At 46.5% G+C, this 288,358-nt stretch overlaps 6 protein-coding genes across 13 annotated transcripts; 2 read left to right on the forward strand and 4 right to left on the reverse strand.

Moving 5' to 3' along the window:
- Positions 1–5,968: 5,968 nt before the first annotated feature.
- LOC120542025 (tubulin beta-4B chain-like) lies at positions 5,969–9,813 on the reverse strand. The gene is made up of 4 exons (XM_039774110.1): positions 9,675–9,813; positions 8,126–8,234; positions 7,383–7,493; positions 5,969–7,168 (listed from the first exon to the last, which is right to left on the reverse strand). The coding sequence occupies exons 1-4, from the start codon at positions 9,729–9,731 to the stop codon at positions 6,108–6,110; spliced, it is 1,338 nt and encodes a 445-aa protein (XP_039630044.1). The 5' UTR covers positions 9,732–9,813; the 3' UTR covers positions 5,969–6,107.
- Positions 9,814–29,121: 19,308 nt separating this feature from the next.
- Positions 29,122–47,708, reverse strand: LOC120542095 (Golgi-associated plant pathogenesis-related protein 1-like). 7 transcript variants are annotated; one of them, XM_039774244.1, is made up of 14 exons: positions 47,424–47,708; positions 45,742–45,768; positions 45,387–45,602; positions 45,172–45,249; positions 42,801–42,959; positions 35,387–35,680; positions 35,223–35,300; positions 34,923–35,135; positions 34,433–34,645; positions 34,271–34,348; positions 33,913–34,143; positions 33,592–33,810; positions 31,254–31,331; positions 29,122–31,170 (listed from the first exon to the last, which is right to left on the reverse strand). In XM_039774244.1, exons 1-14 carry the CDS (start codon positions 47,443–47,445, stop codon positions 30,986–30,988), a joined length of 2,091 nt encoding a protein of 696 aa, XP_039630178.1. In that variant the 5' UTR covers positions 47,446–47,708; the 3' UTR covers positions 29,122–30,985. The 7 variants fall into 7 exon arrangements, with proteins under 7 accessions (XP_039630178.1, XP_039630180.1, XP_039630179.1 ...); XM_039774246.1 differs by lacking the exon at positions 47,424–47,708 and adding an exon at positions 46,987–47,048; XM_039774245.1 differs by lacking the exon at positions 47,424–47,708 and adding an exon at positions 46,976–47,045.
- A 1,940-nt stretch (positions 47,709–49,648) lies between these two features.
- Positions 49,649–79,897, reverse strand: ddr2l (discoidin domain receptor family, member 2, like). Of its 2 annotated transcripts, XM_039774222.1 has the most exons (17): positions 79,706–79,896; positions 67,998–68,126; positions 67,810–67,912; positions 67,468–67,696; positions 67,240–67,387; positions 61,265–61,370; positions 60,940–61,126; positions 59,188–59,434; positions 58,975–59,091; positions 58,552–58,709; positions 58,268–58,472; positions 57,738–58,045; positions 57,538–57,665; positions 57,254–57,451; positions 56,930–57,164; positions 52,265–52,414; positions 49,649–50,296 (listed from the first exon to the last, which is right to left on the reverse strand). In XM_039774222.1, the coding sequence occupies exons 2-17, from the start codon at positions 68,056–68,058 to the stop codon at positions 50,165–50,167; spliced, it is 2,712 nt and encodes a 903-aa protein (XP_039630156.1). In that variant the 5' UTR covers positions 68,059–68,126; positions 79,706–79,896; the 3' UTR covers positions 49,649–50,164. The 2 variants fall into 2 exon arrangements, with proteins under 2 accessions (XP_039630156.1, XP_039630157.1); XM_039774223.1 differs by lacking the exon at positions 52,265–52,414 and having other exon boundaries at positions 79,706–79,897.
- A 23,162-nt stretch (positions 79,898–103,059) lies between these two features.
- Positions 103,060–197,577, forward strand: LOC120542044 (deleted in malignant brain tumors 1 protein-like). Its single transcript, XM_039774143.1, has 9 exons — positions 103,060–103,087; positions 104,100–104,172; positions 105,301–105,618; positions 184,902–185,219; positions 185,824–186,141; positions 191,178–191,278; positions 194,476–194,610; positions 194,741–194,852; positions 196,652–197,577. The coding sequence occupies exons 2-9, from the start codon at positions 104,112–104,114 to the stop codon at positions 196,720–196,722; spliced, it is 1,434 nt and encodes a 477-aa protein (XP_039630077.1). The 5' UTR covers positions 103,060–103,087; positions 104,100–104,111; the 3' UTR covers positions 196,723–197,577.
- Positions 197,578–210,295: 12,718 nt separating this feature from the next.
- LOC120542640 (snaclec agkisacutacin subunit A-like) lies at positions 210,296–218,101 on the reverse strand. Its single transcript, XM_039775234.1, has 3 exons — positions 217,765–218,101; positions 215,018–215,118; positions 210,296–210,469 (listed from the first exon to the last, which is right to left on the reverse strand). The coding sequence occupies exons 1-3, from the start codon at positions 217,817–217,819 to the stop codon at positions 210,296–210,298; spliced, it is 330 nt and encodes a 109-aa protein (XP_039631168.1). The 5' UTR covers positions 217,820–218,101.
- A 20,749-nt stretch (positions 218,102–238,850) lies between these two features.
- LOC120542641 (deleted in malignant brain tumors 1 protein-like) lies at positions 238,851–277,970 on the forward strand. Its single transcript, XM_039775235.1, has 6 exons — positions 238,851–238,919; positions 240,589–240,906; positions 252,791–252,841; positions 270,793–270,819; positions 275,931–276,248; positions 277,942–277,970. Exons 1-6 carry the CDS (start codon positions 238,859–238,861, stop codon positions 277,968–277,970), a joined length of 804 nt encoding a protein of 267 aa, XP_039631169.1. The 5' UTR covers positions 238,851–238,858.
- Positions 277,971–288,358: the final 10,388 nt, after the last annotated feature.

The following is a 288,358-nucleotide window of genomic DNA, read 5'->3' on the forward strand; positions in this document are numbered from 1 at the left end:
AGAAACAATGCTCAGGTAGCCTGTGGAATTTAAACGATGCCCAATTGGCACTAAGGGACCTAAAGTGTGCCAAGAAAACATCCCCCACACCATTACACCACCACCACCAGCCTGCACAGTGGTAACAAGGCATGATGGATCCATGTTCTCATTCTGTTTACACCAAATTCTGACTCCACCATTTGAATGTCTCAACAGAAATCGAGACTCATCAGACCAGGCAACATTTTTCCAGTCTTCAACTGTCCAATTTTGGTGAGCTCGTGCAAATTGTAGCCTCTTTTTCCTATTTGTAGTGGAGATGAGTGGTACCCGGTGAGGTCTTCTGCTGTTGTAGCCCATCCGCCTCAAGGTTGTGCGTGTTGTGGCTTCACAAATGCTTTGCTGCATACCTCGGTTGTAACGAGTGGTTATTTCAGTCAAAGTTGCTCTTCTATCAGCTTGAATCAGTCGGCCCATTCATTCTCCTCTGACCTCTAGCATCAACAAGGCATTTTCACCCACAGGACTGCCGCATACTGGAAGTTTTTCCCTTTTCACACCATTCTTTGTAAACCCTAGAAATGGTTGTGCGTGAAAATCCCAGTAACTGAGCAGATTGTGAAATACTGGCACCAACAACCATGCCACGCTCCAAATTGTTTAAATCACCTTTCTTTGCCATTCTGACATTCAGTTTGGAGTTCAGGAGATTGTCTTGACCAGGACCACACCCCTAAATGCATTGAAGCAACTGCCATGTGATTGGTTGATTAGATAATTGCATTCATGAGAAATTGAACAGGTGTTCCTAATAATCCTTTAGGTGAGTGTGTTTCTCAGGTGGCCATGACAGATTGGCCGTCTAGCTTTGTGAAGTGAATTACTTGTGTTCTGTTTTCTAGGTTGTGTTCACCCCATTTTTTGACACCCGTCTCTCGGCCAACCTACCTGAAGAGGGGTCCCACTCTGTTTTGCATCTCCTTAGATTTCTTCCATTTTTCTTCCCTGAAAGGGTATTTTTTGGCAGTTTTTTCTTGTCTTCATAAGGAGTTAAGGCTGGTGAGGGGTGGGGAGTAGTCGGTGCTGTCAATAAAACAGGGCCTGTTAAAGCCCTTTGCTGCACTTTTGGGCTATACAAGAAATAAATTGTTATTGTTGTTGAATATTGAGTATAAGACAGGAGCCAGCAGTGGATTTGGTGCCCGTCTGTTACAGGACACAGTCACACATTTAATTATAGACTTGTCGGTTATCCCAACTCTGGTGAAAATGTGCAGGCTCCTCACAGACAGTAACTGAATAAATGAATTAATTTATGCCCAGTTGTAGTCCATGTTGATTTTCACACGTACATTTGTAATGCCTTTGGTATAATAATAATAATAATAATAATAATACATTTTATTTATATAGCACCTTTCCCATGATCAAGGTGCTTCACAGAGTCTTAAAAAAAACAGCAGGGTATATGTAACATTGGATACAAATGTTTTCCTGAATAGAACAATGAAACAGATAACAAAGCATTAAATAGAATAAACCAGAGTAAAATACTAAATTCAATACTAAAAGAAAAACCTAACAAATAACCTAATGTGTGATCTAACAGACTCACAAATTCTCCTGAGCACCTGGACAGAGAGGTAAACTGAAAGAAAGGGCAGAATGTGAGGTTAGGTTAAAAGCCTTCCTAAATAGATGAGTTTTAAGTAGTTTTTTTTAAAAGAATGAATGGGGTCGGCCGTATTTTTTGATCACGCCTTGTATGCGGATTTAACAGAAGAAAAAGTGCTAACGTACAGAAGAAGAAACCTATTTGGAAAGTAGTGAAGGAGGTTCAACGTGATCCACTGAAGTCTTTAACATCAGCGGTCGGGATTGTCCTTCTGTCCCGTGAGTGCTACGAGGCTCGGAGTTTCACACACGCCCCGTCCATTTTGCAATGCACGATAGGATTTGTAGTTTCGTTTTTCCAGGTAAAAGATGATTTTTCTACTCCAGACTGTGCGATATCTTCTTCTTCTTTCTTCCTATATAAAAGCGGTTGGGATTGTCCTTCCGCCCCGTGAGTGGAAAGCGTAGCGGTATTCCGCTTATCACAGACTTACTATACAGTACTTGCAGCTTGCGGTACGAAGCGACATGATGTGAGTTCTGGTGCTCCCATCGTTCTCTTGCTTTTGTGCGCGATGCACTGGAAAAATAGACAAAATGATGTCTCTGGAAATAATTCATGTTGATGGAGTACAAATGCCTCACCGCGTAGTAAATATCAGGGGGGTTCAAAAGGGCGACCTCAATATAGAAAAAAAGTTTAAATTTCATCACAAAAATAACAGAAACCACGAGTATTAAAGTAATCCCGCTCAAATGCAATATAACCAAATTAATGAGTTTGTCTAAAATATCAAATTGATCGACATATTGAATTGCCTTAAGAAGTTGTCAACTTAAAAGTCGGTCGCCTTAAAAGGCGGGTCAGCCTGGTTAGTAATAAAGTTTGATTTATTTTTTTAACCTGTGAAATATAAATCAGAGGTGCTTTTAGTCAGAGAATCTGTGCTTTGTATCATCAACAAGGCAGTGACTGTGCTGCGGTACAAGAGCGGCTTGTGGATTCTGCAGACGAAGGCGAGCCGCTTCATCGATAGTCGAACAAACGACCTCCAGTCTAACAGGTCCGAACGCAGGCATCCAAAATGGAAAACAAGCAAAAGATGAAAGCGAGCAGAATTCCATGCGTCCAAATACAAAATGCACATTTCAATACTCTGCACTGCTAACAAAAGCAGGAAGGAGTAAGAAGAGCCTCGTGTGAACAAATAGAAATTCATTTAAGGGGAAGCAAAACTGAGACGTGACAGAGTTCAGTAACGGTGGGAGAGCCGCACATCCAGGGTACGGCAGCTGCTCGGTGACAAAAGGCTCACCTAGATACTGTGAATGAGGGCCTGATGACCCCCTGAGTGAAAGGACACGAGCTGCTCAGAAGACCCCTTGGCTGCCAGTGACATCGGGTCACCACCAGTGGGGTAACCTGTTGTGTTATTCTGAGAGATTGGCAATAGGAAGACCTGAAACACTACAGGGGGGTACAGCCAGATGACTCAGAGTAGGGGACCTTCTCAAGGAAGATGTCAGGCTCAGGACTGCATGAACACTACAGAGAGTTCTAGAAGGGTGGTCTGAGGAGTTTCCATCGTCAAGTACTAACCTCTGAAGTGCTTCTCTGGTTAGGTAAGCTGGTTAGGGCTGGACGGGGTCTTTAGAGTTGGCAGGAATGTGACTAATAGGATATAAGGACGCCACTTTAGGCTTGCTTGCTGTTTTCAGTTACATTTCTTCAGTAGTCCATACCCTTTGCTTTACTCTCAAGTTTTGTCATACGTTTCTTTTGTTGTGTATGAGGTGTGATTAAAAAATATGGTGAATGCTTAAATTAAAAAAAAATCATTACGCTGACCAGAAAGCAGGAGACAGAGCTGGAGGTGGCAGAGTTAAAGATACTAAGATGTGAACAGGATTAGAAATGAGGACATTAGAGGGTCCGCTCAGGTGGGACGGCTTGGGGACAGAGAGGTGAGATGGCGTTGGTTTGGACATGTGCAGAGGAGAGATGAGGGTGCTAAGGTGAGAGCTGCCAGGTAAGAGGAGAAGAGGGAGGCCTAAGAGAAGGTTTATGGATGTGCTGAATTGATGGGTGTGAGAGAACATGATGACGAGGACAGAAAGAGATGGAAGAAGATGATCCGCTGTGGTGACCCCTAATGGGAGCAGCCGAAAGAAGAAAAAGAAGAAGACGCATTGCCATGTATCCCCCTCAAAATACTTTCCATTGCTTCAAACCATCATATCCCATTGTCCTTGAAACTTTCTGAAGCAGTTGTGGACGTCCTCTGTCATGAGTGTCTTTAGTTGCGCTGTCATGGCTGCCTCGACGTCCCCAATTGATTCTAAATGCTTACTCTTCGTGGTCATTTTGACTTTGGGGGAGAGTCAGAAGTCACACGGTGCCAGATCCAGTGAAATAAAGTGGATGAGGACACACTGTAATATTTTTATCTGACAGAAATTTCCGTCCCAGAAATGATGTGTGACACAGAACATTGTCATGATGGAGAATGAAATCGTTTTCCCATTTCTCAGGTCGTTTTCTCTGCACATAATAAGCCCTTAGACTATTCAGAGTTCACCGTAGTGTTCCTGGGTACAAACTCAGCTTGCGCAATTCCATCAAAGTCAAAAAACACCATCATCATCATCACCACCTTGATGTGGGATCCCAATTGACGTGCAGAACATCGGGGCAGCCATGACAGCGCAACTAAAGACTCTCACGAAGGACGACGTCCACAACTGCTTCACGATGTGGTGAGAACGATGGGATACGTGTGTTTGAAGCCAGCGGGATTAATGGCAGGGTGGTCTTTAACTGTAATCATTATTTGATTTAAATATTCACCGTATTTTTTGATCACACCTCGTACTTTGGGGTTCTTAGGCTCATTTTTGGATTCAAGGTAAACTCGAGAGACCCTAAAGGTCACAATACAGACACAGCATCAGAATGACAAGGTTTTAACGTTAATGCTTTAAATTTAAATGTAGTGCTACTTGCACTTGGGCGGCTACCAGCCTCGGTACCCACTGGCATGAAAAACAACAGACAAGAGCTACACATTCAGAGGGTCAGACTTTACTGAATCAATAAAGAAGTCCTCGGCGGTCCTCAGTCTTATAAGTTCGATAGAAGTGGTGGTAATAATTTGGGTCTAATCAGGCCCCTAATGTGAAGACGCTGCATCGTTAGCCGTAAATAACGCGGAGGAGTTTTAAGTTTGCTTCATCCTCTGTGGCCATTTTGTTGTGCTACTCTCCACAGGTTTGGTGACTGTGGCTGCCATGGAGTGACGTGCGTCGCTTATGAATTTTATTCTTTATAACGTCACCTTCTCCGACTGTTCCATTAAAAGGCCTGATCCATCCAGTAGTGCGGATGTGCTTATTATTTCTGAAACCATTAGATAGTAAATGTGTAACACAGAATACAATTACGAATCTCGTCCAAGTGCAGGTGGTGCCCAGAGGATTCCAGTTAACCAGTTTCAGTAGGGTCACTGGAGCTTCACACTTGATCCAGTTATACGAGCCTTTGATTAGATTTTACATTGGCAGTTTCCAAGTGTCGTTCGAGCTTATTAAGTACAGACCTGAAGTGAAGAACACGACATAAAACACTCCACCCTGGAAGAACTCGGGCCACAACACCTTCATTGGCAGGCTCAGCCTCCATTGACGTACATTTTTGTAGCATTAATGCACCTCAGGTTGCTACCTTTTCTTTTTTTTTTTCCAGTGTGGGCATGTTTAGTCGGCACTTTCCATTAATCTGTAATATCCTAAAACCCCTACAAGCTGAAACTCATCACCTCTTCACTGTTGCCGAGAGAGGACATTACAGTGAAGGGGAACGAGAACTTCAAACTTCTGGGAAATCTGCAAAGCTCATGCATGCAGGCCCACCCACCCTGCCCCTTCAAGTAATCCACCAAAATGCCTTCAATCAGCACAAACATTAACACTTGGAACGTTTTTGAAAGACAAAGGGAATTAAGGCTTTTATTTAGTAAGGCAGGAGGAGTACACGTCATATTCTGGGACCTTCCACAAAGATCTGTCACTTTGGCACCATGGAACAACATAGACAAGTGAAAACTTCAATTTACACATTGGCTGGACGTGCCACTACTTACAGAGCCAATCTAAATAGTAGACAGACAGACAGAGGCGGACGGGCGAATCTCCCGCTCAGTTGCCAAGTGCTTTACGTGTAATAATTCATACTGGGGCATTTTTTGTGAAGCATATAGCAACTGTGTTACACTGAAACGGCCATTTCATAAACCTTCCACTAACTGTGCAATGCTATTAGAGTAAATTAAAGACCTCCGGCCTATTTGTGCTCCAAAACTAAAATCAACTCGCAGAATTTATTTAGTTTTTATTTTATTGCATTTTCTGTACAGCTTCAGATGACAAAACGCAAAATGACAGAACAACAAAGAAAACCAACAGATTCCCAGGCAAGTCAGAAAACACTTAACACTTTTTTTTTTTTTTTTTTTTTATGCAGCATCCTCCTCTCCCTCTTCCTCAAACTCTCCTTCCTCTTCTGCTGTGGCGTCCTGGTACTGCTGGTACTCTGACACCAGGTCATTCATGTTGCTTTCTGCTTCTGTGAACTCCATCTCATCCATTCCTTCTCCGGTGTACCAATGCAAGAAGGCCTTGCGCCTGAACATGGCCGTGAACTGCTCAGAGATGCGCTTGAACAGCTCCTGGATGGCAGTGCTGTTGCCAATGAAGGTGGCAGACATCTTCAGCCCTCTCGGTGGAATGTCACAGACTGCGGTCTTCACGTTGTTGGGGATCCACTCCACAAAGTAGCTGCTGTTCTTGTTCTGCACATTCAGCATCTGCTCATCCACCTCCTTCATGGACATGCGGCCACGGAACACAGCTGCCACCGTCAGGTAACGTCCATGGCGAGGATCGCATGCTGCCATCATGTTCTTGGCATCAAACATCTGCTGGGTGAGCTCGGGAACTGTAAGAGCACGGTACTGCTGGCTTCCTCTGCTGGTGAGTGGGGCGAAGCCCGGCATGAAAAAGTGCAGACGAGGGAAGGGCACCATGTTGACTGCCAGTTTGCGCAGATCGGCATTCAGCTGGCCAGGGAAGCGCAGACATGTTGTGACCCCACTCATGGTGGCAGAGACCAGGTGGTTGAGGTCCCCATAAGTGGGTGTGGTCAGTTTAAGTGTGCGGAAACAGATGTCATAGAGAGCCTCATTGTCAATGCAGTACGTCTCGTCTGTATTCTCCACCAGCTGATGTACAGACAGTGTGGCATTGTAAGGCTCCACAACAGTGTCCGACACTTTGGGCGAGGGGACAACGCTGAATGTGTTCATGATACGGTCAGGGTACTCTTCTCGAATCTTGCTGATCAGTAGGGTACCCATGCCAGAGCCAGTGCCCCCACCCAGGGAGTGAGTGAGCTGAAATCCCTGTAGACAATCACAGCTCTCTGCCTCCTTTCTGACCACATCAAGAACCGAGTCCACCAGCTCAGCACCCTCTGTGTAGTGACCTTTGGCCCAGTTGTTACCAGCACCACTCTGACCTGTGAATGAAAGCGAGAGACAGCAAGACTTTAGAAAGATCAAACCAACATCTTGAAGGTTAGCCGGTACAGTAGACTTGCACAGATGGCTGCAGTGCTTCTTCCCATCTCTTACTTTAACTTTAAAATACATTTTGTTACGAGCAGAACAAGCTCTGGGTGTCCAGACAGCTTCCACTATTTACTAGAATGGAAAAAAGTGCCAAAGCCTTACCAAACACAAAGTTGTCTGGTCTGAAGATCTGCCCAAATGGTCCTGATCGCACAGAATCCATGGTGCCAGGCTCCAAGTCCACCAGAACAGCACGAGGAACATATTTGCCACCTGAAACAAAGTAAAAAAAAAAAAAATGATTCCAAATATACTCTGGGATGGTGTCCAATACATCAGCACAAGTCAAAATAAAATTTAAATCAAAGTCTAAAAATGATCACAAAACCAGCCACCCAAGTACTTTGCTGTATGCAGCAGAATGGACACCTGCAGGCGTTCACTGGACTGTAAAGGTAGAGCAGCAGCCGCAGCCGCCAGTCGTGATCCTAATCTGAATTGTAACACCCAGAAAATCCCAGGAGCTCCGCTGCTCCATTGCTGGTGTTAAGACTTGCAAGTCACACCTTCGCATTTTCATTAAATCCAGTTCAAGACTCCTGGGCAGCATAAAGCAAGAACCGCTACTCTGGAAAGGGCACAGGTCTGCTGTAGGGCCTCCTGCCAGGACCGTCAACTAATCCAAGAAAAACGAGTGGGCCTGCAGGTTTCACAGCCACAACATTATCGATGTCTTGGACAATGCGCATTATTTACTAAAATATAAAGTATGAAACTGGTTGGGCTCTTCTGTCCATTTAAAACTGATGTACTATTCTGTTCCAAAGCTGCATGAACCCCACATATTGCTGAGATCACAGGCCTGTGGGTTTAACTTTTCTGCCCGTCTCGCTTCATCTTTTTACCTGTAGCTTCATTGTAGTACACGTTGATCCTTTCCAGCTGGAGGTCACTGTCCCCATGGTATGTTCCAGTTGGGTCAATGCCATGCTCATCACTGATGACTTCCCAGAACTAAAACAGTGAGAGAGAAGAATTGGAAGTTAAACTCGTGCAAAAATGTAACACATTTCAACAAGGTTTGAACAGAGACAAGAGTTTTATGGCCAGGTATGAGGATGGGTTGCATCTCTCAGACTGACTCAGACAGCCAGACTACAGATCCACATTGTATTGAAAAACTACAATAGAAGAAATCTATCCAAAGTCTTTTGAAGTCTTCTTATCCAAAGATCTTGACCATTCATTGTTTTTCTCTCTTGTTAAATGAACCCTAGCCTGATGGAGTCTATTAAATTTTTACATTTAAGATGCCCAATGTTGGTTCTTGTCCTATTGTGTATATAAACACAGGGAACGCCACTCTCAGTATTCCATCTCACCTGAAGAAGGGGGCCCGCGTTGCCTCAAAAGCCTTCATATTGTAACCCTTTTAGTTAGCCAATAAAAGTGTCATTTTGCTTGGCTTTTCACTACATTCATAATGGCTAACACGGTACAACACCCTAGTACTACAGAACTAAAACATAAAATGATTGAAAGTTCAAGTGTCAGTGAGACTTGGGTTCTAAATATGCAGTGACATCAGTTACTGTGCCGCACTTCATGTTTGTTCAGTTCTACCAGAGGACGAATAAGGGCGATGCACTTAGTTTGGTCCGCTCCTCACACCACGTTCAAGATCTACAGCTGCATTAGCGGCGCTCGGGCTATCGGTTAAGCCGTTTAAATCAAACTGCGTGCGATTGCTACTTCGCCACCATCTTTCCACGGATGACGGACGCGAGCCCGCGGCAAGGGCTGACATCTCGCGAGAGTCGTTAGGAAACATTAGGAGCGTGCACATAACAAAAAAAAAAAAAGAGAGACAGACACGTGACCAGAAGACACCGAGTGAGGCTGGAAGCGCTCGCATTCCCGCAGTCGAAGCCGTCGTGCCAAGTTGCGGCATTCAAGCTGACGAGACCAGTTAGTTTGCCGAGAGGCTTTAACTTGAGTCTCGTACATACCAAGGATGGCCGGCTGTTCTGACAGCCTGTTGCCTCATTAAAAAAAAAAGCAGCAAAAAAATTTCAGAGCTAATATGTGTGGCACTAACCACATGGCACAGGCTGATGTGGGCAGCCGCGCTGTTCTACCCTGGCATAACTTGGGCTAAAAGGTCCAAAGCCGGACCCCAGTGTGCTCATTTTAAATTAGTTCTGTGTACTGCGCGGTTAGCTTGCGAAAATGTCATAATACTGGCACTTCATGGCTTGTAAAATTATTAAGGGATACAATAAACAAGAGTCGTCCAATAATGAAGTGTCATCCACTTATCCTCCCCCATCCTACCATGGAGTACGAAGTAAAAAAAAACACTTAAAAATAATCACAACCGCAAAATATTTTATCCAAATTCCCTTGCTTTAAATTCCTGTACAGTTCTTTTAGGCGCCCCCGAAGATCACCGACCTTGGCACCGATCTGGTTGCCGCACTGCCCTGCCTGCAGATGGACGATTTCCCTCATTTTCAATGTTAGTGACGGTGCTGCTGCTTCACCTTGACCAAGCCAATCAGTCGGCACTCCTCCTCGGTTCAAACTTCCAACCGTCACTGATGCTCTGCGTTTATATGCTATTCTCGAGCGCACGCTTCTCGCGTCTCGCGCAGCTACTACGCTGGCTCCGCCCCGTTGCAACGTGGTTACCACTGGCAACTGTCAACTGACTCGGACTTGCTAATTGGTTACCCGATCCGTTCATTGCAATGTCCCCGCCCCATATCTTCGCTTGTGTTTGTGCAATGGTGAGCTTTTACATAATCGCTAATGGCCATGGAAATTCGTATGCTCAGCGGCTTGCCGGTTTGTTAGAGGAAGTAGCACAGCCATTCTTCAAAGCAGCCAGCTTCCGATGTTTACCCGCTGCGGTCGCCAAGTAACCGGCGTGTCAGGGCACGCAGGCTTGAGAGTCGCTCACATAACTCCACGTTAAACACGTGCGTGTGTACAGTTGCTCGGAAACTCGGCCGGGTCATCTGATATGCTGAGGACCCCTCGAGTGGCGTGAAACGGAACGCTAAAAAGGGAAGAGTGGGGGCAGCGCGATCCACCACTGACACGATCAGTGTGTTATTATTGTGGCGGTCCCAGAGGGCGTTATATGGTTCCCAAATCGCAATGACACTTTTCAAAAAGGACAACGAGTACACAGAACCGTTTTACTTCATTTTTGGAACTCCTGTATATTTAAGGGTGTTTGTTGTTGTTGTTGTTGTGTATTATAATAATTCTTGAGCTTCTGTAAAAAGATTAATATTCCCTCAGAACAAATAAAGTACTGTCTATTACATGGATAGATAGATGTGAAAGGCACTATATATTATATAGTGCCTTTCACATCTACCTGTATATATTATATACTGCCTTTCACATCTATATATTATATATTGCCTTTCATATCTATCTATCTATCTATCTATCTATCTATCTATTATATAGTGCCTTTCACTCTATCTATCTATCTATCTATCTATCATATAGCACCTTTCACATCTATCTATCTATCTGTTCATTCAGCCATTCAGTTGGATGATGAGCCCCATCTTAGTGAGGACATGTGGCTTTGCCTGGAAAATATTAGGGAAAGAGGTCTCATTTTAGGAGTGTGTTACAGACCACCCAATTCAGACAGTAATCTCAACACACATCTGTTTAGTAATATCAAAAAGACAAGTTTACAGGGGGATATTATAGTCATGGGGGGCTTTAATTATCCAAATATTAACTGGGATAACCTTACAGATGGAGGAGCACAAGAGCAGGAGTTTTAGAAGTAATCAGCGACTGTTTTTAACACAGCATGTTAAAGCACCAACACGGGGTGAAGCCTGTCTGGATTTAGTATTCTGTAATAATCAGGATAGAATTGAGGGTGTAGAGGTGATTGAACCACTAGGGTCAAGTGACCATAATGTAATACAATTCTCAGTATTTTGTAAGAGTACAGATGCAAAGACTAAAATTGTTAAGTTGAACTTTAGTAGGGCTAATTTTGAGCAGATGCGACAAAGTCTAAGTAGGATAGACTGGGATAAGCTTTTAAATGTGGAGACAGTCGAGGAGCAGTGGAACAGGTTTAAAAATGTAATGCAGGACAGATACATACCTAAATTTGGAATTAATAGGAAACTAAAAAACTCCACGATGGATTAATAAAGATTTAAAAAAGAAGTTGCAAAGGAAAAACTGCTGTATAAGGCATATAAGACTAATGACTGCAAAGAGAATCGTAGAGCGTATGAGAACATGAGGGCAACCATTAAGAAGGATATCAGAGAGGCTAAAAGACAGTTGGAGAGGAATATAGCAGATAAGGTGAGAAGACCCCAAGAGATTCTTTCAGTATTTTAGTAGTAAAAGAACAGTTAAGGAGGAGGTCAAGTTCATCAGGAATAGTAAAAGGGAATTAAAAGATACAGACAATGAAATAGCAGATGCCCTAAACTTACATTTTTCTGAGGTGTTTACAAGTGAGCAAGTGGATAACCTCAGAGCAGTAACAGGGACTACTAAGGAGGTACTGAGGGATTTGGAAATTGTAGAGGGAAGTGCTGCTCAGATTAAATAAGATGAAATCAAACAAATCACCAGGCCCAGATAATATTTATCCTCGTGTTCTTAAGGAGGCTAGTGAGTACATATATAAACCCTTGAAATAAATTTTAGGAAGTCACTGTGCACTGGAGAGATTCCAAAGGACTGGAAAATGGCAAATATCATCCCATTATATAAAAAGGGTGACAGGGCAGATCCAAGCAACTATAGGCCAGTAAGCTTAACAAGCATCACAGGAAAATTAATGGAAGGAATTATTAAGGATAAGATTGAGCAACACATGGCAAGGACAGGAGTTATTCTGAACAGTCAGCATGGGTTCAGAAGAGGGAGGTCGTGTTTTACTAACATGTTGGAATTCTATGAGGAGGCAACAAAAGGATACGATCAAAGTGGAGCTTATGATATTATTTATCTGGACTTTCAGAAAGCATTTGATAAGGTGCCACATGAGAGGTTGGGCATCAAGTTAAAAGAAGTGGGAGTTCAGGGTGATGTTTTTAGATGGGTGCAGAATTGGCTCAGACACAGGAAGCAGAGGGTGATGGTGTGAGGAACCTCATCAGAACTGGCCGATGTTAAGAGTGGTGTTCCACAGGGGTCAGTGCTAGGGCCGCTGCTATTTTTAATATATATAAATGATTTAGATAGGAATATAAGTAACAAGCTGGTTAAGTTTGCAGATGATACCAAGATAGGTGGATTAGCAGATAATTTGGAATCCGTTATATCATTACAGAAGGACTTGGATAGCATACAGGCTTGGGCAGATTTGTGGCAGATGAAATTTAATGTCAGTAAATGTAAAGTATTACACATAGGCAGTAAAAATATTAGGTTTGAATACACACTGGGCGGTCGAAAATCGAGAGTACACCTTATGAGAAGGATTTAGGAGTCATAGTGGACTCTAAGCTATCAACTTCCAAACAGTGTTCAGAAGCCATTAAGAAGGCTAACAGAATGTTAGGTTATATAGCCTTGACGTGTGGAGTACAAGTCACAGGAGGTTCTGCTCAACCTTTATAATGCACTGGTGAGGCCTCATCTTGAGTACTGTGTGCAGTTTTGGTCTCCAGGCTACAAAAGGACATAGCAGCACTAGAGAAGGTCCAGAGAAGAGCGACTAGGCTGATTCCAGGTCTACAGGGGTTGAATTATGAGGAAAGATTAAAAGAGCTGAGCCTTTACAGTTTAAGCAAAAGAAGATTAAGAGGTGACATGATTGAAGTGTTTAAAATTATGAAGGGAATTAGTACAGTGGATCGAGACTTGTATTTTAAAATGAGTTCATCAAGAACACGGGGACACAGTTGGAAACTTGTTAAGGGTAAATTTCGCACAAACATTAGGAAGTTTTTCTTTACACAAAGAACGATAGACACTTGGAATAAGCTACCAAGTAGTGTGGTAGACAGTAAGACGTTAGGGACTTTCAAAACTCGACTTGATGTTTTCTTGGAGGAAATAAGTGGATAGGACTGGCGAACTTTGCTGGGCTGAATGGCCTGTTCTCGTCTAGATTGTTCTAATTCTAATTCTAATTGTTATATAGTGCCTTTCATTTCAATCTAGGGTGGCATGGTGGTGCAGTGGGTAGCGCTGCTGCCTCACAGTTAGGAGACCCATCAGGGTTCGCTTCCTGGGTCCTTCCTGTGTGGAGTTTGCATGTTCTCCCCGTGTCTGCGTGGGTTTCCTCCCACAGTCCAAAGACATGCAGGTTAGGTGCATTGGCGATCCTAAATTGTCCCTAATGTGTGCTTGCTGTGTGTGCCCTGTGGTGGGCTGGTGCCCCACCAGGGTTTGTTTCCTGCCTTGTGCCCTGTGTTGACTGGGATTGGCTCCAGCAGACCCCCGTGACCCTGTAGTTAGGATATAGCGGGTTGGATGATGGATTTCAGTCATGACTAACTGAACAGACACAAGTGCAAACAACACAGATTGCTAATAGGCAGCTACTCGACTGTCTTTATTCGTACATAACTAAGATGTTCTAAACAGTCACATTAATTAAAAAGAATTAGTGATCTAACACAACTTGTAGCTTTATTCTGTAGATATGTAGCACATCCATTTTTTGTAATTTCTGGATTGATTACAAAGAAGAAAAAAAAACTGACTTTGCAGCTTGCTTAATTATTTTTGGAGACCAGGTTGGATAATGGATGGATGGCATATCTATCTATCTATCTATCTATTATATAGTGCCTTTCATATCTATTATATAGTGCCTTTCACTCTATCTATCTATCTATCTATCTATCTATTATATAGCCTATCTATCTATCTATCTATCTATCTATCTGTGTATCTGTTTGCCTGTATTTGAGCTTCTTTCACTTCTGTTTCTCAGTCTGAGGTGCTTTAAATTTGTCCAGCGCCGTAAGGGTGGTGTCCCTCTGGGGTCAGTCCTGGGCCCTCTGAAGGTATTCAGACCCCTCCATGTTTTTCAGGTGTTACTGTCCCACAGCCCTGTGCTAAACTCATTCCATTTTGTGTGTTTTTTCCTTCATCAAGCAGCACTCAGTGTTCAGATGCGTCACTCGGCTTAGGTGAAGCCATTCCAGCCCTGAGTCTTCCTTGAGTTTGACTCAACAAGCTTGACCCTCCTGCTGGATTTGGGGATTTTCTGTCGAAGTTCTCAGCAGATCATCTCCAGCTCTGTCCGGTTATATGGAGACGCTCAGTGGACGACGGCTCTTTTCAGGTTTGATTCAGAGTGAGCCCGGGCTCTGGCTGAGCCACTCGAAGACATTCCCAGAGTTGTCCCAATGCCACTCCGGTGTTGTCTTTGCTTTGTCCTGTTAGAAGATAAACCTTTGAGCCAGTCTGATGTTCCAAGTGCTCGGAGCAGCTTTTCATTTTCTGTTCTTTGCTCCGTTTAGCTTTCTCTCAATGCTGACTGGTCCCCCAGGTCCAGACGCTGCCACCACTGTGCCTCATCATTGGAATGGCGTGGCACTGGTGATGAGTGGTGCCGGGTGAGGCCACACACTTCAGTCTTACTTTCATCAGACCAGAGAGTCTTCTTTGTCACAGTCTGAGGGTCCTTTAGGTGTCGTTTTGCAAGCTTCAAGCAGGTGTCCATTGATCCACTTTGTCATAAAGCCCAGATCCGCGGAGAGCTGGTTGTCCTTCTAGAAGTTTCTTCCATCTGCCCACTGGTCCACTGGAGCTCAGGCAGACACAGTTCTGTCTCTCAGCTCAGCTGGTAGCTCCTTTGGTTTTTGCTCAGTTGTGGGACTTTCTACCGACAGCTGGCCGTCTTTCCTAATCAGTCCATTAACTGAATTGGACTCCAAACAAGGTGTAGAAACATCTCGATGACGAGTACTATGATGGGATGCACATGAGACAAATTCCATCTGTCATTGCAAACGGGCTCAATGCTATTTTTTTAATAAATTTGCTTTGTCAGCCTGCAGTGTTGAGTGTCGCTTGATGTGGGAACAAACAAATGAAAATGATTTTAGCTCAGGGCCGCAGCTGAGGAACATGAGGCACCAGCGAGGAGTCTGAGGACTTCGGTAAGGCGCTGCCTAAAAGACATGGACGGGACTGACGAGCGGGTTAAGGTGGCAGGTGTCGTCACAGAGGGACGTGGACAGCAGACAGGCTCGGGCAGACATGTAGACGTGAAGTGTGAAGAATTACAGGCGGGAAGTGAAAATGTGAGCTTTGGATACACAACAACAACAACAGCAGGCATTTCTGTCGCACATTTTCATACAAATGAGGAGCTCAAAGTGCTTTACAGGATGAAGAAAGAGAAAAAAATACAAATAAGAATTAAAATAAGGGAACGCTAATTAACATAAAATAAAGGTAAAGTCTGATGGCCAGGAGGACAGAAAAAACAAAAAAATAAAAATCTGCAGGGGGCCACGAGACCCCTCTAGGCCTTCTGTCTCACCTCAATCAGTCCTCAGGGTATTCAGGGTTCACATGGAAGGACTTGATGATGACGGTCACGTGGACTTCTGGCCTTTAATCCATCAATGGAGGGACATCACGGTGCTTTGATCAGGTGGTGGGGGCGCAGATCACAGAAAACTAGAAAAAGAACAGAAGAGAGAGTAGGAGTGAGTAGGGATTACACAATGGGAGGTCTGAAAATCGAGAGCCCACCTTATGAGAAGGACTTGGGAGTCATAGAGGACCCAACTACCAGGCAGTGATCAGAAGCCATTAAGACTGTCAGGTTATGTACAGTACTGGTGAGGCCTGATCTGGAGTCCTGGGGGCAGTGAGGGTCTCCATAAAGACATAACAGCACCAGAGAAGAGCGACCAGGCTGATTATAGGGGGGCTACAGGGGATGAGTGATGAGGAAGATGAAAAGAGCTGAGCCTTTAAAGGAGATGAAGAAGAGACTGAAGTTTAGGTCTGAATACACAATGAGAGGTCTGAAGATTGAAAGTCCACCTTATGAGAAGGACTTGGAAGTCGTAGTGGACTCAACTAGCAGACAGTGTTCAGAGGCCATTAAAGAGGCTAACAGACTGTCAGGTTATATAGCGCCTTGATGTGTGCAGAACAAGTCACAGGAGGGACTGCTCAGCTTTATAACACACTGGTGAGGCCTCATCTGGAGTACTGGGGGCAGTGAGGGTCTCCATAAAGACATAACAGCACCAGAGAAGAGCGACCAGGCTGATTATAGGGGGGCTACAGGGGATGAGTGATGAGGAAGATGAAAAGAGCTGAGCCTTTAAAGGAGATGAAGAGGAGACTGAAGTTTAGGTCTGAATACACAATGAGAGGTCTGAAGATTGAAAGCCCTTATGAGAAGGATTGAGGAGTCATAGGGGACCCAACTACCAGGCAGTGTTCAGAAGCCATTAAGATTGTCAGGTTATATAGCGCCTTGATGTGTGCAGTTCAAGTCCAAGGAGGGTCTGCTCAGCTTTATAACACACTGGTGAGGCCTCATCTGGAGTCCTGGGGGCAGTGAGGGTCTCCATAAAGACATAGCACCACCAGAGAAGAGCGACCAGGCTGATTATAGGGGGGCTACAGGGGATGAGTGATGAGGAAGATGAAAAGAGCTGAGCCTTTAAAGGAGATGAAGAGGAGACTGAAGTTTAGGTCTGAATACACAATGAGAGGTCTGAAGATTGAAAGTCCACCTTATGAGAAGGACTTGGGAGTCGTAGTGGACTCAACTAGCAGACAGTGTTCAGAGGCCATTAAAGAGGCTAACAGACTGTTAGGTTATATAGCGCCTTGATGTGTGCAGAACAAGTCACAGGAGGGTCTGCTCAGCTTTATAACACACTGATGAGGACTCATCTGGAGTACTGGGGGCAGTGAGGGTCTCCATAAAGACATAACAGCACCAGAGAAGAGCGACCAGGCTGATTATAGGGGGGCTACAGGGGATGAGTGATGAGGAAGATGAAAAGAGCTGAGCCTTTAAAGGAGATGAAGAGGAGACTGAAGTGCGTAAAATGATGAGGTGAACCAGTCCAGTGGGTCGAGACAGTGACTTTAAAATGAGTTCATCAAGAACATGAGGGGAGACCCAGTTGAGAACTTGTGAAGGGTAAATGTTGTACAAACACGACATCACCAAAGAATCCCAGACACAAGTAATACGCGACCAAGTAGCGTGGTGGAGAGTAGGACTCTAAGGACCTTCAAAACCTGACTTGATGTTACGTTGGAGGAATCGGGTGAATGGGACTGGCGAGCTTGGCTGGGCTGAGTGGTCCGTACCCGTTCCAGAATTCCAAAGACCTAACAGTGACATTACAGACTGGGCTGCACTCCTCCATCGTTCCGTCTGTTTTCATTCCTCGGCTTTAGGAGTTTTCTGCTCTTCTCCTGCTTCACGTCTCACTGCAGGCCCAGTTTGGTTCAGTTGAATTCCTGGTGAATGGACAGACAGAGGGATGGTGGATGATTTTAGATTTTTTCTTGTTCTTTTCTTTCATTTTCACAACAACAGAGCAGAAACGGGCAGCTGATGTTTCCAAATGAAATTTGCCCGTTTTCCTTCTTATCCTCCCGCTCCAGAATGAGAGTCCACTCCCCAGTTTGTCCGGGTTTTTAAAGCATTCTGCGTTGTGCTCATATCGAGGTGTCCATTTTCTGTTCCTTTTGATGAGTTCCTAGTCGTGAGGACTGGCACCAATTCCTGGCTTCACTGGCAGGCATTGGGGGCACCGGTCCATCGTGGGGCCAGTTTCAAGTTGTTAATAAACTTGACGGCTTGTATAAACGAAGGACAGAGAGATCACTCCGCACACACGCAGGACGAACGTTCAAACAGCAGACAAGCAGTGAGCAGTCTGAGATTTGTAGCCTTGGCGCTGGCACTCTCAAGCGTCCTCTAAATGTGGTGCCAACTTTCTTCCCGTTTACAATAAATAAAACTAAATCTTTAAACGCCTTCCCTTTCATGTTAGAGGTCGCCTGTTTAATTCACATCCCTACATTTGTTGCACTCGTTTTGTCCTTTCAGGGTTGTAGTGAACTGCGTCTTTCTCAGCAGCACTAGGAACACAGCAGGAAGCAACCCTGGGCAGAATGCCCGTCCGTCGCAGGGCACACTGACTTGGGCACACTGGAGTAGGCCACTGGGATGTTAGGAGGACATACAGGCTGACACAGAAAATGACCAGGCTGGGCATCCGGTGTGTTAAGGCCTACAAGAAAATGTTAAAGAGAGCGTGGCACTGCCCGCATCCCTGTATTGTTCACCAGTTGTTGTGCTTTTTCCAAATCCTAGAAAGTTTTTTTTTTTTTTTTCCAGTTTATTTGTAAGATTTGTTGCCATTAAATCTACGAGTGGTGTGTGGGGCAGGCTGCAAGTCAGTGTTGTTTGTTCCTGTTTATTTGCTGTTGACATGGCGACGTTTTAGGATGGGAGCAGCGGTCACCTCTCACCGCGCCCAGCCACCTTGGCTCCATGGCGACAGAGAGAAGCCTCCTTGGGGGCTGAGATTAGTGGCCTGGCGTCTCCAGGCTGGACTGGGCTCTGAGAGTCTGTGGCTGAACTGCCATTACAGACCTGACCTGTGTGGGGACCCTCAGTGGGGCAGAGAGGTCTATGCCAGCCTCAAGTAGTAAGAATAAGAATGATGATGGTACAATGGTTCATTGTTTATTGACTCCGGGGTTCGGGGTTCCCATCCTGGACATTGTGTGCAGTTTGCATGTTCTCTCCATGTATGTGTGAATTTTCCATCTGCACCCCAAAGATGGGCAGGTTGGTTTCCCTGGTTATTCTACGTTTGCCAGGCGTGAACACAAACTGAACCACAAAGTGCCTTGTGCCCAGTGGCACGGGGATAGGCACGGGCTGCCTGCATAATGGAGGGACAGACAATGGAGGGACGAGCGATGGACTAACATGTCGTGGCTCTGAGTGCGCCGTGGGCGTTTTCTTACAATCCAAGTTGATTTTACTCAATGGGGACAAAACTTTACAGAAGTTCAGTTTAGGGTTCTTTCAACATTCCTGTGGCATTTGAAGACGAGTCTAATTTCTCTGTATGTGTTTGAAATCAAATGAAAAGAAGGCAAATCATCCTTGGTTCTGTCATTTTAGAAAATTTGTGTGAATTAGGAGAAGCAGTTAATGATCTCCGGGATAAGACAATAGAAAATGAAGGACTGTCACTTGTGATTTCCCAAAGTTCACAAACGGTGAGTACGTCTTTAGTTTTATTTGTGTATCAAACACAGGGTCCTTGTCACAACTCACACGTCAACCGTTATTGCAAATCAGGTGACCTCCCTGCCAGCTTTAGACCCCTTTGTGGTTTTAGTTGCACTGTCGTCTTTCCGGACGCTTCTTCCTTCTCGCCATATTCCATAAAATGATCAGAGCCTGTGCTGCCCTCTGCTTTACTGAACACAAGCCGAGTTAGAAGTCTAGTGGGCTGCGTGTCCACTGTGGAGCCCTTTTGATTTAATGGTGGATGTCCTTATTAGACGAACAAGAAAATACAAACACATAACCCCAGTCCTCAAGTCCTTACACTGGCGCCCAGTTAAGTTTAGCACAGATTTCAAAATCCTCCTTTTAACATCTAAAGCTTTAAATGGCCGAGGTCCGGCTTACTGGTCTGAACTTATCACGACTTACAAACCTGAGCGCACAGTAAGATCTCAAGATGCCGGCCTGCTTAGGATTTCAAGGATTCATAAAATAACAGTGGCAGGTTGAGATTTTAGTCTCAGGACCCCCCTAAACTGTGAAGTGGTCTGCCTGCTACCATAAGAGATGCCCCTTCAGTCTCAGCTTTCAAAGACTCCCGACTTCAGTTTAGCTCACCCTGACTAGAGCTGCTGGTTAACTGAACAGACAGCCATTAGCACTCAAACAGAAGTAATAAGATAGTTAGAATTTGTTACTCTCATCTATTTTGTTTCTCTTCTCGGTACTCAAATGTGCCACTTGGTGCCCACTGCCCACCTGCCAGCCTAAAGTAAAGTCATCTCTGATGGAGGATCGCAGGAATCATCAGGTAGAGGGGTCCTTCCGTCAGATTGGCTGGCCCAGCACTGACTCAGCTCTTGAATGACCAGCTTGATGGTCTCCAGGTCTCTGAACAAATCCAAGTGGTATTATGGGATGTCATCTCCTGTTGAATTCTGCTCCGTGCTTGTCATATTTCTATTGTGGTGAGGAGGACTTGTGTTCTGTCCTGTGTATTGTGTTGTATTGTCCCCCCTTCTCTTTGTCACCCACTGCACGCCCAGCCCACCAGGAGAGGGGTCTCTCTTTGAACTGCCTTTCCTGAGGTGTCTTCCATTTTTTTTTCCCTTGTCTTTTTAGAGGGTCAGAGCTGGGGGGCTGTCAAGAGGCAGGCAGGACTGTTAAAGCCCATTGTGGCACTTCTTGTGTGATTTTGGGCTACACAAAGATAAATGGTGTGAGTATGTATGTATGTATTTATGTATGTACGTGTGTACTTGTAAATGTAGTTGTCTTTATTTTTGTGAAACACTTTGAACTACACGTCCTGTGTGAAAATGTCCAATAGGAACACAGGAAATCTTATCACATGACGTAAATAGTCTGACCTGCCACACTGCCACATTTCTTAAGGTGTCTATAATTCAGTTGCAGTGCTGAGCTCTCCTAAAAGCGACTTCGTATTCTCAGACGAGACTCTTGGATCTCCAGCCGGGCCTAATGTGGGCTGCAGCCCAGGGCTGTGCGGACCACGGGGACCCCCAAAGTGAATCAAGATGTATGACGAAGATTTTCAGAAGATCTATTCCTGCCTGTAGACTGGCCAGTCGAGTCCTCACGTTACTGCCAGTCGTCTCCACAAGTCTCCAGCTATCTGCGGGTAGTGGTGGAGGGTGGGCAGATAGCTGAAGGTGGGCTGTCGCAACAGAAAGTCCGTGACAATAAAAGCGATCTGTCATAGTGAGAGCTCTTCAGCAATGGCCAGTGATAGGGAAGCGTATGAAGACAAGAACTCTGATGCCACCTTTAAATGAGGTCTGGGCGACTTTCAGAGCTGCTGCGCACTGATCGCCAGGGTCAGAGGGACATTTCATGTACAGATGGCACCTCACAGAACGGAGCCGATGAGCTGCTAATGTCACTGAGCGTGTGGCTCTGATTTCGGTTTTGATGAGCTGCTGGTTTTCTTTGTACTCGTGTACTGAAGAACAATCCAAAGGGCTGACGATGAAATGTGCCGATCATCAAAGCCATTAATTATCTGAATCGCCTCATGGACCATCGAGGACGTGCTTCAGCTGACGTGTCAGGTGTCTGCGTGTTGTTGACAACGTCTTGCTTGTTACTTTGCACAGGAGTGAGAAATCCTTTTTGAAATCCAAATTGTTGTCTAAGCTTTACATACCTGAGCACAACGTCCTGTTGACAAGTCACATGGTTGGGACAAACAAACAAGCGGGACGTCGTGCAGTTAGTGACGGGGCTGGCAGCTCTCTGCTGAACAACACGCACAGTTTACTGGTAGCCTGACAACAGGGCCAGACTGCGGCTCATCGGCTCTTTCTTAGTTTTATCACAACAGCTGAATATTCCTGACATTGTGAAAAGAAAGAAGTGGCGCCTCTCGCTTTCTCTGCACTTCTCTGTCTACACAGACGATGGACGGATCGGCCTCACTCTCTTCTGAATGTTTGCCACAGCCGACTGTGTTCTGAATGACAAAAATAAAAGAAACGCAGCTTGTGCGATGCAAGAATTAGCTGCAGACAATCACAAGGCTTGCCATCTTGTAACCGTGGTGGCGAGGTGTGCCATCTGACCTTGTGTGCTGTTTGCTTTTCACTCCTCTGGGGGGTGAGAGGTCGGGGGAGTCTCACTGGCACCTCCTGGGGCAACAAGTCACGGGAGTCTCACTGGCACCTCCTGGGGGTGAGAGGTCGGGGAGTCTCACTGGCACCTCCTGGGGTGAGAGGTCGGGGAGTCTCACTGGCACCTCCTGGGGGGGGGTGGGGTAGAGGTCGGGGGAGTCTCACTGGCACCTCCTGGGGGGGGGGAGAGGTCGGGGGAGTCTCACTGGCACCTCCTGGGGGGGGCAACAAGTCACGGGAGTATCACTGGCACCTCCTGGGGGGTGAGAGGTCGGGGGAGTCTCACTGGCACCTCCTGGGGGAGGCAACAAGTCACGGGAGTATCACTGGCACCTCCTGGGGGGGTGACAGGTCGGGGGAGTCTCACTGGCACCTCCTGGGGGTGAGAGATCGGGGGAGTCTCACTGGCACCTCCTGGGGGGGGCAATAAGTCACGGGAGTGTCACTGGCACCTCCTAGGGGGTGAGAGGTCAGGGGAGTCTCACTGGCACTTCCTGGGGGGGGGCTGACAAGTTGGGGGAGTCTCATTGGCATTTTCTGCGAGGTGAGAGGTCGGGGGAGTCTTGGTGGCGCCCCTTCCTGTACTAATGGCTGTCACAACAACAACACCATTTATTTCTACAGCACATTTTCATACAAATGATGGAGCGCAAAGTGCTTTACAATATAAACATCAAATCAGACTTCACTAATTAACAAAGAATAGAGTGAGGTCCGATGGTCAGAGAGGGCAGAAAAAAACAAGAAAAAAAAACCCAGAGGGCTGGAGAAAAAAAAAAACAAAATCTGCAGGGGGTCCGAGGGCACATCAATGATCTCAATCAGTCCTCTCGTTTTTCATTTTACATGTGGAAGAATTAGATGATGATGATGATGATGATGCTGGTCATGTGGACCTCTGGCCTTCAATCCATCCATGGAGGGACTGCATGGCACCCTGATCAGGTGGTGGGGGTGCAGATCATCACCACAGAAAGTTGGAAAAAGAACAGCAGAGAACAGCAGGGCTTAGGACAGATTAGAAATGATAATTCAATGCATATACAGCAAACACTAAAATGAAGCTCTGAGGAAGCCAAGTTAACCTAACGGGGTGTTAGCAGTTGTTTAAGGTGCTCCACCGTATCAGCCTGGCGAACGTCTATCGGTAAACTCGTATTCCAGATTTGAGGAGCGTATCAGCAGAAGGCCGCCTGCCAGCCTCACCACTTCATTTAAGTTTAACTCTTACAGTAATAAGCAGACCCTCATCTGAAGATATCAAGTTACGATTTGGGGTGTCAGGTGAGAGATGTTCAGAGATTTAGGATGGAGCAGATTATTGAAGGCTTTGTAAACCGCACACAGCCATACGCAGGTCAATTCTAAATGACACAGGTCACCAGTGTAGTGACATCAGAACTGGGGTGATGTGCTCGGATTCTCTTTTCCCAGTTAAGATTCTGGCCGCTCCATTCTGCACTCATTGCAATCGATTGATGTTTTTTTTGGTGGTCCTGAGTGGAGTGTGTTACGGTAATCTAGCCGACTGAAAACAAAAGCGTCCTGCAAAGTTCTAAGGGGCCTAACGTCTTCTATATTTCTTAGGTAAAAAAGTGCTGTCCTGCTAATCTGATTAATAAGTCATTTTAAATGAAGGTCCGAGTCAATAATTCCCCCTAAATTCATTACCTCTGTCTGGGCTTTTATACCAAATGGATCAGGTTTACTTCTGATTCCTCTGCCACATAGAATTCTGAGCTTTGGCGTCACCCCCTCTGTCCCTGTTCCTGATCTCTGATGAGTTTCACTCTCTCACACTCTCTCTCTCTCACTCTCTCGTTCTCTCTCACTCTCTCTCACTCTTTCTCACTCTCTCTCACTCTCACTCTCTTTCACTCTCACACTCCCTGCAGTTTTTGTGAACTCTCCATTCAGAGGTAGGCGACTCCTGAGCTTTGACGAGTTTATTTCTGCTCCCTCAGATCACCAAGGTGGGTGGGGTTAAGCCCTGGGACCCCCAACTCGTAAACGCACCCCTGAATATACCCGTCTGTCTCTTTACATCTAAAGTTTTCAATTGGAAAAGCAGTGGTTGGCATTTGAGGAAGGTATTTGATGTAAACCTCATGTCAAACGTTTCAGAACTCCTCCATTTTCCAGTTTTTCTTCAAATTGAATGAGTTGAGAGGCGATGAATGGTCTAAAATGGTGAAGTGGCAAGCAGTAAACTGCCAGAGGTTTACATTTATAAAGTTTAGGTTCGCAAAAACTGAAAAACATGGACATTTCAGAATATTTCAAATGAATCTTCTTCAGGTCGCAAGCTACAGAAGTTGTGCAGCAGTTCAAGTCAATGAAACTTTACAAGTTGAAGCAAACAATTTGCTCAGGTGTCCCAACTTGTGTTGATTACTTCAAACCCTTCTGCGTGACTCAAAGCAGAGTTGGAGCCGACTGTGTCACCGCACCCTCTGAAGTCCGACTTGGACAACATGACAAATGAAATGAGACAGAGCACCACTACCCTCACAAGTGCAGGCCTTACGTTTAGAGAAACTGAGCCCAGTGTGTCCTACACAGTCCAATGGCAACTGGGAACTGGAAGACATTCTGACAGGAAGAGATGTGGCAGAGCCAAAGTCACATCACAATCACAAGCCGAGTTTCTGAGGGTCACCAGCTGGCCTGATCACAGGCAGCTTCAAGTACACGAGTGTCACTTTGGACTGTGAAGAGGAGACTTTGTGCTGCCGGGGTGACAGGGCGAGTGGCAGGAAGAAGGACAATTCTTAAAGGTGCCACCCACGTGGGCATGGGAGGCAGAGCTGGAGGTGGCAGAGTTAAAGATGGGTGTGACGAGGATGGACAGGATTAGGAACAAGGACATTAGAGGGTCCGCTCAGGTGGGATGGGTGGGAGACAAAGTCAGAGAGGCGAGATGGCATTGGTTTGGTGAGATGCTGGGTATACTGGGAGAAGGGTGCTAAGGATAGAGGTGCCAGGGAAGAGGAGAAGAGGAAGGCCTAAGAGAAGGTTTATGGATGTGGTGAGAGGGGACGTGCAGGTGACGATTGTGACAGAGGAAGATGACAAGGACAGGAAGATATTGAGAAAGATGATCTGATGTGACAACCCCTAACGGGAACAGCAGACAGAGGAAGAAGAAGAAGAAGAAGAAGAAGAAGAAGAAGAAGAAGAAGAAGAAGAAGAAGAAGAAGATTCCTTGACTCATTTCCTTGACTTGCCATTGTTAATTCGTTTTATGCTTTGATTTCATGAAACATTAAACTGCGAGATTTTCCATAAAAACTGAAACAACTGAGTTGTTGTAAAACTTCTGACCAGTAGGGCACTTCATTAACCCCCAGAAGGAAATTGTCTTTATTTAAAAAAAAAAAAATAAGCAGAGAGATATTTGTGAAGAATAATAAAAACGCATCATCATGACCAGACGTGAGCGGGTAGCGGGTAGCAGGATCCTGGTTGGCTGCAGGAAGACTGGCAGTCCAGTCCCACCTTCCAGAAATGACCCTCTGTCTGCCACTGCCTGGTGTTATGTGGGCTTCCCCTTGGCCTGGTCCAGCCACTCGGGCCGTTACTGACGCTCCTTCACAATGCAGGTCATGTGACTCATTCAGGACCCCGTGAGCAACACAAAGTCAAACCAGTGGCCCCTAAAGTCCCTCCAAACAGACCCACACAAAGGAGTCCAGTCTTCATCTCAGGTCACCGGAGAGCGTCCATGTCTCACAAACAGGGAGCACCAGGACTCTAAAGACTTGGACCTTTGATTTCAGGACCACCACACACCCCTTTAAAGTGACCTCATGGCCCCCTATGCTCTCTCAGTCCCTCTACTGACTTCATAGGAAGAGTCACCAGAGTCACATGAATGTCACTGCCGAGGTCAGTAAACCTCTCAATGACGAGGTCGACACTCTCTCTGCAGATGGCCGTGCCCAAGAGCTCATTGAAGGCCTGGCTCTTGGTGTTTAAAAGTACCCTCGCCAGCCCAGACACTCAGACCCCTCACTCAGTCTCTCGAGACCCCCGATCAGAGCCTCCATTGAAGATCAGAGCAAAGTCAGCAAAGTCATGATCAGTGAATCTCACTTCACCAACAAATGCCCCTCAGCCGCTGGACCCCACAACCCTGACCAACACCCAGTCCATGCCAGCTCTTAACGGGGTCAGATGGTGGAATATTGGTTTGTGGTGTTGGTTAAAATCCCAGAAACATCAGGAACAAGACAGGAATGAACCCTCAGGTAGACTCGTCCACCTTAGGGCCATCTGACCAGGCAGCTCCTGCTTTATGATATCTGAGAGACTTTTTGTCCACAAGAGTCACAAAGCGGGCAGGAGGAAGCTTGTCTGTGCGCCTTTAAGCTCTCTTCATGATGAAGGCTACACCCCATCAGTCACAGCAGCCCGTGGCAGCACCGTCAGCAAGCTAAGGCTCTCAGTTCGAGACCCTTGAATTTACGTGGCAGTGCTGAATCGATGCTTACACATCATCTGACATGACGGCGTCGCCAGCTGACATTCCCAAACTAGAGGTCTCCTTCCACTACGTTTTCGTCCTTCCCAAACATTTCTTATGTTCAGCTCTTCTCCTTCTTTTGTGACATTTCTGTCAAGTCTGCTTGGGTATGTGACATCAGCCAGCTTCTGAAGTTGCTCACCCACCCTGGCTTGCTTAGCGCAGATATAGATATTAATATAGGCAGTAACTACAATATGTCACCCTCATAACTACAATATGTCACCCTCATAACTACAATATGTCACCCTCATAACTACAGTATGTCACCCTCATAACTACAATACGTCACCGCTCAGAATTTAGTCACTCACACCAGACATTCAGAGAAAAAGCAGAAAAGACGACAGCATGGAGAACATGCCAACTCCACACAGATGAGCAGCAGCAGGGGGGCCTCTCAACGATGCCAGGATTAATGCCAATCTTACTCAAAGTGGCACCGAGAAGCGGGATAGACTCACTGACCGAGGGCCGGAGTGGACGTGGAGTTACAGGCACTAAATCCGTGAAGAAGAGGGGAACACCTGGGCCACTGGGTAGGAGGTGGCGGTCACCATAAGGCACGGGGGCCGCGTGCAGCACTGTAGAAGGGTCTGCACACACACACACACACGGCTTGTGCCAAGGAGCACCTCTCTGCTCTCGGGCAGTTAAACGCGTCCTCCATGTGTCCCACTGAATCCACTCTTTAGTTGGCCGCATTTTATTATCTGCCCTGTGAGTTTTATTTCTCTTGCTTTGTGCCTCTAAATTGTCCCTCGAGATTAAAAACCCTAACCCTAAATTACCAATCAGCTTTAAAAATGAGATCAGCTTTGATTTCGATGACAGCAGAAAGCTTGTGTTCCCCATTGGCACAAATAAAGTACTATCTAGAAATATGAAAGGCGCTATATAAAGCAAGACGATAGACAGTTAGATTTGAAATGTTCTGATTAAAGACAGGAAGACACCAAATAAAACAGACAGTGTGAAAGGCGCTATATAACAGATAACTGGGCAGGTCCAGTCCCGCGCCCGACTGACTGCAGGCGTCTTCCTCAAGTCCACTCAGAGTGAGTCGGCTTTCCTGCTGCACTTCTTCATGTCGAGGATCATAAAGTGCCTCCTCAGAGCCTCGTCTCCCTCATTTAAAGGCTCAGATGCACAATTTTAAAGGCCGGCTCATTTGTGTGGAGACCGGGGGTCCTAATTGGCCAGTGTGCCCACTCAGGGTGTTCTTGAGTGTCAGCCTGTCACTCTGTTGTTGATGGCACCCTGCCGAGTAAGGATGGCCTGCCTGAGTCCGATGCAGTGGGCCTCTTGGGCATCTGGATGTCCCCTTCCAGGCCGCCCACCTTTCAGAGGCGCTCCCTGCTGATGGCATATAGTGGGTTGTCCACTTTGATCACCTAAACCCCCCCCCAATATCCATACCCTAGTGCTGATTCGTGGCTCAGCTGTGTTTGGACTAAAGCTCTCTCAGGTGGTCTGTCGATGATTATATGCCGTGTGGTTCCCAGCATGTCGAATGACATTCCCCAGCGCTGGCATCACCCTGTCGTGTTTGGTGCCCACATCCTAATCCAGTTGGAGTTTTTCATTCATTTCAGGTAGCTCATGTCCCTCAGAAACCTGTCATCTCCATGACGTGCTGTCCCCTCTGTGACTTTTTTCAGTCACTCTGCCCATCACTTTTTTTTCAATGCCGATTTCTGGTGCCCCCTAAGCTCAGCCTGTGGAGTGTCCAGAGAATGGGTGGCATGGCGCAGCACAGAGCCCCGGGGCTGAGAGCAGCAGTGGCCATTGAATAGCACAAGCGTTGCTATGGAGTTTGTTTATCTTAGTAACACAGGACCGCATGCCATCAAAGAAACAAGGTGGTGTGAAGGAGACACAAAGGAAGCCACCAATTAGCAGGCAGTCCTCACCTGGGGGTGCAGACGGGCAAGTCCAAGCCGCTGTCTGTGCCCAACCCCACCAATGTCCAGCAGAAATTCCATGCAGAATGAAGGCCCCTCAGGCAGCCGAGCCTAAAAGTCGCTGAGCAGCCAGAGCTGCAGGAAGTGGGCCAACACCAAACACCCACCCGGGCCCTGGCCTGTCCAGGCGGGGGGGCACACAGACACTTCGCCCATCTTAGCACTTTGGACTAAGCAGAGATACTCACCCATTCCTACTGACGGCCCCAGATAGTTTATCAGCAAGGACATTCATTTATATAGCGCCTTCCAGTACCGAGTATAATTCAAGGTGCTTCACAAATGGAAGTCAGTCAGTGGAAACAAAGAAAAACAATAATCAAGAAAACGAATTACACCGAGGGTCTGATGGGACAAAAACCTCAGATGGGCATGAGTCCACCAGCCGACAATGAGGGTGGTGCCCCCCAGAATGGCTCAGTCTCATCAGCCGACAATGAAGGTGGGCCCCCCAATCCTCAAGGGTCCTAACTAACCACAGAACATTCAGGATGAATCCAGACGATAACAGCAGAAGTGGATGGATTGATGGATTGATTGATTGATTGATCTTTATTGTAAATATTGCAAGAACAAAAGGAGCGACACAAGAGGAGAAGCAGACCAGCGCTAATCGACACATAAAGCTGAGAGACAATGTGCACTTGATATAGCGCCTTTCCAGCCTGAAAGGTGTGAAGATCATGGCCAGCAGGTGAGGGGGCAGGGGTGCCCATCACCGATGACGAGGCCCACAGTGGACTTTGGTTGTTTTTGCTTCTGTTCCTCAGTTTAGGCCTCGTTCAGTTCTGCAGTTCACCAAGAGGGGGCGCCATCACCACTTTCCGATATGAAGGAGCACAGCAGGCAGCATTCAGTCTAAGTCAGCTGATGGAGTGCCAGGGCCCACTCATACGATAGACCACCCACTAATCAAAGAAGTGTCTCTTTTGTTGTGAGTGAAGTGGGAAACGGACACAAACACGGGGACAACACGTAAAACCCCTGGGCACAGGAGTCAAACCCAGATTGGTGACTCTGGGAGGCAGCAGCGATAGCCAGTGTGCCCATGTGCCAGCTGTAAACTAACCACCATTTTACTCTTTCTTCACTCAGCTCCACAGACCCTCACACTGCGGGCCATCGAGACATGGCGGAATGCCCTGGTCATGACCCCTTTGTCAAGATGTGACTGTCACACTGTCATGAGTCACACAGAAAGTAAGGAGCTCTGAGTGTGTCCTCTTCAGAATTGTTAGCCTTTATTTTATATAGCGACTTTCACACTATAAGGTGCCCTCAGACGCACACGAGCTGCGTGTTCATACCCTCCTGGTAACGGTACCACTTAGGTGCCCTGCCACTCGTGTGTTTTGTGGTGGCATATTTCAGGAGACAAGGAAAAGCGAGGCCAGTCAGAGGTCATCAGGACCCTCAAAAGCACAATTGACCGACAACTCACCAGACCACTGGGACTCCTGCCCACCTCAGTTGCTGGCGTCCACTTGGCTGACCAGGTCCATGAAAACTGGGCAAGGCTGTCAACCTAAAAAAGCCTTCAGTACAGCGTGGTGGGCAAAGCGCATGCAACAGCATATGGGGTGGCACTCGGGTTACAGCGCAGGCAGGGGTATGTCCATCCAAGAGGAGGGGGCATGGGGATGGGGGAGGGGTGGGGCTTCACCTGGCGCATTCATCTTGATAAACAATCTCATTCCCTGTGGCGACCGGCACCCTGCTGCCCCAACCTGCTGGGTGGCATTCCAAAGGCCTCACCCCTCTGCGTCCCCTACACAAATGTGGCATTGTGGCCTAGCTGGACCCCATAATGCCAGCATCTGCCCCTGGCTTTCCCTGTCCCTTTTGCTCTTTTCCGTGTTTGCTGCTCCTCCGCCATTTCCAGGAGGTTCAGTAAGTGCAGCCAAGTCTTTGGGCTTAAGGTGTGGGAGTCATTTGTGTGGCTCGCTGCTGCCCCCAGGTGACCATGAGGAGGTCCTGCATTTAGTCAGAACGGGTATCAGTGCATCAGACCAGGAAACGGACAAGCTGAGTGACCAGCAGCAATGGCTCTTGTGTTGGCACCTTCACTGTGCTTAGTGCCAGGTACAGTAGGCATGCTGCTAGCAGGACTGAGGGCAGAGAAATGGGACATCACAAATACAGGGGTACTTTAGGGGGCACTGCTAGCATGCAACAGAGTGTAATTGCAGCCCACAATATCTATGCGGCCAATCACGCAATGCCCACCACATCAGCCATGAAATGCCCATCAAATGCCCGATTACACTGTGGTCAAGATTAGGGGGCATTACGTGACCTTCATCATAACTATTGTGGGCTGCAGTTAGGCAGTCCATCTCCTGTCGCGGGCAGGACTGTTGGGTAAGTGAGGCTTACGAATATTAGGATAGCTTGATGGAGAGCCCCCTAGTGGCTGAGGCCTGCACGTTCTTCTCAAAGTAGCCCTGGTTGGTGATGTTTCCCGCAGGGTCAAAGAAGGCCACAACTATAAACAGGCCATCGCCATCCTGTGCCAGGCCAATGCCAATCTGCAACGAGGACTTCCACACCATCTGGGTGAAGTTGCCTGCAGGGGAGACACAGGTCATGTTAGTGCCACTGTCGGGCACACCCACCCTCACCCCAGCCGCCTGCTCAATGCCAAATTACCTGATCCTGACTGGAAGCCGGGGGTGCTGAAATTGTAGTTTGTGTTCTCACTGTACCAGGCCTCGGCCACCTCTGTGCCTGCAGGAGAGAGCAAGAGGGAGAGAGTCACCTTGAAGCAGTTGGCATCAGTTCTGCCACCCCACAGGGCAGCAAGCTCAAAGATGGCAGCAATTCATGTCACCCTGTCCCCTCATTGTGGTCACATCTGTTTGACCTTAAGAGGACGTCAACCCTCACAGATGTGAAACAGCTGCCATGTCTGAGCCCCTCTGCTGGGCACCCAAAATGGGAAGCAGCAGCTTGACAGGGAGATATGTGGCACTGGTGCCCATTGCAGACTACTGGTGCCAGTTTACATCAATTCTCAAAGGGATGGAACGTACGGAGCCCATCGATGGGCTGCATTTGGCCCCCAGTACCCTTACTTTAGAACAGGGGATTCTCAATTCCAATTCTAGCGCCCCCCTGTGGTGGCAGGTCATCTGTCAGTCATCTTTCTTTGCAGTCATTGTTTCAGTCGCTCGTCTTTATTCCTGTTGCAGCAGTTGGAGATTTAAATTTATAAGAAACTGGCTGTGCTAGTCGCCTACGAAGGGTGGAAATTGAAGAAACCTGTGTAGTCCTCAGTGTTAACGTGTGCAGTGCACCCACCCACCGTGTTTGTCATTGACACGTCATTTGTAACAACAGCGGTTTTAATGTTTGAGTAGCGCCATCTGTTGGAATGACAAATGCAATGCAGACATGTCTGTTATGTGCCATTTGGTATGGGATTCATGGGAAGCAGTGGTAAATGTTTGTGATGCGTCAACTGTTGGAATGACAAAGATGAGCGCACACACACACACACACACACACACACACACGCACACACACTTATTCTTTTATTAAGGTGGACTAAGAACGTATCACAACAGCTCCACATTCTTACCTTTGCTATTCTGGATATTGAAGTGGCTAACATTGGAACAGCTGCAGCCTTTTAGTGCTTACTGCCATCTGCACCCGAGTCTACAGCATTCATCATTAATTAGTTAAACAACAAACATCAAGAATGGCAGCACCTAGAAATGCCCGCTCTGACCAGTCTGACACAAAACACAGAGACTGGGAAATGGCAGCGGACATTAGTAATGGAGGAGTCTAATGAAAAGAGGGGAGACCCTGGCTTTCTGAATGGAATCACATAGTGACACCAGTTGTGACCAGCAGGGGGCGCCACTGGACAGAAGCAGAGCTGAGGGGGACAGCCATTAGTATACTGCCAGCAGAGGACACTCTGGAAGACCCACATGTTGTGCTTGGGGGTCACCAGCACCTCTGCAGTGCCCACTAGAGGGAGCCCCAGGCAGCTGGCATCAGGCCTTCAGTGATTCCAAGCACAGAACGATCCTGGGTCACAAGCACAGGGGGTACATTTGGGGGACCCCAAAAGTGATTCCAGGGAGTACCTGTTAGGATTAACTGGGCAGGCCATGAAGACCCCTTCTGTTCTTGGGGTTGCTTAGCTTGGAGTTGGGGGCGGTGAGCCTTGGGTTCAACTAGAAGGGATGTCTTGATGAAAGGTACACGGTGGTGGGTTTGTCTCTGTGCCATGCTCTGGACTCTCCCTGGCATGTTTAACCTTCCTTTCAGTTTTGCTTTGGCCTTATTTGGGCTCAGGCAGCTCGTGGGCACCCCCTCATGTCCATAGGAACGTTTCTTCCATGTATGACTGAAGTCAATGCCAGGTAGTGTTGTGTTGTCAAGGCTGGCACTGGGATAGAGGACTTGTTACCCCTTGTGGTGAGAGTGCCCCCTTGAAGATGCCCATGCTTTGAAGGAGCAGGACCACAGCTGCATATTGGCAGTGCCTGCCCTGGGTCAAAGTGAGAGGTTGGCATCTTGGTGGTGCCAAGCTGGTGTAGCTGTCCACTTAACACAATATAGTTCCTGCATGGTCACGGGTTCAAAACATCAGAAGCAGTTCATTCAAGTGTGCCTCACACATTTCACGTGCCACTTGCTTTGTGCCACTGGCAGGTATTCGCCGTAATATCGTTGTGTGTGGCATTGACAGTGAAAGGTCATCGTGAGCCTTGCCTATGGACGGGTACAGGACACAGTTTGGTGACTTTTAACTGGCACAAAAGAGCAGTGGATGGCATCTTTGCTGGAAAGTCAATGAAATGTTGAGCATGGCAAAGGTGCTATAAAAATAAAACGAATTATACCGCGTTTCAACCAGAATGCAGAGTGCCCGACAAGTGTCACCATACTGACCGCTCACTCATCTGGGCTTTCAGCTCAACATTTTCTGTCCCCTCATGCCATGTCCCCCAATGTCACACCAACTTACCTGTGGGCAGAGTGAGGCTGTTGCCCTGGCGATACCAGAGGTTCTCCCCGTAGTCCATCCCACTGCTCTTCAGGGCCCGCATGCCCACTAAAGCTTCAGCCCACTGCTGGGCCTTCCTTGAGAGAGAGCTGCTGCAGGTCAGCGGTCCGGCGCCATGCTGCTGGCGGAATCGGTTATGAGCATCAAGCAGGGAGGACGAGAACAGCTGTAGCTGTCCAGCTGGAGGGCAAGAGTGGCAGACACTGAGTACCAGCAGCGGGCATCCAGGCCCAGCTTGGACCTTTGAACCCCACCAGTGGCATTCAGTGCCCGGGGCCTCACCTGCAATGGGAACCACCTGGTTGGTGAGCTGCAGCTTTTCCATCTCCTTCTCTACAGGCTCGTCTGTGACCTTTGACCCCTTTGGCAGGACGTTTCGCTCGTAGTAGCCCCGGTTGGTGATGTTCCCCGCAGGACTAAACTGTGCGACGATGACGATGAGCCCCTTCCCATCTGAGGCTTTCCCGACACCAACCTCCGTGGAGCTCCGCCACACCAGCTGGGTGAAGTGACCTGTGAGACGGGAGGAGCGGGCGCAGTTATCTAACGTGAGGAGGTGACCTCAGCAGACCACTCCAGACATCACAGAGGTGCTTCACCCCATGGGGAATGGGAGAAACCTGGCGCCACTGTGCCCTACCTGTCCTCTCCTGGTGGCCTGCTTTGGAGAAGTCATAGTTGTCCACCTCCTTGTACCAGGCCTCCACCGTCTGTGCCCCTGAAAAGCACAAGTCACAGCGGTCAGCAGTTCACTCCAAGGGCCTGCAGCCTCACTGAACGGCGCCAACTACGAGCCACATACCTGACACGGTGGCTTGCGGGGGTCCCCTCTGTGCCCAGATGTTCTCCCCGAGTTTGGTGTCCGAGTGCTTGAGGGTCCCCAGCTTGACCAGATGCTCGGCCCAACTCTGGGCATCTCTGCTGATCTGGGAGTTGAGCTCAAGGGGCCTTGCGCCATGCCAAGCCCGCCGTTCATTGCAGGCTTGAAGAAAGTCCTTGGCAAAGTTGTCGCCACCTGCAATGACAGAGAAGCGTGACAAGAATGTCACAACTGACAGACGGAGAACACAGCGCATACACGGCACGGCCACAAGGGGGCCACAATGCCAATGGTGCGGGCAGGTGGCGTCTGCATGTGAAAGTTGAGCAGCAATGCCCTCCTTTGAGAGTATGCCCATTTACCTCAACCAGACCAGGAGAGGATGCCCATCATATGTGCCCATCATGGCAGTCATTGACACAATAGGATTGGCTGCTTACTTATCAAGTTGGGTGCTGTGGCCCCCACTCACCTGGATTTGCCATCTTCTTGCCACCCTCTGGCAGGGTATCATTGGAGGCTGCAGCAGCTCCTCGTGGGCGCACATTCTTCTCAAAGTACCCTGGGTTGGTGATATTCCCTGCTGGGTCGTAGCGTGCCACTGCTATCACCATCCCTTTGGCATTTACTGTCTTGCCGATGCCCAGGTTGCGTGAATCTTTCCAGACGACTTGAGTGAAGTGGCCTGTGTCAAAAAAGAAAAGGAGGAAGTGGCAGAGCAGGGCAGAGACATAACAAGGACATGCCATCCTCATGGTGCCTGCTGCTCTACCTGTGTTGGACTGGAAGCCTGGCGTCTGGAAATTGTAATCCTTGATTTCGCTGTACCAGTAGTCGACAACATCCTTACCTGTGGAGAATAGAAGGTACCGTAGAAGTTAGGCGGCCCAAGGCTGGGCAAAAAGGCTGGGCAGAAAGGTGGGCACAGCATCTCACCAGTGGCATCAGCCTTGTTGGAGCTCCACTTGCAGTACAGATTCTCTCCATAGTTGCTGTTGCTGTGCTGGATGGTTCCCAGTGATGCCAGGTGGTTGGCCCACTGCTGGGCATCTTGGCACAGCTCTCGACTGAGGCTGAGGGCTGGCACTCCATGGAGCTTGCGGTATGCGTTGTGACACTCGAGGGCCTCCGTCTCAAACTCCGCCATGGAAAGTGGCCGCGCTGCCAGGCTGTTCTTGTCTGCCAGTTTCTTGGGGGCCGAGTCTGGGTCGTTGTACTTAGGTTGCCCACCTGCAGTGACACACACAAGACAGGAAATGGGACAGTGAGACTCAAAGAGAGCAGTGCCACCTTGTGGCCAGAGCCCAAATATCAGCCCCGACAACCAGGCCACCCGGAGAAAATCTGAACGGGCATCACTGGTCAGAAGGCAGGCTTTTGGGGTAGCTGGGTGTGCTGGGGACTCGGGTCCAACTGTCTGCTCTTTGCTTACCCAGCGTGGGTCTGGATGGCACCCTGGTGTTCCTGTCAAGGATGTGTGGCTTAGTGTGACTCTAAACTGACTGATGTGAGCGTCAATGTATCTTTGAGGTGGTCTGGCACCCCATCCAGGGTGGGTTCCCACTCCCTGCTTCTCACAATCCTATAATGGAAATGCCACTGGACCAAGTGGGCACTACTGTGGCTCACAAGATGAGTGTCAAAGGGTGAAGCACAAAAGAGCAGCACTTTAATGGTTCATCGCTGGGGGGCTCGATGACCAGCTGGCCAAGGGCACACAGTGTGCGTAGAGCCCAGAGCATGGCGGCCCCCGTTTAGGGTGTCTGCACCTCTCCCATTTCATTCCAAGTATCTGTTAATAAGAATGAGGCGCGTCGCTCATGTATGCCCAATGTCCACCCTGCCCAGGGCCTTCAGCTGAGCTGCTCACTTCTGTGTCTGGCCTGTCGGTGTCCGAATGGAGGCGTGAGCGCCACTGAGCTGAAAGGCTAGGAGTGTAATTCCAGGGCTTGGCCACACGGTGTCACCACCACAACAGAAGATCCCATGGCGTGGGTGTGTGAGGTGACCTGTGACCCCGCAAATCGCCGGACACGTTCTAAAGGTCCAGTGGGAGGCGCTGTGCTGCCAGACCTGCACGAGTGACGGCCATCAGGTTTGTGGCACCCTGACCTGCACCCCCTGGTCCTCCAAACCATTCAGTCGCTTCCTCATCCGGACAAATCCACGGCGTGCAGGTGGGATTTTATCCTGAACCGACTGGGACTGCTCGTGTTGTGTCAGGGTGTCCCCTAACGGGCTGGCCTCCAATCCAGGTGTGGTTCCTGCCTGGCAGCACTGGATGCCACCTCCTTGTTCATCCTGAAAGCTAGAAGTGGGACAGACGGTGGTTTGTGAAGAGTGACCAGCGGGTCCTTCAGGCCCAAAACGGTCAGCGGTGGAGGAGCACGAGATGTTAACAAACCACCAGACTTCCAGGGTCAAACTGCATTTCAGTTATTACGTGTCCACTGAGTGAGTGACCCGGATGCCACCTCCTCATTGGTGACTGATCTGGGACAGGAGCAGGACACGTGTATCTGTCGAGACTGGGGGCACTGCACTGAGGTGGACACTCCAACGTCAGGGTCTCGGGTAGAAAACGACTGGATGTCATTTCCTCAAACCATAAAGAGATGGCACATGCCTACTTAGGATGCTTTACAGCTCAAGTTGTGCCACTTTGCCCATTGATGTGGGTGATGACAGAACAATGGGCTTGACACACACATCCTGGTGGTGGGCACCTCAAGCTGAGTTTGCTGGGGTCCACAGGCCCTGCCAATAATCAGCACAGGGCGTGCAAAACCTCCGGTGGGATTCTGGGGGACCCCTTTGGGCTCCAGAGTGGGCTAAATCCTGAATCTTACCTGGCATTGTGCCCACATTGGCAGCTCATCACCCTGCAAACTCCAAGTGCCGTCTAAGGAAGGACAAGTTTCAGAGTCGCCAATCCCAACAAACGTTCCTGCCCTGCCAGATTCCTGTGAGTCCACGTAGTGGAGATCGGGGGTACTCAGCGCTGGTCCTGGCGGTCCGCGGTTTCGTAAGTAGATCGTGACACTTGGATTTCATTTGGTGGCCTGTTGCCGTTTTCATTCCTCCAGGACAAATCTTCGTCACATTGGAGATTTTTCATTTTCCGAGAATGTTATCCCTGTGCTTTGCTTTCTGGAGCAGATTTGTACCCTTTGGTCCGTCCCTCGTCTCTCGTTTACTTCAAAACTTTGTACTAACGTGGATACTTTGTGAGGCTGGCGTGCAGGTCTAAATGGGAACACGTGAGCAGGAGAGCTGCTGGTGGCTCCTTTGTCATCTGCAACTCATTATAAACCGATGGCTGGCAACAATGAAAACGTAAAACTCAAACGGGCGGGTAAGGCTTCTGCATCGTACCAAGCGAGTCAGCCAAAGCAAAGCTCAAAAACACGTGGGTCTTGGGGCACCAGTCTAAGCCAAGATGCCCAGTCATCCCTTTCACTCGCCACATCACATCCTCCATCCCCAGGCCAGCTGAGAGGTCTGATCTCTGCAGCATGTCCAGGGTCTGCCCTGAGGCCTTCTCCAGGTTTGACATGCCAGGCACACATCACCATGGAGGCGCCCTAATCAGACATCCGAACCATCTCAGCTGGGCTCCTTTCAAAGCAGAGGAATGTATGGCTTTAGTAGTAAATAAACGGACTCCCATTAAAAAAAAAAAAAATTGGTTAGAGCAAAAGCCAGCAGGCACCGCGGACCTCCAGGACCAGAGTGCCGTTGACCGCTTTACGTCTGCGCGCCCGCCATATTGCAGCGGTCAACGGCGACCCGTGAACTCGTAGGCAGATGTGGAGAAATGCGGAGTCCTACTGTCAAAATCAGCGGTAACGCCCCGACGTGTCAGGCAGCTGTTACAAAATGTATTTTTATTAGTGTGAGACATGTCAGCATTTGTAGGTCTAACGTCCAATATACGTGGTATGTTATTTTAAAAACATTTAATTGTATAAGTGCAGGAATCAACGATGCTATCAGCCGCGAGACATAAATAAACATTACATATGTTCAGTTTTGTCCAAATAAACGTACAGATAAATGACGTGAAACCTCCACAGCATGCACAATTGGGACATCTGATAGAGAGTATATACAGTAATAAATAACAATAATAACAACAATAACGTAACGGCCAGCGCCGACTTCCTTAAAAGTACGCGCCGAGCAAGGTTTCCTCCCGTCGGCCCCTGCGCGCTCCTGCAGCGTGCTGGGAGTTGAAGTTCTCCTAGCAGCACAGCCTCCGCTTCACCTCCGTATTTAAAATAAACGGCAGCGCCTCACCGACCTTAACAATCTAACGGGACCGTCGAGCCGACTGTGCACGGGAGACAAGACGACGCGGCTCGCCTCGCGCTGTCACAAACCTCCGCACTGTCGGCATCAGCGCATCGGTACTCGCTGCCTCTCTCTTCAGCATCACTCGGGGATGCCCGTCGGTAAGGAGCGCCAACGCCGGCGCGACACACCCGTCGAAGTCCCCGCCCTCCTTCTGGAATCTTCCAGCTTTCGAGGACGCGCTCGCTGACCGCTGACCACAAGACCGGCCCGTGCTGCGCTTTTTGCTTTCCTCGCAAACTCCGTAATGGGCGCCCAGTGATTCACAACGTTTTTTTTCCCAGTAGACTTAATCACGCAATTTTTATTTCCAGAGTGTTAATTAGGGGGTCAGAGACCCCCACCCCGGAACTTGTAAGTAAAGCCTGTGGGCCACAGCCGGAGGCACCAAGAAGGAAACCTTTAGGGCTGCCACTAGAGGGCAGAGGCTGGCAGCGGTCCGTGGATGCCCACCCACCCACTCCACTCACGTCGGGGTTACTTGACTCTCCGAAGGGGGCTACTTTTGGGCAGTGACACACCTTCAGCCATGTCAATGGCCTGGGCTCTGGACGGCCAGGGTGACCAGACACTAGCAGAGTAGTCAGAGGGTGGCAGGTTGGTCAAGTCTTAAAAGCCACTTGTTGTCACAGAAGTGTGGGGTGTATCAGTCCGGAGGAGCGGTGGGCAAGCAGCCCCCCCCACCAGTTCAGGAAGCCCTTTATGTTGAGTTCCTGCCGTTCTCCCTTCACTCACCCCTCCATTTTTTGATCAGATTAAGAGATACTTTTGGAGTCGTCACCAACCTGAAACTTGTGGCAGTAACAAAGTGCCACGCTCTGCATGCTGACCCTCTAATGTGCCCACGCTGACCCTGTGGCCCTTTTTATTTCTTTATGTAGCATTGCAGCCACACTGTGCTTGAACCTGTGTTTGATTTCTGGTCCAGTTTGCTCAGCGAAGCGAGTGTGACCACTGGAGGTGCCCGTCAGTCTGGCGGGGCTGCCCGTCTCTTCCATTACGATTCTCTCAGTACATGGAGAAGACAGACGACTGCCGGGTACATTTAGGCCTGGCATTTAATTATCTGTCCCACTACTCCAGAGACCCCAAATCCCCCGCAGACAACACATCCTGCCTACTACCCAGTATGCCTTATGCCTGCCTGGCAGTCCCGTCCAGAATTGGCTCCAATCCTGACCCAGAGTGGACATCAAGATGTAACAAGACAACGAAGGATGGACCGGTGGGCGTATGGGTCAGTCATTTCACAAAACAAGACAAACAAATGATGATGGAGGGCACTGCCCGCGCTAAGGATGCACTCTCTCAGTCAGCTGCTCATGTTCTGTACCCACTTAGTTCAAAATGGGCACAAGGTGGGCACCAGTCCTGCCTGGATGGGTCACACAAACATATCCACCTGTTTTCTAAGCTGCTTCTCCAGCTCAGGGTCACACCAGCCACACTGAGAGCAGACAGTCAGCCCGACTTGAATGTCTTTGGGATGGGAATGCCAGGAGAAAACATGGCAGCCATGAGTTGAACCCGGGTCTTGGGGACTGAAAGACGCTGCGTATGTGGGTGATGAAAACACAAATGGAATTCAGTGAGCTGTTGTGTTTAAAGGATTGTTTTCCTTGTGCTTGGTGAAAGGCACGCAATGTAAGGCGCTATATAAGATTCCCTTTGTATAAACACTCATGATTTTATATAGCGCCATTTCACACACTTTACATACACAGTCCCACCTTTACCATGCTCACATTATTGGAGCAGCTCCCCGAGTCACACATGGGCATTGAACCAGCGTCCAGTGTGCCCTCCACTGTGCCACATCCTTGTAGAGTGAAAGGCGCTATAAACACCGTGATGGACTCACCACACCCTTTTAAATGAATGCTACAAACATCTCATGAGCGTCTTCAATCAGCTCAGGGTCTGGGAGACCGGAGCCCATCCCAGCAGCACTGGGTACGAGGCAGGAGCCAAGCCTGGAGGGGATGCCAGTCCTTGGAAGGGCCTACTCACCCACATGTGCCATTCAATGATCAATCAGCCTGACCGGTACATGTCTGGGGTGTGGAAAGAATTAGAAGACCAGGAGAAAAGAAGGCCGCCACAAGTTAAACCCGGGTCTCAGGAACTGTGGGGCAACAGCATGGACTACTGTGCCACCATGCCACCCAGAAACGGGCTGCCCTGTGGTGGTGCAGGTGATGAAAACACAAATAGAATTCAAAAGTGAAGGGCGAGCTGCTGGAGAGCATTGAGTCTGGACTGAGCCTTTTACTGTGCTTGGCGAAAGGCGCTATATACAGTAAACACAGATTAAAGATTAGCACACACTGTAAGGCACTATATGAAAATCAAACATAAAAAAAGGACCCCCGAGTCACAGGTGGGAATTGAACCAGAAGTCCAGCACCCTCTCCACTGTGCCTTATGGAATGAAAGGCGCTATAAACGCAGAGGAACGACAGCACCAGCTTAACATGAGACGCTCACAGCCCCTACAATCATCTGAGGGTCTTAGGGGACTGGAGCCCATCCCTACAGCACTGGGTGCAAGGCAGGAGCCGAGCCTGGATGGGATGCCAGTCACAAATACGTGCCAATCACCAACCAGCCTGATGCCAACATGTTTGGGATGTGGGAGTAGAAGAGCCACACGGGGAGAACACTTAAAGTGCACACAGGGTGCGTCAGGTGAGGTTGGGACCCCCGGACAGTGAGGCAGTGACCCCTCCAGGGTTTGTATCGGTGCTCAGTAGGTGTGGACGAGCTGACGGCCATGAGTGGGACGACAAAAAGAAAAGAAACTCAAACACATGGAGTGATGAAAGGCGCTATATAACAGCAGAAGTGACGTACAGCAGTCGTCATGATGAAAGGCACAATAGAAACTTGCACATTGTCTTCTTTGGATTGGCCCCCCGAGACGAAAGGCGCTGTATTCGGTAGCGGTGACAGCAGACGTGTCCTCATCGCGCGGGTCAGGAGCGCAAAGTCGACGGCTCACCTGCTGAATCGGAATTCCCTCAGGAATGCAAATTCACACAAGTCGGGCAGGATCCTGCGGCTGGTGGACGAGTCACACTGACAGTCCTTAGGGGCAGGCTGGCAGACAGAGATGGCACTTGCTGGCCTTCTGGTAACTTCCGTGGTTAGGAGCGTTTTTAACCCCCACCCCCAAATGGCTGTGCCAGTACAAAACCGGAGGAAACCGGCTGGGCCAGGCTGAACAGTGCAGGAGTCAGAGCAGCAGCAGCAGGGTGCCAAGGGCGAGATGGTGGCTTGAGATGTGACACCTTCAGGCCAAGGGCCAGGTGGCAGGATGGTGGTGGCATTAGGTGACCTGCCAGCTGTGAGAGACACTATACTGTACAGCCGTCCTCATGAACCCCTTCGCCCTGGTGGTCCACGCTCCGACGTTTTGTTCTTGCTGACCCCGAAGAGAGGCTCCATTAACAACTCGGGCACACGAGGCTGGTGGCACTGTGGCTCAAAGCAGATTTTATTTTGTGACTAACGTAAAGCAGACAGAAAAGCGCGAAGTATGAATACAAAAAGCAGAGCCGACAGGAAGCTGCTGGACATGGCCGTCTGTACCCTCTGGACACGTCGGCTACTGCAGAGGCTCATGGGAAACAGGCCAAGCTCTACGTGGCACTGCCCGCTTAGTGGGCTGTAGAGAAAAGAGACAACATTGAGGGGGTCGTCGGGAACTCTGAGTGGATGGTGATACGAAATGCCGACCACGTGCAGGTTCAGGCAGGGGGGCCGGTGACCGTCCATACGTGCTAAAGGCAGGCTGTGGCCGAGTGGACACTGGTCATTGGTCACTGTGTTAATGGCAGACGGCGAACGAGGCTCCTGGTCAGTGTGTGTTAATGGCGGCAGGCGCCACATTCATGTCACAGGCACCATGCAGTTTAATGCCGGACGACTGCCCACCCGTCCGCAACGACATGCTCAGCCCACCACCCCCACCAAGACCCCAGGGTGCAACGCTCACCTGAGCTGTTGGCCGGCAGGACGTTCTTCTGGAAGAAGCCATCGTTGCTGATGTTGCCGGCGGGCTTGTACTGGCCCACCACGTAGATGGTCTTCCCATCGGTGGCCTTGCCCACTCCGACTTCCTTGGAGTCTTTCCACACCACCTGGGTGAAGTGGCCTGTGGGACGTATGAAAGGAAAGTCATCAGTCTCTGCACAGATGGGGGGCTCTGCTGACCTTAATGGCGGACCGGGGGCTGCAGGCTCGGCCTCAGGGAGTGAGGGGCTTGTCCCACGCCAGATCCAGAATCCATCGACTGATCTGATCCGTTCTCTTCAGGGGGGCACTGTGTCTCTCGGGGGTGCCAGTTCAGCCTCATCTTGGGCCGGCGTGCTCACTTCACCACTTACACTTATCAGCTCTCTAGGTGCCTGATCGTGTTGGCCCCCCGAGGGCCTGCAGGTCCACTTTGGTGGCTCGTCTTATCAGGTTTGGTCCACCTCAACCCCAGGACCTTCACAGACCCTGGCACTGATGGCTTCAGAATCTGACACACTGTGTGTGGACCTGTGGGTGTCTGACCCTATCAGGGCTCTCGGTTTAGAGGTCAGGGTGGTCAACTCGTTTGGAGTCTCCAGTCGCCTGATCTCGTTGGCTCTCATGGACCCGCAGGTCTGACCCTGTGAGCTTTGAGAAGGCTGCAGGGCCATTCTTGCCGCAGCTTCACGTCCTCATTGTGGTCCCTCATGCTGGTGGCTCGAGCAGGTCTGTGTTACAGTTTGATGCCTTCGCCTGGTCAGCCCCTTCCGGCCTTTCATTTTATTTGTTCCTCAATGCGATGTCTTATCTTATCAGCTTTCACTGGCCAGCAGGTTTCTGTGGCTGCTCAGAGGTCCTGCACATCTAAACGTGTCGGCTTTCTTAAAGGCGCACCGACCGCCTCCTTTTAGTTCTCTGGGCGCCTGATCTTGTGACCCTCGAGGGCCTGCAGACCCAACTCAGGCCAAGGCTCTTACCAGGACCCTCAGATCAGCGCCCGATACTGTCAGCTTCTTTGGGCACTCAGGGTGGCTTCAGGATTTGACAAGTCCAGTTCCTGAAGTCACTGGGCGTGGGCCGGCCCCTCGGTGTCTGATCCTATCAGGGTCCTCTGAGGCGTTCAGCTGAGCCCCTTTAGTCTCCAATGGGGGCTCATCAGCTTTGGTGGACCTGCCCTGGTGTTCCACTCTTACGTGTCTGATCCTGAGGACATTTACGGAGTGGTGGCTCTGAGGCTGGGCATCAGCACTGGCATTTGGAAGGTTGTCGGTTCGAATCCCGTCAATGCCAATGGGGGCCCCTGTGATTGCTGAGCGCTCCGAGTAGCGAGACAAGCGCCATAGAAATGCCGAGAATTGTTCTTATTATTTCTGGTCCTGTCAGCTCTGTTGGCGTTAAGCTCTCGAGGGTCACTGCAGACCCTAAAACACTATGGGGTCTCACCTCTCTCAGCAGGGCCGGTCCTTTGGCCCACAGACCCCGTCCTGGGCCTGTTGACCCCCCTTAGTGGTTTGCACTTCTAGCGCCTGCTCAGATGGGGGGTCTGTCACAGGCCAAGTGGCCTCTTTTAGCTTTTGACGTATTCGGTTCTTACATTTGTGGAGCCATTTTAGCTCCTGAAATTGTCAGCTGTGTAGTGTGGGACTCAAGTCCAGACGAGGACCCCCACAGACCCCCGGGTGGCCGCGTGTGGACACCGAGTCATTCAGTCTAACGTGGTGTTTCTCACTTTTGATTTCAGCACGAGACTTGATCTCAAGTGCCCCCCTTGATCATTTCGTTGGCAGGGGGGTTAGTGCCCCCCCTTGGTCATTTCAAAGTGCAGGGATGGCTGGTGAGGAGGCCCTTTGCCCCCCACACACCCAGAACGCCCTGATGGTAGATCTGTGCCTGGCCTCTATGGGTCTGCTGGCTCACTGTAGCGCCTGATCTCGCCAGCTTTTACAGACCCGCCTGCCTACCTGAGTGCCCACCTGTCTTCTGCGTCTGCCTGATCGTCAGCTCTTGTGGGCCTGCAGGCCTGCTCTGGTGTCACAAGGGGGGCTGCACATTCATTTGAGCATCTGATATGGTCTACTGACTCCGTCAAGTCCCCTCCGAGCCTGCAGGCCCACCTTAGCGTGTGGCGTTTCTGGTGGCAGCTCAGATCAGGTCTGCCACGGGCCCTGATGTGGTCTGGTTTCTCAGACCTGCTTTAGCTGTGGGGTTCCTGCAGAGGTGGTTCTGTGGCCCACCTTACCTGCTGTCAGAGCCAACACGATCAGATGGTGAAGTGGGTCTGCAGATGTGTCAGCCACTTGATGTGCCCGCGCTCACAAAGCATTGAGGTCCTGCTGCGTTTTGCCACTTACCCGTGTTGCCCATGAAGCCCGGGTTACTGAAGTCGTAGTCCTTGATTTCGCTGTACCAGGAATCCACAGCCTCCTTTCCTGAAAAAGAAGACAGCAGGGGGTCTGAGGGGAGGCTGCGGTCACCACAGAACATGGAGGCACATGCAGGGCATAGAGTGGGCACGCACACACACACACAGTGGGCACACATGGCGCTCCGGACCAGGCGTCCTCACCTAGGATCTCCTTGGGCGTCGAGCTCCAGGCATAGTAGAGGTTCTCGCCATTGTCCGTGTCGCTGTGCTGCAGGGACTTGATGGACAGCATGTGGTCGGCCCACTCCTGAGCCGACTGGCACAGCTCCCGGGTAAGCTGCAGGGGGGGTGCGCCATGCAGTTTTCGATAGTTGTTGTGGGCCTCCAGGAATTCCTTCTCAAACTTGGATGAGTGACCTTTTGAAAAATAGTGAAAAAGAACAGTGGAAATTAAAGGGGGCACAGACACTTCATACCATGGGCACGTGTGGCAGAGGACAGAAAGGGACAAAGGACAAGCTGAGGACCCTCAAGGGCCACTACGTAGATCACTCACCTGCCATTTTAGTTGCTTTGTAGAAACCTAAAGGAGAAAGAAGAAGAAAACAAGAGCAGCGTGAGGCTGTGTGAGGTCACTCTCATGTGGTCACTTGCAAAGCGTGCCACCACACGCTGGCACCTTAGGCAGCACTGAGGGACGTTTGCCTCCAAGCACAAACAGGATGTCTTTAGAGGCGAGGTGGGGGCGTGGCCAGAAACTCTCAGTGGGCGGGTCTGCGTGGGTTCAAATGAGAGAGCAAACACAAGGCTTGTGTGTGTGTGTGTGTGTGTGAAGTATGCGGGCAGGACGGCGAGCGGGCGGGCAGGATGGCAGGCGGGCGGGACGGCGGTCACACAAGTCCACTCGGTTATCAGTGTGCTGTTTGCTTAATGGGTGGCGTGTGCCTCATGGAGGGCGAGCCTGACCTCTGCCCTCAGCTGAGCGCTCAGAAGAGTGGACACAGAGTGACCAGTGTGACCAGTGTGGCCAGAATGTCAGGAGCAACAGAAACTGACAGGGCTGTGGGCTCGGACACAATAAAGACAGATTGGCTTAGGTGGTCCGGGTGTCTGAGTACAAACCGACCGGCGGTGTCTCCAATAATAAATGTGACTACGGTGGGCTCAGTACATGAATACACACTGACCGCCGTGGTCCGAGTGTCTAATGACAGACTGACCAGTGTGGCCTGGATACATGCTAACTAGTGCGGTCCGAAAAAGTGAAGACAGAATGACCGTTGTGGCCTAAAGCCACGAACAACGTGGTCAGAAGCAATAAGTAGAGAGTGGCCACTGGAAACTGACCAGTATGGTCAGAAACAAAAGAATTCAGGTTCTCGGACCACACTGGTCAGTCTGTAGGCTGATTTGTAGTTAAACAGTGACCAGTGCAGCCGGACACAATAAATGTCAACTGACCGGTGTGATCTGACACAAGAAACTCAGAATGACCAGCCTGGTCTGAGACTGACCACTTAGTGACCAGGTCACAGTACAAGAAATTCAGAGATGGCAACTGGCCATCTCAGTGAGAATAAGAACACAAACTGACCAGCCAAACCCGAACTAATCAATAAAAAAGTGACCAGTGACAGGAGTGACCAGGCAGTGAGTGTTAACAGTAAACCATTGATGAAAATGAAGTCGACCGACTGACCGGAGTGCCCTGAACCCAGACGTCCTGTGCCCACCGGGTGTCCGAGTAGCCCTGACCCGCACTGCCCATCCACCCGTCCAGTGATACCCACCTGCTGCTCACCTGTGCTGCGTCTGCCGTCTGGCTCGTCGTCTCCTCCTCCGTCTCTTGAGCGCGCTCACTTGCTGCTCGTCCTTATAATGTGCCCGCCTGTCCCGCCCCTCCACCCCCCCTCCCCCCAGCACTTCATTACCGCCACTAAAATTGGCTGCTGGAGGCGGGTGGCGCATCGGGCTGCTGCAGTGCAGGTGGGGGATCAAAGAGCAGGAGGGCAGTCGGAGGTCTCTACACCTCACGTGATGGGCGCACTTATAGGATGCCCTTATTACTGGTGTGACACCAGCATACCAGCCCACCCCAGCAAGTCCTTCTAAGGGCCCCCTAGGAACAGCAGGTCCTCCGGGTGTTCAGGAAGCAAGAAGCAGGACGCGAGGTGGCGGTGGGCATGGGGGGCACCAGAGGGCCATTAAGGATCGTACCAATGTGGGCACCAGGCTTACCTGAGAAGCCAGAGAAGGCCATGATGAGGGACACCTGTGTTGGTTGTCGTCCAGTCCAGCAGCCGTCTGTTACCGATTGTGAGGCCTTCAGCCCGTCCTGCTGTCACGTCCAGGGTGGTCTTCTCTCTTTGCCGTTGCCCTGCACTTCTGATTGAGCCTTGGCGAGATTTATTCTCGATGTCTCTGCATCACTTCCTTGGCAGGGTGCATCTCTCTGTATGTCACAACCCCATTATGTCACCGTATCACTTCCTCAGCTTATCACAGTGTCACTTCCTCTGCCCGCCAGCCTGCACCTACCCGAGTGTCGGCGTTCGACTTCCTTTCCTGCCTGCTGCTTCTGAGGCGCCTGCCCCCCCGGGTCACTGCAGCGGTGGACACCCCTGATAAGAGATAAGTGCTGGCAGCAGGGCCTCGGGAGGGAGTGGCACGTGTCACTGACCCGCCAGTGCACCCAGAGCGGAGAGCCCAGCACTGGAGCAGCCAGCAGGAGGCAGTGTGCCACGGTGGGCGTGGCGCTGGGTCAGCATTCAAGTGGGTCGCGTCCGGCTGGCAAACCACAAGAGGCTTGTTTTTCTGGAACACGGGAAGCCCGCTGCTGCCATTAAAAGCTGCCATTTTTACGAGTGCGTCGCTTGTTGTTTTGATGTCAGACCGTAAAAAACTCAGATGAGCCTGGCAGCCGGGCAGTAAAGCAGCGGGGCTTTCATTAAACAGCTGTGGTGTGCCAAAGCGGGCCTGCTGACCATCAGATGACCGAGCGAGTGGTGGCCACGTGAGCAGTGGTCCACTCCAATGAGATTCCCAAATGGCAAATGCCAATGCCCCGTGCCCACCTGAGCCACTGATTCGGCCCCCCTCAACAGGCAGAGGGCATCTTTGGTGGCCACTAGAACTGCGTGTCCATTTCTGCTGCCCTCTGCTCGGCGCAGTCCTTGACTTGGTGAACGCATGAAGACGCACGCCAGTGAGGCACCCAGTGGGCCATGGAAACTCCATTAAAGTTTACGAGATTTAAAAAGTGCCCACGAGATTACCAGTCAGGAGAAAGACGCACTGGAAATAACAGACGAGAAGCCCAGCGGACACCACTGTGCCCCCCCCCAAACCCCTGTCTCTGGTGCCCATTGCCAGCTCCTAATGAGAAGGTTCAGCTGGCATTCATCCTGTCCCCATCACACTAGGGGTCACCGAAGCGTCACCTGGTCCCCTGCCAATGCTGCGGTTCATGAGTTGGTGGTAGCAAAGCCTCATGGGACATTTCCACTTTACTTTGGCACACGAGCCGATAAACAGGAGGATGGCAGCCGCCCACCAGTGTCGGGTTCAGCAAGTCAGGCCAATTCCAAGGAAGAGCAGAAAAGGAAATGAAAGGCGGCAGCGACTGGGGGGACAAGATAGCACAACAACAGCTGCCACTCATCCATCCTAGTGGGCCACCTCACTGGTGTCCAGCCTCAGCATTGGCACTGCCAATCACTCAGTGTGCCCCCCCCCACATTCTGCATCCGCACCTGCTGCTCATCTTCATTATGGAGGATGACTGAGGCAACATCTGCATCCCTAAAGTAACAAGGGGCGCCCGCACGCCCCTCATGTGGTTTCCATCATCACTTTCATCCTTGGCCCGCCGAGCATCAGGTTTGCATTTCGGCAGGACGGCCCCCCATGCCGTAGAGTCAGCAGATGTGAGAGGCCGGGACCCCGTGGGCCCATCAAAAGCTCCTTATTAAAAACCAATAAAGAGGTGCAGAGGAACAGATGTCAGAAATGGGCACCCATGGGGGACGAGGCACATGACAGGGTGAGAGGAGGAGGAGGAGGAGGAAGAAGAAGGACATCCGGGAGAGCCCCCTGCACCTGCCCGACCAGCTCGGCTTCAGCTCTGGATTCCTGGAAGTCAAGGAGGTGGCTGCCCGCCGCTCAGCTGACCTACTGGCACGGTGCCCGACTTCCAGAGAAAGAAATGAAAGAAAACAAAATCAAAGAAAAGTATTGGGTTACATGTGCATGCGGTGGCATGTCACACACCTGAATGGGGCACTGTGCCAGCTAACTTGTTGAGCCTGTGCCCAGTGGGCACATCTTTAAGAACATTCAAAGGCGTCAGCCCCCTTACCTGGTTTGACCATATAGTGCCTGGTCACAGAGCTCCATGCTATGAATAGTGACAGATGCCACCCGGCCCGGGTGACGACACAGCAGTGACTGACTGGCACCCGCCCTTCTCATTCTCATTCTTTATTTGCCCTTTTCTCGTATTTTACAATTCTGACCTGTTATGCCAGAGCTCCAGAGTGGCCCCCACGTGGCGAGACCCCCAGCTTTTCAGTTCCTTGGGCGACGACGTCCACTCACGTGGTGACAGTAGTTCAGCGTGAAGCCCCATTAAAGTGTCCCTCGGTCAGGGGTCGGCGGCCACCTCTGCCGACCTCACATGTTCTACACATTCACATCAAGGCACAAAACGCAACAAACAAGGAAAGCAAAGTCCAGTGTGGGTGGAAGACGATACAAACAGTGCTTTACAGAGAGACCACGGAGACCACCGCGGCGCCTCCGTGAAATGCAGTCCCACGGCCCACCGGAGGCGAGACCCTCACGCTCGCACTCCGGCGCGGCCCTCAGGCGTACAGCATCAGTGCCAGGGTGCGTGGCACACGGGCGTCCAGCCAAGGGCCTCCCCGTGCCACGTCCGCCGCGCCTCCACAGCTTCATTTGGCTCCGCGGGGGGCCGGCAGCTAGGGGGCGCAGTCCCGCAGGAAGCGGTGCACTTTCTCGAAGGAGGGTCTGTCCTTAATGTCCCGACTCCAGCAGCGCAGCATCAGCTCAAAGAGCAGCTGGGGACAGCGGGGTGGCGAGGTGAGGAGGATCTGCAGGGGGACAAAAGGACAAAGTCAAAATCGGCAGCATTGAAAGAGTGTGCCACAATCAGACAGGTGACAGAGACAGAAGGCAAAACGGAGAGGCAGACAGATAGACGATGACCAGTCAGGTGTGGCATCTCCGTTCTGTTGGAATGCCACAGTGTCACCATTCAACTGTCCCCATTAGTAGTCTGGCTGTTGAGACGCCATCAGTGCCCACCACCTGACAGACCGCATGTGTTTCATTTACGACGAACACCCGACCTTCTGACCTGCCCTGACCCCGCCTCCAACCAACCAGTAGCACCGCCCCTTCTGAACAAACTGCAAGATGGCATCAGAGCGGACTGGCAGGCGACACGACCCCGAGCCTTCACTTTGATTTCTTTTCATTGTTTAGCCTACTGTGGTAAACGGGGGCCTCTGAGGTGGACCCCCAACATTTTGACTTTAAGTTCAGGACAAATGTTGGCATCCTGTTCACTGCAAGACCTCAAAACACTCCGGTCATTTCAGAAATGAAGGGGACAACAACCGAAGATTGGGGGCAAAATGGGTAGACAGGGGTACATGGCACCAAGTGCAGGGGCAGGCCATTTCACCATTCAGTTGTGCCCATCAAGTGAGGACAAACTGTCCAAAGGGGCAGAACTGCGCTAACTACATTTATTAACAAGGCGCGACTGAGCAGGAGATGACAAACACCTAAAGGACCAAAGAGCCAAAAGGTCAAGGTGGTGGTCGAAGTGCCACCCGCCATGGACTGCACCTACCAGCTAGTGAGGTTCATCTGGCCATTTTGAAGGCCTTTGACCCCTCGGCGCCATACACCGTTGTCACATCAGTGGCAGTGTGGCACCAGGGGCAGCTCCTAAGATCAATAGAAATGACACTAGCTCTCCGAGACACCAAGGCCAGTTGAGGCAGCAGTGGGCATCAGAAGGCGGTGACAGAGTCCTGAGGACCATCGGTAGAAGTGCGCCAAGTTAGCCTGTTAACATTCATGCCATGGGTGCACCTGGCAAAACATTAAATTGCTCAATTTATGGACAAGCAGAAGTTTTAAACTGCCTCATTATAGAAGTCAGGGGCTTATGGGCTACGGTTGGGACCCGCAAGACAAAGAGAAGAGAAGTCACCCGAGGGGCTTCAGGAAACACCGAAGGACTTGTGTGTGAATGGAGTGGTCCAGCAACTCATACACAGGAAGACATGGCTTAAATTAAGAGTCAGCTGGTGAAGGAGGACATTGGGGCATCGGCCCAGACCCTCAGTGGTAGGGCAGAGCTGGCAGAGGCACTCGGACCCCCGATGATCTCACACAACAGAAAACTCGTGAAGATGCAACTGTGCGGGCACCAACCCCAAGTCACTTCCTAAGTCACCTTCCATCTCCAAGCCCCTTTGTCACCTCGTTTGATTTAGATGTGGCCAGGAGGGCCATAAAAGACCTGACTGATGTCATAAAAAACAAATAAATACAATTCCGAGGACCATAATCTGTGCTTTGTACCTTGTCCTGGTCCTGATAAGCAGCCCCTCCTAAGTCGGGAAATGTCATCCAGCCTCGACAGATACGGGAAGACCCTCAGTATGACGGCCTTGGTGTGTGTGTGTCTGTGTGGCTGACAGGACAGGACAGGCCAGCGGTCCTCCATTCCCCTGCCTGATGCTGTGCCCCCCCCCCAACCCCGTGGTCTGGGCGGCTGGTGGACTGTGGTGGGCCGTCACAGAGTGAATTGAATAAAAGCTTTGTTCCTCTGGTCGTCTTCTTCTTCTATTCCCAGTTCTATTTTGGACTTTACATCCAACTCATTAATTAAGACATCCCACTTCTCTTCTTTTGGGGTGCATTGTGTGCCCCCCTCACTACGGTCCAAATTACAACTAGGGTGGGCTCTGAGACCTGGCACTGGTACTTTAGGTGTCTGTTCTCAGGTAGGCTGCTCTAGTGACGTGGCACACGGTGCCTACCTGCTGGCCCTCGTTCCTGAAAAAGCTGCCGGTGTTGGCGATGACCTGCTCGTCGGACAGCTGGCTGTAGGGCTGCTCCTTGCACAGGGTGAAGATCTCCCAGAGGGTCACGCCGAAGGCCCACACGTCGCTGGCCGTGGTGAACTTTCCCTGAGGACGGACAGACAGACAGACAGACAGAGGACATTAAAAACGTGGAGGAACTTGGAATGAGACAAGTGGGCCTAAAGGGGGCAGCATTGACTCGCTACTGGAATGAAGCAGCCCGTCATCCTGATGGCACAGAAAAGCCCACCTCATGCAGTCCCCTGGGGAATTGTGGCCCGTGCCGGGTTAGCTGCCCGCTTATCATGGAGTTCAATCCCACAGAGCCAGCCCAGAGCTAAAGGGGTACAGCTTTGGGACTGGAGAAGACACGGGGAGAGCATGCGGCATCACACAGAGGACGACTGGGCAGCCGGCCATCCTAGAATTGTACCACAGTTACCCAGCATGCACTTCACATGTGGCAACAGGGAGTTAAGCAAGTGCAGAGTGGCTTTTGAAATGTCAGAGTCTTCCTCTTAAGTCAGCCTTTCACAACCACTGGGCTGCGGCCCCCTTTGAGGTGCAGGTTGCAATCGGTGGGTCGTGTAAAAGCCATTTCAGCTATCGAGTTGCTGTGACATTCCCTTCCCTTTGCTGTGTGACATTCTCATTTCATCAAGCAGAAGCCCCCCGCTTTTCTAACTGTGCTTGTCTGACCAAGAGAAGCTAAAGTGCTATTCATTTGCTGCCTGTGAGGGGGTCAGCGGGGGGTCCAGAGGGCATAAAGGTTGAGAAACTCCAGCTGAAGCCAGAACTGCTGGTCATCTTATGGCAGCCAATCAACTGTCTAACGGGGATGTGGCCTTACACTGGCCCTTCACACCCATGCCAGCCTTTGATTCAGGACGTGCCAGGCTCATTCATACCCACAAACAGCTGATGGCCAACAGGTCCACAGACCTTACAAAATGGCAGCTGGACAGAATAAAAGAACAAGTGGATTTTAGGTTGGCAGTGCCCAGCAATGAACGTTTGAGGTGGCGTCCACTAGCAACCCCTTCATGGAGAAATACATTGAAGCAAAAGGAGGAGGACAACAATGGGCTGGTGACAGTCCTGGGACACTTGTGTCCTCCAAGAAGGTGAGTAATGGAGCAGAAGGTAAAGGAGGTCACAACGGGAGGAATGTGAGCTCAAGAAAATTGAAAGGAGAAGGAAACACACACAAGACTACAAGGGGGAAACACGTGAAGGCGCTTGACTTGTTCTCAGAATGTGCCAGCAACGTGACCAGGTAGAGCAGGCGGCATGAGAACAAAATACCAAGAAACGCAGAAATGAAATCGGACGCCAAAAGTAGGAGGAGCAGATGGGCAAACTGAGCCGAGTTCAGGAACTGTGCCAGCAGCCGTCCAGCAAGTCATTAAAAAAAAGAGCCAGGAAGGCGAGATGTGCGGAGTGATGAAGAGGAGGAGGAGGAAGAGCAAAACCCACATGGCCTTCTGGGAAACAGCAGTAGACAGAGGTGTGAAAGGCGCTATAAAACTGACCAGGAAATACGGCAGGCATACTGTAGATCGATGGAAGTTTATTTGACCCAAGGTGAGAGAAGATCAAGAAACACGAGAACAAATGACAAGAATCCCAGAAACACACGAGAACTACAAACGGAGGAAAAGCTCGGACTCAGCCCACCGCACGGGGGGAAGCAGCCTCAGCCGCCCCTCTTGACACGCATCGGCCGAATGTCCTCCATGCTGCTGCGTGACAAGAGCATGTGCAGCTTTGATGACAACGGCACTCGGTTTCGCTGTAATCCTCTCCTCTACTTCTACTTCCAGGGGGTCCCGAGTGCATCCCACCACTCAGCCTGCCCTTTTACTCATCTTGTTAATTCAGCGGTCCTCTCAGTTTGTGACGTGACAAGCCCAGCATTCCACACTGGCCATCACAGAGCGCATGAAAACCAAGGGTCTCCACCTCTGGCCCTGGGTGGCCGCAGCGGGTCATCCCAGCCTGATGCAGAGGATGTCACCAGCCACGTTAATGGCACGCAGTCAGTAAAGAGTCTGCTCTGCCCCTTCTCTTCTGCAGTCCCTCAGTGCTGCTTGATCAGTCCAGCCTGGTGCCAACGTGGACCCCCAGAATGGTGGGCTCAGGGTGTAGCGGCTCTTTGGTGAGGTGAAAGTCAACAAGCAGCTTCTTGCATCAATGTGAGAAATGGAGTCTGCAGAGCATTCAGAGCTCAGCTCGCCTCTCCATCGATGTGGGGGTCCCTGCTCAGGAATCCCATTCCTCGTCTGTAAGCAGGCTGGCAGGACATGAAAGCCGTGGCCTCCTTGAGTTTTGTAGTGACAGGGAAGCCGCTCCACACTGTTGGACCCGAAGCCGGAATTCCAAGGAGAATCCGATCAGCGGGCCGAGAGTGGCAGGGCTGGGGGGCCGGAGTCACAGAGTTGGAGGTTTTGTGCGTCAAAAGAAACACAAGACAGACAGACGGCCTTCAGAAACTTAACAGACACCAGCTACACATCCAAACAAGATGATCGCGGAGGAGGACGACGATACGAGAACGTGCGATGACACTCTGGAATATCGAAACAAGAGGAGGGAGGAGATGAAAGGGGAGACATGTGGAGGGGAGTGGCAGGCGGTGGAGGGACGTAGACAGTTGCTTTTTAGTTGAGCCTCTAGTTTTGCTTCCATCTTCTTTTTCCAACCAGCAGCCATTGAGGGTGGAAGCAGAATCTGGGAATTTGGCGTTAAGCTAACTGAAGACGGCGAGGTCAAAAGAGGAATTTGTGTAAAATTATGAGGGGTGAGAAACCTTCACGGGCCGTCAAAGCGAAGAACAAGCGGTGGGGTCGGCCAGGAGAGGAGAAGACAGCATTGAAAGTTGACCACGTTAAATTAGAACAGCAACAAACGCGGAGTAAGGAGGCCAAAACTCAAGACGTTCAAGACAAGATGTCGGGCGTTTACCAGAGGCACGCAGAAAACATCAGATTTAAAGTGCAATTCACGAAACAGAAGAAATGTGCAGGTTCCTTCTCCTAAAAAAGTGAAACATTACAAAGATAAAGGCAGTGCGGGCGTCCTAAAGGACCACCTACAGAGGGAAGAAAGAGGAAAGTTCTGGAAGAAACAAAAAGCCTGCTAGCAGCTAACAGAGACAGTAATTGGGACACAACGAGACACTAGGAATGACATCAGAGGGTCCCAACCGAGAAGCAACCAACGCTTTCAAAGAACACAAATAGAAGTCCAGCAGCAGGCTGCCTTCCAGCTGAGCTTTTAGGGGCCGGCAATGTCCTGAAGGTGCACCAAGACCACCATGAAGGAGTCCTCCATCCATGGAAGCAAGGGACTCATCCCCCAGACCCCCTAAAAGGCAGACATAGAAGAAATAAAACACTGGAGGCCAATCACTCTGTTAAGTGAGGATCACAAAATATGGAGTGGGAAGACGCAACAGAGATGGAGGAGAAGCAGAGCTGTGCAGCCCCCCAGGAAGGCACTCTTATATAATTCAGCCCTGCTGTGGGATTCCCCGGTACATGTAAAGGAGGGGGACACATGGAACTGCAAGGAACTCAGTCCTTCAAAAGGGGGTCTTAACATATCAAAGGTCAACACTAAGGCTTTCTGGACATGACTTACAGGGGGCTATCAAGGCACAACAAGTGCAATTCAAGCCTGTTGGCACCTTGCAGAGGAAATTAAACTTGGAACTGGGACCACCATGGACCTTCCTGGATTGCATTGAGGGGGCGACCTCAGGACGGTGGGGGTGTGGGGGAGGACTTCATGTCAGGGTCACATGACTGAAACACAACATTCTCGGCAAGGACAGTGGAGAGAAACAGGGAGATGGAACAACTCAGAGGCCAAATATAACAATCCTGGGCATAAAATCTGGAGAAGCCAAGAGGACTTCAAGACGAGCAAATGATGGAAACGGACTTGTGAAGTGGATGTTCTAGCAGTGCATCCTCAAATCCTTTTCTTAAGTTTTCACCACCATGGAATATTGAAGCTCAGGCATTAGCTTGTGTGCCCGAGATGGCACCAGACAGAACAGGAAGCTTCAGGGCATCCAATAACAAAACACCAAGCATCCACAGATTACCAGGACATACTGGGGCTGCTCCAGGGAGAGGAGAACACAAAGCATGGAGCAGATGGGAGACTTTGGTGGGGGAACAGAAAGTGAAGACACCCAGGGGCCCAATCAGGTGAAACCTGGGAACTGACTGACGAGCCAAAACATCAAACGTCACGGAGATCAAAACATCCGTGTGCCACGTGGGCATCTGGCAGCCTTCCACAGAAGCTGTGTGTTCCTCTGCTTTGGCTTTTTGTTTCTGAACTCGTTCTGCTAGTCAGTAATTCTGATCGATGTGAAGATTAGATCTGATCTGCTCTTCCTTCTGCCGTTTCCAGGTCATTCTCAGATGCCAAAGAAATGTTTGTCTAACAAACAATGCCTTGATAAAGAAGGTGTTGAATCTTCACGATTTTTACAAATCAAGGTAACTGCTGTCCACCAGGGGGCGCCAAGGAGCACAGACCCACCAGCTTGTCTATTCACCAGGCGCTGGGCCCCAACAGACCCCTCAAAAGCCGTCCCACACTCACCAACAGGATGCTCTCCCAGGCCATCCAGCGGATGGGCAGCACAGCGCGCCCCTGGATCCGGTAGTAGTCGCAGCTGTAGAGGTTGCGGCTCATGCCGAAGTCTGCAATCTTGATAGTGAGTTGGTGGTCCACCAGGCAGTTTCTGGTGGCCAGGTCACGGTGAACAAAGTTGAGCGAGGCCAGGTAGCGCATGCCGGAGGAGATCTGGACAGCCATGTGCAGCAGGTCAGTGAGACTGTGATGAGAACGAGAACGGGAGAAGAAGTTAGCTGGAGAGCGGGCCAAGGTTGGCCACTCCACTAGCCAGGCGGGTGACCTCCTTACCTGACTGACGGGATGTTGTTGGCGTGTGTGAGCGTGCTCTCCATTTCACGCTGACACAGGAACTGGTTGAGGTCTCCGTTCTCCATGTACTCAGTGATCATGCACAGCGGGTCCGAGGTGATGCACACCGCCAGCAGGCTGATGATGTTGGGGTCCTTCAGGCGGGACATGATCTTCACTTCCTTCAGGAAGTCATTCCTCAAAAGAGCAGCACAAGACACTTTGATTCCTTTACACCCGTACCTGCAAGACCCCACTCCAAAAAACCAGGTGGAGACACTCACTTGGCGTTTCTGCTGGCATTGTCCTGAAGTTTCTTCACAGCAACCAAAACTGGCTGGGCATTGTCATCCAAGAGGTGACTGTCACCCTGGAGAAACTGCTGCAAACCAACCGCTTCACACAGGTGGACCTGCAGGAAGAGACGTGTGGCTTAACAGACGGCAGGGGGCTGATGGGACACTGGGAGACGCATGAGGCCTACCTCTCCAAACTGGCCCTCGCCAAGCTTCTCACGGAAGCGCAGGAAGTGGCGCGGGAACTCCCCCACCGAGACCTCCTTGCGTGTCAGGGACTCCACCGTCAGGGCTGGGATGGCATACATGTTGCTGCCGGTCACCCCTTGTAGGCTCACGATGTCCGTCTCGGCGTAGTGAGGGGCGCCGGCCTGGGAGCCCTGACGAGGGGTGCACTGCGTCAGGTCTGGCTCAGCATAGTGGGGGGTACTGCGGGGGGAGGCCTGGCGAGACGTGCACTGCGTCAGGTCCGGCTCAACATTCTTTAGTCGGCGTCCTGCAAAAAAAAACATCGTGGATAGCAGCGCCCCAAGTGGAGACCAAAGGAACTGCATGGGGGATCTCAACACTAGACACTCCCTGGCCCACATCATGCCAATTGGCAACGTGATTTAAAATCTTTGATGACTTCCCGGGGTCACAAGGCAGCTACTGTAGTATGGGACCATTGGGGTCAGAGTATAGGAAGGAGTGACACACAAACTCCACATTGGGGTACCTGAGTTGGCAGTTTTCACAGTTGACTTTCTCACATGGGCAGGAGGTGCCAGTGGGGGGTCTTCATCAGTAAGCGGGAAGATCCTCTCGTATTCAGAGGTAGTCTGGGCATCACGTGATGGAACGGGTGGGTCCTGGGTCACAAAGGCAGAACCGCAGGGTGACAACCACATGGTCGTCCCTTCTTCCAAGATCCGCCGTGGGGCCTGTGAAGACAGGGTGGTACCCAGTGGGTTGGCTGGTGGGCACGAGGCCTGGCATGAGAAGCTGGGCTCACAGACGTACCTTGTGCACTCCTCCATGGACACACTGGCACCACAGAATGAGGAAGATGATGACAAGTAGCAGCAGGATGATAGCGACGAGGCAGCCAATCAGAATTGAGGTGCCCGAGTCACTGGGGCGCTCCACAGGCCGGCTCATTACAAATGGAGGTGTGGTCTCTGGAGAAAGGAAGGAGAGATTAGATTGGGTGAGCCATACTGCAACAGAGTCCCATTTCCCTCATCCCACATCCCCAGACTGAGGCCCACTGTGTAAACTGGTGGCTCCAAACTGGGTGAGCAAGTGCCCTGTGATGGACTGGCACTCTGTCCAGGCTGTTTCCTGCCAGGTTCAGCCCCTCCCCAACCCTGGAATGGATTAAGTGGGTCTGAGGACCACCACATGTGCTTGGTACAGGTCTTTGTGTTCATGCCACATACTCACTGACTGGTATACTTGGACTCTGGCCAATGGTGGACCCCACAGCAGGAGCCGACGTGCTCAGCCTAGATGGCAGCCGCGTGTTGACAGGTGCAGCTTTGCTCCTCGACTCATCTGCGCCTGCAAAGACACAACAGGGGACACCCAACTGCAACTCCATCAAATGGCCACCAGTACCCCCTACACCCCCCAAGGACAAGTCGACCAGCTGCTTACTGCACTGGAAGGAGATCTCGCTCAGCATCATCCAGGTATCCGCAAACCAGAAGCGACAGCGTGCCGCCCGACCCAGCTGGCCACCCAGGGGCACGGTTACAAAGCGGGCGCTGGGGTTCTTGTCGTCCAGGATGGTAGTGATGCCCACCTCCTCCTGCTCCCAGTTGGAGACCAGCTGCCGCTTGAAGACGCAGGAGACCTGCTGAAAGATCTTCACGCCTTTTGTGAACATGTTGTTACAATGAACCTGCCGAGAGACGAGTGAAAGTGAGAGTGGGCCCAATAAGTGCCACCCGGGTGCCAACCAGGTCTGATATTACATGGTACCAGCTGCCATGGGGGCAACAGGGGTGTGGGAAGTGAGCTGACCATTTAAATGTTCTTTAAATTGAAGCTCTAATGGCAAAGATGTTTGCTTGCTTTTTCAATGCTGGATTTCCCTTTCGTCCCCCAAACCCTTCATGCATCATTTACTGGTTTCACTGGTTTGCTAATTTACCCCCAAACAACTGTAGTACACTTAAAAGATGATTTTAGCGTTGGGGTGGCATAGGGGTTAGTGCTGCTGCCTCACAGATCCATCTGTAAAGGTTTGCCCCATCCCCAAAGACAGTTAACTGGTGACTATAAACTGGCACCAACCAAGCATAGGTGTCTGGGCACTGAGGTGCAGTGGTGCCCAATACTGCCAACAGCTCAACAGAAGCTTTTCCGAGCTGTAGAGGGGGAGCCGCTCAGGGCTGGGACTGCGGGCACCTTGGCACGGTTGGGGCCATACAAGGCCCTTGTAATGGAGCGTGGGCAACAGCTGCTCAGGGCCCTCTTGTGAGGATGTGGGGGCACAGCCACAGGGGGCGCTAAACAAACCCTTGAGGTTATTAGCTCATTAAATTCAAGTTTGCACTTTTCCTCCGTGAACTTTGCCTTGTTGATCGACGTCACCTGCCCCGGCGTGCCCGCTCGAGTGATTCACAGTTTGTTTTGCTCCTTCAGTGGCAACGAGCAGGAAACTGTGGCACAAAGGTAACCTGGCAGGAGAAGCCCCCCGGCCTTGATGGAGTTTGTCCTGCATGCCTGTTCAGACGCAGGCACCTTGTGTGGCCCTCTATGGGGTAACGGCGAGGTAGCCACCCAACTGCTTAGGGGTGAGGTCACCCGCCTCAGCCACACCACACTGTCAGATTGGTGCAGCTTATCTGGGGAGTCCCAGTAGGAGGGCTTCAGGTGAAGTGACCCGGGGCAGTGACAGACCCTTGGCCACTGTGGAGGTCTTCAGGTTTTGTATTTGATCTGTGACTCAGAAGGGGCAGTGACAGGACCTGGGCCACCATTGTGATGACATGAGTGGGTGTCACAGCCGTAAGTCCTGTGGGGTGTCATTTAGGCATTTCCAGTAGGAACTGGTCCACCAATATGAAGAACCCCAGAGGTCAAAGAGCCTTTGGTGAACAACTGCTGCTCATCAAGCCCTGAAAGATGCTGGTTCTGCTTCTCTGATGTTCTTCCACTGGAGGAATTTTGATTTAAGAAACAAAAAGAACAGCAGATCAGCCATTTGAAGGTCACCCCATCCCGGCAGTGTGTGGCCCCCCAGGTTTTAAAATTCACATCAAATCCCAAAAACTACAACCCCTTCACAAAGACTCTGTGAATGGGCGCCGTGCCACTCCCAGAGAGATGCTGGGATCCTGGGACAAATGAAGTGGCACCTAGATGGCTATTTTGAAAAGCACCGCTGCCATCTGCTGGTACCTTCATGGAAGTGAAGTTTCTCAAGCGATCAAAGATGAAGTGCAGCTCCACGTAGCCCTCGCTGAAGCTATCGTTCCTCCAGCCCACATAGTCGTAGCCCGGCCACACGCGATACTGGTGGGTCTGCACAAAGTCATCAAGTCCAATGAGCCCATCGGTCAGCTGCCCAAGGCCACCATGTAGCCACCTGTAATGATGATAAAAACTACATGCCAGCTTCATAGATGAGGCAGGCCACCACTAGGGGGTGACAATTACAGGAGAAATCAAGAGGCTGAAGGGGGGGTGAGGGACCCAGAAGCCCACTGGCCCCCCCGACACCTACCTGCGCTCCAGAATGCCATCGTAGGTCGAGTCGTTGAGGTACGTGCTGGGATAACCCGGGGCAGCCATGGTCTGACCTTCCGGAGCCTCGTAGGACGTAAGCCCATCTGAAAGGAAACAGCAAAAGTGAAAAAGAAATGAGTGACAAGCGAGGCCATCAGGGTGGTCCGGACAGGTAAAAACTGATCAAGTCGAACACCCACAGTGTTCATAGGTGGGCACTGCCACACTACCGTTACTGTAAGTGAAGCTAGGGGCACATATCTGGTGGCTCTCAGTGCCCAACCATGAGCCTCTGTGTGAGGAGCCCACCAATGCCCTGACCCATGGTCTCCACACTTCATCAATGCCTTTTGAGGATCCCGTTGAGACCCCCATGTCACTCGCTCTGAAGTGCCCTCCCCTCGGCCCCTCTTCTCTGCACAGTCTCTCTGTGTGTTTCATGTGTGCGAGGGCCAGAACTGACCACAGACCCCCCAGTGCCACCTCCTGATTTAAATCAAAGCCTGAGGAACCCCCTCAGTCCACGGGTCACGTGTTTGGCCAGGCCATCTGATGTGCCACGACTTTCAGTCATTTCAGTTCATCGTGAAAACCAACTTTGGCGAATGCAGCAGAAACGCCTGAAAACTGCAGGGGGATTCAAGATGGATGGACTGTCACCAGTGGGCGAATATCCTGCTTTGATCAAAAGGGGTTCAAAATTAAAATAAATAAAAACAATCCCACTCCAGTCATTTCTGTGCGGTGCCCTAAGCCAGCGGCACATGGCAGGACCTCTCGTCCGAGGGGGCCGCGACTGTGATCTGGTGGTCATGAAGATGGCTGATTACGGCCTTGTCACACTGCGCGCCTTATCTAGCGATTTCAGTCACAGACTTCACGGCCCTCATTTTGGAGAGTTGGTGGGAGTCGCCGCCTTCCTGTGATTGACAGCCAATCAGCAGTCGCCAGAAAACACAAAGACACGTGGGTGTGTGGAGCCTGAATTGGATAGTGACGACGATGATGATGGTGATAGTGATAGTGGTACTAAACTGGCACACGCGCGCACGTCTTGGTTTCCTGCTATGAAGACCTGAAAGCCACGCTTATGAACTTGGCTTGCTCTTTGACGCACGTTTCTTTTAGTGGTCCCATCGTCGCTCCTTCTGCCCCACCGGAGACGCAGCAGAGCATTCTGGGAAGGCCGAGAAGAGGACTTGCTCTCCACTTCTGGCGTGGACTCCAATACTTTTTTGTACAAACATCAAAGCCCCCGGGTTTCTTACCCACCACACTAAAATGGAGCCAAGACACGGGAGGACCGGAGCAGCATGTGACTAGTGTTCCAGGAGGTGACCCACTGCAGCCCACCAGTCCGGTCAGGCCTGTAAGACGGCGAGATGGAGAAGAACCTTCACTGGGAGTTTGCAGGCCCACCATGTGCAGACCCCCTTTTCAGATTTCCTCACATAAACACATGGCAGCGATTTTAACGAGGCCTGTGAGCAGATTTACACACTGGCAACAGGACCCCCGCCTCCCAGATGCTTTGATGGAGGGTGTGAAGGGCTGGAAAGTGGAGGGACGCAGCTCATGAAAGAAAGTCCCCCGAGACGCATCCAAAATATGCTTTTCTACTTGAGGATCTGCAGAGCTCATAAAGTTATAAAGAGTCGGGTGGGCAGCTGCACCTGGACACAAGCCCCCTGGATCAGACCGATTAACTCACAAACAAAAACGAGAGGTCAGGCAACCAGATATGGAAGACGCTGATGACAAGGGATGGAGGAGAATCTCCTGATGCCCCCAACACAGGGTGGGACAGGGACCCCGGTCCATCGCAGCGCGTCTTCAATCCTCACACTGACGTCAGGCCAATGCCCAATGTTCACAGTAGGATTAGAGGGGCCAGTCAAGCTGAGCTGCCCACATACTGAAGGAGACCCCCAGGCTGGATAGCCATACATGGAGGGGTCCCAAACACCACAGAGATGCACTTGGGCCATTAGTTCAGATCAAGAGCGTGGTGTTACATGGCAGCAGCGCGTACGACTGTGCCAACTGCAGGTGATAAATGTCCCCAGAGTGTACAAATGTCCCTTGAGTGACAGCTGCAAGGCTGAGATGCACTTGGAGGCAGCGGTGGGATTTCTCGGCAGGCATAGCATAACATTACATTACCTTCAGACTGACACCCCTCACTTCAGCTGCCAGGTGTAAAGACAGCCCACCCGCCCCACCACTCCTCCCCAAAGCTTCAGGTAACAGTGGCATAGGATCAGAAGGAAGGAGCACCTCGGGTTTTGTGTTTTCTGTTCACTAAAATGACATCCTGGAATCGAACCCCTTCTTGTTTCTCGTGGCGCTGGAGACGCTCGATGTGTTGACATGGCGGTCTTAGAATTTCCACGGACCCCAGAACGCCTTCGACAGTTTGGGCTCTTGGGGGGGCAGGTGGTCAGCAGGTGTGGCGGTGTCTGGGAATCACACGACTCAGAGGTGTGTCATCCAAACTTGACTCACAGTTGCTGCCAATCTCAACGCCATGTTGTCAAACTCGTCTGCCTTGTCACTTTGTGACCATGTCCCCTGGGTGGCCATGACATCTACCTACAGTCACTGCAACATGGCGTCCTCCATCATTCACTCTTTGCCACCTTCTGGACAAACGCAACTCGGAATGTAATGTTACAGTTGGCACTGCTGGCGGCAAGTCCGACTGGTGCCCGGTGGGTGTGGGACTCTGCCAGGACTGTCCTTTGTCACCGATTCTGTTCAGATTTTTTAAGGACAGAATGTCTAGGCACAGCCAAAGAGTGGAGGGTGTCCAGTTTGATGGCCTCAGGATCACATGTCTGCGCAGGTGATGTGGTCCCCCCGCTTCATTTGGCTGTGACCTTAGACACGCACTCGGGGGTCCGGGATGAGGATCAGCACCTCCAAGTCTGTGGTCACGGGTCTCAGCCGGAGAAGGGTGAAGTGGCCTCTATGGATTGGGGATGAGCGGAGGAGTTTAAGTCCCCAAGTGAGGGAAGAAGGGCACAGATGAGGGACAGGCAGATCGGAGCGGGGTCCGCAGTCACATGGATATTGTACCGGTCAGTCTGAGGATTGACACTCACCTGTGGTCAGTGACTGAGAGAACTCTAACATGGATACAAATGGTGGGCACGAGGGTCCTTCACAGGGGCTCAGCCTTAGAGACAGCATGAGGAGCTCAAACTAGAGATGCTGCTCCAGTTCAGGTGGCTCAGGCCTCGGGACCCCTGGGGGTCTTGGGCATGTCCAACCAGGAGGAGAGCTCAGGGAAGACCCCAGGAGATTCTGGATAAATCTGATCTTTCAGCTTAATGGGAGTTCCTGGCAAGCAAGCCCCCCTGGAGGAGTTGGAGGCGGTGGGGGGGACATTTGGGCATCTTTGCTTAGATGGCTGCCCCCAAGACCCACATAAGCATCAGAAAATGAATGGGTGGGCGGCTGGATGGCATTTCTTTACTATTTTTCTTATAACGTGTAAAAAGCGCAGAACGCCGACTGCAGGAGTGTAAAGACCCCCCGACTTTTCCAGAATGAAAGGCGCTGCTCTGACCATCGGAGATACGCAGCACAGTGGCACTGCCCCCGTACCCCATCGATGGCCGCCTTAGGTCGCCGCGAAACACGACACGACGAAACTGAACAGGGAGCGAGGAGCACGGGAGCCAAGTTTCCCGTCGTAAACAGTTTTGCGAAATCGACACTAAAATTCATTTCACAATCGTAAAAACTCACTCGGCGTTTTGTTTTCTCCGTTTTTCTTTTTGGGACGCTTAGCAACGGCGCACCCCCATTGTGGACCCGCCGACTTCTCAGAAAAGGAAAATAAACGGCAAACGGAGTGACAGCCTTCTTGGAAATGCAAAGTCAACCCACGACGAGAAAAACAGGCGGGCAGCGAAACTCGGGAACACAAAAACAAAAAACCTCAAAACTCTGAGCGCGGCGCGCTGACCCAACGGGGTGTGACTCCGGCCTGGCCGTCCGACGGCTTCCCATCAGCCACTGTGCACTCCTGCTGCTTCATGGGAAGTGGGCACTGCTACCAGGATACAGACGAGAACAACAAAAATATTGGGAGGGAGAAAGGCCTTTGTATCGCAGTCACCCGCCGATTTACGGCCAACTGAGTTCAGGCGATTTGTACTTCTGGAGGGTGGGAAACAACTGGGGGAGAAAGTTCTGGAAATCGCATGCAACACAGCCTTCGCTCTTCATCTTGTTCTTGTCTCGCAGGGTCTCGGGTGTTTTCTGACTCCTTACGGTTTGTTCAGATGGGCGCCGCTCCACGTGGCTAATTCTCAATCACGCCAGTTCCTCAGCCGTTATGGTGCTGCACCCCAGTGTTGCCTTTTGAAATTCAATGACGACCCACCAGCAGTAATGTGAATGCAAACCGGCCCCCCAAGTGAGACGAGCTCACTTAGAAATGGGGCAGCACTGCCAACGGCTTCGACCTGCTCACGGACCAATGATGGTGAGACATGACCCAGTGGCACCGCGATCCACACCGCCTTATACTGAACCAGCGTCGCGGCAGTTCAAGTGTGCCCGCTGGTGACCCACACCAGACCCAGTGATCCTTCTGGCCGACATTCGCACATCAAGTGCCAGCCTTCCTGGCTCCATGGTGCCCACCTTCAGCTCACTAAACAGCACAGTTTGGTGAAGCAAAGCCAGTTTAGTTTCTCTTGGATTGCTGGCACATCGTGAACATCAAGCTAAAGGTAACCCAGACACGGGTGATGCCCCCCAGGCCCCAGTCCTGTGGTCCACGCTAGGGGGAGACACGGGATTGGCAGACACAGGCAGAGTGGGCCGCCATTCAGGTCTGCAGGTCTCCACGTAGTTTTGCCAGCTTTTGGACTCTTTTATGAATATTTAAAACATTCAGAGATACCTGCAATGTCACGCCTTGGCAAGCTGCCATGTTGGTTGGCATTTCTTTACTGTCATTAGCTTCGTTGCTACCACATGACAGCCACCGTGACGTTAGAAAAGTCAGCGTCGCACATTTCATGGTTGTCCAAAAGTCAGTCAGGGTACAAATTCAAATGAAGAACGTTGTGTGGTGCCCATGCTGTGTGGCACTGTGTGTGCATCTTTGACTCAGCATTCAGTGGGCTTGGTGGTCTTTTTTTGAGCCCCCTGCTAGTATTTCTGATTATGCTGCCCGTCCTCAGTCCGTGTTTCCATCGTGTGTGGCAGCGGTCAGGATGCTCTCGTCAGCACACCACACAGGCGGTTCATGCCCACTGCCCTCTCAACAAAGGCGGCCCCCCGACTGTACCGAGTGCAGTATCAGACACATTCGTTCATTTCACCGCACTTGTTCATTTCACCGCACTTAGGAGGAGCGGCAGGTGTGCCACCTCATTGGATGACACCGCTAATGGCACGGAAATCACCAACACAGCCTGGTGCCAGCCTCCTGGTGAGTGGTGCCCCCTGTCGTAAACACCCTCCGTGTCTGACCTCAAGCTGGCGCTCGGCCACTCCGCGGACCCCCTCCTCAGTACTGTAGACTTATCCTGTTGACCTGCTGGTGTCGGTGCAGACAGAAGGACAGACGGGGGGGCAGGCGAGTCCAGCAGATGAAACGGTGCAATAGGCTCCAGTGGTGGACCCCCAGAGCCCCACTCAGTGGAGGAGGCGGACGCTTTCTGTGATACGCCAGTGATATGATTGATTGATTTGTCCGTTTATTGGGCAGCGTCGTTCTTTACTTGTCTTGCACTCGCCCCGCGTTTATGTGACTGCTGCACTGCGGTGGTCCCGCGACTTTGTGTCACTGCACGCTGCAATGCTCCGACTGCATGGTGTGACTTGACAACGAGAGCAGAGGTGGAGGACACACGTGCGGGTCATCGTATGTTCTAGGACTCGCTCACGACGGACCCCTCCGTGATAAATACAACGCTGGACCCCCGGCATTCGTTCGGCTCCCCCACTCACCGCTCCAGACGCAGCCGTAGATCTCAACACGCAGACACACCGTGGTGGGGATTTCTGTGACCGGGATGATCCGCACGTACTGGGCAATGATGGGTGGGCCAAGGTCCTTCAGGACCACCTCGTAAGGGTTCTCGTTGCCCTGGATCACCTAGAAAGAGCAAGTAATCATGAGGACACGGGTTCAGGGTGCCCGGCGGGGCAGCAGCTCCCTTCACTCTGGCATCGTACCTTTTTACCGCTGCGGTCCTTCCAAGACATCCATCGCTCGCCGTCTCTGCTGTAGTCCATCCGGTAAATGCGGGCAAACTCGTTCCCATTTCCCCTGGCATCCCGTCCCTGCGTCCCCACCAGTGTCACAAAGTAGAGGGCACCGAGGTCAATTTGGAGAAACTGCACGTCTGAAGGCTGAAGGAGGCCCGCTGGGCACCAGGCGCCATCCCCCTCATCCCTGTTGAGCCTTCAGGAGAGGAAAACAAACAAACAAACAAACTACTAAATAAACAAACAAACAAACGCCAGATTAAGAGAACCAAACTGCTCAGCAAGTGGCACAACCTGGCATCCCCTTACCTTGCGTAATGTGGTCCGGTGCTCTCATACCACTGGCTAGATGCTGTGAGGTCATCATCCTTTATGGTGCCATCCTGCATGCCCAGCGCATAGCGGCAGTGCCCTAGAGAGACACACAGACAGGGGGAATTGAGGCCTCATGGGGACAAGAACTCAAGCAAAGTGACCTGGACATGGCGGCTCCTTACGTGGGTCAATCTGAGAGGACACGTCAGCTGGTATGAGCAGCAGCAGGAAGCACAGCATCATGGGGAGGGCGTCTGCTATTCCAGCCTCAGGTCTACATTTCCAAAGGGGTGAAGATGAGCTCCGTGTACCTGGAATTAAAACAGCAGGAGGAGAGCGGTGAGGGGACAAAGACAAAAACCAGGATAGCGTGCACCATGCTAGAGAAGACCACCATTATAGGAGGGCTGCACCTCAGGCCTCATCTCAAACAGCAGACAGCTCAGGGGTCATTCAGCCCTCACGGTTTCACATTTGGGTTCCTGGCCCCCCAATTCTCTGTATGCCCCCCTCAGCTGGCTCCACTACGCTCACCCTAGAACAATTCTGCCTTCCAAAAATGTCCTGTCACCTCACAGGGTAGTGACAGGTGACCCGCAATCTTTAATCTCCTCCCACCAACTAGTCAGACAGCGGAGCTCCACTGGTGGGGACGACGCTCATGAAGCCTCCATCCATCCATCATCCAAACCGCTGCATCCTAACTACAGGGTCACGGGGGTCTGCTGGAGCCAATCCCAGCCAACACAGGGCGCAAGGCAGGAAACAAACCCGGGGTACGGCGACGGCCCACCGCAGTTTAGTCTCCATATTAGAGAAAAAGACACAGCAGCACTTGAGGAGGTCCAGAGAAGAGAGCAATGGAGAAGGAAGGACAGAAGGAGGTGAAGATGTGGCAGGACTGAGAGGTTAAATATTATGGAACGGGATTAGGATGGTGCGTCCCCGCTGTTACTTTAAAATGGACAAATTATTAGGGACACCCGCTCATCTATTCAGTGACCTAATCAGCCAATCAGGTGGCCCCAGCGCAATGCATAAAAGGCTGCACATCACACGTCAGGAGCTTCAGTTTATGTCCACATCAGACACCGGAACGGGGACAAGATGTGACCTCAGTGAGTTGGACTGTGGCATGAGGAGTGTTGGTGCCAGATGGGCTGCTTTGGGCATTTCTGGAACTGCTGAATCCTGGGAGTTTCACGCACAAGAGCCTCTGGAGGTCAGCCAGGATGGTGCCAGCGAGTGGCAGTTCTACAGATGGAAAGGCCTTGTTGATGACAGGGGACAGAGGAGAATGGCCAGACTCAGGATCTACCACACCTCGGACCTTGAGGTGGACGGGTTACAACAGGAAAACATCATGCCAGGTACCACTCCTGTCAGGCAAAAACAAAAAGCGGAGGCCACGGTGGACACAGGGTCTCCAAAACTGGACAACACCCTCTGGTCTGAGGAGTCTCAGTTTGGGCTGGCAGCCTCAGAATTCTGTGCCAACATCACAAATCCACTGTGTCAACAGTCCAGGCTGGTGTAACTGTGTGAGAAACTGACACACTCTGTGCCCATCGATGCCAATCACGGCCTGTGTGAGTGTTGCTGCTCACCACGTCCATCCCTTTATGACCACAAACCTTCTAATGGCTACCTGCAGCATGATGGTGCATCGTATCATCTCAGAGTGGTCTCGTGAACATGATGGGGACTTCAGTGTCCTTCACTGGCCTTCCCAATCACCCGACCCAAATTCACTTAGGGGGTCCGGCAGAAGGGCAGCATGGACGGGCAGCTGACAAGTTGGCAGAAATTGAGAGACGCAATCTTGTCAATCTCAAAGAACACCTGGGGGGGATCCACGCCATGAAGGTCAGAGTCTGTTTGGCGGGCAAAAGGAGGCCCAGCCTGGAATTAGCTTGATGGCCCAAAAGCGAGCGTTCAGCGAGTGCGAATAGAAACGGGAGAAGAGGACCCTTAGGTGTGCGACAAGGAGGCTGCGGTGGGCAGCTTAGACCTCCAATTCACAATACAGACACGGAGAAAGTGCTGAGGAGAGCAACTGTGCCAACCAAAGAGCAGAGACAAACGGAGATGAAGAGCTGGCCGCCTGTCTGTGTCTGCGGTGGTCTCCTGCCCCTCTCCTGGCCCAGACATGGCAGTTTGCTGTGAGGCGTTCACCTGTGAAGAAGTCAACAGCGCGCCAACATCTACAGAGACAAGGGGGCTTCACGGCTCAGCCATCTGACCTGAGAAGTGGCAGACGTCAGTCACAGCGCGGTTTAGTGTCCTGGTGGGCTTTTGGACTTTGTTGACTCTTTTCAATGTCGCACTATTTTCCATTTTTCTCTCCAATAATAAAACAGATTTTAACATTTTTACTTATGAAATATTCTTGTAATGTTGAGTCATATCCAGAAATAACAACAATAAAACATGTAATCACGTGCCCTGGCGGCGCCCATCCTGCCCGTATTTCTGACGGCACTGCACAGTCTCAGATGCGGAGCCCACATCGGCGTGTGGCACCCAGATGGCTTTAGCAGACGGTCGTGGCCATAAAGTGGCATCTGCTGATGGGTGGCTGGGACGTGCCAGCTGAGGAGACCCTGGAACTTCGTGCTTTTGAAAGAGCGGACGTCGGCGTTGAGGTCTCGGACCCTCGGATGGCTGGTGAAGACGAGCAGATGAGGCGCTGGTGCTCTGTGCGCGTGTTGCTGTGCTCAACTGCTTTCAGTTTCCAGGACTTGGCGTTTTTCTGATTTTTAAGGTTAACGGACGGCCACCAGAACTGAGCTGGGGGGTGACTTGCTCTTTGGGGGGATTGTTCGGACCCATTTTGGACGCCATGATGAGTTTTTTTAACGTCCTTCTTAGACCTCCGCCTGTGCTCTTTGCTTTGCCCCTTCATCCCCCGGCCCATCCTGCCATTATGAAGTCCTTTGGGATGCGACCATCTTCAATGAACGCCAGCACTCCTCCATGTGCCACTCCAAGTGATGTCACCACAGCAAATGACAAAAATAACAAATGAACACGAGCCACACTAAACTTCACCTCCTGGTCACCGCCTGGTGGTCTGTGTGTCTGCCTGACCGCCGTTCCCAGCTTTGGCCACAACATGCAGATGTTAAGACAGAAGAGTCAGATGTGCTGCAGGCTAACAAAGCCCCCCAGACCTGATGGGAGTTTACCAGTCGTACCAGAAGACATGAAGGACGTCGTCTCGAAAGCCTCATTAGGCACAGCTGAGCTGTCACCTCAGGGAGATGAAATGCCGAGGACTGGAAAGGTGCAAATGTGACTCAAGAACGGAGACAAAGAGGGTCCTGGTCAGTGCAGACCACCAAGTCTTACAAAAAGAAATAAATCAGAGAAGCCCCAACATGAGAATGACGTACTAAATAAGAGCCAGCGGGGGCTCACGAGGGGAGCAGCTGACAAGAGCAAACCGAACGGCAGAACGGACGTCGCCCTTTAAAGCCTTTGACGCAGTCGGACCCCGAAGCTGCAGGCGTCAGAGGTGACCCCCAAAACTCAAGTTGGTTAACCAGCAGTTGAGAGGAGAATGGAGGAGGTCACCTGTGGAGACCCTCAGGGGGTCTGTCCTTGGACCCTCCTCACTGTTTTTGTGACCCCGAGTTCGGTGCAGTTAATAAAACTTTGCAGCCGACACTAAAAATGGAGGAATGGCGGACACCAAAGTGGCAGCAAAAACAATTCAAGACGACCCGGACACACGGGACGGGCAGAACACTTGGGAGTCTAATGGAGGAAAGTGCCAGGTGGTCCACGTGGGCTAAAGGAACCTCAAACAGCAATACGAGGTGGGAGACCCCGAGCCACACGAAAGGATTTAGGGGACACAAGGCTGTCCTCGCCCGATAAAACGGCACATAAAATGTCAGGTCACGTCGTAAAAAGCGCTGAATCCAAAAGGAGGGGCGCTCTGCTCAGACTCTAACTCACTGGTGAGACCCCATCTGGGGACCCACAGGCAGGTCTGGTCACCCCAATATGAGAAAGGCAGGGCAAGACAACCAGGTGCATCATGGGACTGAAGGACATGGGGGTCCTCATCCAGGGCTTCAAAATCGTCAATCCAGCAGAATTCTCTTCACCCAACAGTGAGTCAGGTACTCAAGGGCACCGGCGGGCACGAAGGGGAAGCGCACCGAGGATTGATGCCAGGAAGCACTTGGTCACACAAAGACTTGTGGGAATCTGACAACAAACCACCGAGAACGTGGAGCTGGACCTTCAGACGGGGGACAAATGGACCGAGTGGTCAGATGACCGAGGGCTGCCCGCCCACCAGTCCATCCAGGCCTTTGACTTGTCACCTCACACGGAAGGCCGAGGGTCTAGAGTCCAGTTAGTGCCGCTCTGCCCACCCTTCTCACGGAGGAGACGTCAGGACGGAGATGGGCGCCCACTGCAGCAGGACGAGAGCTGGCGTGGCACACCTCAGAGGTCTCATCTCAACGCACGCGGGCCCCTCGCTTTCGTTTTCTTCTTTGCTCGCATGTTGATATTCAGAAGGTCCTAATTATCGTTTGCAGAGGCCGTTAAAGCCGATTGTGAATTTTTAATTGACTTTTTATGGTTTATATAAAAGTGTGAAGCAGGCCTACTTTTTTCCAGGCACTCTTCCTGTTCTTTATAGGCGTCCCCGGCTGGCGTCACTCGACGCGCCCGTAATTTGATCTCAAACAGCCGTTCGGCGTGCACACAGACCCCCCCAAAAGCACCACTCCGGGCTCCGTGCCACGCCAATCCGACTGCGCCCGCCATAATCAAATGCACATTTTTTATTTATCACTTTTTCTTCTTCTTCACTCACAGACCTGCTGATCTCACCATCACTGCCACTCACAGTCGGGCCACCTGTCCTGGCACCCCTGCCCTCTTTCCCACCAGGTTATCCTGGTTTGGTGGCAGTACATCAAAGACCCCACTGGATGGCGCTCTCGTTTCTCAGCTCTTTGACGGACTCAGTGGTCTCCCCTCTCATTTGTCCAACTCCTCAATTTCTTTACATTCGGGGTCCGATGTCAGGTCACCTCCGGGCCAACTGCTTGTTTTTAGGACCAACGGGCATGAAAGGCACCAACAACAATGGCAGAGTTAAAGTCACAAAGATGGCATTTGGTGTCTGTTCTCACTCTGAGGAGAACATTTAGAGAAAACATGGCCGACAAGCCGGGTCCCACCTGGTTAAATGCTGAATCCCCCCGATGCCAGCTTCTCTCGGTGCCCCTGTGCCCTCATTTTAAAGTAACATCCATGGCTCTGATTTCCTTTCTGATTTTAAACTCTTGTGGCAATGCCACCTGTGACTCAGCAGGGAAGGATATCAGGGTGGCAAGACACATGGCCAGGAGTTTTGTCTCCCATCCAGGAGTTGTCACGGACCGCTGCCCATACTGGCATCATGGAGATGGCATGGTCAGCTGTAGATGGGACGCCAAGGAGATGCACACAGTTACAGGTGCCTGGCTCTTCCCGAGGGGCTTTGAGAAGTCCTGGAAGTTCTGAAGGGTCCGCCTTTCAAAGGACCTCTGAGTGTTGGCAGGGGCTCGATGGACAAGGAGGTTGGCAAGCATTCAGAAACATCGTAAGGTGGGAGACCAAGGAGGAAGGTGGGCAGCAGACAAAACATCAGGCTCGGGCGCATTCATGTTTGCCATTTCCCCCTGGTGTGCCCCCGTAATGCCAAGGAACCAACAACAGATTTAAATGGCAAACTGGGAGAGAAACGTGAAACAGCAAAGAGGCGTAACGACGTAGGCAAAGCACTCGGCGAAAATCGAGGAAGGTTTGTGGATAAAGAGCCGCAGAAATGGGTGGCACGCACACCTGTCACGGCCGTCTCCTGCGGGTTACAACCTTGGGACACTCGCCCCCTAGTGACAGGAAACGGGAACAAAAACACACAAAGTGTCCGCCAGCACAAAATAAAACCCACAGTATAAGAGTCCCACTGTGCCCCCCAGACTGAAGTGGGACGTCTACTGGGGAGTCTGCTTTTCAAAATGCAATCAGAGGACGTCTGCGTGTATCACTTTCAAAAAAATAAAAAGCAGACTACTGGATGAATACGCAGTGATGGTGCCCAGAGCGGGCAGAGCTGTGCCAACCTAGAAGTACAAAAGGTGCATCTACAGAGGACTTCAAAATAACCCAACTAACATCTGAGTGTTTGATGAGCACATTATGAGTGCCACACGAGTGTACGGCTGCAGTGCGGGTAGGTGCCACTTGATTGTGCCAAGCATCAAACTGCTGCTGGGCTTTAGGGTGCCAGCAGAGGGGCCAGACTGTGTGTGGAGGCTCGTCCCGTTACAACTGCAGAGGACGCCATCACACATGTGGCTCTTTGTGTTAGCGTCAGATGTTAGGACTTCAACGTTATGGCAGGGTGGTACGTTTGTGGGTTTCTCTTTTGCATTCAGGAAAATAAAAAAGGCAACCCGGTAATCGTTCACTACGGGGGTCAACATAAATGGAGACGACTCCATTGGGCAATTCATTTAAGCAGAAAAATGACGAGAGAGTCTGCTCATATGAAGACGAGGGTCGATGAATTCACCCGCTGCTTTGATGACCAGAATGTGCCCAGACCTGCAGTGTCCTCCTTCGCCACGCGCGCCACTAAGGCCGATTTCCACTTCTGGGTCGCGCCACGCCATCGTGATGCATGGAGACCACGCCGTTGAAAGCCGTGTCTGCTTTGGAGTCGCACCGCATTGCAGACACACAACTGAACATTAGCTGGCGGGAAAAGTGAGGGAGCCATTAAAGTGCCCACCAGGACTGGCGCTCCCCCCGCTGCACACCTCCTTCTGTATTTATCTATCACATTACATTCAATTGGCAACTTCCATCATGTAAGACGAGATTCAGGTAATGCGTTGTAACCCAAGACTGGCCAATCAGAGCCATAGGGGTCTGCTGAGAGTTTGTGTCGACGTGACATGCAGTGATGTGGGTCACACTACGCTGTTGATAAGCGACACGGGCGCAACGCAGAAGTATAAATCAGCCGTTTAAAATGTGCCACGCATAGCCTGTGAGCACCTGGCAAAATGCGAGTTGGCACCGAGGAACACAAAGCTAAAATCAGCTGGGAACTACAGTCCTGTGGGACAGCCCTATCGGGGTCTTTGGGTGCCACCAGGGGGCGCTACATAGGACTTCTTCAAGGGACGTCTGTGTGACCCAGAAGTGTTTCCATCAGGCACTACCTAGGCACTGCCCTGGCACTGGAACTGTACGCGGGTCTGAGGTAAAAGATGACACCTTGCCTGCCTCTGGGTACCGGGGGTGGGGGTGTGTAGGGGGACAGGGGACGAAGCCCACTGGAGGAGTGGCACGAGAGGGGCCTGTGAACTATCTGTGGCTGTGCTTGCCTGTTGTGAGTTTGTATTTGAAGCCATGACTGTGCTGGGTGTGATTGTGCCAGGGGTTTGGGGCTCAGTGGCGCCCACTGCTGGCTACACCACACAAATCTTTATCTCAGGTGGTAATCTGAGGTCCCACAGGAAAGAGCAGATTTCAGGGCTCCAGATATTTGATGTGCAAAGAGTGAAGCAATGAGACAACGAGACACATGGATGTCCTGGAAGAAGGAAACTCAGCCAGCAACGGGGCACCTCACACTCCGATGAAGTCGCTGATGATCGGTGCCATCACAGTGATCACCTTAAAGAAATCAAACTGCACCAGGGACCACCAGACTGAAGAGGTGAGCTTCCGGAGGATGTGACAGAAGTGACAAAGTGACAAGGAGCACAAAGTGTCACCCAAGCAGATGGCAGTTTCTTTCCCAATGTGCTCTCAAACAATCCGACAGGCCAGGCCAGAGACCAGAAACTCCGCGCTCAGGTACAACACACAAGAAATCCATCAGGCTTACGTCCCCTCAAAAGCAGAAGATGTGCAGTCCTGCCATCAGCTCAGAACTGGCAGAAACCACGGGGACCCTGGCACACCCGTCCTATCAGAAGTGGCCTTCAGGGAAGACTTGTGACCAAAAAGTCATCCCTCCAATGGCCGGTGTGCAGAAAAATGGCAGCAGGTGCTCAGGGCCGGCGAGTCAAACGTCCACACACACACACACACACACACACAGAGCAGTCAAGGTGGGGCCTCACAAGAGCGCGGACCTCCCTTGACGAGTAACCGACTCGGTGAAGACGCCATATAACCCACCATCCCGTCTGCTTTCTTACTCAAAGTGGTGCTGAGAATAAACGTCTTTAGTGTTGAGCAGGAAGGCTTGTGGGGACCTGAGCGAGGACTTCACAATTCAAAACGGCTCCAGTGGAGTCTTCATGGAAGTCACAAGACACACAAGGGAGGGAAGTGCATTTAAGATGGAAGGCAGGATGGAGGCGGAAAATCACAGGAACAACCAGCCGCGTCATGAAGTTTAAGCATCTGGGTGGGTCAGTGGCCAGACGGGCACACTTGTGGTCTTCTGATCTCCTCCCTCCACTGACCAGTCCACCACAACACCCACAAGATGTTCGTTCAACTTTCTGACCCCCTTTTGTGTAATCACAGCTAACATTTTATCCATGAGATTTCATTTGCCACATGTCTGCCCAGGTCCAGTGTGGTAAAGCTGTGGACTTGAGGGCACCCGCCATTCCAGCTCACGTAGTGCCAGCTGGTCCATCACAATGGCATCTAAACGGCGGAGAGCAGCAACACCGGGCACGTTGGCAACACACCAGCGAGGATCTCGGAGCGTTTCGCATGTGGGACGATACGACAGGTGGAGGTTTAGACAATAAAGGCGCTATATAACAGACAGGAAAACAGGACCTGCACTCGACCACGGCTAGATGTGAAAGGCACTATATAATACATAAAGAGAGCACGACTACTGAATTAGAGATAGAGACATGAAAGGCGCCACACCGTAGAAGAGATGGAGCTGAAAGGCACCAGACAGACTGGCAGACATGACGGCCACTTTCCAGTCCCAAATGAAGCCGTCTCACTTGTCACGGTGTCACGTGTGGGTCAGACACGCACTGAGGTCCCCCACTTGACAGCGTAAAATTCAGTAAAGTTTTAGTAAAGGCGCTATATCACTTAAAGACCACCAAGTCAAGTGATGAACAAACACGAGTAGCTAAACAGCACGTTGGCACAGCTTCACTCACTTCATGGTTTCCCCAGGAGGTTCAACACCTGTGCCCACCATTGCCTCTTGCTGCCCACTGAGCCCCCATTGACTCCACTCCTCCTCTTCCTCAGTAGGTGTCAGCTGAGGTTTTCATGGATGCCTTGGCCAGCCTTCAATTCTTAAAGTGAGGTCCCCTGAAGTTGGGGACCTCTGCACAGGTCACTACGAGAAGAAGGTCACCTGTGTAGGTGACACAGTAATTAAGAGAAAGGGAGGAAAACCAACTTTAGCCTGACAAGGAAAAAAAATGAAACAACTGAGTGGAACGCAGGTGGGATTGCAGGACTGACCCCCAAGTCTATAGAGACAAAAACCAATGCGGCCCACCCTCTCCATGGCAGAGTGACAGGTCTGCTAGGTGGCCCCACTGCCACTCTAGAGCCATCAGACTGCCATTTTTTACTCAAGCCTGGTTCAGATGACAAAAGAAAAGACAACTAAGTGTTGTGTCCTTAGTTTTGGGGGGCTTATGCACTCGTGTCACGGTTTGGGCTTTACTGTCAGCCTCTGGCACTTTGATGTCATGTTTTATGTTGCTGCTGGTCAAAGTGAATTTCCCCTTCAGGATCAATAAATGACTAACTGACTATATTACACCTTTCACACCCATCTATCACTTATATAGCGCCTTTTCCATCCAGCAAATTGTACTGCACCTTTCACATTTACCTACAGTGGCCTCCTTGGGACCCTGCTGCATGGACTGGAACAGCAGCAATCTTCACACTCGCCACTGGAGGGCAGCAGATGCAGCCTCAGATCCTGCAGCTCCTCTCACAGCACAAAGGCAGGCCCATCAGCCCCCAAAGACCCGCCTACCCGCCCCCTCCCACTTATATCTTATGTAATATCTGGCTCTGCCGCCTGGCTGGACGACGTCCAGGATTCGCTAGCTGAGGAGGTCATGTGACCAGCTGGAAACAATAAGAGTCAACAGCACAGCCACAAATCCTCGCAAAGATGACACCGAGCACGGCGCCCAGCAGCCTGACCTCTGACCTCAGGACAAAGAACCGAAAGAAAAGAGGGGTGAGACCACCAGCTGGCACAGACACGGGTTCAAAAGCTCCCACAGTACTCAAGTGAGCAGTCACTGGCTGTCACAGTCAAGAGGCTCTTCAGGCTTGGAATGGAGACGTGCAGGGAGCCACAGGCTGTGACTGGCAGGCGGAGAGAAGGCACTACATATGTGACAGAGAGGCAGGAAAGGCACTATATAACCATAAAAACAGTCACCAGGGGCACCACATACATAACTGATGGATGGGTTGATAGGAAAGACAGACAGACAGACATGATGGAACATTGAAAAACAGATGAAAAGGCGCTATATATATCTGACTGACAGACAGACAGATGGATAAGGCACACCATAGCAACATAACAGAGAGACAAAAAAGGCACTATATACTGTAACTGATTGAGAGAAAGAAAGAAAACATCTTTTTGGTAAATGGGACATTGTCCTTCTGTCTAACAATCACTTTTATAGTGCCTTTCTATCCTTTATATAGTGCCTTTCCTAGCTATCACTATAAAACTGATTAATGGACTGACAGACTGAAAAGGCACAAAATCACTGGCATACCACCATGAAAAGGCACTCTATAACTGATCAACAGAAAAGGCACGATGCCAAACAGGGTCCTCTTGGCCACTTGTCAAAGGTGACACAACCTCGCCAATCCAGCTCTTTTCCTCACCCAGTCCGCCATGTCCCTGTGCCACTGCTCAGCCCCCAGATGCCACACAAGGTCGGTTTGAATGCCACAGGTGACCCTCGGCAGCCATGAGTGTACCGTTGAGACCAATAAACGACAAAAACAACCAAGGTGACACGCCATGTGGAGGCCCTGTCCAGAGTACAAGGCGCTATATAGTGCCATGACACCTCCAGCTGGCCTGTCTCCTCTCACTGATCATCACCAGCACTTCACCATTAAGAAGCCACAGCAGGAAAAGCTGACCAGATGAGCTCATCAATCAGCAGAAGAAATGTCTACCCTGTGCCCCTTCAGCCCCAAGTTTGCGCCCATCAGGTAGGGGTGTGTGTGTGTGTGTGTGTCGGGCAGCTGGGCGGTGCCCGGACATGGCAGGAGATGCCAGCGCCCACTTTTGGCTCGAATCTCTTCACTTCGGGGATTTCCACGGGCCGACGGTTTAGGATCAGTGCGGGGGAGACGTGAACAGGCGACATGTTACGCGACAGAAACTCCGCCCCGCGAGTCGTGTAAGATGATGCCACCGAGATGCCTTTTCACCGACACGAAGTGGCGCACACGGCGAGGGTCCCGTCGATTTCGGGCCTTCACGTCCGGAACGCCGTTGGTTTCCAGCGCGATGGCAGCACAGGCGGGTCGGACAATCGGCGGCAACCATTAAATTAAAAAAAGGCTTTGACGTCACGCGTGGAGGCGGCACCTAACATCATGAGGTCACACGAGGGGGGTCGAACGCTCCAACTTGTGACGTCACGCCACCCAGGGGCTGGGGATAAGGGGGGGTTACGTCGCTCTTGGGGTCCGGGACCCCCGCGCCCGGCTTTCTGTGTTCACTTCTGTGACTACTTCGCTAGTCGGCCCACCATACGAAGGGGTTTCTGAGAGGGGGGTGATCGGGTAGGGGAGCCTGCAGATGGCCGTCCCGTGAGCTCCTCCGTAATCGTTGGCCTCTCCGCTCGGTCGCGCGTTCGCTCACCTCCAGTCGGTGCGCCTCAAGTCGGCGATGAGCTGCTCGTGAACTCCGCTGCCCCGTTCTGTCCCGTTCCGTCCTCCACGGCGCTGCGGCACTTTTCCTTTTTTTTTTTGTCCGCCAAACTTCCAGAGCCCCGGAGAGCCGCCGAGAAAGTTTCTGTCCGAGTTTACATCACATCCCCCTTCCGGCGCGGCGGCGCCCCCCGGGAGAGTCGCTCTTAAAGGGACACGAGCGCATTAGCGACGGACGAGCGGGGCGAAGCTCGGGTTAGAAATTGGCGAGCTGGAGGACGAGGGGCACGGGGGGCGCGTGCGCCAGGGTGAGACTGCAGTGGGGTGGGAGGTGACCAGCCCTTCGATTGCTAAGCTGGACGTTAGGGCACTGTGAAGTCACCGTAAGGTGGTCAGTCACAACCGGCCGGGTGATCAGCCAGCCTGGGACACGCGGAATTGGGGGGTCGGGGATTGGTGATATGTGGAGAAGACAGGGCGCCACCTCAAAAAGAGGGCTAGAGATGGGCAATGCCATGACTTTGAAGGAGCTGGGCACATTCTGGGGCACTGACCACAGCATTTGAAACAATAACGCATTGGTGGGTTTTACATTGGCTGGGGGGCTTTTATAATATATTTCATATTCGTCAGGTTCTACTTCTTTTAATTTTTTCCAAACAGGTGACTTGATTAGCTCAGGGGCACACCATGTTAGTCAGGATGGCACTTGCTTTAACATTTATTAGGAGCGTAACCCCCCCCCATATACATGTACATTAGATGAAAAAGGGGTCAGAAGTGGGGTGGGGTCCCTGGGAGTCAGAACACAGAATGGGGGGCCTGGAAGCCCCTGGGGGGGGGTATTTATTTATTTTTTACTACACAATGATTTTTGTATTATAGATACAATCCCCAAAATATAACCAGAGTTTAAGTGAGTGTTTGCAGAATAACAATAACATGATAATAATCCTTTCTTCTTGTTTAGATGGCCAGCAACAAAACATATCGAGTGTAACCCCGGCAGACTGCATAACGTCACAAGAAAAGTCCAAAGACATCGAACAGGTTTGGTGCAGCCACTCATATATTGTGCGCTGGCTGTAAGAGGGTGATTTGTATTGAGATGTTTACAAGTCTGAGTCCAAAACAGAACTCAAGGGGGGCTTTTAAAGATATGGACACCTGAGATTGGTGCTAAAGCCCTAGGAGACCCCCAAATGGCACCACTGGTGTCAGTAGTGGGATTTGAACCCAGATGTTCAGGACTTGAAGTCCAAAGCTTCCACTGCTATGCCACTGGCCTTATAAAATGTCATTTTACTTCATTTTATTTTCTTCGGTGACTTTCAGTAAAGTCCCTCCAATGAATGACATGGCAGGTGACGAGATGACGGTGCACCACCCTGAGTTCGTTTAATTAAGACTTTAAAACTGAAATGCCATCCCAGTCTTTTGAGGCAGTGGGCAGTGGAAGTCCACATAAAGCGCATTGTGCTACTCAAACTTTCAAAGATTAAACCATCTGGGCTGCACAGACCCCCAGCCACTTTGGCAGGACCCCCAGAGTCCTCCACGGGTAGCCAACTGGAATGTTTTAGGTATATTGATGTGGCAGGGTTTGCCAACATACCAACCAGCATCACGCTAATGTCAGCCCCCCGATGACAAATGTCATAGTTCTTGAAACCATGGGGAGCCCCCCACTCTTTGAAAGACACTTTTAGAAACTCCAAGGGAGACCCCCATTGATCAGCACTGCCCCCTTTTCATGTATAAATGACTGCTCCACACAGCCCTAAACCGTGGGCACTGCCATCTGTGTGTATCTGCTTCAGGTACTGTGTACAAGCCCACCCTGTTGGGCCCCCATTCTGCTAATCCCACATACAAGGACATGCAGATGTCACCAACCCTGACTGATTTGACAGTGACACATCAAAAAGTAGACCCCACTGAACTCGATGATAATCAGCTCTGACACATTCGTTTGGAACCATGGGCACAACCAAATAGGTGCCAGCTGTAGCAATTGAGCCACTGACTGAGCCTCAGAATTTGGCTTTGAGTTCATAAAATGAAACTAGCAGGACAAGACCCCCATAATCAGTTCTGTTAAGGCGGACCACTGAGTGGGCCACAGCACACAGAGGCTCTAGACTGGCATGTCTGTCTGTAGAGAACAGGGGGCATCACCTGATGACTGGTATGCTTACCACACACTCCTGGTGACAATGAAGTGAATGTCGTGTGTCACCAGCAGACAAGCCACAGCAGCCCCTGAACATCACAGCTGGTCCACTGAGTAGAGGAAGATGGCGGAGGTGCAGACCCTCGTAACACAGACAGCTGCCAGTGTCTCAGTATACTCCATCAGGGGAATCAGATGGCACCTCCTGTGGCGTGTCACCCTCTGCCAGGCAGTGTGGCATAAAGAAATGGCTTCCCAGTCAAATTGTGTGAAGGGCATTGAGATGGTGTCCACAGCAGAAAGGCGCTATATACAGCGGGGAAAATGAGAATTGAACGCATCAACATCTTTCTCAGTCAATATACTTCTAATGGGGCCGTTGACATGAAGTTTACACCAAATGTCGGAAACAAGCCAAGAGATCCACAAATACAACGAGATCAAAACACAGAAGTCCATAAATGAAGTAATGAGTAATAAAGTGGAAGGACGCTGAGACTGAAATTTACCTTTGCTGGTGACGACGGCTTCAAGACGCCTCCTCTATGAAGAAACGAGTCGCACGCATCGCTCAGGTGTATTTGGGCCCAAACTCTCGTTAGATCTGGAAGGTTCCGGGGGCCTCGTCTATGAACTCTGATCTTCAGTTCTTTCCATCGATTTTCAATGGGATTCCAGTCGGGTGGTTGACTGACTGGGTCCTTCTAGCAGCTTCTTGATTTTCTTTGGCTGTGTGTTTGGGGTCCTCGTCTTGCTGAAATGTCCCTTCCTCATTTCATCTTCATCATCCTGGTAGATGGCAACAGATTCTTATCAGGAATGTCTCGGTATTTTCCTCCATTCATCCTTCCTTCATTTCTATGAAGTATACCAGCCCCACACCCTGATGTTCACACCTCCAAACGTCACTGTTGGTGTTTCTGAGGTGATGTGATGTGCCATTTCTCCTCCTAAGATGGTGTGTGCCATGACATCCAAAGGGTTCAGTTTGGGTCTCCTCTGACCAGAATCTGCTCTCCCAGGATTTCATTGGCTTGTCCAACTGTTGTGCAGCAATGATCTTCAAGGAGCTTTAACTTCAGCAGTGGAGCCTTGTGTGGTGAGCGGTGAGCGTAGAGGCCATGGTGGCGGAGCTCATTGCTTACTGGACCTGCTAAATTCAGGTCTTTCTGGAGCTCTCCACCATTGCTCCTTAAGTCTCAGACAACTCTTCTGATTATTCTTTTGACAGAAATCTTGTGAGGAGCCCCTGGTTGTGGTTGCTTCACAATGTTCTTTCCACTTGTGGATTACGGCCCCATCGGTGCTCACTGGAACGTTCAGAAGTTCAGAAATACGTCTGTGACCAATGTCATCGGTAAGGTTGTGAAGGTCTTGAGAGAACTCTGTGCTTTTACCCATCATGAGGTTCTTCTTGTGTGACACCCTGGGAATGACAGGCCATCAATTAGGACTACAGCAGCTGTAGTACGAGGGTGTTGTGCTCTGTTAGCCATATTGGATGTGGTGAGAAATCAAAGAAAACGACCCCTTTTACTGTTTAACTAAGATTACAATATGTCAGCTTTGATACATCCTGCCTGAAGAAGGAGCCCGAGTTGCCTCGAAGTCTTGCATATTGTAATCTTTCTACTTAGCCAATGCAAGGGGCCATTTTGATTAACATCTGACATCGGGGGGCTATCAGGATGGACAGACATCCGCTGCTTTCTTGGCTTTCCAGGCCTTTTTGCACCTCCTGTTCCTCATGTGTTCGATTCTTATTCCCTCAGTCATTCCGCTTTATCACACATCACTTCATTTATGGACTTCTTTGTTTTGATTTTTTTGTATGTGTGGATTACCGACGTCTCGTGTAAATTTTAAGTCAATGGCCCCATTAGAAATACAAACGGCCCCAAAAAATGAAAGGGCACACTTTGAAAACCCATCAGATCTCCATGGGAAAAAAACAAAAAAAAACTGCTGCTGGCTCTCTGCACTGATAAGGTGATGTGTGAGGAACGAAAGGATGGAAATGAAAATCATCAACCAACAGAGGGACACCCCGAAAATCCATCCATCCATCCATTTTCTAACCGAAAATCAAAGGGACCAAATGATGGGGCAGGCAGGCAGGTAGGTGAGTCCATTTGGCCGAAGTGACACTGCAGCAACTCCAAATGGTAATAAGTATGAACCGGGAGGTGCTTGTCTGCAGGCCTGACAACAACGTCACTCCTAATGAGACGTCGGCTGGTGATCTGGACCAGGGCATCACTGGGCTCCTGGACAGTCTGAGGTGTCGGATGGACTTAAACATAATGTCCCACCCAGAGGTGGTCTGTTGGATTGGGGTTAGGCGATTGAGCGTGGAGCGAGGCTGCAGTCAATGGTATCAATTCCTTCATCCTCACCCCACATGAGGCCAGGCATTGTCGGGCACCAGGAGGAATCAGCATAGGGTCTGGCAGTGGGTCCAAGGAGTTCATCCCAATACCTAATGGCAGTCAAGGTGCCCACCGTTGTCTCACTTTTAGAGGTCTATGCGTCCCCTCCATGGATATGCCTTCCTAGACTGACCATCACTGACCCACTGCCAAACCGGTCATGCTGAATGATGTCACAGGCAGCATTACGTTCTCCACGGCTTCTCCAGACCATTTCACGTCTGTCACATGTGCTCAGGGTGAACCTGCTCTCATCTGTGAAAAGCACAGGGCGCCAATTCTGGAATTCTATGGCCAATGCCAGTTGAGCTCCACAGTGCCCACTAGAGGACGTCGGGCCCTCAGGTGCCCCTCATGAAGTCTGTTTCTGATTGTTTGGTCAGAGACATTCACACTAGTGGCCTGCTGCCTGCTGGAGGTCATTTTGTAGGCTCTGCCAATGCTGTTCCTGTTCCTCCTTGCCTAAAATCCTGCTGATGGGTTAAGGACCTTCTACGAGGGGCCCTGTCCAGCTCTCCTAGAGGAACTGCCTGTCTGTCTCCTGGAATCTCCTCCATGCCCTGTGCTGGGAGACAGCAAACCTTCTGGCAATGACACTTGATGTGCCATCCTGGAGAAGTTGGACTACCTGTGCCAGCTCTGTAGGGTCCAGGTATGGCCTCGTGCTGCCAGTATTGACACTGACCATAGCCAAATACAAAATGAGTGACAAAATAGATGAAGAGGGAAAAATGTCCGTGGCCTCCCTCCAGTTGTTAAACCATTCATTCCTGTTTTGAGGGTCCTCTCATTGTTGCCCCCCCAGTGCACCAAAGCAGCTGAAACTGATGAACTGATGAGCCCCTCTGCCACTTCACTGAGCTGATCAACAGCCCACTAGGGTCACTGACTTGATGTTAGACTCTCATTAAAAGGCTCCTTTCAGTTTTTGAGCAGTTTATTTACTGAGGGACGTCGACGTGTTTGGTGCTCAATTCCCGGCTGTGAGGTGACGCTGGCGTGTTTAGTGCTGAGAGGCAGAAGGGAATGCATTTGAATTACAAGGAGCTGCCATGAGAGTCACGTAGCAGCGACAAGCGCTAAAGAAATGTAAAGAAACGCATTTCCTTTTAAATTTGCCGGCGACATCGCATTTCAAGTTGCGGTTGCGTTGAATTCTAACAACAATCGAGGATATCCAAGAATGTGGGCAGCGAGGCTTTGGTGGCACATCGTGGGACTCGGCGGGTCGAGAAGACGACCACCGGAAAATCCACAGGTGGGATGCAAACACAAACAGGTCTCAAGTGACAAGAGGCAAAGTCAAGTCACGTGGCTTGTGTCCTCAAGGCTCACGTCTGGTCAGCGTCTTCTCCAAATGAGGAACACGCGCTTCTGGAACATTCGGCCATGCAGGTCTATCTGTGCGGCCTCAAAGAACACAGGAGCTCGCGCCACCTTGTTACTAATTCATAGTTTGATTATTATTATTATCCAACCCGCTACATCCCAACTACAGGGTCACGGGATCTGCAGGAGCCAATCCCAGCCAACACAGGGCACAAGGCAGGAAGCAAACCCCGGGCAGGGCGCCAGCCCACCGCAGTGTTATTATTATTATTATGCCATTCACATTTGGCACACCGTTTAGACTCACATGTCTGTAAATGTGTCAGCAGGATACTAAAAGGAACACACAGACCCTCCCTAAAAATAATGTTGTGACAAAAATAAAATCAAACTGCAAGATTCCGTCGCTTTGCATTGCAGAAGGTCCGCTGCCTGCCGGCGTCCTCTCAGCCAGCTTTCAGTTCGAGCGACATCACTGACCCATTCGTACTTTTTCAATTAAATTTTTCTAAACATTTCCACAGCCATAGTGGACAAAGGTTTTGAGAATGACATGAATACGAATTTTCACAAAGTCTGCTGCCTCCGTTTTTATGATGGCAACTGGCATCGAGTCCAGAATGTTCTGAAGAGCCATCAGATGAATTAATAATAATAATAATAATAATACATTTTACTTAAAAGGCCCCTTTCTTAACACTCAAGGTCACCTTACAATGAAATTAAACAACATTAATTGGCAACGATAAAATCAAATAGCATTATGAGGTAGCAAACATAGAAAGATAACGGCAGTTAGAGGCAAGGTCCCTCTTTGCCATGAAAATGAACTTCAACCCAAAAAACCACTGCATGTCAGCCCTGCCATCAAAGGACCTGCTGACGTCACTTCAGCGATCCTCTCGTTAACTCAGGTGACAGTGACGATGAGGACGAGGCTGGATGTCACTCTGCCATGCTGATTGAGATACAATAGAGAGGTGCCCAAGAAAATCCAGCAAGGGCCAGGAGCGTCTCCTACAGTTGATTCAGCTGCGGGCACCGCCAGGGCAGCACTTGCTCAAGAATGGCAGCAGGCAGGTGTGAGGGAGGTGAAGACTTTTGGAGGTTGGCCTGGTGGGTGTCAAGAAGGGCAGCAAAGAAGCCATCAGGGACAGACTGATATTCTGGGATTGGACTGCTGGGGGAAAAGTCATTTTCTCAGATAAATCCCCTTTTTACGATTGTCTTGGGCATCTAGAAAAAGGAAAGGGTGAGTGGCGCTACCATCAGTCCTGTGTCACTGTGCCAACAGTAAAGCATCCCAAGACCACTCATGTCACATAGCCTCACTCCAAATTGTGCCTAAGAACACAGTAGCCATGAATAAAGACTGGCACCAAAACATCAACCGAGAGCAACTTCATCCCAACCATCCAAGAACAGTTTGGTGACCAGCATGATGGAGAAGAGAAGGCAAAAGTGACAACTAAGAGGCTCTGGGGGACAAAACATTGAAATTTGGGGTCCATGGCCAGGAAACTCCCCAGACCTTAAATTCCATTGAGAACTTGTGGTCAAGAGGCGGGTGGACAAACAAAAAGCCACCAATTCTGATTCTGCAAGGATGGGCGGCGGCCGTCAGTCAGGATTGGGCCCAGAAGTTGATTGCCAGCCAGCCTGCCAGGGTGAATAGCGGAGGTCTTGAAACGGAAAGAAGGGCCAACACTGCAAATCTGGACTCTGTGCCTGCACATAAACTTCATGTCGTCGTCAATAAAAGCCTTTAAACGTCTGAACTTCTCGTCTTTCTACTTCAGTCTAAAATAGAAACCTCTGACAGAAAGACCTAAAAACACTGAAGCAGCAGACTTGGTGAACACCAACACTGGGGTCATTCACAACACTTTGGGCCGCAACCGTATGCTGTAAAGATAATATTGCGTTTACAGTAAGGTAGCTGTGGTTGGCAGTATTTTACCGTTAAGAAGTTGACAATATTTTCAGGTCCACGGTAGAACTTTGTAGTAAATTTCTGTTTTTTCTTTACAACACATTCCAATAGAAGTGAACGTTTAACCCTAACCTGAAATAAATATGCCAATCAATAAACCATTAGAAAATCTTACCAGGTTCAAACCCCAGTACGCAGCCTGCATCAGTAAAGTAACACACTTACCAATAGCAAACATGTATGATTTAATTATATTGATTGAAAAGAATTCCATGCTTAAGGAAGTCCTGGCACATTGTCTGGTGGAGAAGTAAACTTTGCTTTGGTGGTCTTTGGTGCCCTGCTTGCCCGGTGTGCCAGCTTATCGAATACATAAATCAGCGTCCATAACCTCAAAAAGCCCTCCGCGCTCAGGGAGTCCCAAGTCGGCTCAGTCCGTTTGAAGTTGTGCGGCTCACCAGAACAATACGGTAAAGGGGCGTATCCTTATGCAAATCTCGTCACGTGGGTGTCACTGGCGCTGCGCTTTACCGTTTTATTTTACGGTTGTTTCCCTTCGCTATTTAACTTTTTCACTGTAACATTAGCAGCGCTTTTTTTCAGTGTAATTGTATTTTTTTTTTCAGTAAACGGTGTGTAGCATATTTTGAAGGTATAGAAAAACATCGATTTTACAGAACTCGGCTGTAAGAAATAATGAACTGTATTGATAAAGAGACAGGTCATTTTCAGGAGAACATATAAGGTGTCGTTCCTTTTTGTCAGAAAAAGTGCTTTACTTTCCCCATTTACAGTATTTTACCGTTACATTTGCTGACCTCTTTACGTTGTAGCCTTCGCTTTTTCATATTATTACCAAAGAGTAACCACCGAGCACGTCCTCCCCAGCAGCGCCCCGGCGTCCCCTCACTCTGGGCACACAGCTGAGCTCACTGCCGACTGGCAGCAGATGGCACAGCCTGAAGAGAGCTGAACTCATTCATCGCTTTTACAAAACAGCGGATTAGAACGCAGTGTGTCACCCGCCTGAGCACGATGGGGTGGCAGGGTAACGATGGCTCACACTCGACAGGTGGGCTAGTTGCTGGGACCCAGGAGGGTGAGAGGGTCTTCTCGTTCACTGCCCACAACTGGACACCATTCTGTCCTTCACGCATTGGACGGCAGGTGACCAGCAGTTCGGTTTCTTTTGTCTCGTTCTGTAAATCGCAAACAGTCCACCGAGCTTGTCAGACCCCTGGCTGTGTTCCTCTGCAGTCTCCACAAACACGACCATCCTGAGAGGTGACGTCATTGATTATCTCATCACAGTGGCACCTGTCGGGGTGGCACAGATCAAGAGAGTGACAGTGAAGTCGGTCCTGGAAGGCGAGCTGCTGGCCTGAAGCAGGAATGTTGGGCCACTGAAGCAGCAGACTTTGTGAACACCAGCGCTGGGGTCATTCTGAGAACTTTTAGACACGACTGTACATGAATGGCTTGAGGAACGTGACAAAGAGTTCAAGGCGTGGATTCCTCAGCTCTCAACCCTATTGATCGTCTGTGGGATATGCTGGTGGTCCCACCTTGAAACTCGCAGAACTCCAAGGGTCTGCTTTTACTGTCTCTGTGCCATCAGAGGTCTTGTGGGGTCCACACCTCAATGGGTGGACCCACACAATGTTAGGTGATGGGGAGGGGGGTGCATAGACATCAGCTGACTGAGCTTTACTCTGATTGGTTGGTTCAGAGACATGTCAGCAGGTGACATCTCCATGTGAGGAGTCTTATTAAATTCCTGCTCTTCTCAGACGTGTATTCATTTCGGTCCTTAACCTTCTTGTATTAAAGTTTCTATGTACGTCACACTTAGCGAGCTTTGTTCACAGGACCTGCGCTGATTTCTGTCTATGATGATGATGATGATGATGATTGTTATTATCTAACACGAAACACTTCCTGGGCAGAGCCTTTATAAAACCTTTCATGACGGCGTCACCCCTCGATGCTGCCATTGATCCCTGGCACAGAGTCTAATGCCAGTTCATTTGAGAGTACGCCTGGTAACCAGCTGGCCTTTTAACGCTTCTGTGCTTGTGCTGAAAATTACGATGGGAACTGCAATGTGGTCTTTGATAAACTAAAATTCATTTTCGTAAAATAACATTTTCAATTATTGAAGTAATAAGACATTTCACGTAACCTTCTTGACGAACAGCGCAGTGTATGAAAGATCAGCGCTGGGCAGAAAACTCTGAAGTGACGTCACTGATATGCGGCTCTTAATGTGAGCAGATTTGAATTCTGATGAAACTCTTAAAAGGTGCAACTGACTCGAAACACTTTAGGAACCTGCGACATAGCCGAGTTCATAGAAATGGGAGAACAAGATAAAGATGTTGTGATGAAATTGTGACGTGAAAATGCTCCTCAACTTCCCACAAAGCAGAAGGTCTTGTTTTACTGTTCATCAAAAATGTGGGAAGCCAACTTTTTCCAGATTCCAATGGGGTGCTTTGCGTTGTGCTCATGAAGGTGGCTTACCTGCTCAAATAAAGTCACCCACAGATCGCCAATCAAAGCCCCTTTTAACTGTGTTGCCATTTTCAAGCTGTAAACAGAAAAGAATCAGCCGGCGTGTCGCAAACCGTTCGCTGTTTAAAACATCACATAATTACTTGACTGCTGCTGGTTTAAACACAAACAAATATAAAACAACAGCAAACAGTTTTAGAAAGTTGGGTAACGGAGAACAAGATTTAGGGAAGGGTTTAGTGCAACTGATAATCGCCACAATCAGCGGCGGGGGACAAAGCGCTGAGCCTCCTGTACCGCTAAGAGCGAGAGAGCGCATGCGCCGGGCTTCGTAATGAGGAACACTGAGCTAAAACTCCGAGCGCTTGAATCTATACTAATAAAAGGCAAAGCCCTCACTCGCTCACTCACTGACTCATCACTAATTCTCCAACTTCCCGTGTGGGTGGAAGGCTGAAATTTGGCAGGTTCATTCCTTACAGCTTCCTTACAAAAGTTGGGCAGGTTTTATATCGAAATTCTACGCGTAATGGTCATAACTGGAAGCAGTTTTTCTCCATTTACTGTAATGGAGATGAGCTTCAACACCGTGGGGGCGGAGTTTCGTGTGACATCATCACGCCTCCCACGTAATCACGCAGTACGTAGAAAATCAGGAAGAGCTCAAAAAAGCGCTGAAGAAAACATGCATTATATAATTGAGAAGGCAGCGAAACAATAAGAAGCGAGCGAGTGACATATTGTGACGATGTGGGTTCTGGCTCCACGCTCCCATGGCTATTTGGGAACCCTTGAACCCAACACCGTCGATAATGTTGCCGAGTGAGCCAGTCAATGGAGGCAAATTACTGAGCAAGGGGAAGGTAGAAAGTGCAAAAGTGCTTTTATTTAAAACAGTCAACAAAAACAAAAACAGTGTTCATAAATAGTGCAGTTCTTCCAAATTCATTAAATAAATAATCCATAAAAAGAACGCGTGGAGGTTAAAAATCAATAAATAGAAAAAAAACACATCCTTAAAAACGAGAGGTTAAAATCTTCTCCTGGAAGCAGTCTTTAAAACAAAAAACAAATCCGGTGCTTTTCTGTATGCGTCTCACCTGCTTATCCCGTATGGGCCAAGCAGCAGGCAAGACGCTCTCTACAGCTGCCCTCCTCAAACACACGCAAGACTGGAGACCTCCCGATCCCTGGCTTCGGTTTGGCTCTCATCCCAGCCTCGAGACTTGGACTCCTTGGTCTCCAGGACGCTCACACCAAGGACTGCCACTCCAAGCCTCCCGACTTCCGCTGCCTTTCTGCGGCCTTCTGCGGCTCGTCGCTTTCACCTTGGTCACTCCCGCTACCTGCTCGCTCAGCGGGAGCGACATCAACACAAACACGTGGGTGTCGGCCTAACACCCAGCTTCCATGCAGCTGTCCACGAGCTCATTCGCCGCACGTCCGCCGCTCTTCGCTCTCTCCCTCTCACCGACCTGCTTTCTCTCCTGCTCCCGGTAACCTCCGTCCTCTCCTTTCCTTTCTCTCTCCGATCGTTTCTTTCTTCCCGATCGCTTTCACTACTTACCCCACAACCGACTCGCTTCTTTTTAAAATGACGAGGGCCACAGCAGCTGCAGCATTAGCCGCGGGACAATCATGAATGTGGGCAGTTCCTCACCTGTGCACTAGGTGAGAAACGCCCACACCCTACGGATCGCCCCACGGCCCATTATGGCCCAACGTCCCTCACTAAGCCGCGAGCACATTGATTATTTATTTAAAATCAATGGCCTTTTCTCCACGAGCTGTGGACCCATAACACCACACATATACAACCATATTCATGAGTTCTGCTACTTCGGAAACAAAGCACGATGTAAACCTACACTTTAAATTAAGTTCATAGACAGGCTGCCGCTGGCGTTTGTAATTTAGTGCCTGCCCATATAAGGCCGTCCGTCAGCGGCAATCCAATAGCAAACTCCCACTAAATATTCACGGGTGAAGGACTGTGCTTATGGAGAGGAAGATGAGATGGTCAGGGTGGTGTTTGGCACAAACTCAGCGAAACTGCGAGAGAAAGGACTAAGGTAACATTAAATACAGCCATGGACATAGCACGAGATGGTACCAGCACAGCTGGGAACCTTCGATGCAAGAACACCGAGTGGCTCACGTGAACTGACGCAGTGCACAGATAAAAAGCAACAGTTCCAAAGAGCTGAACAAAACCGAATTACACAATTGAAAAGGCAGCAAAAAATATGAAGCGTCTCATACATACAAGCATATTCATAAGTGCAGCTACTGTGGAAACAAAGCACACGGTGGAAAAAGTCAATGTCCCGCTAAAGGAAGACAGTGAAAAAAAAACCCGTGCATGCAGTGTGTCAGGTCTCAGATAAAGAAGAAGACGAGCTGTTTATTGATGCAGTAAGAAACGAATCGATGAATGAAACCTGTCATCTTTACAACGATTGACAAACACGGAATGTAACTTGAACACAACACATCCTACAAATACGAACCTGATTGAAAGAAATAATGATAATCAAATCCTTGATGGCAGCAACACTCAGTAACACTCACAAAACAAATACTGTATATTGACAGTCATGTTACGTTATTGTAGCAACCCGGCAGTCCGCGCTGGCGGAGTGACGCCTTGTGGGTAAATTATGTAAAATAGTTGTGGGGAATTTATGGGAAATTTATGTGAAAGTTATTGTGTGTAAAGATTAACTAAGTTCGTAATTGTCTTTCCTGTTGTAAATGTTATATGTGTTTGTGCGAGCCGTGGGTGGGTTGGGATATCGCCGTCCGGGGTTGTAAAAATGTAAATAGACACCGCCGTTTAGAAATGTCGTTTTGTTGTTGACCTTGACAGTGGTTAAGCGGATGAATTTGAGCTTTGCTTCTGGCTATCTGTGAATAAAGAGATGCAACAGGACAGAGCTGTCATTCATTGCTAAGATTTCATCTAAGCAATTAATGCCGAGACACTCGGAGTCGTGTGGTGTATGGGACACGAGCGCTCGTACTTAAAGAGCTGGGTACAGCTGCGTGCCTAATGCTGGCAATCCGCTAGCCGACAGCTTGGAAGAGGTGCACGCGAAATCGGCTTGAAAATCTTCAAGACTCGACCACGAGTCGCTACATTGGTGTCAGAAGTGGGAGACCAGGCTGTTTAGAAGACGCCGTCATGGAACAGAGTCTTGAAGAAGTAGAGCGTGCCATCTTAGAGAACAGCGTTACGTTAAAGCGCCTGATCAGCGGAGCTGTGCGGAGAAAAGAGGCAGACCGACCTGATGGTGCCAGTGTTCCCCGGACAGTATTGCGATTGTCCAAGCACGGCCAGAGTGGGTCGTCGGCAGCCACTGCGATACCCCAGGTTACCAGTCGGCCGGTCCTCTTCTCTCGGTCACCTGCTAAGCTGCCGCGATACAACGGATTGACGCCCTTAGAGCCCTACCTTGCACAAGTGGACCTGGCCGCGATACACAATGAGTGGAACCGCGAAGAAGCTGCGACACACTTGGCCCTTGCCTTGGAGGGTCCCGCACTACAGGTACTCATTGATCTGACATCAGAAGAGTGTCGTGATCTTCAGGCTCTCACAGCTGCTCTCACCAGTCGCTTTGGACAAAGAACTTCAGCAGAATGCAACAGAGACAAGCTGACTAGCCGACGTCGGCATGAGGGTGAGAGTATAGGAGCCTTTGCCGCTGACATCAGGGTATTGACACGAAAAGGTTATCCTACCTTCTCGACAACAGTGAGGGAAGAACTCAGACTTCATGCTTTCCTGCGGGCCTCACACCAGAACGTCTTCGCCAGCATGTCTGTCTATCATCACCCCGAGATTTGAGCGAGGCAATGAGAGAGGCTGAGCGGGTCGAAGACATACTACAGGCGGAGTCACCGGCAAAACGAACACCACGACCGAGTCGATTAACCAGAGCCGTTGAACGAAGGGTGGAAGGGGACCTGTCTGAGTTAGTGAAGGTCAGCCGCGCCCAATCAACATCCACCCCCCGACAGAGACAACGAGTGGACTGCTGTTTTCGATGTGGAGAGCCAGGACACTTTGCCAGGGATTGCCCCGCCCCAAGTCCGTTACCTCGTACAGCATCACCGCAGGGAAACGATATCGGGGTGAGGCCGTGAGGGGGCCCTCGCTCCGTTTTCCAGCACCCCTCAACAAAGACTGCTTCAAAGTTGGGCGCTGTGGATTTTCCACTGGACTATACCTGGACTGCACTATTGATGGATGGCCATGTAGTGCCTTAGTGGACACGGGTCCACTATTTGTTTGCTGAGAAAAGGAGTGTTACCCGAAACAGCTAGTCTTCTTCCCGAGGGCTGGACCCCCACACATAGCGAACTACGCACGGTTACGGGTGAACGGACAGTAATGCCCGGAAAGAAACTGTTATCTGTGATGGTAGGGACGAGCCAGACCAACCACGAATTCTGGCTTGCAGATATAAAAGATCCGTGCATTATCGGGTTGGACTTGTTGGCCCACTGGGGAGCATGTGTTGATGTCTCTAGGGCCGTCCTTTGCTTAAGTAATGAGACTGTGCCGCTCCAAACGGGCCGGAACCGTCCTGGAAGGGCTGCTGGCTTGGATGTGCCTGAATCCTGCGGCTCACCGGCTCCCGATCGTTGCTCAGGAGAATGTTGCAGCTCAGACCAGTGCTTCCCAGCGGTCTTCCTCACGCGACCACCCATCAGCTGAGACCGTCGCCGCTGTAGAGGAATTGGGCCGTCGGTGGGGAACATCTGAACGACACAGCAGGAGCAACTTCAGCAACTTTTGAGAGACTATGTGGACGTTTTTGCGGCTCGAGAGGAGGACTGTACTAGGACGAATTTAGTGAAACATCACATAGACACTGGCAATGCCACTCCCATTCGCTTGCGCCCCACCGATTGCCTCTTGCGAAGCGTCAAGCTGCCGAGGAAATGATTTGTGAGATGGCAGCCAACGACGTCATTGAGCCTTCGGACAGCCCCTGGGCTGCACCAATGGTCATGGTACGGAAGAAAACGGGGGGTTGGCGCCCCTGTGTGGACTTTCGAAGGTTAAACGAAGTCACTCGAAAAGACTCGTACCCACTGCCACGCATCGATGATGCACTGGATTATGTGACTGGATCCTGCTGGTTCAGCACCTTGGACTTGCGCAGTGGGTATTGGCAAGTGGAACTAGCACCAGAGGACCGACACAAAACCGCATTCACCATAGGGCAAGGGTTGTGGCAATTCAAAGTGATGCCGTTTGGGCTGTGTAACGACCGCCACTTTTGAAAGACTGATGGAGAGGGTGCTGAAAGACATTCCCCGAACCCGGTGTGTGGTCTATCTGGACGATTTGTTAATCCATGCCAGAGACTTTGATCAGGCTATCCACAACTTACGGGAAGTCTTGACGGCCATTCATAGCGCCGGGTTGCGGTTGAACCCCGCAAAATGTAACCTCCTCTCCCAACAGACTCAGTTTCTGGGACATGTGGTTAGCGAGAGTGGAGTGGCTACCGACCCAACAAAGGTGACTGCCGTGAGCAACTGGCCCCACCAGCCAACGCCACCGAGCTGCGGAGCTTTCTGGGCTTAGCCTCATACTACCAAGATTCGTGAAAAACTTTGCAACTATTGCTAACCCCTTGCACCAGCTAACGAGTAAGGGCCAACAGTTCGAGTGGACGGAGGACTGCGCCGATGCCTTCCAACAACTCAAAGCTGCTCTTACCAGTGCACCTGTCCTGGCATACCCTGACCCCAACCAACCCTTTATATTGGACACGGACGCCAGTAATGTGGGGGTCGGCGCAGTACTCTCCCAAAAGGGGGAGACCGGAGAAAGAGTGGTGGCCTACTATAGCTGCAGCCTCAGTCGGCCGGAGAAAAACTACTGTGTTACCCGGCGGGAACTATTGGCAGTGATCTTGGCAGTGCGACACTTCAAGCCTTACCTTTTGGGCACTAAGTTCACGATTCGAACTGACCATGCTAGCCTTACATGGCTGTTAAACTTCCGCAACCTGAGGGCCAGGTGGCAAGGTGGATAGAAATACTTCAGGAGTATGATTTCGAGGTGCAACATGACCAGGGCGGCAGCATGCAAATGCTGATGCCCTCTCCAGGCGACCATCGTCCTCGACGACTGTCGGTATTGCCGCCGGCAAGAGGAAAGGGTATGGGACCATCATCATCAGCAGCCGGACTAGAAGAAACGGATGGAGCAGAGGAACCATTCACCATCGACCAGTTAAGGCAACTACAAGCAGACGACCAAGTGCTGAAGGAGGTAAGGGGCTGGCTGGAGACCCAGGAATGCCCCGATTGGCAAACCGTATCTTCCCAAGGGCCGGAACTCAAGTTGTTACATTCGCAGTGGGGCAGCCTGGAGTTGCACGATGGTGTGATCTACGAAGATGGCAGGCACCAAGAGGGGGTACTGACCATTTGCAACTTCTGGTTCCCATGGCTTTACGCACAACGGTCCTCCGTTGGGTTCATGGAGCAGCTGGATCTGGGCACTTTGGAAATGCAAAGACAGTGCGTCGGCTGCGGCAGCGATTCTATTGGCCCGGATGTCGACAAGATGCGGAGATGCACGTCCACTGCTGTGACGTTTGCACGGCGCAGAAAGGACCTGGTCAACGCTCTCACGCGCCACTACAACAGTATCTCGTCGGGCTCCCATGGAGAGGATTGGGGTAGATGTGCTGGGTCCTTTCCCTACCACAGAGGCCGGAAATCGTTTTGTTTTAGTGGCGATGGACTATTTTACCAAATGGCGGAGGCATACGCCATTCCAGATCAAAGTGCCTCCACAGCCGCTCAAAAACTGCTGGACGAAATGTTCACTCGATTCGGGTGCCGAATGAACTGCACAGCGACCAGGGGCGGAACTTTGAGAGCCGTTGTTTAAAGAGGTGTGTCAGCGGATGGGGGTGAAGAAGACCCGGACCACCCCCCTTCACCCGCAAAGCGATGGACTGGTAGAACGGTTTAACCGCACCTTGGCCGCCCAACTTGCGATCCTCACTAGTCAACACCAGAGAGACTGGGATCAACATTTGCCTCTGGTCTTGTGGGCGTATAGGACGGCTGTTCAGGAATCGAGTCAGTGCACACCGGCGGGCTGATGTTCGGAAGGGAGATGCGCACGCCGGTGGACTTGGTGTTTGGCTCGCCCCCTGAGCCTGAGCTTGCTGGCGGTCACGAAACGGACTATCTCCGACGATTGAAAGAGCGACTGGACACTGTACACCAACTGGCCAGAGAGGCCCTAGAGGGAGCTGGAGCCCACCAGAAGCGGGCATATGACACTGGGGCGCATGGTCCAACCCTGAAGCAAGGGGACAAAGTGTGGGTGTTTTGCCCCCAGAGGAAACGGGGGTTGTCCCCAAAACTGACGCACCATTGGCAGGGACCTGGAGAAATTTTGGATGCAATTTCAGACGTGGTTTTCCGAGTCCGAATGCTTGGACGGGGCAGACGGGTGGTGCTGCATAAAGACCGTTTGGCACCATACCACCCATTGGCCCCAGCACCAGAAAGACTTGAGAACCAAAGCAACTGAGCCTGGCACGGGTGATAAAGACTCAGGCAGGCCCAAACGTGTCCGCCGCCGGCCAGGACATTTATCAGACTTTGTTTGTGAAAATTAGGGTTGTGGGGACACTAACCCTCTTGGGGGGGGGCTGTGTAGCAACCCGGCAGTCCGCGCTGGCGGAGTGACGCCTTGTGGGTAAATTATGTAAAATAGTTGTGGGGAATTTATGGGAAATTTATGTGAAAGTTATTGTGTGTAAAGATTAACTAAGTTCGTAATTGTCTTTCCTGTTGTAAATGTTATATGTGTTTGTGCGCAGCCCGGTGGGGTGGGTTGGGATATCGCCGTCCGGGGTTGTAAAAATGTAAATAGACACCGCCGTTTAGAAATGTCGTTTTGTTGTTGACCTTGACAGTGGTTAAGCGGATGAATTTGAGCTTTGCTTTTGCTTCTGGCTATCTGTGAATAAAGAGATGCAACAGGACAGAGCTGTTATTCATTGCTAAGATTTCATCTAAGCAATTAATGCCGAGACACTCGGAGTCGTGTGGTGTATGGGACACGAGCGCTCGTACTTAAAGAGCTGGGTACAGCTGCGTGCCTAATGCTGGCAATCCGCTAGCCGACAGCTTGGAAGAGGTGCACGGCAAAATCGGCTTGAAAATCTTCAAGACTCAAACACGGGTCGCTACAATATTTTTTAAAATGTTCCGTTTTCTTTTTCTACCTTTTTTAACACACTACTTCTCCGCTGCGATACGCGGGTATATATATATATGTATATGTATATATATATAACCCGATCTACATACTCGAATAATGAATACTTTATTCGCCATCAATGATTGTTTTGGTAAAGCCATACTCAGTGTATTCATTAGATGAACGGTAAAAAAGTAAGAGTGAGGGGAGGATGACTCATTGAGGCATGCAGGCTGTAGTGCGCGTCAACTCTATCTGAATTGCGCGATCACATTTGAAAAAATATATCTTTTCAAGTTCTATTTAGTCCATATGTGTCAAACTCAAGGGCCGCGGGCCACATCCGGCCCGGCGTGTAATTATATCCGGCCCGCGAGATCATTTTATATACTGTATTATTGTTATTAATGGCCCGGGTATATGAAGCGCTGGTAACACAATAAACTACAGATCCCATAATGCAGCGCTTCAGCTGCCTTGCCGAACACTTGCAGCATCATAAGGTAGACTTGATTAACGCGGTAAGTTATTGCGAAGCAATATGTTTATATATGTGTGTGTGTATGTATGTATATATATATATGTGTGTGTATGTATGTATGTGTGTGTATATATGTGTGTGTATATATGTAGATATATATGTATGTATATATGTGTATATGTATATATATATATATATATATATATATATGTTTGTGTGTGTGTAAATATATATATATATATATATATATAACAACAACACTCATCACTCACAACAGTGACAAAACAATTACATTGACAATCAGGTTACGTTATTTTCAAAATGTTTCCTTTTCTTTTCATTGCTTCTTTAACACACTACTTCTCTGCTGCGAAGCGCGGGTATTTTGCTAGTGTTAAAATAACCAGCAGCGCACACGCGACACAAGCAGCAATGAATGAGGCGAGCAAAGCACAGACGACGAGTGCTGGGGAGAGACTGACTGCGGGGAGCCGACTGTAAATGATTTTTATAAGAGATGTTGTATACAAGTATTGTGACGTCCCGTCGAATAAACACACTTAGGAGCCGCTTGTCCGGGGAAGTCTTTCAAAAGCCGACTGGATTTTTATTGAATATGCCGAGATATAAACGGTTCCCTACCGCCGCCCGTGGGTCTGGGTCACGGGGAAACCTCCAAAATAACAAAGATAATTCATCTGCGTCTTATCTAACTCTTTAACTGTTCCTTCCTTTCACTATTTAGTGCTGTCTTCCATCGCTCCAGCCACAACGACCACTTCCGGCCGCCACCTCTCCTTTTCTTCACACACCGTTAATTAACACGGATCCTTGTCACTCCACTCTCTCTCTCTCTGTCTCTGAGGTGCCCCAAGCCCTTACAAAAAGTGTTTCCCAAGACTCCATCCCAACACTGCTTCCACTCCCTACAGCCCATGCAATGGCAAGATACGTCACAGGATTCAGTCTATAAAGTATTCGGTATTACATTTCATAAAGTAACTGTATTCTTGCATACATCTTTAGAAATGTACCGCGAGCTCACTTTTGTACTCTGACGACGTAACGCTGGTCCTTGTAAAATATTGGAGAAGATGCTATTGAAGTTGAAGCACACGCTGCAGCTTTTTTTGGTTAAACATGCGGTTTCTTTGTGTTTCTCAGCCCCCAAGTTGTTCGTTTTCCAACTGATGGAGTCTCCGCTTACCTCGCTATATACGCGCATGCAGCTCTTTGTCACGCGTCATGAAGTCGCCATCCCGTCAGTAACTGCAGTCGCACATCTCATACAAACTGCGGTCCGCTGTTTCTCTTCTACTCTAAACTGTCGAAGCCACAGGCGAGCAGACCGTCCTTACTGCCCTCTCCCTGAATTGTCGGCGTTTACGTTGAAATCCTCAGCTCCGCGCTGGCCTGCTGACGTTCACGTTTATCGCCTATCTGGGTATCTGCGCTGTTCCTATTGGCTAACGCACCGCTCCAGGGGCTTCTCACGGGGAATCTTAGGATCGCTCCGAAAGCGCAGCATCCAACAGGACATTCAGGAACAAAAAGGAAGATAAAGGGAGCTCATTTGTTGGTTTTTTATTTATTTTTTGCCTTTGCCAGTCAATTCAATTTGACAAGAAGAGACTCAGGTATGCAAATATGTGAGAGTTCAGCAAGAGGGGACGGTGAGCCAGTAACTCCCAGTTTCTATACCTGTGCCTTTGACAACAGAAGCAGCCTCAGTGTGGGCTTTTAAAGAAGCCCCTGTGGAGCATAAGGTGCCAGACACTGATATCAAATATCACCTCAGATACGTGTGGTGTGCATGACTTGTGTTTACGTAAACCAAGTGTTGGGTCTGCCATGAGAACAGGCTGGGCACGAAGTCCTCAGTGCGCCAAAGTCAACAGGATGGCGCCAACCTGCTGTGTTTGACAACTGGGAGGACCTCATAAGCCAAAGGAGAAGGAATTGCCAGCACCTGGTCGATGAGGACCCTGTCCCGGGAAGGAAGGCCACATGGAAGAATTTAAAATAAGGAGCCATTTGTATAAAATACATATATATATATATATAGATCTATTAAAAAAAGTCACATTTTAGGATATGAAAGGGTAATAATACTCCTAGTGCTCACACTATCATGGGATTAGCGACTGACCCACTGGAAGGGCACTTCTGGACAAGGAGGGTGTCACATGGAGTAGGGACAACAGGACCCGAACAAAGACATCACTGGTGGGCATCCAGCTGACCAGCAAAAACAGGGAGCACATGAATATCTGGGGGTACACCCAGACCCTACAACGCCCCACAGAAAGCTTTCCATTTTCAGCAGGCTCACACCCTTTAATGAAATGGTGGCTGGGAATGTTCTAGCAGGCCATAGTAACTGCTGTGCTTGGGTCTACGGAGGGGAGGAACATCAGAGGAATGAATGGAATGACCAAGTGCGCCTGCTGCATTACAAGATGGGCAATGGCATGAAAGGGCATGTGGGCAAAATGTGAGGCCATTACAACAAATGCTGTTCGGACCCTCCTTGGCAGTCACAGAGGTGGGCCTGGGGTTGCCACTGGGATCTGCAGACATCAGCCTGATTAATGGTGTGTCCATGTTCATCCTAGTGTGTGTGCCAGATACATTGGCACAGCCATGAGAGTTCTGCAGGGGCTTTAAGCATAAAACACACACACACCTGGCATGTTCTGTGGGGGCCTGACAGTTGTGCCTGTCTATTATATAGTGCCTTTCACATCTATCTATCTATCTATCTATCTATCTATCTATCTATCTATCTATCTATCTATCTATCTATCTATCTATCTATCTATCTATCTATCATGTCTGCCATACTCTTCTCTCCCTTTCAGCTTCTGCTGCCCTCTGATTCTCTCCTTCCTGATCTTATGATGTTTTCCTACTCCACAAATTCATTTGAAGATCTTCATTTCTGTTGTTCCCGTTTTACTTTTATGCTCTTGTTTTCCTGCCCAGGTGTCTGGTGCACTCAGCAATGCCAGTCTGGCCCCTCGCTCTTTTTTACACGTTACCACATTCACTCCTGCTCTGATTTTATGATCACATGACACTCCTGATGCCTCCTGATTCCCAGAAAGGCCATCTGTCTAACGGGTTATGGTGAAGTGACAGTGGATTGTCCAACAGAAGATGACCAAAACATAAAAGGAAATCCACGAAGAATGTTTCACTAAGAAGAAATGGAGAGTTTCAGAATGGATGACTCAAAGCAGACTTGTAATGACAATGCCACGTTATGGCACTTCTAGTCAAAAGTTGTCTCTGATTTGCCCACCGCAATCATTGATCTTCTCACCGGACTGTGTCAAATTGTCAATTTAAATGAGTAAAAATTGCCATCTGTGTCACATTTAGCCAATAGCGTGTGTCCTGGTGGAGCTGGTGAAGTATGAAGGGTTAATGGCTGTGCCAAGCTCCCGGTCCTTTTCTTCTTTTCTATGCATTGAAATTCCAGACGAGCATCCATTGGCTGTCTGCTCCCCGAAGGCTAAAGACAAATTCAAAGCTGTGTGAGGGGACGAGTGGCACACTGGGTGGTCTCAGTTTATAGGTGTATTAGACTAGGTGACTGTCACTGGGAAGGTCATATAATGTGATGCAGTAGGCAGGGGACACCAGAAAGCGGGTGGGCACAGGTGGAGGCTCTTTAGTAATGGTGTGTTAGAGTGCCAGGCGGGGTGACAGCGGGTGATTTCTTTCTGTGCCCAAGTAAACTGTGTTCCTAATTTCATGGAGGGTCTCCGTGTTTGGGTGCCATTTGGTGTGTCTGGTTACCCCAAACCACTATGAGACCCCAAATCCAGATAAGACCAGGATGGTCAGTTTCACAGGTTGGAGATAAGGAGGGCATCAGATGAGTTGATTTGCATGTTCGTGAGTTTTGTTTTCTCACTTTTATTACTGCAGACTGGATGGCTCCACACCCAAGTTCTAGAAAATCTTATCTCTCTGGTGTCCTGGTCAGGTGTTTGGTGCTTAAAGACTTCATTGTTATTTATGGAGAGCAACAACAATAAAATTCATCAAAACGTAAGGAAAACAAAACATTTAACAAAACATTGGACCTGATGAACCGAAGCTGAAGCCCTCCTCCAGGATGTTCATGTTGACACCAGCATATGACGTCATGGACCCCGGCGCCCCTGCCACACCATAAAAACTCCCAGCAAGCCGAGGACTCCTGAATGTCCTGAGAGAGCCGACCCACCAGACCACTGCCAGTCGAGCACCACAGGTAAGGAATCAGCTGAGCACATCCCAGCTGGTCAGGAGATGTGGACGTCGCACTCGTCAAGTGAACTCATCACACGCGTGTTTTGTGGGTTTTCACCTGACGCTTCCATTTCTGTGGTTTATCTTCATTGTACCTGACAACGTGTCTGTTTGTTCACGTCTTGTGTTCTTTGTAGATTGTGACATATAAACACGGTGGTCTTGTCATGCACCACCTCTCTGTGGGTCTCCCCTGGTGTCGTCTGTTTCTGAATGCCACATTTACTTTTCTGTCGTTCTGCTCTCCTCTTCTTGTTAACTTCTCCCCATTTGCTGTGATTGTCGATTATTTCACATTTCATGGCTTTGACCACTTGCTTTGCTGCACTGCGTCTCACTCCTGGTTGACCTTCTCCGGGTCACAACAATCCTCGGACAAGCCTGGTGTTCCTGCAGCTCGGCCATCAGATATGTTGGGCCACTGAGGTTCACGATGGACACTCGGGGTGTAAAGAGCCGCGGATTTCTCAGTCAATGCATCCTTTCTTGTTCTTAGGACTCTCTGTGATGAACTGAGTAGAAGGTCGTCATTGACGTCACATCTCTGTCCCTAGACAGATGACACTCTGATCCTTGAGGTTCATTTCTCTACGTGTTCTTTGCACTTTGTGGCTTTTATTTCCACTTTGACTTTTGATCCTTGTCTGATGATTTCGATGCTCCTATGTTTGATCCTCCAGTTTCCAACGCGTCTCTTCTCCTGATCTTCTCCTCACTTCCTTTGATATTAACACCACAACGCCATCAGCGTTTTCTTGCTTGTGTATTCTTTGCCTTCTCTGATCGTGATGGTCACCATCAGGCTCATCAACTTCATTTCACCGGCCCACCATATGACGACGGCTAACTAAGACCATCAGCTGAGAGACCCTCAGACCAGTCAGAGGTGAAGGTTCAGCTGCGTGTCTTCTCACAGGTCCAGCTGTCCTTCTCCTTTCATCTCTCTGCTCCACTTATTCTCCTCTCTTTTACAGATCCTGAGCACAATGGCTGCGATGTTTTCACTGCTACTAGTCGGGTTGATGGCGAGTCTCAGCACAGCTGCAGGTGAGTCGGCTAACTAAAGCGTTTCATGTTGTCACCACACCAGCACCAGTGGTCTCACTAAACGAGGGTCAGGGGACGGGAGACAATGTCAGAGGTATGAGGTCATGTGATGTGTCGCAGAGCCTCATGGGATGGGGAGAAGGGCAGTGGTGGTGACTGGTTTGGGTGTCAGAGGGTTGACATTTTGAATTTTCTGCTCTAACTGACATTAGAGTGTAATAAAACGTACACCCACATTAGCACTTCCTGTACTCACGATGACGATGACGTCACCCCACAGGGCACAGGCTTGAAACAAAAGAGTCAGAAATGTCACTGAGCTCTGAAGTTGGAGAGCACAAGTCCTAAATGTCCCTCCTGAGCTGCTCAATGTCCCTCATTTGCACACACCGCTAAAGTAAGATGAAGGTGAACCTCGGTACATCTGATTGGTCAGATCAGAGCAGAACTGGCATCACTGCTGTGCCACTTTAGAGCTGGTAGAGGTCCGTGTGCCACTGTCACCCTAGGAGGAGTTGGCAAGCCACAAGTGTGTGATCAGAAGGTGACGGAGAGTTGAGGTACAGGCAGCAGCTCAGACCACCAAAGATGAACGAGAACATCAAAGTCAAAGTCAAAAGCGCCGGGGACCAAACGCTAAATGAAAGTCCCCTTGTAACTGACGGAGAAGGCGACCCACCATGCATTGTGATGGGAAACGTGGTGACGCTGAAATGTTACGTGATCAGCAACTGCTGTGTGTGTCCACACGGTGAGTGAAGAATCAAAAAAAAATAAAAATCATTTATTAAATAATCCTCACTCGGTGTGTTTCTACTGCCGTATCGTAACTAAGAGCAGGAAGGTGGGCTCAGCACCAGCCAGGGGCTCAATGCGATGGCCCACAAGTCACCTGAAACAGAACTCAGTCACGTGTGGTGTGTGTGACACATAAAGACCTCCTGTAATCAGTGGGGACACACAGACTGGGACCGTCACAGGAAACAGGGGACGTTTGGTGACCCTGCAGACTGAGGATGACCGGCACTTGTGACCTGATCCAATGTCACCACAAGTGACACATTCAAGTTTTTGTGGTCACCATTCTCTCAGTGTTAGCTTGTTAATTTCTGTTTTGCTTCATTTTAGACCCCAACACCCCCCTGAGACTTGTTAATGGGGGCAACAGCTGTTCTGGGAAAGTGGAGGTGTTTCATCAGGGCCAGTGGGGAAGCGTCTCTCATTACGGATGGGATTTGAATGACGCTAAAGTTGTCTGCAGGCAGCTGGGATGTGGCAGAGCCATCTCAGCACCAGGAATTGCCCACTTTGGAGGAGGCAGCGGAAAGATCTGGATGGATGATGTTGCTTGCACAGGGAAAGAGTCGTCCTTGATGCTGTGCCAACATAGTGGACTGGGAAAGCATAACTGTGATTCACATGAAGATGCTGGGGTCGTCTGTTCAAGTAGGTGTGACATGTCTGCCTCCTCAACATAAAGTGTAACAAACTCTGAGGTTACTGATTGGAATGCAAAACTCAAAATGAAGATCTGCTGAATACGTGGAATCAAACAAGCAGATCAGCATAGGACTCCAAATTTAAAAGTACATCATTTGTAACGTCACTCGTTTTACTTTCTCGTATGCAAAGTACAGTAATCATGAAAAATTAACCTCGAGATTTTGATGAATCTTTTTAGACCTTCCTGAGTCCTTTTTTGAGAATTATGTGTATGTGTGTGTGTGTGTGTGTAAGCACAATAACTCAAAAACGCAACGAGATGGATCGATGAAATTTGGTATGTGGTTGTTACACCAAAATTATAGATCTGGATTAACGTTTGGGCCAAATCCATCGACTGGATGTGTCACTTTACCTGAACACGTACTTTGGTTTGTTATTCCTGCAGCTGCAGAGTCCGATTTATTCAGCTTTACTTTTATAATAATTGTTCAATATGTTATTAATTTGATTGGATTTGTTGTTGATGGGTCTTTAATGTACATAATATAAAAATCTAACCCTTGTCTTGTGGTTTACTTCTCAAATATCCATCAACATATCTGAGTATACGAGAATGTCGAGCAAAGAGACTACACTCCTGATTTTTATTTATTCTTATAGTAACATTTATAGAATTTTATTGAAAATGTATTTTTTTATTTTTAACAAAGTGGCTCAGTGGTTAGTGGTGCCATCTCACACATCTGGTGTTCTGGTTTTGATCCCTGTGCCAAGGTTCTGTTGGTATGGAGTTGGCATGTCTGTGTATGTTGTTGTTGTTGTGGGTTTTATTATTTTTTTTAGGTATTTTGGTTTCCCTCTCTCTCATATTCCCAACAATATGTGTGTGTGTTTGTTGTCAGCCCTCTGTGACCCTGAATTGAATCATGCAGGACTGACAATGCACACCCGTGTTTCAAGTGAAGATTCAAATATTCATAACTTGTGACAAAAGGAGGAAGAAAAGATTCATTAAGGCAAATCAAGGCAAGTGTCACTGTGCAGCCAATCAGATTCACCCTCCAGCGTTAACCCTTGAATACACTGGACTTTCAAGCACTATTACATACCTGGGGTCTTTAGGGACCCCACATATGTACATATGCAAATCAAGCCACAAATGGCCATACGTGTCCAAATCTTTACTGAAACCTCCTGTGTGAAGACTTCACTTTTGTTAAAACACAATTCAGTACATAATTACCTTTAATTTGTAATATTTCTATCTAATTACACCCTTGCAGTGTGTTACTCAGCACAGTAACGTCTGACTAGAGTGTCATTTTCCTGATCGTTGTGACGTGGCTCCTGGCACACTCTGCAGTCTTCATCTGTTCTGCAGTCCAGTGGTACTGAGCCCGTGTGGCACCATCTGTGTTTTTGTCCACTTTTGCTTTTTTCAGGTGTTGTCACTTGTGTTGTTTCACTCTGAGGGGCTGCTGCAGTGACCTGCCCCCTTCACCTTCATCCTCCTCCTCCTCCTCTGAGCTCTACCCATCTACAATGCCCTGGACATTTATGATCCGATGGCATCAGAAGTGTCACCAGTCTGCAGAGTCTTACTCTGTTGTTCATCGTTTGTCTCCCTGCTGCGTCCGTGTGCCTCTCTGACTCGTCGTCTGCTATTAACGACTGGACATTTCCAAGGTTTGCTGTGTGTTAAGCGTCACGGCTTTTCTTTTCTTATCTTTCAACTCTCTAAACTCATAAATACCTAAAGAATAAGCAACAAGACAGAAACACGCTGTGATGAACATACAAAGACACAAAGAATCCTGAGAAAGAAGATTTTGGTTTACAAACACAGCACTTAAAATGCGCAAATAAAACTCCTGACACTTTACACGTTCAGAGTCTCTAGAGACCTCATATGTTTAGGTGAGTTAATGATCGTAATAAGAGGACTGGAAACTGTTTGGGCTTATTATGGGTAGTAAATCACTGTGGATGACATGAAGGAGTAACACGTCACACTACATCATGTGACCCCTTGAGAGCCGTAAACGTGATGCCTTGGGCCACTAGTGGTCAGCAAGTTAGGGTGTGACTGGTCAGTGCACTCTGTGAGTGAAGAACATCAGACAGGCCTTGTGGTCAGGGCTGGCACTACTGGCACATTCACATGGCACAGAACAGAAGATGAGGGTTAAGATGTCCTAGTGGATGGCACACGGGCACAAGCAGGTGGCATAGCTTTACCAGTTTGATGAGCTCTGCCAAACAGGCGGCAGTGATGTGAAGAACATTTATGTTTTGCTGCAGACTGAATTTCACACAAATTGACGGCTTATCATTGTTCTCCTCTTTTTATTTCACTTCTTCATATTCATTCTGCCTTCAGATCATCTCGACAGCACCCCTAACATACACAACACCCTGTCCAAATGCCATTCTGGTGTCACCCATGAACTCAATGGGGTGGCAGCAGCCCGCAGTTAGCATAAAAGGTGCCCGCAGGTCAGAGGATTGTGCAGATGTGTAGAAGTGTCACAAAGCCACCTGATGGCCGCCATTAACCAGTGATGTCTAATTTTCAGGTATGTCTTCCAGTCTCGGCTCCTGCCAACAGGGATGGGTGAGATACTCTGGCCGATGCTACCAATTCTTTACAGAGAAGAAGTCCTGGATTGATGCAAAGGTACTGTACCATCTGGAGGGCTCTGGGTGACATTGTGGGAATGATGTGGATGAGTGGGGTCTCAGCTTTGAAATGAGTTGAGTGTGCCATGGGGTGCATGGCAGAGACGTGGCAGGTGGGTGACATCAGGCCTCTCAATTTTATAACCACAAGTCTCTGACTCAATTACATGGCAGCTCCTTGTGACAGACTGGCACCCCACCTGCTGCTGAATGAACAGCTTCAGGCCCCCCAAGTCTGAAAGTGAAAAGAAGACACAGTAGGTGACAAGCCCACCAGGGTAGTGTTTACCAAGAAAGGCGCTATATAGAATCAAGAGTCAAGATGTAAAATGCCATACGACATTATAGAATACAGGGGGCACTCCTGAGCCATCCATGAACCCATAATAAGGAATTAAACTGAAGGAGGAATTAACAAAATGGAGGAAACACAAAAGTATCACATGCAAGGGAATCAAAAAATCCCACCACCGCTTGGGGTGTTGAACAGCCGCTCTGAGATGTGCAGCCTTTGTGCTGAGCCCACCGGTGGCACCTCAGTTGATTGTGAAAAGGGACGGGCAGTGACACTGCTGTGACACAAAGACACCAGCTTTAGGGCATCAACAGACTTTCAAGAGACCACCACCCAAAATCCTTTAAGAAAGTCCAGCATTCAGCGGAGTCACTGCACTGGGGGTCTTGTGAAACCACTAAAAATCAAATGGCTTCCAGGCGCTAACGATGGCAGTGTGCTCTTTTACTTTCTCTCTGCCCATTGTGTAGGATGATGCCATGTTGGCCCTCTAAACACAGCGCCAGTGCTTTAGACTCCCCAGTTAGCACGTGCTGATACAGCGCATTGCCGTACCCACCACACGACGAAGCAACTCAGGATCCCAGATTGGGACCCACGTGTAGCCATGCAACGGGTGACACCTCAGCACCACAGGGGGAGGTTTTTTATGGTAGCCAGAGTGCCAATTCTGCCACCAAACCCCAGGTTTTTCACTGCAGGTTGGAGGGCCTACTTGTGGGACTGGATGCAGATTAACGTCATACCCAGGACGGAGCAATTGCAGGTTAAGGGCCCACCGAACAGAAAAATAAGGAAAATCTTTAAAAACTTCATAAAATCATTTGGTTGCTCACTGCTGCAAATGAAGGACCGTGCTTTGCCATCTTGTGTACCCAACAAGTAATCCTGGTAGTTGGAACAAATGCAAACGGCACTCTGGTGTGAATGAGGGAAGGAGAAGCTTTATGATGAAGGAGAGACTCTACAAGGTGGGAGCTCAAACGTGGACCACCAGAGGGCAAGCCTGGAGAAGCTGAGGGAGGAGCGACACAAACAGAGAAGATCAAAAATGAGGGAAGAATGAAACCACAAAGAAGGTCCAAGAGTTTTAAATGACAGCAATGGTGTGGCCATGTCATGAGATGAGGTGACAACTATGTGGGCAGGAGGGTCACAACTCAATGAGTAAAGATCTGAGGGAGGAGAAGTCAAATGTAAACAAATATTAAGATGGAGGAGTGTGAAGAAGTCTGCTTGAAAGTGGTGACCCCACATATTGAGGAAGAAGAGGAGGCTGAAGGCCCCACACCACACTCTCTTCTCTCAAAGTTGGCCGAACTGCTGCATCACAGCAACGCCACCAAGCCACCTGCCGGCTTCATCCTTATCCAGCTGTGTTTGATTCGACTGTTATCTGCTAAACATGGAGACACGTCGGCCTTCACATGACGCCACACTCTACTTCCTATGTTTCAGAAGATGTTTTTATTGTTAAGATGTGTTGAGACGTGCAGTTGTTGGTGTTATCAATTGGATTTGCAGGGCGTTTTCTTCACCATCTCCAGATGTTCTGACACATTAAGGTCTGCCCTCCATGATGACGCGAAGACCAGGGGTCTTCAAACATGGACATGCTGTGGGACTTCTTTGAAAAAGAGATTCCTGTTGTGTGTCAAGTGAGACACATCACCTGGGGCCTCATGAATAACGCAATGTGTAGAATTCACACTAAAACATGGCATACGGACAAAAGTTGAAATGTGCGTACGCACCAAAAAATTCAGATGTACAAAACCGTGAGTAAGCCAACATCCACGCACTTCTGCTACATAAATCCTGGTCTGCGTGACATGTAACACTAGTGCAGGCGCCTGCCACCCCACCCCATCTCCTCTCAGAATTACACCTGTTTAAATATACAAATCAATATAAATATTCTTTAAGTACAGCGTTCTGTGAAAAGACAATGGGAAAAGAACAGGAGAAAAAGAATGGCAAGTGGAGGCAAAGAAAAACATACTATTTGTTGGTTTAAGCAGCGGTATAAACAAGCTGAGCGAAAGGTCAAGTTCACAAAGTCACACAGTGGCGAAACAGAAAAGGAGTTGTCAGATATCAAAGTGAAAAGGCGAGTCGTAGCCCACCATCTGAGTGTCACATGACAGCTTATTAGGGTACAGAGAAATAAAAATAGGGACACAGTGGAAAAAAAAAGGCCGGAATGTCAACTTTAATCCTGAAAGTTCCACTTTAATCACGCAGTTTATTTTGTCATTAAAGTAGAACACATCATAAACTTCATCTTAAAATCGTTTAATTTACTCGTTTCTCAAATCACATCGTAATTAAAGTCGCACGTTAAATGCTTTGTTTTGTATTTGATCTTCTTTGTGCTCCATGTGTGTGAATCACTACGTGCTTCTTAAACCGGCTCTCTTCCTCCAACAGGACACAGAATCCATGACATTCGTGATATTACAGCTCTCTGAATAATTAAAATACTGAGATGTATACGTGATATCATATAAATTAATTATATATATTTGATATATTAAAGCACATTGTTAAAGACGGTGCCGCAGTGATACTGATGAGCTGGCGCCTCGTCCAGTGATTGTTCATGTCTCACACAAGATGCTTGCTTGGCTGTGAGCGACCTTCAATGAAATAATTTAATACAGCAGCTTGTCGCTACCACTGTGCCACCGAGTCCTCGCATATTTAATAATTCACAGTATACATTATTTAAATGAAGTTTAAAAAAAATGTATCTGTATAATGTAATATACATTTACTTTACTGTATTTCATGTTAAAAATGATATCAAGCACTCTAAGAAGATTCTGCCTGGAATTCTAAATCGACTTTGGAGCGAGTCGTCATCACCAGTAAATACGAGGCGCTCTCTTCTTTTGAATTTAATTGAACTCCTTTATTGTTATTGTATGGTACAATGAGATTCAATATGCAAAATCCTCCAAAAACGTATCTATACTAATAAAAGGCAAATCCTCACAGACTCACTGACTCATCACTAATTCTCCAACTTCCCATGTAGGTAGAAGGCTGACATTTGGCAGCTCATTCCTTACAGCTCACTTACAAAAGTTAAGCAGGTTTCATTTAGAAATTCTACGCGTAACGGTCATAACTGAATCCTACTTACGTACATATATACGGCCATAGCCTGCAGCTCGGTCACCATGTGAGGCGGAGTTGCGTCCCCTATTCCCTCACCTCCCACGTAGTTGGCTGCCCAAACGTCATGGTACATTTTCTGATGTGGCAAGACAGAAACAAGTTCATCACGCTGTCACTTAAATACTTGCAGGCAAATCCACAACTTCATAGAGACGCTGCCGACAAGAATTCAGGAAAAAAAGAAAGCAAGGTAAAGACACGGAAAGAATATCTTATTTATAAACAGCGCAAATATATTCACATGTACTTAACCTATATTACAACTATATACACATATAAATTAGACACTCGGACACACACAATCCCCACACGTTCCCCAGTCCTTTATCTGAACTTTTGATTTATATAAAGGAGAGTTGGGATCCGAGAGACTGTGTTTGTGAAGGGATGGAGAGTTAAGGTGGGTTGGGGTGTCACGTCATCATCTCCCCTCCCATTCACCTCATTTCATTCACTTTATTTCACTCCGAGCTGAGCTCCGCAGCTAACGCGGTCTTGTGGAAACAACTTCGTGACGCTGCCGCCAAATACTCACAGAAAAATCCACAACTTAATAGACACGCTAAAGAACCTAATTGAGGCAATTTTTTTACTGGCAGTGGCTCAGGGGAGAGAATTTTTATTCCTGGCATCCCCGTTATACCCTCTGATCTCCCATTTCAATTCAAACGCCTCCAATTTCCAGTAAGGCTCTTCTTCGCGATGACAATTAATACGTCTCAGGGACAGACCCTACAAAAGGTTGCCATTCATTTGAGGCGAGATTACTTTCCTCCTGGACAAAACTAGACGTTGCATTCTCAAAAGTAGGCTCAGCGCACAGCTTGGTCAGATTACAACCGGAGGGCCGAACTCACAATGTGGTATACAAAGAGATCCTTAACAAATAATTATTGGGATATTTTCCCTCAGTTTAAAAAGATTTAATTTTCTTCTTAATAAAAATTTAAAAGCAGTACTTCGCCGCTGCAAAGCGCGGGGATTTTGCTAGTTTTCCTATAAAATGGTAAAACAACAACAAAAACAATAATAATAACAATAACAATAACAATATTATTATTATTATTATTTTTATTAATAATAATAATAATAATATGATAAAAAAGCAATGAAAAATATACAATATGAAAGCATAAGTGGCTCAGGTTGTGCAATGTTACAACTGTAGTGCAAGTTTCCAGTGAGGTGATTGTTCTTATAAGTCCTAACTGGTCTACAAGGAGCACCTGATGGACTGACTGAGGCGTTTAGAGTTCTTGGGATGAAACTGTTTGTGAACCGCGAGGTCTGAACAGGAAAGGCTCTGAAACGTTTGTCGTATGAGCGCAGTTCAAATAGACTGTGTGCATGGCTGAGGTAGCGTGTGCTAGGAGCTGTACCCTGATAATTCTCTTTCGGATCAGCTGCTGTAGAGCACACTCAGATACAGTGGGTTAAAATCTCTGAGTGGTGCACTGAGAGTAACAACACTGGTATTTGGAGTAGTTTGGTCATTCGGTGCACCATTATATTGTTACAGGTTGATTACAATCAGATGCCTTGATTTAAAAAATGATATGCGGTTAATTTCAGTTTATTTGATAAAACCGTGTCAAGGACGTGAATCAAATAAATAAAGGAAAACCACAGAGGAACAGCAGCACTGCTTTGATGCTGGGTGCCACCAGTTTGCATAACCAAGCCGAATACTTGCGTATGCAGTGATATGAGCTGGCGTGAAAATGACCGTGGCTTTACACTGAGTTTTTTATACTTTGCGATGTGAGTGTGGAAACGGGCGTACTGGGGTTCCTGATTTCTGAGTGTAGCACGATTAGCTTATGGCCAATGAAGTCAAAGTAGCAGCAGGTTTACTTACCATGGACCCCTTGTGTCATCCCCCAGTTACACTGTGTCCGCCTTGGAGGAAACCTGGCGTCAGTGCACAATGGCAATGCCAACAAGTTCATCACCAGTCTGATTAAAAGCAGGGATGCCACCGACCCGCGCACCTGGCTGGGGGGCTCTGATGTCGTGAGGGTAAGTCAACCTCCTTGATGTTTCTCTGAAGGTCCTAAGTGGGGAGGGCAGACCATCCAAGAGTGGGTGAGGAATGAAGTCCTGATGTGATGCAGAGTCCACGGCTCACCTCAGTGCTTGTGTTTCCAAGGAATTAAAGTGGCGCTGGACAGATGGCTCCAGGTGGGATTACTCAAACTGGGATGAAGATCAACCCGACAATTATGGAGGCGCAGAGCACTGTCTTCATACCAATCATGAGGGTAACCCATGTTTTTTGTGTCAGTGGTGGTGTGAGGTGGGCTGGACGTTGTAACCCTGGTCAGCTGTTATTTCAGTTCAGTGCGTTGTGCCAAGTTAGGACTGGACACTATAGCATGTGTCAACTGTGACCAGAGTGTCTCACTGGACAGGGGTGTTGTGTTAGTGGCTGGTGGTCTGTGAAGCTCCTCGGGAAGTAGAAATAACTGAACCCACCACCACTGAGCTGCACTCCACTCTGAAGCCAGTGTGGTGGTCAAGGGACGAAGGGTCTCTAAATCAAAAGCAGTTTATGGTGCCAACACGGCCTTCCTTCTCTGTTTAGTAAACTGATCTATTAAAGAAAAATGACATCTGATGGCGTGAGAATAACAACAAAGTGACGCTAGGTGGTGCCACTGTCTCTTGGCTCAAATTGGCCCCAGGCAGAGTCAGTTCTGGTTTTTTTTTCTTATCTCCTAAGTCAGTATATTTGTCACCCTAAGGCTCAAAGAGGGCCACACTGCATTGACAGCACATTTCTCAGCACTGCCTGTGCTGTCACTTCTCCCCTCAAAGTTTAGTGTTACACAAAGACAAAAAGAAAAGGAAACATTCGTGGAACAACACAAGAGAAAACTTTACAAACATAGATATATTTAAACTAAACAATTACACCCTTTTACTCACTGCAGTAGCAATATATATATATATACACAGTTCCCTTTATTCGTCCCTCAAGCAAATGCCCATCCCATAGCACAGACATTCCCTCAAACACACCACATTCCCACTTTTCGTTACAAAGGATGGCCGGTCCTGACAAACCCCACATTTATACACATAAATATACACAAAACTCTCAAGGTGACTTGAAGAAACAAAAGACGCCCCGGTCAGGAGATGCACATATACAGATATTTATACACTAATATGAACAAAACACTAGAGACAGACAGATAGATTTTTACACAAATTCAGTCCACAGGGTCATTGTCCTTGAAGGAAGGAGGGCAATCAGATTGGGACGGACTGGTCACTGATCTCACCCTCTGAAAACGACAATCCAAAGACTAGCGACAGTCTTAAGGAAGAAAGAAAAAAGGCGTGCGGGTGGCCACCTCACTAACTTTACTCTAGCGTGCGGGGTGAGATGTTTGTACATTTGTTCCTCGGCCTCGATAGTGTCAGTCCTATCTCCCTTGTAAGGCAAAGTGACTATTCCTTCATCTGATCTCTTCCTTTCTTGCTGATTTCAATTTCGGCTTTCTGACCCTCCATTGGCTGTCCAACTAGAACCCGCCCATGAAGGCAATGCTGCCAATCGCTGCCTCGCAACACCCGATCCTGAACTGCCAAAGGCTCCTCCACCTGAATCTGAGAAGAAGCTGAAAAGCACATAAAAGACAAACAAGATGAAATACAACACACACACACAGGTAAAACATTTCAATACACTCCTTACGTGGCAGGGCTACAAACTGAGGACTCTAAGTGTCCCCCGGTTGAGTTTCTGGTGATCAGCCTTTAAAAATGGAGGTTCAAATGAAAGAGTCTCTTCATAAAGGAATTAAATCACTCACCTGTCTCATTCTCTCTGCCTCAGCCATCAATGCCACATGTGTCACCTTAGATGACAGACAAATCTTCACAGAAAAAGAATCACAAAAAAAAAACAACAAAGCTGTGGTGGTCACATCCGCTGTACCTGCAGATCGAGAACACACTGAGAGTGCGTCTTGTGAATCTTCTGGGCATGCTCAGTACTTCACTTGGTGTCAGCAGTGGGATACTCTTCATCAAATGTTTCACGTGTTCTGGCAGATTTACGTTCACATCTGCAATAAGCAGCCGTTATCTCCTACTACTCTTCTTTATCATCAGTCAGTTCCATGTTTTTGAGTTCATTCTCTGGACCTTCAGTTCTCTACAGCTGGAGCCCACAGATTGCTTAGATGCGCTGATCCCATATAATGCCCAATAGAATCCCCCCTGGCGCAGATGAGGCTCTGTGTTGGAGGAGCCCACCTGACTTCTTGCTAGTTCAAGTTTTTGTGGTCAGGTGTCCTCAGTGCAGTGAAAGTCCTACTTGTGTTTCTCCTCAGAACAGTTCACAATAATCCAATGGCAACCAAAGGCACATGAGGACCTGTGACATACATACGGTGTGTTGGTTCTCCTGTTGTGTACATCCTGAACAGATGGCAGACCTGTGCCACCACCTTCACCACCCTCCATGGTGCATCATGCTCTTGAGCTGAGCAGGTGCCATCCCATGATGTGATTCTGCCAGTCAGATGGGCTCTGCTGTGCACCTGGAGAACTTCACTGTCTCCCCTCAACTCTGGTACCTTCATTTAGGCCTCGTCTACCACAGCAGGGCTTATCAGTGTTACTTATGAAAGGGGCTCTTCAGTGATCAGTGGATTTGTCTTTCTACACATGTCCATGTCACAGACCACCTTGGTGCTGTAGTGGTGACTACTTGCCAGCCAGTTGAATGGTCACCCTGTCGTTATTCACGTGGTGTACGTCTGCAATGCTTCTTCATATTTCGTGTTCTTCTCACGTCACCTGACTGGCAGGTGACCTCTTGGTCTTAAATGTGAATCTTGAAGTTTGAGGTCCTGCGGTGGTCCTGCCAGCTCAACTGTTTTTAGGGAGGCATGACAAGAGAACATGTCACCTCCACCTCACTTTCTGGATTGGGGATTTGACTGGCAAGCCCACCGCTGGCAGACCCCTCACCTCCTGTTTTGTGTTCTCTTTCAGTCCAAGATGGATGGAATGATATTGGATGCACTGAGCTTTACCCATTTGTGTGTGCAAAGAAACTCAACTGAAAGCGGAGAAGGCCGGAGTGACGAGTGGCCACTTCGTGGAATCAGTGACGTCGCTGGCACTCTGAGGTGTCCTGGTGACCCTAATAAAAGTGATTTGGCGTTCAAGCTGTTGTTGTAAAGTTGATTTTCTTTAGCAGGTTTTCTTTTGTGATGGACAAGTTACAGTAGAGCAGAACAACAATAACAATAACATTTATTTCTAAAGCATGTTTTCATAACAAATGTGCACCTCAAAGTGCTTTAAAAGATGAAATAAAAAATAAATAAAAATATGATTAGGCAATACTAAGAAATAAAGAATAAAGTAAGGTCCGATGGCCATTGGGCTGGAGAAAAAAACAAAATCTGCAGGGGTGCTGAGGCCACAAGACCACCCAGCCAGATACCTGCTCGGTCCGGATTGGCTCCAGCCACCTCATCGCCTTTGAACCCAAAGCCGCTGATAACAAAAACAGAAATGAGGACACAAACAAGTGAACGGGTGGTGAGAACCAAGCAAAGTTGTTGTATATGATTGTTTAATGGTGCTTTTGTCCATTGCTTCATGTTCGGATGTTGATTGCTATGGTCTGCGTCTTTTGAGACGTATGGCTGCTGGAGGGAAGGGCGTGTTTTAAAAGGCATGCTGTATAGGAAGTTGAGAAAACAGGGTTAACGATAAACGATATTTGAAACGTTATTCTGAGTGTGTCACTACTACAATCAGCGAACGAGGATGGCTGAAAATGTTCTGTTTGTTTCACTGCCACCCCCCGAGCCTTTCTTGCCTCAGCCGGGCGAAGCGCCTGTTCCGTGGGGCAGATGGAAGTCGTCATTTCAAACGTACCTGCTTGCGGTGGGTTTGGACGCAGTTGCTAGTACTAGAAGAAGAGCTATTCTCCTGCATTGCCTCACGCTGCTCAGAAGGACTTCCAGACTCTCGGCGACGCTGACACATACGAAGCCGCGATTGGGCTCCTTGACGGACACTTTACGAAAAAGCAGAGCGTCCTTTTGAAATGGCTACAGTTCTGTCAGCGGACACAACGTGCTGGCGAGTCTATTTCGCAGTACGTGGCTGACTTAAAGGGTTTAGCCGAGTCTTGTAAATTTGACCTTCTTCGTAATGAAATGATTAGAGACCAACGGATTGAAAAAACTACTCTTCCTCTGGTGCGTGAGAGGCTTCTTTTGGAGGATGATGACTTGACGCTCAGTAAAGCGTTGACAATTGTGTGCCAAATAGAATCAGCTTCTCGATGTGCACATAAAATAAGTGAAACACAGATGCTTTCTGCCAATCCCCTAACTGCTGTTCAGACTGAACGAGAAGCAGGACGCGGAGTGTAACTGTGCACCTGACTGTCAGTCCAGCAGATGAGACCTCATACAGCTCAGTCTCGCCAGCGCTGTGGAAATTGTGGTTCGACTAGACACGTGTCTCGTGCCATGGACTGCCCTGCACGAGGACAAATATGTAGGAGGTGTCGAAAACCCAATCATTTTGCAAAATGGTGTAGGTCAGCGTCAGACCCTGGAAATAGTAACTGTACACGCTCGGCTCAGTCTTCCCCTGCAGTTATTCACACAGTCTGTTCCTCCCTACCCGGGTTTCGCTCCTGTGCCGTGTACCTGGATGATGTTTGCATTCCTCTTCTGCTAGACACAGGAGCTAAAGTGTCACTTCTAAACATGGCCACCGATACAACATTCTTATCGTACTTACCACTTCACCACCTAACCTTTCCCTCTACGGATATGGCAGTTCCAGAACTGACGTGATGGGTATTGTGCGCTGCACTGTAACGTATGACAAACACACTGTGTCTGATTTTCCTTTCCATATCACAAGACAAGGTAGCAATATTTTGGGCCTGGACTTGTTCACCAGCCTAGGGTTCACACTACTGGACAGTGATGGGTTAACGATTCTGAATGTGACACCACTGTGGCATCAGAAATGGCCTACCCTGTTCACTGGCTTAGGACATCTTAACACATTTACGCACAAGCCCCTGCTTAATACAAGTGTCACTCCTGTTATTCAACCACTGCGGCGTGTGCCCCTAGCCCTATGGGATGCTGTCACAACAGAACTACAACACCTCCTGACAGATGGCATTCTAGAGCCCATCCACGCCTCGCCCTGGATATCGAATTTGATTATAGCAAAAAAAAAAAAAAAAAAAGTGTGGATTTAAGGGCAGTAAATCAGGCTGTCATCCCTGGTCGTTACCCCTTGCCAACCATCGAAGAGCTCACCACTCACTTCCATGGCTCAAAGGTTTTTTCAAAGCTCGACCTTCGCCAAGGTTATCTTCAAGTTCCTCTGCACGAGGACAGCAGGGATTTGACTGCATTCACCACCCACATTGGAATTTTTCATTATACCAGAATGCCATTTGGCTTGTGCTCCGCTCCCAGTTGTTTCCAAAAAATAATGTCCACTATCCTGGCAGGAATTCCAGGGGTGGTTGTTGACTTGGATGACATTGTAGTCCATGGGCCAGATAATGCTGTCCATGATGAACGTCTGCAAGCAACCTTTGCAGCTCTCAGCCACCACAACCTTACCTTAAATGCAGATAAGTGCCTGTTTGCTGCACATGAAGTGGACTTTATTGGGTTCCGCTTGTCAACTCAAGGTTTATCACCCCTTCAGTCGAATGTGGAGGCCATTCAGTGTGTTCCAGCACCTACTTCAGCTTCACAGTTGGCCTCTTTTCTGGGGATGACAGGGTACTACATGAGATTCATGCCACAATACTCTGCACTCACTACGGCCCTTCGGCAGCTGCTTAGAAAAGAGGAGATCCTGGAGTTGGTCGACGGACTGCGCAGAAGCCTTTTGCAAACTTAAAGAGTTGCTTACTACTTCACCAGTCTTGGCACATTTTAATGTGGACAGCCCAACTATTGTAACTTGTGATGCATCTCCTCAGCAGTAGGTGCAGTTCTTTCACAGATACAAGATGGAGTGGAGAAGCCTGTGGCTTTTGCTTCCCGTGCATTGAGCCCTTGTTTCCTGAAGAGGCATTAGCTCTCTTGGAAATGTGCTCTTTTGAAATTGTGGCATATTAAATAATCATAATATACCAGAAACGGCGTGATTACGGCGGTACAAGAATCACATGAGACAAAATATCTTTTAGCTTACATTTACTGACGGTTAACGCGGTTACAGACGGGGAGGCATATGGACAGACTTTATCCAGGTGGGAATCTGGATCAACACAGTCAGCCATTTCTCATCCCCACGCTGGGAGGTTTTTCAAAACTTTGTCGACACGTGCCTCGAAGGGTCTGGCTGCTGTCCAAGTCTTTAAATAATGTCTTGCTTCACTTGCTGGTCTTCTCTGTCTCCACACAAGGGCTGAACTCCTCCACAAAATACAGAAATATCACAGTGCTTACATGCTGGTTCTCATTCTCCCAATAAGAAAGAAAGAAGATTTGTGCTGACAGAGGACAGAAATACCCTGACCGGTGTTTAAGATGACTATACAATCCTCCAGTTGTCTTTGGCCATCTAATCCAATGCTTGGCTAGCAATTCTAACTGCTGAGCTCCTGTGTGCCAAACTTAACATGCACATGTGAATAAAACTCATAACAGTATTGTCCAGATATAGTGACATAAAGAAACATGTAGTATAACAGCCCTGCTGAACAGAAATACTCAGTAGGGGAGACGGAGGCACTCGCATGTATGTGGGCCTGTGAAAAGTGGCATACCTACCTGTACGGGCGTCCATTTACTTTAAGAACTGACCACCAGGCCCTAACATCTTTGATGTCCTCTGCTGGTTCAGGTCACAGTCTGCTGCGCATGCACCGCTGGAGTGAGCGTCTCCAGAGGTACAATTTTAAGTTACAGTTTACCCCAGGATGGGACAATGTAGTGGCTGATTTGTTGTCACTTTCTGCTTTTCATCCGCCTACCACTATGCAAATGGATCATGAGGAGGATCTGATTCACTTGCTGCACTCTCCACTCCAAGATATGGTATCACTCCAGGAACATACAAAAGAATCTGCATTGGATCCAGTTTTCACAGTCCTACGACAGTATGTTGCTAATGGCTGGCCATTGGAAGTGCCCCCTAACCTTCAGTCTTACATCCGATTTAAAGATGAGCTTTCATGTTGGAATGAGACTTGTCTAGCTCGTGGACATCGCACGGTTGTGCCCAGCAGCCTCGGGGCTTGGGTTCTGGCCATGGCTCATCAGGGCCACCTCGGAATTATGAAACTAAAGCAACGCTGCAGGGACCTAGTCTGGTGGCCTGGCATTGACCGTGACTTAGAGGATCTGGTGCGCAACTGTGCACCATGCTAATAAGTGGTAAGACTGGGCCCCCACCAATGCCTCCTCTCCAACCCTTGGCCTGGCCTGATCAGCCTTGGCAACACATTCAAGTGGATATGTGTGGAGAATTAAAAGGTGTGCCACATCACCAGCGCTTCTTGGCAGTCGCATACGACCTTCACGCAAAGTGGCCAGAGGTCATTCCCATGGGCTCAGTCACAGCAGAGTCCCTCATCGGTTTCCTGGACACACTGTTTGCTCGCTGGGGTTTACCAAAATGCATTACAACGGATAGTGGTCCGCAGTTCACATCTGCTGTGTTTACTGATTTTGTCCAAAACCGGGGTATACGCCATATTTAAACATCCTCTATTCACCCCCAGGCTAATGGAGGGGGTTGAACGCTTTAATCAAAGCCTAAAAAATGGCCTCAGGGCTCACCTGTCACAGCGTTTCTCTTTTAATGAAGCACTGTCACAGACCCTGCTGCATTATAGAGCTGCTCAGCATGTCACGACTGGGGTTTCCCCAGCCAAGCTTATGCTAGGCCGTGAGCTGGAACTACCTTTGCATAGACTTCGTTCCGCTACAACTTTTTCACCCACCAAGTCAGCTGAGGCAATCGTGCAAAAACAACAAGCAACGTCCCAGCATGATTTCAACAGAAAAAGGAGAATACGGATTCCCAATTTCAAGGTGATGGACTGGGTTAGGGTCTGCCACCCATGCCGCTCTAGCAAGCTTCACTCCTTCTGGTCATCACCCCTTCAGATTAAGAGCCAGCTTGGGCCTTCAACCTTTCAGTTAGTGGATGGGTCTCGGTGGCAATGCCCGCAGGCTGCGCAAGGTGCCAGCCCCTTCAGGATCTGATAGCATTAAATCAAGGGCAACCCTACCTCAGATGACACAACATGGATGTCCCAGGCCCACCTTTTTCTTCCCCTGAATATGGATCCTCAACCCACTGCTAGCAGTGGAACTCCAATATCTTGAGTGTTCAAGGCCTGCCTGCTTCCAAGACTTTCTAACCTCTTTTCACACCTAATTCAATTGGTGGGGGGGGTTGTTGTATATGATTGTTTAATGGAGCTTTTGTCCATTGCTTTATGTTCGGATGTTGATTGCTATGGTCTGCGTCCTTTGAGACGTATGGCTGCTGGAGGGAAGGGTGTGGTTTAAAAGGCACGCTGTATTGGAAGTTGAGAAAACAGGTTTAACGATAAACGACATTTGAAATGTTATTCTGAGTGTGTCACTACTACAATCTAGAGAACACTACAAAAGTGTTTTTATTTTAAAAAAGTCAAAGCCAAAGAGTCAGGGGTTGTAACCCCAAAAGTGCAAAAGCACAGTGCGCCAAACTCCACAAAGAAATAATCCAGAAAACAGAGTCGATGTATGTGTGTATGTATGTTTGTTTGTCCGCCATACAAATCTGCACCGGGCGCGCAATCGCCACCAAACTTGGGATGGGGCTCCATTGTGACCCGGAGGAGGTCATGGGGTATGTTTGGGTGGAAAAAATGTTCATGGTCAAGCACAGGACACCTTTTCACCGACACAACGTTCAGCACTTGTCCCCGTACTTATCATCGACAAGATGGCCGCACGTTGCAGCAGACGTTAACGGCGGCGCCATCTAGCGGCACGTTTGGTCCCTGTGCGTCACTCTACCCTTGTTTCTTTAAACTGCCATAAGATGGCGGAAGTGTCCAAGTATGAGAAGGCTGACTGCTTTCATTGGGTGAAGGAGAACTGCTGTATGGATGTAAAACGTGAACGACCCTCTGCGCGCGACTGGCTTTCCGTATTTGTGGTGCTATTTGGCTTTCCGACTCACAGTACGATTTCAGTCTTGGTCTTTCTGACTGACTGCTGCTATTTGTTCGCTTTCTGACGTATTGCAAATAACGTACATTCATCTCACTGTGCTGCTTATTCCGTACGTAATACCATGTAACACATTATAATTGTCCTGCTTTTCACAAATATACCCATGCCACTGAAAAAAAGACTTAGAATTAGAAAGTCCACTTCCGATGCCAGAAAAAAAGTCTGTTTCAAGGGCGTCTGAAACGTTGCGCAAGACGTGAAGATGTTTTCATACCAAGAATTCCGCTGATTCTGAATGATTTACCCTTTGATTTCAAACAGCTACAATTTCCTGTTCGTTTGGCTTTTGCTTTGTCATTTAATAAGGCTCAAGGGCAATCACTGCAAGTTAAAGGCATCAATTTGGAAAATCCATACTTTTCACACGGACAAAGTGGCATTTTCCAGAGTGGGCAATCCTCAGAATTAGTTCATTTTCGCACCACAAGACAAAACAAAAAATATACTGTATCCAAAGGCTCTGGAATAACCACTTATATTACCCATTACTATAAAATGTCAATCAGAAAACTGTTTGTTCCATTTCTTTCATTTGAGAAATTCACCGGATTCCAAAAAAGTTGGGACACTATACAAATCGTGAATAAAAATTGAATGCAATGATGTGGAGGTGCCAACTTCTAATATTTTATTCAGAATAGAACATAAATCACGGAACAAAAGTTTAAACTGAGAAAATGTATCATTTTAAGGGAAAAATATGTTGATTCAGAATTTCATGGTCAACAAATCCCAAAAAGTTGGGACAAGGCCATTTTCCCCACTGTGTGGCATCTCCCCTTCTTCTTACAACACTCAACAGACGTCTGGGGACCGAGGAGACCAGTTTCTCAAGTTTAGAAATAGGAATGCTCTCCCATTCTTGTCTAATACAGGCCTCTAACTGTTCAATCGTCTTGGGCCTTCTTTGTCGCACCTTCCTCTTTATGATGCGCCAAATGTTCTCTATAGGTGAAAGATCTGGACTGCAGACTGGCCATTTCAGTACCCTGATCCTTCTCCTACGCAGCCATGATGTTGTGATTGATGCAGAATGTGGTCTGGCATTATCTTGTTGAAAAATGCAGGGTCTTCCCTGAAAGAGATGACGTCTGGATGGCAGCATATGTTGTTCTAGAACCTGAATATATTTTTCTGCATTGATGGTGCCTTTCCAGACATGCAAGCTGCCCATGCCACACGCACTCATGCAACCCCATACCATCAGAGATGCAGGCTTCTGAACTGAGCGTTGATAACAACTTGGGTTGTCCTTGTCCTCTTTGGTCCGGATGACATGGCGTCCCAGATTTCCACAAAGAACTTGAATCGTGACTCGTCTGACCACAGAACAGTCTTCCATTTTGCCACACTCCATTTTAAATGATCCCTGGCCCAGTGACAACGCCTGAGCTTGTGGATCTTGCTTAGAAATGGCTTCTTCTTTGCACTGTAGAGTTTCAGCTGGCAATGGCGGATGGCACGGTGGATTGTGTTCACTGACAATGGTTTCTGGAAGTATTCCTGAGCCCATTCTGTGATTTCCTTTACAGTAGCATTCCTGTTTGTGGTGCAGTGTCGTTTAAGGGCCGGAGATCACGGGCATCCAGTATGGTTTTACGGCCTTGACCCTTACGCACAGAGATTGTTCCAGATTCTCTGAATCTTCGGATGATGTTATGCACAGTTGATGATGATAGATGCAAAGTCTTTGCAATTTTTCGCTGGGTAACACCTTTCTGATATTGCTCCACTATCTTTCTGCGCAACATTGTGGGAATTGGTGATCCTCTACCCATCTTGGCTTCTGAGAGACACTGCCACTCTGAGAAGCTCTTTTTATACCCAATCATGTTGCCAATTGACCTAATTAGTGTTTATTGCTCTTCCAGCTCTTCGTTATGCTCAAATTGACTTTTTCCAGCCTCTTATTGCTACTTGTCCCAACTTTTTGGGATTTGTTGACACCGTGAAATTTTGAATCAACATATTTTTCCTTTAAAATGATACATTTACTCGGATTAAACGTTTGATCTGTCATCTACGTTCTATTACAAATAAAATATCGACATTTGCCATCTCCACATCATTGCATTCAGTTTTTATTCACAATTTGTTTAGTGTCCCAACTTTTTTGGAATCCGGTTTGTAGATTCCCGGAGACTCCTGCTAGTAATCCATAAAGCAGAGTCCGTGGAAGTGAAATCGTCCATAACAAAGAGTCAGTCAATAAAACCCCTCGAGCCGCCAGCACGACTCTGCCGCTCACCCGCCCGGGTCAACTCAACTTGCAGAGCCGCCTGCCGACCCGCGCCGTCGACCTTCACTTGGGCTTGCAGCACATCCACCTCATCAGTCTGCCCCAGCTCGACATCGACCCCTGCACCGTCCGCTCAAAAGCGGGAGCCCATCCGGAGCAGTCAGTCTGTTGGTCTGCTCTTGGAGTGCCCACCTTCGTGACGTCAGTGCCTTCTTACTCCGTGCGGACAGACAGGTAGAGAAGGAGAGACGAAGAAAAAGGTCAGAAAGGATCAAGAAAGGCACTGTGGTATTATGGGTCCACAGCTCGCTCAGCAAAGGCCGTTTCTTTTTACATAAATAATCACCGCACTAGCGGCGGCTTCGTGGGGGGCGTAGTGGCCATAGCAAGCCACGGGGCGATCTGCGGTGTGGGCGTTTATCAACTAGTGCACAGGTGAGGAACTGCCCACATCCGTGATTGTTCCCGTGGCTAATGTGCTGCAGTTGCTATGGCCCCTCGCAATATAAAAAGAAGCACGAGTCGAGAAAGAAAAGATCAGAGAGAGAAGAAACGAAAAGAGAAAGAAAGGACGGAGGTTACAGGGAGCGAGGAAGCAAGTCGGTGCAAGAGAGAGAGAGAGACACACGGAGTGTGTGGGTGAGCGAGCAAACGAGTGGGCAGCAGCGAGAAAGTTGGCTGTTAGGCCGACACCCAGGCGTTGGAGTTAGCGAACAGGTAGCAGGAGTGACCAGGGAAGATGACTGGCCGCGGAAGTCGTGAGGCTTGGTGATGGATTCCCCAAGGTGTGCGTCCTGGCCGTTGGTGTGAACCAAGTCTCGGGGCTGGGATGAGTGCCAGACCGAAGCCAGGGATCGGGTGGTCTCCAGTCCCGTGTGGATGTGATAGAAGAGGGCAGCTGCAGAGAGAGAGAGAGAGCGTCTCGCCTGTTGAAGGGCCCGTATGGGAGAAGCAGCTGAGACGCTAATGCTAACGGGAAAGAAGCACCGAGCTTGTTGTTGTTTTTTAAAGACTGCTTCCTGTATGAACGTCTTAACCTCTAGTTTATAAAGGAGTGTTCTATTTATTGGTTTTTTAATTTATTGAAAAACTTTGGATCACTGCACTATTTATGGAACACTTTGTTTTGGATTGTTTTTTAATAAAAGCACTTTTGCACATTTTTGCCATCCCTTGCTCAACTGTTATCTCACTGTCAAGCTCATCAGTGACATTACCGACGGTGTTGGGTTGAAGGGCTCCTGAACAGTGATGGGAGCGTGGAGCCGAACCCGCATTGTCACAGGCACATGGAGGACAAATCAAAAGAGGAGGAAGAGGCAGGCAGTGCTTAGAAGATGGCGTGGCAGGGACTGATGCCATGGAGGAGCATCTTATCAGAGCGCCTGGTCAGCACTCATGAAGGTGGGCATTCGAGGAGCAGACCAACTGACTGACCGCTCCAGGCGAGCTCCAACTTTGGACTGGACGGTGCAGGGGTCGATGTCGAGCTTGGGCAGACTGATGAGGTGGCAGCGCTGCAAGCCTACGTGAGGGTCGAGGGCGCTGGTTGGCAGGCGGCTCTGCGAGTTGAGTTGACCCGGGTGGGTGATCAGTGGAGTCGTGCTGGCAGCTCCGCCCCTGCCAGGGGTTTTATTGACTGACTCTTTATTACGGATGATTTCACTTCCACGGACTCTGTTTTCTGGATTATTTCTTTGTGGAGTTTGGCGCACTGTGCATCTGCGCTTTGGGGGTTACAACCCCTGACTCTTTGGCTTTGACTTTTGTGGAATAAAAACACTTTGCTTGATTCCCACCACCTGTTCACTTGTTTGTGTCCTCATTTCTGTTTGTTATCAGCGGCTTGGGGTTCAAGGACGATGAGGTGGCTGGAGCCAATCCGGACCGTCACATTCCTCTGTTTTTGTGTATTTGTCCATATGAATGGCTTCAGCGCTTTAAGTGGAAAGTAATAATAGATGAAGGAAACTAAAAGAGAACTCCACATCGATAAGATCACCGCTTAATATATTTAGACAATCCAGTTATGCAATGCCTGCCTGCTGAGGTGCAGTGACACGACTGGGAATTGCTGGGGTCCCCTGCGGTGGTCCAGGAACTCAGTGCAGCAAATCTGCAGACCCCCTGAAGTGCTATATCGACTCACAGTTGGGACCCCCCAGTCTCTCAGTTGTGTCTGCCATGACTGTCACTGCTTTAGTAATGTTAAGTGTTGTCAGCTCCATCTTTATAAATCATGAGGAGGATTTCCAGTACAAGTATGGATGCAAAAAATACAAATGACTACAGAATGAAACTGAAACTGCTAACACCCGTTATGCTGACACGGCTCTCTCATGGCTTCATTTAGTCTGACCCTGATATTCTGTACATGCATTAAATGATCATTTTTATCATATCTTCATAGTCCGTACTAATCCCTACTTTCTCTGCAGTTTTTTTTTTTTTTCATTTTTTTGTGGTGCCAATCTGTGCCCCCACCACCTGATCAGGGCGCCATGCAGTCCCTTCATTGGTGGATTGAAGGCCAGAGGTCCACATGACCCCCATCATCATCATCATCATCTAATTCTTCCACGTGAAGCCTGAAAATCCAGAGGACTGATTGAGATCAGGGGGGTGGATGGTGTTGGGTGGGTCATGGCTGGGTGGTCTTGTGGCCTCAGCACCCCTGCAGATTTATTTTTTTTCTCCAACCCAATAGCCATCAGACCTTACTTTATTCTTTATTTCTTAGTATTGCCTAATCATATTTTTACTTTTTATTTCATCTTTTAAAGCACTTTGAGGTGCACATTTGTTATGAAAACATGCTTTAGAAATAAATGTTATTGTTGTTGTTGTTCTGCTCTACTGTAACTTGTCCATCACAAAAGAAAACCTGCTAAAAAAAATCAACTTTACAACAACAGCTTGAACGCCAAATCACTTTTATTAGGGTCACCAGGACACCTCAGAGTGCCAGCGACGTCACTGATTCCACGAAGTGGCCACTCGTCACTCCGGCCGTCTCCGCTTTCAGTTGAGTTTCTTTGCACACACAAATGGGAAAAGCTCAGTGCATCCAATATCATTCCATCCACCTTGGACTGAAAGAGAACACAAAACAGGAGGTGAGGGGTCTGCCAACGGTGGGCCTGCCAGTCAAATCCCCAATCCAGAAAGTGAGGTGGAGGTGACATGTTCTCTTGTCATGCCTCCCTAAAAACAGTTGAGCTGGCAGGACCACCACAGGACCTCAAACTACAAGATTCACATTTAAAACCGAGAGGTCGCCTGCCAGTCAGGTGATGTGAGAAGAACAGAAAATATGAAGAAGCATTGCAGACGTACACCACGTGAATAAGGACAGGGTGACCATTCAACTGGCCGAGAAGCAGTCGCCATGGCTACTAGCAGCACCGGGGTGGTCTGTGACATGGACATGAAGAGCCCCTTTGATAAGTAACACTGATAAGCCCTGCTGTGGTAGACGAGGCCTAAATGAAGGTACCAGAGTTGAGGGGAGACAGTGAAGTTCTCCAGGTGCATAGCAGAGCCCACCTAACTGGCAGAATCTCATCATGGGATGGCACCTGCTCAGCTCAAGAGCGTGATGCACCATGGAGGGTGGTGAAGGTGGTGTCACAGGTCTGCCATCTGTTCAGGATGTACACAACAGGAGAACCAACACACCGTACGTATGTCACAGGTCCTCATGTGCCTTTGGTTGCCATTGGATTATTGTGAACTGTTCTGAGGAGAAACACAAGTAGGACTTTCACTGCACTGAGGACACCTGACCACAAAAACCTGAACTAGCAAGACGTCAGGTGGGCTCCTCTAACACAGAGCCTCATCTGTGCCAGGGGGGATTCTATTGGGCATTATATGGGATCAGCGCATCTAAGCAATCTGTGGGCTCCAGCTGTAGAGAACTGAAGGTCCAGAAAATGAACTCAGAAACATGGAACTGACTGATGATAGAAGAGTGGAAGGAGATAACGGCTGCTTATTGCAGATGTGAATGGAAATCTGCCAGAACTCGTGAAACATCTGATAAAGAGTTTTCCACTGCTGACACCAAGTGAAGTACTGAGCATGCCCAGAAGATTCACAGGAAGCACTCTCAGTGTGTTCTTGCTCTGCAGGGACAGCGGATGTGACCAGTACAGCTTTGTTGTTTTTTTTTGTGATTCTTTTTCTGTGAAGATTTGTCTGTCATCTAAGGTGACACATGTGGCATTAATGGCTGAGACTGGAGAGAATGAGACAGGCGGGTGATTTAATTCCTTTATGAAGAGACTCTTTCATTCACCAGATCCTCATCCGGGGGACACTTAGAGTCCTCAGTTTGTAGCCCTGCCACGTAAGGAGTGTATTGAACCAACAAGGTTTTTCAAAGAAGTATCAGGCGTGCTAATTGATAATGTTCTTGACATGTTAAATTCATCATTAGATACGGGGGTCTTCCCAGACTGTCTTAAGACTGCTGTAGTTAAACCCCTTCTTAAGATACATAATCTCGACTCCTCGGCTCTTGAAAATTTTAGCCCCATCTCTAACCTGCCTTTCTTAAGTAAAGTTCTGGAGAAGGCCGCCATTATGCAGTTAAATGACCACCTCAATAAACCTGCTATTCTTGATAAATTTCAGTCGGGTTTCAGAACAAATCACAGCACAGAAACTGCACTCGTTAAAGTAGTAAATGACTTGCGAGTGAACGCAGACAGAGGCCATTTATCTGTTCTCATCCTCTTAGATTTGAGTGCTGCATTTGACACCATTGATCACAACATTCTTAGAAATTGCTTTAGTCAATGGGTGGGCCTCTCTGGCAGGGTCTTAAATTGGTTTGAATCCTACCTGGCAGGGAGAAAATTCTTAGTTAGTTGTGGTAATTATACTTCAGAGAACCCTGATATTCTATATGGTAGTCTACAAGGCTCTATCCTGGGTCAACTGCTCTTTTCGATTTACATACTTCCGTTAGGTCAGATTATCTCAGGGCACAACGTGAGCTACCACAGCTATGCTGATGACACACAGCTGTACTTATCAATAGCACCTGATGACCCTGACTCTCTTGATTCACTAACACAATGTCTGACTGGTATCTCAGAATGGATGAATAGTAACTTTCTCAAGTTAAATAAAGAGAGAACTGAAATCTTAGTGATCAGCAATAATGGATACAATGAGGTTATTAGAAATAAACTGGATACATTAAGATTAAAAGTCAAGACGGAGGTAAAAAGCTTAGGGGTAACCGTTGACTGTAATCTGAATTTTAAATCACATATTCATCAGATCATTAGGACAGCATTTTTTCACTTAAGAAACATAACAGAAGTTAGACCTCTTATATCACTGAAAGATGCTGAGAAATTAGTTCACGCGTTTGTGTTCAGTCGACTAGATTACTGTGACGCACTCCTCTCAGGACCACCCAAAAAAGACATAAAACACTTGCAATGAGTGCAGAATGGAGCTGCTAGAATCCTAACTAGGAAAAGAAAATCTGAGCACATCACACCAGTCTGAGTGTCACTACACTGGTCACCTGTGTCATTCAGGATTGACTTTAAAATTCTGCTTATGGTTTATAAAGTCTACAATAATCTCGCTCCATCTTATATATCGGAGTGTCTGACACGTTATATTCCAAATCGTAACCTCAGATCCTCAAATGAGTGTCTCCTTAGAATTCCAAGAGCTAAACTTACAAGAAGTGGTGAGGCGGGCAGGCGGCCTTCTGCTGTTATGCACCTAAAATCTGGAATAGCCTGCCAATAGGAATTCACCAGGCTGATACAGTAGAGCAGTTTAAAACACTGCTGAGAACACGTTACTTTAACATGGCCTTTTTATAACTTCATTTTAATCTTAATTTAACTTAATCCTGATACTCTGTATGTTCAATTTCCTCAAAATAACTATTCATGGTGGCTCTAAAATCGGTACTGACCCCTACTCTCCCTTCTGTTTCTTTTTCCGGTTTCTTTGTGGTGGTGGTCTGTGACATCTCCACCTACTCAAAGCTTCATGATGCTCCAACAATGATGGACGGATTAAAAGGCAGAAGTCTACATGACCATCATCATCAAGCCCTTCCGTGATAATCCTAAATCCAAAGAGGACTGTTTCATTTATGTGAGGTAGAATGTCGAGAGGGGACTGGGCGGTCTCATGGTCTGGAATCCCTGCAGATTTAATTTTTCTCCAGCCGTCTGGAGTTTTTTTGTTTTTTCTGTCCCCCCTGGCCATTGAACCTTACTCTTATTCGACGTTAATTAATTTTGATTTATTTTATTTTCTTATTGTGTCTTTCATTTTTCTATTCTTTAATATGTAAAGCACTTTGAGCTACTGTTTGTATGAAAATGTGCTATAGAAATAAATGTTGTTGTTGTTGAAATGTTTTACCTGTGTGTGTGTGTGTTGTATTTCATCTTGTTTGTATTTTGTGTGCTTTTCAGCTTCTTCTCAGATTCAGGTGGAGGAGCCTTTGGCAGTTCAGGATCGGGTGTTGCGAGGCAGCGATTGGCAGCATTGCCTTCATGGGCGGGTTCTAGTTGGACAGCCAATGGAGGGTCAGAAAGCCGAAATTGAAATCAGCAAGAAAGGAAGAGATCAGATGAAGGAATAGTCACTTTGCCTTACAAGGGAGATAGGACTGACACTATCGAGGCCAAGGAACAAAGGTAGAAACATCTCACCCCGCACGCTAGAGTAAAGTTAGTGAGGTGGCCACTCGCACGCCTTTTTTCTTTCTTCCTTAAGACTGTCGCTAGTCTTTGGATTGTCGTTTTCAGAGGGTGAGATCAGTGACCAGTCCGTCCCAATCTGATTGCCCTCCTTCCTTCAAGGACAATGACCCTGTGGACTGAATTTGTGTAAAAATCTATCTGTCTGTCTCTAGTGTTTTGTTCATATTAGTGTATAAATATCTGTATATGTGCATCTCCTGACCAGGGGCGTCTTTTGTTTCTTCAAGTCACCTTGAGAGTTGTGTGTATATTTATGTGTATAAATGTGGGGTTTGTCAGGACTGGCCATCCTTTGTAACAAAAAGTGGGAATGTGGTGTGTTTGAGGGAATGTCTGTGCTATGGGATGGGCATTTGCTTGAGGGACTGTATATATATATATATATATATATATATATATATATATATATATATATATATATATATATATATATATATATATATATATATATATATATATATATATATATATGTGTGTGTATTGCAGTGAGTAAAAGGGTGTAATTGTCTAGTTTAGTTTATTGTGTAGTTTGCACAACATGCAGAATTGAAATAACAGCTGACCAGTAATACAATGACCAGCCCACCTCACATCACCCCTGACACAAAAATATGGGTTACCCTCATGATTGGTATGAACACAGTGCTCCGCGCCTCCGAAATTGTCGGGTTGACCTTCATTCCACTTTGAGTAATCCCACCTGGAGCCGTCTGTCCAGTGCCACGTTGATTCCTAGGAAACACAAGCACTGAGGTGAGCCGTGGCCTCCGCATCACATCAGGACTTCATTCCTCCTCCACTGTTGGATGGTCTGCACCCCCCCACTGAGGACCCTCAGAGAAACAACAAGGAGGCTGACTTACCCTCATGGCATCGGAGCCCCCCAGCCAGGTGTACGGGCAGTTGGCATCCCTGCTTTTAATCAGATTGGTGAGGAACTCGTTGGCATCGCCGTTGTGCACTGACGCCAGGTGTCCTCCAAAGCTGACACAGTGTAACTGGGGGATGACACAGGGGGTCCATGGTAAGTTAAACTGCTGCTCATTTGACTTCACTGGCCATAAGCTCATCATGCTTCACTCAGAAATCAGGTCCCACACACACACATTACCGATGAATGACTTGTAAACTTCAATAATGTTTTTTACCAAAAATGCACTTTGAACGTTATTCTTGTTTCCATAGGTGTTGGAGAAAGCGACCAAACGTGAAAAGTGTCAGGAACAACCAGAAAAAAACAAAACATTCTGAAACATCTGCAGGGGCCTCCTGTATAAATGTTGAGTACGCCCGTTTCCACACTCACATCGCGAAGTATAAAAAATAAACTCCAACTTCACGCCAGCTCATATCACTGCATACGCAAGTATTCGGCTCGGTTATGCAAACTAACGGCACCCAGCATCAAAGCAGTGCTACTGTTCCTCTGTGGTTTTCCTTTATTTATTTGATTTACATCCCTGACACGGTTTTATCAAATACACTGAAATTAACCGCATATCGTTTTTTAGTTCAAGGCATCTGATTGTAATCAACCCGTAACAATATAATGGTGCACCGAATGGCCAAACTACTCCAAATACCAGTGTTGTTACTCTCAGTGCACCACTCAGAGTTTTTAACCCACTGTATCTGAGTGTGCTCTACAGCAGCTGATCGGAAAGAGAATTATCAGGGTAGAGCATCAAGCACACGCTGCCTTAGCCATGCGCACAGTCTATTTGAACTGCGCTCATACGACAAACGTTTCAGAGCCTTTCCTGTTCAGACCTCGCGGTTCACAAACAGTTTCATCCCAAGAACTCTAAACGCCTCAGTCAGTCCATCAGGTGCTCCTTGTAGACCAGTTAGGACTTATAAGAACAATCACCTCACTGGAAACTTGCACTACAGTTGTAACATTGCTTATGCTTTCATATTGTATATTTTTCATTGCTTTTTTATCATGTTATTATTATTGTTGTTGTTATTTTACCATTTTATAGGAAAATAAGTTTTTGGAGGGTTTGCATTTTGAATCTCATTGTACCATACAATAACAATAAAGGAGTTAAATTCAATTCAATAGAAGAGAGCACCTCATATTTAAAGATGATGACGACTTGCTCCAAAGTAGATTTAGATTTTCAGGTGCTATCTTCTTGGAACTCTTGATATCACTTTTAACAAGAAATACAGTAAAGTATATTAGAACATTAGAACAATCTAGACGAGAACAGGCCATTCAGCCCAACAAAGCTCGCCAGTCCTCTCCACTTGTTTCCTCCAAGAAAACATCAAGTCGAGTTTTGAAAGTCCCTAACGTCTTACTGTCTACCACACTACTTAGTCGCTTATTCCAAGTGTCTGTCGTTCTTTGTGTAAAGAAAAACTTCCTAATGTTTGTGAGAAATTTACCCTTCACAAGTTTCCAACTGTGTCCCTGTGCTCTTGATGAACTCATTTTAAAATACAAGTCTTGATCCACTGTACTAATTCCTTTTAGCATTTTAAACACTTCAATCATGTCACCTCTTAATCTTCTTTTGCTTAAACTGTAAAGGCTCAGCTCTTTTAACCTTTCCTCATAATTCAACCCCTGTAGTCCTGAAATCAGCCTAGTCGCTCTTCTCTGGACCTCTTGTGCTGTTATGTCCTTTTTGTAGCTTGGAGACTCAAACTGCACACAGTACTCAAGATGAGGCCTCACCAGTGTGTTATAAAGCCTGAGCAGAACCTCCAGTGACTTGAACGCCACAGATCAAGGCGCTATATAACCTGACATTCTCTTAGCCTTCTTAATGTCTTCTGAACACTGTGGGGAAGTTGATAGCTCAGAGTCCACTGTGACTCCTAAATCCTTCTCATAAGGTGGACTCTCGATTTTCCGACTGCCCATTGTGTATTCAAACCTAATATTTTTACTTCCTATGTGTAATACTTTACATTTACTGACATTAAGTTTCATCTGCCACAAATCTGCCCAAGCCTGTCTGCTGTCTAAGTCCTTTCGGATGATATAACGGATTCCAAATTATCTGCTTATCCACCTATCTTGGTATCATCTGCAAACTTAACCAGCTTGTTACTTATATTCCTATCTAAATCATTTATAGATATTAAACATAGCAGCGGCCCTAGCACTGCCCCCTGCTGGTCACCACTCTTAACATCGGCCAGTTCTGATGAGGTTCCTCGCACCATCACCCTCTGCTTCCTGTGTCTGAGCCAATTCTGCACCCACCTAAAAACATCACCCTGAACTCCCACTTCTTTTAACTTGATGCCAAACCTATCATGTGGCACCTCATCAAATGCTTTCTGAAAGTCCAGATAAATAATATCATGAGCTCCACTCTGATCGTATGCTTTTGTTGCCTCCTCATAGAATTCCAACATGTTAGTAAAACACGACCTCCCCCTTCTGAACCCATGCTGACTGTTCCTAATAACTCCTGTCCTTGTCATGTGTTGCTCAATCTTATCCTTAATAATTCCTTCCATTAATTTTCCTGTGATGCATGTTAAGCTTACTGGCTTATAGTTGCTCTGATCTGCCCTGTCACCCTTTTTATATAATGGGATGATATTTGACATTTTCCAGTCCTTCAGAATCTCTCCAGTGCTCAGTGACTTCCTAAAAATATGTGTCAGTGGTTTATATCTGAACTCACTGGCCTCCTTAAGAACACGAGGATAAATATTATCTGGGCCTGGTGATTTGTTTGATTTCATCTCATTTAATCTGAGCAGCTCTTCTCTCTCTTCAATTTCCAAATCCCTCAGCACCTCCTTAGTAGTCCCTGTTACTGCTCTGAGGTTATCCACTGGCTCACTTGTGAACACCTCAGAAAAATGTAAGTTTAGGGCATCTGCTATTTCACTGTCTGTATCTTTTAATTCCCTTTACTATTCCTGATGAACTTGACCTCCTCCTTAACTGTTCGCCGAGTACTGCCTTAAAATTTTTATTAAGAAGAAAATTAACCCTTTTTAAACTGAGGGAAAATATGCCAATAATTATTTGTTAAGGATCTCTTTGTATACCACGTTGTCAGTTCGGCCCTCCGGTTGTAATCTGACCAAGCTGTGCGCTGAGATTACTCTGAGCATGTAACGTACAGTCGGCCATGTGAACAGTAATCTTGTCTCAAATCTCACAGCTTGGATTGTTGCTGTCATAATCGGTTTGAGTTTCATGGTTTGTTTCAATGACGACAGTATTTGTAGGACTTGTGTTGAAGTGACATTCGGCGTCTGTCAAGCGTTGTAAGCATACAACCGGTTTCATCGATAACTTCACATCCAGCTTTTGAGAGTTTAAACATTCATAAACATCAAAGTGTCCACTACTCAAATCGTCACCTGTCAATCTAAGATGTTTAAGAGGCATTGGCGGTTGTCCAAAGGTGTAAAATATTTGGCCATTTCTGTACACTTGAAAGCGACAACCGAACAATTCAGTGGCAGCCATCAACTCACATGCAGATCCATAGGTGAAGGGCTTAAGCATTTGACTCTTCTAGTGCTCCTGTGTAGTCTAATTATCTCCTGTACGTCATCAGTCCACACCTTGAACCTGTCCAGTCATTCAATACATAAGACACAATGGATATCAAGAGTGAGCCTGATATGGCCGTGCAATATGTAACACAGAGAATGGAAAAGGCAGGTGCCATCTCTTGGCATGGAAACCACTCGGTAAGTGACAGTTCTTTGATCGATGGTGATCACCTCAATAGATGTGTTAATGGGGGTACAGTTGGAACGATAAAGGAAATGGGTATCTGAACAATGTAAAGTAAGTGTAAAATACCTACACAATAACTATAATCGTAATAAACGAACAATAAAACAGTGGAGAAGCCGTGGATTAAATAAAAAGGCCGCAGTTATCAGCAGGAATCTGGGAATCCCGTGGCAAAGCAAGGCAGGGAATGTAGAGACCGGAGCAACGGACAGCTTTATATAGGCAGGCAGCCAACAACGTGGGAGGCATTGGGATGGGGGACCAAACGCCGACTCACACGGTGACCGAGCTGCAGGCTATGGACGTATATATGTACGTAAGTAGAATTCAGTTAGTGTTGGGAACCCGCGTACCAAATTTCTTGAAGATGGGCCCATAAGTAACAAAGACCGTTGGAAAGTTCAATGTGGCGGCTGACAGTGGCGTCATACCACCGAAATAAGTACGTACATTGGTTTCGGTTAGCGCGGGGAAGCCGTCTACCAAATTTCGTGAAGATGGGGCCATAAATAAGAAAGTTCAAAATGGCGGACGTTGTTGACCGTTATGACCATTATGACCGTTACGCGTAGAATTTCGAAATGAAACCTGCCCAACTTTTGTTGTAAGCTGTAAGGAATGAGCCTACCAAATTTCAGCCTTCTACCTACACGGGAAGTTGGAGAATTAGTGACGAGTCAGTGAGTGAGTGAGGGCTTTGCCTTTTATTAGTATAGATGCGAGGACTCAGTGGCACAGTGGTAGCGACGAGCTGGTGCCCGTTCAGTGATTGTTCCTGTCTTGCGCTGTATTCTTGCTGTGGCTGGCGTGACCCAGGATAAACAGATGAATAGAATAATTAAACACGTACTACGAAGATATTTCAATGTTCCATAAAAGTTCTGAAGAATCGTCATTCTAAGCTTATAGATGGCTTGACTTTTATTAGAGAGCTGATTGGGTGATGATTAGTTACTTGGAGAAAGAAAAGGAAGGGTGGGAATTTAGGGTTAGTACGTTTGAAAGAGACAGGACTGTTGTATTAAATTATTTCATCGAAGGTCGCGCACAGCGCAGCAAGCATCTTGTGTGAGACATGAACAATCACTGGACGAGGCGCCAGCTCATCAGTATCACTGCGCCACCATGTTTAATAACCTGCTTTAACTCCTATCATCATAAAAATGATATCACGTATAAATCTCAGTGTTTTAATTATTCAGAGAGCTGTAATATCATGAATGTCATGGATTCTGTGTCCTGTCGGAGGAAGAGAAAACTGGTTTAAGAAGCACGTAGTAATTGACACACATGGAGCACATAGAAGATCAAATACAAAACAAAGCATTTAATGTGCGACTTTAGTTACGATGGAATTTGAGAAACGAGTAAATTAAACGATTTTAGGATGAAGTTTATGATGTTCTACTTTAATGACAAAATAAAGTACGTGATTAAAGTGGAAATTTCAAGATTAAAGTTGACATTTCATGCTTTTTTCTCACCTTGTCCCTATTTTTTTTTTTCTGTACCCTAATAAGCTGTCATGTGACACTCAGATGGTGGGCTACGACTCGCCTTTTCACTTTGATATCTGACAACTCCTTTTCTGTTTCGCCACTGTGTGACTTTGTGAACTTGACCTTTCGCTCAGCTTGTTTATACCGCTGCTTAAACCAACAAATAGTACGTTTTTCTTTGCCTTCACTTGCCATTCTTTTTCTCCCGTGCTTTGCCGATTGTCTTTTCACAGAACGCTGTACTTAAGGAAATATTTATATTGATTTGCATATTTAAAGAGGTGTAATTCTGGGAGGAGATGGGGTGGGGTGGCAGGCAACAACAACACCATTTTTTTTGATAGCACATTTTCATACAAACAGTAGCTCAAAGTGCTTTACATAATGAAGAATAGAAAAATAAAAGACACAGTAAGAAAATAAAATAAGACAACATTAGTTAACATAGAAAAAGAGTAAGGTCTGATGGCCAGGGTGGACAGAAAAAACAAAAAAAAAAACTCCAGACGGCAGAAAAAAAATAAAATCTGTACGGATTCCAGGCCATGAGACCACCCAGTCCCCTCTGGGCATTCTACCTCACATAAATGAAACAGTCCTTTCTGTAGTGAGGGATCTCACGGAGTCACTTGATGTTGATGGTCATACAGACCTCTGGCTTTTAATCCATCCATCATTGTTGAAACATCGCTTTGAGTAGATGGAGGTGGCGCAAGCGGAAAAGGAAACAGAAGAGAGAATAGGGGTCAGTACAGATTTTAGAGCCACCATGAATAGTTATGATGATGAGTTGGAGACACAGAGTATCAGGATTAAATTACAGTGAAGTTATGAGAAGGCCATGTTACAGTAACGTGTTCTCAGCCGTGTGCTCCACCGTATCAGCCTGGTGAATTCCTACTGGCAGGCTATTCCAGATTTGAGGTTCATAACAGCAGAAGACCACCTGCCCGCTTCACCATTTCTTTTACGTTTAGCTCTTGGAATTCTAAGGAGACACTCATTTGAGGTTACGATTTGGAATATAAGATGTCAGACATTCCGATATATAAGATGGAGCAGATTATTTAAGGCTTTATAAACCATAAGGAGAATTTTATAGTCAGTCCTGAATGACACAGGTGACCAGTGTAGTGACATCAAAACTGGTGAGATGTGTTCGGATTTTCTTTTCCCAGTTAGGATTCTAGCAGCTCCATTCTGCACTCATTGCAGTTGATTTATGTCTTTTTTTGGTGGTCCTGAGAGGAGTGCGTCACAGTAATCTAGTCGACTGAACACAAACGCGTGAACTCATTTCTCAGCTCATCTTTCAGTGATATAAGAGGTCTAACTTTACTTATGTTTCTTAAGTGAAAAAATGCTGTCCTAATGATCTGATTAATATGAGATTTAAAATTCAGATTACAGTCAACAATCACCCCTAAGCTTTTTACCTCCGTCTTGACTTTTAATCCTAATGTATCCAGTTTATTTCTGATAGCCTCATTGTATCCATTATTGCCAATCACTAAGATTTCAGTTTTCTCTTTATTTAACTTGAGAAAGTTACTATTCATCCATTCTGAGATACAAGTCAGACATTGGGGGTCAGTGAATCGAGAGAGTCGGGGTCATCAGGTGCTCTTGATAAGTACAGGTGCATGCACGAGCGTTACATTTCACACAGACCAGGATTTATGTAGCAGAAGTGTGTGGATGTTGGCTTACACACGGTTTTGTGCATCTGAATTTTTTGGTGCGTACGTACATTTCAAGTTTTGTCCGTATGCCATGTTTTAGTGTGAATTCTACGCATGGCGTTATTCATGAGGCCCCAGGTGACGTGTCTCACTTGACACACAACAGGATTCTCTTTTTCAAAGGAGTCCCACAGCATGTCCATCTTTGAAGACCCCTGGCCTTCGCATCATCATGGAGGACAGACCTTCATGTGTCAGAACATCTGGAGATGGTGAAGAAATCGCCCTGCAAATCCAAATGACAACACCAACAGCTGCAAGTCTCAACACGTCTTAACAATAAAAACATCTTCTGAAACATAGGAAGTGGAGTGTGGCGTCACGTGAAGGCCGATGAATCTCCATGTGATGCAGCAGTTCGGCCATCTTTCAGAGAAAAGAGAGAAACATTAGAGTGTGGTGTACAGCCTTCAGCCTCCTCTTCTTCCTCAATTTGTGGGGTCTCTCATGTAGTTGTCACCTCATCTCATGACATGGCCACACCATTGCTCCCATTTAAAACTCTTGGACCTTCTTTGGAGTTTCGTTCTCCCCTCATTTTTGATCTTCTCTGTTTGTGACGCTCCTCTCCTCAGCTTCTCCAGGCTTGCCCTCTGGGGGTCCACGTTTGAGCTCCCACCTTGCAGAGTCTCCCCTTCATCATAAAGCTTCTCCTTAAGTCACATTCACACCAGTCTGCTGTTTGCAGTTGTTCCAACTGCCAGGATTCCTTGTTGGGCACACAAGATGGCAAAGCACGGTGCTTCAGTCACAGCAGTGAGCAACCGAATGACTTTAAGGAGTTTTTAAAGAATTTCCTTATTTGTAAGTTCCACTGGTGAGTCCAAAGCACTGGCGTTGTGTTTAGAGGGCCAACATGGCATCATCCTACACAGTGGGCAGCGAGAAACCAAAAGAGCACACTGTCATCACTAGTGCCTGGCAGCCATTTGATTTTTAGTGGTTTCACAAGACCCCCAATGCAGTGACTCCGCTGAATGCTGGACTTTCTTAAAGGATTTTGGGTGGTGGTCTCTTGAAAGTCTGTTGATGCCCTAAAGCTGGTGTCTTTGTGTCACAGCAGTGTCACTGCCCGTCCCTTTTCACAATCAACTGAGGTGCCACCGGTGGGCTCAGCACAAAGGCTGCAAATCTCAGAGCGGCTGTTCAACACCCCAAGTGGCGTTGGGATTTTTTGATTCCCTTGCATGTGATACTGTTGTGTTTCCTCCATTTTGTTAATCCCTCCTTCACTTTAATTCCTTATTATGGGTTCATGAATGGCTCAGGAGTGCCCCCTATAGTCCCTAATGTCATATGGCATTTTACAGCTTGACAGTTGATTCTATATAGCGCCTTTCTTGGTAAACACTACCCTGGTGGGATTGTCACCTACTGTGTCTTCTTTTCACTTTCAGACTTGGGGGGCCTGAAGCTGTTCATTCAGCAGCAGGTGGGGTGCCAGTCTGTCATTGAGTCAGAGACTTGTGGTTATAAAATTGAGAGGCTTGATGTCACCCACCTGCCACATCTCTGCCATGCACCCCATGGCACACACAACTCATTTCATAGCTGTGACCCCACTCATCCAAATCATACCCACAATGTCACCCAGAGCCCTCCAGATGGTACAGTACCTTCGCATCAATCCAGGACTTCTTCTCTGTAAAGAATTGGTAGCATTGGCCAGAGTATTTCACCCATCCCTGTTGGCAGGAGTTGTGACTGGAAGACGTACCTGTAAATTAGACATCACTGGTTAATGGCGGCCATCAGATGGCTGTGTGACACTTCTACACATCTGCACAATCCTCTGACCTGCGGGCACCTTTCATGCTAACTGCGGGCTGCTGCCACCCCATTGAGTTCATGGGTGACACCAGAATGGCATTTGGACAGGGTGTTGTGTATGTTAGGGGTGCTGTCGATATGATCTGATGGCAGAATGAATATGAAGAAGTGAAATAAAAAGAGGAGAACAATGATAAGCCGTCAATTTGTGTGAAATTCAGTCTGCAGCAAAACATAAATGTTCTTCACATCACTGCACCCTGTTTAGCAGAGCTTATCAAACTGGTAAAGCTATGCCACCTGCTTGTGCCCATGTGCCATCCACCAGGACATCTTAACCCTCATCTTCTGTTCTGTGCCATGTGAATGTGCCAGTAGTGCCAGCCTTGACCACAAGACCTGTCTGATGTCCTTCATTCACAGAGTGCACTGACCAGTCGCACCCTAAGTAGCTGACCACTAGCGGCCTGTGGTGATACGTTTATGGCTGTGATGGGGTCAAATGATGTAGTGTGGATGCAGTTCTCCAAGCGTGTCTCATTCATGTCATCCACAGTGATTTACAACCCATAATAAGCCCAAACAGTTTGCAGTCCTCTTATTACGATCATTAACTCACCTAAACATATGAGGTCTCTAGAGACTCTGAACGTGTAAAGTGTCAGGAGTTTTACTTGCGCATTTTAAGTGCTGTGTTTGTAAACCAAAACCTGCTTTCTCAGGGTTCTTTGTGTTTTTGTATGTTCACCACAGGGTGTTTCTGTCTTGTTGCTTATTCTTTAGGTATTTATGAGTTTAGAGAGTTGAAAGATAAGAAAAGAAAAGCCGTGACGCTTAACACACAGCAAACCTTAGAAATGTCCAGTCGTTAATAGCAGAAGACGAGTCAGAGAGGCACACGGACGCAGCAGGGAGACAAACGATGAACAACAGAGTAAGACCCTGCAGACTGGTGACACTTCTGATGCCATCGGATCATAAATGTCCAGGGTAGGGCATTGTAGACGGGCAGAGCCCAAAGGAGGAGGAGGAGGAGGATGAAGGTGAAGGAGTCAGGTAGCTGCAGAGTTAAACAACACAAGTGACAACACCTGAAAAAACCAAAAGTGGACAAAAACACAGAAGGTGCCACACGGGCTCAGTACCACTGGACTGCAGAACAGATGAAGACTGCAGAGTGTGCCAGGAGCCACGTCACAACGATCAGGAAAATGACACTCTGGTCTGAGGATACTGTGCTGAGTAACACACTGCGAGGGTGTAATTAGATAGAAATATTACAAATTAAAGGTAATTATATATTTAGAATGTGTTTAAAGCAAAGTAAAGTCTTCACACAGGAGGTTTCAGTAAAGAATTGGACAGGTATGGCCATTTGTTGCTTGATTTGCATATGTACATATGTGGGGTCCCTAAAGACCCCAGGTATGTAATAGTGCTTGAAAGTCCAGTGTATTCAAGGGTTAACGCTGGAGGGTGAGTCTGATTGGCTGCACAGTGACACTTGCCTTTGTCTTAACAAATCTTTTATTCCTCCTTTTGTCACAAGTTATGAATATTTAAATCTTCACTTGAAACACGGGTGTGCATTGTCAGTCCTGCATGATTCAATTCAGGGTCACAGAGGGCTGACAACAAACACACACACACACACACATATATATATATATATATACTAGCAAAATACCCGCGCTTCGCAGCGGTGAAATACTGTCTGAATATTTTTATTAATAAAAAAGTAAACATTTTTAGACTGAACGAAAATATGTAAAAAATTAATTGTTAAGGATCTCTGTATTCCACGTTGTCAGTTCGGCCCTCTGGTTGTAATATGACTAAGCTGTGTGCTGAGCTCACTCTTGAGCATGCAACATACAGTTGGCCATGTGAAAAGCAATCCCGCCTCAAATCAATGCCAACCTTTTGTAGTGTTTGTCCCTGAGACTTATTAATTGTCATTGCGAAGCAGAGCCTTACTGGAAATTGAACGCGTTTGAATTGAAATGGGAGATCAGATGGTATAACTGGGATGCGAGGAATTAAAACTGTGTCACCTGAGGCACTGCCAGTAAATATAGTTGCTTCAATTAGGTTGTTTTGTAGAGATGTGACCTGAAGTCTTGTGCCGTTACAAAGTTTCGGTGGTTGTAAGTTTCTGCTTCCTTGGCGAAGGTCGTAAACGAAAGAAGACACCGCAGTGAACACAGAAGAGAACCCGTGGATTAAATAAAAAGGTTGCTTCGTTGGTGAAGCAAGGAAAAAGGACTTTCTTATATGTCGTTCGTTTTTAAAACAGTGCAGAAGCTGTGAGAAAGCTGCTTCCTTCACAAAGTAAGGAAACGACTGAAGACAGAGACGGCGTGGATGCGGTAAGTGTTCGGCAAGGCAGCTGAAGCGCTGCATTATGGGATCTGTAGTTTATTGTGTTACCAGTGCTTCATATACCCGGGCCATTAATAACAATAATACAGTATATAAAATGATCTCGGGGCGGATATAATTACACGGGCGGATGTGGCCTGCGGGCCTTGAGTTTGACACATATGGACTAAATAGAACTTGAAAAGATATATTTTTTCGTACATCGAGCCTGCATGCTATTGTGGTTTTGCTTGCATGCCTCAATAAGTCATCCTCCCCTCGCTCTTACTTTTTTACCGTTCATCTAATGAATACACTGAGTATGGCTTTACCAAAACAATCATTGATGGCGAATAAAGTATCCATTATTCGAGTATGTAGATCGGGGTATATATATACATACATATATATATATACCCGCGTATCGCAGCGGAGAAGTAGTGTGTTAAAACAGGTAGAAAAAGAAAAGGTCACATTTTAAAAATAACGTAACATGACTGTCAATATACAGTATTTGTTTTGTGAGTGTTACTGAGTGTTGCTGTCATCAAGGATTTGATTGTCATTATTTCTTTCAATCAGGTTCGTATTTGTAGGATGTGTTGTGTTCAAGTTACATTCCGTGTTTGTCAATCGTTGTAAAGATGACAGGTTTCATTCATCGATTCGTTTCTTATTACATCAATAAACAGCTCGTCTTCCTCTTTATCTGAGACGTCACACACTGCATGCACTGATTTTTTTTTTACACTGTCTTCCTTTAGCGGGACATTGACTTTTTCCACCGTGTGCTTTGTTTCTGCAGTAGCTGCATTTATGAATATTCTTGTATGTATCAGACGCTTCATATTTTTTGCTGCCTTTTCAATTGTGTAATTCGGTTTTGTTCAGCTCTTTGGAACTGTTGCTTTTATCTGTGCACTGCGTCAGTTCACGTGAGCCGCTCGGTGTACATGCATCGAAGGTTCCCAGCTGTGCTGGTGCCATCTCGTGCTATGTCCATGGCTGTATTTAATGTTACCTTAGTCCTGGCACTTAAAACTTTCTCTCGCAGTTTCGCTGAGTTTGTGCCAAACACCACCCTGACCATCTCATCTTCCTCTCCATAAGCACAGTCCTTCACCCGTGAATATTTACCCGTGGCAGTTTGCTATTGGATTGCCGCTGATGCACGGCCTTATATGGGCAGGCACTAAATTACAAACGCCAGCCGCAGCCTGTCTATGAACTTAATTTAAAGTGTAGGTTTACATCGTGCTTTGTTTCCGAAGTAGCAGAACTCATGAATATGGTTGTATATGTCACTCGCTCGCTTCTTATTGTTTCGCTGCCTTCTCAAGTATATAATGCATGTTTTCTTGAGCGCTTTTTTGAGGTCTTCCTGATTTTCTATGTACTGCGTGATTACGTGGAAGGCGTGATGATGTCACACGAAACTCCGCCCCCACGGGTTTCAAGCTCATCTCCATTACAGTAAATGGAGAAAAACAGCTTCCAGTTATGACCATTACGCGTAGAATTTCGAAATGAAACCTGCCCAACTTTTGTAAGGAAGCTGTAAGGAATGAACCTGCCAACTTTCAGCCTTCCACCCACACGGGAAGTTGGAGAATCAGTGATGAGTCAGTGAGTGAGTGAGTGAGTGAGTCAGTCAGTCAGTCAGTGAGTGAGTCAGTCAGTGAGGGCTTTGCCATTTATTAGTATATATATTTGGGAATATGAGAGAGAGGGAAACCAAAATCCCTAAAAAAAAAACAATAAAACCCACATCAACAACAACAACAACATACACAGACATGCAAACAGAACCTTGGCACAGGGATCAAAACCAGAACACCAGATCTGTGAGGTGGCACCACTAACCACTGAGCCACTTTGTTAAAAATAAAAAAATACATTTTCAATAAAATTCTATAAATGTTACTATAAGAATAAATAAAAATCAGGAGTGTAGTCTCTCTGCTCGACATTCTCGTATACTCAGATATGTTGATGGATATTTGAGAAGTAAACCACAAGACAAGTGTTAGATTTTTATATTATGTACATTAAAGACCCATCAACAACAAATCCAATCAAATTAATAACATATTGAACAATTATTATAAAAGTAAAGCTGAAGAAATCGGACTCTGCAGCTGCAGGAATAACAAACCAAAGTACGTGTTCAGGTAAAGTTCCACGTCCAGTCGATGGATTTGGCCCAAACGTTAATCCAGATCTACAATTTTGGTGTAACAACCACATACCAAATTTCATCGATCCATCTCGTTGCATTTTTGAGTTATTGTGCTTACACACACACACACACACACACACATAATTCTCAAAAAAGGACTCAGGAAGATCTAAAAAGATTCATCAAAATCTCGAGGTTGAATTTTTCAATATTACTCTACTTTGCATACGAGAAAGTAAAACGAGAGACGTTACAAATGATGTACTTTTAAATTTGGAGTCCTATGCTGATCTGCTTGTTTGATTCTACGTATTCAGCAGATCTTCATTTTGAGTTTTGCATTCCAATCAGTAACCTCAGAGTTTGTTACACTTTATGTTGAGGAGGCAGACATGTCAAACCTACTTGAACAGACGACCCCAGCATCTTCATGTGAACAACAGTTATGCTCTCCCAGTCCACTATGTTGGCACAGCATCAAGGACGACTCTTTCCCTGTGCAAGCAACATCATCCATCCAGATCTTTCCGCTGCCTCCTCCAAAGTGGGCACTTCCTGGTGCTGAGATGGCTCTGCCACATCCCAGCTGCCTGCAGACAACTTTAGCGTCATTCAAATCCCATCCGTCATCACAGACGCTTCCCCACTGGCCCTGATGAAACACCTCCATGTTCCCAGAACACCTGTTGCCCCCATTAACAAGTCTCAGGGGGGTGTTGGGGTCTAAAATGAAGCAAAACAGAAATTAACAAGCTAACACTGAGGGAATGGTGACCACAAAAACTTGAATGTGTCACTTGTGGTGACATCGGACCAGGTCACAAGTGCCGGTCATCCTGTGTGCAGGGTCACCAGACGTCCCCTGTTTCCTGTGATGGTCCCAGTCTGTGTGTCCCCACTGATTACAGGAGGTCTTTATGTGTCACACACACCACACGTGACTGAGTTCTGTTTCAGGTGACTTGTGGGCCATCACATTGTGCCCCTGACTGGTGCTGAGCCCACCTTTCTGCTCTTAGTTACGATACGGCAGTAGAAACACACCGAGTGAGGATTATTTAATAAATGTCCAAACTCACCACGCTGAACTCCAACATAAGTCAAACAGGAACTGCGCACTGGAAGTCTCATCTTAGACCAACTGCTGTGTACTGAGAGTCTCTTCAATGGCTGCCACATGTCAGCCTTAAGTCTCAAACTTTCAGGACCTCAGAAAACCAGACAGCTGGTCACACTTCAGGAATTCAACAGCCTGAGAAACGCTGACGGAATGCCAACAAGCCGCTGCTTTGAATGTCACTGATAATTTATATCATTTTAGTTAAATCCACGTGATGGAGGACTTTTTAGGTGGGATGAACAAGAAAAGAGAAACAACAAGAAGAAAAGCCCTCCGGACAAGGCGTCTGCATTCCCAAAGGAGGAGTGATCACCTGCATCATGATGGAGCCTACAGAAGTGACGCGTGTGACCTCCTGCTTCCTGCTATTCCTGGTTTATGGCAGCGGTCAGTTGAAGTTGTTATCCTGATTGCCTTTTTGCCAGCTGCTGAGGAGAGACGTCTCCAATGGAAAGCCACACAGTGAGCAGGCATCTGCTATGGCGACTGGCACAGGTGTAGCTTTGTGCCAAGCTAGTAAGTCTGTCTGCTTGGAGCAGCTGCCCATGTGCAGGTAACGCTGAACATGCAGAGCACTATAAAGCAGCCATTTTAAAGCCAAGCCGCATTGCCGTGAGTCGCCTTAGTTTCTCTGCCTCATTTTAGTTGTTTTCTAAGCTCCGCCATTTTGATTCTTCGCTCACCATGTGGACACACACAGCAGTTGCTGATCACATAGCACTTCAGCATCGCCACGTTTCCCATCACAATGCATGGTGGGCGCCTTCTCCGTCAGTTACGGGGGGACTTTCATTTAGTGTTTGGTCCCAGGCACTCGTGACTTTGACTTTGATGTTCTCGGTCGTCTTTGGTGGTCTGAGCTGCTGCCTGTGCCTCGACTCTCCGTCACCTTCTGATCACACACTTGTGGCTTGCCAACTCCTCCTGAGGTGACAGTGGCACACGGACCTCCACCAGCTCTAAAGTGGCACAGCAGTGATGCCAGTTGTGCTCTGATCTGACCAGACATCTTACTTTAGTGGTATGTGCAAAGGATGGACATTTAGGACTTGTGCTCTCCTACTTGACAGCTCAGTGACATTTCTGACTCTTTATTTCAAGCCTGTGCTCTGTGAGGTGACATCATCGTCATCGTGAGTACAGGAAGTGCTAATGCAGGTGTGCATTTTATTACACTCTAATGTCAGTTACAGCAGAAAATTCAAAATGTCAACCCTCTGACACCCAAACCAGTCGCCACCTCCACCCTTCTCTCCATCCCATGAGGCTCTGTGACACATCACATGACCTCATCCCTCTGATGTTGTCCCCAGTCCCCTGACCCTCGTTTAGTGAGACCACTGGCACTGGTGTGGTGACAACATGAAACGCTTTAGTTAGCCGACTCACCTGCAGCTGTGCTGAGACTCGCCATCAACCCGACTAGTAGCAGTGAAAACATCGCAGCCATTGTGCTCAGGATCTGCAAGAGAGAGGAGAATAAGTGGAGCAGAGAGATGAAAGGAGAAGGACAGCTGGACCTGTGAGAAGACACGCGGCTGAACCTTCACCTGTGACCGGCCTGAGGGTCTCTCAGCTGATGGTCTTAGTTAGCCGCCGTCAGATGGTGGGCCGGTGAAATGGAATTGATGAGCCTGATAGTGACCATCACGATCAGAGAAGGCAAAGAACACACAAGCAAGAAAACGCTGATGGCATCGTGGGGTTAATAAGAAAGGAAGTGAGAAGAAGATCAGGAGAAGAGACGCGTTGAGGAGGCGAGCAGAAATCGAAACTGGAAGATCAAACATACGAGTATCAAAACCATCAGTCAAGGATCAAAAGTCAAAGTGGAAATAAAAGCCACAAAGTACAAAGAACACGTAGAGAAATGAACCTCAAGAATCAGAGTGTCATCTGTCTAGGGACAGAGATGTGACGTCAATGACGACCTTCTACTCAATTCATCACAGAGAGCCCTAAGAACAAGAAAGGATGCATTGACTGAGAAATCCGCGGCTCTTTACACCCCGAGTGTCCATCGTGAACCTCAGCGGCCCAACGTATCTGATGGCCGAGCTGCATGAACACCAGGCGAGTCCGAGGATTGTTGTGACCCGGAGAAGATAAACCAGGAGTGAGATGCAGTGCAGCAAAGCAAGCGGTCAAAGCCATGAAATGGGAAATAATCGACAATCACAGCAAATGGGGAGACGTTAACAAGAAGAGGAAAGCAAAACGTCAGAAACGGACGACACCAGGGGAGACCCACAGAGAGGTGGTGCACGACGAGACCACCGCGTTTATATGTAACGATCTACAAAGAGCACAAGACGTGAACAAACAGACACTTCTTCAGGTTCAATTAAGATAAACCACAGAAATGGAAACGTCAGGTGAAAACCCACCAAACACGCGTGTGATGAGTTCCCTTGACGAGTGCAACGTCCACATCTCCTGACCAGCTGATTCCTTACCTGTGGTGCTCGACTGGCAGTGGTCTAATGGGTCAGCCTCTCAGGTCAGTCTGAGGTCCTCAGCTCTCTGGGAGCTTTTATGGTGTGGCAGGGTTGCGGGGTCCATGACGTCATATGCTGGTGTCAACACGAACATCCTGGAGGAGGGCTTCAGCTTCGGTTAATCATCAACATGTCCACTGGTGAGGCAAACGCTTTGACATTCTTGTTAAATTTCTTGTTTCATGTTTTGTTTTCCATTCATTTTGATTCATTTTTATTGTTGCTGCTTTGCATAAAGTCCTGTAGCACCAAACACCTGACCAGGACGCCAGAGAGATAAGGTTTTCTAGAACTTGGGTGTGGAGCCATCCAGCCTGGTCAGCAGCCTGCAGTAATAAAAGTGAGAAAACAAAACTCATGAACATGCAAATCAACTCACCTGATGCCCTCCTTATCTCCAACCTGTGAAACTGACTGCGCCATCCTGGCCTTGTCTGCGTTTGGGGTCTCATAGTGGTTTGGGGTAACCAGACACACCAAATGGCATCCAAACACGGAGGCCCTCCATTAAATTTGGAATACAGTTTACTGGGGCACAGAAAGAAATCACCCGCTGTCACCCCGCCTTGCACTCTAACACTCCGTTCCTGTGCCCACCCACTTTCTGGTGTCCCCTGCCTGCCATGTCTCATTAGATGAACTTCTCAATGCCTTTCAGTCATTGCCTTCCTTTGCATAATCTGAGTTAGTCAGACAAGTGGGTCGTCGAGTCTAATACACCCACTGACTGAGACCACCCAGTCACAGATGATGCACAAACCAGTGTGTTTCTTCGTGTCGGTCCTAAGTCCGGATAAATGGCGCGGGTTACGTCAGGAAGAGCATCTGGTGTAAAATTTTGCCAAATCAATAGGCGGACAACAACACAAATTTCCATACCGGATCAGTCGAGCCCCGGATTAACAACGACCGTCACCGGTACTGTTAGCTTACAGGGTGCTGGCGGAAATTGGGCTACTGTTGGCTGAAGAAGAAGAAGGAGAGGAAGAGGGGGGAATACGTGTCTGGAGGAAGAGGAGAGGAGGAAGGTAAAGAGAGTGGAACTGAGGGTAGGAACTTTGAATGTGGGCAGTGTGACTGGTAAGGGGAGAGAGTTAGCAGATATGATGGGGAGAAGGAAGGTTGACATATTGTGTGTGAAGAGACAAAATGGACACAAATAGACCAACATACACAGGCCTGGTCCACAATAGAACTAAAATCCTGCACTACTTCTTTGTATTCCCTGCTCTGTGCCCCAATAAACACACGTTATCGGCAATATATTGATAACCCAATTGTGCTTCACTCACTCAGAATATGAACCAATGTAGAAAGCATTTTAAGATGGAGAAGCTTTTATCTGTGGCACCTCTGCATGAGAACCACCTCTTTAACCTTCACGAATATATGCAGTGTTTAATATCTGGAAAAGAAATTGGGATTAAATCGCTTAGAGATCTTTATATAGACAACGTCTTTGCATCCTATGATCAATTACATTTCAAATGTAACTTCCCAGCTACACATTTCTTTCACTATCTTCAAATTAGAAACTTTGTTAAACAGAACCTTCCCGATTTTCCTCATCTCGCACCTTCCTCCATGCTGGAAAAAATATTGCTTAGTTTCAAGGACTCCATCTCTGCAAAATATAAAATTATTTCACAGTCCCTCCTCTTCCAAGATCCAAGAAGACACTGGGATAAATATCTCTTAAATCAATATATCAGAAAAGGAGTGGAAAGTAGCAATGCAGAGAATTCACTCGAGCTCCATATGCTCAAAGCATACAATTATACAACTCCAAATTAAATATCGAGCACATCTGTCTCTCCAAAATGTTTCCAGGGCGAGAGCCAACCTGCGAACACTGCAACCAAGTCCCAGCCTCAGTGGGTCACATGTTCTGGGCCGCGTACACCAAATTAACGTCATTTTGGACCAAAGTTTTTAATTACCTTTCAGACACCCATGGACTCACAATCCCTCCTAACCCATTAACAGCTGCGTCTGGTGGGCTACCAAATGGGTTTAAAGTGGAGAAGGACAAACAAACTGGGATGGCCTTCACTACAGTATTGGCACGAAGAATTATTCTGATAAACTGGAAGAACCCAAACTCTCCTCTTTTAAGTCAGTGGGAACTCAGTTACCATTACCATTACAAGTCTGCTTTGAGTCATCCATTCTGAAATTCTCCATTTCTTCTTTGTGAAACATTGTTTGTGGATTTGCTCCCGTGTTTTGGTCATCTTTTGCTTGACAATCCAATGTCACTTCACCATAACCCGTTTGACAGGTGGCCTTTCTGGGAATCAGGAGGCATTAGGAGTGTCATGTGATCATAAAATCAGAGTAGGAGTGAAGAGGTAACGTGTATAAAAGAGCGAGGGGCCAGACTGGCATTGCTGAGTGCACCAGAAACCTGGGTAGGAAAACTGGCACATGAAAGGAAAATGGGCACAACAGAAATGAAGATCTTGAGATGAATGTGTGGAGTAAGAAAACTTCATAAGATCAGGAAGGAGAGAATCAAAGAGCAGCAGAAGCTGAAATCTCTAAGAAAATGCAGGGCAGAAGGTTAAAGAGGAACAGACTTGTCACGAGAAGTGGGGGACAACATTGGGACAAACATCGAGGACACGGAGGAGATGACGACCAAAGAGGAAGTGGATTGAATGTGTGAAGAAGGATCAAAGGAAGAGAAGCGTACAGCAGACACAAGTGGAGATAGATAGATAGATAGATAGATAGATAGATAGATAGATAGATAGATAGATAGATAGATAGATAGATACTATATGTGAAAGGCACTATATAATATATACAGTTCACAGACAGACAGATAGACAGGACGATGCTCCACATTGATCCCTCAGGTCAGACACCTTGGACCAGAAACCTCTCACATAGCACAAAACTCTATAAAAGGTGCACACCACACAAGTGCCAGGCCCCCACAGAACATGCCAGGTGTGTGTGTGTTTTATGCTTAAAGCCTGTATAGAGCTATCATGGCTGTGCCAATGTATCTGGCACACACACTAGGATGAACATGGACAACACTACTCAGGCTGATGTCTGCAGGCCCTGGTGGTGCCCCCTGGCCCACCTCTGTGACTGTAGGACAATGTCCTATGGAGGGACTGAGCAGCATTTGCCATAATGGCCTCACATTTTGCCCCCATGCCCTTTCATGCCATTGCCCATCTTGTAATTCAGCAGGTCTACTTGGTCATTCCATTCATTCATCTGATGTTCCTCCCCTCCGTAGACCCCAGCACAGTAGTTACTATGGCCTGCTAGAACATTCCCAGCCACCATATCATTAATGGACCTGAGCCTGTGGAAAGTGGAGAGCCTTCTGTGGGGCTTTGTAGGGTCTTTGTGGAACACCCAGGTATTCATGGGCTCCCTGTTTTTGCTGGTTGGCAGGATGCCCACCAGTGATGTCTCTGATCAGGTCCTGTTGTCCCTACTCCACGAGACGCCCATCCAGTGGGTCAGTCACTAATCCCACGAGGGTCTGGGCACTATGAGGTTTCTTACCCTTTAATATCCCATAATATGACCTTTTTTTTAATTACAGTATATTTTTATACCAACAGTTCCTTATTTTAAACTTTTCTGTGTGGCCTTCCTTCCCGGGACAGGGTCCTCATCGACCAGGTGCTGGGACTTCCTTCTCCTTTGGCTTGTGAGGGCCTCCCAGTTGTCAAACACAGCAGGCTGGCGCCGTCCTGTTGACTTTGGCACACTGAGGACTTCATGTCCACTCAGTTCTCATTGCAGACCCAACACTCGGTTGGCGTAAACAAAAGTTATGCACACCACACGTATCAGAGGTGATATTTGATATCTGTGTCCGGCGCTTCACACTCCACAGGGGCTTCTTTAAAAGCCCACCCTGAGGCAACTTCTGGGGTCAAAGGCATTGGTATAGAAACTGAGAGCTGCTGGGCCACCGTCCCCTAATGCCAATCTCTCACACATTCGTATACCTGAGCCCCTTCTTGTGTTTCAACTGCCACAACTCCACTGCCACCTGGTGTCCTGGGGGGGTGACTTTCCTCATCATTGTGTCTGCCCCCCTATGCCCTCACTGCCAGGTCTCTTTACTCGGTTTGGGTTTTTCAGCCCTGGCCTTGGCCTGCATGTCCATAACATTGGGTGCCCCTTCTTCACACACGGGATGTGTCAGAGAGTGAAGAGGAGGATGTGAGCCCCCTGTGAAGGGGGGGTCTTTAGAGTCCATACACTAAGCACTTGATGCTCCTCGTCCACCACGCCTTTTAGAATTTTAATATCTGGCAAAATGTGGTTAGCCATCACAGTGTTTGCTTGAAGGTTTAGCAACAGCTGGATAAGAACACGAGACCCCCGACATATAAGCGGCCCACATGTGTTCAACACGCAGTAACCCAACAACCTCAGGGTCCGCGCTGATGACACACTCATCTAACCTTCATTCAGACACTGGAGACCCCTATTGGCTAGGAGGAGTAATGCAACTTTCACCACTTTAACACCAAGACCCCCACATTGAATTCAACAGGTGCAGCCCACCAAACAGCAGGCGTGTGTGATGTTGTGACTCAGGTGTTATTGAAAATGACATCATAAAGTGACTGAGGTGCTTACAGCCCCCTTATCAAACTCAGACTGGCCACAGAAACGAGAGATGAAGAAGAACGTCCGACTCAAAATGTGAGGTGACACACAAGCTGAGGGGACATCAGGCCCGCTTATCTGCCAGATACCAGGGGCCTCACGTATAACGCCGTGCGTAGAACTCACACTATAACATGGCGGGAGTACAAAAGCCGAAATGTGCTTACACAGAGAAAAATCCAGATGTATAAATCTGTGCGAACTCCAACTTCCACGTTCTTCCGCTCCATAAATACCAGTCAGCGTGAAAACTAACCCTCGTGCACGCGCATTATGTAACGCCCCAACACCTCCCAGAATTACACCACTTTGAATATGCAAATCAATATAAATCACCCTTAAGCTCAGCCTTCTGTGAAAAGACAATGGGAAAAGCACGGGGGGAAAATATAAGAATTTCAGCGAATACCAAGTGGAGGCAAAGGAAAAACAGACAATTTGTTCAAATAAACTGTGGAATAAACAACAAAATGAAGTTGATCGAGTGACGTAGCGTGTTGGAGAAACTTGAAAGCTCACATTCACAAAATTACACAGTGCTGGAAATAAAAACGAAGTCACATATCAAAGTCGCCGTAAAAAGGGGTGTCATAGCCCACCGTCTGAGTGTCACATGACAGCTTATTAGGGTACAGAGAAAAAAAAAAGCACACAGTGGGAAAAAAGCACGAAATGTCAACTTCAATCTCGACATTTCCACTTTAATCACGTAGTTTATTTTGTCATTAAACGTCATTAACTTCATCTTAAAATCGTTTAATTAATTACGATGTGATTTGAGAAACTGGTTAAAGTCGCACGTTAAATGCTTTGTTTTGTATTTGATCTTCTACTCGTATGTGATCTGTGTGTGTGAATCACTACTTGCTTCTTAAACCGGCTCTCTTCCTCCAACTGGTCACAGAGTCCATGACATTCGTGATATTCCAGCTCTCTGAATAACTCAAATACTGAGATGTCTACGTGATGTCATTTTCATGATCACAGGAGTTAAAGCACGTTATTAAACATGAGTTTCACTTCGATGAAATAATTTATTGCAGCAGTACTCAGGGTGGCTCTAGGCTTGTGATGGCACTGGGCAGAGGAAGAATCAGTGGCTCCTTCGCCCGCCCGTCAGTAAGGTAGCTTATGCCCGGTGGATGGCCACGTCCGTTGCAGACACTGCATAGGCGCCTCGTGCTCATGACAAGCATTTATCTTTTGCTGAAATTTGTCGCTGCGTTTTTAGCTGTGTTGTTATTTTCTCTTTCTGTTTTATATTCAATATATTTTGGCGTAGCCGTCACTGCAGTCCTTGCTTTTCTTTCCCCAAGTAACCGATCGCCACACAATCAGCTCTGTAATAGAAGTTAAGCCATCTGTAAGCTTAGCGCCGATTCTTCAAAACGTTTAAAGATCATTGAAATATCTTCGTAGTACATGTTTAATTATTCTATCCTTCACGACACTCCCAGTGAAGAATATAGATTATTTAAATGAAGTTCAAGTTTTATCTGTATAATTTAATAAACATATTTTGCTGCATTTCACCTTAAAATGATCTCGTCATCATCTGTAAATACGCGCTTTATAAAGTGGCACAGGGTGTGAGATATTATAACTGTAGTTCAAGTTTACAGTGGGGTGATTGTACTTATAAGTCCTAACAGATCTACAAGGAGCAGTGATTGAGTGCGTTTAGAGTTCTTGAGATGAAACTGTTTGTGAACCGCGAGGTCCGTACAGGAAAGGCTTTAAAACGTTTTGCCGTGGCTGAGACAGCGTGTCCTTGAAGCTGTATACCGATAATTCTCTTTCCGATCAGCTGCTGCTGTGATTCACACTCAGATACAGTGATATAAATACTCCGAGTCGTGCAGTGAGAGGAATATGGAAAAAGATGATCCGCTGTGGCAACTCCTAACGGGAGGAGCTGGAAGAAGAAGAAGAAGAAGAAGAAGGTGCAGTGAGAGTAACAACGCTAAAGCAGTTCTGGTATCTGGACTACTATGGCTGTTCCCTGGCCCATTATATTGTTACGAGTTAATTACAATCAGATGCGTTACACTAATAAACAATATGCGGTTAGTTTCAGTGTATTTATAAAATAATGAGTAATCACACAAGAACAGTGGCACTGCTTTGACGCTGGGTGCCGCCAGTCTGCAAAACCGAGCGGAGAACTTGCGTACGACAAGGCATGAGGTGCCATGTTAAAGTGCGCGGCTTTACGCCAAGTGTAGGTTTTATACATCGCGATGTGAACGTGGAAAAGTTCTTACACAACATGTCTGTGCGCACGCACCGTTCATACGTGAGGCTCCTGGTGATCAGCAGAGTGTCATAGTGCCATCTGAAGTGACCTGGGTGACATCGCACTTGGGTGAAGAGAACATCTTGGCTGAGACTGAGGAGGTGGACTGCACAGAGCGCCAGAAGAGCCCTGGGGACGAGGCAAACGTACAACACAGAAACAGGTTGGAAAAAGTGATCTGAGACCGCAAAGCTGTGCCCACCAACAAGATGGACGATTTCATGCTGTGGATGGACTTGAAGCGGACATTGTGAAGCCCACTCTTGTTGAGCTGCTGCTGCCACACAAGTCATTCACCTTCTGCCAGTCTTCACAAAGCAGATCAGGTCATTTCTGACAAATGGGGGGCAACACCAGCAAGGTGGCATACTAATTTTTTTTTTTTCATTTCAGAAATTTTTGTTGAATTAGCAAATGTAAAGAAGACTTTTTTCTAATTATTTGTTATAGCAGATCAGCTCTTTCTGTCAGTAAAATCCATCCACACAAGTAGAAGGCGTTGCTCCTCATAGGGTGCACTTACTTTTTCCCAGCACAGTTCAGTTTGCATATAAACACATCGAGTCACAAAGATGCCCACCATTTTTGTGCTCCAGTCAGAACTTCACTTGGCCTTCTCAGATTCATTGCTGCAGGGAGCCAAAGCCAGCAACATCGGGCACAAGGCTGGACAGGGTGAGGTACCAGTCCGCGTACAGGGTGTATGTACAAACACACACACACTACTGGAGTACCCAGACATGGAGTTCGTGAGTGGGTGCTGCGCTGGGACGTGCGGCCAGGGAAGGCAGGCAGAGCCTCACCTGTCATCATGAAATGTACTGCATTCTGTTATCATTATTAGTTTTTTACATGTGTCCACTGGTCTGTGCTAGAAATATTAGGGAAAGAGGTCTCATTTTAGGAGTGTGTTACAGACCACCCAATTCAGACAGTAATTTCAACACACATCTTTTTAGTAATATCAAAAAGGCAAGTTTACAGGGGGATATTATAGTCATGGGGGACTTTAATTATCCAAATATTAACTGGGATAACCTTGCAGATGGAGGAGCACAAGAGCAGGAGTTTTAGAAGTAATCAGCGACTGTTTTTAACACAGCATGTTAAAGCACCAACAAGGGGTGAAGCCTGTCTGGATTTAGTATTCTGTAATAATCAGGATAGAATTGAGGGTGTAGAGGTGATTGAACCACTAGGGTCACGTGACCATAATGTAATACAATTCTCAGTATTTTGTAAGAGTGCAGATGCAAAGACTAAAATTGTTAAGTTGAACTTTGGTAGGGCTAATTTTGAGCAGATGCGACAAAGTCTAAGTAGGATAGACTGGGATAAGCTTTTAAATGTGGAGACAGTCGAGGAGCAGTGGAACAGGTTTAAAATGTAATGCAGGACAGATACATACCTAAATTTGGAAGTAATAGGAAACTAAAAAACTCCACGATGGATTAATAAAGATTTAAAAAGAAGTTGCAAAGGAAAAAACTGCTGTATAAGGCATATAAGACTAATGACTGCAAAGAGAATCGTAGAGCGTATGAGAACATGAGGGCAACCATTAAGAAGGATATCAGAGAGGCTAAAAGACAGTTGGAGAGGAATAGAGCAGATAAGGCGAAAGAAGACCCCAAGAGATTCTTTCAGTATTTTAGTAGTAAAAGAACAGTTAAGGAGGAGGTCAAGTTCATCAGGAATAGTAAAGGGAATTAAAAGATACAGACAATGAAATAGCAGATGCCCTAAACTTACATTTTTCTGAGGTGTTTACAAGTGAGCAAGTGGATAACCTCAGAGCAGTAACAGGACTACTAAGGAGGTACTGAGGGATTTGGAAATTGTAGAGAGAGAAGTGCTGCTCAGATTAAATAAGATGAAATCAAACAAATCACCAGGCCCAGATAATATTTATCCTCGTGTTCTTAAGGAGGCTAGTGAGTACAGATATAAACCCTTGACACATATTTTTAGGAAGTCACTGTGCACTGGAGAGATTCCAAAGGACTGGAAAATGGCAAATATCATCCCATTATATAAAAAGGGTGACAGGGCAGATCCAAGCAACTATAGGCCAGTAAGCTTAACAAGCATCACAGGAAAATTAATGGAAGGAATTATTAAGGATAAGATTGAGCAACACATGACAAGGACAGGAGTTATTCTGAACAGTCAGCATGGGTTCAGAAGAGGGAGGTCGTGTTTTACTAACATGTTGGAATTCTATGAGGAGGCAACAAAAGGATACGATCAAAGTGGAGCTTATGATATTATTTATCTGGACTTTCAGAAAGCATTTGATAAGGTGCCACATGAGAGGTTGGGCATCAAGTTAAAAGAAGTGAGAGTTCAGGGTGATGTTTTTAGATGGGTGCAGAATTGGCTCAGACACAGGAAGCAGAGGGTGATGGTGTGAGGAACCTCATCAGAACTGGCCGATGTTAAGAGTGGTGACCACAGGGGTCAGTGCTAGGGCCGCTGCTATTTTTAATATATATAAATGATTTAGATAGGAATATAAGTAACAAGCTGGTTAAGTTTGCAGATGATACCAAGATAGGTGGATTAGCAGATAATTTGGAATCCGTTATATCATTACAGAAGGACTTGGATAGCATACAGGCTTGGGCAGATTTGTGGCAGATGAAATTTAATGTCAGTAAATGTAAAGTATTACACATAGGAAGTAAAAATATTAGGTTTGAATACACAATGGGCGGTCGGAAAATCGAGAGTACACCTTATGAGAAGGATTTAGGAGTCATAGTGGACTCTAAGCTATCAACTTCCCAACAGTGTTCAGAAGCCATTAAGAAGGCTAACAGAGTGTCAGGTTATATAGCCTTGATCTGTGGAGTACAAGTCACAGGAGGTTCTGCTCAACCTTTATAATGCACTGGTGAGGCCTCATCTTGAGTACTGTGTGCAGTTTTGGTCTCCAGGCTATAAAAGGACATAACAGCGCTAGAAAAGGTCCAGAGAAGAGCGACTAGGCTGATTCCAGGTCTACAGGGGTTGAATTATTAAGAAAGATTAAAAGAGCTGAGCCTTCACAGTTCAAGAAAAAGATTAAGAGGTGACATGACTGAAGTGTTTAAAATTATGAAGGGAATTAGTACAGTGGATCGAGACTTGTATTTTAAAATGAGTTCATCAAGAACACGGGACACAGTTGGAAACTTGTTAAGGGTAAATTTCGCACAAACATTAGGAAGTTTTTCTTTACACAAAGAACGATAGACACTTGGAATAAGCTACCAAGTAGTGTGGTAGACAGTAAGACGTTAGGGACTTTCAAAACTCGACTTGATGTTTTCTTGGAGGAAATAAGTGGATAGGACTGGCGAACTTTGTTGGGCTGAATGGCCTGTTCTCGTCTCGAGTGTTCTAATGTTCTAAATTGGTTTTCTGTTTGATTCCAATAATTCTGATCGTTTTTATATCAAATCACTAAATTAGTGACGACCCTCACCTCCCCTCGGCCTTCACTCTCCTCACACACTGACGGGGTTGATTGGCGCGTGCCTGTCGCTGTCTCTCCATATGTCACCAATCTCAGGTTTGCAGACACGTTTATTCAATACCCTGACTTTCTTTCCACAGTCTGTCTAAAATCTTTAATGAATGTGTTGGACAGATTTAGTCTGCTGATCGGACAGAAAACCGCAGTGAGAAGGCACGAGGTAGGCGAACAGTACCGTGGCGTCCTGAAGGGGGCGCATGTGAGCCTAACAGGTGCTCATTGCTGCTGTTCTTCTACGCAGAGGCGCCGATAAGTTAGTGAGATCAGAAAGTCACGTGCACTGCAACACTCCGCTTATTTGTATTTTTGTTCCGACTGACTGCCAAAATGGAAGATTAAGATTTTTGAAACGAAAGGAAAAATAAGGAGGACTTTTACAAGAAAGTGACAGAGATTTTCGTGGAGAAGGACAGGCGCATGGACTTCTTTTACTAATAAAGGTAAACTGCTTTGAATTTTATAAAAATATGATCAGACTAAAAAAAAATCCAATATTTAAAAACTTTTATTTTTTGACCTTAAATAAAAGAATCTTTAGGGCGCAGTGGTAGCGTTGCTGCCTCGCAGTAAGGAGACCTGGGTTCGCTTCCCGGGTCCTCCCTGCGTGGAGTTTGCATGTTCTCCCTGTGTTCTCTGGTTTCCTCCCACAGTCCAGAGACATGCAGGTAAGGTGCATTGGCGATCCTATATTGTCCCTCTGGGTGTGTGCCCTTCAGTGCGCTGGCACCCTGCCCAGGATTTGTTCCTGCCTTGCGCTCTGTGCTGGCTGGGATAGGCTCCAGCAGACCCTCTATAGCGGGTTAGAAAATAGATGGATGGATGGATGGCTGACTGAAATATTCTTTTGTTTTTCTTGTTATCTTTTGTTGAACAGTCTGTAATAAAATTGATTAAAGCATCAGAACTAAAAGCTTTTAAAAACAACTAAACATTTCAGTTAAGTTCAAAATTAAAGTCCGTTTTTTTTGTACACCACTCTATACTTTTATTTGTATTGAATGAGTAGGAATTGTGGAATTGCAACGGCAAATTTAGAACACATTGAGGGTGAGGAGTAAATGCGCTCTCTCGCCGTTATAAACGTCACGGTTTGTCATATCTAAATATGCGCCTCACCTGGCTGTGTGTAAAGAATGCTGATGAGATATGAAACATAACCAGTAGTCCATGTGCAGGCTGCCAATTGAACAGTGAATAAGCGACTCTTTAGGCTTATATATTTGTAAATCTGACTCAGTCACCAGCTATGAACCTCACCGCACGACACTGGTGCTGCGTTTGAACCCGAGGCGCTGGACTGGTGAGGCGGCGTGCTAACCAGAGTCCCACCACGGCGCCCCTGTTGCTTCCTCTGATCGTAAATTAGCAGAGAAATTCCCAGAGGTGGGGTCTTGAATCACATGACTTGGACTCGAGACAAGTCGCGGTTTTGATGACTTGTCACTTGACTTGAACTTGCCGGTTAACGACTTGAAACCTGAATTGCCTCGCACGAGCTGGACTTGGAAAAAATAATAATAAAAAACACCACCTCAGCTCCCTTTATCTTCCTTTTTGTTCTTGAATGCCATGTGGGATGCACGGCTTTCGGAGCGATCCTAAGATTTCCGGTGGGAAGCCCCTGGAGCGGTGCGTCAGCCAATAGGAACAGCGGAGATACCCAGATAGGCGATAAACGTGAACGTCAGCAGGCCGACAGAGCTGAGGATTTCAACGTAAACGCCGACAATTCAGGGAGAGGGCAGTAAGGACGGTCTGCTCGCCTGTGGCTTCGACAGTTTAGAGTAGAAGAGAAACAGCGGACCGCAGTTTGTATGAGATGTGCGACTGCAGTTACTGACGGGATGGCGACTCCAGCCTCATGACGCGTGACAAAGAGCTGCATGCGCGTATATAGCGAGGTAAGCAGAGACTCCGTCACTTGGAAAACGAACAACTTGGGGACAGAGAAACACAAAGAAACCGCATGTTTAACCAAAAAAAACTGCAGCGTGTGCTTCAACGTCAATAGCATCTTCTCCAATATTTTACAAGGACCAGCGTTAGGTCATCAGAGTACAAAAGTGAGCTCGCGGTACATTTCTAAAGATGTATGCAAGAATACAGTTACTTTATGAAATGCAGTACCGAATACTTTATAGACTGAATACTTGTATACAACATCTCTTATAAAAATCATTTACAGTCGGCTCCCCGGAGTCAGTCTCTCCCCAGCACTCGTCGTCTGTGCTTTGCTCGCCTCATCAGTTGCTGCTTGTGTCGCGTGTGCTCTGCTGGTTATTTTAACATTCAAGCGCTCGGAGTTTTGGCTCAGTGTTCCTCATTACGAAGCCCGGCGCATGCGCTCTCTCGCTCTTAGCGGTACAGGAGGCTCAGCGCTTTGTCCCCCGCCGCTGATTGTGGCGATTATCTGTTGCACTAAACCCTTCCCTAAATCTTGTTCTCCGTTACCCAACTTTCTAAAACTGTTTGCTGTTGCTTTATATTTGTTTGTGTTTAAACCAGCAGCAGTCAAGTAATTATGTGATGTTTTAAACAGCGAACGGTTTGTGACACGCCGGCTGATTCTTTTCTGTTTACAGTTTGAAAATGGCAACACAGTTAAAAAGGGGCTTTGATTGGCGATCTGTGGTTGACTTTATTTGAGCAGGTAAGCCACCTTCATGAGCACAACGCAAAGCATCCCATCTGGAATTCAGTCGCCGGTGTGAAATGGCTAAAACACACTCGGCGCTACCCTCACTATTTGGTTTTCTAACATTCAGCTGAAAAAGATGGCTTCCCACATTTTTGATGAACAGTAAAAAGAGACTTTCTACTTTATGGGGAGTTGAGGAGCATTTTCATGTCACAATTTCATCACAACATCTTTATCTTGTTATCCCATTTCTATGAACTTATCAAAGACCACATTGCAGTTCCCATCGTAATTTTCAGCACAAGCACAGAAGCGTTAAAAGGCCAGCTGGTTACCAGGCGTACTCTCAAATGAACTGGCATTAGACTTAGATGTGCCAGGGATCAATGGCAGCATCGAGGGGTGACGCCGTCATGAAAGGTTTTATAAAGGCTCTGCCCAGGAAGCGTTTCGTGTTAGATAATAACAATCATCATCATCATCATAGACAGAAATCAGCGCAGGTCCTGTGAACAAAGCTCGCTAAGTGTGACGTACATAGAAACTTTAATACAAGAAGGTTAAGGACCGAAATGAATGCACGTCTGAGAAGAGCAGGAATTTAAGAAGACTCCTCACATGGAGATGTCACCTGCTGACATGTCTCTGAACCAACCAATCAGAGTAAAGCTCAGTCAGCTGATGTCTATGCACCCCCCTCCCCATCACCTAACATTGTGTGGGTCCACCCATTGAGGTGTGGACCCCACAAGACCTCTGATGGCACAGAGACAGTAAAAGCAGACCCTTGGAGTTCTGCGAGTTTCAAGGTGGGACCACCCGCATATCCCACAGACGATCAATAGGGTTGAGAGCTGAGGAATCCACGCCTTGAACTCTTTGTCACGTTCCTCAAGCCATTCATGTACAGTCGTGTCTAAAAGTTCTCAGAATGACCCCAGCGCTGGTGTTCACAAAGTCTGCTGCTTCAGTGGCCCAACATTCCTGCTTCAGGCCAGCAGCTCACCTTCCAGAACTGACTTCACTGTCACTCTCTTGATCTGTGCCACCCCGACAGGTGCCACTGTGATGAGATAATCAATGACGTCACCTCTCAGGATGGTCGTGTTTGTGGAGACTGCAGAGGAACACAGCCAGGGGTCTGACAAGCTCGGTGGACTGTTTGCGATTTACAGAACGAGACAAAAGAAACCGAACTGCTGGTCACCTGCCGTCCAATGCGTGAAGGACAGAATGGTGTCCAGTTGTGGGCAGTGAACGAGAAGACCCTCTCACCCCCCTGGGTCCCAGCAACTAGCCCACCTGTCGAGTGTGTGAGCCATCGTTACCCTGCCACCCCATCGTGCTCAGGCGGGTGACACACTGCGTTCTACTCCGCTGTTTTGTAAAAGCGATGAATGAGTTCAGCTCTCTTCAGGCTGTGCCATCTGCTGCCAGTCGGCAGTGAGCTCAGCTGTGTGCCCAGAGTGAGGGGACGCCGGGGCGCTGCTGGGGAGGACGTGCTCGGTGGTTACTCTTTGGTAATAATATGAAAAAGCGAAGGCTACAACGTAAAAGAGGTCAGCAAATGTAACGGTAAAATACTGTAAATGGGGAAAGTAAAGCACTTTTTCTGACAAAAAGGAACGACACCTTATATGTTCTCCTGAAAATGACCTGTGTCTCTTTATCAATACAGTTCATTATTTCTTACAGCCGAGTTCTGTAAAATCGATGTTTTTCTATACCTTCAAAATATGCTACACACCGTTTACTGAAAAAAATACAATTACACTGAAAAAAAGCGCTGCTAATGTTACAGTGAAAAAGTTAAATAGCGAAGGGAAACAACCGTAAAATAAAACGGAACAGCGCAGCGCCAGTGACACCAAGTGACGAGATTTGCATAAGGACACGCCCCTTTACCGTATTGTTCTGGTGAGCCGCACACCTTCAAACGGACTGAGCCGACTTGGGACTCCCTGAGCGCGGAGGGCTTTTTGAGGTTATGGACGCTGATTTATGTATTCGATAAGCTGGCACACCGGGCAAGCAGGGCACCAAAGACCACCAAAGCAAAGTTTACTTCTCCACCAGACAATGTGCCAGGACTTCCTTAAGCATGGAATTCTTTTCAATTAATATAATTAAATCATACATGTTTGCTATTGGTTGGTGTGACTTTACTGATGCAGGCTGCGTACTGGGGTTTGAACCTGGTAAGATTTTCTAATGGTTTATTGATTGGCATATTTATTTCAGGTTAGGGTTAAACGTTCACTTAGAGTGTGTTGAAAAGAAAAAAAAACAGATATTTACAGTGAATAAAATGGTATGTCAGATTAAAAAAAAAAAAAATGTGTACATCGGTTGCACATAAATCTGTTTTTATCAAAAATAAATTTTATGATTCTTAATGCACTAAATTAATATATCCTGAAACATGATATTTTTTTATATAAAATGAATGAAACGTTTCATTCTCTGTTAAATTAATTATATTATGGTAAATGAACATGACAATGAAACATAATATTTTAACAATTGTCTTGTAAACTTTTTAAAATGCACCTCACAGAGTTACTTAGCTATAACCTTTTAAGGTTGTCAATTATAATTGTTCCAGTATCATTTTAAGTTAGTATATAGGCTGGCTGTTTCTCTCAAAATGTCAATCAAAATGACTGAAGACTTGATAACTCCGCCCTTTCCTCTGATTGGTGGATTTAATTGATGCATCCCACCCCCTGTCCATTGATTGGTGAATTACAACCTGTCCTCTCCCTAACCTCTGCACAGACCCTGCCTTAAATCCCACCTCTCCATCTGATTGGTCAGGGTTTGTGTCAAGAGCAGCTTGATGGATGCTGCCTCTGCAACGCCCCCTGGTCTGTCAACACCTGTTTGTTGGCTGGCACCCCCCTTCCTGCCCCTTCTCCTGAGGCCCTTTATATCAAAAGGATCGACATGCCCAGCCATGAAGTTCCTGCCCATACCCAGCCGGCCAGGTCTCCCTTATAGCCGCTCCTGCATATCATGTGCTGTATGTCCCTGAATCTATCTATTATTTTAATATTATCACGAGATTAAAATATCTATCTAACCTTTGCTTTAGAATTTGTAATTATAATTAAAATAATATAATTGTAATTTATAACTTGTATAAAAAATCTATCAAATACCCCACATTTTAGATAATCAAGTACATTTCTGTATGTATTTTCAGCTGAGCTAAGGATCCACATTGCAGAGACTACGTGCTGTTTGGACTCGCTGAATGCACAAGAGACGTCTGTTCTGACGCGGGAGGCCAGAAGGGTCGACCCGCACTCCAGTGCCATTCAGCTGCGTGCCCTGCTCAAATATTCTGCAGAAGCGGGTACTTGGGCAGCGGACACATACTGTGGGATGTTTGAAGCTCCTTCACCAGGCACGGAATATCCGATATATTAACACGGGACTAGTCAAGTATTGAGGATCAGGATTTCATTGTCTTTTTTAAATCTGTGCCTCCTTTGTCCATCTTGTGTATTCTTATTTTTTTGGTGGATCAGAACATTTTGCTTACACTCCACTCATTATTCTCTTTAGGTTTTTAACTGTTATCCCTACATTTGTAAGTTTCAACAGTCCTTTGAAAATGTTTCTGTGACCGTAGTAAGTCGAAACTCTACCATATTGTGCAGAAATCCAGTCGACTCACTTTTAAAAGCTCTGCTCTGAATTCACCGACTCATCCAACATGTCGGCTTTCCTTCGTCTTTGTAGATTTGGGTTGTAAAGCACTCTGTGGCTCTTCAAGTAAGGTCACTTGCTTTGTTTGGTGACCCCTTGTTGATTTGCTCTTAATATGTTTTTTAATTTCCTCTGTGACTCGGTGTTTGTAAATGTAGTTTTTTTTCTCTCTTATATTTGTGATACTTGCTTGATACACATCTGGGCAGGTCAATGTTTCATTTTGGATTAATAATAATGTCTACCTTAACTCTGCCCCTGACCTGATCACCGCACACACTCTGGTCCTTTGACTCGTATTCAAGGTGATTGCAGACACTTCTTGATTTTTGGACTCGCAGCTCAAACTTCCATCCCCTTCACCCTGAATGTTACAAACACAAAGGCTGATTTGTCACAAACAAGTGCCTAGCAGTTTCAGTGATAGTTGTCATATGTGGCCTGGACTACCGAAAAGAAAGAATAACCCACAGAGTTTTAGTAAAATTGTAGTCCCTGTGCTCACACGTATAACAGATATTATGTAACTATTCACTTCAACATTTTCCTTCCTGATTTGCCTGCTGTGTCCTCAGTAATCCTAATCCTCAGCCCTGTAGTGTATCTGCTCCTTTAACTTACTATAACTGTTCTTATTTTTCAGGGTATCATAACTGACATAAAATGGAAGGCTATTACAGGCATTAACAGAATTTCTAAACCTTTGTATTATATAAAGCACCCTGAGTACTAAATGCTGTTTTAAATTCAAGCCTGAACAAGTGAACTGTTTTCTGTTCAACATATAAAATGTTTAGTAAGTAAAGAGAGACTAAATACAATTTATAACAATACAGAACACCGATGAACAGCTGAATAACCAAGGAAATCTAATTTAACTTGAAGAGCCACAAAGTGCTTTACAACCCAAATCTACAAAGACGAAGGCCCAGTTACGGTGGCGAGTTGGAGGAAAGCCGACATGTTGGATGAGTTGGTGAATTTAGAGCAGAGCTTTTAAAAGTGAGTCGTCTGGATTTCTGCACAATATGGTAGAGTTACGACTTACTACGGTCACAGAAACATTTTCAAAGGACTGCTGAAACTTACAAATGTAAGGATAACAGTTAAAAACCTAAAGAGAATAATGAGTGGAGTGTAAGCAAAATGTTCTGATCCACCAAAAAATAAGAATACACAAGATGACAAAGGAGGCACAGATTTAAAAAAGACAGTGAAATCCTGATCCTCAATACCTGACTAGTCCTGTGTTAATATATCGGATACTCTGTGCCTGGTGAAGGAGCTTCAAACATCCCACAGTAACACACGAACTCAGCCCTCTGCTGAAGAAGCCTGGCTGAGCCTTTAAAAAGCTCAGTGATAAAAAAAAATGACTGTTAAAAAGAAAAAAAATCCCTTTGAAATCAGAAAGGAGGTTTTCTCAGAGCCCTATTAGTGCGGCCATTCCTTTCATTACTAGTTTAACAGGTTCGAGAGTAGAAATATGAAATACACGCGCAAGATGTCACTGGGACCTCAACAACAAATGGCTCAATTGCGACAGAAAGCCTTTTAAACGCTACGGAAAGTGAACTGGATAAAGAAATGAAACTCATACTTGAGCGCCGATGCAAAAGTAAAACTTTATACGACCATCTTGAAAAGACACCTTACCTTTGTGAAAAAAGCGGATAAATAAACCGGGACCACAATGACACGGAATCCGCTCTTCTTCTCCGAGTACAGTCAGAAAAATTTATGGATAAAAACTTTTATAAAATCTAAAGGCTTAAATAAAAGCAGACAGCCTGGCCTCAGGTTCCCTGTGTATTAAGATATAATCTCATAAATACAGGAACATATAATAATCTTACCCCATGATTCAATAATACACTTGATACGTCTAAAAATCATCCCGACTTTCCAGCGACTAGTCTGTATTAAAATACACATTAAAATTAAAAAAATTACATTAAAAATAAATAAATAGAAAACATTGTTCTAATAAAATATTGAAGACGCACCGTTTTGTCTTTCGACGAGATTCGGAGTCATCCCTCGGTATTAACGGCAATCTGTGTAATGGACCGGCCTGAACACTTATTTACTGATCAGAACGGTATTTTTTAAAAGCAGACTTTATAATAAGCAGAGTGGTTTCTTTTAGCAAATGTGTGCCCTTTGAACCTTTTTAAGACCACGTTACATTTACAACAGGGAGATATGAACTTATGTTAAAGACCGGGATGTGTCAGCTGCCCAGGTACGCGCCTAACCTTCTTGATGAACAGCGCAGTGTATGAAAGATCAGCGCTGGGCAGAAAAACTCTGAAGTGACGTCACTGATATGCGACTCTTAATGTGAGCAGATTTGCATTCTGATGAAACTCTTAAAAGGTGCAACTGACTCGAACACTTTAGGAACCTGCGACATAGCCGAGTTCATAGAAATGGGATAACAAGATAAAATGATCCTCAACTCCCCATAAAGCAGGAGGTCTTTTTTTTTTTTTTTACTGTTCATGGAAAAGCCAACTTTTTCAGTTGAATGTTTGAAAATCAAACAGTGAGGGTAGCGCCGAGTGTGTTTTAGCCATTTCACACCGGTGACTGAATTCCAGATGGGATACTTTGCGTTTGGCTTACCTGCTCAAATAAAGTTAACCACAGATCGCCAATGAAAGACCGTTTTTAACTTTGTTGCCCTTTTCAAGCTGCAAACAGAAAAGAATCAGCCGGCGTGCCACAAACCTCCATCCATCCATATTCCAACCCGCTGAATCCGAACACCGGGTCACGGGTGTTTGGTATCACAAACCTTTTGTTGCTTAAACATCACATAATTACGTGACTGCTGCTAGTTAAACACAAAAAAATATAAAGCAACAGGAAACAGTTTGGCGGCACGGTGGCGCAGTGGTAGCGCTGCTGCCTCGCAGTTAGGAGACCTGGGTTCAATTCCCGGGTCCTCCCTGCGTGGAGTTTGCATGTTCTCCCCGTGTCTGCGTGGGTTTCCTCCGGGCACAATCCAAAGACATGCAGGTTAGGTGGATTGGCGATTCTAAATTGGCCCTAGTTTGTGCTTGGTGTGTGGGTGTGTTTGTGTGTGTCCTGCGGTGGGTTGGCACCCTGCCCAGGATTGGTTCCTGCCTTGTGCCCTGTGTTGGCTGGGATTGGCTCCAGCAGACCCCCGTAACCCTGTATTCGGATTCAGCGGGTTAGAAGATGGATGGATGGAAACAGTTTTAGAAAGTTGGGTAACGGAGAACAAGATTTAGGGAAGGTTTTAGTGCAACAGATAATAGCCACAATCAGCGGCGGGAGACAAAGCGCTGAGCCTCCTGCACTGCCAAGAGCGAGAGAGACAGAGCGCGCATGCGCCAGGCTTCCTAACGAGGAACACTGAGCCAAAACTCCCAGCGCTTGAATGTTAAATGAGCCAGCAGCGCACACGCGACACAAGAAGCAACGCTCAGACAACGAGTGCTGGAGAGAGACTGACTCCGGGGAGCCAACTGTAAGTGATTTTTATAACAGATATAGTATAAAAGTATTCAGTCTATAAAGTATTCTGTAGTACATTTCATAAAGTAACTGTATTCTTGCATACATCTTTAGAAATGTACCGCGAGCTCACTTTTTTTTAAGTTGAATCACACGCTGCAGCTTTTTTTGGTTAAACATGCGATTTCTTTGTGTCAAGTTGTTTGTGTTCCAAGTGACGGAGTCTCCGCTTACCTCGCTATATACGCGCATGCAGCTCTTTGTCACGCGTCATGAGGCTGGAGTCGCCATCCCGTCAGTAACTGCAGTCGCACATCTCATACAAACTGCGGTCCGCTGTTTCTCTTCTACTCTAAACTGTCGAAGCCACAGGCGAGCAGACCGTCCTTACTGCCCTCTCCCTGAATTGTCGGCGTTTACGTTGAAATCCTCAGCTCCGCGCTGGCCTGCTGACGTTCACGTTTATCGCCTATCTGGGTATCTCCGCTGTTCCTATTGGCCGACGCACCGCTCCAGGGGCTTCTCACGAGGAATCTTAGGATCGCTCCGAACAATTGAGGTGGGCTGGTGCCCTGCTCGGGGTTTGTTCCTGCCTTGAGCCCTGTGCAGGCTGGGATTGGCTCCGGCAGACCCATGTGACCCTGTGTTGGGATGTAGCGGGTTGGAGAGACTGACTGACTGACTGCCAGGCTCCTAAAGCGCTGCATCCCACAGGACATTCAGGAACAAAAAGGAAGAAAAAAGGGAGCTAAGTTGTTGTTTTTTATTTTTTGCTTTTGCGAGTCAATTCAAGTTGACTAGAAGAGACTCAGGTATGCAAATATGTGAGAGTTCAGCAAGAGGGGACAGTGAGCCAGTAAGTCCCAGTTTCTATACCTGTGCCTTTGTCAACAGAAGCAGCCTCAGTGTGGGCTTTTAAAGAAGCCCCTGTGGAGTATAAGGTGCCAGACACTGATATCAAATATCACCTCAGATACGTGTGGTGTGCACGACTTGCGTGTGCTTCGTTTGCCATGAGAACAGGCTGGGCATGAAGTCCTCAGTGTGCCAAAGTCAACAGGATGGCATCAACCTGCTGTGTTTGACAACTGGGAGGATCTCACAAGCCAAAGGGGATCTAAATGCCAGCACCTGGTCGATGAGGACCCTGTCCTGGGAAGTAATGCCATATGGAAGAATTTAAAATAAGGAACAATTATATATATATATATATATATATATATATATATATATATATATATATATATATATATACTGCTCAAAAGAATTAAAGGACCACTTTTAATCAGAGTATAGCATAAAGTCAATGAAACTTCTGGGATATTAATCTGGTCAGTTAAGTAGCAGAGGGGGTTGTTAATCAGTTTCAGCTGCTGTGGTGTTAATGAAATTAACAACAGATGCACTAGAGGGGCAACAATGAGGTGACCCCCAAAACAGGAATGGTTCAACAGGTGGAGGCCACTGACATTTTTCCCTCCTCATCTTTTCTGACTGTTTCTTCACTAGTTTTGCATTTGTCTACAGTCAGTGTCACTACTGGTAGCATGAGGCGATACCTGGACCCTACAGAGGTTGCACAGGTAGTCCAACTTCTCCAGGATGGCACATCAATACGTGTCATTGCCAGAAGGTTTGCTGTGTCTCCCTGCACAGTCTCAAGGGCATGGAGGAGATTCTAGGAGACAAGCAGTTACTCTAGGAGAGCTGGAGAGGGCCATAGAAGGTCCATAACCCATCAGCAGGACCAGTATCTGCTCCTTTGGGCAAGGAGGAACAGGATGAGCACTGCCAGAGCCCTACAAAATGACCTCCAGCAGGCCACTGGTGTGAATGTCTCTGACCAAACAACCAGAAAGACTTCATGAGGGTGACCCAAGGGCCCCATGTCCTCTAATGGGCCCTGAGCTCACTGCCCAGCAGCATGCAGCTCGATTGGCATTCGCCATAGAATACCAGAATTGGCAGATGCACCACTGGTGCCCTGTGTTTTTACAGATGAGAGCAGGTTCACCCTGAGCACGTGACAGAAGTGAAAGGGTCTGGAGAAGCCATGGAGAACATTATGCTGCCTGTAACATCCTTCAGCATGAGCAGTTTGGTGGTGGGTTAATGATTGTCTGGGGAGGCATATCCATGGAGGGTCACACAGACCGCTACAGGCTTGACAAAGGCACCTTGGCTGCCATTAGGTATCAGGATGAAATCCTTGGACCCATTGTCAGACCCTATGCTGGTACAGTGGCTCCTGGTGCACGACAATTCCTGGCCTCATGTGGTGAGAGTATGCAGGCAGTTCCTGGAGGATGAAGGAATTGATACCATTGACTGGCCACCACACTTTCCTGACCTAAATCCAATAGAACACCTCTGGGACATTATGTTTTGGTCCATCCAATGCCACCAGGTTGCACCTCAGACTGTCCAGGAGCTCAGTGATGCCCTGGTCCAGATCTGGGAGGAGATCCCCACAACACCATCTGTCATCTCATTAGAAGCATGCACCGATGTTGTCAGGCATGTATACAAGAACACAGGGGCCATACAAAGTGCTGCGTACAATTTGGAGTTGCTGCAATTCAATTTGGGCAAAATGGACCAGCCTGCCACATAATTTTTTCACTTTGATTTTTGGGGCGTCTTTGAATTCAGGGCTCTGTAGGTTGATCATTTTCATTTCCATCAAACGATGTGGCATCCTTTCGTTCCTAACACATTACCCAGTCTATATCAGTATAGATATCCAGGAGGATTGAGATCTGATGTGTTTTCAAAGTGTTCCTTTAATTTTTATGAGCAGTTTTATATATATATATATATATATATATATATATATATATATATATATATATATATATATATATATATATATATATAATTTATATTTATATTATTTAAAAAATCACATTTTTGGATATGAAAGGGTAATAAACCTCCTAGTGCCCAGACCCTCAGGGATTAGCAACTGACTCACTGGAGGGGCTCTTCATGTGGAGCACGGACAACAGGGCATCAAACTGACCAGCAAAAATCAGTGAGCCCATGAATACCTGAGGGTCCACAAAGACCCTAAAAAGCCCACAGAAGGCTCTTCATTTTCAGCAGGCTCAGGTCCTTCAAAGATATGGTGACTGGGAATGTTCTAGCAGACCACAGTAACTGCTGTGCTGGACTTTACAGAGGAAAGGAGCATCAGATGAATGAATGGAATGATCTGCATTACAAGATGCGCCTCACAGCAGGCAATGGTACGAAAGGGCATGGGGGGGAAAATATGAGGCCATTACAACAAATACTGCTTGGCTCTTCCATGACACATTGTCCTGCAGTCACAGAGGTGGGCCAGGGGGCAAAACTGGGGCCTGCAGACGTCAGCCTGAGTAGTGGTGTCCATGTTAATACTAGTGTGTGCCAGATATGTTGGCACAGCTATTATAGTTCTGTACAGGCTTAAAGCATAAAACACACACACACCTGGCATGTGGGGGCCTGGCACACCCATCTATCTATCTATCTATCTATCTATCTATCTATCTATCTATCTATCTATCTATCTATCTATCTATCTATCTATCTATCTATCTATCTATCTATCTATCTATCTATCTATCTATCTATCTGTCTGTCTGTCTGTCTGTCTGTCTGTCTGTCTAACTCTTCTCTTCCTTTGATCCTCCTTCACACATTCCATCCACTTCCTCTTTGGCTGTCATCTTCTCCTCCGTGTCCTCGATGTTTGTCCCCATGTCGCCCCCTTCTCATGACAAGTCTGTTCCTCTTTAACCTTCTGCCCTGCATTTTCTTAGAGATTTCTGCTTCTGCTGCCCTCTGTTTCTCTCCTTACTGATCTTATGAAGTTTTCTTACTCCACACATTCATCTGAAGATCTTCATTTCTGTTGTGCCCATTTTCATGTTATGCCCCCATTTTCCTGCCCAGGTTTCTGGTCCACACAGCAATGCCAGTCTGGCCCCTCGCTCTTTTATATACATTTCCCCCTTCACTCCTGCTCTGATTTTATGATCACATGACACTCCTAATACCTTCTGATTCCCACAAAAGCCATCTGTCAAACGGGTTATGGTGAGTGACAGTGGATTGTGCAACAGAAGATGACCAAAATACAAAAGCAAATCCTCGAGGAATATTTCACAAAGAAGAAATGGAGAGTTTCAGAATGGATGACTCAAAGCAGACTTATAATGACAATGCCACGTTATGGCACTTCTAGTCAAAAGTTGTCTCTGATTTGCCCACCGCAATCATTGATCTTCTCACCGGACTGTGTCAAATTGTCAATTTAAATGAGTAAAAATTGCCATCTGTGTCACATTTAGCCAATAGCGTGTGTCCTGGTGGAGCTGGTGAAGTATGAAGGGTTAATGGCTGTGCCAAGCTCCCGGTCCTTTTCTTCTTTTCTATGCATTGAAATTCCGGATGAGCATTCATTGGCTGTCTGCTCCCCGAAGGCTAAAGACAAATTCAAAGCTGTGTGAGGGGACGAGTGGCACACTGGGTGGTCTCAGTCATTGGGTGTATTAGAGCAGGTGACTGTCATTGGGAAGGTCATATAATGTGATGCAGTAGGCAGGGGACACCAGAAAGCAGGTGGGCACAGGAACGGTATGTTAGAATGCCAGGCGGGGTGACAGCAGGTGATTTCTTTCTGTGCCCAAGTAAACTGCGTTCCTAATTTCATGGAAGGCCTTCGTGTTTTGGTGCCATTTGGTGTGTCTGGTTACCCCAAACCACTATGAGACTCCTAACGCAGACAAGGCCAGGATGGCACAGTCAGTTTCACAGTTTGGAGATAAGGAGGGCATCAGGTGAGTTGATTTGTGTGTTCATGACTTTTGTTTTCTCACTTTTATTACTGCAGGCTGCTGACCGGGCTGGATGGCTCCACACCCAAGTTCTAGAAAACCTTATCTCTCTGGTGTCCTGGTCAGGTGTTTGGTGCTTAAAGACTTCATTGTTCGTAATGGAGAGGAACAACAGTATTAATCAAAATGTAAGGAAAACAAAACATTTAACAAGAAGGCCATGCCGGCAGAATGTCAAAGCGTTCGCCTCACAGGTGGACCTGATGAACCGAAGCCGAAGCCCTCCTCCAGGATGTTCATGTTGACACCAGCATATGACATCATGGACCCTGGCACCCCTGCCACACCATAAAAGCTCCCAGAGAGCTGAGGACCCCAGACTGACCTGAGAGGGCCGACCCACCAGACCACTGCCAGTCGAGCACCACAGGTAAGGAATCAGCTGAGCACATCCCAGCTGGTCAGGAGATGTGGACGTCGCACTCGTCAAGTGAACTCATCACACACGTGTTTTGTGGGTTTTCACCTGACGCTTCCATTTCTGTGGTTTATCTTCATTGTACCTGACAAAGTGTCTGTTTGATCACGTCTTGTGTTCTTTGTTGATCGTGACATTTAAATGTGGTGGTCTCATCGTGCACCACCCCTTGGTGGGTCTCCCCTGGTGTCATCTGTTTCTGTCATTCTGCTCTTTTTCTTGTTAACGTCTCCCTGTTTGCTGAGGCTGTCGATTATTTCACATTTCATGGCTTTGACCTCTTGCTTTGCTGCACTGCGTCTCACTCCTGGTTGACCTTCTGCGGGTCACAACAATCCTCGAACTCGCCTGGTGTTCCTGCAGCTCGGAGATCAGATAAGTTGAGCCACTGAGGTTCACGATGGACAATCGGGGTGTAAAGTGCTGCAGATTTCTCAGTCAATGCATCCTTTCTCGTTCTTAGGGCTCTCTGTGATGAATTGAGTAGAAGGTCGTCATTGACGTCACATCTCTGTCCCTAGACAGATGACACTCTGATCCTTGAGGTTCATTTCTCTACGTGTTCTTTGTACTTTGTAGCTTTTATTTGCACTTTGACTTTTGATCCTCGACTGATGGTTTCGATTTCTGCTCGCCTCTTTAATGCGTCTCTTCTCCTTTGATATGTTTTTTAATTTTTATTGTAATCATTCCATTCAGAGAGAACAATTTTTACAAAAAATAGGATTGAAAACAAGTCAACCCCCACCCCTGAGAAAGAGAGCATGGCCAACGCAGTAAAACGTAAAGCTTGTAAAAAGAAGTAAATTGATGAGTTTAATAAGTGAATAAAGATAAATGGAGAAGAAAAAAATAAAAACAAAATGGGAAGAGAATCTGCTTCCTCTGTGCTTTAAGAGCTTATTTTAAAATGTTACTGATGAGATCCTGCCATGTTTTGAAGAAGTTCTGTACAGATCCTCTAACTGAGTATTTGATTTCTTCCAATTTCAAATATTATAAACCATCAGTGACCCACAGACTTCAAAGAGGAGAGTTTGGGTTCTTCCAGTTTAGCAAAATAAGTCTGCGTGCCAAAAGTGAAGTGAAGGCGATGACAGTTTGATTGTCCTTTACGCTTTACGCCCCTCTGTGAGCCCACCAGACACAGCTGTTAGTGGATTAGGAGGCATTGGGACACCCAGGCTGTCTGAAAGGCATTTAAAAGATTTTAGTCCAGAATGACGTTAATTTTTTTGTATGTGACCCAGTAAGGCTGGGACTCGATTGCAGCGTTCGCAGGTTGGATCTCAGCCTGGAAACATTGTGGACAATTTTAAGCGAGAGAGATGTGCTCGATATATCATTTGGAGTTGAATAATTGTATGCTTTGCACATATAGAGCTCGAGTGAAGTCTCTGCAGTGCTACCTTCCACTCCTTTTCTGAGATGTTGAGTCAGAGATCCTTTTCCCACCGTCCTATTGGATATTTGAAGGGACTGGCTGTAAAATAATTTTATATATTACAGAAATGCTGTCCGAGTCCTCAAAACTGAGCAATATTTTTTCCAGCATAGAGTAAGGTGCGAGATGAGGAAAATCGGGTAGGTTCTGTTTAACAAAGTTTCTAATTTGAAGATAGTGAAAGAAATGTGTAGCTGGAATGTTAAATTTGGAATGTAATTGTTCGTAGGATGCAAAGACGTTGTCTGTATAAAGATCTCTGAGCAAGTTAATCCCAAACGTTTTCCAGATATTAAAAACTGATAGATACTGTAGATAGATGAAAAGCACTATATAATAGATAGATAGATAGATGCTTTATTAATCTCCAAAGAGAAATTCAAATACTCCAGCAGCAGCATACTGATAAGAACAATAAAAACAATATTAAATTAAAGAGCAATAAAAGCTCAGTGCAAATTAAACAATGCAAGGTGGAGAGTGCGACGCAGGTATAACAGACAATAACTTTGAATAATGTTAACGTTTACCCCCCGAGTCACATAGTGTGGGGTCTCCTCAGTCTGTCAGTGCAGCAGGACGGTGACAGCAGTCTGTCACTGAAGCTGCTCCTCTGTCTGGAGATGATCCTGTTCAGTGGATTATCCATGATTGACAGGAGTCTGCTCAGTGCCCATCGCTCTGCCACGGATGTCAAACTGTCCAGCTCCGTGCCTACAATAGAGCCTGCCTTCCTCACCAGTTTGTCCAGGCGTGAGGCGTCCCTCTTCTTTATGCTGCCTCCCCAGCACACCACCACGTAGAAGAGGGCACTCCCGTTTGATGGTTCAGATGGCATTGCAGATGTTGAAGGACACCAGCCTTCTAATGAAGTATAGTCAGTTCTGACCTTTCTTACACAGAGCATCAGTATTGACAGTCCAGTCCAGTTTATCATCCAGCTGCACTCCCAGGTATTTATAGGTCTGCACAGTCACCTCTGATGATCACGGGGTCCATGAGGGGCCTGGTCCTCCTAAAATCCACCACCAGCTCCTTGGTCTTACTGGTGTTCAGTTGTAGGTGGTTTGAGTCGCACCATTTAACAAAGTCCTTGATTAGGTTCCTGTACTCCTCCTCCTGCCCACTCCTGATTCAGCCCCCCATAGCAATGTTGTCAGTGAACTTTTGCACATGGCAGGACTCCGAGTTGTATTGGAAGTCCGATGTATGTTGGCTGAACAGGACCAGAGAAAGTCCAGTCCCCTGCGGCGCCCCTGTATTGCTGACCACAATGTCAGACCTGCAGTTCCCGAGACGCACATATTGAGGTCTTTCTGTAAGATAGTCCACGATCCATGCCACCAGGTGTGAATCTACTGCCATCTCTGCCAGCTTGTCCCTAAGGAGCAGAGGTTGGATGGTGTTGAAGGTGCTAGAGAAGTCCAGAAACATAATTCTTACAGCACCACTGCCTCTGTCCAAATGGGAGAGGGATCGGTGTAGCTTATAGATGATGGCATCCTCCACTCCCACATTCTCCTGGTATGCGAACTGCAGACGGTCGAGGGTGCGGCAGACCTGTGGCCTCAGGTGGTGTAGTAGCAGCCGCTCCATGGTCTTCATCAGATGTGACGTCAGAGCGACAGGCCTGAAGTCATTCAGTTCACTAGGACGTGATACCTTTGGGACTGGGGTGATACAAGATGTTTTCCAAAGCCTCAGAACTCTCCCCTGTTCCAGGCTCAGCTTGAAGATGCTCTGTAGAGGCATCCCCAGTTCCAATGCACAGGCCTTCAGCAGTCGTGGTGATACACCATCTGGACCCACTGCTTTGCTGGCACGAAGTCTTTTCAGCTCTCTGCTCATCTGGGCTGCTGTAATTGTGGGTGGGGATGTCTCACCTATGCTGGTATCAACAGAAGGATGGGTGGAGGGTGCAGTACTCCGAGGTGAGAGTGGGTTAAGGTGGTCAAACCTGTTAAAGAAGTTGTTCATCTGGCTTGCTCTCTCCACGTCTCTCGCGATGGTGGCACCCCGCTTCGAGCTGCAGCCAGTGATAATCTTCATCCCATCCCACACTTCCTTCATGCTGTTATTCTGTTACATCTGCTCCAGCTTTCTCTTGTACTGCTCTTTCGCCGCCCTGAGCTGGACTCGGAGTTTCTTCTGCACGCGTTTGAGCTCATGCTGATCACCGCCATGAAAAGCCCTTTTCTTCTGGTTCAAAAGGCCTTTGATGTCACTTGTAATCCATGGCTTGTTGTTAGCATAGCAGCGTACTGGTCTTACTGGAACTACAATGTGCGTATGTTTGCGAGGGTTGAAAAAGGTGGTTCTCATGCAGAGGTGCCACAGATAAAAGATCCTCCATCTTAAAATGCTTTCTACGTTGGCTCATATTCTGAGTGAGTGAAGCACAACTGTGTTATCAGTATATTGCCGATAACGTGTGTTTATTGGAGCACAGAGCAGGGAATATAAAGAAGTAGTGCAGGATTTTACTTCTATTGCACACCAGGCCTGTGTCTGTTCATCTATTGGTGTTCAGGTTTTTATAGCTTGTATGTTCGCTGCCCAGTAATAAAACTGAACGTTGGGTAGAGCTGTGCCACCTTCTGCCTTCGGTCTTTTGTGGGGTCGCTCTTTGGATACGTGGATGTTTTAGGTTCCAAATAAATGAAGTTATTGTTGAATCTAATTGTTTAAAAAATGATTTATTGATGTATATTGGAATGATTTGAAATAAAAAGAGAAGCTTAGGAAGGATATTCATCTTAACATCATTAAGTCTTCCAGCTAAAGTGAGATGGAGGGTTGACCGTCTATGCAAGTCTTGCTTAATTTTTTCCATACAGACGGTGAAATTTTGTTGATTACTGATTAAAATATAAGGATTTATAGTAGTCTGAATGTGTGCATTATATTTTTATGGTCAATGATTTTGTCTCCGTTCATGTTGGTGATTACTGGGATTATGTTGCGAACTTCTTGCTTGTGGATTTGTTGAGCTAAAAGCTTATTAGCTTTCTCTCCGTGTTCATAGTAATGATGCATTGATTTAAAAATGAGTTGTTCAGTTTCTTTAGTTGTTAAGAGATTGAGCTCTGAATGCAGAGCCTCGCTTGGACGCCTGTCGTGTTCTTCATCTATTCTAGTAATTTTGTTGGTTAGCTTTGGTACCTGCTTGGTTTCTAACTTATTTCTGTAGGAAAGATATGAAATAATCTGTCCACTTAAGAAGGCCTTTAGAGTTTCCCAGTATTCTTGCAGAGACCACTGAGTATGTGTTTGTCTCTATGAAGAAACTGATTTGTTTGGATATAAATTCTGTACAATTCTCGTCTGCTAATAGAAGTGGGTTAAGATGCCATCGGCGAGGTGAGTGTGTGGGGCATAGTGACTTTAGCTCCAGAGGGGCATGGTTGGAAATAACAATCGTATCATACTTGCAGGATTTAATCGTAGGCAAGAAATTATTATCTGTAAAGAAATAATCAATTCTTGAGTAGCTATGATGTACTGGTGAGTAGAAGGAATATGTTCTTGAGTTTGGGATTAGAAAACTCCAGGGGTCTGATAAGTTGTGGTCAGTTACAAACTGTGTGATTGTCTTTGCAGTGTTAGATGTCATCCCCTCTGTGACGGGAGTCCTATCAAAGAGTGGGTTTAAAACACAATTCAAATCCCCGGCCATTCTAAGTTTATGAGTGTTCACATTGGGAATGGATGCAAATATATTTTTCATGAATTCCCTATCATCGACATTGGGTGCATAAACATTTATCAGAATCACTTTACAGTTAAATAAGTTGCCCCTGACCATCACATATCTCCCTTCAGGATCACATACTACAAGCGAGACTGTTCTATGTATAGGAATTCCCACTCCGTTGTAAAGCTGGAATGGAACATTTGGCCAGTCCAGTCTTTTTGTTGTCTGAACTGATCCTTTCTTAGTAAGTGGGTCTCCTGTAAAAATACCATTTTAGCGTTTAAACCTGTTTGGTGAGAGAATACTTTCTTTCTCTTTAATTTGTGATTCAGGACTTTAACATTCCAGCTCACAAAGTTAACTGTCCCATCATGGAGACATTGATTCTGAATTTTTGATGTCATTTTGTAGTCTTAACTGGAAGTGTGACAGCTTTAACCTTAATTTCCAGTTTTCCCAGGAGTTATTGCCATGCAGCCTATTGTTACGTTGGTAGTTATAATAATAGAAATTAAAAGGATAGATTAGATATAGCCTGCTCTCTTTTTCTCTCCCCACGTGAGGCTGGACCCCACTTCACAAAGTCCCAGTCCTCTGACATACCTAGGGACAGAGCACGTCCAAAACAAAACAAGCCCCCCAGCAGCGGCAATTGGGGATTAAAGAGTAGAGATATCTATTGCCGATAAAGTCTAAATACTAGAAGCATAAAATCTAATCTTCAAATATAGTCTTCAAATATTAAGACACTAAACCCAGGGAATGGTGTTAAAAAGTGGCCCTGGATAATCATAGTAAACCCTAATGCAATAATAACCAGAACAATAAACCAGGATATGATGTTAAACAATCTCCTGTAGAAAAGTTAAAAAGAAAAAACAAAAAAAAAAACCTGCTTTGATTTCTTCCACACATACGCCTCCAATTATAATTAAAACATAAACAAAAAGTGTCCGAGAAGAGAAACGGATGTATAATTATGGTACTCGTGTCATTGCAAACAGATCAGACAGTAACTAATATCTTCTTGCCATACCATGACAGGATGCGACTCACTTTCGTCGGGATCAGCTTTCTTAATTCCTTTTCTGCTTCCTTCGTGGAGGAGAAGATGTGATCTTTGTCTTGAATTTCCACTTTCAGTTTGACAGGATACAAGAGGCTGGATCTGATATCGGCTTTCCATAACCACTGTTTAATGTTGTAAAAAGCTACACGTTTAGCAGCTGTTGAGGGTGAGAAATCCAGGAAAATACAAATGTGGTTATTTTCAAATATAATATCGTTTGTGTCTGAGAAGTTCTGTTACATTAAGCTTAAATTGTAATCTCTCGATGCGGACAATTAAAGTCCTAGGTCTTAAGGTATTTGATCCACGTATGCGATAAGCTGCCGCTATCTCGGTATCTGATTTAAAGTCCTCTCCAATTACTTTTGAGAATAGTTCAACTGCGAATTTCGCTGGGTTTGGACTTTCACGATTCTCAGGTAGACCTTCGATTCTAATATTATTCCTTCTGCATCCATCTTCTAGAACCGCAAGTCTGTCTCCAAGATTTTTGCATTCAGAATTCACAGCTGTAGCTTTTCCATCAGCGTTAGATGCCAAATGTTCCACTGTTTCAATTCGAGCCATGAATGTCTGCTTAACGTCTTCCAGCTGAACGGCAAGTCCTCTGAGGAACACATTCAGGAAAATGTGTCTAAACTGAATTTTTATCAGTATATCTTTAAAGCCTGCATCAAAATGATTAGATATACGTTCCTCCAAGTCTTTATGTTCTTGCCGCAGCTTGAGTTTGTCTTGAGCAAGCCATTTATTACTTTCTTCATATTTTTCTGAATGTCTTTCTTGAGCTCACTTATGGCTGTGGCCAATGTTGTGATCATTTCCTTCAGTTCGGACAAATCATTTCGGCTTTCATGCTCCGTGGGTGAAGTGACGAGCCCTGTTACAGCCAATGCTTCTGGCTCGCAAGGAGTAGATGAATGCGTGGACTGTACGGCCATCTCTAGTTTCAAGTGATCTTCTGGAATCGGCTTGCTATTGTGACCTGAATCATTTGTACCTTTGCTGCCATTTTCGCTCTCAACTGGAGATGTTGCAGTGCAGCGGGATCCTGGGAAGTCTGTGCTATCGCCTGCCTGTTCCAGGTCAGTCTCTGAAAGGCCGTAGCTTATACTGGTGCCTGATGCATGTCTAGACTTGGGCGTAGTTTTAGGTTTCTTTTCCATTTCTTTCTGACCTCCTTTCTTGTTACTCATATTTGTATACTGTAGTAGAAACGCCTCAGGTTGGGTAAATACAGGATACCTCGATATAATAAGAAATAAGAGATAATAAAGCCACTGCTAACGGAGCTCCACTTCAGACGTCCATCTCCCGTACCGGACGAGACCAATCCTCCTTTGATATTTTCTTGCTTGTGTGTTCTTTGCCTTCTCTGATCGTGATGGTCATCATCAGGCTCATCAACTCCATTTCACCGGCCCAACATCTGACGGCGGCTAACTAAGACCATCAGCTGAGAGACCCGTCAGTGGTGAAGGTTCAGCTGCGTGTCTTCTCACAGGTCCAGCTGTCCTTCTCCTTTCATCTCTCTGCTCCACTTATTCTTCTCTCTTTTGCAGATCCTGAGCACAATGGCTGCGATGTTTTCACTGCTACTAGTCGGGTTGATGGCGAGTCTCAGCACAGCTGCAGGTGAGTCGGCTAACTAAAGCGTTTCATGTTGTCACCACACCAGCACCAGTGGTCTCACTAAACGAGGGTCAGGGGACTGGAGACAACGTCAGAGGGATGAGGTCATGTGATGTGTCGCAGAGCCTCATGGGATGGAGAGAAGTGCGGTGGTGGCGACTGGTTTGGGTGTCAAAGGGCTGACATTTTGAATTTTCTGCTGTAACTGACATTAGAGTGTAATAAAACGCACACCCACATTAGCACTTCCTGTACTCACGATGACGATGACGTCACCCCACAGAGCACAGGCTTGAAATAAACGAGTCAGAAATGTCACTGAGCTGTCAAGTAGGAGAGCACAAGTCCTAAATGTCCATCCTTTGCACATACCACTAAAGTAAGATGTCTGGTCAGATCAGAGCACAACTGGCATCACTAATGTGCCACTTTAGAGCTGGTGGAGGTCCGTGTGCCACTGTCACCTCAGGAGGAGTTGGCAAGCCACAAGTGTGTGATCAGAAGGTGACGGAGAGTCGAGGCACAGGCAGCAGCTCAGACCACCAAAGACGAACGAGAACATCAAACTTAAAGTCACAAGTGCCAGGGACCAAACGCTAGATGAAAGTCCCCCCCGTAACTGACGGAGAAGGTGCCCACCATGCATTGTGATGGGAAACATGGCGACACTGAAGTGTTACATGATCAGCAACTGCTGTGTGTGTCCACAAGGTGAGCGAAGAATCAAAATGGCGGAGCTCAGAAAACAACCAAAATGAGGCAGAGAAACTAAGGCGACTCACGGCAATGCAACTGGGCTTTAAATGGCTGCTTTATAGCGCCCTGCATGCTCATCGTTACCTGCACATGGACAGCTGCTCCAAGCAGACAGACTTACTAGCTTGGCACAAAGCTACACCTGTGCCAGTCGCCATAGCAGATGCCCGCTCACTGTGTGGCTTTCCATTGGAGACGTCTCTCCTCAGCAGCTGGCAAAAAAGCAATCAGGATAACAACATCAGCTGACCGCTGCCATATACCTGGAATATCAGGAAGCAGGAGGTCACACGCGTCAGGACAAGGGTGACACTGAGGTGAGATCTTGCTGGTTTCCTTCTTGTTTCTGTTTTCTCGAGTCTGGTTTTCTGAGGGCCTAACAGGTTCAAGTCCATCAAAAAATAAAAAATAAGAAATAAAATAATCCTCACTCGGTGTGTTTCTACTGCCGTATTATAACTAAGAGCAGGAAGGTGGGCTCAGCACCAGCCAGGGGTACAACGTAATGGCCCACAAGTCACATGAAACAGAACTCAGTCACATGTGGTGTGGGGGACACATAAAGACCTCCTGCATTCAGTGGGGACTGCACAGGAAACGGTGACCCTGCACACTGAGGATGACCGGCACTTGTGACCTGGTCTAATGTCACATTCAGGTATTTGTGGTCACCAATCTCTCAAAGTTAGCTTCTTAGTTTGGGTTTTGCTAATTAAACAGTTGCTCTGCCAAGCTTGTGACCAGCCAAGTGCATTTCTTTGGTTCAATTGCAGATGTCAACGGTCAACTCAGACTCGTCAAAGGGACCAACAGCTGTTCTGGGAGAGTGGAGGTGTTCTACCAGGGCCAGTGGGGAACCGTCTGTGATGACTCATGGGATTTGAACGACGCTAAAGTTGTCTGCAGGCAGGTGGGATGTGGCAATGCCATCTCAGCACCAGGAAGTGCCCACTTTGGAAGAGGCAGCGGAAAGATCTGGATGGATGATGTTGCTTGCACCGGGAATGAGTCGTCCTTGATGCTGTGCCAACATAGAGGACTGGGAAAGCATGACTGTAGTTCACATGAAGATGCTGGGGTCATCTGTTCAGGTACAAACAGTTAAGGTGCCATCTGCAAAGCAAAATGTATCTAAGCCTGTTCATTACTGATAGAAATGCAAAAGTAAATGAAGATCTGCTGAATACACAGACCTGTGTGGGCACTTCTGGAGATCATCACGTGACTCCAAGTGTTATTAAATCAGAGCGTTTTTTAACCTCCTGTGTGGATACTTACAGCAACGTTTAGAGACTTTATGGAGAATGTATTTTCTTTTATAAGATATGCCTACACATGCCAGTCAGCGAGGAGGCACAGTGGCCAGTGGTGCTGCCCCCTGGATCTGGTGGGCAGGGTCTGAATCCTGTGCCTCGCTGCTGTCTGTGTGGCATTTGTGTGTCTGTGCCTGCTGCTGTTCTTTATTTTTCAGCTACTTGGTGTTCCTTTTAAATTTCTAAAAATGTTGTGTGTGCTCATTGAGTTCAGCGCTTCAAGAGTAATCCCCAGCATTTTGTGACCCTGAATTGAATTGCCCTGAATTGAATTGTCCAGGACTAAAAGTGTTAAAGCACAATAACTCAAACCACATGTCCTGAAAGAAGAAGAACTCCTAAACTTGTGAGCCCAAAGTAAATTTATCTTCCTTAATTTTAGATACCAAGACCCTCCCAAGACTCGTCAACGGGACCAACAGCTGTTCTGGGAGAGTGGAGGTGTTCTACCAGGGCCAGTGGGGAACCGTCTGTGATGACTCCTGGGATTTGAACGACGCTAAAGTTGTCTGCAGGCAGCTGGGATGTGGCAATGCCATCGCAGCACCAGGAAGTGCCCACTTTGGAAGAGGCAGCGGAAAGATCTGGATGGATGATGTTGCTTGCATAGGGAATGAGTCGTCCTTGACGTTGTGCAAACATAGAGGACTGGGAGAGCATAACTGTGGTTCACATGAAGATGCTGGGGTCGTCTGTTCAGGTAGGTGTGACATGTCTGCCTCCTCAACATAAAGTGTAACAAACTCTGAGGTTACTGATTGAAATGCAAAACTCAAAATGAAGATCTGCTGAATATGTGGAATCAAACAAGCAGATCAGCATAGGACTCCAAATTTAAAAGTACATCATTTGTAACGTCACACTTCTGTATTCTCACAGTAACATTTACAGAATTTGATTGAAAATGTACTTTTTTATTTTTAACAAGTTTTATCTCTGCCACACAGCAAAGTGGCTCAGTGGTTAGTGGTGCCACCTCACAGATCTGGTGCTCTGGCTTTGAACGCTGTGCCAAGGTTCTGTTGGTGTGGAGTTTGCATGTCTGTGTATGTTGTTGTTGTGGGTTTTATTATAATTTTTAGGTATTTTAGTTTCCTTCTTATATTCCCAAATATATATATGTGTGTGTTTGTTGGGTTAAGTGCTTCCTCGGTAATCATAAGCCCTCTGTGACCCTGAACTGAATCATGCAGGACTGAAAATGCACACCCGTATTTCAAGAGAAGATTCAAATATTTATAACTTGTGACAAAAGGAAGAAGAAAAAATCCGTCAAAGTCAAGGAGAGATCCACTCAGCAGCCAATCAGATTCACACTCCAGCGTTAACCCTTGAATCACTACTACATACCTGGGGTCTTTAGGGACCCCACATATGTACAAACGCAAATCAAACCACAAATGGCCATACCTGTCCAAATCTTTATTGAAACCTCTTGTGTGAAGACTTTGTTTAAAACACATTTCAGTATATAATTACCTTTTGATTTGTAATATTTCTATCTAATTACACCCTCGCAGTGTGTTACTCGGCACAGTAACCTCAGACCAGAGTGTCATTTTTGTGATTGTTGTGACGTGGCTCCTGGCTTTTCTTATCTTTCAACTCTCTAAACTCATAAATGCCTAAATAATAAGCAGCAAGACAGAAACACGCTGTGGTGAACAAACAAAGACACAAAGAATCCTGGAAAAGCAGGTTTTGGTTTACAAACACAGCACTTAAATGCGCAAATTAAACTCTTGACACTTTACACATTCAGGGTCTGTAGAGACCTCATATGTTTAGGTGAGTTAATGATCGTAATAAGAGGACTGGAAACTGTTTGGGCTTATTGCGAGTAGTAAATCACTGTGGATGACATGAAGGAGTAACACGTCACACTACATCATGTGACCCAATGACTGCCGTAAACGTGATGCCACAGGCCGCTAGTGGTCAGCTAGTTAGGGTGCGACTGGTCAGTGCACTCTGTGAATGAAGGACACCAGACACCTTGTGGTGAAGGCTGGCACTACTCGCACATTCATATGGCACAGAACAGAAGATGAGGGTTAAGATGTCCTGGTGGATGGCACACGGGCACAAGCAGCTGGCATAGCTTTGCCAACTGCAACTGTCCATGTTGGAACAAATGACATACATAAGGGTAGACTGTCAGTTCTGCGATCCAAATTCAAAGAGTTAGGTGCCAAGCTGAGGAGCAGAACTGACAAGGTAGTCTTCTCCGAAGTTCTGCCTGTGCCAAATGCCAGTCCAGGTAAGATTAAGGAGATCAGAAGGCTTAACGCGTGGCTCAAATCTTGGTGCAGGGTAGAAAGGTATGGGTTTAGGGGGCACAGGGACTCCTTTTGGAACAAATGGGGCGGGTTACATCTGAACCGGAGGGGCACCAATGTATTGGGGTGGCGTATGTGTAGGCTAGTCGAGGATTGTTTAAACTGGGAATGGGGCAGGGAGTTTAGGACAGGCCAGGTTTAGATCTATACATGGAAGAACAAACAATGGTGTAGAAATAAAAATGCATAGTAATGTAAATTCTAAGCAAACATGTAAAGTAGAAGGATTAACACATTAAAAATAGCTTGTCTTAATGCTAGAAGTATCAAAAATAAGGTAAGTGAGTTGGAGTCGTATGTAGCACAGCATAATTATGATATTATAGCAATAATGTAAACCTGGCTAAATAACAAAGATGAGGATGAGTGTAACATAGAGGGATACACATTATTAGGAAGGAGAGACAGAACAGAAAAGGAGGTGGGGTTGCTGTTTATGCCAAACGGGGTTTAAATGTAAGTCATCTTCAGTTGGATGATGAGCCCCATCTTAGTGAGGACATGTGGCTTGGAAATATTAGGGAAAAGGTCTTATTTTAGGAGTGTGTTATAGACCACCCAATTCAGACAGTAATTTCAACACACATCTTTTAGTAATATCAAAAGGCAAGTTTACAGGGGATATTATAGTCATGGGGACTTTAATTATCCAAATATTAACTGGGATAACCTTACAGATGGAGGAGCACAAGAGCAGGAGTTTTAGAAGTAATCAGCGACTGTTTGTTAACACAGCATGTTAAAGCACCAACAAGGGGTGAAGCCTGTCTGGATTTAGTATTCTGTAATAATCAGGATAGAATTGAGTGTGTCGAGGTGATTGAACCACTAGGGTCAAGTGACCATAATGTAATACAATTCTCAGTATTTTGTAAGAGTACAGATGCAAAGACTAAAATTGTTAAGTTGAACTTTAGTAGGGCTAATTTTGAGCAGATGACAAAGTCTAAGTAGGATAGACTGGGATAAGCTTTTAAATGTGGAGACAGTCGAGGAGCAGTGGAACAGGTTTAAAATGTTTTACATGTAATGCAGGACAGATACATACCTAAATTTGGAATTAATAGGAAACTAAAAAACTCCACGATGGATTAATAAAGATTTAAAAAGAAGTTGCAAAGGAAAAACTGCTGTATAAGGCATATAAGACTAATGACTGCAAAGAGAATGTAGCGTATGAGAACATGAGGGCAACCATTAAGAAGGATATCAGAGAGGCTAAAAGACAGTTGGAGAGGAATATAGCAGATAAGGAAAGAAGACCCCAAGAGATTCTTTCAGTATTTTAGTAGTAAAAGAACAGTTAAGGAGGAGGTCAAGTTCATCAGGAATAGTAAAGGGAATTAAAAGATACAGACAATGAAATAGCAGATGCCCTAAACTTACATTTTTCTGAGGTGTTTACAAGTGAGCAAGTGGATAACCTCAGAGGAGTAACAGGGACTACTAAGGAGGTACTGAGGGATTTGGAAATTGTAGAGGAGAAGTGCTGCTCAGATTAAATAAGATGAAATCAAACAAATCACCAGGCCCAGATAATATTTATCCTCGTGTTCTTAAGGAGGCTAGTGAGTACATATATAAACCCTTGACACATATTTTTAGGAAGTCACTGTGCACTGGAGAGATTCCAAAGGACTGGAAAATGGCAAATGTCATCCACATTATATAAAAAGGGTGACAGGGCAGATCCAAGCAACTATAGGCCAGTAAGCTTAACAAGCATCACAGGAAAATTAATGGAAGGAATTATTAAGGATAAGATTGAGCAACACATGACAAGGACAGGAGTTATTCTGAACAGTCAGCATGGGTTCAGAAGAGGGAGGTGGTTTTACTAACATGTTGGAATTCTATGAGGAGGCAACAAAAGGATACGATCAAAGTGGAGCTTATGATATTATTTATCTGGACTTTCAGAAAGCATTTGATAAGGTGCCACATGAGAGGTTGGGCATCAAGTTAAAAGAAGTGGGAGTTCAGGGTGATGTTTTTAGATGGGTGCAGAATTGGCTCAGACACAGGAAGCAGAGGGTGATGGTGCGAGGAACCTCATCAGAACTGGCGATGTTAAGAGTGGTGTTCCACAGGGGTCAGTGCTAGGGCCGCTGCTATTTTTAATATATATAAATGATTTAGATAGGAATATAAGTAACAAGCTGGTTAAGTTTGCAGATGATACCAAGATAGGTGGATTAGCAGATAATTTGGAATCCGTTATATCATTACAGAAGGACTTGGATAGCATACAGGCTTGGGCAGATTTGTGGCAGATGAAATTCAATGTCAGTATAGGAAGTAAAAATATTAGGATTGAGTACACAATGGGTGGTTGGAAAATCGAGAATCCACCTTATGAGAAGGATTTAGGAGTCATAGTGGACTCAAGCTATCAACTTCCCAACAGTGTTCAGAAGCCATTAAGAAGGCTAACAGAATGTCAGGTTATATAGCACCTTGATCTGTGGAGTACAAGTCACAGGAGGTTATGCTCAACCTTTATAATGCACTGGTGAGGCCTCATCTTGAGTACTGTGTGCAGTTTTGGTCTCCAGGCTACAAAAAGGACATAGCAGCACTAGAGAAGGTCCAGAGAAGAGCGACTAGGCTGATTCCAGGTCTACAGGGGTTGAGTTATGAGGGAAAGATTAAAAGAGCTGAGCCTTTACAGTTTAAGGAAAAGAAGATTAAGAGGTGACATGATTGAAGTGTTTAAAATGATGAAGGAAATTAGTACAGCGGATCGAGACTTGTATTTTAAAATGAGTTCATCAAGAACACGGGGACACAGTTGGAAACTTGTTAAGGGTAAATTTCGCACAAACATTAGGAAGTTTTTCTTTACACAAAGAACGATAGACACTTGGAATAAGCTACCAAGTAGTGTGGTAGACAGTAAGACGTTAGGGACTTTCAAAACTCGACTTGATGTTTTCTTGGAGGAAATAAGTGGATAGGACTGGCGAGCTTTGTTGGGCTGAATGGCCAGTTCTCGTCCAGATTGTTCTAATGTTCTAGTTTGATGGGCTCAGTCAAACAGGGGTCAGTGACATGAATATTTTCAGAGTGAGAGGAATGTGAAGAACATTGGAGGTGACCTTTCTAATGATGACAAACTTTACGTTTTGCTGCAGACTTGAGGGCTCACCACTGTTGTCTTCTCTTTTGTTGCCCTTCTTCGTATTCATTCTGCCTTTTAGGTCACCTCGAGAGCACCCCTAACATACACAACACTCTGTCCCAAAGCCATTCTGGTGCCACCCATGAACTCAATGGGGTGGCATGCAGTCCTCAGTTAGCATGAAAGGTGCCCGCAGGTCAGAGGATTGTGCAGATGTGTAGAAGTGTCACACAGCCATCTGATGGCCACCATTAACCAGTGATGTCTAATTTACAGATATGTTCTTCAGTCAAGGCTCCTGCGAAAATGGATGGGTGACCCACTCCGGCCGGTGCTACAAATTCTTTACGGGGAAGAAGTCCTGGATTGATGCGGAGGTACTGTACCATCTGGAGGGCTCTGGGTGACATTGTGGGAATGACGTGGATGAGTGGGGTCACAGCTTTGAACTGAATTGTGTGTGCCATGGGGTGCATGGCAGAGACGTGGCAGGTGGGTGACGTCAAGCCTCTCATTTTTATAACCACAAGACTTGTGAAAGACGGGCACCCCACCTGCTGCTGAATAAACAGCGTCAGGCCCCTCAAGTCTGAAAGTGAAAATCAGATATTAAAATGAACAGAAGACACAGTAGGTGACAAGCCCACCAGGGTACTGTTTACCTTGAAAGGCGCTATATAGAATCAAGAGTCAAGCTGTAAAATGCCATACAACATTAGGTACTACAGGGGGCACTCCTGAGCCATCCATGAACCCAGCAAAAGGCCAATAATAAGAAATAAAAGTCAATAAGAGATTAATAAAATGGAGGAAACACAAAACTACCACAGGAGTGAAGCCCCCGCCCCGCTACTCATGAATTAAAGACTTGAGGTAGAGCAGCTTAACACTCACACATCAAGACCACCTGCAGGATGACAGTGAGAGCCACTTCTAGGGTCACGGACCCTCACTGAAGTCCTGCAGCCCCCTCATGTTCAAGTTCAACTTCAAGTGTGTCATCTGAGCCTCAGATAAGAAGCAGGCGGGCAGCCCCTCGTCAGCCATGCCATCCTTGAATTCGCTTCTTCTGGGTCGGCCCTGCTGACTGCTCCTTGATTCCTTCGTCTCTCCTTCGAGTTCAGCCCGTCAGTTTTGACTCCATGTGTTCCTCTTGGTCCCCATTACAGGAGGTCAGCTGATCTGCACGTCTCAACGTATATAAACTTGTGGGCTCACCGACCAAGAAACGTCAACTGAAGCAGCAAATCCACAGTACCACTGCAGCGAGGGGCTACTTGGGGGGGCGTGTGCCCAGCATGGGGGCCATAGGCAGGGGGATCAAACGAGTCACATCTACTGGGACATTCTGTGACTCCAAAGATCTTCAGGAGAGAATTAAGCATATTTTAAAAATAGTGTAATTACAATATGCCCTATTAATGCCAGCCGGTACAGTGCCAGTCCCATCAAGATTCTCAGATGCAGGCGTTCACCCACCTACCTATAAGTTCAGTGGAGACGTTGCCAGCTCTGGAATTTTACAAGGTTTGTATCACTTCATTGATAAACGACTTTTTAAAGCAAACAAGTGATTGGTCAGCAACAATACGCTGATCTTGTACGAAAAAGGAAAGGATTTGTCGTGTGTGAAGTGGCAGGTGAGTTATTGTCAACAAAACGCAGCCACCTGACAAGTAAACTGAAATGCTACTCACTCGTGATTTTTCTGTCCACACAGTAAAGGTTTTGTTGGCCGGCACATTCTGATGTCAGCATTTGAATTACATCTTGATATGAAAGAAGTGCAGAGAAAGGCGGCACGTAAATCACTTTCTACTCCACAGGCTTTACGCGCCTGAAAATGAAGTGAAGACGCGTCCTCGGGCCTCAGCCGCCATTCAATGTATAAGTAGATGTGTGCGGCTCGTGATGGATGAGCTTCTGTTTTAGAGTTAAAAGTTACAAGGGCTAAAGACTAACGACAAGAATATTCATTTAAAGATAAAAACTGAAATTAGTTTTAGTGAATTATTATTTTATTTCAGTCTTTCAGCTACTTTAATAGTGTCATTTAGTTTTAGTTTTTCATTTCCATCCATCCATTATCCAACCCGCTATATCCTTACTACAGGGTCACGGGGGTCTGCTGGAGCCAATCCCAGCTAACACAGGGCACAAGGCAGGAAACAAACCCCACCACAGAGTTTTTCATTTCAGTGTTGTTAATTCTTTTATTTCAGTTTACAAAAATGTCGTTTTAATAATAGTTTCAGTTTTGATTTTAGTTTTCATTAACTATAATAACCGTGTTTCACACACTGTGTGACTTTCTGAACTTGAACTTTCGAGATTCTCCGCCACACTGTATCACTCCATCAACTTCCTTTTGTTCTTCACTCCACTGTTTTTCTTTGCCTCCACTTCACATTCACTGAAATTCTTTTTTTCCATGTGCAGCTATCGCCATTGTCTTCTAACAAAGCACTGAAGAAAAGGGGCTATTAATATTGATTTGCATATTCAAATAGGCAACATTCTGGGCGGAGTAAGGGTGGGGCTGTAGGCGCGTGCACGTGCGTTGTATTTCAGTTTCAGTGAGATTTATAAAGTGGAGTTGCGTGGAAGTTGGTGTACCCAAAGTTTTATGGATTTGGATTTGTTGTGCGTACGCACATTTCCAGTTTTGTCCAAACGCTGTGTTTTAGTGTGAATTCTACACACGGCGTTATACATGAGACCCCAGAGCAGAGTTGGGCCCATTGAATGAGTAAAAATCTGAGGGATGAAAGTCGAATGGGAACAAGTATGAAGGTGGAGGAGTGTGGAGAAGTCTGCTTGAAAAGATGGGACCCCCATAAAAATAGGAAAAGCTGAGGAAGAGGAGGAGGCTGAAGGCCTCATCACCACACTCTCTTCTCTCAAAGATGGCCAAACTGCTGCATCACAGCAATGCCACCAAGCCCCCCATCGGCTTCATCCTGATTCAGTTGTGTTCAATTAGACGGACAGAAAGTGACCTGCTAAACATGGAGACGCGTCGGCCTTCACGTGACGCCACACTCCACTTCCTATGTTTCAGAAGATGTTTTTATTGTTAAGACGTGTTGAGACTTGCAGCTGTTGGTGTTGTCATTTGGATTTGCAGGGCGATTTCTTCACCATCTCCACATGTTCTGACACATTAAGGTCTGCCCTCCGTGATGATGTGCAGGCCAGGGGTCCTCAAACATGGACATGCTGTGGGACTCCTTTGAAAAAGAGAATCCTGTTATGTGTGCTGCTGCAAAACAGTCAAGTGAGACACATCACCTGAAGAGGTCACCTGCAGATGTTTCAGAACATTTAGTTTTTTTTCTGGTTGCTCCTGACACTTTTCACGTTTGGTTGCTTCCTCCAACACCTATGGAATTGAGAATAACGTTCAAAGTGCATTTTTGGTAAAAACGTTACTGAAGTTTACGAGTCATATATCTGTAATGTGTGTGTGTGTGTGTGGGACCTGATTTCTGAGTGAAGCACGATGAGCTTATGGCCAGTTAAGTCAAAGTAGCAGCAGTTTTACTTACCATGGACCCCCTGTGTCACCCCCCAGTTACATTGCCTCAGCCTTGGAGGAAACCTGGCGTCGGTGCTCAACAGCAGTGCCAACAAGTTCATCACCAGTCTGATTAAAAGCAGGGATGTCACCAGCCCAGTCACCTGGCTGGGGGGCTCCGATGCCGTGAGGGTAAGTCAGCCTCCTTGTTGTTTCTCTGAGGGTCCTAAGTGGGGGGTTCAGACCATCCCAGAGTGGATGAGGAATGAAGTCCTGATGCAATGCAGAGGCCACGGCTCACCTCAGTGCTTGTGTTTCCTAGGAATCAACGTGGCTCTGGACAGACGGCTCCAGGTGGAATTACTCAAATTGGAATAGCGGTGACCCCAATAACGCTGGTGGCAACGAGAAGTGCATTCACATCAACTTTAAAGGTAATCTGTGGTTTTTTTTGTGTCAGGAGTGGTGTGAGGTGGGCTGGTCGTTATAATGCTGGTCAGCTGTTATTTCAATTCTGCATGTTGTGCCAAGTTAGGACTGGACACAACAGCACGGGTCTCCTATGACCAGAGTGTCTCACTGGACAGGGGTGTTGTGTTAGTGGTTGGTGGTCTGTGAAGCTCCTCGGGAAGTAGAAATAACTGAACCCACCACCACTGCACTGCACTCCGCTCTGAAGCCAGTGTGGTGGTCAAGGGAGGAAGGGTCTGTAAATCAAAAGCAGTTTATGGTGCCAACACAGCCTTCCCTGTTTAGTAAACTGATCTATTAAAGAAAAATGACGTCTGATGGCGTGAGAATAACGACAAAGTGATGGCAGGTGGTGCCACTGTCTCTTAGCCCCAGGATCCCGGGTTCAAATTGGTCCCTGGTGCGTCAGTCTTTTTTTTTTCAGTAACTTAAAGACTCCAAGTGTCCAACAAATGAAAGAGTCTCTTCATAAAGGAGTTAAATCACCTGCTGTCTCATTCTCTCCGGCCACATGTGTCACCTTAGATGACAGACAAATCTTCATACAAAATGAATCACCTGTACTGGTCACATCTGCTGTCCCTGCAGAGCGAGAACACACTGATAGTGCGTCCTGTGAATCTTCTGGACATGCTCAGTACTTCACTTGGTGTCAGCAGTGGGATACTCTTTATCAGATGTTTCACGAGTTCTGGCAGATTTACATTCACATCTGCAATAAGCAGCCGTTATCTCCTTCCACTCTTCTTTATCATCAGTCAGTTCCATGTTTCTGAGTTCATTTTCTGGACCTTCAGTTCTCTACAGCTGGAGCCCAGAGGTGTCAGGCCAATGAGCGTGGGTGGCAGTCAATGGTATCAATTTCTTCATCCTGTCGCCACATGAAGCCAGGCATTGTCGTACACCAGGAGGAACCAGCATAGGGTCTGAGAGTGGGGCCAAGATTGCTTAGAGGCGCTGATCCCATGTAATGCCCAATAGAATCCCTCCTGGCGCAGATGAGGCTCTGTGTTGGAGGAGCCCACCTGACTTCTTGCTAGTTCAAGTTTTTGTGGTCAGGTGTCCTCAGTGCAGTGAAAGTCCTACTTGCGATTTTCCTCAGAACAGTTCACAATAATCCAATGGCAACCAAAGGCACATGAGGACCTGTGACATACGTACGGTGTGTTGGTTCTCCTGTTGTGTACGTCCTGAACAGAAGGCAGACCTGCGACACCACCTTCACCACCCTCCATGGTGCATCACGCTCTTGAGCTGAGCAGGTGCCATCCCATGATGAGATTCTGCCAGTCAGGGTGGGCTCTGCTGTGCACCTGGAGAACTTCACTGTCTCCCCTCAACTCTGGTACCTTCATTTAGGCCTCGTCTACCACAGCAGGGCTTGTCAGTGTTACTTATCAAAGGGGCTCTTCAGTGATCAGTGGATTTGTCTTTCTACACATGTCCATGTCACAGACCACCTCGGTGCTGCTAGTAGCCATGGCGACTGCTTCTCGGCCAGTTGAATGGTCACCCTGTCCTTATTCATGTGGTGTACGTCTGCAATGCTTCTTCATATTTCAGTGTTCTTCTCACGCCACCTGACTGGCAGGCGACCTCTCGTCTTAAATGTGAAACTTGCAGTTTGAGGTCCTGCGGTGGTCTTGTCAGTTCAACTGTTTTTAGGGAGGCATGACAAGATTTCCAGTTTCTGGATTGGGGATTTGGCTGGCAGGCCCACCGTTGGCAGACCCCTCACCTCCTGTTTTGTGTTCTCTTTCAGTCCAAGGCGGATGGAATGACAAGGACTGCACTGAGCTTTACCCTTTTGTCTGCGTGAAGAAACTCAACTGAAAGTGGGGAAGGCTGGAGTGACGAGTGGCCACTTCGTGTAATCAGTGACGTCGCTGGCACTCTGAGGTGTCCTGGTGACCCTAATAAAAGTGATTTAGCATTCAAGCTGTTGTTGTAAAGTTGATTTTCTTTGAGCAGGTTTTCTTTTGTGATGGACAAGCTACAGTACAGCAGAGCCACCCGTACCCGTGGGTGATACGCTACATCACAGACCACCGATGCCTGAAGCCACGTGTGTCACTCGTCACTCATTTATTGACATACTGATGGTGAAGTTTAACTGATGAATCACACAGAATACACACACCTGAGATCAACACAAGACACAAAACAAGGAAATGGAGGTGAAGTGCAGGGCAGTGCCGGAAAAACTGACGTAGAAATCCACAATAATTCTGTGTGGGAATACTGAGAGGAATTGGGGTGGGGGGCCAAATGAACCCTTTGGGAGTGCGATGGCTCTAAAAAGAAACAGATTTCCTAGCGGTTTGTTCTTACGCTTGGCAGATGGGAGAACCTCAGAGAGGTGCTGGTCTCCATGTTGAAGGTTGCTGAGGTCCTCTAAGGTGTGACATCTGCAGAGCTGACTGTCCTTGTCACCTGCTCTTGTCACGTTTAGTTGCTGATCTAAACCCCGACGTGTCCCACCCAGAGGTGTCTGGCCAGTGAGTGTGGGTGGCAGTCAATGGTATCAGTTTCTTCATCCTGTCGCCACATGAGACCAGGCATTGTCGTACACCAGGAGGAACCAGCATAGGGTCTGACAGTGGGGCCAAGGATTTCATCCCGATACCTAATGGAGTCAAGGTGCCCACTGTTGTCTCGCCTGTAGAGGTCTGTGCATCCCTCCATGGATATGCCTCCCCAGACTGACCATCACTGACCCACCACCAAAGCGCTCATGCTGAACGATGTCACAGGCAGCATAACGTTCTCCACAGCTTCTCCAGACCCTTTCATGTCTGTCACATGTGCTCAGGGTGAACTTACTCTCATCTGTGAAAAGCACAGGGCGTCAATGGTGGAGGTGCCAATTCTGGTATTGTATAGCAAATGCCAATCAAGCTCCACGATTCCCACTAGAGGACGTCAGGCTCTCAGGCCACCCTCATGAAGTCTGTTTCTGATTTTTTGGTCAGAGACATTCACACCTGTGGCCTGCCTGCCTGCTGGAGGTCATTTTGTAGGCTCTGCCAGTGCTCATCCTGTTCCTCCGGTGGGTCCTGCTGATGGGTTAAGGACCTTCTATGAGGGGCCCTGTCCAGCTCTCCTAGGGGAACTGCCTGTCTGTCTCCTGGAATCTCCTCCATGCCCTTGAGACTGTGCTGGGAGACGCAGCAAACCTTCTGGAAATGCCACGTATCGCTGTGCCATCCTGGAGAAGTTGGACTACCTGTGCCAGCTCTGTAGGGTCCAGGTATGGCATCATGCTGCCAGTAGTGACACAGAGCATAGCCAAATGCAAAATGAGTGACAGAACAGATGAGGAGCGAAAAATGTCAGTGGCCTCCCTCCACCTGTTAAACCATTCACTCCTGTTTTGGGGGTGCACCAAAAGCATCTGACAATGATGATCAAGCCCCTCTGCTACTTAACTGACCAGATCAGTAGCCCCTTAGTGTGATTGACTTGATGTTAGACTCTCATTAAAAGGGAGTCCTTTCTTTTTTTGAGCAGTTTTTATTAAGCAGTGATGGAGAACTCGGTCTTATCAATGTGGCGTTCTTCTTTAGTACTTTAGTTTCCTTCATCTAATATCTTTTCTTTTCATTGGACGCAGCATTTCTGGTAAACTGTCTTGTGTCTTCATTAGCTGTATGTAAAGTGACATCATGATGACAAATTGCACCATTGACCCCAAAACAAACCTGGGGCAGACATGATCCTGACCCCCATAGATGCGCCTGCTCATCGACTGAGGTTACCCTCCACATGACTCCGACCATTGACTGTCACATGAGATAAAACCAGAAAGTTCACCGAGAATGAAATAAAAGTGGAGCAGCATGGAGGACCTCTGGACGCCCCACGGCCAGGCTGACCTCCTCAGGCTCGGCTCCATGAGGCTCAGAATGACTTACTTAACAAGAAGGCGGCTGACGGCCCAGAGTGACCCCTCAGCATCTATGCCATCCATCCACATTTGGCAGACCACCTGAACACTGCAGGCATTACAGTTTCCTCAGAAACAGAAAAGACTGCGTGCGTGTGCGTCATTAGAAAGCGGACATGGACGTCCTAACTGAAGGCTGTGCACATCTGAGGGACACAAGTCACTGTTGTTTGGACGTTCAAGTTATGGTGACCAACCTTAAGTCCAATGAGGGCCGACGTGCTGCTCTGCATACAGCACTTTGGTACTCCTGAGGTGCCACACTTGTCATTTACATCACACACAAAGCCTTATGGGTTTCTCTTCCAGACAATACAATACATGGAAGTCTGAAGTTCATTTCAAGTCTGACAAATAATTTGGAAAAATCAAATGTGACAACATTCAGTCAACAGGAACGCCGGACAGACTTGATGCATCCTCAGCTTAATCGTCCCCTAAAGTGACACATCGGGTGGACCAGAACAGGCTGACAGGACCCAACTTTACATCAGGATAAGGAAGCTGGCCAAGTCTGGCTTGAACTGCACAGGTGAGCGTCCAACATACTTGTGGAGACCAACCTGAGGACCTGAGCAGGAATCTCATTGATGCCCACATCTCGTCCACCATGTAAAGCTTCCTGTGTCATTTAACAATGTCACTTAAAGTGAAGACTGATGGTTCAGCATCCTGAGTTCAAATGTTGTGCCTGTGTGCCCTCCTTATATCCTGTAGGTTTTCCTGCAGGTCCTCCAGTGTTCCTCCTAAGTCATTAAAGATGAATGTGTCAGGTCAAACTCCATCGGGCTGCTTGCTACTGTGAGTGTGCCTGTGTTGGTGAGAGGGCATTGTGAAGGACCAGTGCCTGTCCTGGGGGCATTCCTGCCTTGTGCCCGATTTTGCTGCCTGTGACCCCCTAGAAGAGATTAACTGGTCTGAGAAGGTCATGTGGGCCTCTACAGCTGATTGATCGTTTCATTGATTTGAAGAAGTTATGAGAAACTCTCAAGGACATTTAAAGTTCCATGTTCCACATGACCTACAAAACAGATAAACGTGAAGTTGGCAAGTCAAGTGTGGCCACCTCACCAAATTCACCCTACCTGCCCAAACTGCAAGAAGCTCCAAGGACCTCAGCTTAATGTGAGCTGATCTGAAGGTCACACCGGTGCCGTCAATGGGCAGACTTGGCCCACATGGGATGACAAGGAGGGGGACATCACTGGAGACGTCAGCAGTGGAGTCACGTGGTCTAGCGCATCATGATGGAGGTCCATTTTGCCACTTCATGGCTTGTCCAGCTCATGAACTTCCCGGTTCAGATTGCGTCGTGTGTTGACTTCCTGCCACAGACAAGAAATGAGAGGAAATCATAAAAACACAAGATGAAGATGCAAAAAAATGCTAAAATGAAAGGAGAAACAGAAACTCAGCTCAGAGAGTAAGCCATGATGGCCGATCACAGCATACTGTCACATAGCTGGGGACCTTCTTAGGAAAGGGGAAAGACCACCATCTCAAAGAGCAACAGACACTCCATGAAGGACATCTGGGAATTTGAAAATGTAGAGCTAGAGGCCACACGTCTGTGTGTGCTGCGTCACCTGTGTGACACGCTCCAGGATAATGTCCCTTTTGGTGACACTATGTAGGCTCCACCTCTCCAGATGGATGATCCTTCCATGTCCACACCAACCACACTGACCACCTTGGCCACTGTCTTTCTCTGCCTTTGTCTTTTGACCCATCTATTTCTTCTCCTTTCTTATCTTTGTCCTTATGGGGTCCACATTTGACGTGTTGTCCCCGTCTGCGTTGCTTTGTTGTTTGCCCCCTCACACTTTCACGTGGCCTCACTTTCTGTGGAGTTTTTACTAATGTTAGCTCAGAGCCCAAGTGTTGTTGTTCTGACAGTCTCCTGTCATTACTCCCACCCCACTTCGGAGCTCCCCTCTTAGCACTGTGATGATCGACTCTATGCTCTCCTTCTGGTGGCCATCTTATATGATGTTGTGCTCCCTTGAAGACCTCGTCATGTTTACCTATGAAGTTCACAGCCTCCTATGTCTGCTTATCTTCCTCAGTCAACGTTAAGGGCTATAATGTCATCTTCTGTGTCTTCTATAGAACATGTGAGTAAGCTGACCAGCTACTCCTCCCTCTTGTTTGGTATATTCATGTGAAAACTTCAAACCTTCTGATCCAGCTTAGCCATCTGATGGGTTTGAGAAGTCAAACGACTTCGATTGCCATCTCCACACAGCAGTCACTGCCATATTCTGCTTCTCTCTCTTCATCCACACTTTGCTTTCTCTTTTCTTTATGGTCAGTATGGCCGCTGTGCCCATGTGATCTCCTGGCTCCTCCCACATGATTGTTCTTTACGGTTGATTGTCACTTAAGGTGGCTGCTAACTCAACTGTACACGGTGCTAAATCTGGAGCTGAGACTTGACTTTCGTCACTTCTGACGCCGTGTTAATCACATGAATCGAGTTGGGAGCACAAAAGGGAGAACAACGACAACATTTACTTTTAAAGCACATTTTCATACAAATGATGGAGCGCAAAGTGAAGTACAAGATGAAGAAAGAAAAAGACAAATATAAAAATAAGATTAGACAATACTAAGTAACAAAGAATAAAGTAATGTCTGATGGTCCTCTTTAGATCAGACACTCTTTGGGTCTTCAATGGTGTAACAGGATCTTTTCAGGAGCGACTATGTCAGCAGCAGCTCTCACTCTAACATTAACACTTACTTACATTATCCTCGCTATTGTAGTAAGCACCGCAAACTGACTGGCTGATTAAAATGTTTGGAAACTTTGAAGCTGCAGATGAACCAAAGCAGCGTTTTTTAACAGTACGCTCCTCATTAATTTTATTTATCAGTATTTCTATATCAAATAGTTGAAGAAAATGCTCAGATAACCCGATACCCACGATCTGCCTGACATCAATTTTTAGTCCATCAGTAATCATTAAATCCTGCGTGTGTCCTCCTTTGTGTGTTGGCTGACTAACATGCTGGCTCAGATCAAACGACTTCAGGAGGTTCATGAATTCTTGTGCTTTTGGGTCACACTGATTATCGATACGAAAATTAAAGTCACCAACTATTAGGAACCTGTCATAGTTAGTTATTATAATTGACACTAAGTCTGAGAATTCTTCAAAGAAAGATGCATTATATTTAGGAGGTCTATACACGGACAATACCAGAGAATGAGAAACTCCATGAATAACAACGGTAAGATACTCAAACGACGCGGATGTACTAAAGCCGACATCTTTACACTTTAGCTGACTCAAATAAATATTTGCTAAGCTGCCGCTTTTCTTAACTTGGTAATCTGTTTGAGCAAAGCTGTAATTCGGAGGTGCAGATTCAATTAAAACAGCCGCACCATCAGAGTTAAACCACATTTCACTTAATGCAATAAAATCGATGTTCCTATCACTAATAAAATCGTTGGTTAATACTCTCACATTGAATGAGGCCATATGTAAGGTCTGAGAAGAACAGAACTGAATTGTCAGAGCATTACGGCTGTTTAAAATGGTAATTAAGTTATTCATATTAGCACTGCTCTGTGCGTATGTTTTATTTAATCTCGTCTGTTTTTATAGTTTTAATAAAGTGCACATCTAGAGGGGTAATGATAATTCAATTATTCGCACTTATGCCACACTTTCTGGATTTTTACATGAAATCAGGCTGGTTATTAAAGTATTGATGCAGTGCACATTTGAGGAAGAGTTTGCTACAGAGTTATCATGTCCTAGCAAGGCATTGTGGAAAGAAATAGGATTTAAAGTACAGAGTCAAGGAAGACGAATCACCTTAGAGATGTTTTCGGAGAGGACCTATCAGGATGCAGACCATCCCCCTCTCCCATTGTCCTTGAACCGGATGTTTTCTCCCTCACAGAAGCCTTTCAGCCTGATGTTTAATGGCAGCAGATGACTGTAATACTCACTTGATCTTCTAGCCAGAGGTAAGTGACCCGACATGAAGATTCTCACAGCTGGGGTCCTCTTCTTCATGGCATTAATAAGTGCATTGAAGTCCACCTTAAGTTTCTCTGATTGTCGGTATCTCATGTCGTTTACCCTGGCATGTATTACGATGGTTACCACTGCCCTGTTCTTGTGCCTTTCGAAGACGGTTGGCGCTCTTCTCATAACATCTCATACACGAGCACCGGGAAAACAATCAGCAAAAGATTTCTGTTTAGGGCAATAAATGCTAAGGTCTCATACAAATACATCACATGGAGTTGCCGGCACGGTGGAGGAGTGGAGCGGGTCAAACTGGGACCAGTGCTAAAGTGCATGGCGTCCTCATCATCGCTGTGAAAAGCGCGTGTGTAAGAACCGTCTGACTCATTTGATTTGTGAAGGCATCAGGGTGAGTCGCACAGTTGTCACTCACTTGTCATTCTGTAATGTTACGTGACAGCAAAACCCTGCGGTTCACACTCAATAAATGTGTAAGAGGGGAGAGCGTCGTTCAGCCTACACGACCCCAAAACACCCACAAAATAAGAGAAATCATTTGGACGTGCAGCTGCCATTCCGTATCCAGATCTTGGCTTGACTTTACAGGGAGTCATGTCATGATGAAAGCGTGCCCGGGTCAGAAATGTAAAGCTCAGTGTGAGCGCAGGCCAGCGGGGGAGCAGAAAGGATGGGGGACAATCGCGCTTGGGCACAGAATAGAACAAATGGGCATAGTGGTAATACCCCATGGGAGGTATACTCTGAAAAAATGAAAATTATAAAATGCAAATGCAATCTCTCATTTGCAATTTCATTTTCAATGTCTGCACGCAAAAATACTACAAAAATGAACATAAAATAACCCCATTTGCTATTTCATTTTCAGCCTGAACAGCAGTGAAGCTGCACATTGCATTTTCATTTTCAAATTCTCAATATGCAAATAGCGCGGGTCAGTGGGCGTGGCTTTGCTCCTCAATTTCTCACAATTCTTTGTCCTTCGTCGCCCCGTTGATTGACAGAGTACTCGTCACGTCAGTCTTCAAATCACGTGATTTTGATCATTTCATCCCTGTGCTGAGAGCTTCACGGCGAAACCGCCTCACAAAAATCTGAAGACCACACATAACTGTAGTTCTAAGTAATTAATCCATCCATCCATTATCCAACCCACAGGGTCACGGGGGTGTGCTGGAGCCAATCCCAGCCAACACAGGGTGCAAGGCAGGAAATAAACCCCGGGCAGGGTGCCAGCCCACCGCAGGGCACACACACACCAAGCACACACTAGGGACAATTTAGAATCGCCAATGCACCAAACCTGCATGTCTGTAGACTGTGGGAGGAAACCCACGCAGACACGAAGAGAACATGCAAACTCCATGCAGGGAGGACCCGGGAAGTGAACCCAGAAAGGTCTCCTTACTGCGCCACCATGCCGCCCTTCTAAGTAATTAATTTACAATTTAATTACAATATTTAACATTATAGAAATTAGTCTTTGTGATGTCATAAGTCACATTTATTTACACTGAAGAAGTAAAGGGGCTTTTTGTATTTTTGTAATATTATAGTGTAGCGTCAGCGCAGCGCAGGGTACGGCAACGGCATTTACATCTTTGAGGGGTCTTGCTGTCCTTAAAAAGACTGCTCGCCTTTTGCTGCTTGTGCGACTGCGCAGTTGCCGTTTTTATTGGCGCTTTTGCTGCTGATGAAACAATGGCAGGTCGATCTTTTGATGACTCATCCCTAGTTGATGTAACTTGTTCTTTGCCGTTGCATAGCCCTCCCTTCAAAGTCACTGTCCCCAACGGCCACTTCCAGCTCCTTGTCACGGCGCACAGACTCTTTGAAACGGCTGGGTGGTCTTCTCTCCCGTGTCGTGGGCACATAAGCAGGGGTTGGCAGTGCTGTGTTGTCAGGTGGCACCACCGGGATGTTAAGTGATGTGTTGTCGTTCGGGGCATCAGGAGTGTTCAGCGCTGGTCAACTGTAGGCAAGCAGGTGACCCTCCTGGCGTGGAGATGCAGATGTTCTTTGCTGTTCTCGTTTACTGAACTGGTGCCGCACACCGCCTTGCAGGTTTGGATCTCAGCTTTGAGGCTCTCCCTTCACCGCCGCTTCACAACACCTCTATGGTCCGCCTTGTCCTTCTTCTCTCGGCTCACTGTGGCTCACTGTGTCCGTGAGAACTCCATCTGTCACACATTTTCTCCAGCTTTACGAGCCTGAAGCTCCGCCGTTTTCTACGCACCTGGAAAAATGGACCTTAGCAGACGGAGAAGCGATGGTGGAGAAACCCAAGTGTCCGTCTCTCAGCGGGCTCCATCCCTCTACCGCTGCTGCAAACGGCACTCCAGGTTACTGATCTGAGTCTCGGGACTTCCCAGCATCTCCGCAGAAGAGCCGATGTGGTGCTCGGCGCCGACGGTACAATACAATACCACACAAATACAAAGCGTCCCGTTTCCACTTCAGTGTATATAAATATCAATTATGATGTAGTAAAGTGTCATTTCTGTCATCTTAAATGTTGTAATTAAATTGCACATTCATTTCTTCAGAACTATATCTTCGGATTTTTGTGAGACAGCTTCGCTGTGAAACTCGCAGTACGGGGGTGCAAAGATCAAAATCACGTGAGTTCAACACAGCTGACGTCAGGAGTATTCTGTCAATCAAAGGGGCTCTGCAGCTATGAAGGACAGAAAGGAACTGTCGAAAATCGTCAAGCCCCGCCCACTGACCCACGCTATTTGTGTGTTGAGAACTTGAAATGAAAATTCAGTGAGCAGCAGGTGGCGCCAGTGCTTCATTTACGCTTCAATTTTTAATTTTTGCAGCTTCGTTGCTGTTCGGGCTGAAAATGAAATTACAAATGGGGTTATTTAATTTTAATTTTAATTTCTGCAGCATTTTTGTGTGCAGATTTTGAAAATGAAATTGCAAAAGAGAGATTGCATTTTCATTTTATAATTTTCATTTTTGCAGAAAATACCTTCCATGCAACACAAGTAGTGAACGAATGAGAGGCAAGGCGAGTAACGAGTGCTGGGCAGAGACCGATTGACTTCGGGGAGCCGACTGTAAATTATTTTTTAGGAGATGTTTAAAAATATTAAGTCTATAAAGTATTCGGTATTGCATTTCATAAAGTAACTGCATTCTTGCACACATCTTTAGAAATGTACCGCGAGCTCACTTTTGTACCCTGACGACATGCAAGCTTTCGAGGCAACTCAGGCCCCTTTTTCAGGCAAGATGTAAGAAGGGGCCTGAGTTGCCTCGAAAGCTTGCATGTTGTAATCTTTTTAGTTAGCCAATAAAAGGTGTCATTTTGTTTGGATTTTCTCTACATTCATAATGGCTAACACGGTACAACACCCTAGTACTCTGAAGACATAACGCTGGTCCTTGTAAAATCCTGGGGAAGATGCTGTTGAAGTTGAAGCGCACGCGGCAGCTTTTAATGGTTAAACATGCGGTGGCTTTGTGTTTCTCTGCCCCCAAGTTGTTCTTTTCACAAGTGACGAAGTCTCCGCTTACCACGATCGCTGCGAAAGCGTTGCATCCCACAAGACATTCAGGAACAAAAAGGAAGATAAAGGGAGCTGAGGTGGTGTTTTTTATTATTATTTTTCCAAGTCCCGCTCTTGCCAGGCAATTCAGGTTTCAAGTTCAAGTCAAGTGACGAGTCATCAAAACCGCGACTTGTCTCGAGTCCAAGTCATGTGATTCAAGACCCCACCTCTGGGAATTTCTCTGCCAATTTACGATCAGAGGAATCAGCAGGAGCGTTGTGGTGTCACAATGGTTAGCACGCCGCCTCACCAGTCCAGCGCCTCGGGTTCAAACGCAGCACCAGTGACGTGCAGTGAGGTCCATAGCTGGTGACTCCTTCAGTGTCAGATTTACAAATATGTGAACCCAAAGAGTCGCTTATTGACTATTCGATTGGCAGCCAGCATGCACATTGACTACTGGTTCTGTTTCATATCTCATCTCATTCTGTACACTCACACAGGTGAGGCGCATATTTGACTAAGAAAGAACGAGACATTTATAGCGGAGAGAGACAGAGAGAGAGAGAGAGAGAGACAGAGCGCATGCGCTCCTCACCCTACACGTGTTCTAAATTTGCCGTTGCAATTCCACAATTCAAACTCATTCAATACAAAGGAACGTACAGAGTGGTGTACACAAAAAAAAAAGACGGACTTCAATTTTGACCTTAATTAAAATATTTAGTTGTTTTTAAAAGCTTTTAATTCTGATGCTTTAATCTATATTGATACAGACTGTTCAACACAAGGATAACAAGAAAACAAAATATTATTTTAGTCAGTCATTGTCTAACACGCTATATCCTAACACAGGGGGTGTCCTGCTGGAGCCAATCCCAGCCAGCACAGGGCGCAAAGCAGGGACAAATCTCAAGCAGGGTGCTAGCCCACCGCAGGGCACACACACACACACACACACACTAGGGATAATTTAGGGCTGCCAATCCACATAACCTGCAGCTCGTTGGGAGGTAACCGGAGCAAACCCATGCAAACTCCACACAGGGAGGACCCAGGAAGTGACCCCAGGTCTCCTTACTGCGAGGCAGCAGCGCTACCCCCTGCATCACCATACCATCCGAAAGAATATTGTATTTAAGGTCAAAATTAAGTTTTTAAATATTGGATTTTTTTTCTTAATCTGATTCTAATTTTTATAAAAATGAAAGCCATTTATGGTCTCATTTTTATTTGTAAATGACTTCCATGCGCCTGTCCTTCTCCACGAAAATCTCTGTCACTTTCTTGTAAAAGTCCTCCTTACTTTTCCTTTCATTTTAAAAATCGTAATCTTCCATTTTGGCACTCAGTTGGAACAAAATATAAAAATAAACAGAGCGCTGCAGCAGTTCATTTGACTTTCTGATATCACTAAGTTATTGGCACTTCTGCGTAGAAGAACAGCAGCAACGAGCACCTGTTGTGCTCACATGTGCCCACTTCGGTGTGGCACAGTATTGTCTGCCTCACCCTGTTCATTCTCACTGCGGTTTTATGTCTGATCAGCAACACTAAATATGTCACACACATTCATTAAAGATATTAGACAGACTGTGGAAAGAAAGTCAGGGTGTAGAATAAACGTGAGTAGTATTAAGGCAGGGCATTTCTATCAAAATGTCAATCAAAAATAAATGAGGACTTGATGTACCTGCCCCTTTCTGCTGATTGGCGGATTAAAATGATGTGCCCCGCTCCCTGTCCTGTGATTGGTAAATTCCAACCTGTCCTATCCCTAATTCCACCCCACCCTCCTGATTGGTCAGGTTTAGGGTAGGAGATAATCACCTTACGGTGATCATAAAGTGGTTTGGTACACTGTTACAGTGATACTAACATTGTATTTTTTCAGGACCATCATTCTATCTATTTTCTGGTCAGGGTTTGTATCAAGAGCAGTTTGATGAATGTTGATCCCACTCAGACCCCACCATCCTGGGGTAAAGTTAGTGAGGTGGCCACCCGCACGCCTTTTTTCTTTCTTCCATAAGACTGTCGCTAGTCTTTGGATTGTCGATTTCAGAGGGTGAGATCAGTGACCAGTCCGTCCCAATCTGATTGCCCTCGTCACATGGTTCTCCTTCCTTCATGGACAATGACCCTGTGGACTGAATTTGTGTAAAAATCTATCTGTCTGTCTCTAGTGTTTTGTTCATATTTGTGTATAAATATCTATATATGTGCATCTCCTGACCAGGGGCGTCTTTTGTTTCTTATTTATGTGTATAAATGGGGGGGATTTGTCAGGACCGGCCATCCTTTGTAACGAAAAGTGGGAATGTGGTGTGTTTGAGGGAGTGTCTGTGCTATGGGATGGGCATTTGCTTGAGGGACGGTTAAAGGGAACTGTGTATATATATATATCGCTACTGCAGTGAGTAAAAGTGTGTAATTGTTTAGTTTAAATATATCTATGTTTGTAAAGTTTTCTCTTGTGTTGTTCCACGAATGTTTCCTTTTGTTTTTGTCTTTGTGTAACACTAAACTTTGAGGGGAGAAGTGGCAGCACAGGCAGTGCTGAGAAATGTGCTGTCAATGCAGTGTGGCCCTCTTTGAGCCTTAGGGTGACAAATAAACTGACTTAGGAGATAAGAAAAAAAACAGAACTGACGCTGCCAGGGGCCAATTTGAGCCAAGAGACAGTGGCACCACCTGCCGTCACTTTGTTGTTATTCTCACGCCATCAGACGTCATGTTTCTTTAATAGATCAGTTTACTAAACAGGGAAGGCTGTGTTGGCACCATAAACTGCCTTTGGTTTATTGACCCTTCGTACCTTGACCACCACACTGGCTTCAGAGTGGAGTGCAGTCCAGTGTTGGGGGGTTCAGTTATTTCTACTTCCTGAGGCGCTTCACAGACCACCAACCACTAACACAACACCCCTGTCCTGTGAGACACTCTGGTCACAGGTGACCCGTGCTGTGGTGTCCAGTCCTAACTTGGCACAACGCACTGAACTGAAGTGGCAGCTGACCAGCATTACAACGACCAGCCCACTTCACACCACCCCTGACACAAAAAACATGGGTTACATTTATAAGAGTAGATATGAAGACAGTGCTCCACGCCATTGTGATTGTCGGGTTGACCTCCATGCCAGTTTGAATAATCCCACCTGAAGCCGTCTGTCCAGAGCCACGTTGATTCCTAGGAAACACAAGCACTGAGGTGAGCTGTGGCCTCTGCATCACATCAGGACTTCATTCCTCATCCACTCTTGGATGGTCTGCACCCCCCCAATTAGGACCCTCAGAGAAACAACAAGGAGGCTGACTTACCCTCACGGCATCGGAGCCCCTGAGCCAGGTGTGCGGGCCGGTGGCATCCCTGCTTTTAATCAGACTGGTGATGAACTTGTTGGCACTGCTGTTGTGCACTGACGCCAGGTTTCCTCCAATCTGAGGCAGTGTAACTGGGGGATGACACAGGGGGTCCATGGTAAGTTAAACTGCTGCTACTTTGACTTTACTGGCCATAAGCTCATCGTGCTTCACTCAGAAATCAGCCCCCCACACACACACACACACACTACAGATGAATGACGTGTAAACTTCAGTAACGTTTTTACCAAAAATGCTCTTTGAATGTTATAGTCATTTCCATTGATGTTGGAGGAAGCAACCAAACGTGAAAAGTGTCAGAAACAACCAGAAAAAAAACAAAATGTTCTGAAACATCTGCAGGTGACCTCTTCAGGTGACGTGTCTCGCTTGACTGTTCTGGAGCAGCACACATAACAGGATTCTCTTTTACAAAGGAGTCCCCACAGCATGTCCATGTTTGAAGACCCCTGGCCTGCACATCATTATGGAGGGCAGACCTTAATGTGTCAGAACATCTGGAGATGGTGAAGAAAGTGCCCTGCAAATCCAAATGACAACACCAACAGCTGCAAGTCTCAACACGTCTTAACAATAAAAACATCTTCTGAAACATAGCAAGTGGAGTGTGGCGTCACGTGAAGGCCGACGCGTCTCCATGTTTAGCAGGTCACTTTCTGTCCGTCTAATTGAACACAACTGAATCAGGATGAAGCCGATGGGGGGCTTGGTGGCATTGCTGTGATGCAGCAGTTCGGCCATCTTTGAGAGAAGAGAGAGAAACATTAGAGTGTGGTGTGGGGCCTTCAGCCTCGTCTTCCTCAGCTTTTCCTATTTCTATGGGGGGTCACTAATTAAAAGCACACTTCTGCACATTTCTCCACCTTCATGCTTGTTCCCATTTGACTTTCCTCCCTCAGATTTTTACTCATTCAATCGGCCAAACTCTGCTCTGGGGTCTCATGTATAACACCGAGTGTAGAATTCACACTAAAACACAGCGTTTGGACAAAACTGGAAATGTGCGTACGCACAACAAATCCAAATGCACAAAACTTCGGGTAGACCAAGTTCCACGCAACTCCACTTTATAAATATCAACGAAACTGAAATGCAACGCACGTGCACGCGCCTACAGCCCCTCCCCTACTCCTCCCAGAATGTTGCCTATTTGAATATGCAAATCAATATTAATAGCCCCTTTTCTTCAGTGCTTTGTTAAAAGACAATGGCGATAGCTGCACATGGAAAAAAAGAATTTCAGTGAAAGTGAAGTGGAGGCAAAGAAAAACAGTGGAGTGAAGAACAAAAGGAAGTTGATGGAGTGATACAGCATGGAGGGGAATCTCGAAAGTTCAAGTTCACAAAGTCGCACTGTGTGCAAAACACGCTTATTATAGTTAATGAAAACTAAAATCAAAACTGAAACTATTATTAAAACGACATTTTTGTAAACTGAAATAAAATAATTAACAAAACTAAAACTAAATGACACTATTAAAGTAGCTGAAAGACTGAAATAAAATAATAATTCATTAAAACTAATTTCAGTTTTTGTCTTTAAATGAATATTCTTGTCGTTAGTCTTTAGCCCTTGTAACTTTTAACTCTAAAACAGAAGCTCATCCATCACGAGCCGCACACATCTACTTATACATTGAATGGCGGCTGAGGCCTGAGGACGCGTCTTCACTTCATTTTCAGGCGTAAAGCCTGTGGAGTAGAAAGTGATTTACGTGCCGCCTTTCTTTGCACTTCTTTCATATCAAGATGTAATTCAAATGCCTGATATCAGAATGTGCCGGCCAACAAAACCTTTACTGTGTGGACAGAAAAATCACGAGTGAGTAGCATTTCAGTTTACTTGTCAGGTGGGTGCGTTTTGTTGACAATAACTCACCTGCCACTTCACACACGACAAATCCTTTCCTTCTTCGTACAAGATCAACGTATTGTTGCTGACCAATCACTTGTTTGCTTTAAAAAGTCGTTTATCAACGAAGCGATACAAACCTTGTAAAATTACTGAGCTGGCAACGTCTCCACTGAACTTACAGGCAGGTGGGTGAAGAGAGTCTGCCAACTGGTGACCAACTAAACATACTAATGTGTCTTTGTATCTATTCTATATTTATTCATTTATCTTTGTTTGTTAGTTTATATTCACAGATCATAAATACCTGATATTGTGAAAATAATGCAGTAGTAGAATTACGTTTTAAAAACTCTGTCCCCCTTTTTCTCTCTCTTCCTCAGAACAGATAGTTGAAATATCATATTCCTTTTCTTCTTAACATCAGCCACATCATTCAAGTTGCATACCAGGGATTTTCCTACCTTGAATCCAAACCTGCTGGGGTAGGCTCCAGGTTTCTGTGGTCCTGCTCTAGATATGCAGGTTTAGATCATGTCGTATGTATCGCTCCTAATCTCAGACAATGTCTCTGTCATTTTGTGCCCCTCTATACTCTTATTACCTGCTCTTTCTCTGCTCATTAAGGGTTTGCTGTTCTTATGGTGGGCTCTTCAAGTCTCACTGCCCCTAATCTTTACACTACATGCTTGTTTTTCTGTGTTTCCCTCCATACTGCTAGGTGGGGTCGGCACACTCATTTAAACCTAAGAGTCCTTTTCTTCCTAAACCCCATGATTTTCATGGTCACACAGTAGAATCTGTTTTCTGATTTTTGATTTCTTTTCAGGCCTGCAGGTGGCAAAATTCTGTCTTTAAATTTAAGTGCCTGAGACGGAATCAGAGATCAATATGGCAGGTAGAAAAAAACAAAGCCCAGTATGGGAGATTTATGAATGCAATATTGAAGACATTCATTATAAGCTCATTGTCTTGCAGCAGGATATGTGGTGTGCTGTAGACATTTTGAGTAAAAAACCTCACACCTTAAAATTCATCCACATTTCATTACAAATTGGCTCATTCTAAGCAATAAAAGGAAAAGATGAAAAGTGTCAGCTGTCAGCACACATTTATTCAGCACAAATGACAGAAAATATTTTAAAAATTATAAAATTGTATAAAATTGTCTGCAGTGGGCTGGCGCCCTGCCCTGGGGTTTGTTCCTGCCTCGTACCCTGTGTTGGCTGTGATTGGCTCCAGCAGACCCCCCCGAGACCCTGTGTTCGGAGATAGCATGTTGGACAATGGCTGACTGACTGACTGTATAAACTCGTTCATATTCAGTATCTGGTTTTGATTCTGCTTGTTGTTAATCAGACAAAAACAAAACCAGACAGTAAACCAGTGGTGTAGTCAGCTTCTACAGACATTAAACTCATAACATATCCACATCCGCTAAGTGTACAGTTCTGTCTCATTGGGACATACAAACTGAACTCCATAGTGGCTCAATGCTATAATCACTAAAACTGAAACTGAAACAAATAGATATAAAAATAAAACAGAAACGTCTTGGTGAAATGAAAACTAAACTAAAACTAAAAATACAATGAAGGAAAACTAAAACTAAACCGAATTTCCAAGTAAGGTCTGAAAAAATATAAAAATCAAAACTAATTTAAAAAGATAACACTATAATCACTTGGTCCAAAATAAAAAAGAAGTGGTCAGATATCAAAGTCACCGTGAAAAGGTGAGTCGTAGCCCACCATCTGTTTATTCTGTTTCAGACAATAGCAGACCCCCGTGCTGAGGACTCCCCTTTATCATAACGCTTCTTCTTCCGTCACATTCACACCAGTCAGCTGTTTGCAGTTGTTCCAGCTGCCAGGATTCCTTGTCGGGCACACAAGATGGCAAAGCCTGGTGCTTCAGTCGCAGCTGTGAGCAATCGAATGACTTTATGGAGTTTTTAAAGATTTTCCTTATTTTTCGTTCCACTGATGAGTCCAAAGCACTGGCACTGTGTTTAGAGGGCAAGCATGGCATCGTCAATTGTGCAGGGCAGTGAGTAACCAAAAGAGCATATTGCCATCGTGGTTTCACAAGACCCCCAATGCCGTGACTCCGCTGAACGCTACTTTGGATGAACTTTCTTAATAGATTTTGGGTGGTGGTTTCTTGAAAGTCTGGTGATGACCTAAAGCTGGCGTCTTTGTGTCACAGAAGTGTCACTGCCTGTCCCATTTCACAATAAACTGAGGTGACACCAACAGGCTTGGCACAAAGGCTGCACAACTTGAAAGCAGCTGGACGTTTCTTCTTAGCTAAAATGGCGGCCAGTGAACGCCTGCATCTGAGAATCTGCACGGTGTCTTGATGGGACTGGCACTGTACCAGCTGGCATTGACAGGGCATATTGTAATTACACTATTTTTAAAATATGCTTAATTCTCTCCTGAAGATCTTTGGAGTCACAGAATGTCCCAGTAGATGTGACTCGTTTGATCCCCCTGCCCACAGCCCCCCGTGCTGGGCACACGTCCCCCAAGTAGGCACCTCACTGCAGTGGTACTGTGGATTTGGTGCTTCAGTTGACGTGTCTTAGTCGGTGAGCCCACAATTTTATATACGTTGAGACGTGCAGATCAGCTGACCACCTGTAATGAGGACCAAGAGGAACACATGGAGTCAAAACTGAGGGGCTGAACTCGAAGGAGAGACGAAGGAATCAAGGAGCAGTCAGCAGGGCCGACCCAGGAGAAGCGAATTTAAGGATGGCATGGCTGACGAGGGGCTGCCCGCCTGCTTCTTATCTAGGGCTCAGGTGGCACAATTGAAGTTGAACTTGAACAGGAGGGGTTTCCAAGAATTCAGTGAGGGTCCGTGACCCTAGAAGTGGCTCTCACTGTCATCCTGCAGGTGGTCTTGATGTGTGAGTGTTAAGCTGCTCTACCTTAAGTCTTTAATTCACGAATGGTGGGGGGGCTTCACCCTGTGGTAGTTTTGTGTTTCCTCCATTTTATTAATCTCTTCTTCACTTTTATTTCTTATTATTGGCCTTTTGTTGGGTTTATGGATGGCTAAGGAGTGCCCCCTATAGTCCCTAATGTTGTATGGAATTTTACAGCTTGACTCTTGATTCTATATAGCGCCTTTCATGGTAAACACTACCGTGGTGGGGTTGTCACCTACTGTGTCTTCTTTTCACTTTCAGACTTGGGGGGCCTGAAGCTGTTCATTCAGCAGCAGGTGGGGTGCCAGTCTGATAACAAGGAAATGCCATGTAAAGGAGGCTGAGACTTGTGGTTATAAAAATGAGAGGCTTGATGTCACCCACCTGCCACGTCTCTGCCAAGCACCCCATGGCACACACAACTCATTTCAAAGCTGTGACCCCACTCATCCAAATCATACCCACAATGTCACCCAGAACCCTCCAGATGGTACAGTACCTCCGCATCAATCCAGATCTTCTTCTCTGTAAAGAATTGGTAGCATCGGCCGGAGTAGCTCACCCATCCCTGTTGGCAGGAGCCTTGACTGAAGGTCATATCTGTAAATTAGACATCACTGGTTAATGGCGGCCATCAGATGGCTGTGTGACACTTCTACACATCTGCACAATCCTCTGACCTGCGGGCACCTTTCATGCTAACTGCGGGCTGCTGACACCCCATTGAGTTCATATGTGGCACCAGAATGGCATTTGGACAGGGTGTTGTGTATGTTAGGGGTGCTGTCGAGATGATCTGAAAGGTAGAATGAATATGAAGAAGGGAAATAAAATGGAGAACAATGATAAGCCCTCAATTTGTGTGAAATTCAGTCTGCAGCAAAATATAAATGTTCTTCACATCACTGCCCCCTGTTTGGCAGAGCTCATCAAACTGGAAAAGCTATGCCACCTGCTTGTGCCCATGTGCCATCCACCAGGACATATTAACCCTCATCTTCAGCTCTGTGCCATGTGAATGTTCCAGTAGTGCCAGCCCTGACCACAAGGCCTGTCTGATGTTCTTCACTCACAGAGTGCACTGACCAGTCGCACCCTAACTTGCTGACCACTAGTGGCCCATGGCATCACGTTTACGGCTCTCAAGGGGTCACATGATGTAGTGTGACGTGTTACTCCTTCATGTCATCCACAGTGATTTACAACCCATAATAAGCCCAAATAGTTTCCAGTCCTCTTATTACGATCATTAACTCATCTAAACATATGAGGTCTCTAGAGACTCTGAACGTGTAAAGTGTCAGGAGTTTTACTTGCACATTTTAAGAGCTGTGTTTGTAAACCAAAACCTGCTTTCTCAGGATTCTTTGTGTCTTTCTATGTTCACCACAACGTGTTTCTGTCTTGTTGCTTATTCTTTAGGTATTTATGAGTTTAGAGAGTTGAAAGATAAGAAAAGAAAAGCCGTGACGCTTAACACACAGCAAACCTTGGAAATGTCCAGTCGTTAATAGCAGAAGACGAGTCAGAGAGGCACACGGACGCAGCAGGGAGACAAACGATGAACAACAGAGTAAGACCCTGCAGATTGGTGACACTTCTGATGCCATCGGATCATAAATGTCCAGGGTAGGGCATTGTAGACGGGCAAAGGAGGAGGAGGATGATGGTGAAGGGGGTAGGTCACTGCAGCAGCCCCTCAGAGTGAAAGAAGACCCAAAAAAAATGCAAAAGTGTACAAAAGACAGAAGGTGCCACACGGGCTCAGAACCAGTGGACTGCAGAACAGATGAAGACTGCAGAGTGTGCCAGGAGCCACGTCACAACGATCAGGAAAATGACACTCTGGTCTGAGGATACTGTGCTGAGTAGCACACTACAAGGGTGTAATTAGATAGAAATATTACAAATTAAAGTTAATTATGTACTGAAACGTGTTTTAAACAAAGTAAAGTCTTCACACAAGAGGTTTAAATAAAGATTTGGACAGGTATGGCCATTTGTGGCTTGATTTGCGTATGTACATATGTGGGGTCCCTAAAGACCGAAGGTATGTAATAGTGATTGAAAGTCCTGTGTATTCAAGGGTTAACGCTGGAGGGTGAATCTGATTGGCTGCTGAGAGGATCTCTCCTTGCCTTTGATGGATCCTTTCTTTTTCCTTTTGTCACAAGGTATGAATTTTTGAATCTGCACTTGATACCCGGGTGTGCATTGTCAGTCCTGCATGATTCAATTCAGGGTCACAGAGGGCTGATGAATACCCGGGAAGCACTTAACCCAACAAACACACTGTGACGGGCGACCAGGTCCCATGCCCAGCAACCATGGGCAACACAATATCTCCCCTGGGACGCTTGGTGACAGCCTCCCTGGCCGACGGTGATTCCCCAATCTCCTGCAGGGCTCCATGGTAGATGGGGTCCTCCACAGCCCGGTTGGGAGCTGGGGTGGCTGCTAGGGGGTGCTGCCTGGATTTCACAGCCCAGCAGGACAAATCTTCAGCCCCACCCGGAAGTGCATTTGGGACAAGGCGGTCAAGCGCCTGGAACACTTCCGGGTGGGATATAAAAGGGGCCAGCCACCAACACTCATTGGCCAGAGTTGAGAGGAGAGGACGAAACTTCAAGGGAGGAGTGGTGGTGCCAGAAGGCAGTGTTTTGGTTGTGGTCAGTGCTTGTTTGGCACTGTGTATTGCCTGTGGGGTTCACAGGGAAGACGTGCCCCACAGGTGAAGAAAAATAAATCTTTATTTTGATTTTTAAATGTGCCTCCGTGTGAGTCTGTGCAGGGACGGGTGCAAGAAAAATACACACATATTTTTGGGAATATGAGTGGGAAACCAAAATACCTAAAAAAAAAATAAAACCCACAATAACAACAACAACATACACAGACATGCAAACTCCACACCAACAGAACCTTGGCACAGGGTTCAAAGCCAGAGCACCAGATGTGTGAGGTGGCACCACTAACCACTGAGCCACTTTGCTGTGTGGCAGAGACAAAACTTGTTAAAAATAAAAAAGTACATTTTCAATCCAATTCTGTAAATGTTACTGTAAGAATACAAAAGTGTGACGTTACAAAGGACGTACTTTTAACTTTGGAGTCCTATGCTGATCTGCAGAAGTGTTTGTTTGATTCCACGTATTCAGCAGATCTTCATTTTGAGTTTTGCATTTCAATCAGTAACCTCAGAGTTTGTTACACTTTGTGTTGAGGAGGCAGACATGTCACACCTACCTGAACAGACGACCCCAGCATCTTCATGTGAACCACAGTTATGCTTTCCCAGCATTAAGGACTCAATCAATCACTGGGGAAGCAACATCATCCATCCACATCTTTTTGCTGCCTCTTTCAAAGTGGGCATTTCCTGGTGCTGAGATGGCATTGCCACATCCGGCGTCGGCCAAATCCCATCCGTCATCACAGACGGTTCCCCACTGGCCCTGGTAGAACACCTCCACTCTCCCAGAACAGCTGTTGGTCCCTTTGACGAGTCTGAGTTGACCGTTGACATCTGCAATTAAACCAAAGAAATGCACTTGGCTGGTCACAACCTTAGCAGAACAACTGTTTAATTAGCAAAACCCAAACTAAGAAGCTAACTTTGAGAGATTGGTGACCACAAATACCTGAATGTGGCATCAGATCAGGTCACAAGTGCCGGTCATCCTCAGTGTGCAGGGTCACCAGACATCCCCTGTTTCCTGTGACAGTCCCAGTCTGCGCGTCCCCACTGAATACAGGAGGTCTTTATGTGTCACACACACCACACGTGACTGAGTTCTGTTTCAGGGTGACTTGTGGGCCATCACATTATGCCCCTGGCTGGTGCTGAGCCCACCTTCCTGATCTTAGTTATGATAAGGCAGTAGAAACACACCGAGTGAGGATTATTTTAATTAAATGTTCAAACTCTGAAAACTGACACACGTTGGTCTGAACTCTCAGACTTGATGGACTTGAACCTGTTAGGCCCTCAGAAAACCAGACTGCTGGGCACACTCTTGGAGCTCAGCAGCCTGTGAAATGCTGGACTTTTTAAGTGGGATACATGAGAAAAGAGAAACAAGAAGGAAGACAGCAAGATCCTAAACAGCTGAAGTTGTTATCCTGATTGCCTTTCTGCCTGCAGCTGAGGAGAGACGTCTCCAATGGAAAGCAGCGCGGAGAGCAGGCATCTGCTGAGGCAACTGGCACAGGTGTAGCTTTGTGCCAAGCTAGTAAGTCTGTCTGCTTGGAACAGCTGTCCATGTGCAGGTAACGCTGAACACGTAGGGTGCTATAAAGCGGCCATTTTAAAGCCCAGGCGCATTGCCGTGAGTCGCCTTAGTTTCTTTGCCTTGTGAATTCATTTTGGTTGTTTTCTAAGCTCCGCCATTTTGATTCTTCGCTCACCGTGTGGACACACACAGCACTTGCTGATCACGTAGTACTTCAGCGTCGCCACGTTTCCCATCACAATGCATGTGTGATTTAAGATGGTGGGGCGTAATGTAGCAAGGCTACATCACTTGTCAGTCGGGTTGGCCTTCTGGACTGTCCATCACTTTATAATGTGTCTATAAGTAGCCCTTCAGGCACTTTTGAGGATGACCCAGTGCTGGGAGGATCCCGCCCTGTAAATATTCCAGCTGCCTGTTGCTGGCGTCATGTTTCCATAACAACTGAGAGAGGAAAAGTTGTTTCGGCGGGAAACTTTTTCTTTTTAAGGAGAATGGCGGATTAAGGAAGGGGGAGAGAAAAGGAAGGAAAAGGCTGAAGGCAAGGAGGCGACTATTTACGCTTTAAGAATCATCATGATCTGGCTTCACCCAGGGACGTCTGCTATTTGTGGGTGGCCACCCTGAAGAAATAATCAGTGTGACGAATCCCTGAGAAGAGGCCAGGGTCTGGTGTTCTCTGGGTGCTCCCGTTTGGTGAGTCGGACTCGTGAGTGTGTTTCTTCGTGATAGCCAGCGGAGAAGCCGTTTGCGCCAGGGGTCTGTTGTGTTCCCTAATGCCTTCCTATGGTAGGAACTGAACTGCAGGTTTCTTCTCCGTATATATGGACTACGTTAAATCTTTCTTTCTGCTTTCTCTGAGAAAAGTGTTTTTTATTTTTCTATATCGTTTGTGTCAAACCGGGGGATAGGATTTGGCCATAGGGGAAGCGAGGTCACAAATGATCATTCAGGCACAGGGCAAGGAAATGAGATCAGCAGTTTTCAATAGATTGTTCAGTCCCACTTTATTCTGATTTTGATTTTTTCCCAGATATTTAAGGATGTCATAAGGGACAAGAGGGGCCGAGGACTGAATATGGTAATGCTATTTTATTCTTCAAATATCATCCACTTCCCTCTTGGGTGGTGAAGTGTAGGAATCGGGTTCCCCTATCAGGGGCCTCATGTATAACGCCGTGCGTAGAACTCGCACTATAACATGGCGTAAGCACAAAAGCCGAAATGTGCTTACGCACAGAAAAATCCAGATGTATGAATCTGTGCGTACTCCAACTTCCACGTTCTTCCGCTACTTAAATCCCGATCAGCGTGAAAACTAACCCTCGTGCACGCGCATTTTGTAACGCCCCAAATCCTCCCAGAATTACGCCTATTTGAATATGCAAATCAATATAAATCGCCCTTAAGCACAGCCTTCTGTGAAAAGACAATGGGAAAAGCTCGGGGGAAAATATAAGAATTTCAGCGAATACCAAGTGGAGGCAAAGGAAAAACATACAATTTGTTCAAATAAACCGTGGAATAAACAACAAAATGAAGTTGATCGAGTGGCATAGCGTGTTGGAGAAACTTGAAAGCTCACATCCACAAAATCGCACAGTGCCGGAAATAAAAAAGAAGTCACACATCAAAGTCGCCGTGAAAAGAAGAGTTGTAGCCCACTGTCTGAGTGTCATATGAAAGTTTATTAGAGTACAGAGAAAAAAGGCACACGGCAGGGAAAAAGCACGAAATGTCAACTTTAATCTCAACATTTCCACTTTAATCACGTAGTTTATTTTGTCATTTAGTAGAACATCATAAACTTCATCTTAAAATCGTTTAATTAACCAGTTTCTCAAAATTACATCGTAATTAAAGTAGCACGTTAAATGCTTTGTTTTGTATTTGATCTTCTACTCGTATGTGATCTGTGTGTGTGAATCACTACTTGCTTCTTAAACTGACTCTCTTCCTCCGACTGGTCACAGAGTCCATGACATTCGTGATATTACAGCTCTCTGAATAACTCAAATACTGAGATGTATACGTGATGTCATTTTCATGATGATAGGAGCTAAAGCACATTATTAAACATGAGTTTCATGAGCCTCGTGCTCATGACAAGCATTTATCTTTTGTCGAAATTTGTTGCTGCGTTTTTAGCTGTGTTGTTATTTTCTCTTTCTGTTTTATATTCAATATATGTTGGCGTAGCCGCCCCTGCAGTCCTTGCTTTTCTTTCCCCAAGTAACCGATCGCCACACAATCAGCTCTGTAATAGAAGTTAAGCCATCTGTAAGCTTAGCGCCGATTCTTCAAAACGTTTAAAGAACATTGAAATATCTTCGTAGTACATGTTTAATTATTCTATCCTTCACGACACTCCCAGTGAAGAATATAGATTATTTAAATGAAGTTCAAGTTTTATCTGTATAATATAATAAACATATTTTGCTGCATTTCACCTTAAAAATGATCTCGTCATCATATGTAAATACGCGCTTTATAAAGTGGCTCAGGTTGTGAGATATTATAACTGTAGTGCAAGTTTACAGTGAGGTGATTGTACTTATAAGTCCTAACAGTTCTACAAGGAGCAGTGATTGAGTGCATTTAGGGTTCTTGGGATGAAACTGTTTGTGAACCGCGAGGTCCGTACAGGAAAGGACGAAGACGAAGAAGAAGAAGAAGAAGTGAGAGTAACAACGCTAAAGCAGTTCTGGTATTTGGAATACTATGGCTGTTCCCTGGACCATTATATTGTTACGAGTTAATTACAATCAGATGCGTTACACTAATAAACAATATGCGGTTAGTTTCTGTGTATTTATAAAGCCGCGTCATGAAAATAATGAGTAATCACACAAGAACAGTACCACTGCTTTGACGCTGGGTGCCGCCAGTCTGCAAAACCGAGCGGAGAACTTGCGTACGACAAGATATGAGGTACCGTGGAAAAGTGCGTGGCTTTACGCCAAGTGTAGGTTTTATACATCGCGATTTGAACGTGGAAAAGTTCTTACACAACATTTCTGTGCGTACGCACTGTTTATACATGAGGCCCCAGGCGATTGCTACAGAGTCAGACATTTTACTTTAGCGGTGTGTGCAAAGGAGGGACATTGAGCAGCTCAGGAGGGACATTTAGGACTTGTGCTCTCCTACATCACAGCTCAGTGACATTTCTGACTCTTTTGTTTCAAGCCTGTGCTCTGTGGGGTGACGTCATCGTCATCGTGAGTACAGGAAGTGCTAATGCGGGTGTGCGTTTTATTACACTCTAATGTCAGTTACAGCAGAAAATTCAAAATGTCAACCCTCTGACACCCAAACCAGTTGCCACCACCGCCCTTCTCTCCATCCCATGAGGCTCTGGGACACATCACATGACCTCATCCCTCTGACGTTGTCTCCAGTCCACTGACCCTCATTTAGTGAGACCACTGGCACTGGTGTGGTGACAACATGAAACGCTTTAGTTAGCCGACTCACCTGCAGCCGTGCTGAGACTCGCCATCAATCCAACTAGTAGCAGTGAAAACATCGCAGCCATTGTGCTCAGGATCTGTAAAAGAGAGGAGAATAAGCGGAACAGAGAGATGAAAGGAGAAGGACAGCTGGACCTGTGAGAAGACACGCGGCTGAACCTTCACCTCTGACCGGCCTGAGGGTCTCTCAGCTGATGGTCTTAGTTAGCCGGTGTCAGATGGTGGGCCGGTGAAATGGAGTTGATGAGCCTGATGGTGACCATCACGATCAGAGAAGGCAAAGAACACACAAGCAAAATAACGCTGACGGCGTCGTGGTGTTAATAAGAAAGGAGGTGAGGAGAAGATCAGGAGAAGAGACGCGTTGAGTAGGTGAGCAGAAATCAAAACTGGAGGATCAAACATAGGAGCATCGAAATCATCAGACGAGGATCAAAAGTCAAAGTGGAAATAAAAGCCACAAAGTACAAAGAACACGTAGAGAAATGAACCTCAAGGATCAGAGTGTCATCTGTCTAGGGACAGAGATGATGACGTCAATGACGACCTTCTACTCAATTCATCACAGAGAGCCCTAAGAACAAGAAAGGATGCATTGAGTGAGAAATCCGCGGCTCTTTACACCCTGAATGTCCATCGTGAACCTCAGCGACCCAACGTATCTGATGGCCGAGCTGCAGGAACACCAGGTGTGTCTGAGGATTGTTGTAACCCGGAGAAGATAAACCAGGAGTGAGACGCAGCCCAGCAAAGCAAGCGGTCAAAGCCATGAAATGTGAAATAATCAACAGCCACAGTGAACGGGGAGACGTTAACAAGAAGTGGAGAGCAAAACATCAGAAACGGCGAGACCCACCGAGGGGTGGTGCACGACGAGACCACCGCGTTTATATGTCACGATCAACAAAGAACACAAAACGTGAACAAACAGACACTTTGTCAGGTTCAATTAAGATAAACCACAGAAATGGAAGCGTCAGGTGAAAACCCACCCAAACACGCGTGTGATGAGTTCACGTGACGAGTGTGACGTCCACATCTCCTGACCAGCTGGGATGTGCTCAGCTGATTCCTTACCTGTGGTGCTCGACTGGAAGTGGTCTGGTGGGTCGGCCCTCTCAGGTCAGTCTGGGGTCCTCGGCTCGCTGGGAGCTTTTATGGTGTGTCAGGAGCACCCGAGTCCATGACGTCATATGCTGGTGTCAACATGAACATCCTGGAGGAGGGCTTCAGATTCGGTTAATCATCAACATGTCCACCGGTGAGGTGAACACTTTGAAATTCAATCAATCAATCAATCAACATTTATTTATATAGCACATATTCATACAAAAAATGTAGCTCAAAGTGCTTTACAAAATGAATAGAAAATAGAAGACACAATAAAAGATAAACATAAGTCAACATTAATTAACATAGAATAAGAGTAAGGTCCGATGGCCAGGGTGGACAGAAAAACAAAAAACTCCAAAGCTGGAGAAAAAATAAAATCTGTAGGGTTCCAGACCAAGAGACCGCCCAGTCCCCTCTGGGCATTCTACCTAACATAAATCATCATATTTTCATGGAAGGACCTGATGATGATGGTCACGTAGACTTCTGGCTTTCAGTCCATCATTGTTGGAGCATCATGATGCTTTGAGTAGGTGGTGGTGGCAGGCCGCCACCACAAAGAAACCGGAAAAAGAAACAGAAGAGAGAGTAGGGGTCAGTACGGATTTTAGAGCCACCATGAATAGTTATTATGAAGAATTGAACATACAGAGTATCAGGATTAAGTTAAAGTGAAGTTATAAAAGGCCATGTTAAAGTAATGTGTTTTCAGCAGTGTTTTAAAGTGCTCTACTGTATTTGCCTGGCGAATTCCTATTGGCAGGCTATTCCAGATTTTAGGTGCATAACAGCAGAAGGCCGCCTCACCACTTCTTTTAAGTTTAGCTTTTGGAATTATAAGGAGACACTCATTTGAAGATCTAAGGTTACGATTTGGAATATAACGTGTCAGGCATTCCGATATATAAGATGGAGCGAGATTATTTAAGGCTTTATAAACCATAAGCAGTATTTTAAAGTCAATCCTGAATGACACAGGCAACCAGTGTAGTGACATCAAAACTGGAGAAATGTGTTCGGATTTTCTTTTCCCAGTTAGGATTCTAGCAGCTGCATTCTGCACTCGTTGCAAATGATTTATGTCTTTTGGGTAGTCCTGAGAGGAGTGCGTTACAGTAATCTAGTCTACTGAAAACAAAAGCGTGAATTAATTTCTCAGCATCTTTCAATGATATAAGAGGTCTAACTTTAGCTATGTTTCTTAAGTGAAAAATGCTGTCCTAGTGGTCTGATGAATATGCGATTTAAAATTCAGATTACAGTCAACGGTTACCCCTAAATTTTTACTTCCGTCTTAACTTTTAATCCTAGTGCATTAAGTTTATTTCTGATAACCTCGCTGAATCCATTATTGCCAATTACCAAAATTTCAGTTTTCTCTTTATTTAGTTTGAGAAAATTACTATTCATCCATTCAGAAATACCAGTAAGACATTGTGTTAGTGTATCGAAAGAGTCGGAGTCATCAGGTGCTATTGATAAGTACAGCTGTGTGTCATCAGCATAGCTGTGGTAGCTCACGTTGTAACCTGAGATAATCTGACCTAACGGAAGCATGTAGATTGAGAATAACAGCGGACCCAGGATAGAGCCTTGTGGAACACCATATCGGATATCATGTGTCTTTGAGATTTGATTACCACAACTCACAAAGAATTTTCTCCCTGCCAGGTAGGATTCAAACCAATTTAAGACACTGCCAGAGAGGCCCACCCATTGACTAAGAATATTATGATCAATGGTGTCAAATGCAGCACTCAGATCTAAGAGGATGAGAACAGATAAATGGCCTCTGTCTGCATTTACCCGCAAGTCATTTACTACTTTAACAAGTGCAGTTTCTGTACTGTGATTTGTTCTGAAGCCTGACTGAAAAGTATCAAGAATAGCATGTTTATTTAGGTGGTCATTTAACTGCATAATGACTGCCTTCTCTAAATTTTACTTAAGAAGGGCAGGTTAGAAATGGGTCTAAAATTTTCAAAGGCAGAGGGGTCAAGATTATGTTTCTTAAGAAGGGGTTTAACTACAGCAGTCTTAAGACAGTCTGGAAAGACCCCCGTATCTAATGACAATTTACTATGTCCAGAATATTGTCAATTAGACGCCTGATATTTCTTTGAAAAACCTGGTTGGTATTGGGTCAAGGACGCAGGTGGAGGTTTCAGTTGAGAGATTATACTATGTAATTCAGGTAAATCTATCCTGGTGAAAGCATTTAATTTGTTTATAACGGAGTACCGGGGCTTTGGAGGTTCTGCAGTGTTGGGGAGATATACTATGTTATCTCTAATATCATTAATTTTTTGAGTGAAAAATACAGCAATGTTCTCACAGGTTTCACTGGAAGTATTCTGGGGTCATTCCTTTGTGTTACCTGGGTTTAACAGACGGTCAATTGTTGAAAATAAGACTCTGGGATTACTAGCATTGTTATTTATAATATTAGAGAAATAGCAGCGTCTCTCAAGACGGACAGTGTTATTGTATTCTGTTATTTTAACTTTTAATATTTCATAGTGGATAGTTAGTTTAGTTTTCCTCCATTTACGCTCAGCTCTACGACATGTTCTTTTAAATCAGACACTCTTTGGGTCTTCCATGGAATAACAGTACTAGAGGTTTTTTAACTGTCTTTTCAGGTGCAACTATGTCAACAGCAGTTCTTACTTTAGAATTAAAGTTTTCCACTTTACTATTTACATTATCCTCGCTATTATAGTTGGCATTATAAACGGACTGATTGCTTAGAATAGTTGTAAGCTTTAAAGCTGCTGATGAGTCAAAGAAGCGTTTTTAACAAATGCTTCTCATGAGCGTTTTCTATCTTTATTTCTATATTAAATAGTAGAAGGAAATGGTCTGATAGACCGATATCAGTGACCTGCTTTATATCAACTTTAAGTCCTTTAGTAATCACTAAGTCTAACGTATGACCTGCTTTATGTGTAGGCTGATTACGAGCTGCCTCAAATCAAAAGAGTCCAGGAGGTTCATGAATTCCTTTACCTTTTGGTCACACTGATTGTCGACATGAAAGTTAAAGTCGCACTATTAAGAGTGCATCATAGTTTGTAACTAAAATTGACATTAAGTCAGAGAATTCCTCAAGGAAAGGCGTTATATTTAGGAGGTCTATACACGGATAATACGAGAACGTGAGAATCTCCATGAATAACAACGGCGAGATACTCAAAGGACTTAAATTTACCAAAACTAACATCTTTACATTTTAATCGCTCGAGTAAATGTTTGCCAAACCGCCCCTTTTCCCTGGCGGTCGCACGAGTAAAACTGTAATCCGGGCGCAGATTCGATTAAAACTGCCGCCCCATTGGAATTAAGCCATGTTTCATTTAGCGCAATAAAATCAATGTTTCTATCACTAATAAGATCGTTTATAAAATTCTTGTTAAATTTTTATTTTCATGTTTTGTTTTCCATTCATTTTGATTCATTTTTATTGTTGCTGCTTTGCATAAAGTCCTGTAGCACCAAACATCTGACCAGGACACCAGAGAGATAAGGTTTTCTAGAACTTGGGTGTGGAGCCATCCAGCCTGGTCAGCAGCCTGCAGTAATAAAAGTGAAAAAACAAAACTCATGAACATGCAAATCAACTCACCTGATGCCCTCCTTATCTCCAACCTGTGAAACTGACTGCGCCATCCTGGCCTTGTCTGCGTTTGGGGTCTCATAGTGGTTTGGGGTAACCAGACACACCAAATGGCACCCAAATATTGAGGCCCTCCATGAAATTAGGAACACAGTTTACTGGGGCGCAGAAAGAAATCACCCGCTGTCACCCCGCCTGACATTCTAACACTCCGTTACTGCAGAGTCTCCACCTGTGCCCACACGCTTTCTGGTGTCCCCTGCCTGCTGCATCACATTATATGACCTTCCCAGTGACAGTCACCTAATGACTGAGACCACCCAGTGTGCCACTCATCCCCTCACACAGCTTTGATTTTGTCTTTAGCCGTCGGGGAGCAGACAGCCAATGAATGCTCATCCGGAATTTCAATGCATAGAAAAGAAGAAAAGGACGGAGCTTGGCACAGCTGTTAAACCTTCATACTTCACCAGCTCCACCAGGACACACGCTATTGGCTAAATGTGACACAGATGGCATTTTTAGTCATTTAAATTGACAATTAGACATGGTCCAGTGACAAGATCAACAACTGCGGTGGGCAAATCAGAGACACCTCATGACTAGAAGTGCCATAACGTGGCATTGGCATTACAAGTCTGCTTTGAGTGACTCTGTGTTTGTAAATTTAGTTTTTTTCTCTCTTATATTTGTGATACTTGCTTGATACACATCTGGGCAGGTCAATGTTTCATTTTGGATTAATAATAATGTCTACCTTAACTCTGCCCCTGACCTGATCACCGCACACACTCTGGTCCTTTGACTCGTATTCAAGGTGATTGCAGACACTTCTTGATTTTTGGACTCACAGCTCAAACTTCCATCCTCTTCACCCTGAATGTTACAAACACAAAGGCTGATTTGTCACAAACAAGTGCCTAGCAGTTTCAGTGATAGTTGTCATATGTGGTCTGGACTACCGAAAAGAAAGAATAACCCACAGAGTTTTAGTACAATTGTAGTCCCTGTGCTCACACATATAACAGATATGATGTAACTATTCACTTCAACATTTTCCTTCCTGATTTGCCTACCGTGTCCTCAGTAATCCTAATCCTCAGCCCTGTAGTGTATCTGCTCCTTTAACTTACTATAACTGTTCTTATTTTTCAGGGTATCATAACTGATGTAAAATGGAAGGCTATTACAGGCATTAACAGAATTTCTAAACCTTTGTATTATATAAAGCACCCTGAGTACTAAATGCTGTTTTAAATTCAAGCCTGAACAAGAGAACTGTTTTCTGTTCAACATATAAAATGTTTAGTAAGTAAAGAGAGACTAAATACAATTTATAACAATACAGAACACCGATGGACAGCTGAATAACCAAGGAAATCTAATTTAACTCAAAGTGCCACAAAGTGCTTTACAACCCAAATCTACAAAGACGAAGGCCCAGTTACGGTGGTGAGTTGGAGGAAAGCCGACATGTTGGATGAGTTGGTGAATTCAGAGCAGAGCTTTTAAAAGTGAGTCGTCTGGATTTCTGCACAATATGGTAGAGTTAGGACTTACTACGGTGACAGAAACATTTTCAAAGGACTGCTGAAACTTACAAATGTAGGGATAACAGTTAAAAACCTAAAGAGAATAATGAGTGGAGTGTAAGCAAAATGTTCTGATCCACCAAAAAATAAGAATACACAAGATGACAAAGGAGGCACAGATTTAAAAAAGACAATGAAATCCTGATCCTCAATACCTGACTAGTCCCGTGTTAATATATCGGATACTCTTTGCCTGGTGAAGGAGCTTCAAACATCCCACAGTAACACACGAACAGCCGTCTGCTGATGAAGCCTGGTTGAGCCTTTAAAAAGCTCAGTGATAAAAAATGACCGTCAAAAAGAAAAAAAAAAAAACCTTTGAAATCAGAAAGGAGGTTTTCTTAGAGCCCTATTAGTGCGGCCATTCCTTTCATTACTAGTTTAACAGGTTCGAGAGTAGAAATATGAAATACACGCGCAAGATGTCACTGGGACCTCAACAACAAATGGCTCAATTGCGACAGAAAGCCTTTTAAATGCTACGGAAAGTGAACTGGATAAAGAAATGAAACTCATACTTAAGCGCCGATGCAAAAGTAAAACTTTATACGACCATCTTGAAAAGACACCTTACCTTTGTGAAAAAAGCGGATAAATAAACCGGGACCACAGTGACACGGAATCCGCTCTTCTTCTCCGAGTACAGTCAGAAAAATGTAAGATAAAAACTTTTATAAAATCTAAAAGGCTTAAATAAAAGCAGACAGCTTGGTCTCAGGTTCCCTGTGTATTAAGGTATAATCTCATAAATACAGGAACATATTATAATAATCATTTATTCAATTATTCAACAATATACTTGATACGTCTAAAAATCATCCGGACTTTCGAGCGACTAAAGTCTGTATTAAAATAAATACATTTAAAAAAATAAATAAATAGAAAACATTGTTCTAATGAAATACTGAAGACGCACCGTTTTGTCTTTCGACGAGATTCGGAGTCATCTTTCGGTATTAACGGCAATCTGTGTAATGGACCGGCCTGAACACTTATTTATACTGATCAGAACGGTATTTTTTAAAAGCAGACTTTATAATAAGCAGAGTGGTTTCTTTTAGCAAATGTGTGCCCTTTGAACTTTTACAACAGGGAGATATGAACTTATGTTAAAGACCGGGATGTGTCAGCTGCCCAGGTACGCGCCTAACCTTCTTGACGAACAGCGCAGTGTATGAAAGATCAGCGCTGGGCAGAAAAACTCTGAAGTGACGTCACTGATATGCGACTCTTAATGTGAGCAGATTTGCATTCTGATGAAACTCTTAAAAGGTGCAACTGACTCGAAACACTTTAGGAACCTGCGACACAGCCGAGTTCATAGAAATGGGATAACAAGATAAAATGATCCTCAACTCCCCATAAAGCAGGAGGTCTTTTTTTTTTTTTTACTGTTCATGGAAAAGCCAACTTTTTCAGTTGATTGTTTGAAAACCAAATAGTGAGGGTAGCGCCGAGTGTGTTTAAGCCATTTCACACGGGCGACTGGATTCCAATGGGATGCTTTGCGTTGTGCTCATGAGGGTGGCTTACCTGCTCAAATAAAGTCAACCAAAGATCGCCAATCAAAGCCCCTTTTAACTTTATTGCCCTTTTCAAGCTGTAAACAGAAAAGAATCAACCGGCGAGTCGCAAACCGTTCGCTGCTTAAAACATCACATTATTACTTGACTGCTGCTGGTTAAAACACAAACAAATATAAAGCAACAGCAAACAGTTTTAGATAGTTGGGTAACGGAGAGGAAGATTTAGGGAAGGTTTTAGTGCAACAGATAATCGCCATAATCAGCGGCGGGGTGCAAAGCGATCTGAGCGTCCTGTACCGCTAAGAGCCAGCGAGAGAGCGCGCATGCGCTGGGCTTCCTAATAGAAAATACGGAGCCAAAACTCCGAGCGCTTGAATGTTAAAATAACCAGCAGCGCACACGCGACACAAGCAGCAACTGATGAGGCGAGCAAAGCACAGACAACGAGTGCTGGGGAGAGACTGACTCAATGGGAGCCGACTGTAAATGATTTTTATAACAGATGTAGCATAAAAGTATTCAATCTATAAAGTATTCGGTATTACATTTCATAAAGTAACTGTATTCTTGCATACATCTTTAGAAATGTACCGCGAGCTCACTTTTGTACTCTGATGACGTAACGCTGGTCCTTGTAAAATATTGGAGAAGATGCTATTGAAGTTGAAGCACACGCTGCAGCTTTTTTTGGTTAAACATGCGGTTTCTTTGTGTTTCTCAGCCCCCAAGTTGTTCGTTTTCCAAGTGACGGAGTCTCCGCTTACCTCGCTATATACGCACATGCAGCTCTTTGTCACGCGTCATGAAGTCGCCATCCCGTCAGGAACTGCAGTCGCACATCTCATACAAACTGCGGTCCGCTGTTTCTCTTCTACTCTAAACTGTCGAAGCCACAGGCGAGCAGACCGTCCTTACTGCCCTCTCCCTGAATTGTCGGCGTTTACGTTGAAATCCTCAGCTCCGCTCTGGCCTGCTGACGTTCACGTTTATCGCCTATCTGGGTATCTCCACTGTTCCTATTGGCCGACGCACCTCTTCAGGGGCTTCTCACGGGGAATCTTAGGATCGCTCCGAACAATTGCGGTGGGCTGGCACCCTGCCCGGAGTTTGTTCCTGCTTTGCGCCCTGTGCAGGCTTGGATTGGCTCCAGCAGACCCCCGTGACCCTGTGTTGAGGAGACTGACTGACTGACTGCCAGGCTCCTAAAGCGCTGCATCCCTTAGGACATTCAGGAACAAAAAGGAAGAAAAAAAGGGAGCTCGGCTGTTGTTTTTTATTTTTTGCCTTTGCTAGTTAATTCAATTAGACAAGAAGAGACTCAGGTATGCAAATATGTGAGAGGGACGGTGAGCCAGTAAGTCCCAGTTTCTATACCTGTGCCTTTGTCAACAGAAGCAGCCTCAGGGTGGGCTTTTAAAGAAGCCCCTGTGGAGTATAAGGTGCCAGGCACAGATATCAAATATCACCTCAGACACGTGTGGTGTGCACGACTTCCGTGTGCTGTGTCTGCCATGAGAACAGGCTGGGCATGAAATCCTCTGCGTGCCAAGGTCAACAGGATGGCACCAACCTGCTGTGTTTGACAACTGGGAGGATCTCACAAGCCAAAGGAGAAAGAAGTGCCAGCACCTGGTCGATAAGGACCCTGTCCAGAGAAGGAATGGCCACACGGAAGAATTTAAAATAAGGAACCATTTGTATATATATATATTTTAAAAAATCACATTCTAGGACATGAAAGGGTAATAAACCTCCTAGTGCCCAGACCCTCAGATATTAGCAACTGAGTCACTGGAGGGGGACTTCTGGAGAGGAAGGGTGTCACGTGGAGCAGGGACAACAGGACCGAACAAAGACGTCACTGGTGGGCATCCAGCCAACCAGCAAAAACAGGGAGCCCATGAATACCTGGGGGTCCACAAAGACGCTACAAAGCCCACAGAAAGCTCTCCATTTTCCGTAGGCTCAGGTACTTTAATGATATGGAGGCTGGGAATTTTCTAGCAGGCCATAGCAACTGCTGTACTGGGTTCAAGGAGGGGAGGAACATCAGATGAATGAATGGAATGACCAAGTGGACCTGCTGCATTACAAAATGGGCCTCACAGCAGGCAATGGCACAAAAGGGCATGGGGGCAAAATGTGAGGCCATTACATCAAATGTTGCTCGGCCCCTCTATGACACATTGTCCTGCAGTCACAGAGGTGGGCCAGGGAGTGCCACCGGGGCCTGCAGACGTCGGCCTGAGTAGTGGCGTCCACGTTCATCCTAGTGTGTGTGCCAGATACATTAGCACAGCCATGATAGTTCTATACAGGCTTAAAGCATAAAACACACACACACCTGGCATGTTCTGTGGGGGCCTGGCACTTGTGTCTATCTATCTATTATATAGCACCTTTCACATCTATCTACACTGAAAAAAGTATAACCTCCATTCAGCTTAAAATAATTGAGGTAATCATTCACACTTAATATTATGAATCTGAACCAATATAATTGTTATTATCTTATTGAACCCACAATTTTTAAGTTTAAGCAAATAACAAAGATGGGGATGAGTGTAACATAGAGGGATACACATTATTAGGAAGGAGAGACAGAACAGAAAAGGAGGTGGGGTTGCTGTTTATGCCAAACAGGATTTAAATGTAAGTCATCTTCAGTTGGATGATGAGCCCCATCTTAGTGAGGACGTGTGGCTTCATCTGGAAAATATTAGGGAAAGAGGTCTTATTTTAGGAGTGTGTTATAGACCACCCAATTCAGACAGTAATTTCAACACACATCTTTTTAGTAATATCAAAAGGCAAGTTTACAGGGGATATTATAGTCATGGGGGACTTTAATTATCCAAATATTAACTGGGATAACCTTACAGATGGAGGAGCACAAGAGCAGGAGTTCTTAGAAGTAATCAGCGACTGTTTTTAACACAGCATGTTAAAGACCAACAAGGGGTGAAGCCTGTCTGGATTTAGTATTCTGTAATAATCAGGATAGAATTGAGGGTGTAGAGGTGATTGAACCACTAGGGTCACGTGACCATAATGTAATACAATTCTCAGTATTTTGTAAGAGTACAGATGCAAAGACTAAAATTGTTAAGTTGAACTTTGGTAGGGCTAATTTTGAGCAGATGCGACAAAGTCTAAGTAGGATAGACTGGGATAAGCTTTTAAATGTGGAGACAGTCGAGGAGCAGTGGAACAGGTTTAAAAATGTAATGCAGGACAGATACAGACCTAAATTTGGAATTAATAGGAAACTAAAAAAAACTCCACGATGGATTAATAAAGATTTAAAAAGAAGTTGCAAAGGAAAAACTGCTGTATAAGGCATATAAGACTAATGACTGCAAAGAGAACCGTAGAGCGTATGAGAACATGAGGGCAACCATTAAGAAGGATATCAGGAGGCTAAAAGACAGTTGGAGAGGAATAGAGCAGATAAGGTGAGAGAAGACCCCAAGAGATTCTTTCAGTATTTTAGTAGTAAAGCAACAGTTAAGGAGGAGGTCAAGTTCATCAGGAATAGTAAAGGGGAATTAAAAGATACAGACAATGAAATAGCAGATGCCCTAAACTTACATTTTTCTGAGGTGTTTACAAGTGAGCAAGTGGATAACCTCAGAGCAGTAACAGGGACTACTAAGGAGGTACTGAGGGATTTGGAAATTGTAGAGAGAAGTGCTGCTCAGATTAAATAAGATGAAATCAAACAAATCACCAGGCCCAGATAATATTTATCCTCGTGTTCTTAAGGAGGCTAGTGAGTACAGATATAAACCCTTGACACATATTTTTAGGAAGTCACTGTGCACTGGAGAGATTCTGAAGGACTGGAAAATGGCAAATATCATCCCATTATATAAAAAGGGTGACAGGGCAGATCCAAGCAACTATAGGCCAGTAAGCTTAACATGCATCACAGGAAAATTAATGGAAGGAATTATTAAGGATAAGATTGAGCAACACATGGCAAGGACAGGACAGTCAGCATGGGGTCAGAAGAGGGAGGTCGTGTTTTACTAACATGTTGGAATTCTATGAGGAGGCAACAAAAGGATACGATCAAAGTGGAGCTTATGATATTATTTATCTGGACTTTCAGAAAGCATTTGATAAGGTGCCACATGAGAGGTTGGGCATCAAATTAAAAGAAGTGGCAGTTCAGGGTGATGTTTTTAGATGGGTGCAGAATTGGCTCAGACACAGGAAGCAGAGGGTGATGGTGCGAGGAACCTCATCAGAACTGGCCGATGTTAAGAGTGGTGACCAGCAGGGGTCAGTGCTAGGGCCGCTGCTATTTTAATATATATAAATGATTTAGATAGGAATATAAGTAACAAGCTGGTTAAGTTGGCAGATGATACCAAGATAGGTGGATTAGCAGATAATTTGGAATCCGTTATATCATCACAGAAGGACTTGGATAGCAGACAGGCTTGGGCAGATTTGTGGCAGATGAAATTCAATGTCAGTATAGGAAGTAAAAATATTAGGATTGAGTACACAATGGGTGGTTGGAAAATCGAGAGTCCACCTTATGAGAAGGATTTAGGAGTCACAGTGGACTCAGCTATCAACTTCCCAACAGTGTTCAGAAGACATTAAGAAGGCTAACAGAATGTCAGGTTATATAGCCTTGATGTGTGGAGTACAAGTCACAGGAGGTTCTGCTCAACCTTTATAACACACTGGTGAGGCCTCATCTTGAGTACTGTGTGCAGTTTTGGTCTCCAGGCTACAAAAGGACATAGCAGCACTAGAGAAGGTCCAGAGAAGAGCGACTAGGCTGATTCCAGGTCTACAGGGGTTGAATTATGAGGAAAGATTAAAAGAGCTGAGCCTTTACAGTTTAAGCAAAAGAAGATTAAGAGGTGACATGATTGAAGTGTTTAAAATTATGAAGAGAATTAGTACAGTGGATCGAGACTTGTATTTTAAAATGAGTTCATCAAGAACACGGGGACACAGTTGGAAACTTGTGAAGGGTAAATTTTACACAAACATTAGGAAGTTTTTCTTTACACAAAGAACGATAGACACTTGGAATAAGAGACCAAGTAGTGTGGTAGACAGTAAGACGTTAGGGACTTTCAAAACTCGACTTGATGTTTTCTTGGAGGAAACAAGTGGAGAGGACTGGCGAGCTTTGTTGGGCTGAATGGCCTGTTCTCGTCCAGAGTGTTCTAATGTTCTAATGTTCTAAATCATTTCGAGTGATTGGGTGCAATTCATTTGTTTTATACTGAAGTAAATCTATATTTTCTGTTGTTAAAATTTAAAATGGTTTATTGGTTGTAACCTGTTTTTATGCTATTAGAAATATTATAAACATAACACATTCCAATGCTGTACTTTTACATTTATTTAAAAATCGAGTGCAAATACACAAGCATTTTGCAGTGTAAATTTTAAATATGCTATAAAAAATATTAAACATTTCTACTGCTTTTTTGAAAGTATGTTTTATTACAAGTTCTTATATACTTAAAATTAACAGCTGAGAAACAGGGTTACTTACCAGAAATCCTCCGCTATAAAAGAAAATGACCAGACCTGGATATCCACGTCCACTCCACTCGCAAAAGTCGTCTTCTTTTGTGACAGTTGGAAAGCCACAACACTGGAAAGTTCGACTGGAAAAAAATGCAAAGGGCCCCTCAAACACTGCACAAGAACAACCTAAAATATTAGGGTAACTGAAATAGGATTTTTATGTTTATTTCCTCCACCATAACTTACTTTGGTACAAACAATTTTTTTTTATTTTGATTGAAATCTGAAACCAAATATTTCAAGATACAACACTAAATGACTAATCTTAAGTGGCTTGAAAGAGAAAATTTACATTAAATGAACAACATCAATGTTATACTTTTTTCACACTATCTATCTATCTATCTATCTATCTATCTATCTATCTATCTATCTATCTATCTATCTATCTATCATATAGTGCCTTTCATATCTATCTATCTATCTATCTATCTATCTATCTATCTATCTATCTATCTATCTATCTATCTATCTATCTATCTATCTATCATACGCTTTTCTTCCTTTGATCCTCCTTCACACATTCCATCCACTTCCTCTTTGGCTGTCATCTTCTCCTCCATGTCCTCGATGTTTGTCCCCATGTTGTCCCCCGTTCTCATGACATGTCTGTTCCTCTTTAACCTTCTACCCTGCATTTTCTTAGAGATTTCAGCGTCTGTTGCCCTTTGATTCTCTCTTTCCTGATCTTATGAAGTTTTGTTACTCCACACATTCATCTGAAGATCTTCATCTCTTTTGTGCCTGTTTTCCTTTCATGTTCCCGTTTTCCTGCCCAGGTTTCTGGTGCACACAGCAATGCCAGTCTGGCCCCTCGCTCTTTTATACACATTGCCCCTTCACTCCCGCACCCTGATTCTCAGAAAGGCCATCTGTCAAACAGGTTATGCTGAAGTGACAGTGGATTGTCCAACAGAAGATGACCAAAACGCAAAAGCAAATCCACGAAGAATGTTTCACAAAGAAGAAATGGAGAGTCCCTGCATTGGGCTGGCTCCCTACCTGGGGTTTGTTTCCTGCCTTGCGCCCTGTGTTGGCTGGAATTGGCTCCAGCAGACCCTCATGACCCTGTAGTTAGGATATAGCGGGTTGGATAATGGATGGATGGATGGAAATGGAGAGTTTCGGAATGGATGACTCAAAGCAGACTTGTAATGCCAATGCCACGTTATGGCACTTCTAGTCATGAGGTGTCTCTGATTTGCCCACCGCAGTTGTTGATCTTGTCACTGGACCATGTCTAATTGTCAATTTAAATGACTAAAAATTTTCATCTGTGTCACATTTAACATTCAGCCAATAGCGTGTGTCCTGGTGGAGCTGGTGAAGTATGAAGGGTTAACATCTGTGCCAAGCTCCCGGTCCTTTTCTTCTTTTCTATGCATTGAAATTCCGGATGAGCATTCATTGGCTGTCTGCTCCCCGACGGCTAAAGACAAAATCAAAGCTGTGTGAGGGGATGAGTGGCACACTGGGTGGTCTCAGTCATTAGGTGACTGTCACTGGGAAGGTCATATAATGTGATGCAGCAGGCAGGGGACACCAGAAAGCGTGTGGGCACAGGTGGAGACTCTGCAGTAACGGAGTGTTAGAATGTCAGGCGGGGTGACAGCGGGTGATTTCTTTCTGCGCCCCAGTAAACTGTGTTCCTAATTTCATGGAGGTCCTCAATATTTGGGTGCCATTTGGTGTGTCTGGTTACCCCAAACCACTATGAGACCCCAAACGCAGACAAGGCCAGGATGGCGCAGTCAGTTTCACAGGTTGGAGATAAGGAGGGCATCAGGTGAGTTGATTTGCATGTTCATGAGTTTTGTTTTTTCACTTTTATTACTGCAGGCTGCTGACCAGGCTGGAAGGCTCCACACCCAAGTTCTAGAAAACCTTATCTCTCTGGTGTCCTGGTCAGATGTTTGGTGCTACAGGACTTTATGCAAAGCAGCAACAATAAAAATGAATCAAAATGAATGGAAAACAAAACATGAAAATAAAAATTTAACAAGAATTTCAAAGTGTTCACCTCACCGGTGGACATGTTGATGATTAACCGAATCTGAAGCCCTCCTCCAGGATGTTCATGTTGACACCAGCATATGACGTCATGGACTCGGGTGCTCCTGACACACCATAAAAGCTCCCAGCGAGCCGAGGACCCCAGACTGACCTGAGAGGGCCGACCCACCAGACCACTTCCAGTCGAGCACCACAGGTAAGGAATCAGCTGAGCACATCCCAGCTGGTCAGGAGATGTGGACGTCACACTCGTCACGTGAACTCATCACACGCGTGTTTGGGTGGGTTTTCACCTGACGCTTCCATTTCTGTGGTTTATCTTAATTGAACCTGACAAAGTGTCTGTTTGTTCACGTTTTGTGTTCTTTGTTGATCGTGACATATAAACGCGGTGGTCTCGTCGTGCACCACCCCTCGGTGGGTCTCCCCTGGTGTAGTCCGTTTCTGTCGTTTTGCTTTCCTCTTCTTGTTAACGTCTCCCCGTTCACTGTGGCTGTTGATTATTTCACATTTCATGGCTTTGACCACTTGCTTTGCTGGGCTGTGTCTCACTCCTGGTTTATCTTCTCCAGGTCACAACAATCCTCAGACACGGCTGGTGTTCCTGCAGCTCGGCCATCAGATACGTTGGGTCACTGAGGTTCACGATGGACACTTGGGGTGTAAAGAGCCGCGGATTTCTCAGTCAATGCATCCTTTCTTGTTCTTAGGGATCTCTGTGCTGAATTGAGTAGAAGGTCGTCATTGACGTCATCATCTCTGATCCTAGACAGATGACACTCTGATCCTTGAGGTTCATTTCTCTACGTGTTCTTTGTACTTTGTGGCTTTTATTTGCACTTTGACTTTTGATCCTCGTCTGATGGTTTCGATGCTTGTATGTTTTGATTCTCCAGTTTCGATTTCTGCTCGCCTCCTCAAAGCGTCTCTTCTCCTGATCTTCTCCTCATCTCCTTTCTTATTAACCCCATGACGCTGTCAGCGTTATTTTGCTTGTGTGTTCTTTGCCTTCTCTGATCGTGATGGTCACCATCAGGCTCATCAACTTCATTTCACCGGCCCACCATCTGACGGCGGCTAACTAAGACCATCAGCTGAGAGACCCGTCAGTGGTGAAGGTTCAGCTGCGTGTCTTCTCACAGGTCCAGCTGTCCTTCTCCTTTCATCTCTGCTCCACTTATTCTCCTCTCTTTTACAGATCCTGAGCACAATGGCTGCGATGTTTTCACTGCTACTAGTTGGATTGATGGCGAGTCTCAGCACAGCTGCAGGTGAGTCGGCTAACTAAAGCATTTCATTTTGTCACCACACCAGCGTCAGTGGTCTCACTAAACGAGGGTCAGTGGACTGGAGACAACGTTAGAGGGATGAGGTCATGTGATGTGTCCCAGAGCCTCATGGGATTGAGAGAAGGGCGGTGGTGGTGACTGGTTTGGGTGTCAGAGGGTTGACATTTTGAATTTTCTGCTGTAACTGACATTAGAGTGTAATAAAACGCACACCCGCATTAGCACTTCCTGTACTCACGATGACGATGACGTCACCCCACAGAGCACAGGCTTGAAATAAAGAGTCAGAAATGTCACTGAGCTCTGAAGTTGGAGAGCACAAGTCCTAAATGTCCCTCCTGATCTGCTCAATGTCCCTCATTTGCACACACCGCTAAAGTAAGATGAAGGTGAACCTCGGTACATCTGATTGGTCAGATCAGAGCAGAACTGGCATCACTGCTGTGCCACTTTAGAGCTGGTAGAGGTCTGTGTGCCACTGTCACCCCAGGAGGAGTTGGCAAGCCACAAGTGTGTGATCAGAAGGTGATGGAGAGTCGAGGCACAGGCAGCAGCTCAGACCACCAAAGATGAACGAGAACATCAAAGTCAAAGTCACAAGTGCCAGGGACCAAACGCTAAATGAAAGTCCCCCCCCGTAACTGACGGAGAAGGCACCCACCATGCATTGTGATGGGAAACGTGGCGACGCTGAAGTGCTACAAGATCAGCAACTGCTGTGTGTGTCCACTATTACAAATAAGAATCAAAATGGCGGAGATTAGAAAACAACTAAAATGAGGCAGAGAAACTAAGGCGACTCACGGCAATGCGCCTGGGCTTTAAAATGGCTGCTTTATAGCGCCCTGCGTGTTCAGCATTACCTGCACATGGACAGCTGCTCCAAGCAGACAGACTTACTAGCTTGTCACAAAGCTACAAATGTGCCAGTCGCCATAGCAGATGCCCGCTCACCATGCTGCTTTCCATTGGAGATGTCTCTCCTCAGCCGCTGGCAGAAAGGCAATCAGGATAACAACATCAGCTGACCACTGCCATAAACCAGGAATAGCAGGAAGCAGGAGGTCACACGCGTCAGGTCAAGGGTGACACTGAGGTGAGTCTCTCAAGCGTCGTTGCGGCCCTGCTTCAGAGGTTGGGATCTTGTTGGCTTCATTCTTGTTTCTCTTTTCTCGAGTCTTGTTTTTTGAGGGCCTAGCAGGTTCAAGTCCATCAAGTCTGAGAGTTCAGACCAACATGCGTCAGTTTTCAGAGTTTGAACATTTAATTAAAATAATCCTCACTCGGTGTGTTTCTACTGCTATATCATAACTAAGAGCAGGAAGGTGGGCTCAGCACCAGCCAGGGGCATAAAGTGATGGCCCACAAATCACCTGAAACAGAACTCAGTCACGTGTGGTGTGTGTGACACATAAAGACCTCCTGTATTCAGTGGGGACGCGCAGACTGAGACTGTCACAGGAAACAGGGGATGTCTGGTGACCAAGCACACTGAGGATGACTGGCACTTGTGACCTGGTCTGATGCCACATTCAGGTATTTGTGGTCACCAATCTCTCAAGGTTAGCTTCTTAGTTTGGGTTTTGCTAATTAAACAGTTGTTCTGCTAAGGTTGTGACCAGCCAAGTGCATTTCTTTGGTTTAATTGCAGATGTCAACGGTCAACTCAGACTCGTCAAAGGGACCAACAGCTGTTCTGGGAGAGTGGAGGTGTTCTACCAGGGCCAGTGGGGAACCGTCTGTGATGACTCATGGGATTTGAACGACGCTAAAGTTGTCTGCCGGCAGGTGGGATGTGGCGATGCCATCTCAGCACCAGGAAGTGCCCACTTTGGAAGAGGCAGCGGAAAGATCTGGATGGATGATGTTGCTTGCAAAGGGATTGAGTCGTCCTTGATGCTGTGCAAACATAACGGAATGGGAAAGCACAACTGTCATTCAGATGAAGATGCTGGGGTTATCTGTTCAGGTAGGTGTAACATGTCTGCCTCCTCAACACAAACTCTGAGGATTACTGATTGAAATGCAAAACTCAAAATGAAGATCTGCTGAATATGTGGAATTAAACAAGCAGATCAGCATAGGACTCCAAATTAAAAGTACATCATTTGTAACGTCACACTTCTGTATTCTCACAGTAAAATTTACAGAATTTGATTGAAAATGTACTTTTTTATTTTTAACAAGTTTTATCTCTGCCACACAGAAAAGTGGCTCAGTGGTTAGTGATGCCACCTCACAGATCTGGTGCTCTGGCTTTGAACGCTGTGCCAAGGTTCTGTTGGTGTGGAGTTTGCATGTCTGTGTATGTTGTTGTTATTGTCGGTTTTATTCATTTTTTTAAGTATTTTGGTTTCCCTCTCATATTCCCACAAATATGTGTGTATGTGTTTGTTTGATTAACATATGCAGCAGGGGCGTCCCAGCTGGGCATGGGACCCGGTCGCCAGTCACAGTGTGTTTGTTGGGTTAAGTGCTTCCCAGCTAATCGTCAGCCCTCTGTGACCCTGAATTGAATCATGCAGGGCTGAAAAATGCACACCCGGGTATCAAGTGAAGATTCAAATATTCATAACTTGTGACAAAAGGAAGAAGAAAAGATCCGTCAAAGTCAAGGAGAGATCCACTCAGCAGCCAATCAGATTCACACTCCAGCGTTAACCCTTCAATCACTATTACATACCTGGGGTCTCTAGGGACCCCACATATGTACATACGCAAATCAAGCGACAAAAATTGCCATACTTGTCCAAATCTTTACTGAAACCTTCTGTGTGAAGACTTCACTTTGTTTAAAACACAATTCAGTACATAATTACCTTTAATTTGTAATATTTCTATCTAATTACACCCTTGTAGTGTGATACTCAGCACAGTAACCTCAAACCAGAGTGTCATTTTCCTGATCGTTGTGACGTGGCTCCTGGCACACTCTTCAGTCTTCATCTGTTCTGCAGTCCAGTGGTACTGAGCCCGTGTGGCACCATCTGTTTTTTTGTCCACTTTTGTTTTTTTTCAGGTGTTGTCACTTGTGTTGTTTCACTCTGAGGGGCTGCTGCAGTGACCTGCCCCCTTCACCTTCATCCTCCTCCTCCTCCTCCTTTGGGCTCTGCCCGTCTACAATGCCCTGCCCTGGACATTTATGATCCGATGGCATCAGAAGTGTCACCAGTCTGCAGGGTCTTACTCTGTTGTTCATCGTTTGTCTCCCTGCTGCGTCCGTGTGCCTCTCTGACTCGTCGTCTGCTATTAACGACTGGACGCTTTTAAGGTTTGCTGTGTGTTAAGCGTCACGGCTTTTCTTTTCTTATCTTTCACTTCTCTAAACTCATAAATACCTAAAGAATAAGCAACAAGACAGAAACACGTTGTGGTGAACATACAAAGACACAAAGAATCCTGAGAAAGCAGGTTTTGGTTTACAAACACAGCACTTAAAATGCGCAAGTAAAACTCCTGACACTTTACACGTTCAGAGTCTCTAGAGACCTCATATGTTTAGATGAGTTAATGATCATAATAAGAGGACTGGAAACTATTTGGGCTTATTATGGGTTGTAAATCACTGTGGATGACATGAAGGAGAAACACGTCACATTACATCATGTGACCCCTTGAGAGCCGTAAACGTGATGCCATGGGCCACTAGTGGTCAGCTAGTTAGGGTGCGACTGGTCAGTGCACTCTGTGAGTGAAGAACACCAGACAGGCCTTGTGGTCAGGGCTGGCACTACTGGCACATTCAAATGGCACAGAACAGAAGATGAGGGTTAAGATGTCCTGGTGGATGGCACATAGGCACAAGCCGTTGGCATAACTTTGCCAGTTCGATCGGCTCTGTCAAACAGGGATCAGTGACATGAATCTTTTCAGAGTGAGAGGAATGTGAAGAACATTGGAGGTCACCTTTCTAACGATACCAAACTGTATGTTTTGCTGCAGACTTGAGGGCTCAAAATTGTTGTCTTCTCTTTTGTTGCCCTTCCTCGTATTTATTCTGCCTTTCAGGTCATCTCGAGAGCACCCCTAACATACACAACCCTCTGTCCCAATGCCATTCTAGTGCCACACATGAACTCAATGGGGTGGAAGCATCCTTCAGTTAGCATGAAAGGTGCCCGCAGGTCAGAGGATTGTGCAGATGTGTAGAAGTGTCACACAGCCATCTGATGGCCGCCATTAACCAGTGATGTCTAATTTACAGATATGACCTTCAGTCAAGGCTCCTGCCAACAGGGATGGGTGAGCTACTCCGGCCGATGCTACAAATTCTTTACAGAGAAGAAGATCTGGATTGATGCGGAGGTACTGTACCATCTGGAGGGCTCTGGGTGACATTGTGGGAATGATTTGGATGAGTGGGGTCACAGCTTTGAAATGAGTTGTGTGTGCCATGGGGTGCCTGGCAGAGACGTGGCAGGTGGGTGACGTCAAGCTTTTCATTTTTATAACCACAAGTCTCAGCCTCCTTTACATGGCATTTCCTTGTTATCAGACTGGCACCCCACCTGCTGCTGAATGAACAGCTTCAGGCCCCCCAAGTCTGAAAGTGAAAAGAAGACACAGTAGGTGACAACCCCACCACGGTAGTGTTTACCATGAAAGGCGCTATATAGAATCAAGAGTCAAGCTGTAAAATTCCATACAACATTAGGGACTATAGGGGGCACTCCTTAGCCATCCATAAACCCAACAAAAGGCCAATAATAAGAAATAAAAGTGAAGAAGAGATTAATAAAATGGAGGAAACACAAAACTACCACAGGAGTGAAGCCCCCGCCCCACCATTCGTGAATTAAAGATTTAAGGTAGAGCAGCTTAACACTCACACATCAAGACCACCTGCAGGATGACAGTGAGAGCCACTTCTAGGGTCACGGACCCTCACTGAATTCTTGGAAACCCCTCCTGTTCAAGTTCAACTTCAATTGTGCCACCTGAGCCCTAGATAAGAAGCAGGCGGGCAGCCCCTCGTCAGCCATGCCATCCTTAAATTCGCTTCTCCTGGGTCGGCCCTGCTGACTGCTCCTTGATTCCTTCGTCTCTCCTTCGAGTTCAGCCCCTCAGTTTTGACTCCATGTGTTCCTCTTGGTCCTCATTACAGGTGGTCAGCTGATCTGCACGTCTCAACGTATATAAAATTGTGGGCTCACCGACTAAGACACGTCAACTGAAGCACCAAATCCACAGTACCACTGCAGTGAGGTGCCTACTTGGGGGACGTGTGCCCAGCACGGGGGGCTGTGGGCAGGGGGATCAAACGAGTCACATCTACTGGGACATTCTGTGACTCCAAAGATCTTCAGGAGAGAATTAAGCATATTTTAAAAATAGTGTAATTACAATATGCCCTGTCAATGCCAGCTGGTACAGTGCCAGTCCCATCAAGACACCGTGCAGATTCTCAGATGCAGGCATTCACTGGCCGCCATTTTAGCTAAGAAGAAACGTCCAGCTGCTTTCAAGTTGTGCAGCCTTTGTGCCAAGCCTGTTGGTGTCACCTCAGTTTATTGTGAAATGGGACAGGCAGTGACACTTCTGTGACACAAAGACGCCAGCTTTAGGTCATCACCAGACTTTCAAGAAACCACCACCCAAAATCTATTAAGAAAGTTCATCCAAAGTAGCGTTCAGCGGAGTCACGGCATTGGGGGTCTTGTGAAACCACGATGGCAATACGCTCTTTTGGTTACTCACTGCCCTGCACAATTGACGATGCCATGCTTGCCCTCTAAACACAGTGCCAGTGCTTTGGACTCATCAGTGGAACGAAAAATAAGGAAAATCTTTAAAAACTCCATAAAGTCATTCGATTGCTCACAGCTGCGACTGAAGCACCAGGCTTTGCCATCTTGTGTGCCCGACAAGGAATCCTGGCAGGTTGGAACAACTGCAAACAGCTGACTGGTGTGAATGTGATGGAAGAAGAAGCGTTATGATAAAGGGGAGTCCTCAGCACGGGGGTCTGCTATTGTCTGAAACAGAATAAACAGATGGTGGGCTACGACTCACCTTTTCACGGTGACTTTGATATCTGACCACTTCTTTTTTATTTTGGACCAAGTGATTATAGTGTTATCTTTTTAAATTAGTTTTGATTTTTATATTTTTTCAGACCTTACTTGGAAATTCGGTTTAGTTTTAGTTTTCCTTCATTGTATATTTTTAGTTTTAGTTTAGTTTTCATTTCACCAAGACGTTTCTGTTTTATTTTTATACTAGCAAAATACCCGCCCTTCGCAGCGGAGAAGTAGTGTGTTAAAGAAGCAATGAAAAAGAAAAGGAAACATTTTGAAAATAACGTAACATGATTGTCAATGTAATTGTTTTGTCACTGTTGTGAGTGATGAGTGTTGTTGTCATATATATATATATATATATATATATATATATAATATATAAATATATATATATATATATATTACACACACACACAAACATATATATATACATATCTATACATATACACATATATATACATACACACATACATACACACACATATATACACACAAATACATATATATATACATACATACACACACACATATATAAACATATATATACATATACATACATATCTACATATATACACACACAGCTATTTCAGTATCAGTGCAATACGCTGTTTGTTAAAACGGATCTCCGCTCTTACGTGCAAGTCTCGTGGATATTATGAACTATCGTATTTGTTCAAGTTCTATTTAAATTTTAAATAGAAGGAATTTTTATTTAGTCGACAGAAATATCTTTGGTAGGAATGGTAAAACAGACAGGAATATTATTCCTGAATAAATCAACTCAAACCTTAAACAACTTATAATATTTTGCTCTCCATAAAAATATATCCTGTCTAAATTATACAAGTTAGAAATAAAGTAAACATTAAAAGAACAAACATTCAAATTTCTTTACTCTTATGTAATTTTATATAAAAAATAAACTTAGATTTTAAATATCCCAAAAGATTTTGCTCTCCATAAAAATATATCCTGTCAAAATTATACAAATTCAAATATGAACATGCTGCATAACAAAACCTGGAAATATAAATAAAATGTGTTCCTTTCAGCAATAACAAATCAAATCATTCAGTTGTCTTTGCTCATATGTCATTTTAGAGCTGGACGCCTGGCATCTTTTTGGCCACAGGTTCGTTTCTGTTTGGTGTGAGGTTCTGTGTTGTGGAGATTCTCAGGATGGATTGCAGGTGCTCATCAGTGAGGCGACTCCTGTGTGCTGTTTTGTTAGTCTTTATCACTGAGAAGAGCTTCTCACACAGATATGTGCTACCAAACATGCACAAGGTTCGAGCCGCATGTAGACGGACTTTTTTTGTTCTTCAAAGTCACCAAAGCGCCGTGCAAACTCAGTGCGCTCAGTTTATCAGCAAAGTGCGTATTTGGGAACACCGTAGTGACGACTTGGTTTAACATTACTTGGCAACAGGAAGAGTAGGGCAAGGTGAACTGGTGCATTTGTGTCTCCCATAAAAGCAGCTTCACTTGAAATCACTTTGTGATTGTGCACGGGTAAAACGTCCGCTGAAGTGTCAGATTCTTATTTAATTCTTCTGCTTTCTGTATCTTCTGCATTGCATTCAGGTTACCCTGATGTTTTGTCTCATAGTGCCGTCTTAGATTAAATTCTGTAATTACAGCCACATTAGCTCCACAAATGAGACACACGGGTTCAGTAAACATATACTCAGCCTCCCATCGGTTTTAAAGGCTCTATTTTCAGAATCAACTTTTCTCTTCAGCATCGTGTGAGCTAGCTTCGCAATAACTTGCAGCATCATAAGGTAGACTTGATTAACGCGGTAAGTGTTCGGCAAGGCAGCTGAAGCGCTGCATTATGGGATCTGTAGTTTATTGTGTTACCAGCGCTTCATATACCCGGCTTTAATAACAATAATACAGTATATAAAATGATCTCGGGCGGATATAATTACACCGGGCGGATGTGGCCCGGCCCTTGAGTTTGGCCACATATGGACTAAATAGAACTTGAAAAGATATATTTTTTCAAATGTGATCGCAATTCAGATAGAGTTGACGCGCACTACAGCCTGCATGCCTCAATAAGTCATCCTCCCTCGCTCTTACTTTTTTACCGTTCATCTAATGAATACACTGAGTATGGCTTTACCAAAACAATCATTGATGGCGAATAAAGTATCCATTATTCGAGTATGTAGATCGGGTTATATATATATACATATATATATATATATATATATATATATACCCGCGTATCGCAGCGGAGAAGTAGTGTGTTAAAAAAGCTAGAAAAAGAAAAGGGAACATTTTAAAAATAACGTAACATGACTGTCAATATACAGTATTTGTTTTGTGAGTGTTACTGAGTGTTGCTGTCATCCAAGGATTTGATTATCATTATTTCTTTCAATCAGGTTCGTATTTGTAGGATGTGTTGTGTTCAAGTTACATTCCGTGTTTGTCAATCGTTGTAAAGATGACAGGTTTCATTCATCGATTCGTTTCTTACTGCATCAATAAACAGCTCGTCTTCTTCTTTATCTGAGACCTGACACACTGCATGCACGGGTTTTTTACACTGTCTTCCTTTAGCGGACATTGACTTTTTCCACCGTGTGCTTTGTTTCTGCAGTAGCTGGATTTATGTAATAATATGCTTGTATGTATCAGACGCTTCATATTTTTGCTGCCTTTTCAATTGTGTAATTCGGTTTTGTTCAGCTTTTGGAACTGTTGCTTTTATCTGTGCACTGCGTCAGTTCACGTGAGCCGCTCGTGTACATGCTTCAAGGTTCCCAGCTGTGCTGGTGCCATCTCGTGCTATGTCCATGGCTGTATTTAATGTTACCTTAGTCCTGGCACTTAAAACTTTCTCTCGCAGTTTCGCTGAGTTTGTGTCAAACACCACCCTGACCATCTCATCTTCCTCTCCATAAGCACAGTCCTTCACCCGTGAATATTTAGTGGCAGTTTGCTATTGGATTGCCGCTGACGGACGGCCTTATATGGGCAGGCACTAAATTACAAACGCCAGCGGCAGCCTGTCTATGAACTTAATTTAAAGTGTAGGTTTACATCGTGCTTTGTTTCCGAAGTAGCAGAACTCATGAATATGGTTGTATATGTCACTCGCTCGCTTCTTATTGTTTCGCTGCCTTCTCAATTATATAATGCATGTTTTCTTCAGCGCTTTTTGGAGGTCTTCCTGGTTTTCTATGTACTGCGTGATTACGTGGGAGGCGTGATGATGTCACACGAAACTCCGCCCCCACGGGTTTCAAGCTCATCTCCATTACAGTAAATGGAGAAAAACAGCTTCCAGTTATGACCATTACGCGTAGAATTTCGATATAAAACCTGCCCAACTTTTGTAAGGAAGCTGTAAGGAATGAACCTGCCAAATTTCAGCCTTCTACCTACACGGGAAGTTGGAGAATTAGTGATGAGTGAGTGAGGGAGGGAGGGAGGGAGGGAGGGCTTTGCCTTTTATTAGTGTATATCTATTTGTTTCAGTTTCAGTTTTAGTGATTATAGCATTGAGCCACTATGGAGTTTAGTTTGTATGTCCCAATGAGACAGAACTGTACACTTAGCGGATGTGGATATGTTATGAGTTTAATGTCTGTAGAAGCTGACTACACCACTGGTTTACTGTCTGGTTTTGTTTTTGTCTGATTAACAACAAGCAGAATCAAAACCAGATACTGAATATGAACGAGTTTATACAGTCAGTCAGTCAGCCATTGTCCAACATGCTATCTCCGAACACAGGGTCTCGGGGGGGTCTGCTGGAGCCAATCACAGCCAACACAGGGCACTAGGCAGGAAACAAACCTCGGGCAGGGCGCCAGCCCACTGCAGACAATTTTATACAATTTTATAATTTTTAAAATATTTTCTGTCATTTGTGCTGAATAAATGTGTGCTGACAGCTGACACTTTTCATCTTTTCCTTTTATTGCTTAGAATGAGCCAATTTGTAATGAAATGTGGATGAATTTTAAGGTGTGAGGTTTTTTACTCAAAATGTCTACAGCACACCACATATCCTGCTCCAAGACAATGAGCTTATAATGAATGTCTTCAATATTGCATTCATAAATCTCCCGTACTGAGCTTTGTTTTTTTCTACCTGCCATATTGATCTCTGATTCCATCTCAGGCACTTAAATTTAAAGACAGAATTTTGCCACCTGCAGGCCTGAAAAGAAATCAAAAATCAGAAAACAGATTCTACTGTGTGACCATGAAAATCATGGGGGTTTAGGAAGAAAAGGACTCTTAGGTTTGAATGAGTGTGCCGACCCCACCTAGCGGTATGAAGGGAAACACAGAAAAACAATCATGTAGTGTGAAGTTTAGGGGCAGTGAGACTTGAAGAGCCCACCATAAGAACAGCAAACGTTACTGAAGTTTACGAGTCATATATCTGTAATGTGTGTGTGTGTGGGGGGGGGGGACCTGATTGCTGAGTGAAGCACGATGAGTTTATGGCCAGTTAACTCAAAGTAGCAGCAGTTTTATTTACCATGGACCCCCTGTGTCATCCCCCAGTTACATTGCCTCAGCCTTGGAGGAAACCTGGCGTCAGTGCACAACAGCGATACCAACAAGTTCCTCACCAGTCTGATTAAAAGCAGGGATGTCAGCAGCCCAGTCACCTGGCTCGGGGGCTCCAACGCCATGAGGGTAAGTTGGCCTCCTTGTTGTTTCTCTGAGGGTCCTAAGTGGGGGGTTCAGACTATCAAAGAGTAGATGAGGAATGAAGTCCTGATGTGATACAGAGGCCACGGCTCACCTCAGTGCTTGTGTTTCCTAGGCATCAACGTGGCTCTGGACAGACGGCTCCAGGTGGAATTATTCAAATTGGAATAGCGGTGAACCCAATAACGCTGGTGGCAAAGAGAAGTGCATTCACATCAACTTTAATGGTAATCTGTGGGATTTTTTGTGTCAGGGGTGGTGTGAGGTGGGCTGGTCGTTATAATGCTGGTCAGCTGTCACTTCAGTTCAGTGCGTTGTGCCAAGTTAGGACTGGACACAACAGCACGGGTCTCCTATGACCAGAGTGTCTCACTGGACAGGGGTGTTGTGTTAGTGGTTGGTGGTCTGTGAAGCTCCTCAGGAAGTAGAAATAACTGAACCCACCACCACTGCACTGCACTCCGCTCTGAAGCCAGTGTGGTGGTCAAGGGACGAAGGGTCTCTAAATCAAAAGCAGTTTATGGTGCCAACACGGCCTTCCCTGTTTAGTAAACTGATCTATTAAAGAAAAATGACGTCTGATGGCGTGAAAATAACAACAAAGTGACGGCAGGTGGTGCCACTGTCTCTTAGCTCTAGGACCCCGGGTTCAAATTGGTCCCTGGTGCGTCAGTCTTTTTTTTTTCAGTAACTTGAAGACTCCAAGTGTCCAACAAATGAAAGAGTCTCTTCATAAAGGAGTTAAATCACCTGCTGTCTCATTCTCTCCGGCCACATGTGTCACCTTAGATGACAGACAAATCTTCATACAAAATGATTCAAGGTGTACTGGTCACATCTGCTGTCCCTGCAGAGCGAGAACACACTGATAGTGCGTCCTGTGAATCTTCTGGACATGCTCAGTACTTCACTTGGTGTCAGCAGTGGGATACTCTTTATCAGATGTTTCACGAGTTCTGGCAGATTTACATTCACATCTGCAATAAGCAGCCGTTATCTCCTTCCACTCTTCTTTATCATCAGTCAGTTCCATGTTTCTGAGTTCATTTTCTGGACCTTCAGTTCTCTACAGCTGGAGCCCAGAGGTGTCAGGCCAATGAGCGTGGATGGCAGTCAATGGTATCAATTTCTTCATCCTGTCGCCACATGAAGCCAGGCATTGTCGTACACCAGGAGGAACCAGCATAGGGTCTGAGAGTGGGGCCAAGATTGCTTAGAGGCGCTGATCCCATGTAATGCCCAATAGAATCCCTCCTGGCGCTGATGAGGCTCTGTGTTGGAGGAGCCCACCTGACTTCTTGCTAGTTCAAGTTTTTGTGGTCAGGTGTCCTCAGTGCAGTGAAAGTCCTACTTGCGATTTTCCTCAGAACAGTTCACAATAATCCAATGGCAACCAAAGGCACATGAGGACCTGTGACATACGTACGGTGTGTTGGTTCTCCTGTTGTGTACGTCCTGAACAGAAGGCAGACCTGCGACACCACCTTCACCACCCTCCATTGTGCATCACGCTCTTGAGCTGAGAATGATGAGATTCTGCCAGTCAGGGTGGGCTCTGCTGTGCACCTGGAGAACTTCACTGTCTCCCCTCAACTCTGGTACCTTCATTTAGGCCTCGTCTACCACAGCAGGGCTTGTCAGTGTTACTTATCAAAGGGGCTCTTCAGTGATCAGTGGATTTGTCTTTCTACACATGTCCATGTCACAGACCACCTCGGTGCTGCTAGTAGCCATGGCGACTGCTTCTCGGCCAGTTGAATGGTCACCCTGTCCTTATTCATGTGGTGTACGTCTGCAATGCTTCTTCATATTTCGTGTTCTTCTCACGTCACCTGACTGGCAGGCGACCTCTCGTCTTAAATGTGAAACTTGCAGTTTGAGGTCCTGCGGTGGTCTTGTCAGCTCAACTGTTTTTAGGGAGGCATGACAAGATTTCCAGTTTCTGGATTGGGGATTTGGCTGGCAGGCCCACCGTTGGCAGACCCCTCACCTCCTGTTTTGTGTTCTCTTTCAGTCCAAGGCGGATGGAATGACAAGGACTGCACTGAGCTTTACCCTTTTGTCTGCGTGAAGAAACTCAACTGAAAGTGGGGAAGGCTGGAGTGACGAGTGGCCACTTCGTGTAATCAGTGACGTCGCTGGCACTCTGAGGTGTCCTGGTGACCCTAATAAAAGTGATTTAGCATTCAAGCTGTTGTTGTAAAGTTGATTTTCTTTGTGCAGGTTTTCTTTTGTGATGGACAAGTTACAGTACAGCAGAGCCACCCGTACCCGCGGGTGATACGCTACATCACAGACCACCGATGCCTGAAGCCACGTGTGTCACTCGTCACTCATTTATTGACATACTGATGGTGAAGTTTAACTGATGAATCACACAGAATACACACACCTGAGATCAACACAAGACACAAAACAAGGAAATGGTGGTGAAGTGCAGGGCAGTGCCGGAAAAACTGACGTAGAAATCCACAATAATTCTGTGTGGGAATACTGAGAGGAATTGGGGTGGGGGGCCAAATGAACCCTTTGGGAGTGCGATGGCTCTGAAAAGAAACTGATCTTCTAGTGGTTTGTTCTTACGCCTGGCAGATGGGAGAACCTCAAAGAGGTGCTGGTCTCCATGCTGAGGGTCGCGGAGGTCCTGTAAGGTGGGACATCTGCAGAGCTGACTGTCCTTGTCACCTTGTCACGTTTAGTTGCTGATCTAAACCCCCCATGTGCTTATATGCAGGCCTGACAACATCACTCCTGATGAGACGACGGATGGTGTACTGGGGGACCTCCTGCCAGATCTGGACCGGGGCATCACTGAGCTCAAGGACAGTTTGAGGTGTCAGATGGACTGAAACATAATGTCCCACCCAGAGGTGTCAGGCCAGTGAGCATGGGGGGTGGGGTGGGGGGCAGTCAATGGTATCAATTCCTTCATCCTGTCGCCACATGAGGCCAGGCATTGTCGTACACCAGGAGGAACCAGCATAGGGTCTGACAGTGGGGCCAAGGATTTCATCCCGATACCTAATGAAGTCAAGGTGCCCACTGTTGGCTTGCCTGTAGAGGTCTGTGCATCCCTCCATGGATATGCCTCCCCAGAGTGACCATCACTGACCCACCACCAAATGGTCATGCTAAACGATGTCACAGGTAGCTTAACATTCTCCACGGCTTCTCCAGACACATTCACGTCTGTCACATGTGCTCAGGGTGAACCTCCTCTCATCTGTGAAAGCACAAGGTGCCAATGGTGGAGCTGCCAATTCTGGTATTGTATAGCAAATGCCAATCGAGCTCCACGGTGCCCACTTGAGGACGTCGGGGCCTCAGGCCACCCTCATGAAGTCTGTTTCTGATTGTTTGGTTCGAGACATTCACACCAGTGGCCTGCCTGGTGGAGGTCATTTTGTAGGCTCTGCCAGTTCTCATCCTGTTCCTCCTTGCCCAAAGTCCTGCCGATGGGTTAAGGACCTTCTACGAGGGGTCCTGTCCAGCTCTACTAGAGGAACTGCCTGTCTGTCTCCTGGAATCTCCTCCATGCCATTGAGACTGTGCTGGGAAGCACAGCAAACCTTCTGGCAAGGCCACGTGGTATTGATGTGCCATCCTGGAGAAGATGGACTACCTGTGCCACCTCTGTAGGGTTCAGGTATGGCCTCATTCTACCAGTAGTGACACTGACCACAACCAAATGCAAAACGAGAGACAAAACAGATGAGGAGGGACAAATGTCAGTGGCCTCCCTCCACCTGTTAAACCATTCATTCCTGTTTGGGGGGTCGTCTCATTGTTGACCCCCTGTGCACCAAAGCAGCTGAAACTGATGAACAAGAACCTGATCTCATCTGTGAAAAGCACAGGGCGCCAATTCTGGTATTCTATGGCAAATGCCAATTGAGCTCCACGGTGCCCACTAGAGGACGTCAGGCTCTCAGGCCTCCCTCATGAAGTCTGTTTTTGAATGTTCAGAGACATTCACACCAGTGGCCTGCCTGCTGGAGGTCATTTTGTAGGCTCTGCCAGTTCTCATCCTGTTCCTCCTTGCCCAAAGTCCTGCCGATGGGTTAAGGACCTTCTACGAGGGGCCCTGTCCAGCTCTCCTAGAGGAATCCTGGAGAAGTTGGACTACATGTGCCAGCTCTGTAGGGTTCAGGTATGGCCTAATGCTGCCAGTATTGACACTGACCGTAGCCAAATGCAAAATGAGTGACAAAACAGATGAAGAACGAAAAATGTCCGTGGCCTCCCTCCAGCTGTTAACCCATTCACTCCTGTTTGGGGGGACGTCTCATTTTTGCCCCCCACTCCAGTGAACCAAAGCATCTGACACTGAAGATCAAGCACCTCCGCTACTTAACTGAGCAGATCAATAGCCCCTAAGTGTCATTAACGTGATTTTGTACTCTCATTAAAAGGGCTCCTTTCTTTTTTTGAGCAGTTTTTATTAAGCAGTGATGGAGAACTCAGTCTTATCGATGTGGAGTTCTTCTTTAGTACTTTAGTTTCCTTCATCTAATATCTTTTCTTTTCTTTGGACGCAGCATTTCTGGTAAACCATCTTGTGTCTCCATTAGCTGGATGTAAAGTGACAGCACGATGACAAATTGCACCATTGACCCCAAAACAAGCCCGGGCAGACACGATCCTGACCCCCATAGATGCACCTGCTTATCGACTGAGGTTACCCTCCACATGACTCCGACCATTGACTGTCATTTAAGATAAAACCAGAAAGTTCACAGAGAATGAAATAAAAGTGCAGCAGCGTGGAGGACCTCTGGACGCCCCTCGGCCAGGCTGACCTCCTCAGGCTCGGCTCCATGAGGCTCAGAATGACTTACTTAACAAGAAAGCGGCTGACGGCCCAGAGTGACCCCTCAGCGTCTGTGCCGTTCATCCACAATCGGCAGACCACCTGAACATTGCAGGCATTACAGTTTCCTCAGAAGAGGCTGCACGTTTAAAACAGAAAAGACTCTGCGTGAGTGTGCATTGTCAGAAAGTGGCCATGGACGTCCTAACAGAAGGCTGTCCACATCTGAGGGACACAAGTCGCTGTTGTTTGGACGTTCGAGTTATGGTGACCAGCCTTAAGTCCAGTGAGGGCTGATGTGCTGATCTGCATTCAGTACTTTGGCACTCCTGAGGTGCCACACTTGTCATTTTACGTCACACGCAAAGCCTTATGGGTTTCTCTGTCGGACAATTCAATACATGGAAGTCTGAAGTTCATTTCAAGTCTGACAAATAATTTGGAAAAATCAAACGTGACTCTTAAGTTGTCAGAGGATAAAATGAAGAGACTCAGTGCCAAAAGTTAAAGACTTAATTCAAGAACAGGAAGCGACCACAGCAAAACAATTCGTCCTCGGAATGTTCTCGTTTTCGTAACACTCTCTTTATCCCGCTTCACTGTCTCCCCCTAGTGGCCAATGTCAGAACATAACATATTCTCGTTTTACTTAAGAAGAGTACAATTACAGTAGATAGTTAAACATTACTAGCATTCTAATGATCACTGAATTACATCAGACATTCAAATTATGTAACAAAGTCCTCAAACCAACGGGGGGATCTTCTCATACGAGCTGGAGGAATGTCAGAAACCTCAGGTATTGATGTCGATGTAGACGGGCGGTAATTCCACTGTAGCATTCCCTGAAGCATCACTTGGCACAGGTGTATTTGACTTAGATAAATGGGAAGAATGGCATTTTTTTCCATCGGCCAAAAGTTAAGTACATGGACCAATTTTTTTTGTAATTTCCACAGGCTGTGAAAATCTTGGGTGTGCTTTTGGAAAATGTATTAGATTTCGAATACACACCTTGTCCCAAAAACAGGAATCTGTGCAGCACGTCTGGTATCTGTACAGTTTTTCATTTTCTGTTGAAGGGAAGAAACTCTCTTACCCACAGTGTCCTTATGGGCCTTACAGGCAATAGGAGGAGGAAGGACATTGAGATGTGTTCACATTTTCCAGCCATGAAGCAATTTAAAAGGAGAAACTCCTGCAGTAGCGTGTGGTGTTGCACGATATGCCTGAAGGAATTCTGGGATGGCAGGTTTCCAGGGTTTCTCTTGTAAGATAGCAGATTGGATTCAGCCTTTGAGAACACGAGGAAATGTTTCAATGGCACCATTTGCAGCAGGATGTTGTACTGAAGTGCGTATGTGCTGCAGATTTCTTACAAGTGTGTTGACGTGAATTGACATCCATTATCTGACACTACAGAATTGATAAAGACTGAAGTGAGGAAATTTAACATTCTGAGCAGTGACAGAAGCAGTGAAGGTGGCTGCTGGCCACTTGCTATGATAATCAATGACAGTTACAGCATAACGCCAATTCCAGACAGCTGTTTCAAATGGACCCACTATATCTATGGCCAACTTTTGCCAGGGTTCTAATGGAAATGGCACAGGTTGTAAAGGTGCAGCAGAAGGACTGGCAGATGAGTGGCACAGTTCACAATTTTTAACTTGAGCTGTGACCATATCATCTGTGCCTGGCCACCAGTATAGCTCACGCAGACACTGTTTAGTTCTCACAATGCCTTGGTGACCTTCATGAGCAAACGCCACCAAGGTATGGTGCAGAGAAACAGGAGCCATGAGACGGGCACCATGGAACACAAACTCGTTTTGTTCACTAAATTCATCTTGTAATCTGAAATATGGACGCAGAACTACGTCAACTGCATTAAGAGAAGAAGGCCAACCACAGGTAGTCTGATTTCACAGAGCAGACAACTCACTGCAAGAGGCAGAGGCAGAAGCAAACTCACCAGGTGAGAGGGCAGTCAGAGCAGGAGACAACATCGCCACAAACTCAGGTTCAGTTGCTGAAATGTCCTCAGCAGCGGCAGGCGAGGGCAAGCGAGAGAGACAATCAGCAATGTCATTCTGTGACCCAGGATGGTAAGCAACAGTAAAGTTGAAACACAACAGTCGTGCTGCCCAGCGTGCAATCCACATGTCTGCACGGTCAGACGCTTTTGAGGACAGTAGAGTGGTCAACGCTTGATGATCAGTACGGAGGATACATTTACGACCCCACAAGTTAGTCCTCCATTTCAACAGCCCACACACATCCAAGATCTTCTTTATCACCTGTAGGATATTTCCTTTTAGCAGCAGTAAGAGTCGTAGACGCAAAGGCAACAGTCCACTCCGTACGGTCAGGTTGGACTTGCGCTAGGACAGCTCTGAGCACACAATCAGACGAGTCAGTGGAAACTACAGAAGGAAAATCAGGGTGAAATAAGACCAGAGCTGGACTGTCAATCAGCAACTCAGACCAGGAAAACTGCGTATCTTGGCGGAGGCAGACATGTAAGGGTTCTACAAAATGTGGGATAAACTTATAATACCAAGATGCAAATCCAAGGAATGAACGTAACTTGGTAACATCAGTTGGAGTTGGAGCCTGCAGAAGAGCAGCAAGTTGCTCCTGATCAGTTTGTATCCCTTGTGCTGTAACAGTAGGACCCAGAAAACGCAGACTGGCCTGATTACAATGACATTTTGACTCGTTTAACTGCAATCCTGCATCTTTTATGTGTCTAAGAACTGCTTGAAGTGTCTGATCATGGTCAGCTTGTGTTCGTCCCCACAAATTGATATCATCTAAGTAGTTTGAAAAGCAGACCCATATGGGACCTGGCAGAACCTGAAGAGTCCTTCATGAGTAATAAAGGCGGTCAGATCACGGCTCTCTTCGTGAAGCAAAGGCTGAAAGTACGCACTTTCTAAATCAAAAGTGGAGAACACTGTTGTGCCTCTCAGCCATGAGAGCATTTCATCAATGTGAGGAAGAGGAAAGCAGTCTGTAGTAATAGTTTTATTTGGTTCTCACAAGTCAACACACATACAGATACCCCCAAGTCCTCTTTTGGACCACCACAATGGGCGAGACATCAATGCTTACAGTAATCCCTGCTTGAAGAAGGCAATTTAGCTCTGCACTGACATCATGCCGATCTGACAGTGGTAAACCACCTAATTTCTGTCGTAATGGAGTAACAGAGTCTACAACAACAGCAACATTTATTTATATAGCATATTTCATGCAAAAAATGTACCTCAAAGTGCTTTACATAATGAAGAATAGAAAAATAAAAGACACAGTAAGAAAATAAAATAAGTCAACATTAATTAACATAGAATAAGAGTAAGGTGGTCCGATGGCCAGGGAGGGCAGAAAAACAAAACAAAAACTCCAAAGGCTGGAGAAAAAAATAAAATCTGCAGGGGGTCCAGACCACGAGACCACCAGCCCAGTCCCCTCTGGACATTCTACCTCACATAAATGAATCAGTCCTCTCTGTATTTAGGGTTCTCACAGAAGGACTCGATGATGATGGTCACGTAGACTTCTGGCTTTTAGTCCATCAATGTAGGAGCATCAGGATGCTTTGAGTAGGTGGCGGTGGTGCAGGACGCCACCACAAAGAAACCGGAAAAAGAAACAGAAGAGAGAGTCGGGGTCAGTACGGATTTTAGAGCCACCATGAATAGTTATTATGATGAATTGAACATACAGAGTATCAGGATTAAGTTAAAGTGAAGTTAGGAGAAGGCCATGTTACAGTAACGTGTTCTCAGCCGTGTGCTCCACCGTATAAGCCTGGTGAATTCCTGTTGGCAGGCTATTCCAGATTTGAGGTTCATAACAGCAGAAGGCCGCCTCACCACTTCTTTTAAGTTTAGCTCTTGGAATTGTAAGGAGACACTCATTTGAGGATCTGAGGTTACGATCTGGAATATAAGGTGTCAGACACTCTGATATATAAGATGGAGCAGATTATTTAAGGCTTTATAAACCATCAGCAGTATTTTAAAGTCAATCCTGAATGACACAGGCAACCAGTGTAGTGACGCTCAGACTGGTGTGATGTGTTGGATTTTCTTTTCTAAGTTAAGATTCTAGCAGCTCCATTCTGCACTCGTTTTCACTGATTTCTGTCTTTTTTGGGTGGTCCTGAGAGGAGTGCGTCACAGTAATCTAGTCGACTGAACACAAACGCGTGAACTCATTTCTCAGCATCTTTCAGTGATATAAGAGGTCTAACGTTTGCTATGCTAATACTTTAACTTTGTGTATGAAGCCTTTTGCACAGTGAAGGGCGAGCGGAGGTGATGGAGCTGTAGAAAGACGCATGACAGGAATCGAGTTTGTGGTAGCACATGGTAAGACAGTACTGCCATTAAACACACATGTAGGCCCTTTATTAAATCCATTCCCAACAAAGCAGTCCCAGACTCCACTATGAAGACTGACGCTGAGCACGTAACATCACCTTTGGACTCAATAACAGGTGAGCAAACAAGCACAGGGAGTGGAGAACGTGAATGAGTCACTAGCTTAACTGAAGGTGGCAGTAAAGGTTCTCCTCATATTTACATTTAGGCAAAATGGATACGGATGATCCAGAATCCACCGTTAGATCCACGAGTGCAGTGGCAGTTGACGTTTTCATTGTGACACTGCAACGGAGTCTATCGGCCGCTGAATGGTCACTTAAGTGAACGATCTGAAGCTCAGGTAAGGCGACTTCCTGCACAGAGCATGTTTGTGGAGAACGGCACACCCGTGCAAAATGACCAGACTGTGGAGAGTTGTTACATTTAGCAGAAGCAGCAGGACAGTTTGTATTTATCGTTTGCAAGATGCTTTTCAGCTCCGCAGCGATAGTAAGTATGAACAGATGCTGCAGGAGGCGCAGCAGCTTTAGGCTGTGAAACTCGCGGAGGCTTTAAGGTCTGTCGTGATGGTGGGCAGCAGCAGACGCAGGTTTAGTGTGTACAGTTTGTACCGCCACTGGTCTGTCTCCCGTAATAAACTCTGCCTGCTCACCAGCAGCTTCAATCTGCGTATCAATCGTAACAGCTTTATGATCCAAAGTCAAGTCAGCTTCTAAAAGTAATCGTTCCTGTATACGATGACTGACCACGTGTTCCACCAACTGATCTCGTAACATTTCATCCAGTTTAGTGTCAAACTCACATTTAACTGCCAAGTCACGTGGTGCGGCTACATACTGTGAAATGGTTTCATTAGCAGCCTGAGCGCATTTTCTAAGAGCATGACACTCAGCAACAACATTTCTCTGTGGAGCAAAGTGAGCTGGTAAAGCCGTAATGGCGTCCTCCATTGACATACCTTAATTTGGAGGTGTGTAAAACAATCTCTGACCTTCTGTTCCCAGACAATGAAGGAGAAGTGCCTTCTTGTGTGCTTCCGGCCATTCATCTCCTGATGCACCAGTGACCAGCACGTAGTTACTGAACATTTTCAGCCACATTTCGAACGGTATAGTGGGTTCACCCAGAAATAGCAGAAATGGCTGAGGAAAAGGAGTAGCAGCAACAGCCATTGCAGACCAGTAGAAGCAAGTAAGTATCTCGTCGCCAATCTGTTAAGTTGTCAGAGGATAAAATGAAGAGACTCAGTGGCCAAAAGTTAAAGTTTTAATCCAACAACTGGAAGCAACAACAGGAAACAATTCGTCCTCCGAACTTTCTCATTTTCGTAACACTCCCTTTATCCCTCTTCACTATCTCCACCTAGTGGCCAAAGTCAGAACATAACAGTGACGACATTCAGTCAACAGGAACGGCGGACAGACGTGATACATCCGCAGCTCAATCGTCCCCTAAAGTGACCCATTGGGTGGACCAGAGCAGGCTGACAGGACCCAACTTTACATCAGGATAAGAAAGCTGGCCAAGTCTGGTTTGAACCGTACAGGTGAGCAGTCCGACCTACTGGTGGAGACCACCCTGAGGACCTGAGCAGGAAGCTCATTGATGCCCACATCTCGTCCACCCTGTGTTGTTTAGCAATGTCACTAAAAGTGAAGACTGATGGTCCAGCATCCTGGGTTCAAATGTTGTGCCTGTTTTCCTGCAGGACCTCCAGTGTTCCTCCTAAGTCATCAAAATGAGTGTGTCAGGAAAAACTCCATCGGGCTGCTTGCTACTGTGAGTGTGCTTGTGTTGGTGAGGGGGTCTTGTGAAGGACCATTGACTGTCCTGGGGGAATTTTTGCCGTTTGCCCGGTGTTGCTGTCTGTGACCCCCTGGATGAGATCAATTGGTCTAAGAGGGTCATGTGGGCCTCTATGGCTGATTGATTGTTTCATTGATTAGAAGAAGTTATGAGAAACTTTCAAGGACATTTAAAGTCCAACGTTCCACATGACCTACAAAAAGGAGAAACCTGAAGCTGGTGAGTCAGTGTGGCCATGTCACCAAATTCACCCCACCTTCCCAAACTACAAGAAGATCCAAGGACCTCAGCTTAATGTGAGATGATCTGAAGGTCATCTGTGGCGACGTCAGTGGGCAGACTGGGCCCACATGGGGTGACAAGGAAGGGGACATCACTGGGGACATCAACAGTGGAGTCACGTGGTCTGGCGCATCACGACGGGGGTTCACTTTGCCACTCCATGGCTTGTCCAGCTCGTGAACTGCCCGGTTCAGATTGCGTCATGTGTTGACTTCCTGACACAGACAAGAAATGAGAGGAAATCAGAAAAGCAGAAGAAGATGAAGATGCAATAAAATGATAAAGTGAAAGGAGAAACACAAACTCTGCTCGGAGAGTAAGCCATGCTGGCTGAATCACAGCATACTGTCACATAGCTGGGGACCTTCTTAAGAAAGGGGAAAGACCACCATCTCAAAGAGCAACAGACACTCCATGAAGGACATCTGGGAATTTGAAAATGTAGAGCTAGAGGCAACGTGTCTGTGTGTGCTGCGTCACCTGTGTGACACGCTCCAGCATAATGTCCCTTTTAGTGACACTTTCTAGACTCCACCTCTCCTGCTGGACGTTCCTTCCATGTCCACACCGACCCCTCTGACCACCCCAGCCACCCTCTTTCTGTGCCTGTTTGTCTTTTGACCCATCTATTTCTTCTTGTCCTTGTGGGGTCCACATTTGATGCGTTGATTTGTTGTATTCTGTTGCTGCCCCTCAGACCTTCACGTGGCCTCACTTTCTGTGGAGTTTTTACTAACGTTAGCTCAGAGCCCATGTGCTGTTGTCCCACCCGACGTCTGAGCTCCCCTCTTAGCACTGTGATGATCGACTCTACGCTCTCCTTCTGGTGGCCATCTTATATGATATTGTGCTCCCTTGAAGACCTCATCGTGTTTAACTATGAAGTTCACAGCCTCCTATGTCTGCTTATCTTCCTCAGTCAACGTTAAGGGCTATAATGTCATCTTCTGTGTCTTCTATAGAACATGCGAATGAGCTGACCAGCTACTCCTCCCTCTTGTTTGGTATATTCATGTGAAAACTTCAAACCTTCTGATCCAGCTTAGCCATCTGATGGGTTTGAGAAGTCAAACGACTTCGATTGCCATCTCCACACAGCAGTCACTGCCATATTCTGCTTCTCTCTCTTCATCTACACTTTGCTTTCTCTTTTCTTTCTGGTCAGTATGGCCGCTGTGCCCATGTGATCTCCTGGCTCCTCCCACATGATTGTTCTTTACGGTTGATTGTCACTTAAGGTGGCTGCTAACTCAACTGCACACGGTGCTACCTCTGGAGCTGAGACTTGAGTTTCGTCGCTTCTGACGCTGCGTTAATCACATGAATCGAATTGGGAGCACAAAAGGGAGAACAACAACATTTACTTCTAAAGCACATTTTCATACAAATGATGGAGCACAAAGTGCTTTACAAGATGAAGAAAGAAAAAGACAAATATAAAAATAAGATTAGACAGTACTAAGTAACAAAGAATAAAGTAAGGTCTGATGGTTCTCTTTAGATCAGAAACTCTTTGGGTCTTCCATGGTGTAACAGGATCTCCTAACGGTCTTTTCAGGAGCGACTATGTCAGCAGCAGCTCTCACTCTAACATTAACACTTACTTACATTATCCTCGCTATTGTAGTAAGCACCGCAAACTGACTGGCTGATTAAAATGTTTGGAAACTTTGAAGCTGCAGATGAACCAAAGCAGCGTTTTTTAACAGTACGCTCCTCATTAATTTTATTTATCAGTATTTCTATATCAAATAGTTGAAGAAAATGCTCAGATAACCCGATACCCACGATCTTCCTGACATCAATTTTTAGTCCATTAGTAATCATTAAATCTTGCGTGTGTCCTCTTTTGTGTATTGGTTGACTAACATGCTGGCTCAGATCAAACGACTTCAGGAGGTCATGAATTATTGTGCTTTCGGGTCACACTGATTATCGATACGAAAATTAAAGTCACCAACTATAAGGAACCTGTCATAGTTAGTTATTATAATTGACACTAAGTCTGAGAATTCCTCCAAGAAAGACGCATTGTATTTAGGAGGTCTATACACGGACAATACCAGAGAATGAGAAACTCCATGAATAACAACGGTAAGATACTCAAAAGACGCGGATGTACTAAAGCCGACATCTTTACACTCCAATAAATATCTGCTAAACCGCCGCTTTTCTTACCTTGGCGATCTGTTTGAGTAAAGCTGTTATTCGGATGTGCAGATTCAATTAAAATAGCCGCACCATGAGAGCTAAACTACGTTTCAGTTAATGTAAGAAAGTCGATTTTCCAATTGCTGAATGTGTAAGAACCGTCTGACTCATTTGATTTGTGAACATATCAGCACGAGACACACAGTTGCCACTCACTTGTCATTCTGTAATGTGACGTGACAGCAAAACCCAGTGCTGCACACTCAGTAACTGTGTAAGAGGGGAGAGCGTCGTTCAGCCTACACGACCCCAAAACAACCACAAAATAAGGAAAGTCATTTGGACATGCACGCTGCCGTTCCGTGTTCAGATCTGGGTTTGAATTTACAGGGAGTCGCGTCATGACGAAAGTGTGCCTGGGTCAGGAACGTGAAGCGCAGCGTGAGCACAGGTCAGCGGGGTAGTAGAAAGGATGGGGACAATCACGCTTGGACACAGAATGGACCAAACGGACTTACTGGGAATACCTCATGGAAGGTATATTCTGTAAAAATGAAAATGAAAATGCAATCTCTCTTTTGCAATTTCATTTTCAGAGTTTGCACGCAAAAATGATCCAAAAATGAACATGAAATCACCCCGTTTACCTTTTCATTTTCAGCCTGAAAATTAAAAAGTGTAAATAAGCACTGGCGCCATTTGCTGCTGACTGAATTTTCACTTTCAAGTTCTCAACATGCAAATAGCGCAGGTCAATGGGCGGGGCTTTGCTCCTCGATTTCCCACAATTCTTTGTCCTTCGTCGCCCATTTGGTTGATATACTATATAGTACTCCTCACTGCACTGTGTTCAGACCACGTGATTTCGATCATTTCAACGCCTCACAAAAATCCAAGAAGACCACGATAATTGTAGTTCTAAGTAATTTACAATTTAACTACAATATTTAACATGACAGAAATTAGCCGTTCTTATTGGCGCTTTTGCTGCTGATGACAAAATGGCACCTCAGTCTTTTAGTGACTCATCCCTAGTTGATGTAACTTGTCCTTTGCCGTTGCATAGCCCAACTCTTTGCAACGGCGCACAAACTTGTTGAAACAACTGGGTGGTCTTCTCTCCCGTGTCGAGGGCACATCAGCAGGGTTTGGCAGTGCTGTGTTGTCAGGTGGCACCACCAGGATGTTAAGTGAGGTGCTGTCATTGGATCTCAGCTTTGAGGATCTCCCTTCACCGCCGCTTCACAACACCTCTATGGTCCGCCTTGTGCTTTCATCACTCATTTTTACCACTCTCGGCTCTCTTGGGGTCCGTGGTAACTCGATCTGTCACCTTTTCTCCAACTTTATGAGCCTGAAGCTCCGCCGTTTTCTGTGCACCTTAGCAGACAGAGAAGCGGTAGTGGAGCTGCCCAAGTGTCCGTCTCTCAGCAGGCTCCATCCCTGCACTGCTGCTGCAAACGGCACTCCAGGGACCTCATGTATAACAGCGTGCGTAGAATTCGCACTCTAACATGATGTAAGCACAAAAGCGGAAATGTGATTACATACAAAAAAAATCCTGCTGCATAAATCCCAGTCAGCGTGAAAAGTAACGCACGTGCACGCGCCTGCTGTCCCGCCCCAACTCCTCCCAGAATTACGCCTCTTTGAATATGCAAATCAATATAAACAGCCCTTAAGCTCAGCGTTCTGTGAAAAGACAATGGGAAAACCACAAGGAAAAATAGAACAATTTCAGCGAATACCAAGTGGAGGAAAAGAAAAACGTCCTATTTGTTGGTGTAAACAGTGGGATAAACAAGAAAAGTAAGCTGATCGAGTGACATAGCGTGTCGGAGAAACTCGAAAGCTCAAGTTCACAAAGTCGCACAGTGCCGGAAATAAAAAAGAAGTCACATATTAAAGTCGCCGTGAAAAGGCGAGTCGTAGCCCACCGTCTGAGTGTCACATGACAGCTTATTAGAGACACAGAGAAAAAAAAATAGGGACACAGTGAGGAAAAAACACGAAATGTCAACTTCATTCTCGAAATTTCCATTTTAATCACGTAGTCTATTTGGGCATTAAAGTAGAACATCATTAACGTAATCTTAAAATTGTTTAACTTACTAGTTTCTGAAATCCCATCATAACTAAAGTCGCACATTAAATGCTTTGTTTTGTATGTGATCTTCTATGTGCTCTCTGTGTGTGTAAATCACTACGTGCGTCTTAAACCGGCTCTCTTCCTCCGACAGGACACAGAATCCAAGACATTCATGATATTACAGCTCTCTTAACAATTAAAATACTGAGATGTATACGTGATATCATTTTCATGATCATAGGATTTAAAGCGTGTTATTAAACATGTGAACACGGTGACGCAGTGATTGTTCTTATCTCACACAAGATGGTTGCTGTGCCGTGCGTCACCTTCGATGAAATGCTTTATTGCAGCAGTCCTGTCTCTTTCAGACGTACTAACCTCCAATGCCTGTCCTTCATTTTCTTTCTCCAAGTGAAGTTCTGACAGGAGCACAAGAATGGTGGGCATCTTCGTGAATCGATGTGTTTATACACAAACTGAACTGTGCTGTGAAAAAGTAAGTGCACCCTATGAGGAGCTGCGCCTTCTTCTTGTGTGGATGGATGTTGGCTTTTACTGACAGAAAGAGCAGATCTGCTATAACAAATAATTAGAAAAAAGTCTTCCTTACATTTGCTTATTCAACAAAAATTTCTGAAATGAAATAATCTGCTGTAGAAAAAAAAATAAGTATGCCACCTCGCTGGTGTTGCCCCCCATTTGTCAGAAATGACCTGATATGCTTTGTGAAGAGCGGCAGATGGTGAAGGACTTGTGTGGCAGCAGCAGCTCAACAAAAGTGGGCTTCACAATGTCCGCTTCAAGTCCATCCACAGCATGAAATCGTCCATCTTGTTGGTGGGCACAGCTTTGCGGTCTCAGATCACTTTTTCCAACCTGTTTCTGTGTTGTACGTTTGCCTCGTCCCCAGGGCTCTTCTGGCGCTCTGTGCAGTCCACCTCCTCAGTCTCAGCCAAGATGTTCTCTTCACCCAAGTGCGTTGTCACCCAGGTCACTTCAGATGGCGCTATGACACTCTGCTGATCACCAGGTATCAAGAGCGCTATCTGGCAGGTAAAGGGGCCTGATGTCCCCTCAGCTTGTGTGTCACCTCACATTTTGAGTTGGACGTTCTTCTTCATCTCTCGTTTCTGTGGTCAGTCTGAGTTTGATAAGGGGGGCTGTAAGCACCTCAGTAGCTTTATGATGTCATTTTCAATAACACCTGAGTCACAACATCACACACGCCTGCTGTTTGGTGGGCTGCACCTGTTGAATTCAATGTGGGGGTCTTGGTGTTAAAGTGGTGAAAGTTGCATTACTCCTCCTAGCCAATACAGTAGTGTGTCATCAGCGCGGACCCTGAGGTTGTTGGGTTACTGCGTGTTGAACACATGTGGGCCGTTTATATGTCGGGGGTCTCGTGTTCTTATCCAGCTGTTGCTAAACCTTCAAGCAAACACTGTGATGGCTAACCACATTTTGCCAGAGATTAAAATTATAAAAGGCGTGGTGGACGAGGGGCATCAAGTGCTTAGTGTATGAACTCTAAAGACCACCACTTTACGGGGGCTCACATCCTCCTCTCCACTCTCTGACACATCCTGAGTGTATGAAGAAGGGGCACCCAATGTTATGGACATGCAGGCCAAGGCCAGGGCTGGAAAACCCAAATCGAGTAAAGAGACCTGGCAGTGAGGGCATAGGGGGGCAGACACAATGATGAGGAGAGTCACCCCCTCAGGACACCAGGTGGCAGTGGAGTTGTGGCAGTTGAAACACAAGAAGTGGCTCAGGTATGCAAATGTGTGAGAGATCAGCATGAGGGGACGGTGGCCCAGCACCTCCCAGTTTCTATACCAGTATGCCTTTGACCCCAGAAGCATCCTCAGGATGGGCTTTTAAAGAAGCCCCTGTGGAGTATGAAGTGCAGGACACAGATATCAAATATCACCTCAGATACGTGTGGTGTGCACGACTTGTGTTTACGCCAACCGAGTGTTGGGTCTGCAATGAGAACTGAGTGGGCATGAAGTCCTCAGTGTGCCAAAGTCAACAGGACGTCGCCAGCCTGCTATGTTTGACAATTGGGAGGACCTCACAAGCCAAAGGAGAAGGAAGTCCCAGCACCTGCTTGATGAGGATCCTGTCCCAGGAAGGAAGGCCACACGGAAAAGTTTAAAATAAGGAACTGTTGGTATAAAATATACTGTAATTAAAAAAAAAAGGTCACATTATGGGATATTAAAGGGTAAGAAACCTCCTGGTGCCCAGACCCTCATGGGATTAGTGACTGACCCCATTCACTCCTGCTCTGATTTTCCGATCACATGACACTCCTAATGCCTCCTGATTCCCAGAAAGGCCATCTGTCAAACGGGTTATGCTGAAGTGACAGTGGATTGTTCAACAGAAGATGACCAAAACGCAAAAGCAAATCCATGTTTCACTAAGAAGAAATGGAGAGTTTCAGAATGGATGACTCAAAGCAGACTTGTAATGCCAATGCCACATTATGGCACTTCTAGTTGAGAGGTGTCTCTGATTCACCCACCACAGTTGTTTATCTTGTCACCGGACCGTGTCAAATTGTCAGTTTAAATGAATTAAATTTCCATCTGTGTCACATTTAACGATCAGCCAATAGCGTGTGTCCTGGTGGAGCCGATGCTGTATGAAGGGTTAACGGCTGTGCCGAGCTCCCTGTCCTATTTCTTCTTTTCTATGCGTTGAAATTCCAGACTAATATCGTCTGTCAACCTGTCCATCACCATTACAAATAACAAAGGGCTCATTGGCTGTCTGCTCCCCAAAGGCTAAAGACAAAATCAAAGCTGTGTGAGGGGCCGAGTGGCATACTGGGTGGTCTTAGTCTTTTTCTTCTTCTTTCAGCTGCTCCCGTTAGGGGTCACCACAGCGGATCATCTTCTTTCATATCTTCCTGTCCTCATCATCTTGCTCTGTTACACTCATCACCTGCATGTCCTCTCTCATCATATCCACGACCTTCTCTTAGGCCTTCATCTTCTCCTCTTACCAGGCAGCTCTATCCTTAGCATCCTTCTCTCTCCTCTGCACATTTCCAAACCAGCGCCATCTCACCTCTGTGAGTTTGTCTCCCACCCTTCCCACTCGAGCGGACCCTCTAATGTCCTCATTTCTAATCCTGTCCATCCTCGTCACACTCAGTGCAACTCTTAGCATCTTTAACTCTGCCACCTCCAGCTGTGTCTCCTGTGCCACCATCTCCTGCCCATATAACACAGTTGGTCTCACTACCGTCCTGCAGACCTTCCCTGTCACTGTTGCTGATACCCGTCTGTCACCAATCACTCCTGACACTCTTCTCCACCCACTCCACCCTGCCTGTACTCTCTTCTTCACTCCCCATTACTCTGTACTGTTGATCCCAAGTATTTAAACTCCTCCACCTTCAACTCTACCCCCTCATCCTCACCATTCCACTGACCTCCCTCTCATTCACACACATGTATTCTGTCTTGGTGGTCCTACTGACCTTCATTTCTCTCCTCTCATATCTCCACCTCTCCAGGGTCTCATCAACCTGCAGATAACAATGTCCTCAGCAAACATCACAGTCTACGAGGACTCCTGTCTAATCTCGTCTGTCAGCCTGTCCATCACCATTACAAATAACAAAGGGCTCAGAGCCGATCCCCGATGTAATCCCAGCTCCGTCACTCCTACCGCAGACCTCACCACGGTCACACTTCCCTCGTACATATCCTGTGCCACTCTTACTTACTTCTCTGCCACTCCTGACTTCCTCATCCAATACCACAGCTCCTCTCAGTCACCCTGTCATTTTCTTTCTGCAGGTCCACAAAGACGCAATGCAACTCCTTCTGTTCTTCTCTCTACTTCTCCATCAACATCCTCAGAGCAGACATCTCATCTGTGGTGCTCTTTCTTGGCATGAAACCATCCTGCTGCTCAATATTGATCACCTCACCTCTACTACTCTTTCCCATAACTTCATGCTGTGGCTCATCATTTTTTCCCCCTGTAGTTACTGCAGTCCTGCACATCCCCCTAATTCTTAAATATCAGCACCAGTACACTTCTTCTCCACTCCTCATCATCCTCTCACTTTCCAAGATTCCATTAAACTATCTGGTTAAAAACTCCACCACCATCTCTCCTAAACACCTCCATGCATCCACAGGTATGTCATCTAGACCAACGGCTTTTCCATTCTTCATCCTCTTCATCGCTGTCCTTACTTCCTCCTTGCTAATCCGTTGCACTTCCTGATTCACTATCTCCACATCATCCAACCTCTTCTCTCTCTCGTTCTCTTCATTCATCAGCCTCTCCAAGTACTCTTTCTATCTTCTTATCACACTCTTCCTCACTTGTGAGTACGTTTCCATCTTTATCCTTTATCACCCTAACCTGCTGCTCATCTTTCCCAGCTCAGCCCCCCTCTATAGCCCACCGGTCCTTTTCTCCCTCTTTAGTGTCCAACCTCTCATACAACTCATCATACGCCTTTTCTTCAGCCTTCGCCAACTCTCTCTTCACCTTACGCCTTATCTCCTGGTACTCTTGTCTACTGTCTGCATCTCTCTGACTATCCTCACTTCTTCTTTACCATCCTCTTCCTCTGTATACTCTCCTGTATTTCCTTATTCCACCACCCGGTTTCCTTTTCCTCCTTCCTCTGTCCAGATGTCACACCAAGCACCCTTCTTGCTGTCACCCTTACTACTTCTGCTGTAGTTTCCCAGCTGTCTGGTGACTCTTCACTGCCACCCAGTGACAGTCTCACCTTCTCTCTAAACTCAACCTTGCAGTCTTCCTTTTTCAACTTCCACCATTTGATCCTTGGCTCTGCCCTCACTCTCTTCCTCTTCTTGATCTCCAACGTCATCCTACAGACCCCCATCCTATGCTGCTTAACTACACTTTCTCCTGCCACCACTTTGCAGTCTTCAATCTCCTTCAGATAAACTCTTCTATATAGGGTGTCATCTACCTGTGAGCATCTTCCTCCACTCTTGTATGTCACCCTGTGTTCCTCCTTCTTCTTAAAATACGTATTCACCACAGCCATGTCCATCCTTTTGGTAAAATCCACTATCATGTTCACTTCACCAACATGTCTGCTGAAATCCACTCCAATCACCACTTTCTGTCCATCACTTCATCCAACTCACTCCAGAAATTTTCTTTCTCACCCATCACACACCCAACTTATAGGTCATATGCATTAACAACATTCATCAACTCACCTCCAATGTCCATCTTCATCATCATCACTCTGTCTGACACTCCTTTCACCTTCAGGACACTCTTGACGTGCTGTTCTTTCAGAATAATTCCTACTCCATTTCTCCTCCCATCCACACCATGATAGAACAATTTGAATCCCCTCTGATCCCCCCGGCCTTACTCCCCTTCCATTTAGTCTCTTCACACACAATATATCAACCTTCTTTCTCTCCATCATATCTGCTAACTCTCCCCTTACCAGTCACACTGCCCACATTCAAAGTTCCTACCCTCAGTTCCACTTTCCTTTCCTTCCTCCTCTCCTCTTCGTCCAGACACATCTCCCCCCTCCTTCTTCTCCTTCTTCTTCTTCAGCCAAGAGTAGCTCAATTTCCGCCAGACCCGTTGGCTAACAGTACTGGTGGCGGTCGTTATTAATCCGAGCTCAACCGATCCGTATTGAAACTTGTGTTATTGTCCGCATAATTATTTGGCAAAATATTACACGGATGCCCTTCCTGACATAACCCTCCCCATTTACCGGACGTAGCACCAGCATGAAGAAACACACTGGTTTGTGCATCATCTGTGGCTGGGTGGTGTCAGTCAGTGGGTGTATTAGACTCGACGACCCACTTGTCTGACTGGCTCAGATTATGCAAAGGAAGGCAATGACTGGAAGGTGTTGGGAAGGTCATCTAATGAGACATGGCAGGCAAGGGACACCAGAGAGTGGGTGGGCGCAGGTGGAGACTCTTCAGTAATGGTGTGTTAGAATGCCAGGCAGGGTGACAGCGGGTGATTTCTTTCTGTGCCCCAGTAAACTGCATTCCTAATTTCATGGAAGGCCTCCGTATTTCGGTGTCATTTGGTGTATCTGGTTACCCCAATCCACTATGAGACCCCAAATCCAGATAAGGCCAGCATGGCACAGTCAGTTTCACAGGATGGAGATAAGGAGGGCATCAGGTGAGTTGATTTGCATGTTTGTGAGTTTTGTTTTCTCACTTTTGTTACTGCAGGCTGCTTTCCAGGTTGGATGGCTCCACACCCAAGTTCTAGAAAGCCTTATCTCTCTGGTGTCCTGGTCAGGTGTTTGATGCTACAGGACTTTATGCAAAGCAGCAAAAATATCAATGAATCAAAATGAATGGAAAACAAAACATGAAACTAAAAATTTTACAAGAATTTCAAAGCATTCACCTCACCGGTGGACCCAATGAACCGAAGCTGAAGCCCTCCTTCAGGATGTTCATGTTGACACCAGCATATGACGTCATGGACCCCGGCACCCCTGCCACACCATAAAAGCTCCCAGCGAGTCGAGGACCCCAGACTGACCTGAGAGGGCCGACCAACCAGACCACTGCCAGTCGAGCACCACAGGTAAGGAATCAGCTGAGCACATCCCAGCTGGTCAGGAGATGTGGACGTCGCACTCGTCACGTGAACTCATCACAAGCGTGTTTGGTGGGTTTTCACCTGACGTTTCCATTTCTATGGTTTATCTTAATTGTACCTGACAAAGTGTCCGTTTGTTCACGTCTTGTGTTCTTTGTTGATTGTGAAATATAAATGCGGTGCTCTCGTCGTGCACCACCCCTTCGTGGGTCTCCCCTGGTGTCGTCTGTTTCTGACGTTTTGCTCTCTTTCTTCATTTTAACATCTCCCCGTTCGCTGAAGCTGTCGATTATTTCCCATTTCATAGCTTTGACCGCTTGCTTTGCTGGGCTGCGTCTCACTCCTGGTTGACCTTCTCCGGGTCACAACAATCCTCGGACTCGCCTGGTGTTCATGCAGCTCAGCCATCAAATACGTTGGGCCACTGAGGTTCACGATGGACACTCGGGGTGTAAAGTGCCGCGGATTTCTCAGTCAATGCATCCTTTCTTATTTACCCCGCAACGCCGTCAGCGTTTTTTTGCTTGTGTGTTCTTTGCCTTCTCTGATCGTGATGGTCACCATCAGGCTCATCAATTCCATTTCACCGGCCGACCATCTGACGACGGCTAACTAAGACCATCAGCTGAGAGACCCTCAGGTCGGTCAGAGTTGAAGGTTCAGCTGCGTGTCTTCTCACAGGTCCAGCTGTCCTTCTCTTTTCATCTCTCTGCTCCACTTATTCTTCTCTCTTTTGCAGATCCTGAGCACAATGGCTGTGATGTTTTCACTGCTACTAGTTGGATTGATGGCGAGTCTCAGCACAGCTGCAGGTGAGTCGGCTAACTAAAGCGTTTCATGTTGTCACCACACCAGCGCCAGTGGTCTCACTAAACGAGGGTCAGTGGACTGGAGACAAAGTCAGAGGGATGAGGTCATGTGATGTGTCGCAGAGCCTCATGGGATGGAGAGAAAGGTGTGGTGGTGGCGACTGGTTTGGGTGTCAGAGGGTTGACATTTTGAATTTTCCGCTGTAACTGACATTAGAGTGTAATAAAACGTACACCCGCATTAGCACTTCCTGTACTCACGATGACGATGACGTCACCACACAGGGCACAGACTTGAAATAAACGAGTCAGAAATGTCACTGAGCTGTCAAGTAGGAGAGCACAAGTCCTAAATGTCCCTCCTGAGCTGCTCGATGTCCCTCCTTTGCACACACTGCTAAAGTAAGATGTGTGACACACACAGGTGAACCACAGGACATCTGATTGGTCAGATCAGAGCAGAACTGGCGTCACTGCTGTGCCACTTTAGAGCTGGTAGAGGTCCGTGTGCCACTGTCACCCTAGGAGGAGTTGGCAAGCCACAAGTGTGTGATCAGAAGGTGACGGAGAGTTGAGGCACAGGCAGCAGTTCAGACCACCAAAGACGACCGAGAACATCAAAGTCAAAGTCACAAGCGCCAGTTGTTTTGTCCAGAATTGAACCCTGTGTCTCTTTAAGAGTTTGTACGTAGTTTTTTTTTACTAAAAGACAAGGCAGGATGGGAATAAAGAGGTAGCGGTGAACTGATGGTTTGTGGGGAAATGAAGGTTGAAATAAAAAACAATAAGAAAACATTTGTGCAAAACCCGCGTGTGACGAGTTTTTGTGTCTGGATACAACATTTTGGCAGACGAGGATGGCTGAGTTCACGTTACCACCTCCTGACCCGTTCCTGACCATCCCAGGTGAGCCTCCGGTGCCCTGGCAGAGACGGATTGAACTCTATTTGGTAGCCCTTGATGTTTAGGATATGGCGGATGTTAGGAAGAGGGCATTGTTGTTGCACTGTTAGGGAGCAGAGGGACAGCGCATGTTCTCCACGTTGCAACCGGATGCACCTACGTATACAGCAGCAAAGGCAGCATTAGCGGCATATTTCAGCTCTGGTCGCAGTGTCCTTATGCATCGTTTTCATTTTCGTCAACGAGCACAACAGCCGGGTGAGTCGATAACTCAGTAGGCTCCGTCTCTGTTTTACATTGTAATTTTGGAGCCCTGCAAAACGAAATGATCCGCGATCAAATCATAGAGAAAACCAAATGCAATCAGCGGCGCGCTCGGTCACTGCTTGAACCCGATGACCTCACACTAGAGAGAACGGTGTCACTAGGAAAACAGACAGAAAGCGCTCTTCAAATCAAATTGCTGTGCACAAAGTCACAGCTGCGACTACATGTGGGTCAAATCAGCATAATACGAGGGCAGCCACATGCCCTGCCCAAGGCCAGCGATGCCGCCGCTGTAACAAGCCTCATCATTTCGTACGCTGGTGCCAGTCAGCTCTCGCACCTGTTACTGCACGTGAGCCTGCGCGGGGGTATCGGTGTGCCCACTCGCCAGAACCTATACATTGGGTGCAGCGGAACACACCGTTCTTAAAACACTGCATCTGCATGGTGGGTGGTGTGGAAATCCCACTCCTACTAGATACTGGTCCTGCGGTGTCTCTTTTAAATAAAACCACGTTTGACAGGTTCTTTATTTTTTTTTTCTCATGTACCTGTTAAACCTGCAGCTGGCTATGATCAGTCTCCTATAAATGTCCTGGGCACAGTGACTTTGACTGTGAGTTACAAAGATAGAACCACTTCAGCAGTGTCTGTCCACATCACAACAGGTGGAGCTAACATCATGGAGCTCCATCTTTTCCTTGCTTTAAGCTTTACAGTATCAGACTTTGAGGGTTGCCAAATTTTGCAAGTTGTGGACTCCTGGCTACAGAGTTTTCCAGCCTTATTCACAGGTCTTGGCTGCATCACTGGTTTTGTCCACAAGCCGACGATTATCCCAGACACGGCCCCAGTGATTCAGCCCCTTCGTTGGATTCCGTTGGCACTACGTGAGGAGGTCTCTGCGGAGTTGGAAAGGTTGCAGGAGGCTGGCCTCGTTGAGCCAGTTGATGCTTCACCTTGGATATCTTGTTATGGCACGGAAAAAGAATGGCAAAATTCGTTTGTGTGTGGATTCGAGGGAAGTTACTAAAGCCATAATTCCTGATAAATATCCATTGCCTACAACAGAGGAGCTCACAACGCAGTTCCAGGGCTCAGCCGTTTTCACTAAATTGGACCTGGCACAGGGTTATTTACAGGTGCCATTACATGCTGCTAGTCGGGATTTGACTGCTTTTGTTTCGCACTTGGGGGTTTTCAGGTTCACACGGATGGCTTTTGGATTAAGCTCAGCTCCAAGCTGTTTCCAAAAGATCATGTCGCTACTACTGGCAAACATTCCAGGTGTGTCGATATATTTAGATGACATTGTGGTGCATGGCGCCACACAAGACCAACATGATATTCGTTGGCAGCAGGTACTGCACCGACTGGAGCAAAGCCAGGTCACCTTAAATGTTGAAAAGTGTATTTTTAGCGCTCCAGAAATTGACTTTGTGGGGCACAAACTTACGTGCAATGCCATCCAGCCCTTGCTGTCTAATGTGGATGCTATACTAGCCTTACCGGAGCCTAAATCAACTACCAGGTTGGCCTCATTTTTGGGGTATGGCAAATTACTACCTTCGTTCTCTACCACCTTATGCTGACAAAACAGCACCATTGAGGGCCCTTTTGAAAAAGGATGCCACATGGGTTTGGACTGCTGCTTGTACACAGGCACTTCATGACATCAAACAACAGCTCACAAGGCCACCGACACCAGCTGCCCCCACTCTGGTCACATGTGGTGCCTCAGCTGTGGCATTGGGTGCTGTTCTATCCCAGATAGTTGATGGTGTGGAGCGCCCAGTTGCTTTTGCCTCCTGTGCCCTCACAGAAGCTGAACACAAGTACTCTGTGGGAGAGAGAGAAGAGCTGGCTTGCTTGTGGGCCTGTGAACGTTGGCATATTTATCTTTATGGCTGGCATTTTACCTTGCGCACTGACCACCAGGCATTAACCGCTCTTCTGGGCAAGAGGGGTTCAGGTCACAAGCCACTCCACCTCCTCCGGTGGGCAGATCGGTTAAACCAGACATCACACCTGGCTATGAAATACAGTTGCTGATTTCCTTTCTAGGGCTGTTTTCGTATCCGTAGGTGACACATTCAAGTTTTTGTGGTCACCATTCCCTCAGTGTTAGCTTGTTAATTTCTCTTTTGCTTCATTTTAGACGCCAACACCCCCTTTAGACTTGTTAATGGGGGCAACAGCTGTTCTGGGAAAGTGGAGATGTTTCATCAGGGCCAGTGGGGAAGCGTCTGTGATGACGGATGGGATTTGAACGACGCTGAAGTTGTCTGCAGGCAGCTGGGATGTGGCAGAGCCATCTCAGCACCAGGAAGTGTCCACTTTGGAGGAGGCAGCGGAAAGATCTGGATGGATGATGTTGCTTGCACAGGGCAAGAGTCGTCCTTGGTGTTGTGTGAACATAGAGGACTGGGAGAGCATAACTGTGATTCATATGAAGATGCTGGGGTCGTCTGTTCAGGTAGGTGTGACATGTCTGCCTCCTCAACACAAAATGTAACAAACTCTGAGGTTACTGATTGAAAAGCAAAACTCAAAATGAAGATCTGCTGAATATGTGGAATCAGACAAGCAGATCAGCATAGGACTCCAAATTTAAAAGTACATCATTTGTAACGTCACTCGTTTAACTTTCTCATATGCAAAGTACAGTAATATTGAAAAATTCAACCTCGAGATTTTGATGAATCTTGACATTTTAGACATTCCTGAGTCCTTTTTTGAAAATAATGTGTGTGTGTGTGTAAGCACAATAACTCAAAAACGCAACGAGATGGATGGATGAAGTTTGGTATGTGGTTGTTACACCAAAATTGTAGATCTGGATTAACGTTTGGGCCAAATCCACCGACTGGACGTGTCACTTTACCTGAACACGTACTTTGGTTTGTTATTCCTGCAGCTGCACAGTCCGATTTATTCAGCTTTACTTTTATAATAATTGTTCAATATGTTATTAATTTGATTGGATTTGTTGTTGATGGGTCTTTAATGTACATAATATAAAAATCTAACACTTGTCTTGTGGTTTACTCCTCAAATATCCATCAACATATCTGAGTATACGAGAATGTCGAGCAGAGAGACTACACTCCTGATTTTTATTTATTCTTATAGTAACATTTATAGAATTTTATTGAAAATGTCAATTTTTTATTTTACAAGATACATTCTGCCACACTGCAAAGTGGCTCAGTGGTTAGTGGTGCCACCTCACACATCTGGTGCTGTGGCTTTGAACCCTGTGCCAAGGTTCTGTTGGTGTGAAGTTGGCATGTCTGTTGTTGTGGGTTTTATTTTTTTCTTTTTAGGTATTTTAGTTTCCCTCTCATATTCCCAAAAATGTGTGTGTGTGCGTGGGTGTGTGTGTGTGTGTGTTTGTTGGGTTAAGTGCCCTCTGTGACCCTGAATTGAATCATGTAAGACTGACAATACACACTCGGGTTTCAAGTGAAGACTCAAATATTCATAACTTGTAACAAAAGGAGGAAGAAAAGATTCTTCAGAGTCAAGGAGAGAGCCACTCAGCAGCCAATCAGATTCACCCTCCTGCATTAACCCTTGAATACACCGGACGTTCAACAACCAGTAATACATACCTGGGGTCTCTAGAGACCCCCACACATGTACATGCACAAATCAGGCCACAAATGGCCCTAACTGTCCCAACCTTTATTTAAATCTCTTGTTTGTTTTAAAACACATTTTAGTACATAATTACCTTTAATTTGTAATATTTCTGTCGGGGCGGCATGGTGGTGCAGTGGGTAGCGCTGCTGCCTCTCAGTAAGGAGACCCGTCTGGGTTGCTTCCCAGGTCCTCCCTGTGTGGAGTTTGCATGTTCTTCCCGTCTCTGCGTGGGTTTCCGTCCACAGACATGAAGGTTTTGGTGCATTGGTGATTCTAAATTGTCCCTGGTGTATGCTTGGTGTGTGTGTGTGCCCTGTGGTGGCCTGGCGCTCTGCCCAGGGTTTGTTTCCTGCCTTGCACGCTGTGTCCAGCAGACCCCCGTGACCCTGTAGTTAGGATATAGCGGGTTAGATAATAGATGGATGGATATTTCTATCTAATTACACCCTCATAGTGTGCTACTCAGCACAATAACCTAAGGTCAGAGCTCATTCTGTGTTTTTGTCCACTTTTGCTTTTTTCAGGTGTTGTCACTTGTGTTGTTTCACTCTAAGGGGCTGCTGCAGTGACCTGCCCCCTTCACCTTCATCCTCCTCCTCCTTTGGGCTCTGCCCGTCTACAATGCCCTGCCCTGGACATTTATGATCCGATGGCATCAGAAGTGTCACCAGTCTGCAGGGTCTTACTCTGTTGTTCATCGTTTGTCTCCCTGCTGCGTCCGTGTGCCTCTCTGACTCGTCTTCTGCTATTAACGACTGGACATTTCTAAGGTTTGCTGTGTGTTAAGCGTCACGGCTTTTCTTTTCTTATCTTTCACTTCTCTAAACTCGTAAATACCTAAAGAATAAGCAACAAGACAGAAACACGTTGTGGTGAACATACAAAGACACAAAGAATCCTGAGAAAGCAGGTTTTGGTTTACAAACACAGCACTTAAAATGCGCAAGTAAAACTCCTGACACTTTACACGTTCAGAGTCTCTAGAGACCTCATATGTTTAGGTGAGTTAATGATCGTAATAAGAGGACTGGAAACTGTTTGGGCTTATTATGGGTAGTAAATCACTGTGGATGACATGAAGGAGACATGCTTGGAGAACTGCATCCACACTGTGTCATGTGACCCCATGACAGCCATAAACGTATCACCACAGGCCGCTAGTGGTCAGCTAGTTAGGGTGCGACTGGTCAGTGCACTCTGTGAATGAAGAACACCAGACAGGCCTTGAGGTCAGAGCTGACACTACTGGCACATTAACATGGCACAGAGCCAAAGAGGAGGGTTAAGATGTCCTGGTGGATGGCACACGGGCACAAGCAGGTGGCATAGCTTTACCAGTTTGATGAGCTCTGCTAAACAGGGTGCAGTGATGTGAAGAACATTTATGTTTTGCTGCAGACTGAATTTCACACAAATTGACGGCTCATCATTGTTCTCCTCTTTTTATTTCACTTCTTCATATTCATTCTGCCTTCAGATCATCTCGACAGCACCCCTAACATACACAACACCCTGTCCAAATGCCATTCTGGTGCCACACATGAACTCAATGGGGTGGGAGCAGCCCGCAGTTAGCATGAAAGGTGCCCGCAGGTCAGAGGATTGTGCAGATGTGTAGAAGTGTCACACAGCCATCTGATGGCCGCCATTAACCAGTGATGTCTAATTTACAGGTACGTCTTCCAATCATGGCTCCTGCCAACAGGGATGAGTGAGATACTCCGGCCAATGCTACCAATTCTTTCCAGGGATGAAGTCCTGGATTGATACGGAGGTACTGTACCATCTGGAGGGCTCTGGGTGACATTGTGGGAATGATGTGGATGAGTGGGGTCACAGCTATGAAATGAGTTGTGTGTGCCATGGGGTGCATGGCAGAGATGTGGCAGGTGGGTGACATCAAGCCTCTCAGTTTTATAACCACAAGTCTCTGCCTCCCTTACATGGCAGCTCTTTGTGACAGACTGGCACCCCACCTGCCGCTGAATGAAAAGCTTCAGGCCCCCCAAGTCTGAAAGTGAAAAGAAGACACAGTAGGTGACAAGCTCACCAGGGTACTGTTTACCAAGAAAAGCGCTATATAGAATCAACTGTCAAGCTGTAAAATGCCATACAGCATTAGGGACTCCTGAGCCATCCATGAACCCATAATAAGGAATAAAAGTGAAGGAGGGATTAACAAAATGGAGGAAACACAAAAGTATCACATGCAAGGGAATCAAAAAATCCCACCGCTTGGGGTGTTGAACAGCCGCTCTAAAATGTGCAGCCTTTGTGCTGAGCCCACGGTGGCACCTCAGTTTATTGTGAAAAGGGACGGGCAGTGACACTGCTGTGACACAAAGACACCAGCTTTAGGGCATCACCAGACGTTCAAGAGACCACCACCCAAAATCCTTTAAGAAAGTCCAGCATTCAGCAGAGTCACTGCATTGGGGGTCTTGTCAAACCACTAAAAATCAAATGGCTGCCAGGCGCTAACAATGGCAGTGTGCTCTTTTACTTTCTCTCTGCCCATTGTGTAGGATGATGCCATGTTGGCCCTCTAAACACAGCGCCAGTGCTTTGGACTCACCAGTGGAATGGACAAATAAGGAAAATTTTTAAAAACTCCTTAAAGTCATTCGGTTGCTCACTGCTGCGACTGAAGCACCGTGCTTTGCCATCTTGTGTGCCTGACAAGGAATCCTGGCAGTTGGAACAACTGCAAACAACAGACTGGTGTGAATGTGATTTAAGGAGAAGCTTTATGATGAAGGGGAGACTCTGCAAGGTGGGAGCTCAAACGTGGACCCCCAGTGGGCAAGCCTGAAGAAGCTGAGGTGAGGAGCGACACAAACAGAGAAGATCAAAAATGAGGGGAGAATGAAACCACAAAAAAATGAGGGGAGAATGAAACCACAAAAATGGTGTGGCCATGTCATGAGATGAGGTGACAACTACATGGGCAGGAGGGTCACGGCACAATGAGTAAAGATCTGAGGGAGGAGAAGTCAAATGGGAACAAATATTAAGATGGAGGAGTGTGAAGAAGTCTGCTTTATAGTGGAGACCCCACATATTGAGGAAGAAGAGGAGGCTGAAGGCCCCACATCACACTCTCTTCTGTCAAAGACGGCTGATCTGCTGCATCAGAGCAATGCCACCAAACCCCCCGCCAGCTTCATCCTGATCCAGCTGTGTTCGATTAGATGGGCAGACTGTGACCTGCTAAACATGGAGACACGTCGGCCTTCACGTGACGCCACACTCCACTTCCTATGTTTCAGAAGATGTTTTTATTGTTAAGACGTGTTGAGACTTGCAGCTGTTGGTGTTATCAATTGGATTTGCAGGGCGATTTTTTTCACCATCTCCAGATGTTCTGACACATTAAGGTCTGCCCTCCATGATGATGCACAGTCCAGGGGTCTTCAAACATGGATATGCCGTGGGGACTCCTTTGAAAAAGAGAATCCTGTTGTGTGTCAAGTGAGACACATCACCTGGGGCCTCATGAATAACGCTGTGCGTAGAATTCACACTAAAACATGGCATACGGACAAAAGTTGAAATGTGCGTACGCACCAAAAAATTCAGATGCACAAAACCGTGAGTAAGCCAACATCCACGCACTTCTGCTACATAAATCCTGGTCTGCGTGGAATGTAACGCTCGTGCAGGTGCCTGCCACCCCACCCAATCTCCTCCCAGAATTACACCTGTTTAAATATGCAAATCAATATAAATATTCTTTAAGTACAGCGTTCTGTGAAAAGACAATGGGAAAAGAACGGGAGAAAAAGAATGGCAAGAGGAGGCAAAGAAAAACGTACTATTTGTTGGTTTAAGCAGCGGTATAAACAAGCTGAGCGAAAGGTCAAGTTCACAACGTCAAACAGTGGCGAAACAGAAAAGGAGTTGTCAGATATCAAAGTGAAAAGGCGAGTCGTAGCCCACCATCTGAGTGTCACATGACAGCTTATTAGGGTACAGAGAAATAAAAATAGGGACACAGTGGAAAAAAAAGGCCGGAATGTCAACTTTAATCTTGAAAGTTCCACTTTAATCACGCAGTTTATTTTGTCATTAAAGTAGAATATCATAAACTTCATCTTAAAATCGTTTAATTTACTCGTTTCTCAAATCCCATCGTAACTAAAGTCGCACATTAAATGCTTTGTTTTGTATTTGATCTTCTTTGTGCTCTGTGTGTGACTCACTACTTGCTTCTTAAACCGCTCTCTTCCTCCGACAGGACACAGAATCCATGACATTCATGATATTACAGCTCTCTGAATAATTAAAATACTGAGATGTATACGTGATATCATTTTTATGATGATAGGAGTTAAAGCAGGTTATTAAACATGTGAACACGGTGGCGCAGTGATTGTTCACGTCTCACACAAGATGCTGCTGCACCGTGTGCGACCTTCAATGAAATACTTTACTGTAGCAGTCCTGTCTCTTTCAAACGTACTAACATCCAATTCCTGTCCTTCCTTTTCTTTCTCCAAATACCCAATCACCACACAATCAGCTCTGTGATAGACGTCAAGCCATCTGTAAGCTCAGAAAGACAATTCTTCAAAACTTTTAAGGAACATTGAAATATCTTCGTAGTACGTGTTTAATTATTCTGTCCATCCAGGGTCGCGCCAGTCCCAGCAAGAATACAGCGCAAGGCGGGAACAATCACTGAACGGGCACCAGCTTGTCACTACCACTGTGCCACTGAGTCCTCGCATATTTAATAATTAACAGTATACGTAATTTAAATGAAGTTTAAAATGTATCTGTATAATGTAATATACATATACAGGGTGGTCCAGATCTAATTATGCAGATCCAGATTGTCTGGATGACTTTGATTTATGTGGAGACGATTCCAGTTCGGTGCAAAGACGATTCTTCATGTCGTCAGTTCGAACACTTCTTGATGGTCCAGGATTTTTTGGGTGATTTTCTATGTAATAAACTTATAAGTTATAGTGTAATGAAAATTTCATAATTAGATCTGGACCACCCTATACTTTACTGTATTTCATCTTAAAAATGATATCAAGAGCTCCATGAAGATAGCGCCTAGAAATCTAAATCGACTTCGAAGCAAGTCGTGATCATCTGTAAATACGAGGCGCTCTCTTCTGTTGAACTGAATTGAACTCCTTTATTGTTATCCTCTTTGTTAAAACCCCTGTGTGCGTCCAGGTGTCCGTGTGTGTGTGTCTTCTGGTGAAGTGCGCATGCTCGGGGCCGCACCGCGCATCATACCATGCCCCGCCCATGTGCACGGCACACACACTGGAAGCTGGGCACACAATGAATGGCCTTGCCACAGCCGCGCATGATAAGAAATAAAGGACACCATTGCTGGGGAGAGTGCTGATTGGGTAGTCGTGGCTGCGCACATAAAATCCGTTGCTGGAGACGCCACACATACAATAATCAGCTGCACGCCAGCACAGATTAAAGAACTAAACAGTTCTTGCTGGGGAGACGCCACGGGCACGATTATCAGCTACACGCCACACATTACATCAGTTGCTGGGGGCACTCTGCTAATTGCCCACTGTTGTGACAGAAAATTAAAGTCATATTATGGACAACAAAGCCAGTATTACTGTCAGAGAAAATGACAGGCATTTTACGGAAATACAAACCAGTTTTACTGCGAGAGAAAATTAAAGACACACAATACAGTGACGCATATTACAGACACATACAAGCCAGTATTACTGTAAGAGAAAATATTACGGACATATCTACTAACAACATGCCACCCAAAAAAAAGGACACGTCAAGTAGGACAAAAGACACAGACAATCAAATCCTATATCAGCAACATCTCGTGGAAGAACGGTCAGCTCAGCAAGTCAACATCAACTAAAGAAAGGCTGAAAGACAAAGAAAAATATGAGCAAAAAGATCGATTGAAGAAAAAGAAAATGAGTGTCAGAAAAACGCTAAAAGAGAGACTCAGAAGAGCAAACCTTAGAAACAGTTGGCATTGCCAGAGCCAGCATTCAGCCACGGTGAGTTATATGTGGCATCATCAAGAGGTAGAAGTTTTCCAGATGTTGTTGTCAGCGTTGTAGAGATTCATGAACAAAGCAAAGTGTTGCCAAACTCAGACAGAATATTTACAAGAAATGTTGTCTGTAATGAAATTTTATAGAAACACTTTGTTAGAGAGATATCAATTATAAAGAGACACGGATCACATTTAAAGGTGCACCTCCCAGCATGCACGAGAGTGTCTATTATGGGATGTTAAAAAAGCGAAGAAGGTGCACGAGTGCCGCAATAGTCAATTCCGCATTTGTTTGATATAAGTAAGAATCAGCAGTGTACCGAGTTAAGATAAATGTGTGGACTTTGGGTACTTTATCAATAAGTTGTATGTATTCTTTTTTATTGTAGACCACACATACAAATCCACCTATACCTATTCGAGTACAGGTGTATATCTCCAAATAAATGAGTTCAATTTCAATCTAAGCTGCTGTGTGGAATTCTCTGCATCATTTGCCAGTGTCCTGATCGACACTCCGGAGTGAACACAATAAGTCCTGAACATACTAAAGATAAAGTGGTCCTTTGTTACAAAATTTGGTCCTTCGAGCCGGATAGTGTGTTTACAACGGAAGAAAGATGTCAGAGTATCAGTCCTACAGTAACCGTCCTCGACGCTTGACCCGTCCACCAGCCTATCTTAAAGAATTTGAAGTTCAGTATCCTGGTCAAGTTCCATTACCATCTGTGGCCCATACAGCACGCCCATCACCTGATAAGGAAAGGTATCAAGAGTATACCAATAAATACTACATCCCAATGAAGTCAACAAATCACTTTGCAGCCTCATCTCCTACCAGTCAGTACAGTTCCTATGGAGGAGAGAATAGATTGCACACTACAGTGGATCGGTGGGATGTACAAGATGTGAAAACACCTTTACTTCAAACAGAAGATGCTGATTTCTTACCACTGAGATACAACTTAGTTATTCACGACCTTGAACTTGAGAATCAACAGTTAAGACAGACTACACAGTCCATGAGAGAGGAGATCAGGGCTTATGGGAGATGCAAGTAGGCATTCAAGAGCAGTTAAAAATAAATCAACAACTGCCCTCAACCCACAGGCAACTGACCCAAGATCAAGTTCCCCCCGTGCCTGCACCCAGAACTCGTATTAGATCAGCAGAGAAGATTGCCTTTAACTTTGATCGAAATACTCCACCACTACCCGCTCCGCGGCATAGACAAGTGGCAGATAAACAAGAAAAAACCTCTCTTGATGACAGTGAACCTAGTACGGGCCGAAACTTCATTCATCATAGACCATCAGGAGAGCAGCAAGCTCTTATGGTTCCAGAACCCCCAGGCATTCAATACGTATGTGAAGAATCTTCTCCTATGTATGGATCTGTAAACCATTGTTCCCCACAACCAAGTTATTTGTTGCATACTCCTATTAGACAATATCAAGATATTCGGAAGTCGGAGCCACTAGAACTGACTCAAACCTATTCAATACCTCACGAACAGCACTGTTCTTATCCTCCCATGTTGCACTCTGCTCAAACAGGACAGCAGCACAGGGTTATTAAGCAAGAAATGACGTATAGAGGTCCAAAACCAACAATTCCACATTTCAGTCATAGGGATCCCAGTGAGTTTGCCCGTCTCAGATTAGCTCTGGTGAACCTACTGCCAGAAGATGCCACTGAACTCTTTAAATATCAGGTGTTGTTGGATCATCTGAAGCTAGAAGAGGCACGTCTAATAGCTGACTCATTTCTGAACTCGGTTACTCCCTATACAGACACAATGGCAGCATTAACAGAAAGATTTGGACAACCTCATCACCTAGCTTTGAGTAAAATAGCCACAGTTATGGACTCGCCTGATATTCAACCTGGTGATGCAGCAGGATTTGAAAAGTTTGCCCTTCAGATACAAGCCTTAGTGGGCCTACTCCAAACTTTAGGTCCAGAAGGTGATATCGAATTACGTCGTGGCTCACATGTTGCTCGTTTACTAACCAAATTACCTTCGGAGTTGCGATCATCCTTTAGAAGACAAATGTGCTACCAACCGGGCACTATTTATACCCTTCTGGATCTAGCAAAATGGCTTAAATTTGAATCTTGGTGCCAAAACTATGAAGGCCAAACCAGAGGCAAAGGACACAAGGATCGAGCGATGCACAGACCAGACAACAGAAAAGATATAGGAGCTAAAACCCGACAGACCACTATCTTTCATGGCACAGAGCAGTCTTCAGTGTCACCTACTTTGACATCATCAGCATCCGTGTCACATTCTACAAGTAAGAAGCCTGAGAAGAGCAAAGTTTTCTGCCCATACTGTGATAGCACTGAGCATTACCTGAGTCAATGCTCTCAATTTCAACAGCTTAATAAGGAGCAGATAATCAACTGGATTAAAACTAAAATAGATGCTGGAGGTGTGGACGAGCCCATCAAGCTGCTCAGTGCACACTGAAGAAACCATGTCATCTCTGTAACAGGAAGCATCTTCAAATCCTGCATGAAGTAAATGATAGATCACCAAAGGAAGAAATTTGTTTAGTGAGTTCTACAAGTGAAACTCTGTACCTAGATAAACCCGAAGGCTCCAGCCGTGTCCTCCTTAAAATAATCAAAGTTCGTCTACAACACCAAGATGAAGTTTTAGACACTTATGCTATTCTTGATGATGGATCAGAGAGAACAATCCTGTTATCTGATGCTACCCAGAAACTAGGTCTGAAGGGAGAACCAGAGGATCTAATACTAAGGACCATTAGACAAGATGTGAAAACACTGCATGGTGCTTCAGTATCCTTCAGAATAGCTTCAGTTTCGCAACCTAACAAGAATTATCTTATCACGAGAGCCTTTACAGCTGATCAACTGAGTCTGGCAGAACACTCATACCCAATAGCAGACCTACAGCAACGATACAACCACTTAAAGGGTCTTCCACTACAACCTGTTCATAAAGCATTCCCTCTCTTGTTGATTGGAGCTGATCATCCACACTTGATCACCCCTATTGCACCTGTGCCTTGGACCACCAGGGGTCCTGCAGCAGTTAAGACCAGATTAGGTGGACATTACAAGGTCCAGCGCAACTACTTAAGGAGAACCTGCAACCACAGCAATGCCTTCATATTACCCTCACCCCTTCAATGTCTGAACTTTTCAGAAATGTTGAAAGACTCTGGCAAACAGACATCATACCTTACAGAAATGAGAGACTCCTAACAAGGTCTAAACAAGATCAAGATGCCATAGATCTACTGCATGCGAAAACGATAAAGGTAATGGTAGATGGTGTAAACCGCTATGCCACACCACTGTTACGCAAGAAAGATATGCCTTGTCTACAAGCATACCAAGAAGCTGTTATGCCGAGTTTACGAAGCATTGAAAGACGTCTGTCAAAGGACTCTACAAAGGCAGCTGCATACAATGAAGAAATTAAAAAATTGAAGGAGGCTGGATATGTTAAGTTACCAGCAGAAACAATCACCTCCTCTGAAGAATCTTGGTTTATTCCTCACCATCTGGTTCAGCATAATGGTAAGAACCGGGTTGTATTCAATTGCTCCTTTAAATATCATGGACATAGCCTGAATGAATACCTGCTCCCTGGGCCAGCCCTCAGTCCGTCCCTATTAGGAGTGCTCTTACGTTTTAGGGAACATCCTGTAGCAGTAGGTAGCGACATTAAAGGAATGTTTCACCAAATCCGCCTTTTACCTGCAGATAAACCTCTTCTCCGTTTTGTATGGCGTAATTTGGAAAGTAGCATTTCCCCCCTTATCTATGAATGGCAAGTACTTCCCTTTGGCACCACCTGTAGTCCTTGTTGTGCCATTTTTGCTCTTCAACGACATGTAATGGACAACACTGAATCAGGGGATGAGATCCGATCCTTAGTTGAAAGGAACTTCTATGTAGACAACTATTTGCAGAGTCTACCATCAACCCAGAGGGCAAAGCAACTGATAGACAAACTAAGAGATCTTTTGTTAAATGGTGGATTTGACCTTCGTCAATGGACTAGCAATTTTCCCAAGATACTAGAACATCTGCCACAAGAAGCTCGTTCAATCAGTACAGAACTCTGGTTGTCTCAGGATCGATCAGATTCCACAGAATCCACTTTAGGCTTGAAGTGGCATTGTTCCTCAGACACGTTCAAGTACAAGTCTCATCCAGTGCAGAAGACAACGGTTACTATGCGACATATACAGAGTACTTGCCAGTCAGTATGATCCTTTGGGGTATATTCTTCCATTCACCACACGTGCCAAAGTCCTGGTCCAGAAATTGTGGGATAAACAAAGAGATTGGGATGACCCTATGTTGCCTGAAGATCTATTAAGAGCCTGGAATGAATGGGAAGGAGAACTTCACGCTCTGAATAATATTAGTATCCCAAGATGTTATACGCCTGTTGATATGGACTTATTCCCTATTACCAGACAGATTCACATATTCTGTGATGCCTCGAACAAGCTTATGGGTCCGTTTCTTACCTAAGAACCGAAGATAAAGATGGTAATATTCATCTTACCTTCATTATGGCCAGATCTAGAGTTGCACCAAAGCGTCGACAAACCATACCAAGACTAGAGCTGTGTGCTGCATTAAATGGAGCACAGGTAGCTAAACTCTTAGAAAATGAGCTTACTTTAACAATAAACCAAGTGGTTCTGTGGTCTGATTCCACAACTGTGTTATCCTGGCTTCAGTCTGAATCCTGCCGCTTTAAAGTATTTGTGGGAACCAGAATAGCCGAAATCCAAGAATTAACAGATCGCCATTCTTGGAGGTATGTGGACTCCAACAGGAATCCAGCAGATGATATCACACGGGGTCGAACACTAGCTGAATTGTCTGTACCACACAGATGGAATCAAGGCCCATTATTCCTTTATGAA

This window comes from Polypterus senegalus, chromosome 13 (assembly GCF_016835505.1).
Source record: "Polypterus senegalus isolate Bchr_013 chromosome 13, ASM1683550v1, whole genome shotgun sequence".
In the NCBI taxonomy this organism is placed as follows: domain Eukaryota; kingdom Metazoa; phylum Chordata; class Cladistia; order Polypteriformes; family Polypteridae; genus Polypterus; species Polypterus senegalus.

Excerpts from the sequence above, each read along its gene's own strand:
- LOC120542025 (XM_039774110.1), bottom strand. The coding sequence starts at position 9,731 with ATGAGGGAAATCGTCCATCTGCAGGCAGGGCAGTGCGGCAACCAGATC. Across the intron at positions 7,494-8,125 it reads GTACTACAATGAAGCTACAG|GTGGCAAATATGTTCCTCGT; the intron begins GTAAAAAGATGA and ends ACTTTGTTTCAG. Across the intron at positions 7,169-7,382 it reads ACCAGACAACTTTGTGTTTG|GTCAGAGTGGTGCTGGTAAC; the intron begins GTAAGGCTTTGG and ends TTTCATTCACAG.
- LOC120542095 (XM_039774244.1), bottom strand. The coding sequence starts at position 47,445 with ATGGCCTTCTCTGGCTTCTCAG. Across the intron at positions 35,136-35,222 it reads AGGCTTCCAGTCCAACACAG|GCCACTTCACTCAAGTCGTC; the intron begins GTAGAGCAGCAG and ends TTTTTGACACAG. Across the intron at positions 34,144-34,270 it reads AGGCCACCAGGAGAGGACAG|GTCACTTCACCCAGCTGGTG; the intron begins GTAGGGCACAGT and ends CCCGTCTCACAG.
- ddr2l (XM_039774222.1), bottom strand. The coding sequence starts at position 68,058 with ATGATGCTGTGCTTCCTGCTGCTGCTCATACCAGCTGACGTGTCCTCT. Across the intron at positions 67,697-67,809 it reads ACCGGACCACATTACGCAAG|GCTCAACAGGGATGAGGGGG; the intron begins GTAAGGGGATGC and ends CCTCTCCTGAAG. Across the intron at positions 58,046-58,267 it reads TGTGAAAACTGCCAACTCAG|GACGCCGACTAAAGAATGTT; the intron begins GTACCCCAATGT and ends TTTTTTTTGCAG.
- LOC120542044 (XM_039774143.1), top strand. The coding sequence starts at position 104,112 with ATGGCTGCGATGTTTTCACTGCTACTAGTCGGGTTGATGGCGAGTCTC. Across the intron at positions 191,279-194,475 it reads AGTCCTGGATTGATGCGGAG|TTACATTGCCTCAGCCTTGG; the intron begins GTACTGTACCAT and ends GTCACCCCCCAG. Across the intron at positions 194,853-196,651 it reads CATTCACATCAACTTTAAAG|TCCAAGGCGGATGGAATGAC; the intron begins GTAATCTGTGGT and ends GTTCTCTTTCAG.
- LOC120542640 (XM_039775234.1), bottom strand. The coding sequence starts at position 217,819 with ATGCTGGGAAAGCATAACTGTGGTTCACATGAAGATGCTGGGGTCGTC. Across the intron at positions 215,119-217,764 it reads TGCTGGGGTCGTCTGTTCAG|ATATGACCTTCAGTCAAGGC; the intron begins GTAGGTGTGACA and ends TCTAATTTACAG. Across the intron at positions 210,470-215,017 it reads AGATCTGGATTGATGCGGAG|ATGGCCGAACTGCTGCATCA; the intron begins GTACTGTACCAT and ends CTTCTCTCAAAG.
- LOC120542641 (XM_039775235.1), top strand. The coding sequence starts at position 238,859 with ATGGCTGCGATGTTTTCACTGCTACTAGTTGGATTGATGGCGAGTCTC. Across the intron at positions 238,920-240,588 it reads GAGTCTCAGCACAGCTGCAG|ATGTCAACGGTCAACTCAGA; the intron begins GTGAGTCGGCTA and ends GTTTAATTGCAG. Across the intron at positions 276,249-277,941 it reads TGCTGGGGTCGTCTGTTCAG|GTGTTGTCACTTGTGTTGTT; the intron begins GTAGGTGTGACA and ends TGCTTTTTTCAG.